Source organism: Vulpes vulpes, chromosome 12 (assembly GCF_048418805.1).
Source record: "Vulpes vulpes isolate BD-2025 chromosome 12, VulVul3, whole genome shotgun sequence".
In the NCBI taxonomy this organism is placed as follows: domain Eukaryota; kingdom Metazoa; phylum Chordata; class Mammalia; order Carnivora; family Canidae; genus Vulpes; species Vulpes vulpes.
Genome location: NC_132791.1, coordinates 68186877 through 68475234, shown reverse-complemented (window position 1 = coordinate 68475234; position 288358 = coordinate 68186877). Strand labels below are relative to the sequence as shown.

General features: G+C 39.3%; 3 protein-coding genes, 1 long non-coding RNA gene and 1 pseudogene across 13 annotated transcripts; 3 read left to right on the top strand and 2 right to left on the bottom strand.

Moving 5' to 3' along the window:
- Positions 1 to 64251: 64251 nt before the first annotated feature.
- Positions 64252 to 72405, top strand: LOC112932437 (uncharacterized). The gene is made up of 3 exons (XR_003237471.2): positions 64252 to 64357; positions 66947 to 67057; positions 72218 to 72405. It is a non-coding gene; the product is annotated as an uncharacterized lncRNA (long non-coding RNA).
- LOC112932414 (cytochrome c oxidase subunit NDUFA4 pseudogene) lies at positions 65717 to 65962 on the top strand (annotated as a pseudogene).
- Positions 72406 to 137055: 64650 nt separating the features above from the next.
- On the bottom strand, positions 137056 to 149078 carry CDO1 (cysteine dioxygenase type 1). Its single transcript, XM_026015374.2, has 5 exons — positions 148465 to 149078; positions 145455 to 145532; positions 143784 to 143938; positions 138782 to 138951; positions 137056 to 137834 (listed from the first exon to the last, which is right to left on the bottom strand). The coding sequence occupies exons 1-5, from the start codon at positions 148632 to 148634 to the stop codon at positions 137805 to 137807; spliced, it is 603 nt and encodes a 200-aa protein (XP_025871159.1). The 5' UTR covers positions 148635 to 149078; the 3' UTR covers positions 137056 to 137804.
- A 6051-nt stretch (positions 149079 to 155129) lies between these two features.
- ATG12 (autophagy related 12) lies at positions 155130 to 167028 on the bottom strand. 2 transcript variants are annotated; one of them, XM_026015372.2, is made up of 4 exons: positions 166524 to 167028; positions 162504 to 162640; positions 156897 to 156959; positions 155130 to 156290 (listed from the first exon to the last, which is right to left on the bottom strand). In XM_026015372.2, exons 1-4 carry the CDS (start codon positions 166684 to 166686, stop codon positions 156231 to 156233), a joined length of 423 nt encoding a protein of 140 aa, XP_025871157.1. In that variant the 5' UTR covers positions 166687 to 167028; the 3' UTR covers positions 155130 to 156230. The 2 variants fall into 2 exon arrangements, with proteins under 2 accessions (XP_025871157.1, XP_025871158.1); XM_026015373.2 differs by lacking the exons at positions 155130 to 156290; positions 162504 to 162640 and having other exon boundaries at positions 156898 to 156959; positions 166524 to 166837.
- A 20-nt stretch (positions 167029 to 167048) lies between these two features.
- AP3S1 (adaptor related protein complex 3 subunit sigma 1) lies at positions 167049 to 234770 on the top strand. 9 transcript variants are annotated; one of them, XR_011995604.1, is made up of 8 exons: positions 167049 to 167247; positions 191815 to 191906; positions 195083 to 195194; positions 212806 to 212877; positions 224946 to 225053; positions 228156 to 228196; positions 232702 to 232749; positions 234052 to 234770. XR_011995604.1 is itself a non-coding variant. In XM_072728772.1 (7 exons), the coding sequence occupies exons 1-7, from the start codon at positions 167179 to 167181 to the stop codon at positions 234178 to 234180; spliced, it is 630 nt and encodes a 209-aa protein (XP_072584873.1). In that variant the 5' UTR covers positions 167049 to 167178; the 3' UTR covers positions 234181 to 234770. The 9 variants fall into 9 exon arrangements, 7 of the variants coding, with proteins under 7 accessions (XP_072584873.1, XP_072584877.1, XP_072584875.1 ...); XR_011995605.1 differs by lacking the exon at positions 212806 to 212877; XM_072728772.1 differs by lacking the exon at positions 228156 to 228196.
- Positions 234771 to 288358: the final 53588 nt, after the last annotated feature.

Genomic DNA, 288358 nt, shown 5'->3' with positions numbered 1-288358 from the left:
TGATAACGTGCTCAGAAGTTCATCTGATAATTGCTCCTGTTCACTTTACTTTAGAATAAATATGATACCTGTAAAGTTAGAAAGAACTCTGATAATTAATGACTCATACTTCTGTTACTTTTAGCTTTATGCTGATGACAGCTTTTTTTTATTTTTAAAAAACTTATTAATAAAAGGACAAATACCCTTATTTATTATAAATTCTTGATAGTTCACAGAACAGAAACTAAAAATGTCTAATAAATGTAAGAAAAACTATTTTAACCTTAATCAGTCACTAAAATTTATTTGATTTGTGTAATGTAGAATCTGATCCCCACCAAGACAGAACACAGAAGGATTGTGTAATGTAGGTCAAATAATCACCTTCAGAAAATAAATATCCTGAGACAACTTGCGCACAGAACTTTCTGCAGGAAAAGAAAAAATTCTGCTTTTTGGCCATGACCAGACAGCAATCAATGGCTATCTGTCCAATATATAAATTTCTCGGACGCCTGGGTGGCTCAGCTGTTAAGCATCTGCATTTGGCTCAGGGTATGGTCCTGGTCCTGGGATCGAGTCCCATGTCGGGTTCTCTGCAGGGAGCCTGCTTCTCCCTCTGCCTGTGTCTCTGCCTCTCTCTCTGTGTCTCTCATGAATAAATAAATAAAGTCTTTTAAGAATAAATAAATAAATTAATTAATTAATTTCTTACCCTACAGGTGACTGAGCAAGAAAAAGAAAAATAGCTACCAGTAATTTCACAAATGTTATATATACTATTGAGTTTGTGTTTCATATTTTATGTATTTACTTAAAATGGAGAATAGGGTGAAGTTTTATTTTGAAGTTATATTATCTGTGATAAAAATTAACTCGGTCCTCATTCCTTGATCACAGGTCACACGGAATGCTGTTAATCTTCAGAGTGGATAAATTTACTGAACTTTCCTAATGCTTAAACCATAATAAGTTTTTTAATGGCTTTTATTTTTTTAAGAGTTTATTTTTTTTTTAAGTAATCTCTACAGCCAACATGGGGCTCAAACTCATGAACTAGAGGTCAAGAGTTGCATGCTCCACCCACTAAGCCAGCCAGGCACCCCTTAAGTGGCTCCTAAAATAGAGTAGGATGGGGGTGCCTGACTGGCTCAGTGGGTTAAACATCTTCCTGCGGCTCAGGTCATGATCTCAGGGTCCTGGGATGAAGCCCCCCTTGGGCTCCCTGCTAACCAGGTGTCTGCTGCTCCCCCTGCTGGTGGTCTCTCTCTCTGTCTCTCAAATACATCAATTTAAGAAAAAATAGAGTACCGTGCAGTTTCTAAATTAGGCTGTACCATGCATATGTATATATTTGGTTTGAAAAATTCACTTCAGAAGTAGGACAAGGGGGAATTCAACAACCACAGCAAGCAGTGTATCAAAGGTGAAGATAGAGACAAGACTAGGGTCCAGATAGTAACCTCATGTGAACTTTCTTACTCCCCAGGAATATAAGATAATGTGTTATTTTTATACGGCTCTGGTTGGGATAACCACTGCTGTCTATCTGTGGTTCTATGTAATACTGCGTTTTCCCAGACCCTACCCATAATGTCACTTTATACTTCTTTATAAAAAAGAAACCATGTTTCCAAGGGCTAACTATAAAGATAAACATTAGAGAGGTAGACTAGCCCTGGGGACAGAAACCAGAAAGAGGAAACTCTGAGGAATTTTGGTCACAATGTGAGGTCCTGCCACAAAACAACACAGAACTGCAAGCAGCACAGAGAACTGTAAATCTTTGCAGAAGGCAGAGTGGAGGATTCAGTTTGGGTATGGAAGGTATGGAGGCAAACCAAGGAATCTGCAAGAGGAGCAACCCTGAGGACACGTGCCAGATCTGGCTCCTGGGCCAAACACAGGTGTGGCCTCCTCTTACCCTTAGTTGTAGCCTTAAAGGTCCGCGCTCCTGAGTACGGAGGATTCTCCTGGGCTCTCCTGTTATCACCCATGGCACAGTCTCCTGACTATAATGGCACGGAAAAGTTTTAGATTTAAGGAGGGAGATGATTTATTTTTTATTTTTAAGAGAGAGCGAGAGAGCGAGCAGGTGGCGGGTGGGGAGCAGCAGAGGGAGAAGGAGAGACAGAACCCTAAGCAGGTTCCACGCCCAGTGCAGAGCCCCACTGGGGGCCGATCTTACAGCCCAGAGACGGTGACTGAGCCGAAATCAACAGGTGGAAGCTTAACCCACTGAGGCATCCAGGCATCCCAAGGATGGATATGGTTTTAAGAAACAACCAAATATCTCTGGAATGTGAATGAATTAGCTAGGTATTGCCTTTTCTTTCTTTCTTTCTTTCTTTCTTTCTTTCTTTCTTTCTTTCTTTCTTTCTTTCTTTCTTTATTTTTATTTTTTTATTTTTTTGAGGAAGAAGGAGAAAGGGAAAGGAGATTCTAAAATAATGGAGCTTATTTTCTTGCACACTTTGGCAAATTTATTTTAAAGTAATTACATTTTAAAGCATAGAGAATCCAGTGAATGGTATTGTGATAGCATTGCGTGCTGGCAGGTGGTAGCTCCACTTGTGGTGAGCATAAAAAATCATTACATTGTACAACTCATATATGTGTATGTTCCTATGTGTAATGCATGTTTACTCATTTATGTTTATACAGCAAAACCAAGTTGTTCTTAAAACAGGAAATGTAAATTAATTTCTATTTGGACTACAGGTTTTCATGTCTTGATTCATATAGAACATGTTCACTGTGTCCATGTCAACTCTGGAAATGGAGAAAAATCATAGAGAAACAGAATATGAGGATGAAGTATAAATCTTGGTGTAAACACCATAATCAATGGGAGCTTTAATTGCATCAAGGTATTAAAGATGTAAACAGGAACTGGCACAAAATAGGTCTCAATACACAATATGTGAATGAATCAGTGGGTGGAGGCTGCAATTTATAGCACTTCCTGTGTACAAAACACAATTGCTTTACATGCATGATCTTGTTTCTTTCTTAGGGCAGTCCTAATACAAGGGAATTACTGTGGTTTACTATGAATTAAAAAGGAGGTTTAGAGAGGCTAAGTTAAGTCAACTGAGGTCACACAGTTAATTAGAGGTAAAGCCCCTTTTTGAAACCATGTCTAACATCAGATTGTCCTTTAAGGCTTCTTAAAATGTTTTCTTAGGGGCGCCTGGGTGGCTCAGTCAGTTAAGCACCTGCCTTCAGCTCAGGTCATGATTCCAGGGTCCTGGGATCAAGCCTGGGATCCAGCCTGGGGTCCAGCCCTGTCCCAGTTGGGTCCCCTGCTCAGCGGGGAGCGTGCTTCTCTCTCTCCCTCTGCCCCACTCCCTGCTCCTTCTCTCTCTCTCAAACAAATCTTAAAAAAAACAACAGTGTTTTCTTAAAAAGCAAACGAAGGTGAAATGCATATGTTCTGCTTCCATTGAAACCATTACACTAGCAGTGTGTTCCTTGGTGGTAGTACATGGGCATGCGCGTACACACACCTGGCTTCTGCTGACTTCTGCTCACCCACCACTTCCAGCTAGGAATGAATCCCTTCTGTCTTCCCTTTTGCTGTTTGTCTTCCTTTGTTTCCCTTCCATCAGATTCTGTCCCAGCCCCGCTATTCCCACCCCTTCCCCTAGAGCCCTATCCTTACCTCTCAAAGCCCCTAGTGATGGTGGTGAGGGTAAGAGAACCTCCCTGCTGCCTCTCCCAGCCAGCCATGCATCCATTTATCCGTAGCTGAGGATCCTTGCTTCCTTCTTCCTGCTTCCTTCCAAGCAGCCTTCTTGCCACCTTCCCTAAGCCCCTTGCCAGCCCATAAGCAGAAATACCCAGAGTAGTATTCTCTTCTGAATTATAGAATTACCATCTTCCTTTGAGTCCTTCCAGACAGACCTTCACCATCCGTTTTCTTTTCTTTTCTTTTTTTAAGATTTTATTATTTATTTGAGAAAGAGAGAGAGAGAGAGACCAGGAGCAGGGAGACTGGCAGAGGGAGTGACAGAGGGAGAGGGAGAAGCAGGCTCCCCTGCTGAGCAGGAAGCCCAATTTGGTGGTGGTGGGGGGCTCAATCCCAGGACCCTGAGATCATGACCTGAGACGATGGCAGGTGCTTAACCAACTGAGCCACCCAGGAGCCACCTGTTTTCTTTCCTTAATGAGGTTAGGAGGGAACACAAAGAAAAGGATGCAGGAGGAAACCTTTGCTACATTTAGGCAGTTTCTAGAATGTGTTGTACTCTCAGAAATAAACCTTTTAAAGAGAGTATTCAGCAAGTCGGGCTGTTCACCTGGTATTGCCCACTCTGGCACCTGAGCTGTGGACCATATTGGTCAGATAAGGCCCATGATTATGTCCATATTCCATAGTGTTCTAGGGTGAGGAGGTGAGAAGTGTGGGGAAGTTAACTCCAGATTTTGTTAAAATACCAATAGGATTTGTGACAAACTACTGAACCTACACTGTAGAATAAGAATGAATTTAACCATAATTATTTGTATAAAAAACACACACTATACAACATTCCTGATATTAATTTCCAATTCATCAATAAAGCAATAAAGAATTGCTTTAAAATTGCCTTGAGCTACGAGTGACTAAGAGAATAACCTCTGTTTTGCTCTAGTCTAAATGTCCCTTCTGTAATACATTGTACAAAGTCTGCTTATCTTTTTTTTTTTTTTTTATGATACTCAGGCTGTTCCCATTTCTTACTGGAAAGTCATGTTTCTCTGTGTCAGGGCTCTGGTTCCTAATCAGTAAATTACTTCTATCTGCAATTGCTTAAGTTTCAGATTTTAAACAACAGAGTCATTACCGTAGAATTGCCAGTGTTTGTTTTCAATATGCTCCTGAAGATGCCTGGCGCTAAGTATTTTTTGCTCTAGGAAGAGTGCCAGGCAACTAACAGCAGCCTACTGAGATGTCCTTAGGGGAAGAAAAAGAGGCAATTTAGCAGAAAGAAGCAGGATTAGTTTATGATCCCCAAGTGCAGGAAATACACTAGGGTTCTTTAGCAGGGACTGGAACTGGGAAATGGAAAGTTACCAACTGGGGTTATTCCATCCACATTTCCAGGAGCACTCGTTTCTGCTTCTTTTTGGGCACATCCTTCCTTTTCTCTTTTTTCAGGATGGCTTTTTCTGTTGTGCATCCCTTCCAATTCATTCATTCATTCAGGGAAGATGAAGGCTTTATATGCCAAATCCATATTTGCAGGAAAGCAAAGAAACTGGCCAGTGGAAATCAGGCTTCCACCCCAAGTTCAGTGAATGTAAGGAGCGGGGGACATGGGGGCCAGATTTCTGAGAAGGAAGTGAGGGAAGTTCCTTTGAGGAGGAGTCTTGGGATGGAGAGAGCTTCTCTTTTTGGGGCAAATGGCTTCTCTCTGATGGTGTTGTGGGGGCAAGGGTTTCCTGCCACCTTCCTTCTGCTGCTCTGTCCTTTGAGCTTCTGTACCTTTTGGCAGGACAAAGAATTTTCTGACTAAAGTCCAATCTACAAATCAATCGGCCATTGGGCTTAATAATGGACTCCAGGACATGTTCTGGGTGTTACCATTAAACATGCCCCCTAGCAACAGCAGCTCAAGGGCATAGACATTTAACCGTGGTGTCTTCTTGCTTCAGAGACAGAAGCGTAGAACCAAAGAAGGGAGACTCAAACCTCTTCCTAAAGAGTCAAGAATGAAAGAAACAGCAATTAGGAGATATTGTGGGTCTCATCCCTCCCTCTAGGTAGTACCTTTCCATCAGGGTTTAAATTGTATCCAAGGGAAGCTCTCTCTCCCAGAGTGCAGGCCAGAAAATGGTCAATTCAGAGAGTTAAAACATTAGTTACGAGAGAAATTACAGGGACACCTGGGTAGCTCAGCGGTTGAGCATCTGCCTTCTGCCCAGGGTGTGATCCCGGAGTTCCGGGACTGGGCTCTCTGCATGGAGCCTGCTTCTCCCTCTGCCTGTGTCTCTGCCTTTCTCTCTCTGTGCCTCTCATGAATGAATAAATAAAATATTAAAAACAAAACAAAACAAAAACAAGGGAAATTTAAAAAAACAGTTCACATATACCATTTCTTCACATTTTCTTTTAACTTCAATAACATCACTGCATCTTTGCAAATCTTTTGATGTAGGTCCAAAGCCTTTTTGTAAAAAGAGAGAGAGAGAGAACCATTGCTTTGTGTTCTGTTTCATATTTCTTACCTTACCCACATCCATTTTTATGATCTCCAGATCTGAAGTGGAATGAACACTTAAAGACTTGAACAAAACAGATTGAGTGCAAATCACTGGATTTTCCTACTTTCCTCCCTCTTTCAAAAACAATTCTTTAGTGACTGGTCTTCCTTGAATCTTTCTGAAAGATTTAGTTTAGTTTTCATAGAAATAACAATTCACTTTTTGGCCTCCAATGTCATTGGTAAATACAACAGATAATTAAAATATGTAAATAGAATGACAAGAACTCAACATAAACAAATGTGGAAATCAACCAAGCAGTCCCCTAGTGATGCTAAAATCCAGCTGAAGAGTGTGAAGCTGTGCACAGAGCAGCATTTTTGCAAACTTTTGTGTGCATCACAATCACCTGCAGGGCTTGTTAAAACACAGGCTGCAGAGTTTCAGCTGGTCTAGATGACGGCCTGAGCACTTGAATTTCTAACAAGCTATCAGAGATGCTGATGTGTCTGGTCTGAGGGACCAACCTTTGAGAACTGCTGTTCTGGGAAGTGATTTGGTAGTTGGCATGGGCAACAGTGTGGATATTTTCAAAGCGACCAGAGAGTGCCAGAGAGTCCAGTAAACTGATTAAATGAAGTGTGACTATGAGAGCTGTTCCTCTACTTCTCTTTCAAAATGCTTATTCAGGCGTTCTGTGTTTCTTGTAAAGGCTCAGTCACCCGGGTGCTGGTCCTGTCTCTGCAAGTAAACGACCACATAATCTGGGATGGTCACTTCACTTTGACGATCACTTTACTTATCTGTAGAAAATGGGTCTGATAATTTTTCCCCCAGAGATAAAGGGCTTATTACTCATTGCACAGCAAGCAGCACGAACATCAACATGTTTGTGTTATTCTCCTTTGCCACCAAGTCCCATAGGCATGACATGATATGAGCCAGATGGATGCTATGCACACAGTGGGTTTGTGTTGCAGCTGAGAAGTGCTAAGCTTGGAGGATCCACTGCTTTTATAGCAGGCACTAAACAAGTTTGCTCTTGATCTGAAGGAAGAAGTTAACTATTTTCTTAAGTTTACTAGCTATACAAGATAATCTTGAGAAATGGCCCCAGTGAAAGAGCAGTTGAGGGCTTACAGTCTTGGCAAGAGGCATACCAGAGGCCCAAGAAGAACTGTCTGTCCCAATACTCTATACTTGAAAGAAAGTGTATAATTGTGACATCCAAGCATATTTATATTTTACAACTTGATACTCATTGCCAAAATGCTCTTTAGAAACCTTGTACCAAGTTACATTCCCACCAAGATTGTATGAGAGGACCCATTTCTCTATGTTCTTACAAACACTGGGTCTCACCAACTTTTTCACTCTTCTCTAGTTTCAGAGGTGTAAGGCAAATTCTTGTTTCATTTGCATCTCTTTGATCAACAGTGAAGTTGAATGTCTTATCATACTTACTGGCTGGCCACTTCTCTCTTCTCTGTGATCTACATGTACTTGTTTTCTCAAGATATGTTGGTTCTTCTTCTTATGCCCAGGAAGAATGCTTCCAGTTCCTTTCTTTGCAGAAATCAACAAGGTGTTTGTTTGTTTGTTTTAAGTAAGCCCCACGCCCAGCATGGAGCCCAACATTGGGCTTGGACTCACAACCCTGAGATCAAGACCTGAGCTGAGATCAAGAGCTGGACATTTAACCCACTGAGCCACTCAGGTGCCCCAGAAATTGACAATCTGATCCTAAAGTTCATATGGAACTGCAGAGGACCTTTAATAGCCAAAACAATCTTGAAAAAAAAAAAAAAAAAAACCCGAACTCACACTTCTCAGTTTCAAAATTTACTGCAGAGCTACAGTAATCAGGACAACATGTAATACTGGTATAAGGATAGACATATGAATCAATAAATAGAACTGAGAAATAAAGCCTCACATTTATGGCCAATTGATTTTCAACAAGCATGACAAGACAATTCAATGGGGGAAAGAATTGACTTTCCACCAATGGTGCATGAAAAAAGGGACATCCCCATACAAACAATGTACTCAGATCCCTTGCTCACACATAAAAATAAATCAATTCAAAATGGTTCAAAGCCCAGGACGCCTGGGTGGCTCAGCAGTTGAGCATCTGCCTTTGGCTTAGGGTGTGATCGTGGGTCTAGGGTCTGAGTCCAGCATCAGGTTCCCCGCAGGAAGCCTGTTTCTCCCTCTGCCTATGTCTCTGTCTCTCTCTTTGTGTCTCTTGTGAATTAATAAGTAAAATCTTAAAAAAAAAAAAAACGGTTCAAAGACCTAAATGAAAGAGCTAAAAGTATAAACCATTATGCACAAGTATAATCTTTATGACTTTTGAACAGGCAATGGTTTTTTATATATGATACCAACCAAAAGCACAAACAACTAAAGAACATATAAATAAATTGGACTTCAAAATTAGAAATTTTTGTACTTCAAAGAACAAAAATTTGTTCTAGAAACAAACTATCACTATCAAGAAAGTGAAAAAAACTCACAGAATGTGAGAAAACATTTATAAATCATATGTGTAACACTAGACTTGTGTCTAGAACATATAAAGAACAGTTATAAATTAATAATAAATCAAACTAGAAACTGTAAAGTAAAAGATATTCCATTTCTTATTCTATCAGACATAGCTTGAGAAAGACAAAAATAGAAAAATTTCTAAGAAGTGTGATCATATGTGCTTGCAAGTTGGCAAAACACTAAATACAATATAATTTTATTTTTTTTGACAATAAAATTTTAAAACTACTCATTGAAGTATGACACAAATAATTTAGAAAATACATTTATTTCATAAAATGTATTTTTCTGTCATTTCAGCAAAATCGTTTAATTCTGTTAAATTAATATATTCACATAATTTATGTTCTATTGAAAGCAATGATTCTGGAGTTAATTATGAAAATATATTTGAAGTGTACAAAACTTGAATTGAATAAATTTTAATAAAAAAGTGACTTAAAATAAATGTAAAAACCAAAGATTTACATTTTAAACTATTTTTGTTTTATTTTTAAGATTTTATTTTCTTTACTTGACAGAGAGAGAGAGTGTGTGTAGCAGGGGGAGCAGCAGAGGGAGAGGGACAAGCAGGTTCCCTGTTGATCAGAGAACTCAACATAGGGGTCTAGCTCATGACCCCGGGATCATGACCTGAGCTGAAGGCAGACTCTTAACTGACTGAGCCACCCAGATGCCCCTAAATTATTTTTGTTTTAAAATTTACTTTTTTCCTAAAATATTCAAAATGATCTGTTAAAATATGAAGGAGAATAGAATGTATGGTTTAATATGAAAAATTTAGATCAAAATTACTTAATAGAACCACATTTTTCATTTAATATTTTGAAAGCTTAATTAAATTTTATCAATTATTGTTATAAAAATAGGACTATTTGGAGTTTTATTATGCAATACCCATAGAGTTGCCAAGATACATCACTCACTAAACATGTTACAGATTAAACCTAAAAATATACAATGTAAGAGAATATAAGTTGTTTAATATGACAAAGCAATCTCAGTTGCTCTAAGCAACTGTTCTGAATGTCTTGACTCAGTATTTCTGGAATCAGGCATTGAAAGATAAATGAGAGAGGAGTAAAATGGATGTTGTTTGACATTACTAGGGATGGATACTTCCTTATGAAAGAATCGACTGTATTTATGCTACCAAGAGGAAAGTGTGAAAAGTTAATCTGTCTTCTATTTGTAACTTAAGTATTACAAAAAGTCTACTGCTGAAGGACTTCATTCTAAAGCAGTGCATTTCTTTAATGTCAACAACAGTACAACCCACACACCTTCCAGTGTCTAGAACAGTCACTTTTTGTTTCAAAGATAAAGGGTAAGAGAAGTAGAGAAGAATCTCCCTAGAAATAGAATCATCCCAATTATCCATTGATTAATGTTATTTTGTGTGAGTGTGTTTGTGATTTGTGAACATTTCTAGTGCATGGAGCTAGGGCAGGAGACCCTTTTGTCCATGCCTAAGGGTGGTCCTATAAAGCACGCCATGTGGTAGGGGAGAAATAATGAGCACTCTCAGAAGTGTGAGCAGTATGGAATTCCGTCTTCTAGAAATACTTTTTCTTTGTCTTCTGTATGCCACTCTTTTTTATTTTCTCCTCAGCAGAGCGCAGCAAAATAGAGCGCACCTAACAACAAAAAGAGAGCAGTTATCTTCATATCCTCTGGACCTCTTAAAAGCACACTAGAAAAAATTCATGGTGCTATAAGGCGAGAAGAATAAATAAAAGACATGGACTTTGGAAAGGAAGTAATAAAATTGCCATTCTGTGCACATGACATGAAAGCGTATGTAGGAAATCCAAACTATCTCCATCCCACAAAAGAAACAAAACAAAACAAACAAAAAAACCCACCTATTTAAATTATTCATAGGTGAAATTAGATCACTAGATGCAAGGTCAATATGCAAAAATCAATTGTATTTCTATATAATAGCAATAAATATCAGAACACCTTCATTTTTAAATAGCATTTTTGATAGCTAAAAAATCAAACATCCAGAAATTAAGTCTGGGTAAAAAATATCAATGAGAAAATTAGAGCAGACCTGAATAGGTGGAGAGATATGCCACTTTGATGGATTGAAAGACTCACTATTGATTAAATGTCAATTCTCTCCAAATTGATCTATAGGTTCCATACTATCCCAAACAAAATCACAGCAGGTATTTTGTTTGTGGAAGCTGATTTAAGCATTCATATGATAAGGCAAAGACTCTAGAATGACCAAATCAATTTTGCAGCAGAGAAACTTTTGAGGATTTAGATTACCAGATATTTCACCATAAAGGGAAAGGATTATCTTCTCAATATTCTTTTCAATGAGTGGCGTTGAGTCAGTTGAATATCCATAAGAAGAAATGGATTTAAAAAGAAGACAAAGACGAAGAAGAAGAAGAAGAAGAAGAAGAAGAAGAAGAAGAAGAAGAAGAAAAGAAGAAGAAGAAGAAGAAGAAGAAGAAGAAGAAGAAGAAGAAGAAGAAGAAGAAAAGAAGAAGAAGAAGAAGAAGAAGAAGAAGAAGAAAAAGAAGAAGAAGAAAAAGAAGAAGAAGAAGAAGAAGAAGAAGAAGAAGAAGAAGAAGAAGAAGAAGAAGAAGAAAATGGATTCCATCCAGAAGAAAATTATCTTGTTTCCTATATAATAACTATACACAAAATTTAATATGAAACAGGTGATAAATGTAAATGGTAAAACAATGAAGCTTTTTATAAAAAAATTTTTTTTATTTACTTCTTCATGAAAGACACACAGAGAGTCAGAGACATAGGCAGAGGGAGAGGCAGGCTCCATGCAAGGAGCCCTATGTGAGACTCGATCCCAGGACTCCAGCATCACGCCCTGGGCTGAAGGCAGATGCTCAACTGCTGAGCCACCCAGGGATCCCAACAATAAAGCTTTTAATAGAAAATATAAGAGAATATCTTTATGACCTTGGGTGGGCAAGGATTTCTTTTTTTTTTAATTTTTTTTATTGTAGTTCAAATTGCCAACATAGAGCATAACACCCAGTGCTCATCCCGCCAAGTGCCCCCCTCAGTGCCCATCACCCAGTCACCCCAACCCCCTGCCCACCTCCCTTTCTACTACCCCTTGTTCATTTCCCAGAGTTAGGAGTCTCTCATGTTTTGTCACCCTCACTGATATTTTCACTTTTTCTCTCCTTTCCCTTTATTCCCTTTCACTAATTCTTATATTCCCCAAATGCATGAGACCATATAAGGTTTGTCCTTCTCCGATTGATTTATTTCACTCAGCATAATACCCTCCAGGTCCATCCATGTCGAAGCAAATGGTGGGTATTTGTCATTTCTAATGGCTGAGGAATATTCCATTGTATACATAGACCACATCTTCTTTATCCATTCATCTTTCGATGGACACCGAGGCTCCTTCCACAGTTTGGCTATTGTGGACATTGCTGCTATAAATGTTGAGGTGCAGATAGTCCAGTGTTTCACTGCATCTGCATATTTGGGGTAAATCCCCAGCAGTGCAATTGCTGGGTCGTAGGGCAGATTTATTTTTAACTCTTTGAGGAACCTCCACACAGTTTTCCAGAGTGGCTGCACCAGTTCACATTCCCACCAACAGTGGAAGAGGGTTCCCCTTTCTCCACATCCTCTCCAACATCTGTTGTTTCCTCTCTTGTTGATTTTCCCCATTCTCACTGGTGTGAGGTGGCATCTCATTGTGGTTTTGATTTGTATTTCCCTGATGCCAAGTGATGCAGAGCATGTTCTCATGTGCATGTTGGCCTTGTCTATGTCTTCCTCTGTGAGATTTCTGTTCATGTCTTTTGCCCATTTCATGATTGGATTGTTTGTTTCTATGGTGTTGAGTTTCTTAAGTTCTTTATAGATCTTGGAAACTAGCCCTTTATCTGATACGTCATTTGCAAATATCTTCTCCCATTCTGTAGGTTGTCTTTGAGTTTTGCTGACTGTTTCTTTTGCTGTGCAGAAGCTTTTTATCCTGATGAAGTCCCAATACTTCATTTTTGCTTTTGTTTCTCTCGCCTTCATGGATGTATCTTGCAAGAAGTTGCTGTGGCCGAGTTCAAAAAGGGTGTTGCCTGTGTTCTCCTCTAGGATTTTGATGGACTCTTGTCTCACATTTAGATCTTTCATCCATTTTATCTTTGTGTCTGGTGTAAGAGAATGGTCTAGTTTCATTCTGCTGCATGTGGCTGTCCAATTTTCCCAGCACCATTTATTAAAGAGACTGTCTTTTTTCCAGTGGATAGTTTTTCCTGCTTTGTCAAATATTCATTGACCATAGAGTTGAGGGTCCACTTCTGGATTCTCTGTTCTGTTCCATTGATTTCTGTGTCTGTTTTTGTGCCAGTACCACATTGTCTTGATGACCACAGCTTTGTAGTACAACCTGAAATCTGGCAATGTGATGCCCCCAGCTATGGTTTTCTTTTTTAATATCCCCCTGGCTATTCGGGGTCTTTTCTGATTCCACACAAATCTTAAGATGATTTGTTCCAACTCTCTGTAGAAAGTCCATGGTATTTTGATAGGGACTGCATTAAATGTGTAAATTTCCCTGGGTAAACATTGACATTTTCACAATATTAATTCTTCCAATCCATGAGCATGGAATATTTTTCCATCTCTTTGTGTCTTCCTCAATTTCTTTCAGAAGTGTTCTGTAGTTTTTAGGGTAGAGATCCTTTACGTCTTTGGTTAGGTTTATCCCTAGATATCTTATGCTTTTGGGTGCAATTGTAAATGGGATTGACTCCTTTTTTTTTATGATAGTCACAGAGAGAGAGAGAGAGAGAGAGAGAGAGAGAGAGAAGGAGAGAGAGAGGCAGAGACATAGGCAGAGGGAGAAGCAGGCTCCATGCACCAGGACCCCGACATGGGATTCGATCCGGGTCTCCAGGATCGCGCCCTGGGGCGAAGGCAGGCGCTAAACCTCTGCGCCACCCAGGGATCCCGGATTGAGTCCTTAATTTCTCTTTCTTCAGTCTCATTGTTAGTGTAGAGAAATGCCACAGATCTGGGCATTGATTTTGTATCCTGCCACACTGCCGAATTGCTGTATGAGTTCTAGCAATCTTGGGGTGGAGTCCTTTGGATTTTCTATGTACAGTATCATGTCATTGGCGAAGAGGGAGAGTTTGACTTCTTCTTTGCCAATTTGAATGCCTTTTATTTCTTTTTGTTGCCTGATTGCTGAGGCTAGGACTTCTAATACTATGTTGAATAGCAGTGGTGAGAGTGGACATCCCTGTTGTGTTCCTGGTCTTCCAGTGGGAGCCACTGGAAAGGCTCCCAGTTTTTCCCCATTGAGAATGATATTTGCTGTGGGCTTTTTGTAGATGGCTTTTAAGATGCTGAGGAATGTTCTCTCTATCCCTACACTCTGAAGAGTTTTGATCAGGGATGGATGCTGTATTTTATCAAATGCTTTCTCTGCATCTATTGAGAGGATCATATGGTTCTTGTTTTTTCTCTTGTTCATATGACCTATCACATTGATTGCTTTACGAGTGTTGAACCAGCCTTACATCCTGGGGATAAATCCCACTTGGTCATGGTGAACAATCTTCTTAATGTACTGTTGGATCCTATTGGCTAGTATCTTGTTGAGAATTTTTGCATCCATGTTCATCAGGGATATTGGTCTGTAATTCTCCTTTTTAGTGGGGTCTTTGTCTGGTTTTGGAATTAAGGTGATGCTGGCCTCATAGAACAAGTTTGGAAGTATTCCATCTCTTTCTATCTTTCCCAACAGCTTAGTAGAATAGGTGTGGTTTCTTCTTCTTTTTTTAAGATTTATTTATTCATTTATGATAGACAGAGAGAGAGACAGAGAGGCAGAGACACAGGAGGAGGGAGAAGCAGGCTCCATGCAGGGATCCTGATGTGGGACTCGATCCCAGGACTCCAGGATCATGCCCTGGGCCAAACCACTGAGCCACCCAGGAATCCCCGGTATGGTTTCTTCTTTAAACGTTTGATAGAATTCCCCTGGGAAGCCATCTGGTCCTGGACTTTGGTGTCTTGGGAGCTTATTGATGACTGCTTCAATTTCCTCCCTGGTTATCGACCTGTTCAGGTTTTCTATTTCTTCCTGTTCCAGTTTTGGTAGTTTGTGGTTTTCCAGAAATGCGTCCATTTCTTCTAGATTGCCTAATTTATTGGTGTATAGCTGCTCATAATAAGTTTTTAAAATTGTTCGTATTTCTTTGGTATTGGTAGTGATCTCTCCTTTCTCATGATTTTATTAATTTGAGTCTTTTCTCTCTTGTTTTTAATAAGGCTGACTAATGGTTTATCTATCTTATTAATTCTTTCAAAGAACCAACTCCTGGTTTTGTTGATCTGTTCCATAGTTCTTCTGGTCTCTATTTCATTGAGTACTGCTCAAATCTTTATTAACAACTGTCTTCTTCTTCTGGCGGAAGGTTTTGTTTGCTGTTCCTTCTCCAGCTCCTTTAGATGCAAGGTTAGCTTTTGTATTTGAGTTCTTTCCAGTTTTTGGATGGATGCTTGTATTGTGATGTATTTCCCCCTCAGGACTGCTTTTGCTGTATCCCAAAGATTTTGAACAGTTGTATCTTCATTCTCATTAGTTTCCATGCATCTTTTTAATTCTTCTCTAATTTCCTGGTTGACCCTTTCATCTTTTAGCAGGATGGTCTTTAGCCTCCAAATGTTTGAAATCCTTCCACAATTTTCTTGTGGTTTAGTTCTAGTTTCACAGCATTATGGTCTGAAAATATGCAGGGGACAATCCCAATCTTTTGGTATCAGTGAGACCTGATTTGTGACCCAATATGTGGTCTATTCTGGAGAAAGTTCCATGTGCACTTGAGAAGAATGTGTATTCTGTTGCATTTGGATGTAAAGTTCTGTAAATATCTATGAAATCCATCTGGTCCAGTGTATCATTTAAAGCTCTTGTTTCTTTGGAGATGTTGTGCTTAGAATATCTATCGATTGTAGAAAGCATCGTGTTCAAGTCTCCAAGTATAAGTGTATTATTATCTAAGTATGTCTTAACTTTGGTTATTAATTGATTGATATACTTGGCAGCTCCCCCATTCAGGGCATAAATATTCATGATTGTTAGGTCCTCTTGTTGGGTAGATCGTTTAAGTATGATATAGTGTCCCTCTTCATCTCTTACTACAGTCTTGGGGATAAACTTTAATTTATCTGATATGCGGATTGCTACCCCTGCTTTCTTTTGAGGACCATTTGAATGGTAAATGGTTCTCCAACCTTTTGTTTTCAGGTTGTAGGTGTCCTTAGGTCTAAAATGAGTCTCTTGTAGACAGCAAATAAATGGGTTTGGCTTTTTTATCCAGTCTAAAACCCTGCACCTTTTGATGGGATCATTAAGCCCATTCATGTTCAGAGTTACTATTGAAAGATATGAATTTAGTGCCATCATGATACCTATTCAGTCCCTGTTTTTGTGGATTATTTCCTTGGACCTCCTCTTTCTTTTACAGAGTCCCCCTTAATATTTCTTGCAGCGCTGGTTTGGTGGTCACATACTCTTTCACTTTCTGCCTATCTTGGAAGCTCTTTATCTCTCCTTCTATTCTGAATGAGAGCCTTGCTGGATAAAGTATTCTTGGCTGCAGGTTCTTCTCATTTATGACCCTGAATGTATCCTGCCAGCCCTTTCTGGCCTGCCAGGTCTCTGTGGAGAGGTCTTCTGTTAACCTAATACTTCTCCCCATAAAGGTTAGGGATCTCTTGTCTCTTGCTGCTTTAAGGATCTTCTCTTTATCTTTGGAATTTGCAAGTTTCACTATTAAATGTCGAGGTGTTGAACGGTTTTTATAAATTTTAGGGGAGGATCTCTCTATCTCCTGGATCTGAATGCCTGTTTCCCTTCACAAGTTAGAGAAGTTCTCAGCTATGATTTGTTCAAATACACTTTCTGGACCTCTGTCCCTTTCGATGCCCTCTGGAACCCCAATTAAATGTAGATTTTTCCTTCTGAGACTGTCATTTATTTCCTTTAACCTTTCCTCATGATCTTTTAATTGTTCTTCTCTTCTTTCCTCAGCTTCCTTCCCTGCCATCAACTTTTCTTCTGTGTCACTGACTTGTTCTTCTACCTCGTTAACCCTCATCGTTAGGACCTCCAGTTTGGATTGCATTTCATTTAACTGATTTTTATTTTTGGCCTGATTAGATCTAAATTCTGCAGTCATGGAGTCTCTTGAATCCTTTATGCTTTTTTTTAGAGCCACCACTAGCTTTATAATTGTGCTTCTGAATTGGCTTTCTGACATTGAATTGTAATCCAAATTTTGTAACTCTGTGGGAGAGAGGACTGTTTCTGATTCTTTCTTTTGTGGTGAGTTCTCCTTCATTTTGCTCAGTGCAGAGTGACTAAAAACAAGTTGTACTGGAAAAAGGATAAAAAGAGATAAAAGACGGGGGGTGGCAAACAAAAAAAATAAGGAGGGGTAGCCTCTGATTCTATATACTGTAAGTCCCTCGACTTCCCCTGGAACTTCCCAGTGCTGCTTGGTCAAGAACTTGCTCTTCCCTGGTTCTTCCAGCTGGTCTTCTGGGGGAGGGGCCTGCTGTGCTGATTCTTAGGTGTGTGCACCTGGCGGAGCTGTCCAGCCCCCTGCCAGGTGCACGGCTCAGTGGGAGCTGTTTATTCTGTGAGGCCCCGCCCCTCCCAGGCACAGGGTGACACCAGGAGGAACAGTGGCGGTGGCCAGGTCTCCAGCCCTAGAGTCAGCTCACGCAGTAACCACCGCAGCTCCGAGTCCGCAGGGGCCTGGATGCTCAGATCTGCTCAGCTTGGGGGCCGCCCGGCGGCAGGAGCGTCCTCGCTGTCCTGTGTCCTCCCGGCCTCCGCCTGTCCGGCGTGGGGAGGAAGCTCCGGATCCTGGGCTGTGTCCCCCGGCGCCCTGGGCTCCACCGGGGCCTGTGCGGCTGGAATCGCGCTCCCGGGCCGTGCAGCCCCCTCCGGGTGGAGCCGCCGCCCGAGCCACTGCGGAGATGCTCCCGTCCCTGCCGAGGGCGAGCGCTCCAGCCCTTTAGGGAGCTCGGCGTGTGGCCCGCTCTCCCCGGGGTGCAGGTGTCTGTTAGTGTCCCAGGGAGCCTGAGGGCATCCCCGCCCTCCTGGGGTCCTGCTCCATCTCCCTGCCAGCACCCTTCTGGCCGGGAAGGTTGGTGCAGCTCCTGTTTCTCCAAGTCGGTGCTTTCCTGTCCTGGGGACACTCGCCCTGGCCTTAGCCCGGCTCCTTGCGGGGCCCCTCCCCCTTGGATGCTTTTTCAGTTTTTCCATCTTCCTACCTTGATAGAAGCGCGAACTCTTCGCACTGTAGCATTCCAGCTGTTCTCTCTTTAAATCTCAGGCCGAATTCATAGGTTTTCAGGATGATTTGAAAGTTATCTAGGTAAGTTGGTGGGGACAGGTAACTTGGTGACCCAAATCCTCCGCAATCTTACCCCGCCTCCAAGGATTTCTTAAACAGGGCAGAATAAGCATAACCATTGAAAGATAAAAATTTAGATTTCATTGAATTACTCACTTTAATTCATCAAAAGAGATCATTTGGAGAGTGAAAAGGCAAACCTCAGATGGGGAGAAGAAATCCACAATGCACATATCTGTAAAGGACTCATCTTGAATATGTAAAATCTCTTACACTTTGATCATAAGAGGACAATCCGGTTTAAAGACAGGCAAAAGGTTTGAATAAAGTCATAAAAGAAGATATGCAAATAGCCAGCAAGCATATGATAAAGGTATTCAACATCATAATCAGTAGAGAAATGCAGACTAGAAGGACTTTGAGGTACTATATACACAGCCAGAATATCTAAAATTAAAAAAAAGAGGGGTTCCTGGTGGCTCAGTCAGTTAAGCATCCAACTCTTGATTTCAGCTCAACTCATGATCTCAGAGTTGTGAGATCGAGCCTTCCATCAGTGTTGAGCATGGAGCCTGCTTAAGATTCTCTCTCTTCCTCCCTCTGCCTCTCTCTCTCTCTTATCTATCTATCTCAGAGAGAGAGAGAGAGCGAGAGAGAGAGAGAGAGAGAAAGGAAGGAAGAAAGAAAAGAAGAAGAAAGAAAAAGGAAAAATTAACAATACCAAATACTGATAGGATGTGGGATGATAAGAACTCACAGATTATCAGTGAGAGTATAAATTGGTAAAAACCACAAAGGAAAAATGTTTAGAAGTATCTAATAAGGTTAAATATATGCCTACCTAAAGACATAGCAACTCTCCTAGTAGTATATACAAGAGAAATGAGGACATATGTCCACCAAAAGACATCTATAAAAGCATCCATGTTTTTAAAGATTTTATTTAGTTATTTGAGAGAGAATTAGAGAGAGAGAGAGAGAGAAAGAAAGAATGCATGAGCCAGAGGTGAGGCAGAAGGAGAGGGAGAAGCAGACTCCCTGCTGAGCAGGGAGCCCCACAGGGGTTCCATCCCAGAACCCTGAGATCATGACGTGAGCCGAAGGCAGATGCTTAACCTTGGCTCCCGCTAAACCGCTGAGCCACTCGGGCTGCCCAGGAATTGTTCTGTCTTGATCTAGGCAGTGGCTCTACAAGTGTATACATTGTACATTGTAACATTCGTGGGGTTGTTCACTTAAAGAGTTGCGCACTTTATATATAGTGTACTTCTACAATAAATTTTTTTCAAATCATGGGATAAAGAAGAAATCATAATGAAAATTATAAAATATTTGGAACTGAAAGCATTGCAGATCAAAATTTGTGGGCTACAGCTAATGCAGAACTTAGAGGGCTATTTATAGCCTTGACTGTACATATTAGAAAACAAGAAAGATGGGAAATTAATGAGCTATCCAACTTTTAAAAATGCCAGGAAAATAACCATAGAGAAATGCTAAAGAAAATTGGCAGAAATATGGTAAAAGCAGAATTAATATAATGGAAAAAAATCGTAGCTCAGGCGAGAAATGCATGTAAAGAAAGCAATCAACAGAAGCCACGGCCATGAGGCAGTAGAAGCCATTAGAGAGAAGACAATGAATAGCAGTAATGAGTTAGTTACAGAGAGAAGAAACAGAAGCATCAAAATGGACCAACCCTATGAGAGGGAGTGCAGCAGAATCTACTCTGTGACTCTGTGATGTGGCAATTTCTGGAGTAGCTGTTTTGTTCTAGAGCTGTAGTCAGACTACGAGAGCTACAGCTGTATTAGGAACTGTGCTTTCAATTCTCCATGAAGACCCTTGACACTGTGGCCTGATCTCCCTTAGTTTCACAGGAATTCTTGAAATAGGTTCTTATCATTAGAGGTAACTTGACCTTGTCTCTTAATTCTTGCAACCCGACCAACATCTTTTTTCTCTTGTTTTGCTAACAGCATGCCACATAGCCTCCTGGGAATCACTCCCTACACATTCTGATTACAAATGGTTTTGTTTCCTGAGGTGCTGACCCAATCCTGCAGTTCTGCGTCGGGCCCACGATCCAGGCATGGTGGACCATGGACAGGCACCCGCCCAGGCAGGCCAATGGGGGGTCATTCTCATGACTTGGTAGGAAACCATGGGGAAGATGGTGATCTCTTTCCTTGAGGTTATTAGCCCGGTTGAATTAAGCCTGTAGTTACTGATGACCATCTTTCCAACACAGTGGGAAGAATGCCTTGCCTGAGACTAAAGCCAACATAGAGGACAGTAGAGCAGAGATGAAGAATGAGAGAAACGTGTGAGAACAACTGCAAACAGTATCGTCTGAGATCCTGGATTTAGCTGGACCTAAAGGCAATCACTTTTTTGCTTAAACTACTTTGTTCTACATTTCTGCATTTGCAATCTGATGTCCTAATAGCAAGAGTTGACCAAAACAAAAAAACCTATCCCAACTACTTAAAAAAAAAAAATCTATCATTGCTCCTTCAGCAACACCCAGAATCTCTCTGTAGTTTCTCCCTTCCTGTTACACTTAGTTTATTCTTTTCAAATGAGTGCTTATGAGATGGTTTCCACACAATATGTAATATGGATAAAATATTTGCTGATTGCCAAGGTTTTCATTAAATTTCAGATGATTCAGCTGGTAGTTTAAATTTAAATTTGGAAGATGAATATAGTCATTTGGCAGAGTTCAGGTACCTTCAGCAGTCAGGATACAAACATGCCTGCCCTGAAGAATTGTTCTTCTCTTTCTGTGGAGCTTCCTGGACACAGGCTGCTAACATGAGACTTAAAATTAGCGGCACGATCGAAATACTCAGAAAGATCGGGGTTCTTAGAAACTGTGGAGCTCTCATCAGTTTTCAAATAGTTGGAATTCAAACCTTCTGTTATCCTCAATTTCCCCCACGGAGTCCATGAGTAAAGGAAATAAGATCTCAGCAGTATTAACGGAGCCAGCAGGATAAGTGCTGAGCTAATCTCCATTCCACCCTGTGATCTGCTCTGAGCTGGGCCCTTGGCTAAGGCTCCGTATGTGCCCTCTTTTGGGAAACTGCTCTCCTCCAGAGAAAAGCCCGCATTCCTACACCGTAAACGCTGAAAGGATTCTTTGGTGCTTTCAAAGGGCCAGGCATGACATGAAGGAAGCTTGCGGTTTTCACTGTGGTGGTTTTCAACTGCAGCTTTAATAGAGTGAATTTTGGCAGATATTTCTTCTGAGTTAACACTAATCAGTAGTTAATGGGACAAAGCTGTAGACACTGCAGATGACTGGATTATTCTTGCCTCTAAATTAGAGTCTTAACTGGTGAAATGTACAGCTTCCCAAAGGAGGCTATTCAAACAACAACTACCTCCTCCTCCAGCAAGCAAGTTCTCTCACCATGGCTGTGATGGTTTTCGGGTATAGATTTCTCCTTTCCCCCTGAATTTATTAGCAAGATGCATTCCCATTTTAAGAGCTGCTGAAAACAAAGCACTTTTCAGCAAACAAGCAATAGGAATATTTTTCCTGGCTTGCTGCCTTGCTCATTTTGTTTCTAAAGGCTGATAGTGTTACATCATTGTAAGGCGATACACCAAATCTGATTTACAAATATTTAATTATTGAATAAATACAGATAAAACTGCATCTAAAGTTCTCCAAGGAACTGAAAACCAAGACACATGTCTGCCTCCTACCAGGACTTAATACTTGCAAGTAACTTTTGTTAAACAAACATTTTTTTTCTTTTACTATGCTCATCATTTTATCTCTGGTGTTTAGCTTAAATACATCTTGGATAAGTGAATAAATGAACAGATAAATTCTAGTTCCCTGTGGAAATCTCTCTTCTTTTTTTTAAGATTTTATTTATTTATTCATCACACACACAGAGAGAGAGAGAAAGAGAGAGAGAGAGAGAGAGAGAGAGAGAGAGGCAGAGAGAGAAGCAGGCTCCATGCAGGGACCCCAATGCGGAACTCGATCCTGGGACTCCAGGATCACATCCTGGGCCAAAGGCAGGCACTCAACCACTGGGCCACCCAGGGATCCCCTTCTTTTTTTTAAGATTTTATTTTTGTGTATGTCTACACCAAACGTGGGGCTTGAACTCACAACTCTGAGACCAAAAGTCACATGCTCCACCAATGGAGCTAGCCAGGCAACACTTTCTTTCTTTTTTTTTTTTTTAACCAAACTTTGGCATTGAAAACAATTTTTTTCATTATTTGATCAGTTTTAGCAACTTTGGTGTCAAATAGTTTGCAATTAAGCCCCTGTTGCTTGAGGTCATGTAGAAGCCTTTGGTTTATCATGTCTCTGGATGTCTTTCTTTTAAGGAATTGTTCCTTCTCCCTTAGATTTTGTCCCAGAAACCCAAAAAGTAGGGACTAAGAAGGAAAATACAATATTTATCTTCTTTCTTAGAATTGGCTGGTAATCACACAGGCCTAACAGATTTTCCTTATTCATTGGTCAGTGTAACTCTGAAGGATGGGTAATGTTTCTTTCAAAGACCCTGATCTGCAAAATCAGGTCAGACACAGTGTCAAATCAGAAGCAGATTCCATTTCCCCAGAGGGACAATGTGTTCTGAAGAAACAGAGCAAAAGTTTTCAGAGCTTTTACATTGCTCTACACATCATGTCCAACGATGCTCTCCTCTATAATTTATCTCAGTAATTTCACTGTGAATTTTTAATATAGAAAGAAAACTTCTTTCAAGCACCTGTAAGTTATTTGTTCAACCATCTGTCTGTCCCTTTAGCATAGGATTATGCCTATGATGGTGTGTGTCAGTGTGTGCAGTTTTCAGTGAAGGCATTTATTTCCTTGTTTTTTTTTTTAATTGAAATTGAATTTGCCAATAGATAGTATAACACCCAGTGCTCATTACACCCCATACCCTCCTTAATGCCTATCACCCACTCACCTCATCTTCCCCACCTAACTCCCCTTCCACAACACTTGTTTCCCAGAGTTAGCAGTCTCTCATGGATTTTCCCCACTGCTTTCCAGAGTGGCCGTGCCAGCTTGCATTCCCATCAACAGTGCAAAAAGGTTTCCTTTTCTTCACATCTTCGCCAACATTTGTTGTTTCCTGTCTTGTTAATTTTAGCCGTTCTCACTGGTGTAAAGTGGTATCTTATTGTGGTTTGGATTTTATTTCCCTGGTGCCAAGGGATGTGGAGCATTTTTTCATGGGCTTGTTGCCCATGTGTAGGTCTTTGGAGAAATGTCTGTTCATGTCTTCTGCCCATTTCTTGACTGGATTGTTTTCAGTGAAGGCATTTGTTTCCTTCCTTGGTTTTAGAGGAGCATTCCTTGCTTCAACAGTTTCAGTAACTTACAACATCGCACTACTGGGTTTTCCAACAACTCAACCTTTGCTAGCAGGGACTCAACCCAGTGTCTTTTTTAACCTATATTTTTTTAAAATCCCAAATCTGGACACACCAATCTATTGAGCTTTGGATTATGTTTTGAAGCATGACCTTTTGAAGTGGTCAACTTTTTTCTCTGCCGTGCTACTCATTCTATTGTTTTCTTTCACCTATCCTCACTTGAGGATCATCTCTGATTCCTACACAAAAGAAGTTATTTTTGTATTTATTCCATGTAATTATGACTTCACTTTAAGAGTTAAAATTTAGTATTTTGTGAAATACTGGAATGTTTTTCTTCTCCACCACAACTTTGTTACTGCTGGTTTCCGGCCTCCTGGCCATGAGGTCTGGGCAGTTGCCTCAGTCTTCCTTTTCATCCCTAGCTGGCCACATCCCGAAACATCTAAATGCCCATCACCAATCAAACATCCTAGCTTCTAAGCCTCTGACCTCTCAATGCCAGGGATTCTCATCTATAGTCAAAAATCTATTCCCATGGGCCACATTCTGGGGCTATGTCATAACTTAGAGCTGATCTTCAACTAACACTCTACACATTAGGAATTAGCGTTTGTCAGCACTCTCTTATTCTTCCAGTTCACTCTTTTGCTCTCAGTATGTCTAATCCATGTCTGGTCCTTTGAGCCGCTTAATTTTCTTCCAATTTACCACATCCCCTTAGGTGACAACTTTGGTACATCACTGTATTTACTGACTTATCTTCATGTCCTTCTGTTTTACTGGATTCACAAAACCACAGCCCAAGAGCCATGCCATATTTTTTATCTGCTCCTACTCATAGGTGGGTGCATATGGTGGACAAGACTGTATAACAGTATAACCTGGGAACACTAGTAACTAATGATCTTCAATCACAATGCTGAGCTACCACTTGTGACAGTCAGCAGTCGACTTTGTACCTGACTTCATTGAGAAAATGCAAGACATTGAACAAGCATACCCTTGACTGACAACCCTTGCCACCTACAAACCTACAAATGCACCTTATCTGTATGGTCTCATCTCTTTTCATGCTATCTCAGTAAAAAAGGTGTTCTTTCTCCTAAAAAAATGGTTACTTCTCCACTGTAGTTTTTATCATATTGCATTACCCTCTCTTTCTCTTAACTCGCCTGCTTCTAGCTCATTCTTCTTTAGCAAATAGTTGCTAAACACTTGGCTCTTGCTTTACCTATGTTCCCATCACCTCTCCTGGGGAAAAAAATCACTGCTTTGCTTGAGAAATGCTTCCTGCCCCCTATCTAACTAGATAGCTCAGCAACCCCCACGTTCTCACACAACCCTCTATTCCAGTTATAGCTGATTCTCAAGGAAATGTTCCTAGCTCAGCACTGGGAATAAGTTCACAGTAAGATCCCGAAGACCTGGGTGTGCACTCACAGGTGTCATGTCTTCGGAAAAGTAGTAACACTCTTCATGGGGTGAATTCATTTGTTGTTCTAAACAGGGGAGAGAAGAAAACCAAAAGCAGAGTGCATCGGAGAATCAGGATAAGCAAACAAGACTAAATGAGGAGGGATCCCTGGGTGGCGCAGCGGTTTGGCGCCTGCCTTTGGCCCAGGGCACGATCCTGGAGACACAGGATCGAATCCCACGTCAGGCTCCCGGTGCGTGGAGCCTGCTTCTCCCTCTGCCTGTGTCTCTGCCTCTCTCTCTCTCTGTGTGTGACTATCATAAATAAATAAAAATTTAAAAAAATGTTTTAAAAAAGACTAAATGAGGAGAGTTGGTGAAGCCCAAATTTGGGGAAGAGGGTAGGCAGAGGGAAGAGAAGCGAGTGGAGTGGGAGGGAGGTAAAGGCTCTTTTAAGCATGAAAGCAGAAACCCATTCCTTTGTCTGAAGGTGTTTGTGTTGCTGTCCTTTCACCACCAACCATCCCATCTTCCCACATATCTTCCCAAAACACTTTTCAAGCAGATTTTGTTGTTGATGTTGGGATTTAAAGAGAGGCCTGACTCTCATACCTGTGTTGCTGTGATGCAGCACAGAGACCTCTCACATGGAAGAGAGGATCTGAAGAAAGAGATCTTGAGATTGTAAAATGTGCCCACCTACTCCCATTCCTGCAACTTACAGAAATTATGGAAGAGCTTTGGACTTCCATGGCACTGGGGTTCTAGTCAACCTCACCATCTACTTTTTCTAGAAGACAGGAAGATGGTTTTTCTGCGACATTGGGTTATACATTATATGCCCAAGTCCATAAATGGCAATCAACATGCAGTTACAAAACAATGATTCTGAAAATAAGGTTTGCCAAATACTAATGGGATTTGGGATTTCTCTTTGTGCAAGCCCTTTAAAAAATTATTATGGGTGAATCATGCACAATTACATAGACTTATTTTACTTTAAGTGAAGACAAAAATTAGCCAGTTAGCAGAGTTTACTGAAGACTAATACAAGACATCTAGCTGCCACTGAGCGCTCTAAGATTCCCATTGCCCTCGATACACAGAAGGAACAGAATTTCCATAATTCTCAGACTGCCCTGTATTATCTGCACAATCCATGCTGACATGAGCAGGTCATGGTTTCAATTACTGCTGTTCCTAAAATAATTAATATAAATTAATGGTGTTTGACTTTTGTGGATCATTTTGTTTTTATGTAATTGTAATTTTTTAATTGCTGAAATGTTACCATTTTTATTTCAGTGTGGGCCCTCTCTAAGCCTCGGTTATCACCAAGTTCTTTTTTCCAGTGGGAGATGGGAACAGCTTGGGTAGGTAGGCTGCAATGCCTTTTGTCCTGACTATGTTGGCAAAAGTCCAAGAAATTTTAAAACTTCTGAGCTTAGAAACTTTCATTAATGTTTTTGCAAGAAGTTTTTCTTTTTTTTTTAAATTTTTTAAAAAATTTATTTATGATAGTCACACACACACACAGAGAGAGAGAGAGGCAGAGACACAGGCAGAGGGAGAAGCAGGCTCCATGCACCGGGAGCCCGACGTGGGATTCGATCCCGGGTCTCCAGGATCGCGCCCTGGGCCAAAGGCAGGCGCTAAACTGCTGTGCCACCCAGGGATCCCGAAGTTTTTCATTCTATGTTTTAAAGAAACAGATGCTAACATATAGGAAAGTTGTGCTCACTTTCCCTTTGGAAAGATGGGTTCTGATGCATCCTTCATTTGAGTTTCTCTAGGGTCAGTAGTGATGTATCCATTTTTATTCCCAAATTTAGTAAATTGAATCTCCTCTATTCTTTTCTTGATCAGTCTAGCTAAAAATTTATCATTTTTAAAAAACTTTTCAAAGAACCAACTTCTGACTTTATTGACTTTATTGTTCTTTTTATTCTCTATTTTGTTAATTTCTACTTTAATCTTGATCATTTCCTTCCTTCTGCTTGCTTTAGGTTTAGGTTGCTCTTGAGTCTCTTGAAGTGGAAGGTAAGGCTATTGATGAGATCTTATCTATTTTTTGATATAGGCATTGTTCTACATGGATTAATGTTTCTGTAATTTGTCCTTCATACCTGACCACCTGGACTTGCACAAATGTAAGCAGGCTAAGAAACATTAATGTGAGACTCGTGCTATGGGAATAACCTGGTTGTTAGAAATATATTATCTGGCCTCCAGTTCAGAACTGGCCCTTCTGTTCTAGATGCCAAAAGCTACAAGTCTTGTCTCACATTCCCTCCTGCTCCAGTGTGGGCTGGCACTCCTGGAATGGAATCTGGGAGGGGAGGCAGACACACATAGCCCAGACTCCTCAAAAATATAAAAACATGATAATGTAGAAATGTAGTTTGATCCAAATTGCACATAGGCAAATACATGTTTAACTTCCTATAATTTACTATGCAAATATGGCCTTTATGGGGATGGGCAGTTGGAAATCTTACCTGAGGGGAGGATGCTCCATCCAGGCCTCTCAATTGGGACTCCAGTCTGGCTATTTTATATATAAGTATAAAAAGATTACCCTATGTTGTTCCCTTTTTTCTATCATGGTTATATATATATATATATATATATATATATATATATATATAGTACCCATATAAGCTAGAAACCCAATAATACATTGTCATAATCATTACTTTAAATAATTTTATGTCTCTTTAAAATGTTGAAAGTTTCTATTTACAGAGTTTGCTATATCATCTTTCTTATTTATCATATGTAGTTCTGTTCATTTGTTCTCATGAATTTCAGTTACCATCTGGCATTGCTATCTTACTCCAATACAGCTTTATTCCCACCTAGGTCTTTTGAGCTGTTATTTTCAAATATATTGTATTTCCATAAGTTAAAATCTCAAGAATACATACATTCCCCAACCAAAATGGTATGTTTGTTACAACTGATAAAATACATCAACACATCATTATTACTTGAAGTACATGGTTTACATTAGAGTTAACTCTTGGTATTGTACACTCTATAGGTTTGCATAAATATATAACAACATGAATCCATGCTTGTGGTATCAAAACCACAGAGTATTTTTCACTGCCCTAGAAATTATTTGTGCCCCACTTACTCATCCTCTCCTGCCCCCTGCCTCATCCCTGGCAACCATTGATCTTTTTGCTGTCTCCATAGTTTGGCCTTTTCCAAACTGTCATATAGTTGGAATTAGTACATAGCCTTTGCAGATCACCTTCTTTCATTTAGTAATATGCAATTAAGGTTCTTCCATATCTTTTCACATGAACTTTTCAAACTCATTTCTTTCTAGTGTTGAGTAATATTCCATTGTCCGGATATACCAACATTTATTTATCTATTAACCTACTGAACGATATCTCTGGTGGTTTCCAAATTTTGACAATTATTAAAAAAGCTGCTATAAACATCTATATGCAGGTGTCTGTGTGGACATGTTTTTAGCTCCTTTGGGTAAGTGTCAAGGAGCACGGTTGCAGGATCATATGGTATGTGTCATTTTCTAAGAAACTTCCAACTGTTTTCCAAGGTGGCTTTACCATTCTTTACCATTCTCTCCCACCAGTAAGGTGGGAGAGCTCCTATTGCTCCACATCCTCACCAGCATTTGGTATTGTTTGTGTTCTGGATTTTGGCCACTCTAGTAGGTATGTAGTGGTTTCTCCTTGTTGTTTTAATTTGCAATTCCCTGATGACATGGTGTGGAGCATCTTCTCATATGCTTATTTGGCACCTGTGTATATATCTTCCTTACTGAGGTGTCATTGGGTCTTTGACCCATTTTTAAATTGGATTGTTTTCTTGCTGTTGAGTTTTAAGAGTTCTTTGTATATTTTAGATAATAGTCTTTTATTGGTTGTGTTTTTGCAATTATTTTCTCCCAATCTATTTTCTCATTGGCATTGTCTTTTACAGAACATAAGTTTTTAATTTTAATTAAGTTCAATTTTTTTATTATTTCTTTCAAGGATGGTTCTTTTCTGTAACGTATCTAAAAAGTTATTACCATACCTGAGGTCATCTGAATTTTATATTGGATCTATTATCCATATATTCTTCTATATTATTTAATAGAATATATTATATTCTATTTGATCTATTATCCATATTTTATATATTTATCTATTATTTATATTTTCTTCTAGGAGTTTTGTAGTTTTGTACTTTAACATTTAGGTCTCCTACCCATTTGAGTTAATGTTTGTGGAGGGTATTTGGTCTGTGTCTAAATTCTTTTGTTTTTTCTGGGGTGCCTAGGTGGTACAGTTGGTTAAGCCTCTGATTGTTGGTTTTGGCTCATGATCTCATTGTTGTGAGATTGAGTCCTGTGATGGGGTCCATGCTCAGCACCAAGTCTGCTTGAGATTCCCTCTCCCTCTACCCCTCCTACTCATGCTCATGCCTTCTCTCTAAAATAAATAGATAAATATTTTAAAAAATAAAATAATTTTGTTTTGCATATGGATGTCCAGTCTTTCCAGCACCATTGGTCAAAAGGACTCTCTTTGCTCAATTGCATTAACATCCCCAGAAGAAGATATAGAATATAAAGTTAATTTGGATGGTACGCACAGAAATCTTAGTTCTACTTGAACTTTACAAATGATTTAAGGGAAAATCTTTTTGTCTTGAAGTATCTTGATTGAGCTCCCAAGGGAATTATTTCTCCATAAGTAAAGAGTGTATGTGTCAGAGTCAGAGCTTACTGTACTGTTTTCCAGTTGTGCAGCCTTGGGCATGTTGATTAATTTTATTGAATCTCAGTTTTCTCATCTTTATTTTTTTTTTATTTTATTTTTTTTTTTTAGTTTTCTCATCTTTAAATGAGGTTAGTATTTTCCTTATAGGATTGCTGTGAAGATTAAATAAGATGCTTTTTGTAAAGTGTTTTTCACATCAGTGAATAGTCAGCAAATGAAAGCTATTGCTTTATTTATATTAGAAGAATGCTCCTTCAGGAAAGAAATATCACAAAGGAAGTTAAATATTGTTTTAGTCCCCTGGAAACTTTGAAAATTAAGAATTCCAGAGGAATCTAACACTACATTTGAGCCTAAATCTATGGGAACCACAAAGTTTCTGGAGAACTCTGGCTGGGGAATCATATTCTTTTGGAATACATGAGATATTGTGTGGAAATTAAGGGTGGCTTAGGTGCACAAAATATTTTGGTGGTACTCTCTGTACAAAATGAAAAGTGAAGAGGAATATGATGAAAAGCAAGAGGCTCGTGTTTTTGAAGTTTACTTCTGGTGTACATATCATTCTTCAATATTTTGCCTCCAACTTCCCTACTTCAGCCCTCCTGTCTGGGACTGCTTTGTCACTCTGGCACTGCTACACTACAGTCTCCTATAAAGAAGAGGCAACTGTAACTGGAGTGGAAAACTTCCACTTTTGGGGTGCTGGGGTACTCATTCAGTTAAGTTTCTATTGATTTTTGGCTCAGGTCATGATCTCGGGGTCTTGAGATTGAGCTCTGCAGTGGGCTCCACAAAGAACATACAGCCTGCTTAAGATTCTCTCTCTCCATCTCCCCACCCTACTTATGTGTGCTATCTCTCTCTAAAAAAGAAAAGAAAAAGAAATCCTCCACTTTCTCCTTTTAATTAGGTGAAGGATATGGATCAACCCTGAAATTTATCCATACATTGAGGGGTTGGAATCTATTTAGGAGTCACTGTTTTTAAGGAAATTAATGCATCTCAATTAATTAATCAATCGAGAAGTTAATGGGGCAAGATTGTTCTGGGTACTGGAGATAAACTGGTGAACAAGATGAATAAAGAGTTCATGAGGTTTTTATGAGTTCATGTTATAAAATCATTAAAGCTGTTAGAAATAGGTTTTTTTGAAATTTCTTATTATTGTGAAAAATGTTAAACATCCAAAAGCAGGGAGAGACTGAAATATTCCTATTATTTGGTTCAACAATTATTAACACATGGCTAAACTTGTTTAATTTGTAGTGTCTGCACTTAAAGGCCTGTGGAACGGTGCAGTAAAGACACTTTGATTTTGCTTTATATGACTTATTTCTCTGGTTTGGGATTTTAAAAATCAGAAAACAGCTCTTAATTCTTCCATCTTTGGCATTACAAAAATAGCTTTTCATTTTTCTCAGTAGGCCAGCCTCTCATGAGAAGCCCAGGTGTATCCAAGGCTTAGTCATCTAATTCTGCATGGAGAGCCACTAGAAAATTGAATTGGCCTTGTTCTGTGCTGCCTTGCACCTACTAAATGATAAACTAGGGGAATGAAATTAAACTTGATAACTCAACAACTTGGTATGATCCTGGCCTTCAGGCATAATTCTTGCCATACAGTTAATTCTAGACATGGGAACTTAGCCTTAAAAACTCATCATAAATAAATACATAGTCATGCCCTCCACCAACCACATTGAGCATGACCGTGGTACAAATATGAAGGATTTCACTCCCTATGGGCCTTGACTCTGCTTTCTTCTCTAGAAATTCAGCATTTTACCATTTCACTAGTTTTCAGTCCCTCCCCTGAACACAAGCCTCTCATCTTAATGGATGCAGTGGCTTAGGTCTGGAAATGTCATACTTCATTTAGGACAGACAACCTTTTACCACCATGTCTCTCTGTGCCTCTGAGGAGAAGGATATCTCATCTTTATAACTCCCAGGCTCACACTTCTTTTAAGGGTTAAACTACGTATTAGATGAAACAGGTTGGAGAGGAAAAAGTTATGCAAAAAATGGCACTTTGATGTCAGCTTTTTAAAGGGAGGACAAAAAGGTAAGTGAAAAACCTAATGGAAAAGGTAAGTGAAAAACACAAGAACACTAGAATGATTTGTCCAAGGATGGTAAGATTTGGCATATTATTCTAAGTACTTCTTTACTAAGTCATATGATTTTCCACATTTTCTAAAATTAACATACATTATTTCAGCAGTGAGAAAAAAATAAGGTAAAATAGAGAATCTCTCCAACTTATAGTATTAAAATTTGTAAATAAGATTAAAATGGCATTAAACCATTTTCTAAGACTTATTGGCCAGAGACCTGTTCAAAAATCTAGCATAATAGACATTTCACTGTGAAATCATATGGTTCTAAAACACTGGACATAGACATTTTGTGAATATGACTCTACATGTGTTTTTTTCTTCTTCTGATTTTAGAGGTAATACATGCCCACTTCAGATAATTTGGAAAATAGGGAATACACTAGAATAAACATGACCCTTAGTGGATATATTGTGGCAACCACAGCTATGTGCCTCTCCAACTGTGTAAGAAGCGTCCACACCCTCAGAATTCTTGGCCCCCATCCACCTGAGGCTACGCCCCCAGGTCCCTCCCAGCCAATGGCTGAGCTAATCGAAGGGTGGAGCAGGGGGCGGGGGGAGTGGGAGGGGCTAGTGACTGGTGCAAGACTCCCCTAACTGACAAGAATATTCATTAACGGTTTTGCCCCAGGGCTTTGTTAACTCTTCTGCCTTTTATCATAATACAGTCTAAGTGATCTGGGCTTTCTGGAGATCTCACAGAACATCACACTGATTCATGACATCGATGACATGCTGAATGGACAGGTTAAGCAAGAGGCAACTAATAGTCTGGAGGCCTTGGTAAGACAACTGTGCTCCATTGGGCAGGAGACAAGCCCCAGGAGACTCAGCAGCCTACTACCTAAGGAAATTTTTGAGAGGTCCTGTACTCCGGTGTTTACCAAGACATCCTGTCCAAGGTAAAAGACAAATTTCTGAATCTTGCATTCCCTACTTCAAAGATGGAAACATAACGTTTGGTGAGCCATTTTGGGTTCTGAAGGCAACACGTTACACATCTAGGAATACTTCTCTGGGTCATATACTGAGTGATATGGAAAGCCTGTCAATCACGACTGGTGTCCGGACCAAGAGTGAGCTCAGCAGGAAATCTAAGCTGCAGTGCCAGCAGCTTTTCTGCTTGGGCCATATGATTCAGGAGGTCCTATGGTGTTGATGATGTCAGAAATGGAAAAAGTTGCACTGTGGCAAGCCAGTGCAACTGGCTTACCCCCCAGTAAGGGAATCACAGCACAAGCCGTTGGAGTTCTGGAGCAAGGTCATGCCATCTGCAGTGGAGAATTATTTGCCCTGTTAGAGCTGGAATGCTTGACCACAGGACACCGAGTGACTATGCATCCACAATTGCCCATTATGAATTGGTTTTTATGAGATCCACCAAGCCATAAAATAAAATAGGCTCAGCAGAAGTCCACAGTAAGATGGAAATGGAATGTCTGGTATTGAGGCTAAGCAAGACCAAAAGGTGTAAGTAAGCTGCATGAACAGGTAGCCTTGATACCCTTGTACTCACCCTGGTTACACTAGTGACCCTCCATCTTGCACATATGACCATCTGTGTGAGAATCTAATACAACCAGAGGAAGAACCAAGACTTTGAGATGAGCTGTCATGGTCTGTGAATGCAAGCTGAAAATGGGAAGCAGCTTCAGTACAGCCACATTCAAGGTTGACCTTGAAAGACACTGGAGACAGGAGCTTTCCCAACGTGCAAAGCTGGGAGCAGTGCATCCTGTCATTGACTGTGGAAGAAAAAGTAACTCAAAGTGAAGTATATGGATCCCTAGGTAGGTGCCAATGGACTCTCTTCTAGTCACCTGGAAGGAAAAAACAAAACAAAACAAAACTGGAGGATAAGAGTGAAGGAGGTCTGTTTGGAGTGAATATTGTGAAGATTTGTAGATCATATACTAATGTCCATCAGAAACCACCCATGGAGGAGATACTCAACAACCAACCAGGCACAAGGACTTGGCCAATTGATATTAACCAACCTTCATCATTGATCCTCCCAGAATTGGCACATTGAAGAGGCCTAGACAAGGGTAGAGACAGAAGCTGTGCATGACCTCAACAGCATGCATGCCCATTACCAAGGCTGATGTAGCTGCTGCCACTTCTGAAGTTCCAATCTGCCAGCAAAAGAGACCAAACTGAGTTCCCTAAACGGCACTATTCTTTGAAGAGGCCAACCTATCATTGTATGGCAAACTATGTGGGGCTCCTTCCATCCTGGAAGAGCCAGTGGTTCATCTTCAGAGGGAAAGATAATTATTTGGGGTATGGGTTTGTTTTTCTTGTTCACAGAGCCTCAGCCAACACTACTATCTAGGGACTTGCAGAATGCCTGATTCACAGGAATAAAATCTTACACATCATGACAGCCAACCAGGGGACCCATTCCACAGCAAAGGAGGTGTGGTGGGCCCATGATCATGGGATCTGCTCATTATATCGTATACAGCACCACCCAAAAGAAGTGACAAGGGTAGAGACCTGGTGCCTTCCAAAGGGGCAAATGAAGTGCCATCTTGCTGTCAATACACTGCAAAATGGGGTGCCTTCCTTTGGGATGCACTAAATCAGAAAACTTTATATAGTGATGTGTCTTCTATAGGAAACATAGAAGCATCTGAGACCCAAAGGGTGGAAGCAAAAGAGGCCTCACTTATTACCACTCAGTGACCACTGAGGGATGAGGTGCTTCTTGGGCAACTCTGGGATCACAGAGGTTAGAGATCCTGGTATCCAATGGGGCATGCTCTTATCAGGGGACACAGCAAAGGTTCCATTGAACTAAATGTTACGACTATTTCCAGGGAACTTTGGATTCCCTATAACCATGTTCCAGCATGTAAGAAGAGTCACCAATGTGACAGGGATAATTGACCCTGACCAGCAGAAGCATGAGGTAGGACTGCCCATCTCATGCTCATAAAGAAGAGCAGGATGGAATAATGTGCAACCCAGGTAACCAATTCAGGTACGTCTTGACAGATCTTGCTCAGTGGAAATAATGAACAGACATGTGTGGCAACCCCAACCTGACTTGGGTACCCCCAACCTGACAAGGGCTCAGACCCAGTAGGAATGAGAGTTTGGGTCACAGCACCAAGTATGTCATCAAGACTTTCCCTCAGGAAGAGAGATCCACAGTTCCACATATACAGGGAGCAAAGGATATGAGCAGCACAAAGGGGTGGATTGGGACATTCATCCTCAGAGCCTCCTCAAAAACCTGCCGCAACTGTCCAAGCTGGGTCAATGCTCTCCCCAGGCTGCACTGGCCAGTGACTGGGTATGGTTGTACTAGAGACGGTCCATTTCTGCCTGATGCAGGACTCATCTAATGGGCAACCTTCTGTCTAGAGTTGACTTTCTCAACACTGTGCCAAGATCTGAGATTCTTCCACTCCATCTTTCTTCCATGTCTCCTTAAACAGGTGTTGGGCCTGCCTCTCGCAGCCTGGAGTCTCTCCCTGCATACTGTACCTCCCTCTCCCTTTTATCCATCACAGGCACTTCCCCCCCAACAAATCTCTTGAAATTCTAATTCCATCTGGCATTTGCTTCCCAGAGGACTTGAATTGATACGTGGGTGTATATGAATAAACACAATCAATACTGTGAAGTATTTGCTTTGAATCATAAAGTATTATTTATTTGGGGCCACACTATCTCCTGAATTAATTCCTATATATGAGACACGCCCAATTCTACAAGCTGTTCAGGTTAGGGTGCATAAACACCACTGGTACCATCGGCCTAGCAATCAGTCTCATATTTGCCTTAGCACTTTTGCCAGCACCATGTAGATTTTTTTTTATACTTCTAACATTTGGGTCTCTATGATCACATTTGAGTTATTGGGCCAGAGTCTACATCCAAAGATGATCTTTCATTAAGTAATGCAGAACTGGGAATAGCAAGCCACTGTAGTCATGCGTGTGTGATATTTTACACTCTTTCCTGATTCATGATGCGAAGAAGACAGGATTCTACTTTCACCTTTTAAAGTTTTTCAAGTTGTTAAACTGGGATGTAAGACTAGTTACATTGCAGTCTAGTTACTACATTACTAGTTACAGTGCAGTCCAGGAGTAGAGGTGGAATCTGAATAGCAAGAATGGGCAAGAATTAAAGATTCAGGGGAGGGATACAAGTAAAGAATTGAGGATGAGGATATCTATTATGCACATTATTTGGTAATTTAAATTTAAACCAAATGTTTAAGATTGACCTTTTTTTTTTTTTTTTAGTTCCAAAGCTGCTTACACAGAGTTGAGATGACACAGAGTTTATGTGAGACATACTTGACCACATCATCAATGGGCCAAGGGTTTCCATGAATATGTAAGGTTTGTATTAATAATACACTGGTAGGATTACTGATAGGTTTTACTTTTGTTCATCATTTTGTTATTTTCCCCCCATTACTGCAATAAGGCCATGTTAATTATAATCTTGGCCCTCTCTTAATTCTTTGTAATCTCCAGGTTCTTTTCTCAGTGGGAGTAGATATAGGTGACCAACGGGGCTCCCTTATCAGAACAGGGTTGATTAAGGTAAGAAAAGTCTGAGAATCGCCATCCAAGAGATTTGCTGTTATGCCTCTCTAAGTATTTTTATCACTGTCTTTTAGGCAGAGTGGTACCGAAGAGGATTAGGTTGTGCTCACTGGTATTTTGGGAAGCTCCATTAGGATGCCAGCTTTCCCTCAAAGCCCTGCCCTCTTTGTGATTGGAGTCCTGTGTGATAGCCCTTGGTCACGTGGTGCTGGAGGGACCTGTGAATCATTGTTCTACAAAGCTCCCTTTTATATCCAGCTTCTAATATGAGAATGCCCTTCTGCAGTGACCCTTGTTAGAATCATCAGGAAACTGGAAATTCTCATCAGTCTTATTTTGCTGCTAGGGCTGAAACTTCTAATTGCCCAAACATTGGATTTTGACATCTGATGATCTGACATGTCCCCATCCACTCTTCAGCTCAATCTTCTTCATGCAGACACCTGGATCTCGGGAATAAGCCCCCACCCTGAACACTGTTCCTGCATAGAAGTCATAGACCATCATTTCTTCCATCTTTGCCTACAGGCTTTTGGCTCAAAGACCTCTGGTGTCCACTTATCAAGGGTCTGGTCTTAGCCTTGCTCTTTCTTTGAATTTTTCATGCTCACAGTCATTTCCCTAGGGCACAGCTCCTACCAAGTTGTCTAGATTACAATGAGAATGGGTAGCTGCCATAAGTGTTGAGAACCCTAGTTCTATAAACTTCACTTCCCTCCTCCAATCTCTGAGGACAGAGGCACTGTCTTCCTCTCTCAGGCATTCGAGACACTGCTTCTAGGTGCAAACACAACCCAGTTAGATTATATGATTACTAAGAAGTGAAAACACAACTTGAAAAACAAATTGTATTTACAATGTAATCTATGCTAGGTAAAGAAAAGGAACAGACAGAGAAAATTCCAGAAGGAAACATATCAAAATATGAACAAATGTTCCGCTTGGGTGATAGGACTGTAGGTAATATTTTTACCACCTCTTAACAGCGTTATGTACTTTCCAATTTTCTACCACAGCCACATATCCTTGATAATCAAGAAATAAAAAGAGCATAAAATGCTAGGGAACAACACAAAATGTAGTGATGCAAATCACTGTGAATCAGGCAAAGTTGTAGTGGCAGAAGGATGTGCACAGTTCCTAGAATTTGTTTGCAGCCAGATGTGGTCATGTCACTCCATTGTGGTTAATGGAATATAAAAAGAGGTGTGTACCTTCCCCGGTGGTCATCATTCAAGGGGTATGGCATGCTACTTCTCCCTAGCTCCTGATAGCTGTCAGGTGGGAGTAAGAAACAGTGAGGCTCAGAGCTAGGGGTGGGAGTCCAGGGTGGGTGAATATCAGAGAAGAGGGTGGAGCTCAGGGATGGGAGCAAGAACAAGGTACAACTCATGAATGAGGTGAGCCCCAGAGAACAGGTGGTGCTCAGGGTAGAGAGGCTGAGACAGAAGCTGGAAGTGGTGAAGAGAGGTGTGGAAACATCTTTTCATACACTCTTTTACACACTCGCTGAGATCTGTTTTACACACAGCTTAGTCATTAGAAAACAAGCAAAGAACAGAAAAGAAACTCTGTGCTTCAGGCCCACATTTTTTTTTTTTTGTATATTTTTAAATTGGAGTTCAATTTGCCTACATATAGCATAACACCCAGTCCTCATCCTGTCAAGTGCCCCCCTCAGTGCCCATCACCCAGTCACCCCCACCCCCTGCCCACCTCCCCTTCCACTACCCTTTGTTCGTTTCCCAGAGTTAGGAGTCTCTCATGTTTTGTCACCTTCTCTGATATTTCCCACTCATTTTCTCTCCCCTTTTTTTCCCTTTCACTATTTTTTATATTCCTCAAATGAATGAGACCATATAATGTTTGTCCTTTTCTGACTGACTTACTTGGCTCAGCATAATACCCTCCAGTTCCATCCATGTTGAAGCAAATGGTGGGTATTTGTCATTTCTAATGGCTGAGTAATATTCCATTATATACATAAACCACATCTTCTTTATCCATTCATCTTTTGGTGGACACCAAGGCTCCTTCCACAGTTTGGCTATTGTGGACATTGCTGCTATAAACATTGGGGGGCAGGTGTCCTGCTGTTTCAGTGGATCCGTATCTTTGGGGTAAATCCCCAGCAGTGCAATTGCTGGGTCGTAGGGCAGGTCTATTTTTAACTCTTTGAGGAACCTCCACACAGTTTTCCAGAGTGGCTGCACCAGTTCACATTCCCACCAACAGTGCAGGGGGGTTCCCTTTTCTCCACATCCTCTCCAACATCTGTTGTTTCCTCTCTTGTTAATTTTCCCCATTCTCACTGGTGTGAGGTGGTATCTCATTGTGGTTTTGATTTGTATTTCCCTGATGGCCAGTGATGCAGAGCATTTTCTCATGTGCTTGTTGGTCATTGTCTATGTCTTCCTCTGTGAAATTTCTGTTCATGTCTTTTTCAGGCCCACATTTTGATAAAGCTTTCCTGGTAGTGATATCAAAATGTCATGTTCCATTCCAATTTCAATGCATTAAAACAAAATTCTTATCAGAGGACCATTGGTTGTTCAAGAGCACATCTCAGGTATCCTTTCTAGTAAGATGAGAGTGCAGCCTGGCCTGGCACAACACCAAATCCCCAGTAGGAGGTCAGTATTGGAAAAAAGGACAGTTGAACTCTCATAAGTTGAACCATTGTAAGTTGAAGACCATCTATGTAGGTGTTGAGTCCTTAGAGTCTTTTTATGTTCTTAAAATAAGTGCATGAACTAAATATTATTACCACTATTTTATAGATGAAGAATGTGAAATATAGAGAATAAGTAGCCTCAGTATGAGGTAGTACTGGTAGACATGAAAATCAAAGCCAAATCCGGCTATCTCCAGAGCCTGGACCATTAACCTCTACAGCTATGGGACCTCTTACCTGGAACTCTTTGAGACAGCATGCCACTATGACAATCCTTATTCTTTACAAATTGTCTCATTGTTCACAATGTGCTTTCAAATCCATTGTTTTAATTGTATCATTCTTTATATGTGGGCTAGCAGGTCAGATATAATCATGTCCCTACTTTCCAGATGAGTTAACAAAAGACCAGAGAGGTCATCTGACTTTCCCAGAATTATTAACAAGAACTGCAAAGTTAAGGAAGTCCGCAAGACCACTTCCATGGCAATTGAAAGTTCAGGGGTCTTGGGTTTGATAATTCCTCAAAAGGACTCATAAAATTCACTGGACGCTGTTATATTTGTGGTTATGGTTTGTTCCAACCAAAGGATACAGACTAGAACTAGCTAAGACAAGAGGCGGATGGCACAGAGTCCAGGAGAGGTCCACAGGTGGAGTTTCCGGTTGTCCTCTCCCAGGGAGTTGTGAATAGTGCTGATTTGTTCAGGCAACAAAGGTGCACAGCGTATTGCCAACAAAGGCAGAGCCTTGATGTCCAGAGTTTTTATTGGGACTTGGTCACATAGATACTGCTGAGTGCGAGTGGCTGACCTTTTAAGTTTTATCTTGAGATCTGAATGCCTTTGATCTAAAGAGGAAAAAAGTAGAAATCTGCTACAGCCTCAACTGACATAACTGGTTTCATCACTTATAGTCAAGACCAGAAGAGAGAGAAAAGATGAAGTTGGGAATGGAGTCGGTGAAGGCCCCAGGCAGCAGCTCCTGGAATCTGACAGCAGGCACTCAGCCCAGCCAGTAAGTAGCAAGTGGCAGGGGGCTACTTGCTTTGTCTTTTCAATCTTTTGTTTCTCTTGTCAGTGCCTTCTGAGAGAGGTCTCTCTGCAGGAGTGACTGCAGTTGCAAATAAAGAAAATAGATGAGAGAAAGGAATTTATTTTCTTCCATTCGATAAATGAGGACAAAATGGAATGATCGCGGCCATAGATGAACTTCATCTGTTTCAATCGTTGCACTTGGGATTCTGTAAACACAATGAATCCAGGGTCAAGCAGCTTGTGGCTTTTTGGAATCTGTTGAATGGATCCTTATCAGCAGCCTAGGAACAGAATCAGAATGGTGACAAGTGTGAATAACCGGATGTAGTTGGATTGAGGGAGAAGTGAACTTTGCTGTTCTCTGGGACAATCAGGAAAATGTCTGGAATTCATAAATAACAGTGGGGGTGGAGCACACACAGGCACAAAGCTGTTTTCCCTCTGCTTGGTTTTAGCAGAGTCTGCAGAATTTGAGTTATTTGAAAAAATTCTTATGGTACTTATGATATAGTCAGATAGAGTTTTCATAGCTCTGATTGCTTTCCAGATGCTAATGACTGCTTGATGCGATGTGCACACAGGCAATTTTAAATGGGTTTTCCTTTCACATGGTCTCTGGGGGTGTTTAGAAGTGAGTACAGTGTCCAGAAGTATGCTGCCAGGAGGCACTAAATCTCCAGCCTCTTTTCTGCTCTGGAGGCACTGAGATTAATCCCCAGGCCCATTTACATCCCTGACGCCAGCCAGACCCTGAGAGAGGTTCCAGTCTTTAGTGGCATGACCACGGGTTCTCAGCTGGAGGCTGAAGAAGACACAAGAAGCCTTTGTCGTCCCAAGGACCTCTGCCTCTTTTACCCTTTGCATTCCTCAAGGGCTCTGCCCACAATTTGTTCAGTCTCTTAACAGCCTCAGAAACAGCCAGCAGAGAAAACTGGCAGAGCTTCAGCCACGTGTGGAGAAACTCAGCCAAGTACACAGCCTGGAGAGTACTAAGCATGTCTGTGTACATTCTAGAGCTCACCCACCTGGCCCCTGAGAACCCCTCTCCCTGAGGTTCCACACTCAGTGTCAGCTTTCATCACGGCAGAGAGGAGGTTGAACCCTGAAAACACAGCCTTCTGATCCCAGGTGTATGTATTGTCTGGGATAATGAGAAGTGGGGACATGGGCTGGTGTTTTAAATGCCATCACCGTGACAACCACTGTGACCTGGAGGCGTGGTTCTCAATCCTGGGAGCACCATCACCATCACCAAACAAAAAACTGCCAAGATCTCACTCCCAAGACTCAGATTTAATTAGTCTGGGGTGGCGTGCTGGCACTGTTAGGTTACTGAACCACATTAAATTGCCACAGGTGATTCTTATCTACAACCAGGGCTGACAGCTTCTGATTTAGACCTAGACCACAATCAGATTTTATGATTGTAGAAGGTAATGCATTGAAGTGACATCAGTCTCTGTTTTCCCATCTGTGCTTGGGGAAAGAACGAGATAGACCTATTTGGAAGACCGTATCTGCTGGGGAGCTGTAAGGGGCTTGTACCCACCCTCTGTCCGCAGCTCTACAGGTGAGAGTTGACCGATATATTTAAATGCTTCAACATTTTTTTAATGGAAAGTTTTATTATTCAAAAAAATATATTTTTAAAGATCTTTATTTATAAGAGACACATACTGAGAGGCAGAGACATAGGCAGAGGGAGAAGCAGCCTCCCTCCTGGGAGCCTGATGCAGGACTCAATCTCAAGACCCTGGGATCATGACCTGAGCTGAAGGCTGATGTTCAACCACTGAGCCACCTGGATTCTCTTTTCTTTTCTTCTTCTTCTTTTTTTTAATGTTTTTATTTGAAAGTTTTACTGAGATCATTATGGGTGCCTGCCCATGTAGTTGTAAGAAATGATATAGAGCGATTCCATGAATCCTTTACCTAGTTTTCCTCCAAGATAACATCTGGCAACACTCTAGTGTATAAACTACCATCGGGATGTTGGCATTGATACAATCTGCCACACTTACTCAGAATTTACCAGTTTTGCTTATATGGCGTGTGTGTTTAGCTCTATGCAATTTTATCACATGTAAATTCATGTGTCCATGACCACAGTCAATGTGTAAAACACTTCCACCCCTGCAAGGATCCCCATGTGGCCCCCTTTCACAACCACATACACTTGTCCCAGCCCTCCCCATCTCTAACCTCTGGCAACTAGCTAGCTGGTTCTCCATTTCTAAAAGTTTACATTTCAAGATCTTCCATAAATGGAATCATGCATCTTGGGATTGACTCTTCTCACTCAGTGTAATTCCCTGGAAAGTCATCCAAGTTGTCACGTGTGTCAATAGTATTCCATGGTATGTGTGCACTGCAGTACATTGAATTATTCACCCATTGAGGAATCTCTGGACGGTTTCCAGATCTTAGCTCTTATGAATGCAGCTGCTGTGAACATTCTTTTTTTTTTATTTTTTGTGAACATTGGTTTTCATTTATTTGGAATAAATACTCAAAAGTGCAATTGCTGGATCATGAGGTTTAATTTTATAAGACATTGCTGAATTATTTTCCAGTGTAGCTGTGCCATATTATATTCCCACCAGCAAAGGAGTTCAATTTTTCCACATCCTTGTCAGAATTGGTGTTTTCACTATTCTTTATTTTAGCCACTCTGAGAGTTGTAGTTGTCTAAGGACATTGAATTGTAGTTTTAATTTTTATTTTTCCTATATCTAATGACACTGGACACCTTTTCATGTGCTACTTGTCATGTGAATGGCAGTGAAATGTCTGTCACATCTTTTGTGCATTTTCTAATTGGAATGGTTATTGCTTGTACTGTTGAGTTCTGAGAGTTCTTTGTGCATTCTAGATACTAGTCCTTTGTCAAGTTCAAGTGACATTTAGCATGCTACTCATGAAATACATGATTACTTTTTCACTGTGAAAGTAATACAACAGAATAATATCTAGCAAAAAATAGGAAAGTTCTCCTCATACCTCTCTATCTGATCTCGTTCATGCTTCCCAGGGTAACCATTTTTCACAACTTTAATTCAGATTCTTTTTTAAGCTCTACATGCACAAAATGAGCTTGACCGCTATATACTTTTCTGCAACTTGCTTTTCTGACTTAAATTCTTGCCGTGACTGAATATACAGAATTACATTATTGTTTCTCCAATCATTCAGCTTTTCCACTCTCTTGTAATCCAGAAGAAATAACAACACCACTCCATACCTCCTGAGATCTGAAAGTTTAGAACACTGATTCCACCAGCGTTTGCAATCTTAGGTTGGAACAGAAATTGGAGAGCATTCGAAAGAGGACTGCAGAGACAGGTAATGGGAAGAAAGAGCCTTGCATCACCTGTGTTGGGACAAGGGACTCAATTTCCATTAACGGGGCTGTCATGGCTAACTGCGGAATTCCTTGTCTATCAGAACAACTGCCTCTTCCCCAGTAAAACCACAAAATTAGACACAAAGCTTTCTCAGTGCTTTGTCAGCTTTAACATGTAGTCAGTCAGTTCTCCATGGGAGGAAGCAGAGTCTAGGGTCTAGTGCAGAAAATATTGATGCCTATGCTTCTTTTTTTCTACACAGCCACAAGAGAAACCAACTCTAGGATGGCCAAAAAAGGAACCATTTTCTCTTACTGCCTGGGATACATGTATCTCTAAGTGGAAAGAAGAAACCTAGGAAGAAAAATTTTTGTTCTCTGAGCTGCTCTGCTATTTTAGGAAATAGAGAAACATAATAGTCTTTATGTTTACTATTTATCTTTCCAAAAGGGGTAAAAAGGTTTTAATCAAAATCATTACCCTCTTAGAGAAGTGGAATAAAGAATATGTGTGTTGGGAGGGAAATCCTTACTTTGTAAAAGCTGCCATCCTCAGCAGCCTAGATTAAATACACACACATCGTTTATGATATATTTATTGACTCAACAAATATTACTAAGTGTTTCTGATGTGTCAGGAAGCCCACCTGGCAGTTAGATACAATGGTGACCAAACACAGAAGGTCCTAAAATCTTTAGCTTCAGTAAATGGTCCAAACACTGGATGTTCTTGCTCTTGGGGTTTAATGACTTCTGAAAACTTCCACCAAGGGAGAAAATCTGCAGGACAAGGTGGACTCATAAGAAAAAAGCAAGGTGTCCACAAAAGAAGGTGCTAGCAAACAGGTCAGATATTTCAAAGCTGTTTTAATGGGCTTACAGGGTGTTTAGTTACAGAAGAGCATGGAGGTGAGAGGGAAAGGCCAGCATAGCAGAGGCAAAAATGCCAAGCACCCTGGAACTAAGAGCTGGACTCTCTGGCACTCATCTCAGTATTGTCCCTTTTTCATCTAACATTTTGTCATTTGGTGAGCTGACCATTGCAGCATCCAGGACAGGCTGATCTGACCTTGACTGATAATATCTGGTTTCAGTGAGGTAATGTGGACGATGGCAAACGTCTGTCACTTACATAAATCATTTTAAAGATGATTTGAGGCAAGAGTTGCTGATGTCCTAGGAAAAATGTAAAAAGGCTCTCACTCTCATTTTTCATGTTGTTTGGTTTTTAAGCTCAAAAATACTAGACACAGTGCTTAAATAGTCTTATATGATGAAAATACATTGTGTTGAGATGGCTTGGTATTTCCTCCTTCCATGTGAAGCATGCCACATTCATCTCTCGGGGAAAGTTATTGGGCAAACATCACATCTATTTTTAACTAAAGGCAAACTGCTATGGAACTCAAACCAGATGCTTGGCTGCATACCGTCTGTGTGGGTTGCAATCGCTTAATGTACAACTACTTGTAATACTCAAGTCCTCAGTACTTAACTTGTCCTGTCTGCCTGCCTCTGACTATCAGCCTGATTTTGCCTCTGTTGGATTTTCTTAGATAATTCCCAACCCAAACCCGTAAGAAGCAATCATGGGGGAAGAGAGGAAAAAATAAAACCAGATGAAATCAGAGAGGGAGACAAACCATAAGAGATTCATAATCATAGGAAACAAACTGAAGGTTGCTGGAGGGGAGGAGGGTGAGGGGATGGGGTGACTGAGTGACGGGCATTAAGGAGGTCACGTGATGTGATGAGCACTGGGTGTTATCTAACACTGATGAATCATTGACCTCTACCTCTGAAACCAATAATACATGATACGTTAATTATTGAATTTAAATAAAAATTTAAAAATAAAAACAAAAAAAAGAAGTCAAGAGTTATTCAGTAACCAGCTATTCTGAGAAACTGATAGAGAAAAAGTTGCTCAGGGCAGTGATAGGATTTTTGTGTGAAGCAGAAGAGCATTTATTTGTTGAAAGGATTTGGGGATCGGGTGGGTGGACAGGGTGGGTGGACACAGCATATCTTGAAGAAGGGGGAGACAAGAGCTTTAAAACATCTGCTTGTTAACTGTTTGAGACACCAGCTCATTTGGAAAATTCTAGATACGGAAAAAGTACTCATATTCATGCCACCACAATTTCCAGAATATGGAATAATTTCATGCTTTTAATCTAGGGTGTACCAGTTGTGATTCCTCCGTTGGCTCAGAATAAAAGGTGGGAATGATCATGTATGGTGATTCTGAAGAACTCATTGCAGAAACACGGGGCGCCTGGATGGCTCAGGTGGTTAAGTGATTGCCTTCAACTCAGGTCATGATCTCGAGGTCCTGGGATCAAGCCCTATGTCAGGCTCCCTGCTGAGCAGGGAGTCTGCTTCTTCCTTTTCCCTCTATGCTTTTGCACAGACTCTCTCTGTCAAATAAATAAATAAAATCTTAAAATTCATCACAAAAACAGAGGAGACTTTTTGTTGCTATTGTTTCCTAGAGAGTAATTCAACAGCATTTATTAAGTATGCAGTTTGTACTTCCCACAACCTCTTCCTCATTTTCATTTGTTGAAAGCGTATCTGTTCTTTAAGACCTAGCTCAAATGCCACCCTCTTTTCTGATTCATTTCTTCCTTTCCCATGGCCCATAGACGACTTTGTGTTGTGTAGGTAATTTTTTTTTTTAATTTTGCCTGTTGCAAAGTAAGTTCTGTAAGACATCATCTGTCTCATTCACAACTATAGTCTTAGGGCATTGATTAGGTGCTCAGAAAATAATTGTTTCCCCACTTGCTGGTCTTAGGTTAGTGAGTATTCTCACCATGGATTTCTGAATCATGAAAGCCCTGCTTAGCCAACCCAGAAAAATTTCCAAACTGCAGTGGATATACCCCAGGTGGACTCAGGATGGTCTCCTGGGGTATAGGAATGTGATGGTTAACTTTATGTGTCCACATGGCTCGGCTATGGTGCCCAGGCGTTAGGTCAAATGCCCGTCTAGATGTTGCTGGAAGGGCATTTTTTTAATAATTTATTTTTTATTGGTGGTCAATTTGTCAACATGCAGAATAACACCCAGTGCTCATCCCGTCAAGTGCCCCCCTCAGTGCCCGTCACCCATTCACCACCCCCCCTCCTCCCCTTCCACCACCCCTAGTTCGTTTCCCAGAGTTAGGAGTCTTCATGTTCTGTCTCCCTTTCTGATATTTCCTACCCATTTCTTCTCCTTTCCCTGGAAGGGCATTTTTGAATGTGATTAACATTTACATCAGTAGACTGTGAATAAAGCAGATTACCCTCCTTTCCATGATGAAAGTGGGCCTTATCCAATCAGTTGAAGGCCTTAAGAAAAAAAAAAGAACTAAGAAAGAATTCTGCTTCCACACTGCCTCTCAACTCAAGACTGCAACATCAACTCTTCCCTGGGTCTCCAGCCTGCTAGCCTCCTGCCCTGCAAAATTCAGATCTGTCAGCCCCCTCAACTCTGTGGGCCAGAAGCTAGGGCAGGATTCCAAATATTAAATCTGGCTACATGTTGATGTGTTATTAAAATGAGGAAGTTTTTATTTTTTTATTTTTATTTTTTTTTTTAAACACGGGGGCATATCTTCTTTTTTTTAAAATTTTTTAATTTTTATTTATTTATGATAGTCACAGAGAGAGAGAGAGAGAGAGAGGCAGAGACACAGGCCGAGGAAGAAGCAGGCTCCATGCACCGGGAGCCTGATGTGGGATTCGATCCGGGCTCTCCAGGATTGCGCCCTGGCCAAAGGCAGGCGCCAAACCGCTGCGCCACCGAGGGATCCCGAAGTTTTTATTTTTTAACTAGAAATCTAACAGTGTAGGAACTCCTCAATAGTTATATGCAAATTGTACTTCAGAAGAGGCTCTTGGAGAAAGTAGAAAAGAAATTTTTCTAGGTCGCATAGTATTTATGATTTTATTCAAGCATAAATTAGGTCAGAGAACATACTCTTTTTGAGTGTGTTCATATTTCCTGCTGAGACTCTTTCTTAAGAAACTGAGCTCCATGCATTAACTGTCAGTTTTGCCCCAAATGTATTATGCTAACATTTTAAGGAATAAGTTCTTACTCTAGAAAAATGAGCACTTATGAGAATGTGGTGTGGTGAAAAGGCTTGAGCTTTGAAGTTAGAATCAATCTGAATAGAAATTCCAGCTACCTTTTACCTGCCATGTAATCTTGGGCATGATGTCTAACCTCTGTGAATATAGGTGCCTTCATGATGATAGAACTCTCAGTCTCATTATTTTGACTAAGATAATATATGTAAAATGGCCTCCTCATTTCAACTACACCTGATCCTAACCTAGCTTTCCATGCTTCTTTATGTTTTTCTCCACTACATTGATTACTGACTTACTCGATTGTCTATTTCTTTGACTACATTGAATGTAAAATGGTGCAGGTGCAGCCACTTTGGAAACAACTTGGCACTTCCACAAATAGTTAAACATAGAGTTATGTTATGACACAGAAATTCTACTCCTGGGGATATGCCCAAGAGAAGTAAAAAGCTGTGTCCACACAAAAACTTGTATATGAGGGACGTATGGGTGGCTCAGTGGTTGAGCCTTTGGCTCAGGTTGTGATCCTGGGGTCCTGGGACTGAGTCTTGCATCAGGGTCACTGTAGGGAGCCTGCTTTTCTGAACTCTGCCTATGTCTCTGCCTCTTTTTCTGTGTCTCTCATGAATAAATTAAATAAATAAATAAATAAATAAATAAATAAATAATAAAATCTTTAAAAAAAAGTGTACATGAATGTTCACTGCAACATTATTTATAATAGTAAAAAAGAGTGGAAGCAACCCAAATGTCTATCAGTTGATACGTGACTAAACAAAATATTGCATATCCACCCAAGGCATCTCTCTCTCCCTCTGCCCCTCCCCTTGCTTGAGCTCTGTCTCTGGCTCTAAATGAATTATTCAGGAAAATAAATGAACAATATACTGATACATCCTACAACATGAATTAACCTTGAAAGCATTATGTAATCTTTTCATTACATAACGAGTAACGTAAAATCGAAGTAGGGTAAAATTGAAGACACTGACAAGACCAAACACTGGTGAGAATGTGGAGAAATAGGAACTGTCATTTGTTTGCTGGTAGGAGTGCAAAATGAAATAAGAATATTTTCGTTTATTTACTGTCTTTGGAAGGCAAGTCGTTTCTTACAAAACTAAATGTACTCTTTTCCTATGATACAGCAATCATGTTCCTTGGTATTTACCCCAAGGAGTCAAAAACATGCCCATACAGATACTTGCACATGGTTGTATACAGCAGCTTTGTTCAGAATTGCCACCCCCCCACTCCCTCCCGCTCTCTCACTCTCTCTCAAATAAATACATAAAAAGATTGTATCATCAGTCAATAGTGCAAATCATTTTGACTTAATATTTCACTTACTGAAAACTTTTAAATATCTGTCTAAATGTTAATACCAATAGCAATTGTATTACTCTACATTGTTCCAACTTAAATATTATTTCCAAGATCCTTAGGCTTGGACTAATATTAAATTAACTGATGGATAAAGTTCAGTTATCTGAAATCTTTGGACACTTCTGAAGAGATTAAAATTTATAAAGCCAGAAATTACAAAAGCTATACAAATAATTAATACATATTTGGTCTTGGTAAAGGTGTGATTAAGATGACAAACCAAAGATACAAAAAGAGAGATTCGAAGGGCTACATGCACTCCAGTGTTTATAGCAGCACTATCAACAATAGCCCAAATATCCATTGACTGATGAATGGTTAAAGAAGATGTGGTGTAGATACACAACAGAATATATACTCAGCCATAAAGAAAGAAATCTTGCCATTTGCAATGATATGGATGGAGCTAGGGACTGTAATGCTCAGTGAGATAAGTCAGTAAGAGAGACAAATACCATATGATTTCATTCATATGCAGAATTTAAGAAACAAAATAGATGAACATATGGAAAGGAGGACAAGAAGAAAGGAGAGAAGGAAACAAGCCATAAAAGACTCTTTTATTTTTCTTTTAAAAATATTTTATTTATTCATGAGAGACACAGAGAGAGAGGCAGAGACATAGGCAGAGGAGAAGCAGGCTCCCCCTGAGCAGGGAGCCTGTTGCGGAACTCAATCCCAGGACTTGAGCCAAAGGCATACGCTCAACCACTGAGCCACTCAGGTGCCACCATAAGAGACTCTTGATGACAGAAAACAAATTGAGAGTTAATGGTGGGAGGTGGGGGTAATGGGGTAGATGGGGGGATGGGTATTAAGGAAGGCACTTGTGATGAGCACTACGTGTTCTATGTAAGTGATGAATCGCTGACTTCTACTCCAGAGACCAATATTGCACTATATGATAACTAAAATTTAAATTTAAAAAATGACAAACATGGTGTCATACATTCACAGTCTTATATAAATCAGTGGCACAGTTAATATATCTGAACAGCAAAATTAAGGTTTAAAACCTTCATCTTGTTTATATGTATTTGTGTATGTTTAAATGTGGAGCATTATACTAGAAATGTGAGAACTGAGAACTTTATGAATAATAAAGAGAAAAAAATAATTGAGGGGGAAATGGTCCTGGAATATTAAGTCTTTCCTTAAAAAAAAAAAAACTATATGTCTTATTTTGTGGCTTTTATGGAGGACGGATCTTTCTTATAGTGAGAGAACTTCCAGAGAGGCTCCTAAATGTTTATGGTTTTGTGCTGACTTCTTGATTCACTTTTTTTTTTCTTGATTCACTTTTTGACTACAAACTCTTATTTCTAAAAAAAAAAAAAGTTAAAAGTTTGTCAATTTTTACTTACTGATGTGATTTAATTATTCTTTTTGATGATTTGTATGACTAAAACTTTAATAATTTTTTCGTCTGTGGACAGCTATAACTTACATGCTAATGCTACATAATGTTTTTTTGATAATTATTTTTGATGTTGATTTTCCCAAATCTTGGCTCTAAATATTACATAAAGAAAATGTTAAGATATTATTTTGTCTAAGGGTTTTTGTTTTGTTTTGTTTTTTGTCTTTTGGGGCAGAGACAACTCCACTGTGCTAACTCATGGCATTCCGAGTTCTCATATTCTGACCTTGGAACAGATCTATATTATTATTTAAGGAATACAATGTTTTATTTAAAAAAATAGGTCTTGGTCTGGGCTCATCACTTTGGGTCTTGAATAAAGATGTTATTTTGTCTATTTGGGGGGTTTCCCAGGAGGCTTCTAGGACATGCCAAAAATTTGTTCTAGGAATTAATAAAATGAATACTACTACAAATGATTAAGAATATGTGTTATATGTGACTATGTGGATGGTGCAGAGCTATATTTGTAATTAGCTCTATATGATAGTGAGAGCCATCCTCTTGTCAATCTCATATTATGGGAGAAAAAAACTCTCAAATCAAAGACACTTGACCTCTGTAGGCTAATTTACATGCAGGTAAAATATTATGAATGTAATATTTCCATAGAGAAAACTGAGTAGATCACAGGAAACAAACAGGGTTGCTGGAGGGGAGGCGGGTGGAGAGATGGGGTAACTGCATGATGGACATTAAGGAGGGCATGTGATGTAATGAGCACTGGGTGTTATATACAACTGATGAATCACCCAATTCCACCTCTGAAATGAATAATACACTCTGGGTTAACTGGGAAAAAAAAAGAGAGAAAGCTGACTAAAGCCATTTAAAAATCAAATCTATTAACTTGATCCCATAGGACCACCATGTTGTATAATAAGGAACCAATGTGATTGAGCCCAGACCAAGACCCTTTTTAAAAAAATTTTGAGCAACCCTGGTGGTGCAGCGGTTTAGCGCCGCCTGCAGCCTGGGGTGTGATCCTGGAGACCTGGGATGAGTCCCATGTCCAGCTCCCTGCATGGAGCCTGCTTCTCCCTGTCTGTGTCTCTGCCTCTCTCTCTCTCTCTCTCTCTCTCTGTGTGTGTGTGTGTGTCTATGAATAAATAAATATAATCTTTTAAAAAATTGTTTTAATTTTGGGCATCTGCGTAGCTTAGTGGTTGAGCATCTGCCTTCAGCTCAGATTGTGATCCCGAGGTCCTGGAATCCAGTCCCGCATTGGGCTCCTTGCAGGGAGCCTACTTCTGTCTCTGCCTCTCTCTCTATGTCTCATGAATAAATAAATAAAATCTGTTTTTTAAAAAACAAATAAAAATTAAAAATTGTAATTTTATTTTTTAATGATTTTATTTATTTGAGAGAGAGGGAGAGCAAGCACAAGTTGGGGGAGGGGCAGGGGAGAGGGACAAGCAGACTCTGTGCTGAGCACAGAGATGGATGTGGGGCTCCATCCCAGGCCGCTGGGAATATGACCTCAGCTGAAGGCAGATGCTTAAAAGATTGAACTACTCAGGCATCCCAAGAACCCACCCACCCCCTTTTTTTAAATAAAGCTTTTTGTTCTTTAAATGAATTATACGTATATATATTTTTTCAAGGCCAGAATGAGAACTCAGAATGCCATGAGTTAGCACAGTGGAGCTCTCTTTGCCTTAGTTGTTCAGCTTAATATCTGATCAGACAACTTCTCCGGTGATGGGTAAGGCTGTTCCATTCACCCACTAGGAACGGACCTTATTTTATGTATCACACCTGTCTTCAAATATCAAATGCTCCAGAGAAACCAAACTTTCCAAAGTCAGCAAGACAGAATTGTAAAAAAATTCATTTGTTTTAAAATCATAACCATCTATGACCACAATGTAGTTTTGTCTTCTTTGGAGACCACATCTATTCTGCTTCCGTACCAGCAACACCAAAATGAGATTTCCTCTGTTCTCAGTGGATGAAGCTTTTGCAAGTTCATATCCATGTGTATTCAAAGACTTCGTATAAATAAGATTTAGAAACCTTTTCTTTCAAGAGTGTTGTGCAGTTAGTTAATTCCACTAACTGCATGAAAGAAAGGGAGCAACAGGAATTTGAATAACTTATCCAGAAACAGTTTCAAAGACTAACAAAGGATTTCTATCTCTCAGTTCCTCTCAGTACCCAGTGCAACAAGACTTCATTTCTAGCCTTGTTTCTGCTGTTATTTGCATTAAAAATACGTTCAAACAGTTAAGTTTAGAAGACAATTAGTATGTCCATTTACTATGTGCCTCCCATCTATTCATTTCCACATCTTGATTTTGAAACAAAATCAGAAAAATGTTTTCTTTGCATTATCATCCCCTAGCAGTTCAGTTCTGTTGCCTTGAACGTCAATTACAGAAGTATGTGCTCTCTATTGAGAACATACTTTATGCTTCCCAAGGTGTACAAATGCTAAATTAGATATTCTACATCCTATCATAAAAAAATCACTAAATCAAATTGTTACATGACTAAAAGCAAGGTGCCCAACAATATTTATATTGTTACATAAGTGTACATGTTGGTATGTATTTTTTTAAAAAAATAGGAAAAACTCTGGAAGGTTAGAGAAGAGTTCTCAGTGGTCACCTCAAAGGAGGGTACTAAAATTTGAAACTAAAGGTAAAAGAAAATTTCTTTTTAAATTCCATAGCAAAACTAGTTGGGGGATAACTAGTTAATACTCTTCAAAAGAGTCAAGTCGTGAGTGATAACAAAAGACCAAAGTACTATTCCAAATTGAAGGAGATGGAGGAGACATGGCCACTCAATGTAACATACTAGCCTAGGCTGGATCTTGAAACAGAAAAGTGAATTAGTGTAACAAAGGTAAAATCCAAATACGGTCTATAATTTAATTAATTGCTCTAATATTCATTTCTTAGTTTTGATTAAGTGTACCATGATTATGTAAGATGTTTGCAGCCAGATGAAGGATATAGTATGGGAATTCTCTGCAACTCTTATGGAAATATAGACTTATTTCAGGGAGCGCCTGACTGGCTAAGGTGGAAGAGCGTGCAACTCTGATCTTGGGATTGTGAGTTCCACACTGGGTATAGTGATGACTTAAACAAACAAACAAACAAACAAAACTTATTTCAAATTAAAGACTTTCATAAAAAAGAGAAAAGGAAAAGCTTGTAAAACAAAACAAAATAGGGGATCCCTGGGTGGTGCAGCAGTTTGGCGCCTGCCTTTGGCCCAGGGCGCGATCCTGGAGACCCGGAATCGAGTCCCACGTCGGGCTCCCGGTGCATGGAGCCTGCTTCTCCCTCTGCCTGTGTCTCTGCCTCTCTCTCTCACTGTGTTCCTATCATAAATAAATAAATAAAAATTAAAACAAAAAACAAAATAGAACAACAACAACAAAAAACCCAAACCCTTCCTGGATCCCACCTCATACTTAATGAATCTGATCAAGCATAGAAATCTGCATGTTGAATATACTTCCAGGTATATTAATCTAATCTGCTGCATGTCAGAGTTTAAGAATCTGTATTCCAGGGGAATCCCTGGGTGGCTCAGCGGTTTGGCGCCTGCCTTTGGCCCAGGGTGCCATCCTGGAGTCCCGGGATTGAGTCCCGTGTTGGGCTCCTGTGTCCCTGCCCCCCTCTATCATAAATAAATAAATCTTAAAAAAAAAAAGAACCCCCATTCCATGTACTTTGAAAATTGTTTTAAACATCAAGAACCATGTTTGAAAAAGAAAGTAACAAGAATGTACTTATGCACTACTTGTTTAAGTAAAAAGAGTAGCAGGATAGCCTAAGTCAGTGGCTCTCAATTTTGGTTGGATGTAAAAAATCACCTGAAGAGGTTTCACAAAACTGCAATGAGGGCACATCCCAAATCAATTGTGCCAGAATCTCTGTGATGGGAGCTAGGCATGAGTGGTTTTAGAAGTTCCCCAGGTGATTCTAACAGGTAGTCAAGGATAACTATCTTTGGCTTAAACATTTAAGCCCAAATAGTCAAAGGATAAAGACAAGGAGAAAAAACAGGGCAGCCCTGGTGGCCCGGCGGTTTAGTGCCGCCTCCCGCCCGGGCCTGATCCTGGAGACCCAGGATCAAGTCCCGCATTGGGTTCCCTGCATGGAGCCTGCTTTGCCCTCTGCTTCTCTCCCTCTCTCCCTGCATGCCTCTCGTGAGTAAATAAAATCTTAAAAAAAAAGGAAGAAAATATAGCCCATATAGTTGGCAGAGCTTACCTTTAAGAGATGGGAGATATTTTACCGCTTATTGCACTTGAAAATTTTCCTCAATTCTGTTTCTTGTGCATTGCTTTTTATTCAGAAAAAAATGTTTTAAAAAAGAATGAGTCCTTGTTCATCACAAAAAGAAAATTCTGGGCAGCCCGGGTGGCTCAGCAATTTAGCGCTGCCTTCAGCCCAGGGCCTGATCCTGGAGTCCTGGGATCAAGTCCCATGTCAGACTTCCTGCATGGAACCTGCCTCTTCCTCTGCCTGTGTCTCTGCTGTTCTCTCTCTCTCTGTCTCTGTGTGTGTATGTGTCTCTCATGAATAAATAAATATAATTTAAAAAAAAAAAGAAAATTCTTTCATTTCCCGTAGAGCTCTCCATTCTGTTTTAGGCTAAGGACAAAGCACTACCAGCCTTCTAAATGTTGGTTGGTGGAGGTATCTGCTTGGTTCTTCCTGAAGAACAAAATTGCTCAACCCACATATGTACATATTTACATAGTTGTAGCACAAGTGAATTAACTTGATCCAACACTATACCCAGGCAGCTGACTGGACCAAGAGTTGCATCTCTTGGTTTGGTTGTAGGTTTAAGAAAACCTCCCTGGGATTTTTTGCATGTGAGAGAAAATGTAGAAATATAGAAAATATAGCTAATCTCTCTTGGATGGCCTGAACCATCAAATACTAAACTTGCTGAAACTAATTGAGTACTTTCTTTTTTCCCCAGTTATTGCTAAGTATCATAATACATCCATGTTCCCACTGGCATATGAAGATCAGAGAATTATAAAGTATGTATCACATAAATTAATTGTCAACAGAGATTCCCCTCTGGGCACAAGAGTGGAACTTGTGGGCAGAGAGAATGAATTTCTTTTTTTCACATTTAGTATATATATATTTCAATGTTGTTTAGAAAAGTTTTAAAGACATTGGATCAGTTTGTTGCCTGAATAATTAAAACTTCATGAGGGTCAGTGACTTTGACCCTTATACTTTGTGGAATTCTCTTGGAAGCTTTGAAATGCTCCCCACAAGAAGACAGTGGCCTCCATTTGTTACAGGCTGGCTGATTCATGAAATCCTCTTCTTGAATTCATTAAAATTTAGAGTTGTTGGAAAGAAGCTTAGAGGGAAAGGAGACATGAAAGTCGGGTGCTTTACACCTGGCTGGCTCAGCTGGAAGAGCATGTGACCTTGATCTTGGGGTTGTGAGTTCGAGCCCCACATTGAATGTAGAGATTACTAAATTAATTAATTAAGTAACTTAAAAAAATCAGTGGTGTTTCAGGCAGATTTTCTCAACCTATGGCCCAAGGATGGCTATGGATTCATGGAGGCCATAGACCTGAAAGGGGAAAAGTACCTCTTTATTTTAGAACTTTAGAGCAAAATAAAATAATTTAGCAAATAAAAGCAATAATTGTCTTTTACTCTCATTTAAAGAAAAGATATTTATAAATATGAAAAAGTTCACATGCCAAACAAGTCTTTATCATCTTGAAGAGACTTGGCACGAAGGAAACAATTTTACCACAGTCATCTGGAGATACACCATCTTCCTAAAGCTCTAGAAAGCTCTTTTGTTTAGAAAGAGGACTTAAGCAAAAAACCAATTTTGACAACAAGGATGATATTTTTCTTTTTAATCAAGCAAGCAGTATTTGACAGAGTTTTGATTTATAACAGTTATAATTTACAGCACTTATAAGCCAATCAGAGTGAAGTGATGGATACAAGTACTCAATTTAGGAGCTCAAGATTATTGCCTGGAATCACCATGTTGACATTTATGGCAATTTCATAGCTTACACCAAAGATCTGTAGAAGACAATGCCAGAGGACTCAGCAGTAAGTCATTAGCAGTGGTGTGTCAGTTCATCCTGTTGTATACTTTGGCTTTAAAAAGTTCATGGAAGGATGGCAGGGAGGGGAACAAAGGACAGCAGCATCTGGTGAGGGGATGGTAGAGGATGGGGATGGAAGAGGCAGCAGTATCATGTGATGCCCTCGGTGTCCACAGAGCACATTGTGTATTTGCTTACCCCTCAGTGGGACACATGCTCTGTTTTTATGCCAAATTGCCCAATCAGAGATTTCAACATTTTGTTTTGTTTTGTTTTCACCTTATCAGTGAGGATGCTAGTTATGATGGCAAGGGCACCATGCCCCTTTGTCTGGACCTACGGGTTAGGGAAACACCACTCATTGTCCCTTCCTCTCCCTTCCTTCTCAGTGGTCTGAATTTTTGGCAAGTTGCAGGGCATCCCAGGTTACTACAGGAGGACAGGGAAATCCTGTCTGGGAACAAAAACAGAGGGGAACAGGGTGGAGGATAGTCAGGGTGCAAGTATTCAAAAGTATGGTGCCAATTGGCAGATATGCTACATGTTTTTGAGGTTTGTTTGCTTCTGACCCTCCTGGCACCAGCCGCCATATTTCTCCATAAATAAGGAGTAATCCACCGAAGATCAGAGTGTGCTCAGTGGACAGGCAGCATCATTTGGGCAATTATTAGAAATTCAGATTCTCAGGCCCCAGCCCAAATCAACTAAATGGGACTATCTGGCATTAGGGCTCAGGAATCTGTGTTTTAATAAGCCTTCCAGATGATTTTTAGGTACACCAGGGCTTTGGAAAGCCCTGGCCTAAGCAATCCTCTGTAGGAATCTCTTCTGAGTAGGGAAGATGTCACTGTGCTACTGGGTAGCAGCCTTGTGATGTGGATGTTTATCAAGGGGCCAGAACCCTGCAACTAAGGGCACCAAGGCCATGATCTCACTGGACATAGACCAAGGGGGAAAAATCCATTAGTTTTTCTTGAACTTGCCTATACTACATTCATGCCAATGAGTTTGCAAAACATAACACACCCTCACTGTGACTAATTGTTTTGAAATTGTAGGAAAGAGGAGAGGTTGAATAGTTCAGGGAATTAAGGCAGAACAAGTTGTTTAGGAAGTCTGAAACCTTTTTCTGGTTCTTCCACTGACTTTCTAAATATGGTGAGAGTCGGGACTGGGTATTACTCATGCTTTTATTACCAGCAACTGGCTCAATGCCTTGTTTGCTATAGCTGCTCAATGAGGGCTTGAAAATGTATAAATATGCAAATAAATGAATTAATGGAATTAAATGAAGCTTCTGTCTTTAATTTTGTGTGTCAGTTTTATATTGCTACCAAAACAAATTAGTGACTTAAACAACAAAATTTATTATCTTACATTTTTCCATGTCAGAAGTCCAGCATAGGTACCACTGGGCCTGAAATCAAGGTGTCAACAAGATCTCATTTCTTTCTGGAGGCTCTAGGGCACAGTTCATTTCCTTGATCATACAGGTTGTTGGCAGAATGTAGTTCCTTTTGGTTGTAGGACTCACATCCCCACTTATTCACTGGCTGTCAGCTGAGGCCTCACCTAGGTTGTAGAGGCAGGCTGTACTCCTTGGCTCATGGCCTCCTTCTTCCATCTTCAAGCCAGCAATAGAAAGTTGAGCGCCTCTCAGGCAATGAATCTCTCCTCTTTCTTACTCTGTGCATCTCTCTGACTGACTCTTCTGCCTTCCTCTTCTGCTTTTAAAGACTTGTATGGATAGATGGGTGTTACTCAGATAAACCAGAATAATTTCCCCGTATCGAGGCTCATCATCTTCATTATCTGCAAAGTCCCTTCTCCAATGTAAGGTAATACACTTACAAATTCCAGAAATTAGGACATGTATAACTTTTGTGGGCCATTATTCTGCCTATCACACTTTACTGGAAAAAAATATATTAAAAGCATCTGAATCCCAGGGGTTTGATGAGGAACAGGTATGATGTTCTTGCAGAATGCATTAGCACAAGATGTAAACACTTAGAATTGGCCTTTTTGTGAGATGATTTGTTTAGAGAAATATGTAGTTCTCCACCGTCATATCACCATTTTAAAAACACTCTCTCCTACACTCCTTCCCTCTTCCATATAATGTCTGATGGCACCTGAGTTCCTAACCCCTCCTCCTCTTTCCTTTTCCTGCATCCCAATCAAAACACAACAGGAATAGTTAATAATTACTGATTGCTTTACTTCTATGCCATTTTCACACAAATCATCTCATTGAATTATAGGATATCAATTAAGTAGTTGTATTGTCATTTTAGAGTAAGAAGAGACTTAGAAAGTTTACCCTATTCAAGATAGTAAATCTTGGAGGGGCTTAGATTCTATCACAAGTCCCTCTTTTTAATCATTACAAACCCTACCTCATTGTGACACCCCAATTTTCATGTTTCTCTCACTCCAAGAAATAAACAGCAAAGCAAATTCAAATAGCAAAGCTATGTGTTCACTAGCTGGTCTATGAAGAAGTATGTATTAGTCAGGGTTCTCCAGAGAAACAGAACCAATGGGAGTTAGATAGATATAGATACACAAGAGAAAATTTGTTATGGAGATTAGCTCATGCACTATGGAGATGTACAATATACATGATGTGCCATCTGCAAACTGGAGAACCAGAATTGCCAGTGGTGTCATTCAGTATACAAACCCAAAGGCCTGAGATTCAAGGGGCTGATGACATAAATCCCAGACAGAGTCTGAAGGCCAGCACTCTGGGGGAACCAAGAACACTAATGCCTGGGGGCAGAAGAAGATGAACATCTCAGCTCAAGCAAAATGAGCAAATTTACCCTTCCTCCACCATTTTGTTCTATTCAGGACCTCAACAGTTTGGATGAGGCCTGCCCACATTGGTGAGGGCTCTCTTTGCTCAGTCTACCAATTCAAATGCTAATCTCTTCCAGAAACACCCTCAGAGATGCACCCAGGTATAATGTTTCACCATCTGGGCAGGCTTCAGCACAGTCCAGCTGGCACATTAAACTGTGGTGACAGACACTTTCATAACAAAACCTCAAGCTGTAAAGAATCCCAATGGTGAAAATTCAGGCATCTTGTGACTGACCAGGAGAGGAAGTCAAAATATCTGGTTTTACTCCATACACAAACATTTATAAAGCGTGGCAGAGTCACAGTTTAGGAGAAAAGCATTGGAGAATTCTTTTTCATCCTTTCTGTGCCAGAAAAACAAAGCACTAGTTGTATGGAGTAGTTAGGGACAGATCTAGAAAAGGTCTCAAGAAACTGGTTATTGCTACAGATACAATAGTTGAACAAAGTCTCTGACTTCTAGATTGAAATTCTATCCCTATCAGCATTGTATCTAAACTGGTCAAAATGTACCCTCAGTGGGGGAGCCCACAAATGGGAATGGGAACTATTGTGTAATGAGTTGTTTTATCCCTCTTTTGAATATTTAACCATTCCTGTCTAGTTCTCTTAATTCAGTGACTCATTATTTGTAAATATAGACTATTTTGCTATGTGTAGACACCATGCTAGGAACAGAGGTAAAAAGAGAGAATACAAAGTTCAACCACAGATTGAGACACACTCTCCAGCAACCAATTACAACATGACACGATCTCATCAGGATATAGTCACATTTTTATTCTTATCCTGGATAATACCTTGACCAAGAAAGCCCAAGGAAACACAGATTAATGTCTGAAAATTTGTTTGGAGGCCACGTCTTGAGCCACCCCCCAACCCCCCACCCCACCCAGAGATTCATTTTTGAACCCCAATGGTCCCATGCAGGGCAGGGCATCTCACTTCCCCTTTGCTTCATCATGTTCCTGTTCCATTCACAAAAAGGAACTATGTTCCCAGAGAACAGGGACAGACTGTAGTCCCAGTACTGGGCTCCTGCCCACTCCTGAAGGCTGTTTACCCCTAGATTCCCCACTAGCTTTCCTAAAGCAAAAGCAAGCAACTCTAACATTTCTGGTACTTATTCTTTTATTGAAGTTATAAATAAGTACTTATTGTACCCTGTGTTCCCCATGTATATAATTTGCTGTGAGTAATAATCCCACAGCTCTGGTATTTTCGATGTAATTTTCTTTTTTCTTTTTCTTTTTTTTTTTTTGCATTAGCAGCACTGATTCTGTGAAAATGATAATATAGATGAAATTTTCTTCATCTGTCTCCTCTCTTTCAGCACTGACAGACTTGTAAGATTCCAAGAGGACATAGGACGCTATCAGATGCATTTTTTTTTTGTTTTTTTTTTTTATCATTTTTTTTTATCAGATGCATTTTTAAAATAATTCCCACCTGTAGGCTCCACCCCTCCTACAAAGTGATTTTTCCAGGATGTGTTATGTGGTTTTGGAAATCGTATTGCTAATTTCAGGCCTTCACTTTGTAAAACTTCCTGTCCTGTTCATCTCTCTTTCCAGAACTGAGCTCACTACCAGACAGTTAAGGAACCAGTTATAGGTGCAGGGTCCTGTCTTCTTCACATCTCTATTCACCTGGCTATAATAATAAATAGCACTACAAACTACATCCATAATAATAGCATCATCATCATCATGTATGTGTATATAATATTTACAAGGTGCCAGGAAATTATTATATAAATTAACTCTTTTCCTTTCATATTATGACACTTATTTTACAGATGAGGACATGAAATCTGTTGAGCTTAATGAATGAAGGAATGGAAAGTTACTAAATGTAATTAAATGGACTGCCTTGAGACAAATCCTCCAACGGTGAGAATATGGAGTCTGGAAAGATACTTGGGAGTGAGAGGGTGGGAATGGGAGAGGACCTGTCTTAAATCACTTTGGTGACATAGTGCTCTCAACTCATAGAGTTTTTCAGGAATCTTTCCATTATGGTGTTGCTGCAAACAACTCTGCTCCAACATTTTTCTGATTTTAAGGAGTTCAAGGAGTAGGGGGAGGTTGTAAACACATTTACCCAGCTGAAGGAAGTTATGTGGAAGGGTTACAACTCTGCAATCCAAGGATCCTAAGGGCTGTATGCGAGATGAATAGAGGATGCCCTCTAGGAGGCTGTGGGACCATGCTGGGCCAGGTAGCTCCTCTTGTCCTCGGGGTCTCTCTATGAGTTTGCTACTTAGCAAGTTACCACAAACTTAGCAGCTTAAAACAACACATGTATTACCTCATGGTTTCTGTGAATCTGGAGCCTAGGAATGGCTTCTCAGGATCTCACAAGGCTAGAGTCAGAGTGTGAGCAGCCTGCATTCTCATCTGGAGGCCTGACAGGGGAAGACAGCACCTCCTAGCTCACTCAGCTGCTGTCAGAATTCAGTGCCTTATAGCTGCAGGCCGGAGGCCCACGGCTGCTTGCTGGTTGTTGGCTGGTAGTGGCCCTCAGTTCCTTGCCACGTGGGCTTTGCCCTTACCTCTTCAAAGTCAGTGAGGGGGTTTCTAGAGTCAGTATACCAGCAAGATGAAATCTTGTATATTCTACTATAATCCCCAAAGAGACATTCCATTACCTTTGCCATGTTCTACTGCTAGAGTTCATAGATCTGACCCACACTCAAGCTGAGGACATGAGTTCCAGAGGACGGGATTGTTGAGGACCACCTGACAACCTATGTGCCACAGGAGCCTCTGGAAGAGAGCTCCATGGGGTTAGGCAGAGCTCGCCCAGCATGTGAGCAGGTGAGATCATAGGCCCTGTCCAACTTGCTCTTAGAGGCATCTTGTGTCTAAAGCAGTGCCCACTCCTTGGCTAACGTCTGTGAATGACCAAGTGAATGCATTCTGGTATCACTCCTGATGTAAAGAAAGGGAATAAACATGATAGGCGGGCATGAGGCCAGAAAATATGCTTGCCTTTAATGTGATGGGAAAAGCCTGGTTCTAAACTACTATTCACTCCCAGTTAACTCATCTGTTTTCTATAGCAGGAGGTCATGGCGAAGAATTATTTAGGAAATTGAGCCAGGAGATAAGGGAGGAGGAAAAAGATCTTGTGTGAAGACATCTTTTTTAGCAGACAAAACCCAGTCTACTCTCTGAGGGATCCGATGCCTGGGTACCTGGGTTGTTGTAGTCAACAGTGCTCTTCAGAAGCTTTGGAGGTGCTATAAAAATGTTAACAAGAGTGCTATGCCTTTCTTTCTCAAGTACTTTTAAATCATAAACCCTCAGGAATGATTTTCTTTGAATCTCAATCTCCAGGTAGCAATACCAGGCATAAAGAGGAAAGAAATAGAAAGAGATTAAAATGAGAAGGAAAGAGTTTTTTTTTTTTTTTTTCATTAAGGTGGCTCCAAGATGCAGCCAAAGATTAATGCCACATACTGCTTAGAGCCACTGAGTATTTGTTCCTTCCCGAGCATTTCCTGATGGGGCCAATCACACTGGACTAAATTTGAGCCAGATGGTGAGGCCATTGGAGTGGAAGCATGTAGGATGGAAAGACAAATGTGTAGGACACTTTCAAGATATTATCTTTGCCATTAATTTAAAACATGCAAAAACCAGACAGAATTTGGTTGATAAATGGCCCCCTGCTGGACAAATTTCGATGTTCAAAGTACTGGTTGTTGGTGTGTCCATGTGCAAGTGTGTGTGTGCACGGGGGGAGATACAGGCAGTAGGAAGGGCATGCCCAGCATCATTTTCTATAAATTACATAATGAGGAAGGAGAAGGATGAGGAGCTCTTTAAGAAGGAAGAGAAAACACCGGACTGCTCCTGCACAGAGCCCAAAGTGTGTGAGGCAAAATACAGAGATCTGAGCTCAGCAGATTTCCTAAACTCCAATGGCACAGAAACTTCCTAATGGGATAAAGGAGCTATTCACAGGCGAGCCTCCACAGAAATCTATGGATCAGAACACATTGTATAACTAAGAGATAGCCCTTGCAGTCAGGCCAGGAAAAGGTCTCATAAGGAGGGAGGAAGGGATTGAGTCCCAAGAAGAAACAGTGGCCACAGAAAATAGAAAACAGGGAAGCAGTGAGTAACCACTGTCACCTTCCCACTCATGACATGGAGCTGCTATTTGCACCAGGGGGTTTCTGACATACAATCCTTGTCCTCTGTGTTACTGGCAAATCAAGCTAAACTATTAGGGGCTCCTGGGATTGAGTGACCCAGTCAATAGCTGGAGGTCTGAGGGCATTTTTTTTTAAAGATTTTATTTATTCATTTGGGAGAGGGGCAGAGGGAGAAGGAGAAGCAGGCTCCCTGCTAAGCAGGGAGCCTGACACTGGGCTCGATCCCAAGACTCCAGGATCATGACCTGGGCTGAAGGCAGAGGCTTAACTGACTGAGCCACCAGGTGCCCCTGAAGGCATTTTTAAAAACCTTGTTCCTTTTCCTCCTCTCCCTGACTCGTGGTGGATGATGAGATATGCTATTTATTTCTAACATGTTCCCATTATGCCTGGATGAAGTGCTTGGATGGAAGGCCTCAAAACATGTTCTTTGTGTAAAACACACAACATCTTCTTCTCCCAACTAACCAAGTAGGGAGCGGAGAAAAACTTCGAACCTCCTCAAGTGCTGGCTTATCAAGCCAATGTTCGTGATGATACATGATCTTCAAAGAAGTGGTATTTGAACTTTGTTGAAATGCACGGGGCTATGAAAACTTTTCTCAAGAAACAGAATGTACAATGGCCAACATTTTACAAACTAATTGGGGACAGTCAGAATTCCTGGAGCTGGCTGCAAGGTCCATAGTCACCACGAGAGTTTCTCCCTTAGCTCCCCGTGGGAAAGCCTTTGAGATCCTGGCTCTGCTGCATTCTTTGGGTACACCGTGAGGAGAAAGACTACATAATGAGCTTAATGGACTTAAATATTAACTGGCACTTTAAGCAGAGTGTCATGCATGCCAGGGATGCTCAGGAAGGCCCAAAAGTGAGGGAGAAGACGCTGTCAGAGCTTGAAGTGAGAGCTTTTGGTGGACACAGTGATGACAAGAAGGAGGTGGAGGAAAAAGTGGAAAGAGGAAAGAACACAAAGATGGTAAGTAGGTGTCACCCTTGGGGTGTAGGCACAGGACAGAGCTATGACAATGTGGAAGTGCTATTTTTGTGCTTAAGAAACACAAGTGAGAAAAAAAAAAAAAAAGAAAGAAACACAAGTGAGGAAAAAGTCAAAGGAGGGAAAATGAGCCGATCTGGGACTTGAGCAGGCTATGAAACAGATTTCCATTTTGGCATTTGAGATAATCCAGTTTACCCATCTCTGGCCAAGATTATATAAAACATCACTAAAATCTGTCCTCTGAGCTGACAAAACAACCAAGTCTTTTCTGGGCAACCCTCCTCCCCCTTTAATATTTGACCATAATCTCTCTTTTGGACAAAGACAGCAGACCTCAGGTCAGAGACTTTTGCAGGCAAAAATATACAGGCTGAACTTAATAATATTGTTTAGTCCCCATTACATTTATATTTTACACTTAAATTCTATCATCAGAGAGGTAACAAGTGTCTGTTTATCTTTTAAAATTAAGCTGTATAAAAAAATGAGTTGGGATCCCTGGGTGGCACAATGGTTTGGCGCCTGCCTTTGGCCCAGGGTGCGATCCTGGAGACCCGGGATCAAATCCCACGTCGGGCTCCCGGTGCATGGAGCCTGCTTCTCCCTCTGCCTGTGTCTCTGCCAATCTCTCTCTCTCTCTCTCTCTCTCTCTCTGTCTCTGTGTGACTATCATAAATAAATTTTAAAAAATTTAAAAAATAAAAAAAATGAGTTAAAGAAAACATTAGGGAATAATGATGGGTGATATTTGAATATGCAAAAAATATGCAGGCAAGTTGCAAGTGACTGAAATTTGGAAAATTTTATTTTATTTCATTTAATCCTTCCAATAAACCTGTAAGGTAGGTTTCATTGAACACATGTTTTGTTTTGTTTTTCCATTAAATTTTTGTATTACTCCAGTCACTTAACATACAGTGTTCTATTAGTTTCAGGTATATGATATAGTGATTCAACACTTCCCTACATCACCCTGTGCTCATCACAAGTGCACTCCTAATCCCCATCACCTGTGTCACCCATCTCCCCATCTTCCCCTCTAGTGACCATGTTTGTTATCCACAGTTAAGAATCTGTTTCTTGGTTGGTCTTTCTCTCTCTCTCTCTCTCTCTCTCTCTCATTTTTTTTCCTTTGCTACTTTGTTTGTTTTTGCTAGCTTGTTTTGTTTCTTAAATTCCACATATGAAATCATACTACTTATCTTTCTCTGACTGACTTATCTTGCTTAGCATAATATACTCTAGCTCCATTGGTTCCAGGCTTTGAAGAGTTGGTTTTTTAATTCTGGACAGGAGGCCTCTGCCATGACTATGTTACGCCAGATCATTGGTCAGACTATGTTACGCCAGATCATTGGTCAGACCAAGGAGCATCCAAGCTTGATCCCCTTCTTCTTATTTATTGGGGCAGGAGGTACTGGAGCAGCAATGTATGTCTTGCACTTGGCATTGTTCAATCCAGATATCAGTTGGGATAAGAATGACCCAGAATTCTGGAACAAACTGGGTCCTAATGATCAATACAAATTCTATTTGGTGAATGTAGATCACAGCAAACTTAAGAAAGGAGGTCCAGACTTCTAAATGAAATGTTTCACTATAAAGTTGCTTAGAATGAAGGTCTTCCAGAAGCTATCTGCACAATTTTCCACTTATTCAGGAACTATTTCCCCTCTAAACGCATGAAATCATATTGGTGTATTGTGTTGGGGTTTACATTGAATGATAAATATCTGAAACTTGGGGGGGAAACACTCTAGCTCCATCCAAGTGGTTAAAAATGGCAAAATTTCATTATTTTTGATGGTTGAATAATATTCCATTATACATATCATTTTATATATACACCACATCTTCTTTATCCATTCATCAATCGATGGACACTTGGGCTGCTTCCATGTCTTGGCTATATTTTGTAAATAATGCTGCTATAAGCATTGGGTACATGCATCTCTTTGAATTAATGTTCTTGTATTCTTTGGGTAAATATCTAGTATTTACCCACACCTAGTATTTAATCACACCACAGTGTGATTCCTGGACCATAAGGTAGTTCTATTTTTAACTTTTTAAAAAAAGATTTTATTTTTAAGTACTGTCTATATCCAACATGGGGCTTGAACTTACAACCCTGAGATCAAAAGTCACATGTTCCACTGACTGAGCCAGCCAAATGCCTTCTATTATTAACTTTTTAAGGAACCTCCATACTGGTTTCCAGAGTGGCTGACAGCAGTTTGCATTCCCACCAAGAGTATATGAGGGTTCCTTTTTCATCCACAGCCTCACCAACACCTGTTGTTTCAGCCATTCCGACAGGTGTGCGGTGATATCTCATTGTGGTTCCGATTTGCATTTTCCTGATGGTAAATGATTATGAGCATCTTTTCATGTGTCTATTGGCCATCTGGATGTCTTCTTTGGAGAAATGTCTGTTCATGTCTTTTACCCATTTTTTCATTGGGTTATTTGTTTTTTGGGTGTTGAGTTGTATAAGTTCTTTATATATTTTGGATACTAACCCTTTATCGCATAAGTCATTTGCAAATGTCTTCTTCTGTTCCATAGGTTGCCTTCAAGTTTTGTTGATGAACATATGTTAATGAAGAAGAAACTGAGGCTTCAGATTTGTTCAAAATCACCCATCTTGTTATCTGCAGAACCAGAATTCACATGTTGGTATGTTTGGCTGCAAAGTTTTTGCTCTTAACTGCAAAACAATACCACTTATTCATCAGGCCCATAGCAGCTTTTTGAGTAGAAAAAGGTAAATGCTTGGAGGAAAACACTTCACATATGGGAATGTGATTAAGGAGGCTAACACAGCTTGGTAGGTGAAAAATCATTTTTTTAGTCAATCCATATACTTGTAGTGAATGTCTGCTATTTGCCAGCCAATAAACTTTGTGCTACATTACAATTTTTCTGGGAGTAACCAGAGACATTAGTTCCCAGACTAGACAAACAAAAATCAAACAAAGCAAAACAGAACACAAAAACAGGGAGATTTCTTTTTCCATGGAGATCACCAAGTGCCTTGAGAATGAAATAAATATCAAGGATTCACCAAGACCTGTCTGCAGCAAAGTGTGCTGACCTTTTCCTCTGGATCAGAATGGAAATATTAACCATCTTCTCTACAGAGGAACACTGCACCATAACTATTTTTAAGGCATGGAACTTTAAAGAGAAATGTAGGAGGTTCACTCATATCCAATCTCTGAGTTTCTGAGTGTGAGATTCTTAGTGTTGGCAACGGTTTCCCAGTAATTTTGCCAGAAAAGTCATTGCAGTCTTTTGAAGACTTTACCTAGGAGGACTGCCAAGACAGAAAATTCAAACTGCAACAGGGACCAGAATCCTGCTCACTCCTGCTTCCCCCACCCCACCCCCACCACATATTGTCATCTATTATAAAAAGAGGTGGTCTAAGAACTTAAACCTGCTGGTTCACAACTGGCCACAGGAGGATGAACAATTCCTAAACTCCCAAAGTACCAGAACAGCAGCAAGAAAAAGGAAATCAAATGCTTCTCTGCAAATTCTGGCTTTTTAGGGGGCCCTCAATTAGGAGCCATGTCCACAAGGCATCCACAGAAGTCCTGCCTTAGCAACCCAACCATGGAAAACCCCCCTCCCCACCCTTCACCGATCCTGGGAATCTTAAAGACCTTCTCCCTCATCAGCTGGATAAAAGAAATAGAGTTTGCTGCTGAACAGAAGCCCTCTGTGTGTGGCCATTTTGGGAGTTTCCTTTTACTTCTTTTATGTGAAGGGTTCCCAACTTTTTGGGAGAGCACCTGAAAAATTTTGGTTAAATATTGCCTGAGCATCGGTCTCTATCCTGCAGTATCTTAGTACTAACTGCCACTCTTCAGGGGCAGAATCTCCTTTGCCTAAGCAAACATGATTATTTGGGTTTCTATCACACCATGCGGTCCACTCAATTGATAGATCCAGATAGTTTAGCCATAAGAAGCACTTTTTAGTATCTTCCAAAAAATGTTGGTAACCACCACATGATCACATCTAGTCCCTTGATAATTGGTTGAGATAATACAGAATGACAAAAAATATAAAATAAGGCATCCTTCTAAATTCAGCCCCAAAGTAACCACATACGTTTTTAAAAATAAAGTATATATGTCTGAGGTGGATCATTTATTCAGTGTGATGAACAAATAAATTCTCAGAAAAATGTCTCCCCAAGGAATCTCCAGTCTACAGACTGAAAACCATTTTATTATGTTACGAGCTCCTTGCTATGATTTGTTCAGCTTCATATAACCTGATGGCTTACCCAGTGCTAGCCCATAGCAGGTGCTTAGATAGGAAACAGGTATTTGGGCGGAGTTTTATTTTAGCTAGCACTGGTAAGTGCTCAGTGACATGCATGTGCCAGGCACTGTTCTAAGCACTGTATATGTATTAACTCATGTCACTATCAAATGACCCTGGGGGGTAGATGTTATTACCACCCATATTTTACAGATGACAAAATGGAGGCTCAGAGATCTTCAGTAATTTATTCAAAGTGCAAAGAATTTAAAAAACCAGGATACAAAGTAAGATTTTATTATTTTCCATGCCTTTATATATAACTTCATGGAGTCCATGGCTATGGGGATTCAATGGAGCCTCGGGCCCTGCTGACCAATCATGGGAAGAGAATGCTCTTTGGGCACCCCTGTTCCATAAGAGGAGCAATGAATGTCCTTTAGGAAGAAGTCTCTAGGCTACAAAGAAACAGTTTCACAAACTTGTATCACAGCATGATCTGGCCTGATGTATTTCATACAATAAGCTCTCACCTGGTGCAAGGGATTCCTAAGGGATTATAGGAATGAAAGATTGAATAGATTAATATCCATATCTGGAGGAAGACTTTAAATGACATCAATTACCTTTCGGGCCAGGAGGTTTGTGCCTACACTGTAAGCCCTTCCATGACAGAAAGGTTATGTCAGGGCTTTAGTTCTAGTGGTTGGAGAATGAGAAACCATATGTAAAATAGACAAAAACACAAGGCAGAGAGGCAGGGAGGCAGGGACTGGCTCCATACGATCAGCCTGAGTACCATGTCCCTTCAGCTCCGTGCACATGGAGTGCAGGTACTAGGGGAGCTGCAAAAAGAAACGTGGCTGTGTCCTGCCGTCCAGGAGCTCATGATGGATTGGAACAGTTGAAACATGCACATCAGTGAGCACAATACGAGCCAAAATGTGATCTGTGCTTTAAAAAACCCAACCAAACCACCACCACCACAACAAAAAAAAAAAACAAACACAGACAAAGATTTGAACTAAGTGTTCTAGGAGCACAGACCAGGGCCCAATGACTTCCAGCTCAGGGAAGCAGGAAATGCCGACTTCTGAACTAGCTGAATTTTGGTTAATAGAGATTAGAGGGGAAGAACTTTCTACATAAGGGAAACTCTCTCGAGATGTGGCAGGGGAGGGCAGCAGGAGGAGGACTGGCAGTTCATTCTGGCTGATTAAACAGTAGTTGCACACCAGCCAACTCCTGGCTAATCTTTATTTGGCAAGTACATGACTGCATTTAAAAACAAAGAAGTGTTACTGGAATGCTCTGAGCAAAGGCATGGGCTTTGTATCAGTCGTTAGGGTCCTCCACTATCTGGCTTTTCCACCTAGTCACATATTCATGTTACCTGCTGTCTCTGCAGCTTTAGGATGGGGAACTCTGCACTGAAACAGGGGACTGTCAGGAGACTTGGGGGTAGGCAGGCATTTTTAACCTGGAGTGAAGGCAGAGGAGGAGTGGGTAAGGGACGGTGTGTGTGGAGGAAGGTTGAATTTGATAGGGAAAAAAAATGTGCCTTTATTTTCATTGGCTTCTAACTGAAACTTAGTATCTCCTTCCATTGTGAATGTGGGCAAAGAACCATAAGACTATTAGCAGCATGCGTTACTTCCTCACCAATAAAACTCACAGAGTATTTCCTTTCACATGACATTTGCAGACATCATAAACTATCATTTTGCTCGTCAGTACTTTGAAACTATGGTAGTTATGAGATATATGACATGAGTTAAGAAAGAACATAAATGGTTATATCACCAACTGTATAGGTATTTTGCTATAATTTCCATATAATCGGTTTCCTTTGTACTCCAATGTGTTTTGTCTTAGGTATTTAAAAACATTACTCTCAAAAGGAGTCCATGGTTTTTACCAGACCACCAAAAGGGTCCATAACATAAAGTAGGTTAATAACCATTGCTGAAGGTAGCTTGGGGCCATAGAGAAGAGAGATTTAAATACCTACTTCAGCAGTGTGAATTTAGTCTTATAGATAAATGGGAGCCACTGAAGAGGTTTGTTTTTAGTGTCAATTATTACTTTATTGAGAAGTAATCAAAAGCTGATTATAGCATCATTATTTTTAATCAGTTGTATTGAGATATAACTAAGTGCATCCCTTTTAAGTGTAAAGTCAGTGAATTTTGAAGTGTGTATGTGTGATACACACATGTAGCTACTACTACAATCAAGACTCAATTTGAGTAGTAGAAAATAAAGTTCCAGAATTATACATCCTGTTTTCCCATCCTCGAGAGATCCTTAGTTGGGCTCACAAGTGCACCAGCACTTCACTGAGGGCCCCAGTACCTGAGTTCTGATGAGACAGAACAGTCCTCAAAGAAGTTCAGGTAGACAGAGGGCTGGCATATTGAAAATCAGGGACTTGGACACAGACATGACACATACACGAGTAGTCAAATACCAGTCTTCAGATAGCTACTTAGGCAATAATTTATGTAACCACTATCAAGATCACAACTTTTTACTGGTTAAGGGCCAAAATCTGATCATCTGTTCTTATCTACGGATGGCATGCATGGCTGCTAACCAGACTGGCACATGGAGTGATGATATTTGTTCTATCAGCCACAACTTAAGCTCTATCTTGCTGAAACTTCTAAAAACTACAGACACGCAAACAAAAATTTTTAAGTTTTACCCTCTGGGACTCTGAGAAATCATCCCAATTTGGTTTGTCAGGTCCTACAAATATTTACCAAGATGGCATAAGAGAAAGTCATGAAACTGTTTGCATAAGGACTTGTCACTTTAGCTGCAATAGTGTGGGTCTCCACCACCCTAAAATAATTCAGCCTTTTCTCCTGTAAATACAGAGGCTAGGAGGAAAAAATCACTCACTTTAGAACAGCCCTTCCAAACTTCTTAAAGAATTTTGAAGTTATTATTGACACCCTCCAGACATATCTTTATAGTGTGAAATAAAACCGAAAAAAGGTCATTTTCTAGGAGCATACATGCAGAGGTCTACTATACAAGTCTTCAGTCATGTGTTTCCTTGTATTCATGGAAGACAAGCAGATTACACTCAATAAATACATTTTTTTCTCATATAAGATTTCTGTGAGAGTATTCATCATTGCATAATAATGATGATGATGGCGATAAGTAATGTAATGATACAAGTGATTGTCTTCTCAATGTAGATGGTGCATCTTCTATTTCAATAATAATAGCTCACATTTATTGAATACTGGTGTGGTCCAGCAATGTGCAAGACACTATTTATTTATTTATTTATTTATTTTTAAAGATTTATTTATTCATGAGAGACACACACACGGAGAGGCAGACACAGGCAGAGGGAGAAGCAGGCTCCCTGCAGGGAGCCCGATGTGGGACTGGATCCCAGATTCTGGGATCAGGCCCTGAGCCAAAGGCAGATGCTCAATCGCTGAGCCACCCAGGAGTACCACGACACTGTATTTTATATGTATGTTCTCATTTAATCCACTCAATGATCAAAAGCAGTATTAATTTCCATATCTTTTACAGGCGAGACCACTGAGTTGCACAGAGCCTTAAGTGGAAGATCCTCCTTCCAAATTGTACTCCCTCCACTTCCTTACTTGATTCAACAATGAATCACTAGTTCTCTCACCTACTAGAGTTTACTAGAGTTTCTTAATTGTGCTTCAAAATCTCCTTTTACAGCATCTGGATTAAAAGGTCTGAACTAAGAATGATGGGTTCTATTTTGCCAGGGAGAGGCCCCTGCTCTGTAACTGGTAAAGGGTAAATCCTCAAGGAGAGTTAAGATCCCACCACCAAGCTCCCCAGTATTACATGGCTCCATTCTTCCATCCAAGACCTTTTCTGTGAGCTCCTTCACTTCTTACTATAGACTGCTTGTGTCCCCCCACAACTCCTGTGTTGAAATCCTAATCCACAGTATGATTTGGAGATGGGGCCTTTGTGAGGGTGGAACCCTATGTTGGCATTAGTGAATTTTTAAGACCAGACAAAAGAAAACTTCCTTCCTCTCTGCTGTCTCTGCTATGTGAGGATACAAATAGGAGACAGTCATCTATAAACCAGAAAGAATGTCCTCGCCAGACACTAGATCTGCCAGTGCCTTGATCTTGGACTTCTCAGCCTCTGCAAGTGTAAGAAATAAATATTTGTTTTTTCAACCACTCTTTCGATGGTTATAGCAGCCTGAGCTAAGAAACTTCTTTAACTCTCAGGTACTATATACCATACAAATGCACCTAAGGCTATATTTAATAATTTTTCCCCACTCTTATGAACTATTCTCATTAGTTTCTCTTCCTAAGAGCAAGTTTTCTAGATAATTTAACAAGAATTGCAGAGACTGGTCATAGGATTACTGCAGGGTCTGCTTTAGCTCTGGTTAATTAGGACACTTAACAAGTACATTCATGAGATGTGATAAAAAAAAAAAAAACCTCAAGCTTTGTCTCCTAGTGCCTTTAAAATGTGTTTTGTTTTCCCCTTTCCCTTAGCAAAACCCAACATGTTCTATGCTTTTTCTGCTCTTAGGAAATAGGCCGTCCTAGGTCACTTTATGTCACAAAAACAGTTTTCATTTGATAATGAGAATGCTGAGTCCCATGTAATATGCAGAACTTTCTCTGCGGTTCAGTGGGTCTTTTGATTCTCCTGGCAAGGGCAGGCTTCAAACATTTATTTCTCTCTCCACCTGCTAAACCAGACCCCTCGGGTTGGAGGGGAGAAGAGAAAGGAGTACAGAAAGTTCTTTCATGACTCGTGTCATTCTGAGGAGCTTTGCACTATCTGGCATGGCAGACGTCTAAAGCTGATTTTACCCTGAGGACTATGGTGGGTGCTTTAAAAGTGCCCATGATGGGTCCCTCCCACCACACTCTGCTGGACAAACCAGTTGTCCGGTGGTTCTTTGAGAGGTTTGCATTTTGATCAGCCTCATTACCCCCTTTGCTACCCGAGAGCTAGCCTATCTCAGAGCCTTAGTCAAAATCTCCTATTTAATAACCTATAACATTAATCCTTTCATAGTGTGACTCACTGTCACTTGAGTGGGTCCACAGAATGACATCCCTTTCAGCCAGCAAAACTACATTGTAAAAAGTGTTGATGGACCCCTGTTGGAGTATCTGAAAATTTTCTTATGATTATTATTTTCCATTCAAAGTTTTGCTTTGACTTCAATTTGAAATGGGTTATTTGAAATTGGTCATATCATCTCTGCCACAGGCATTGCTTCTTTTTTCAATTTGTACCACATTTTGGTGCTTTTCCATAAATAGGCACTCTCACCTCTTGTCATCCTGGGCCTAGACTTGAAATCAATTTTGTCCCTCCTCACTGATGCAAATTTTCACATAAGCTCATCAGATTTTACATTTTTTTACTGCATAAAAATACAGAAGAGAGCATAAACTCCAATTCCCAATCCCCAGAAAAAAATGCATTCGAATTGAAGATTATGCACTATTCTTAGCCAGTATCACCTATGCATATTCCGGGCAATACGTTTTTCAATAAGAGTAGCATGTGAGTGCATAAACTCTCCAATCCATTTTCCTGTCTCTCACCCTGCCCTTGGAATCATGTCAGACACCACTGTGGCAAGTGAATCCCCAGGGCAGTGACTAAGGTGCGGAGGGTGTGGCATCTGGGAGACAAAGTAGGAGGGACTCCCTCTGATGGTCCTGCAAGCTCCATGCCTCCATGCCCCCAGGAGGCCTCACCTTACTCTAACGAGTCCTGTCTCTGTGTATCAGACCTGTATCTATTCAATAACATTCCTGAGTACCTCCTGCAGGCCAAACACTGTTCTTGATCCTGGACATCCAGAGGTGGAGCAATTGGATCAAAGTTTCCACTCTCAATACTGGATAACAAGTAGTGCTAAAGAGAAGATAAAGCAGAGAAAAGGAACAAGGACGTACAGAGTGAGGCAGGGAGAGTCATTTAAAATAAGGTAGTCAGGGAGCACCTGGGTGGCTTGCTCAGCTGAGCCTCTGACTCATGATTATGGCTCAGGTCATGATCTCACAGGTTGTGGGATCAAGACCCACGTGGGGCTCCGTGTTCATCGGGGAGTCTGCTTGAGATTTTGTCCTCTTTGTCCCTCCCCCTACTCTCTTTCTCTCTCTCTCTCTCTTTTAAATAAATAAATAAATAAGTAAATAAATAAATAAATAAATAAATAAATAAATAAATAAATATTTTTTTAAAAAATAGGGGAGTCAGGGAAATCCTTACTGACAAGGTGACATTTGAGCAAAGCCTTGCTCTTGAACATCTGATGAAGTGTTGAAAATATTTTGAGTTTGTTGCCTACAGTGTATGATGAATAGATTTCCTGTAAGTATCTGGCCTTTCTTTGTCAAATCCAAAGATCTTGCAACATGGAGTCACATTCCTGGATGACAAGAATTACATGGAACAAAGAGGCGCTGGCCACTTTAAGCCAAGCCAGGACCTTTATATTGGGCAAGAGCTCTGCGGTTCTCTGCATCTCCATGTGCTTGCCTTGTTCAACTGTATCACCTATCTGTCCCCTGAAAACATTTAAGATTGCAAACTTTGGCTAGAACCCTTAAGAGAGACCTCAAATGCTGCTACCCTCCCTCTAAGCAGTAACTCAGATGCTTGGTGGATGTTGCAATGAGACATCAGCTCACCAGACCACAGTGAAGTCATTCCTCTAGCTAAGCAAGGAAGGCCTTGATGCTAGACCCCAGAGATGAGTGCTGTTTACCTAGCTGCTTGAAGCTGAGGGACACAGATACCAGCGGGCTGTCCTCTTGCACAATGCCTGATATTCCCAGAACTGTGTTAAAACCCTACAGTCCTAATCCAGACATGTTCTAACTTCCCTCTGGTCCCTCCCCCTTTTTGGGGGGAGAGAAGAAAAAAAAACAAATTTTGGGGTGTGCAAGGCATCATTTTCTGCATCAGCAGAATTTCAAGACAACAAGCAATCACAGGTCTTAGGGACCCCACCTATCTGTCGGCTTATGTCAAGGACAGTAACTTTCCACATGGATGAGATGCCCATATCATTCACTGAAACCACCCCCTGAGGGAGAAATCTGTGGTGGCAGCACCACGCAGAAGTGAGGCGATGACAGGGCATCATTCACTCACTACAGGCCAAGAAAAGCAAAGGCACATTGCCATAGAAATGATCTCTCCTGATTTCTACAGTTTAGATGTATTTTGGCTTCTGCAACTCTCTGTCTAAATTATAAAAAAAAAAAAAAAAAGATTTTAAACTAAAGCCAATTAGGTGAGAACAAGTTAAGATTTCTCAACTTTAGGGCGCCTGGGTGGCACAGACAATTAAGCCACTGACTCTTGGTTTTTGGCTCAGATCAGGCCTCACACATGGTCTCAGAGCTCAGTAACAAGTCTGCTTGAGATTCTCTCTCTCTCTCTCTCTCTCTCTCTCTCTCCCTCTGCCCCTCCCCAACTCATGCTTGCTCTCTCACTCTCTCTCTCTCTCAAATAAATAAATCTTAAAAAAGAGATTTCTCAACTTCAACTTATGTAAAGATCTCAACTATGAAATTGCACAAAAACCAGTTTTGCTGTAAAATGAACAGAACTGGGAATGCTGTGACTTTGAAGCAGATTACAGCATGAGTGCTTGACAAACAGTGTAGGAATCTGGATATATTTCCATCCACTGACTATTTGCACTGCATTTAAAAACCTCAAACCCTCCTTAGTGTAGGGAATACATTATGTGTCTGCATTATTTCATAATAAGTTGAAAGGAAAGAAAAAGAAAGATTAGAGCATATTTTCAATCTTTAAATGAGGTATTGGAAAACTGAACTTCACTGTTAGTAGAAATGAAAACTATGAATTAAAACATTAGAACTATTTTTAAGACTAGTTCATAAATAAGTAGTGGCTCATTCCTATAACTTGAATACTAAGCTCACATGACTTGAAGGGAAATTTATTTTAGGGTGACTCCTAGAAAATTTGTGAAACGGAAGAAATTTCTTCGGTGTGCAATATCTCCTTATTTTCTTTCATCTTTGGTAGGTTCTCCTCCCTACTGGCTCAGAATCATGCTCTCCCACACTTCCGCCTCCCTGTATCAAAATATGGGCCAACAGGAAGACACAAGAAACTTATCTTTTTTTTAAAGAAGTTCTGGTTCTAAAGATTGCTTCTGATTTTAAGAGCATGAGAGAAAGAAGGTCAAGGGAAGATAGATTTTGTCTCCTTTGCAAATTCTTATGACCTGTTCCTCCTATTGAGCAAATGTTTCTAAGAATGCCAATCATTTTTACAATGAAAGGTTTTTGTGATTTTCTTTTGGAAATCAAAGATCAAGTAGCAGCATCCGGCTTGCAGACTGTTCTGTTAACTCCTACCTTCTTGTTACACGCATTGTATCAGTATAGGAGCTTTACAAATGTGCTCTTGCGACATCCTGAACAAATGTATGCTTTAATTATATAGTAGACTTGGGCTTGCAAAAGTAAGATTTTTATTTTTAAGTAATCTCTACACCCATCGTGGGGCTTGAACTTACAACCCTGAAATCAAGAGTCACATGCTCTACCGACTGAGCTAGACTGGCACTCCAATCAGAGTTCTTTTTTAACCTGTATGCCTTTTTATTCTTGTTTTGTTTAATCTGAACATAGGTTTGCAAAAACATGCTTAGGATCCCCCACTCAGAGCTTGAATACTAAAATCATATTAATTGCAGGAAAACTTAATTTTAGTGTGAACTTCTGCTTTAAGGAAGTCACATGTGAGAGAGGTTAATTTATTTTAAAATATCACTTAAGATGCAACAAAGCCATTTAATAAGAAAAAGAATCTTAAGGATTGAGGAAATAATTCGGGGAAAGAGTCTCTCTGGTGCCCTTAAAATCATGACAACGACAATGGGGAATTCTGCTTTTGCTGAGGTTTACCCTGCTCACCTGTTTTCCTTCCATGAATTGTGACTAAGAGGCAACAATGTCTTAGGATGGTCCAAAGATAGATGACCCAAGCCGGCCCCTCTGCTCACGGCTGTGCATTATGTGAGAAAACAACCATCTTCTCTCCACTTTCTGTGACCACACTGTCTCCTCCTCCTCCCTCCCATCTTCCTTCCTTCGTCAGAGGGAGAAGCTTCTCTCCTCCCACTCCTGGGCCCATCCATTTCCTTCCTCCAGCTCTCTTTTGAATATCTTCTCCAACTCTTATCCCTTCCTTTCCAACCAAAAATCTGTGCCCATCTTCCCTATTCTGAAAAACTCTTCCTTATGATATGCTGTCACTTCAAGATACTACTGTCAACGTCCTGTCCCATCAATCACCTTGAACAAATAATCTGCAGCTTCTTAAATATGATCATGCATGTGAATCACCTGGGGAATGGTGTTAGAACACAGATTCTGATTCAGTAAGGGCAGAGAATCTGTGTTTCTACTGAGCACCCAGGGGTCACTGAGCTAGAGGACTCCTCTAGAGGACTCCCAGGTATCTTTACTCTGCATTGTCTACTCCTTCACTACCAGCTGATATACATTTCTTCTACCTCACTAAAATGGTTCTTAAACATCACCGTTAATATTCTTTTCCCCAAATCTAATCTTCGTCTTCAACTTCTTTAATCTGTTCGCAAAGTCATTCATCACCATTGGTGGCCTACCATACTCTCTTGACATTTTCTTCTCTTGGGTTCGCTGACACCACATTTTTCTGGCTCTTTCTTCACAGACAACTCCAGTAGACAACTCCAGTTTCCTTGATTGTACCTCTTCCTCCTCTTACCACCTGAAAGAACCACTTACATGATGACCTCAAAATTCAGTATTGATTCTTTGGCTTATCTTTATCTCTGTTCTTTTCCTCAGGAACTATTCAATTTCATGGCTTCCGTATACATTATTCAAATGTTTATTTCCAAAGGGAACTTGTCTCCAATGCACATTACAACCACTATCTAGCAGTTAGTTATTTCCACCTGGACAAGCTGCTCATGCCTGGAATATAAGTTTGAAACTAAACCTGAGGGATCCCTGGGTGGCGCAGCGGTTTGGCGCCTGCCTTTGGCCCAGGGCACGATCCTGGAGACCTGGGATCGAATCCCACGTCGGGCTCCTGGTGCATGGAGTCTGCTTCTCCCTCTGCCTGTGTCTCTGCCTCTCTCTCTCTCTCTGTGTGACTATCATAAATAAATAAAAATTAAAAAAAGAAACTAAACCTGAGACCTAATTTCTACGCCTAACTTGTATTTCTATGAACAGTGTCATGATGGCTCCAGTAGGAGTGAGTCATCCTTGGTTTCTTCTGTTTCTTCCCATCCCATCACTAAACTCTGAGAAGGACAGGAAAGGGAGCTTGCAGGATCTGGCAGCAAGTGAGTTGGTAGACTGTGAGATTTGCTTACCAAATATCCAATTACAATCTAGTGACACTTTTTGCCCTGATGCTATTTTAGATGTATCTCAGCTAACCCACTAGCCAAATGTCTGCCTGTTCTTCACCTCCCCCTTCTCTTCTTCCTCTTTTAATTTTCATATGCATCTATACCCCCCATTTCATTTATTTATTTATTTATTTATTTATTTATTTATTTATTTATTTGTTTATTTGAGAGCCAAAGGGAGAGCATGAGCTGGGGGAGAGGCACTTTTAAAGATTTTATTTATTTATTTAAGAGGGAGAGAGTAAGCACAAATGGGAAGAGGGGTAGAGAGAGAAGGAGCGGCAGATTCCCCACAAAGTAGGGACCCTGACGCAGGGCTTGATCCCAGGACCCTGGGATCATGACCTGAGCCAAAATCAGACACTTAACCAAGTGAGCCACCCAGGAGCCCCTACCTATCCTCTCCTCTCCAATCCATCTCTCATGTATCTATCTATCTTATATTATATCCCATTACCACACTCTATTCTTATCACCCACCTTAATCTTAAAAGAGTCCCAAGAGAACAAAGACAATTCCTATACTATTCATTATTTTATCTTGTATCTTACCCCAGGAAGGGACAAATATATACAAGACAAGGACTCTGCCCTCAAGTTGTCTGCAATTTATTAAGAGAGAAAAATGCACAAATCACTATAATATAAAGTAGGGTGTAATTGTAATTTCGTGCTTTTTAAAAGGATTTGATCTGGACAAGTAATTATAGTGTGTGATGGAATAAAACAAGTTAGTAAACAGTGTTCAGACTGTTTCTAGACTGTTCAGACTGTTCTCCTTATCCCTGGACCCTTGTGGTTGACATCACTGAGAACAAGAGTCCTGAAATCCAAGCAAAGAAAAATCTCCAAACATCCTTTGCAGAGGCCCAAGTGAATGGAGATTCCAGTAGAGTACCTAAAATCAGATCCATGGTGCTTAGAAGCAAATCTTAAGTGCTATTTGGCAAGAGCAGAAACAGTGTCAGCCAACTTATTGTCTTTTACAAGTTGGTTCAAAGGAAGAAATTTCTCTATGGTTTAGAAGGATGGAAAGTGAGTTTTTTTAAGCCTTGAGACAACAAACAGGGTAGGTCTTATAATTTATCATTTTCAAAGGGTTTATCACAAAACAAAGAAAAACTGGGCATGATCTTCTGGCTGCTACGTGAACAGAGTATATGGGTAATGTTCTCAAAATTTTGCAGGGCTGCTAGGGTATACTAAAAATAGCAAGCAAGTATTTTGAAGGAGTTAGTGTGGAATGCAGCTCCTGGAATGCAAAACTTTAAAATAGGATAAGGGTAGCATTAGCCATAGACAGGTGGCTTCTATATGTGTCTCTTACACTTCTCTGTTGCCACCAATCTGGCACCAAAATAAGATTGTCATCAATTAGCCATTTGAAATCAGAGGTAATGATGGTGCTATGGCAACTGACTACCTATTTGCAAGATATATAAAATAAAGTTAAATCGTTGGCTTAAACTTCTAAGAAAAAGATATATCAGGTATGTTCAAACATTTAAGTAAAATATCAACCTATAAAAGTACTAGAAAAAAACATGAAATAGGTGAATAATTTTTACTCATAGGGGAAATAAAGTTCTTTATATAGCATAACACCAAAGACAGAACCACGAAGCATAAAATTATATGTAAGCATAGTCAAAAAGGAAAAAGGAAGTACTTTTATACTGCCAAAAATAAGTGCAATAAAGCAATATCAAAATTTTTAAAAAACTGAAAAAACTTATTTAAAATATATGTGATGAAGAATTTACATTTTAACAGTCACCCAATTCAAAAAGGAGGAAATAAATCCTGGCTATAATCAACTGAAGTATAACAGTTTTTTTGAAGAGCTAAAATTCAGGGCACCTGGCTCGCTCAGTTGGCAGAGAATGCAACTCTTGATCTCAGGGTAGTGGTTAAGCTTCATGTTGGGTTTAGAATTTACTTAAAAAATAAAAATTTAGAAAATAGGTTCTCTGCTCAGAGGAGAGTCTGCTTCTCCCTCTACTCCTCCCCCTGCTTGTACTCTCTCTCTCATATAAATAAAATCTTTTAAAAATAGATAGAAAAAATAAAAAATTCCTTAACAGACTGCTAAAACTATTTAACAATAACTTTATCCATGGACAGTAAGTATATATCTAAGAAAATGAGCCCACATACAGAAGAATAGTTGCTACCATTTTTGTGAAGGGGCTTTGGTAATTTGTAACACAAAGCCTTCAAAATGGACATACTCTATGACCCAGCAATCCTGCCTGTAGGAATTTATCCTAGAAAATTATTAGACAATTATTCATCAATATATGTGCAAAACATTTATTGTGAAAAACTGAGGGAATCTAAATGTTCCATCACAGAAGAGTCACATATATTGTGATCCAATCATATAGAATATCATACCACTATGAAAAAGTCACCATCTGGATATGTTTTTATTGCCATAGAAAGTTATTTAAGATCCACTAAGTGAAAAAAATCCCATTATACAACTTGTGCAATAACTTCTTTTTTAAAAAAGCACCATCACCCGACACAATAGGTTGTATGATAATTCTAAAATCATGTAAAATTTTGTAAAATATGTAATACATACATATCTATATAATTATACATAATATATACATACATATACATAATACATATGCATATGTATCAATACATACATATGCAGGGAAAGAGAGAGAGAGAGAGAGGGCCAAATAGTAGCTATGCTGCCCACTGGAGTTGAATGGGCTTTGGATGTGGTGACTGGTTTGATTAAAACCAACACCAAGGCCTTTGAGAGCTTGACTTCTTCCCAGAAGTTTACTTCATCTTTCCACCTGCCCTTGCAATTCTGTACCCAAGTGCACTGGTCTTGTTTCACCTCATAGAACTCCAATGTGAAACTTAATCTTTCACAAGAACTCCAGTCTGCATAAGCCTTTGTGAGTTTTTGCCGACTTTATTCAAGGCTTCAAGGGCATCATGGTGATCTCTTAGATTCCCTCAGCCTTTAACCTGACTGATTCCCTGGAAGCCTTGGTGTGAGCCCACATCCAGTCTTGTGAGGAAGGTAACAGAATAAGATGTCTTCATCATGAGATATGTGGATGCTGATGTATGTATACACATACATAATGTATATTTGCACATATATACATGTATATATAAATTTATATAATATATAGTATATTCCATACTATATGTGTTATAGTATAGATATAATATATCTTGGCTCCCTAAATACTAAAAGATCTAGGAAGATATTCTTCAGAAGTTAATAGTGGCTACCTCTACATAGTGGAAGCTCCAATGACTTTTACATTAGTCTTCACACTTTCCTAAATTTTCTGAACTTTACAAGTTTGTATGACTATTATAACAAGAAAAAAAACAAAGGTTTTTTTTTTTATTTTAAAGGATAGAGGCATAATACTGATAACAAAGCAATATTTCTCTGGGCCTATTCACACCTGTTCTGCAGAATCTCAGCTCCTTCAAATTCATCCCATGCTGAGGAGTCTGCAGGGGGTCTCCCACATGTGCCCTAAAAGTACCATCTTGGCTACCATGTGGGTCTCCCACATGGCAAATGCCACCTCTCCTGTGGTGATGTGCCCTGCCAGGATGCCAAAGGGGAGCTCTCCTCACTTGGTCCTCAGAGAGCTTGCACTACTGCTGGTGAGTGCCTGCCAGCATCTCAGCCAAAGGACTGAAGGTTTCATGAGGTTACCATCCCCTATCTTTACCCCAGCTGACCTATCATTATTGACTTTCCCTTTGCATGGAGAACACTGTTAACTTCCAGAGCTGGCAATGGCCCCTTTTACCCTTTCTCTACCTCTGATAAGAAATAAAAAATAAACAGGGATTAATGTCCAAACCAGTCCTGCAGTGTTCCCTCCTCCTCATGTCAAAGAGAACAAAATATCCATGTTTTCCAGTCTTCCTGGAAATCTCACTAAAAGTTCCTTCAGGAGGCCACCTGTAGGAGCTAAGAGATTGGGGTGAGGGGGGGCATCCATACAGATATGAAAGAAGCTGCCTGGCTCTCAGTTGGCTTTTCTGGTGGAGTGGTAGGGGATCAAACTGAAGTACCCCAGGTAAGCACTCCAAACAGACTTATGGCAACTGTCCTGACAGGTCCAGTCCATTGGAGGAGATATGCCAGGGTATCCTCTTGTCTCTAGAACCCAAGCTTTCCATGGAAGGGACAACCTCTTACAGCTGACCCCTCTTGAGGGTCCCTGGCCTGAGGAGCAATACCAAGGCCATAAGTTATGGCCTCCTATCATGGTCTCCCCATGACTTAACTTCAAAATGGTGAAGGCAGATATCTAGGCTCAAGTCTCAGGTCAGTGTAACTTAAGAACCACTGGGATACATGTGTTACCAAAAAGAAAAGCATAGAACACCAGTAGTGACCACAAAGTGGTCAGGCACAGGCTGGATTTGGCTGGCAGCTATGTTTTGTTTGAACCCCTCATTATTGGCCTGATTCGGTTTGAAATTTTTTTTTACATTAGTTACCTATATTTAAAAATCAAGAGAATTAAAGAGAAATGAGAATATAGCTCCCTGCAAAGACTTGGACATGAATATTCACAGCAGCTTTATTTGTCATTGCCAAAACCAGAAACAACTCGGATGCCCATCAACAGGTGAATGGATACACAAATTGTGGCATATTCATCCCAGAAAGCACTACTTGACAATTTTTTAAAAAATGAATTATATATACATTATGATTGAATCTCAAGGTCATTATGCTACGTGAAAGAGGCCAGAAAACAAAAGCACATATTGCATGATTCCATTTGTATAATATTCTAGAAAATGCAAATCAGTATGTATTGACAGAGAGCAGATCAGTGGCTCAAGGATGGAGGGGTGGGAGGAAAGGACTGCAAAGCTATATAGGAAAACTTTTGAGACAATCAGAATATTCTGTTTCTTAATTGTGGTGATGGTTGTACACATGCAGCAAAACTCATCAAGGAGCACCTGGCTGGCTTAGTCTGGAACATGCAAATCTTGATCTTGAGGGTATAAGTTCAAGTCCCATGTTGGGTGTAGAGAGTACTTAAAAATATAAAATCTTCCAAAAAAAAAATCCCTCATCAAATTGAACACTCATCCCATATCAAATGTACTTTATTATACATAAAATATACCTCAATAAAATAGAAATATTAAAAACTGGGAACATTTATATGCGATTTAAGATATCTAGATTTTCCTGAAAATTAAAATGTCTGAGGCAGCCCTGGTGGCACAGCAGTTTGGCGTCGCCTGCAGCCTGGGGTATGATCCTGGAGACCTGGGATCGAGTCCCACATCAGGCTCCCTGCATGGAGCCTGCTTCTCCCTCTGCCTGTGTCTCTGCCTCTTTCTCTCTGTGTCTATGAATAAATAAAAAAAGAAAGAAAAAAACCCAGAAAATTAAAATGTCTGGTATCATTTGATCTCTATTTTCATGTGCCCCAAATCACAGGAAATGGGTCATACCTGCCCTTTAGAAGGGGCACACCCTTTCTGTTCTGCTACAGACTTCCACACTTACTACTCTTTATCTAACACGTGTTTCTTATCATCCACTTAACACTTGTCTATTGAGAACCTAATAGGGGACAGTCCTCATTCTAGGAATTGGAGATAAAGTGGTGACAAAACAAGCAAAAATGCATAACCATCATGAAATTTATGTGGTTTCCATTTTAGTGGGGTTGGAGAGAGATATTAAATAACATAATAAGTAAAATATATAGTTTATTGGATGAGATATGTACTAAGTAAAAAGATTAAGTCCAGGAAGAAATCCAGAGCAATCCAGGGGTAAAGTATTAACTATGGAGCCAGGGAAGTCCTCACTCAGAGGAGACTTTTGGGAAGAAACCTGACAAGGTGAGGGAGTGAGCCATATATATATCCCGGGGAAGAGCAATTTTCACCACAGGCAACACCCCAGGAGGAGATTCCAAGCAGGAGAAACTGCCAGGTCTTTTTATCTTCAACGAAAAGCAATTATGGTTTGGAGCAGAGTACATAAAATAAGAAATCAGATACCAGGGAAGAGATAGTATAAGGTCTTATAGACTATTGACATGAATCTGTCATTTCCTGGGTGAGATGGGAAGTCTTTGACAATTATAATCAGAGTTTTGTCAATTATAATCAGGCTGGAGTTTCTGATTTTATTACGGTAGAGCTAAGAAGAAAGGGAAATATCTTTTTTTAACTGTGTCATCACCATGGCTCCCATAGCCATCTGAGTCTGAAATTCCTGGCATAGTTTATCTTATTATAATAATACAATACAAAATACCTGACTTCCACCACCCTGATAGGCAAAGTTCGTCATATTGACTAACTTCCAGGAATATGCCACCTTTGGTGGCCTCCTTTCTCTAGCCTTTGGGGCTTCGCTCACATTACCGGTTCTCTCACATCTTATCGTACATTCTTCCCTCCCTTTCTTTGTCATCCCCTAAGCTCTTCCTTGATCCCCTTCCCAAAGCCACCACTCTGGAGACTCCTTCCAGGCACATAATCTGTGTTCTTAATCTGGAGTTGCCTTACTCTAGAATGCACATCGCTGTAGCAAGAGTTATGATCTCTTGAGAAGGAATTTACAACATTCCGAAATTTACTCAGCAAAACACACTTTACAGGTAAACTCAATGGAACCCATATTTGAAATGTGCTTTGAGATTAGAGAAAGTGGTTTTGTAGCCAGGGTCCAGGGGTGCAAGAGCACCTGGCTCCAGGGGTCCCAAAAAGACCAGGTTTGGCTACTGGCCAGTGACAAAATCCAATGGCAGAGATATAAAGTGGGTGATGAAATAAGAAATGGATTTATTTCAGTTGAAGCCAAAATCAGGAAGACAGAGGAGTAGCATCCCAAAGACCATCTCCCAAGTGCTGAAAATACTTCCAGGTTGATTTAAGGAAAATGTGGGACAAAGGTGGGTGGATATAGGCAAGTAGGCAGGGAAAGTCAAGTTGATCAGTCTTGGGGTCAGTCACAGGGGTCTTGCAGACTCAGGGTGGTCCTTATTTCCTAAGGGGCTAGTTTTCCTTCCCATCAGCAAGATGCTTCGCCCTCAGGGTCTTCCACCTGAGCCAATAGACAAGCTGGAAAAAAGAACCCAACTAGAAAGTTTGATATCAAAATGGAGGCAACTAAAGTCCTTTTCAGTTTCACTTCTAAATCCAAAGCAAACTTTTCAGAAATTATTTCACCAATTAGGAAAAAAGTATTTGCTCACAAGGTAAGAATTTGTCTATGATGCGGGGGGGGGGGGGGGGGGGGGGGGGGAAGAAATATGGCTGAAAATAATCCGGAAGAATGCAATTTGAAAAGGCAAATTAGGGGAATCCCTGGGTGGCTCAGTGGTTTGGCGCCTGCCTTTGGCTCAGGGCGCAATCCTGGAGTCCGGGGATCAAGTCCCACGTCGGGCTCCCGTCATGGAGCCTGCTTCTCTCTCCTCCTGTGTCTCTGCCTCTCTCTCTCTCTCTCTCTCACTCTCTCTCTCTCTATGTCTATCATAAATAAATAAATAGATAAATCTTTAAAAAAAAGAAAAGGGGGATCCCTGGGTGGCGCAGCGGTTTAGCGCCTGCCTTTGGCCCAGGGCACGATCCTGGAGACCCGGGATCGAATCCCACATCGGGCTCCCGGTGCGTGGAGCCTGTTTCTCCCTCTGCCTGTGTCTCTGCCTCTCTCTCTCTCTCTCTGTGTGTGTGACTATCATAAATAAAAAAAAAATTAAAAAATTAAAAAAATATATTAAAAAAAAAGTAAAAAAAAATAAAAAAAAGAAAAGGCAAATTAGACCAAGGTAAGTCAGACAATATAAATTTTCTCCTAAATTAATATCCCTACTTATAATGACACCTCAACCGTATATGAATATTTGGTGGAACCAGCTGACATAGGGATCCACATGTACTGGAACTTTGTGGAGCTCAGAGTTATTTCAAAATTTTGGACCTTGTGGGTGTGGGAAATGAGTTAAAAGATTATGGCTAGAAGACAGAGTGGACATACTTCCTATTCCTTTCTCTAGATACAGCTAGATTTCTGTGATGAAGGATAGCTGGCAGGCAGGCAGGCAGCGACAAGCCTCCCCACCCCACCCCAACCTCACCCTAAGAAGAAATCACCCTTAAAAGGATTTTACACCCCTTGGAAGAAGCCCTCCCTTCACCCTCTCCCATGTAATAGGTGGGCCATGAAGCATTAATCAGATTAAAATAGCACCAGCAAGCCCATAAAAACCCCTAAACTTAGAAACTCAAGTGGCAACCCTCTTGGGTCACCTCCTTCTTTAGGAGCTTTGTACTATCACTCAATAAACTTTAGTATCACTCAATAAACTTTACTTTGCTGCCCACCACTCTTTGTCTGGTCTACCTCTTCATTCTTCAGTGGTGTGACCAAGAACTGCAGGCACCCAAGGAAAAGAAATCCTATAACACCTGTACATTGTATATAAAACAAACATAAGGGATCCCTGGGTGGCGCAGTGGTTTGGCACTTGCCTTTGGCCCAGGGCGCGATCCTGGAGACCCGGGATCGAATCCCACGTCAGGCTCCTGGTGCATGGAGCCTGCTTCTCCCTCAGCCTATGTCTCTGCCTCTCTCTCTGTCTCTCTGTGACTATCATAAATAAATAAAAATTAAAAAAATTAAAAAAAAACAAACATAAGAATACTTGGAAAGAAGGACACTTGGGTGGCTCAGTCAGTTAAGCATTTGCCTTCGGCTTGGATCATGATCCTGGAGTCCTGGGATCAAGCCCTGCACTGGGCTCCCTGCTCAGTGGGAAATTTGCTTTTCTCTCTGCCTCTTCCCACCCCGCCCCCCATGTTCCCTCTCTTGCTCTCTTGCATTCTCTCTCTTTCTCTCTCTCAAATAAATAATGTCTTAAAAAAGGAATACTTGGAAAGATTGAGAGAAGACGGATCAGTGACAGACCGAGAAACCTTAGAAACAACATGGAAGTCAATTATCTGGATTTTCTTTGCCTTACATATTCTGGATTCAGTGCCTGGAACCCAGAAACACCAACAGGCACAGACAGAAAGAAAAAAAGTAAAAGCCCAGAGAAATCCTCTTTTCTCTAGCCAAAGGACCAAGAAACAGCCAAGCCAGCAAGATGGAAAATTTTTTTTACAATAATCACCCAACTCCAGCCAAACACCATGGAGAAAACTGGAAACCCACCCTACTCCTGTCAGCAAAGACCTAGTGGGGAGCCTAACACTTCCACTCTCACCCAGCTATAATGAGGTGCCTCTCCCTCTCCTGAGGATATCAAAAAAGGCTGAATTGAGAACTTAGATCTCTAACCCCACCCAGCACTTCCCCCCTTCCCCTGCTGGTGTGATGTCAGAGAAGGCCTGCCAGAGCAGAAGATTTAAATAAGATCCAGACTCTCATAATAACCAAAATGTCCAAAACACCCAATAAGAAAATGACTCTTCATACCAAAATAAGGAAAACCTTAACTCGAATTAGAAAAAGCAATAAACAGAGACCAAGACTACATGACATCAATATTGTTTGAATTATATGACAAGGATTTTAAAATAGCTATCATAAAATTGCATCAATCAGATTTACAACTCTATTTGAAATAAATGGAAAAAAGAAAAAGTCTCAGGGGAAAAAAAGGATATAAAGAAGAACCAAATGGATATTTTGTTATTTTATTTTAAGATGTTTTCATTAATTTATTTGACACAGAGAGAGAGCACAAGCAGGGAGAGCAACAGAGAGAGGGAGAGAGAGAAGCAGGCTCTTTGCTGAGCAGGAAGCCCAGTGCAGGGCTCGATCCCAGGACTCTGAGATCATGGCCTGAGATGAAGGCAGACACTTAACTGACTGAACCACCCAGGCATCCCCTTAAAATAGATATTTTAAGTGCAAATATATAGCTAAAATAAAAAACTCAATGCATGGGCTCAACAGCACAATTAGGAGGAAAAAGGAAAGAATTAGTAAAGTTGAAGATAAAACAATAGAATTACCCAATGTTATCTACAGAAAGAAAATAAAGGGAAAATGAAAGAGAAGAATGAAACATAGAGCCTCAGGGACCATGTAACCACAACAAAATTGCTAACTTTTGCATCACTGGAGTCCTAGAAGGAGAGGAAAGAGAGGATGGGAACAAAAAAAGCACATGAAGAAATAATGGCTGAAAATTTCCGGAAATTTGGCAAGACAGATAAGCATCTACATATAGCATTAGGAACTACATGAATTCCAAATAGGATAAACCTAAGAAAACCCGAACCAGACATCATAATCAAACTTCTAAAATCTGAAGACATAGGGAAATCTTGAAATCAACCAGAAAGAAACACCTCACCAATAAACATGATTTAACTGATATGAAATTTTGCATCAGAACATGGAGGCCTGAAGAGAGTGGCTAATATTTCCCAAGTGCTAAAAGAACTGTCAACTCAGAATCCTACACTCAGAAAAATATCCTTCAGAAATGACGGGGAAATCAAGACATTCTCAGATGAAGGAAAACAAAGAGGGTTTGTTACCAGCCAAATTACCCTTAATGAATATCTACAGGAGGTTTTTTGTTTTTTCTAAAGATTTTATTAATTTATTTGAGAGACAGTGAGAGAGATCACAGAGGGAGAGGAAGAAACAGACTCACTACTGAATGGCGAGTCCAATGTGGGGCTCCATCCCAGGACCTCGAGTCCATGACCTTGGCTGAAGGCAAGTGCTTAACCAACTGCTCAACCAACTTATTTGAGAGATTTTATTAATTTATTTGAGAGAGTGAGAGAGATCACAGAGGGAGATCCCAGGTGCCCCATACGGGAGGTTCTTGACACAGAAAGGAAAAGAAGAGAAGAATCTTGGAATATCAAGAAGGAAGAAAGAACAATAGAGTACAAATATGGGTAAATACAATCGACTTTCCTTCTCTTGAGGTCCTTAATTATGTTTGACCGCTGAAGGAAAAATTATGACATTGGGTGAAAATGGTTTTCACTGTTTACAGAGGAAATATACGGCAATTATATTACAAATGGAAAAAAACTAGAACTATTCCTCACCAGAATTAGTAAAATGTTGACACCAGTAGACTACTATTTATGCATCTATAATGTCAACCAGGAAAAAAAGTCTATAATAGGAATATACACTAAAAAATGCTAGATAAATCAAAATGAAATTCCAAAAAAATGTTCAAATAACCTGCAGAAAGGCAGAAAAAAGAAAACAGGGAAATGAAAAAAAAACACGGGAAAAAACAATACACAAAAACACAATGGCTTAAGCCTAGCATACCAATACATTTTTGTAAATGTTTATGTTTAGACTGGGTACTATCCCATATTCCTCAGAATCCTATCATTTTGTGCTCTAAATTTTCATTTGTTCAAATGAAGGCTGACATTCTCTGATACACTAAGAATGGTTGAAGTCACATTTTTTCCCCATAATTTTCCATTCCTTTGCCTTATTACATGCTTGAAAATGTTTTTCAAAGCCACAGGCCTTAGAAACTAGAGCAATGGTGGATGGAACTGGAGGGTATTATGCTGAGTGAAATAAGTCAATCGGAGAAGGACAAACAGTGTATGTTCTCATTCATTTGGGGAATATAAATAATAGTGAAAGGGAATATAAAGGAAGGGAAAAGAAATGTTGGGAAATATCAGGAAGGGAGACAGAACATAAAGACTCCTAACTCTGGGAAACGAACTAGGGGTGGTGGAAGGGGAGGAGGGCGGGGGGTGGGGGGGAATGGGTGACGGGCACTGAGGCAGACAATTGACGGGATGAGCACTGGGTGTTTTTCTGTATGTTGGTAAATTGAACACCAATAAAAATTAATTAAAAAAAAAAGAAACTAGAGCAATGATTAGTCGGGTAGGGTTTACAATTAACTATAATATAATGTTCAGCACTTCCTCAAATCAAGGCTTTCCAAATATTTCAGAATTAAATCAAGGCTGTTTTTGTTTTTCTACCCCATCTTTGCCCTTCAACTAAGTGTGAGGAAGATGTTATAATGTTACCAGGAAGAGGTACATTGTGGTTGGAAAGCATTGAAAGAATCTGACCTAAATCCATCTGCAGTACAAAATTTTTCTTTCCTTTTCTTCTGTCATCCCTGAGGTTTGTGAGCTAATTCCTGAAGACTTGTTTCACATAAAGGGGAATTATGTCTATCTTGAGGATTAAACAAGTTTGGTAAATGTGAATGCATCTAACAAAGCAAAGTAAACAGTGGGTATTAATATTAGTTTGCCTTCTGGGGCACCTGGGTGATGCAGTCAGTTAAGCATCCGACTCTTGGTTTTGGCTCAGGTCATGCTGTCAGGGTCTTGAAATTAAACCTCATATTGTGCTCCATGCTCAGCAGAGTCAGCTTGAGAGGCTTTCCCTCTCCATTTGCCCCTCTCCCCTGCTCTCTCCTACTCTCTCTCAAATAAGTAAACAAATCTGTTTTTTTTTTAAATTATTTTGCCTTCTCCCATCTCAGTTTTCTATTGAGCAGACAAATCAAGAAATATTTAGAATGAAACATGGCTATATATTTTTTAACATTTTTTTTGTAAGCCTGAGTATAATCCTATCTCATAGATCACTTGAAAAAGAAACTAGTATATACTGTTTAGTCAGGCTGATGCTGTCACTCATCTGTAAGGTGACCATTTAATCTATGATCCTGTCTGGAACAATTTTGAGAATGAAGGAGGACACTATTGATATACTTCTCCAGGACATCAGGATGTCATGGAAATATCAGGATGTATAGGCACACATCAGAAATTGAGCTGTTACCCAAGAGCTAAATCACGACGGCATCAGAGTAGCTGAAACCAAGAGCCCCAAATGAAGACTCCCCAGATTCACTCAAGGTCATGCATTTACAGGAAAACTATCATTTTTCAGCAGAACCCATTTATTCTTTGGAATGTGATTTATTTTGAATAATTAAAAGATCATTTTAAATACAACATATTTACCATGAAAAATAGTCATGCATAATACTGGGATCTGAGGAAAGTCCAAGACGCCCTTCTTCTCCTTGAGTTTTGAAATAAGATTATAACAACCACCACCAGATGTGAGATTTTTTTTTTTCAGATGTGAGATCTTAGCATCACCTTTGTCATTGATAAAACTGATCCTGGAGAAAGGGGCTTGTATCTGTGGAGAAGCAAGCTTCCTGATGTTAGAACCAGGGTTAGCCCCTCTCCCCACAGCCCTGGATAGGGCTGTCCTCTGTACATGGAAGGTGCATGTTCTCTCTTGGCACATCGCTCTCAGCAGGAAGGGAAAATGCATAGTCTACACTATCTATGCCCATTTTCTCCTTCCAAGTTCATGGGTCTGATAAGTGAGAGTGGAGAGTTACCTAATAGAATATCCTTCACAGAGAAGGAAACATCAGGAATGTTTCTCAAATGTATTCTCTGCTTTTGTGTTCTATTACCATTAACGCTGGGGTAACCACCCCTTTGGGGGGAAAATATCTGCATTCTACCTGTAAAGTCCTCTGAGTGGTAAATAAGTGCTTCAATACCAAAGGGGATGCCCTTTGAATAGCATGCTGGAACCACCTACGGGCAGTTTTGATTTAGCCTCCAGAAGGCTCATCAATGCATTAGAACAATACAATAGGTAGGGCATATTGATGGCTCAGTGGTTGAGCATCTGCCTTTGGCTCAGGTAGTGATCCCAGGGTCCTGGGATCAAGTCCCACATCTGGCTCCTCGCAGGAAGCCTGCTTCTCCCTCTGCCTATGTCTCTGCCTCTGTGTGTGTGTGTGTCTGTCATGAATAAATAAATAAAATCTTAAAAGAAAGGAATAATACATTAGATAGATTAAGGCAGAGGCCACTTTCCATCATATTATACCAGTTAACTCCCTATTTTGTTCCCCACCACAATTTCTGAGCAGCCTCGTTGTCCAACATAGTTTGTTAGCAGTCCCCAATGACAGCAAATGACCACATTAGCATAGTCCAACAGAAAGTGGTAAAAATAATAATATGTATATAAACTCCCTTCCATTAACAGTTCTCAAGGAGCAAGTGAGGTCTACAAACCAAGCTGTGCTTGCAAGGGAAATAGAAAGCCACTGCTTCAAAGGAATTAAAAGTCCAGAATCAATTTTCTTTGCCTTTCAGTGTTAAAGTTCAAAGACATTAATGTACACAGTGCATCCCTCTCAATTTCTTATTTTTTTCAGTTTTGATAGAGTGATTTTCCATCTTGGGTAAAGTTAGGATGCTTCCAGTGGCTAAGTTTTGGCTGTTTCCTACCATAAATAGGAATGTAGTTTGTAAGAAGTGGTACCACTTAGTGCTAAATCTTTCACAAACCACCCTTGAAAAAGGTCCAGAGTAAATTATTAGCAGGATGTATAAGATTACCACAGCATTGGCCCCACATCTACCAAATTTAGAAAATGACTCAATTCTCCAGTCCTTAGGGCTGCCATTAGCCCAGAGCCAAATTATATTCTTCAAACTCAGTAACTCAGTGCTTAGCTTAAACCAAAGAGGGTTGGCAAGGATCACTGTAGAAATTCAGGGGACTTGAAAGAAAAAGGAGTATAGCTCCTCGGGTTGAGCTCCAACAGTGTGCCAAATTTTGTCCACCTATCCGAAAGCTGTGCTCTGTGACCTTCACATCGATTGGGAAATATCTCTTGGCAAGAGATCATTTTTGCAACTGCAAATTTTCTAGATTGGGAGAAAAATCTGCTTATCCAAAATGTCTTCTGTCAGAGAAGAACACTTGAGATATTGCTGCTTTGAGTAAAGTCTAGAAATTTGACCGTGTGGCACTGCCAGTTTTATTTAAGCTACCTTTCTTCCCCATCCCATCTATTAAAAACCTAACTTGTCATTTCTCCTGTGAACTCCATGTTTCTAGTGTTAAGAGATATTTTGAAAAGAAGCAAAATCCTGACTGACATACAGATATAAGATGAACAGGTCTTAAAGATTTTATTTAACTCCCAGATTAAATGGAAGAGCCAGGCAATGGATTCAAATGAGAAGAAGTCAAGGAAGTACAAATTTTTATGGAGTAGGGAATGCTGAAAGGAACGTACAAATGGATACAAAACTGGCTTTTGCACAGGATAGGGGGTAAGGGTGATTATTTCCATTACTGTAGATAAGAACTGTTGCGTAGTTTTCATAGTTTGAAGCATACATTTTCCTTCACTAGAATGTCAATATTGAATTGAAGGTTGGCCCCATCCCAGTTCCATGGCATTCACATTCCTATCTGAGCAGAGCTTTTCTGCTCATATACATAAGAGGCTGTTTGTACTACCTCTTGCTGCTGGTTCACCATTCCTAAGACCTTGCCTTCTAATTCTGATCTGAGTCACAGTAATATCACATGGCAGCAAGGAGTGGTCCTTAAATCTGTGCACAAGGGCTGTGAATCTGAGGTTGGCTTCCTCACAGACGCCTCCTTGGTCCTGGAGGCAGAATGGAGTTGAGGCAGCTCAGCTAGCACTCCCTGCAAGGTTCTGGCACACTCAGGACCCTCTGCAGCACAAAAGCATGCATTTGTGTGACTTAGCTGCATTACACTTTGGCAAGAGAATGCTACTTTAAAAGCATGGCCAAAGAATCTTTTTTCCTAAAATTGGATGACTGCCTTGCCAAGTCCAGCTATTAATCCCTCTGAGACCTACTGAAATTTCGAGAAGCCCAGGAAGCCAGAACATGTATGCTTCTGTAATCTCAACACCAGCTGCAGCCTGCGCAGTGGAGCCTCCATCTGGGGACAGTGCCCTCGCTGAGCACAACAGGGCAGGTGTCTTGCTGCTCACCAGGCCCCATACATTTGTCTGCTGAGGCCAACTGTAGGCCCCATGCATTTGTTGAGCTCCCTTCTGTAAAAGACAATCACTGGTCTGTGAGTAGAGCCTCAAGTTCAGCAGTAACCTGCAAGTTCACACAACACACAAGGGAAGGAGATGCTGACCTGGATGCAGCAGTTAAAAGTTGATTGCTCAGTTGTTTCAGATGCACAGCATCAAACCACCATGGTCCAAAACTTGTGTGATCTGGCTTCACCTAAAGCTTCCATCGAAGGCTGCCACTTGGCTACCCAAATTAGTTCTGCTTCTTATCTATTATTCCAGGTCTGCTGCCAACACTATCTGCATTCAACTCGCCCTCTCCAAACTGCAGTCCCATGAGGACCAGGCAAGAAAGAAGTCTCTGCAGCCCAGCTGGTGCCATACTCTGTAGTGGGGGAGGCACTCTGCTCCTGGGAGGCTAGATGATCAGGGCTAAATGCTTCAAATCCTTCATGAGAAATACAAGGATTGGAAAGAACTATTTGCCCAACACCAAGTGATAACATCAGCTAATGATGCATTTCTGTTTTGTGTATCGCTAAAATTAAAAAAAAAAAAAGCAGTCAAGTAAGCCATGCATGTTATCAAGTGGAAGATATGTCCTAATTAGACAGAAGTTATAAATTAGAAAGAGAAAAAATAGTGAGTCTTAGAATCAATGAAAGCTAAAGTAATAATAGCTGTAAGATTTGAGGGTGCCAGGCACTGTTTACACTCTTATATTATCTTGTTTAATCCTCATAAGAGCCTCAGGGAGGCAGACACTATTGGTGCTGTTATCCCCATTTAACAGAAGGAAATGAAGTAGAGTGGGATTAGTAACTTGCCCAAGGCCACCTGGGCATTAGATAGTGGAGCCAACTGTCTGAGTCTAAATCCCCTGCTCTTGAGGATGCCTGGGTGGCTCAGTTGGTCAAGCATCTGCCTTTGGCTCAGGTATGATCTCAGGGTTCTGGGATCAAGCCCCACATCATGCTTCCTGTTCTGAGGGGTGTCTGCTTCTCCCTCTCCTCTCCGTTCGTGCTCTCTCTCTCGCTATCTCCCTTTCTCTCTCTCTTAAATAAATAGAATCTAAAAAGAGAAAAAATAATAAATCTCTGCTCTGAGTCATTACAGCTCATTTGGAAAACACTGAAAATATAAAGAAGCAGGAAAAAGAAATCACTAGTCATCCTACCACTTAAAAACAATCACAGATTTGATGCTATTTCTTCCAGTAATAATGGCAATAAATTTTCTATGAAATTTTTAATCATCAGTATTTTTGAAGCAATGGTTTTTATAGGAAACAAATGGAACTATTAATAGATATAACTCTAAAATTTCTGTCCAACATTTTATTTGTGTATTTTCTTAAAGATTTTATTTATTTATTTGAGAGCAAGAGAGAGCAAGCAGGGTGAGGGCCAGAGTAAGAAGCAGGCTCCCCACAGAGCAGGGAGCCTGATGTAAGGCTCCATCCCAGGACTCCAGGATCATGACCTGAACCAAAGGCAGACGCTTAACCAACTGAGCCACCAGGTGCCCCTCTGTCCAACATTTTAGAATAGTCCTACAATGAGTCTTTTGAACCACCAAGTTTTGGTTGGGAATCCCAGCCATTTTTTTCTTTGCTTTGCCCCTTACTGAGTGAATCCATGCCTTCATCCTCATAGTTTGCCCCATTTCCATATGCTTCAGAAGGCCATCCATTCATGTCTTTCTGACGTCAGTACCAGTACGGAGTGTCTCTCTTTAGACCATGGACTCTGTAACATGATTCTGCAGAATTCTTGAAGGAAAGGATCCCAGACCCATCGTGACACATGTGCCATGCAACCTCTTGTCATCACAAAATCAGATTTCTGGGCAGCCAGTAGTCTCTGAGGACAAAGCTCTCCTAAGGCCTTGGACCTCTTGTAACACTGGTAACTGACAGAATGGGTATCTCCATGTGACAGAGTCCACCCCAGAGGGTGACTGACACTTGAAAATGGAAGTGTGGCTTGAAACCTCATGCAAAAGAAAGATTAAGACCTTGCCTGTCGCTATGACATCAGGCTCCCTCATACCTAGCAAACCCAGACAATGGAATGCAGACTACCTATATTTTACAGGAATAAATTGAAAGCATTGTGCTGGGGTTTTTTCCCCTTAAGTCCACATACAAGGAAATAGGTGTGGTGCCTTGCTCTGTCAGGGAAAATTGGAGATTTTTGTATGGAAATAACCTTGCAGTTTGTATAAGTTTCCTGAAACTAGGAGGTGGTAAGAGGGACTTAATTGTATTCTTAAAGGCTTGGAAGTTTAAATGTTCAGTTTCTGCTTTAAAGATGGATTAAAAAATCATCTTACTGGTTATAAAGAGATAATCCATTTGTAGTGATAATTCACATCTGAAAAACTATTTTTGTAGAAGACTTTTGTCCCTTTTTTCATCTTCTCTTACTTTTTTTCTTTTTTCGTTTTGTTTCTTAGATTCCATACACAAGTCAAATCATATGGTAATTGTCTTTCTCTGACTGGCTTATTTCTCTTAGTATTATACTCTCTACTTCTATCTGTGTTATTGCAAATGGCAAGATTTCATTTTTTATGGCTGAATAATATTCTCTTGTGTATATGTACTACCTCTTCTTTATTCATTCATCAGTTAATAGACATTTGGCCTGCTGCCATAATTTGGCAATTGTAAACAATGCTGCAATAAATATAGTGGTGCATATATCTTTTCTAATTAGTGTTTTTGTATTCTTTGGTTAAACACTCAATAATGTGATTATTGGATAGTAGGGTAGTTCTATTTTTAGCTTTTTGAGGAGCCTCCATACTGTTTTCCACAGTAGCTGTGTCTGTTTGCACCAACAGTGCATGAGGGTTCCTTTCTATCTATATCCTTGCCAACACTTGTTTCTTAAGTTTTTGATTTTAGCTATTCTGACAGGTGTGAGGTGCTATCTCAATGTAGTTTTGATTTGCATTCCCATGATTATGAATGAGGTTGAGCATTTTCTTGTATCTGTAGGCCATCTGTAATTCTTCTTTGGAGAAATGTCTGTTTGTGTCTTCTGCACATTTTTAGTTGAATTATCTGTAGGCCTTGGGGTGCTGAGTTAAGTTCTTTTTCTAAAAAAAGGTTTTGTTTATTTATTTGGGAGAGAGAGAGAGTATGCACAAGGCAGGAGAAAGGCAGAGGGAGAAGCAGACTCCCCACTGAGCAGAGACCCCCCCCTCCCCCCAATGTGGGACTCCATCTCAGGACTCTGGGATCATGACCTGAGCTGAAGGCAGATCCTTAACCAACTGAGTCACCCAGGCGCCCCATATAAGTTCTTTATATATCTTGGATACTCATGACTTTTATTTCTTAAAGTAGTGTTTCTCCCACTGAAATAAATGGGGCATATTCTTGGGATCTTATGAGCAATTTTTTCCTCTTGAAAAGGTTAATATAATTCTTCAATTTGAGAAACATCAGTCTTATATATTAAAAACATTTTTTAAAATTATAATATCTAATGATAATTTGGGATGAGTCTCTCTTTATCTCAGTGTCTCCACTAAATCAGTGGGATCTCACCCTCTTAAATGAGATATAAAATCAGGTGAAGTTAATAGGCTATTGCTCTTTCAGTGGAAAGATGTGGAATTAATAGAGGATATTGTTTCAGGCTTAAGTGTAGTTCTTGAGTAGCAATGCACAGCAGTACAGAGAAGGGAACTATATGTTCTTACCCAGAAGGCTTGTGAGGAAAGGGAGACAAGGAACACACCCTCAGAGCCAGCGGGTCAGCTCCTCTGCGGGGATAGAACATCCCAAGCTTGATCAGCACAGGAGGCCTTGCCAGCACACGGGATTCTGTTTTGGCCTGCTGAGCAGAGGAAACTCCTAAAGTGAGGACTGTTGCAAGGAGCAGGTGAATGTATCTGTGAAAGTACTGAGCACAGTGCCTGGCATAAGAGACTCCCTAAGTGTTCATTTTGAATCACTCAATTCAAATTTTGGAGATTTATACAGAACACTTGCCTTGACAGGACTGTTGTTTTGACTTATGTTCTGGATAAGCTTTTTTTTTAAAAAAAAAAAAGATTTATTTATTCATGAAAGATACAGAGAGAGAGGCAGAGATAGGCAGAGGGAGAAGCAGGTTCCCTGCAGGGAGCCTGATGTGGGACCCAATCCCAGAACCCCAGGATCATGACCTGAGCCAAAGGCAGATGCTCACCTGCTAAGCCACCCAGGTATCCCTGGGTAAGCTGTTATATTACACTGAACCTATCGTGAGTATAGTCAAACAAATGTGTTCGCATTAACAAGCCTATAGTGGGTATCGACCCCATGCCAGACACATGTGCTAGGTGATTTTCCAGATGAAACCCCAGTCCTTCCCAAATCCTCCAATGTTTTAGGGTAAGCTTGGCCAATAATACTTAAATGAATAATTGCAATCCCATTTCATGCTACTCTGGAAACCCAAAGCCCTAAGTCTCTAGTAGGAAACTCTCATTATCCTAGTATTTTCTGTCCAGTTCACTTTACACTGCAATGAATCAGATCCAGCCTCTTTTACATCATTTCTCAAAATATACAAAAATAGGGCTGTTGTGCCCATAAATTGAATTCAGCTGCTTCTCTAGAACACTGTCTCTGCATTAAGATATTTATGCCAAACTCCAAGAGCATTTTTCCATTTTTAACTCTACCTTTAATTCCTGTCTCCAGGGAAGCCACCCTGCTTCGAAAAAGAGAAGCCCTTGCTCAGGCCAAACTCTGTACAGGTAGATTCAGAATGCCAGATGCACAGATTTATCCTGATGCTTATCAATGCCTAAGTAGAAGTTAAGGATTATCAGAAAAGAGGAAACTGCCTTAAATTTGAAATTTCACAAAGTTTTTCTATTTTAAGGTCTTATCTCAGTTGTTTCATTTTGGAAAATAAAGTATTATTTGGTAAGTGTTCCATCAATACTAATATTGATGCCTAGAGAGGTCACCTGATGCACTCGCTTAAAAATAGAGGAAGAAAATAAATTAACATAGATTTAGTCATTATTCCTGGCTATGACCACAGGACTAAATTAAACATTCTCATAAACAAGTCTTTTAAAATTACCTTTCAAAGAAGTATAGTAAGTAGTTAAATTTTGACAATCAGAGAAGTATCCCTACTGAAGGAATGCAAAACAATACTGGCCTTCTATTACATGAATATGTGTTTGTGGTCCTGAGATCAAGCCCTGTATTGGGTTCTGCACTCAGGATGGAGTCTGCTTGAGATCCTCTCTCTCCCTCTCCCTTTGCCCCTACCCATCCCCTGCTTACTCTCTCTCTAAAATAAATATATTTCTCTTTTTAAAAAAAAATGCATTGAGATTCAAGGCAGTCTGGGACAGAGCTTGAGATTCTGCATTTATAACAAGCTCTCAGAGCATGCCCGTTACTATCGATCCATGGATATTAGTAGCAAGAATGTAAAGGATGCATATGGAGAATGTCAACAAAATGGTTTATTGATTTGTTAAATAACATTTCTAAGTCAGTGAATTATTTTACATAGTATCAATTTAAAATATGTACAGCAGATTTAATAAGTGAAATTGTTTAAGTGAACATTTAAAATTATCATCTACTTCAGTAAAAGTTTATATACTCAAGATGGCCCCTTGAAACTTTAAAAAAGTAATCCCAATTAGAAATTAGAAAAACAGCCTTTTATTGGAAGTTGCTTTCTAACTGGGGCATACTGAGTAATTTTCGAGTCAAATACTCTCCTGGATTCCATACCTTACTCCTGGGGCAACTGTTTGAGTCATGCTCAGGAAGACAAGCTATTTTTTAGTAAAAGTAGCAAGGGAGAAAAAAAAAGAGAACTGTTTTTCAAGAAAGTCAGACAAATCTGCATTCTGATCCCAATTGTATAAATGATCTATTTCTACATAATAAATTATTTTAAAATTTAGTAGCTTAACACGACCATAATCATTTATTATCTCATGTATTTCTATGGTCAGGAATTTAGGTGTGGCTTGGCTGGGCAGTTCTGGTTTGGGGTCTCTCATGAAGTTGCTGTTGGATGTCCAATGGGGCTGATGTCATCTGAAGGCTTGACCAAGGGCTGCAAATCCATTTCTAAGGTGACTAATTTGGTTGATGCTGGCTTTTCATGGGAGATTCAGTTCCTCTTCACAGAAATGCTTGAGTGTCTTCACAGAATAGCAGCTGGTTTCATCAAGTGAGTAGAAGATCAAGGTTGAAGCTACAGTTGTTAACTAGAATGCAATGGGAAGTTACTCAAATAAGAAGGTTGAGAGCTATCAGCAGAAAGGAGGAAGCAAGGGACTAAAGCAGGGAAGGAATCTATTTTGTTTTGCAGAACCAACAGTTCCAGTCAATGAGACACCCAGCTAGGTATTTCACCTGATAACCTTTCATGTGAACCAATGTGAGCTGGACTAGAGCAAAGGATCTGTGTAGAAGCCCCCCTGAGTTGTCCTGTAGTTACTTTTAGCTCATTATAATACTAAGATCTCCGCCTTAGTATTATAGGCAGAGTTTTCCTGATGTGTGTGCTAGCATGTTGACATGCTAAGCATGCACAATTGAACCAAAGAGCCTATGCAAGCTCCCTGCCCCCACCGCTAATACATTGAATATGTCTTCCTGTACTAACTTCATGGGGACACTGTTTTGAGAGCTATCTCCCTGTCTCCTTATTTGTCATAACAAATAATACAAAATTCTTTGCTTTCAACACTTCTCAGATTGCATTCAATATGACGGTGCAAACTCCTTAAGCTCAGCCTCTGAAGTCATACACCATCACTTGTACCATGTTCTATTTATTTTAATCAAATCAGCTCTGATTTTAATATGGGAGTAAAGAAGGGTGGGAATGGCTGGAGGTAAAGATCACTGAGAGCCTTCATAGACATTAGCCGGCTGTCATAGTTCAGCTGTCAAAGTGTCAAACTCACTCTGAGAAGGTCCCATAGACCCTCTCTGCATTAATGTCCTTATCTATAAAATGGAAATTCGTAATAGTCTCTAACTCACGAGTTATTTGAAGATGAGATAATGTACGTCAAGTGCTTTTCACTAGTAAGAACCCAGTACACATTAGCCATAATCATAATAATAGTGTTATCAACACTGTTAGATGATGGCTGTGATACTGTGATTTCTGAAAAATAGAAATTTGGTCTTCCTCTCCTACACACAGCTTCTAAACTGCTTGTAGTTTCCTAGGTAATCAGAGAAAAGGGAGTACCTTTTGTTCTTTTGTACTAGTTACTGAAACAGCTCCAGAACATAAAGGTAAAAGGAGTGTCTTGTTTTTCACGAGGATCCCCTATCAACCACGTCTCAGTTTACGTTACTGACTTACGTCAATTTTGGAAAGCCTTTAGATAACAAGAATGGGGGCTGATTGCCAGGGAAATCAACCTTGTGAATAGAGAGTTTGAACTTTCAGCCTGCCCTCCAACCACTAGGGAGGGGGAGGGGCTGGAGGTTGAGTTAGTCACCAATGGCTAATGATTTAATCAATCATACTTAAATAGGGAAGCCACCATAAAAATCCTCAGAAGTATGAAACTTGGAGTTCAGAGCGCTTCTGGGTTGGTGAAGACGTGGAAGTGCTAGGAGGGTGGTGAATGAAAAGGACATGGAAACTCTGCCTCCTTCCCAGATATCTTGCCCTATGCATGTATCTCTTATACTCAGCGGTTCCTTTCATAGTAAACCAGCAACCTAATAAATGAAACTGTTTTCCTCAGTTCCGTGAGCCATTCTAGCAAATTATCAAACCTGAGGAGGAGGTTGTGGGAACCTCTAATTTATAGCCAGTCAATCCAAAGCACAGGTGACAACCAAGCTTTGCAGTTGGAGTCTGGAGTGAAGGGACAGTCTTGTGGGGCTGATCCCTTTATTTGTGGGATCTGACAGTAATTCCATGTAGTGTCAGAATGGGGTTAAATTTATAGGATAACAACATCTGTTGGAGAACTGGTCAGTGTGAGAAAAAACTATACAGTCAGTGACTAGAAGTGAAATATTGAGTGTGTGGAGAAGGGAAACAATAGTTTCTTCCTTTTATGGCTAACAACCTTCCCACACAAAAACTATATCTATCAATCCAGTTCACAGACAAGCCCAAGCCCCGTGTTGGTAGTCATGTAGAAGTGTGGCACAAAGCCACTCATTTCTTAATAGATTCATAGAATGTTAGAGCTTCCCATCTCTTCTACACACCTCCCCCTGCCCTACGGATCACAAACTTGGCTGTCTTTATTAAACAACTTACATTTAGATGTTATTCCACATTTTATACCTTTGTACCTGCTCTTCCCTCTGCCTGGAACACTAGATTTCTGTCTCTCTAAAACTTCAAATAATATCAACTCACTCTTCTTTTCTCAAAAGTATATTGATTTGAGCGCACCTATATGGCTCAGCGGTTTAGTGCCTACCTTCAGCTCAGGTGGTGATCCCGGGGTCCTAGGATTGAGTCCTGCATTAGGCGCCCTGCATAGAGCCTGCTTCTCCGTCTGCCTATGTCCCTGCCTCTCTGCGTCTCTCATGAATAAATAAATAAATAATTTTTTAAAGTATATCGATCTCTTTTCCTATGCATTCTCCTTCTTTCTCTTTCTTTCCCCTGTACCATCTTTTTTATCTTTTCTCTTTCATTCATTCAACAAATAGTTACTGGATGTCTCCCATGTGCCAGGAAGAAGACTGGTCAACAAGATAGAGTCCCTGTCTTCCTAAAACTAATAGTTTATTGAGGAGGAAGATAATAAGTATCCTCCCCCCCCCCAAATAAATACAGAAACATATAATATATCATGTGATGATAAGGGCTATGAAGAAATACTTAGTGAAGAGATAAACAGTTGTGGACATGGGGAGCTGATTTAAGTAAGAGTAACTTAAATAATTTAAATACATTTATCTTCCTTGTAGCTTGTGAAAACCTCAGTGTCAGACATTAAATTATTTACCTCCATAATCTCCAGTACTTAATGTGTCTGGACTCAAGGAGATATGGAAATATTTGTTGAATAAAAAAAGAAAAAAGAAATAACTATATGCATGCATGCATGAATGAATGAATGTTAGATTCCAATATAAATCTCAGATGAGAAATTTACAGCCCAGAGGTTTGATTTTTCCCAGGAAGAAACAGAAAGCAGGAAATAGAAATCTTATCTCCAAGAATGCTCGCTTCAAGACAATGCTGTTTTTACTGTGTCATATTATGCATGCCTAAAACATCTTTGTTTTGATAATGCCCCATCTGTTTCTTTTTCAGTGTTGACTAGACTCGGCTACTTGAATGGAATTCTGAGAGCTTGTTTTTCCAGTTTTTCACTTAATCTTCATGGAAACCATCACTGTTTACTTGTGAATAGACAAAGGGCTTCACCAAAGTCTCAACAGTATATTTTTCCACCTGGTCAAGCTTGGTTGGTTATAAATCACAGGGATCCGGAATGCACAGCAGATCAGGAACCATCACAATCCCCTAAGATTTTTTATCAAGGAAAAATAAATCTGGGACAATAGTTCTTAAACTTTTTGGCTCAAGAAAACTGTCTTAAAAATTATTGAACACATGAGGTGCCTCAGTGGCTCAGTCAGTTAAGCATCCAACTCTTGATTTCAGGGCAGGTCAGGACCTCAGAGTCATGAGATGAAGCCCTGGGTGGGACTCTGTGCTGAGTATGGAGCCTGCTTCTCCCTCCCTCCCTCCTCCTGTGTCTCTGCCTCTCTCTCTCTCTCTCTCTCTCTCTGTCTATCATAAATAAATAAATCTTTTTTTTTTTTAAAGGTAGAGTTCAGCGACTCATGAGTCCTATATAACACCCAATGCTCATTTCATCTTGTGCCCTCCTTAATGTCCTTCACCCAGTTACCCCATCCCCCCACCCCCTCCCCTCGATCAGTATTTCTTTAGGATAGATTCCTATAAGTACAGTCGGTGATTCAAAAAGTATGCACATATAATGTGTTAATATATTCAGACAAATTGAAAAAGAAGGGGCCTTGAGTGGCTCAGTCAGTTAAGCATCTGCCTTCACCTCCAGTCATGATTCTGGGGTTCTGGGATGGAGTCCCTGCATTAGGATCCCTGCTCAGCAGGGAGTCTGCTTCTCCCTCTCCCTTTGCAGCACCACTCCCCACGCTTGTGCTTCTCTCTCTCTCTTTCTCTCTCTCTCTCTGTCAAATAAATAAATAAAATCTTTAGAAATAACAACAAACCAAATCCATTTGAAAGGATGAGAGAATACTTTTTACTCCATGCATTGCCAAAATGGCTTTCTTGAGTCTTAGTCAAGTGATATTTTTCTCACCTCAAGATCATAAAATGCATTCTCTAGGATCTGTTACTGTTGCAAATAACATTAATGTATCTTCTAATATGGAGTCATCCTTGCATTCCTAAGATAAACTCTATTTGCTAATACACTGATGCATGTTATTTGCTAATACTTCATTCGTGCTTTTTACAGCTGGATACCCAGCTGAAGTTGGGTATAGTTTTGTTTGTTTGTTATTTATTGTTGGTGATGCTATTCCAGCTTTAAAGAATGAAACAGGGAACTTTTCATCTTTGTATATGTCTGGATCACTTTCTCTGACCCGAATTATCTGTTCCTTGAAGATCTGGGATAATCTGTCCACAGAATAATGTAGCATGGTGACACTTTCATGGATAAATGTTTGGCTCTAGAAATGTTTCTTCTATTTCTCCCATTCAGATGTTCTATTTTTCTACCATTTCTACTATTTTCTTTAAAGAAACACTGGATTTAAAATTACAATGTCATAAAATTCTATATAATATCCTCAAAACAGAAAAATATCCTTCATATGTAAAGTCTCATACTTTATTTCTATGTTTTCTCCTTATCAGATTTTTCAAAATTGGATTCTTCTTCAATTTTTTTTCTTTGTTTTGCTTTTATTTGCTTACGTATTTACTTACTTATTAAAAAGCACAACAAAACAAAGCTTTAGCTATTTTCTCCTAAAATTTCGTTTTCTTTATTGTTTATAAATTAAGGTTTATAAATGGTAAAGCACATAATGGTAAACTCCTATACCTATACTGAACTAAATTCAAAGTATTAAGATGTCTATAAAAACTGCATTTTCCTGGGGTACCTGAATGGCTCAGTCGGTTAAGTGTCAGACTCTTGATTTTGGCTCAGGTCATGATCTCAGGGTCCTGAGATCGAGTCCTGTGTGGAACTCTGGGCTGAGCATGGAATCTGCTTGGAATTCTCTCTCTCTCTCTCTCTCCCTCTGCCCCTCCCACTTATGCTCTCTCTCTTTCTAAAATAAAAAAATGAGTGGGAAAAATTTGAGAGGGTGACAAAACATGAGAGACTCCTAACTCTGGGAAATGAACAAGGGGTAGTGGAAGGGGAGGTGGGCGGGGGGATGGGGTGATTGGGTGACAGACACTGAGGGGGGCACTTGACGGGATAAGCACTGGGTATTATACTATACGTTGGCAAATTGAACTCCAATAAAATAAAATAAGTTTTAAAAATCTTTTTTAAAAAGTATTTTCCTGATGGTTTTACCTAATCAGATATTTGGAAGTTTTAATATACTTGAATATAATTGAGTCATTGGTAAGAAGGGTGACAGTGTAGAAGAGCAGAGGACACAACAGTAGAGGGAAGGTCTATTAGGCTATAATAATGGAATGTAATGCTCCCATCATGAAGGTGGGCAAGAGAATCAATCAGTAGGGAGTCTGCTTCTCCCTCTTCCTTGGCCACTCCCTTTGTTCTCTCTCTCCCTCTTTCTCTTAAATAAATAAATCTTGAAAATAAAAAAATAAAATCCTCTTGAAAAAAAAGAATATGCTAGAACTCATCAAACAGAAGCACAGAATGAGATCATCAACACAAAGGGGCAAAATTTAGGAAATAACCGTTTTATCTGTGAACACTCAAGGTTTAGGATCTGTTCTTGCACAACACATACCCCTTGTCTCATCTCATCTGACCTGTGCATTTTCCCTGTTCAAATAAAGCCTTCATTCCCCACATGTACTTCGACTTCAATGTCTCTCAATAGGCCATAGAGGCACAATTTGACAGAATCTGCTCATACCTCTCCAAAATGCTTCGTTTTATCTGTCACTCCTTCATAAGTCTGGTCATTTGACTTGTCTATTTATCTGAGAAGGATAATAGGTTGTGTTACACTAAGGTCTGTGAATAAATACGTAAAATGTGTTAATACTTGCTAGTATCTACTAAAGGCTTATTTAATTATTTTTATCAATTCTTTACTTAAATCTTTCTTCAAAGACTTTTTTAGAGCCTTCCTCCCTCTGGCACCTCCTCCCTACCTTCCCTCCCACCTTCCCTCCCCTGAGGCAGACATCAGAACTTCCATACTATGCTAGGTTATAAGCAAATTCTTCATCTAGATCTTCTTATCAACATTTAATCTTCAATTTTGTCCATTCTTCTATAGAACTTATTTACTGAGTTTTTATGTTTTCTATGATTATCTCTAAGAATTGTTCATATTCATAATCGCACATCTTGTTATATATGAGAATATATATCTATGTTCCTCTTTTATTATACAAAGATATTCATTAGAACTACCTTGGAATCTTTTCTTCAAGTGTTGATTTTTTTGTTGGGGTTGATGCTTTCTTTCCCAGTATTACTCAAATGATGATTCTTGGTTATGTGGCTTATCTTTGTATCTATGTTACGGTTCTGTGTATACACGTCTGTGGATTTGGCTTCTGTTCCCTACATCTTGCCTTCAGGGTTTGTAGGGGTGCGGCAGGAAATGTGGCTGGAAGAGGTGTCCCAACAGGTGTCTTCTGTGTGAAAGTCCTTTCTCTCTCTCATGAGTCAGCAGCTGTGGGGGGTACTGCTCTGATGTTTCAGACTGAGAGCCCATCATGGAGGTCAAGAGCTGCTGCCACTGCTTTGTGTGAGTGGGAGAAAGGAGATGGGCCTATCTGCCCAGCTGTTCTGCACAGGATTCCCTAATTAATAACTAGGATCTCCCGGACACCTGGGTGGCTCAGTGGTTGAGCATCTCCCTTTGGCTCAGGTCATGATCCCAGGGTCCTGAGATTGAGTTCCGCATCAGGCTCCCCACAGGGAGCCTACTTCTCCCTCTACCTATGTCTCTGCCTCCCTCTGTGTGTCTCTCATGAATAAATAAAATCTTAAAAGAAAAAAAAAAAAGGATCCTCTCTGCTCTATAGGACTGGCTGAATGGGCTTGCAGGTTCCTGGAACTATAGTTAGGTCTTACAATAGATTTCAATTAGACCACAACAACTATTATTCCAGAATATTTATATATAGCATAAAATGAAGCAAGCATATTTATATCAGTATTTTTATGATTTGATCTTTGAGAGATTTATTGAAGTCCATTTAAAAATGCTTTTGCTTGGAGTGCCTGGGTGGCTCAATTGGTTAAGTGTCTGCTTTGGCTCAGGTCATGATCTCAGGAACCTGGGATCCAGCCTAAAGTCAGGCTTCCTTTTTCTCCCTCTCCCTCTGCCCCACGCCCAGCTTGCGTTCTCTATCTCTAGCTCTCTCTCAAATAAATAAATAAATTCTTTTAAAAAGATTTTAAATAGAATTTTAAGAAAATTCTACAGAAATATGAAATTCTCAACTTACTGTTTTAAAAAGGCAACACTACCCGTTAATCACACTCCTGGTGGTATTTATTGATCTAATAGAGAGGGTAGAGTCATAGTTTTTAATAAAGCAAAGAGTTAAGCAGAAGCAAAGGGGTTAAATGCAAAGTCAGACCTTATTTTAAGAATCTTTCAGTGGGAAACTATTTCCATCATCAATAAAAAGAAACCTAATACCTCCTCTTTTACAAAATAGATCTTAATTATCTCTGTATAGTTTGGGGAGATTAAATGAGATAGAGAAAAAAGGCATATTTTCAATATAATTTATGTTTTTAAAGAAACTCAGGCCATTTGACGTTTTTAATTCTTTTTTTAAATTTTTGAAAGCAAGTCTTCTTACTGTTATGTAAAATGTTTATTGTTTGTTACAGCTAGAATATTATATTTAGGTGTGGTTGCCGCTTATCCTGTACATACAAAACATGGCCTGTACTTAATTATGTTGTCTTGTGTCCTATATTGACTTTGTCATGACACTTTAAGCGCCCTATATTCAGCTTTTAAAAAAAAATTACAAAATTCAGGGATGCCTGTGTGGCTCAGTAGTTGAGCGTCTGCCTTTGGCTCAAGTCGTGATCTCAGGGTCCTGGAATTGAGTCCCGCTTGTGTCTTTTCCCTTTGCTTGTGTCTTTTACCTCTCTCTGTGTGTCTCTCGTGAATAAATAAAATCTTATAAAAAAAAAGAAATTACAAAATTCAGCAGTTAGAGCTATTTTTCTGCCACAGTAATTGGTGCTTACACCACTTACATGGCAATACCAGCTGAAAACCATCCACAACATCTGAACAATTTCTTATGGTCTCTCCTGAGCTTTGGCTCCAGGGAGACCAACAGCGGGATCTCAGAATTAAAAGTAGTTATTTTTCGTACTCAAGAAAAAACTATTCTCCGACCAAATTCCCAACCTGTGAACAAAAAAGCACTGTTAACTCAAGTTAACTTTGTATCAGTGCACATGCCCTGAAAACCAGCCAAACAGCTGGAGCCTCACTCCTGTGGCCCTGCTCCTGGCAAGCAGCTATTTAACAGCCTTATTACTCCAAGTGTCTAAAAGTGAGCAAATCAGTAACAGCCCCCAGCTTCTGAAAGCCATTCAGTGATAACTCATCCTGAACCGTGTCCCTGAAGTCAACAGCCTGTGACAGCTCATGCTTCTAGACAACAGCCATTCAAAAAGGACCTCACTCCAGTAGCCATGCTCGTAAATGTCATGGTTAGCTGGCCAACAACAGCCTTCCTCCAGGGACCACACTAATGCAGCTGAAGATCCTTCCATCTCTATATACTCCCACTTCTGAAAGCCCACCAATCCCTGAATGTCAAGCTTCTCAAAACCCTATGTAAGACCAACTCTGGCTTTCTCAGGGAAACAGGTTTTACAAGCACAGCTGACCTTTGAACAATCCAGGGTTTAGACCCTGTAGTTAAAAATTTGTATATGACTTTGACTCCCTAAAAACTTAACATCTAATAGCCTACTGTTGGCCAGAAGCCTTACTGTTAACATAAACAGTTGATTAGCACATATTTTTATGTTATGTATACTTCAATCTTACAATAAAATAAGTTAGAGAAAAAATATTAAGAAAACTATAAAGGGGACGCCTGGCTGGCTCAGTTGGAAGAGTGACTCTTGATCTCAGGGCTGTGAGTTCAAACCCATGTTGGGTGTAGAGATTACTTAAAAATAAAATCTTTGAAAGAAAGAAAGAAAGAAAGAAAGAAAGAAAGAAAGAAAGAAAAGAAAGAAAGAAAACCACAAGGAAGAGATAATACATTTACGGTACTATACCGTATTTATCTTTAAAAAGCTGCCTGTAAATGGACACATGCAGCTCCAACCCATGTTGTTCAAAGGTCCACTGTATAGATCTTCCTTGTAGGCAAACAGAAAGTTTACCCTTCCTGCATCAGAGTTCAATGGGTTCCATTTATTGTTAGCTGGCAAGCTTGCAACCCTTCAGCTCCTGTTTACAGGTCATTATGAGTTTAGATTTGTGAGTGACCTGATGGCAATGACATGGCCATAAGATTACCAAATTCAATCTTTAAATTTTGCAGTGATTGGTAATAGCAAATTGGTGATGTCTTATTTATGTATATTTGAAACCCCAAATGCCAAAACACAAAGTTTTATGATGAATTTCTGAACAGTAGACACTTATTAAATGAGAAACTAAAAGTCCTTTGAAGTTTTTGTATGATATCCAACTGTTTATTCAATATAAAAACTGTCCAATATAAAGCAGCATATACTAGCAGCTGAGCTTAAAACATGTATGATTACCTCAATTAGTACCAAAGAAAATGATAAAATGACATTTTTTTGATTTAATGAAATTCAGATGAAGATAAAATAATCACAGCAGAGCCTGTAAAATGGCCTTCTACCATCTGTATCATTAGATATCCAGCTTGAATGAGTCTCTAAATGTACTGCTATCGGAAGTATTTTCTGATTTCAAAACTGCAAGCTAATATTCAATTGCCAGGACAAAATCTACAGCAATAATCAAAAGTGTAATAACTGCATTCATTACTACCGGTAATCAAAGATCAAAACGCCTCCTCTTTTTGCGGCACAGCCACAGATGCAAATAACCACAATCAGAAAACATTTTCCTTTTGTTTGTGCAATATTTTCCTTGTGAAAGAGGCTTGCTTCGAAGGCCTTTGTGAGTAGAATCCCTTCTAGATGATAGTTCATAAACATGAGCAGATTTTAACATGGACTCTCTTATAAGCCTGGAGTTAGTAAGATACGTTGTATTGCTTTTGACACACACCAGACAGTTGTGTGGGCAAAGGTGCAGAAAAAGTTGATTCAGAGCATAGGCAGGTTCCATAGAAAGCACTGGCTGTCCTGCCCACATTGTGCATAATGCTATTCAAATAGCACGTGATGTTCTTTCTGTTGACAACTATCACGATATTGTTATGAAACCGTTCTCTTACCTCAGCAGTTACCCCAATGCTGTGAGGCAGCATTACACTCTTTGTACTGGGCCACTGAAGAGACTATGACTATGCTGGCATTATTTACTTCTCTCAACACGGCTCTCAAAACAGAATTATTTAAATCTCTCTCTCTCAAAAAAAAAAAAAAAAAAAAAAAAAGGCTCTCTAACAAACCTATTTGAAGGGATTCTCAGTCTATCACTTAAAGTATACAATCACACTTTAATTATGAAGAAAAGGCCCCCCAAATTCTGGTTTGGGTTTTTATACAGTAGTCCCGCCTCATCCACGGGGTTAGACACATTGCAGGAACTTCAGTCGGAAACCTCAAATAGTACCGAATCCTTGGTTTTTCCACCTGGACGATAAAATTTAATTTGTAAATCAGGCACAGTTAGAGATTAACAGTGACTACCAGGGCCCCCGGGTGGCTCAGCGGTTGAGCGTCTGCCTTTGGCTCAGGGCGTGATCCCGGGGCCCAGGGATCGAGTCCCGCATCGGGCTGCTTCTCCCTCTGCCTGTGTCTCTGCCTCTCTCTGTGGGTCTCTTATAAACAAATTAAATCTTTAAAACAACAACAGTAGCTACTAATAGAACTATTATAGCAATATACTACAATAACATTTACGTAAACGTGGCCTCTTTCTCCCAAACTATCTTACTGTACTCAACCTTCTCGCGAGGATGGGAGACGAGGAAACGGCGGTAAGATATGATGACGTGAGGGAAATGACGCAGACGACGCGGGAAATGACGTCACCGACGCGGGGTCAGGCTACTGCTGACCTTCTGACCGCCTTGTCAGGAGGGCCATCCGCTTCCGGTGGGGCTGACTGCCTGGAAGGAAGGAAAGCCGAGCCCCGGAAGGCGGGACTGGCGTCCTCAGTGGAAGCTGCCGACTTCCTGTCCGGAGCCTTCAGTCACTTTAGTGAGGATCATGCCAAGTGAAAGAAGAGCTACCGTGTTTTCACTGTGCTCCGCCGCTTGTTTGAGCGCATTAAGGAAAGAATCGATGATAAATTTATCCTTTTCATTCCCAAGGCTGTTCCTGAAAAAGGCGGCAGTACTTTTGAAGAGGAAAAGAAATTCCAGCTGGAAGTAGATAATCATTATGGCACCTGTTATAACTTGGTTTTGAAGTCAGTATTATCCTTTGAAGAATTTGATTCCTTTACTGGATATTACAAAATATCCTTCTAGCCCGGGAATAAGTGAATCCCGTGTATCATCAAAAAAGTAGGACATAAAAATGGACAATTCTCTTTTATATCAATGGACAATGTTTTTAAAGGTCATTGATCAAAAGATGAAACATAATCTGAAGGAATATAAAACAGGCTCTGGGGGCATCTGGCTGGCTCAGTCGGTAGAGTATGCAGCTCTTGGTCTCCGGTGGTAAGTTCAAGCCCCATGATGGATGTGGAGCCTACTTAAAAACATACGATATAAATACACATACATATACGTATACATATAAATATGAATATACACATAAATATGAATAAAAGCAAACTATGCCATGAAAGATGATATGTGTTTCAACAAAAGAAATTTTGAGGACAGTGGTCAGAATTTTAGTTTTATGCTGGTATATATTTAGCATGCTGGCTTACAGTGCTAATACCGACCATGTCTTCTCATTGATGGATGTGAATGAACAAAAGAATAAAATAAGCTGAATGTGACCACCGCTGTACATGATATGTTACCATGTAAATGGAATATAGACTGTAAACACAGGAATTTTATAAGAAAATTTGGCAAAGCAAAGAACTATTAAGGACAGCCGAGTCACCAGGGATATAAAATTAAGGAAGGTGGTATATAATGTTGATGGTTGTAACTTGTTTCAGGTAAATAAGAAATAATTTTATAGTGAGGTGTCTCCCATGCAATATTTTTCATTTATTTTTAAATGTATGCATACATTTAGGCAATTAGACATAAATCAAATTTAAATGGGCATCCTGAGTTCTTATTTGCTAGATTTGAAACCCCATAGTTAGATCAGATTTAAATTTTCATGGAGTTTTATTTTTATGTATGATATTTATAGTTTATAACAAATTGTACCACTTTGTATATGAATGTGTACATTGTAATTTTGCCCATTTTGGAAGACTTGAGAACACTGCTTATCTTTTTATTGATTACACAGGCTTGGTGTTATTCTAATCTTTTTCTTGCATAATATCATTAGCAATATTATTTTTTTTCATAATAGGATATTTAAATAAGAGCTTTATTGAGAGATAGTTGACATATCATATATTCTACCCCTTTAGTGTATAGTTCTATGCTTTTTACAGTTGTTACAGATATGTACAACCACAACCACAGTCCATTTTAGAACATTTTTGGCACTTCAAAAGAAACTTTAACCCTTTAGCTATTGTTTTCGTCCCCTATCCTCCCTCACCACTGTCCCCAACCCCCAACTACAACCAGCCCTGGGCATCACTAATCTGTTTCCTGTCTCTATGAGATTTGCCGATTCTGCACATTTCATATAAGTGGAATCAAATAACGCGATCTTTTGGACTGGGTTCCTTCATTTAGCATTATATTTTTAAGGTCATCCATGCTGTAGCAAGTATTCGTACCTTATTCCTTTGTATGGTCAAATAATATTCCATCCTATGGATATATCACATTTTGTTTTTCTATTCATCAGTTGATGGATACTTGGGTTGTTTCCACGGAGGCTGTTACTCAGGACTGGGATTGCTGGATCAAATGGAAACTCTAAATTGTATCATTTGAGGAACTGCCAGTGGCTACATCGTTTCACATTCCCACCAGTAGTGTATGAGGGTTCTGATTTCTCCACCTCCTTACCAGCTCTTATCATTAGATGATTTTTTTATTCTAGCCATTCTAGTGAGGGTGAAATGGTATCTCATTGTGGTTTTGATTTGCATGTTTCTGATGATTAATGATGTCCAGCATCATTTCAGGTTTATTGGTGATTTCTCCTTTGGAGAAATGTCCATTCAAATCACTTACTCGTTTAAAAATTCCATTCTTTGTCTGTTTATTATGAAGTTCTAACAGCTCTTTATGTGGTCCAGCTGCAAGTCTCTCTACAGATATATTATTTCCAAATATTTTCTTCCGTTCTTTCCTGGCAATGTCCCTAGAAGCATCGAAGTCTTTAATTCTGATTAAATCCAATGCTTGCATTTTTTCATTTATTGATTGTGCTTTTGGCATCATATCTAAGAATGCATTGCCAAATCTAAGGTACTACAGATTTACCCCTCAGTTTTCTTCTAAGAATTTTATAGTTTCAGCTCTGATGTTTAGGTCTTTGACCCATTTTGAGTTAATTTCTATATATTGTATGAAGTACCCATTAAATTTCATTCCTTTGCTCATGGCTATCCAGCTGTCCAGTGCTGTTTGTTGACAATTCTTTTCTCATTAAATAGTCTTGGCACCCTTGTTAAAAACCAGACCAGCTTCTGAGAAGTATGGGGGAAGAAGCATATGATAAGAATTGGATTTTAGAGAGAGAGATTGCCTTGAAAAGATCCGTAGCTCTCCACTCAAGAAGGCAGACTGGCCCATGTGCCTCCAAGTAGGCCAGGAAGTACTGCTAGATACCCTGGGGCAGTTGAACAGAGCACATCCTTCTCTCTCTCTCTCTCTCTCTCTCTCTCTCTCTCTCTCAAGAACACCAGCCTTTACTGGTAAGAAGAAAGGGAGCAGGAAGCTCGTCTCTGGTCCTTGACCAAGGAAGGAGTCACAGCTTGTCCTCTTGTTCATCACAGTTCTACCCCTGCATCTACTTATCATTTGTGGCTTTCCCTATGCCTAATGAACCTCCATAGCATGACTAACCCTCAGGGGAAGAGAGAGCCAAGAGTAAACAAAGAAATTCTCTTAATCTTGATGAGCCCTGCGAAATGTACAGAATTGTTGAATCACTATTATACTTTGTATACACTAACATAACACTGTATGTTCATTATACTTGAATTTAAAAAAGAAAGAAAGAAAACAGGGCACCTGGGTGTCTCAGTTGGTTGAGTCAACTCTTGATTTTGGCTCATGTCATTATCCCAGGGTGCTGGGATTGAGCCCCACCTGGGGATCCCCAGGGAGTCTGCTTCTTCCTGTCTGCAGCTCCTCCTGCTTGGCTTGTGCTCTACCATTCTTTCTCTGTGTCAAATCAATCAATCAATCAATCAATCTATCTATCTTAAAGATTTTAGGCAACCCACCAGCCAAAACAAAACAAAACCCCCCAAAACAAAACCCAATAAAGAGCCATGGGAACACCTAGAATTGGGTTAACTTTGACTGCATTCATTTACTGGAAGAGACAGAAGAGAACTTTAATAAGAAACACACAAATAATAGATACGCACTCCCTCAAGCACTCTCTGGGCCAAACAAGCACTATTTTGAGGCTTAATTATTCAGTCAAAACATAAAAAGGGATGAAAGATGAAATTGAGAATCTCATTACTGGGGCAATGGTCAAGCAGAAGAAATTTCTCAAAACAAAGAACAAAAGTTTTGGTTTAAGTAAACTGAAGTTATCACCTTGAAAAGGTTTGGCGAGTTCCAGGCAGGGTTAGAAAAATTAATATGTGTCTATTCCTAAATATCTCCTGGTTAGTTTTCTGAGTTGCAAGGATAAAGAGAAATTTCACATGCTTCTGGAGAGAAGACAAAGTATTTGATTGGCCCTAGACTAGGATTCGATGGCAGCAAGGGAAGGTAGGAGGCTAGAATCATATCTACTACACGTTGAAAGAAAGGAAGGTCATCTCAAAAGCCTGCTCTCAGCCAAGATGCCCTTGGCCTCCCAGTGCGAGAAGAAACCTCCTGATGAATGTGTGATGATTTACATCTGTCCTAGCTGAGGAAAATACTAAGAGCATTTCAAGCTAAGGAAAGCTCAAGAGAAGATGGAAGAGTGATGAACAACACACTCTGAAGCACAAGCTGTTATGTCTATTTTGTTTAAAAGATTTTATTTATTTATTTAGGGAGGAGGGGCAGACGGAGAGGGAGAGAGAGAGAATCTCAAGCAGGCATGGAGCCCAATCTCATGACCCTGAAATCCTGACCTGAGCCAAAATTAAGTGTTGGAGGCTTAACTGTCTGAGCCCACCCAGGCATCCCAAAGCAGGCATTGTTAAATCTAAATACGTAGTGGCGGAGAGCCTGGGAATGCACAAGTCAAGTGTCAAAGAGTCTCAGGATTAAAGAGCTGAGGCCAGATATAACAAGATCAAATGTAATAGTTCAGAAGTAAAGTGACCAAAAAATCAAAACAGGAAGCAAATTCGGAGAGAGCAGGTCACAGGGAAGGATGAGCATTCTAAAGCTGGCCTTCAGAGTGCAAGGAAGAAAAAACACAAGGATTAGCAGAAGGGCAGCACAACTGTGTATCTCATTTTCATTGAACTGCAGAAAAATATTTATTTTGTTATGAGCAGGAGAAATTAGAAAATAATCTATGGTGCCATGGAAAAGTAGGAATTTCTAAAATGAAGAACCCCTCACCAGAAGAATTTGGAAAGAGTCTCAGTTTTATGCCCAAGGGCTCGGTTTGCTGGCCATCAATAGCTGAACAGCTCAGCCGGCTGCCTGGATTCCTGCTCGAAGTGTGTGAGAAAAACTTGCTGGGGCAGCACAATGTAGAGCCAGGCAAATGGTCCAGATCATAAATCTGCCACTTTGCAGCTTTCTGGGAGGCTTTGATGTCCTTATCTGTAAAATGAGATTGAAAAACACACCCTCACCCTCCCAGAGCTGTTGTGCACAGGGCGAAATCACACTGTGAATACACAGTGCCTGGCATCCGTCGCTGTACTGCAGCAGCGAGGTTGACTTTTCATACTGGTCTTATTATTTTTTGGGGTTATCCCAGCCTGCAGATGCTCTGGAGTCCAAGAGTCCAGGGGCTTTGGTTCCAGCCATGCAAGCCCTCATTTTAGCTCATTCCTGTAGGATTTTGCTCAGCAACCTCTCATGCTGAGACCCAAGGCTTCCGTGGGCTTTCACCTCCTGTCTTGGAGGTAGACTGGACTGACCTTCTGAATCTCTGTTTACTTGAATCTCTGAAATATCTATAGATGAATTTAGTCATCAGTTTCTTTACATTTTGTGGAGGGAGGGTAAAGGGAGTAAAAAAGATTATTCTATGGCTATTCTGGAAAAACTCTGTGAAAATTACTCATAAAATAAAAGAGTTCAGGGGCACCTGGGTGGCTCAGTGGTTGAGCATCTGCCTCCAGCTCAGGGCATGATCTTGGGGCTGTGAGATGGAGTCCAACATCAGGCTTCCCATGGTGACTGATGAATAAATAAATACAATATTTTTAAAAATTAAAAAAAATAAACGAGTTCTATTTCCAGCCATTTTGGACTTTGAAGTTTAAAAAGATGAAGTTAAGTGTGACTTTCCAAGACTAACAGTGGAACCTATAAATTAAAGGCAATTTTTTTCTTCCAGTTCAGACCACTACACATTCCTGCCTGTGGTCTGGTATAGGTCAAGAAAGAGCACACCAGCATTAAGAGTAGTTCGATTGCATTGATCTTAAAATATTATAGGTGGAAAAAACCTTGAAGTTATTGCAAATTATGGCTGAATAAAATATGCAGACAAATTTGTATCTTGGAGGAAGAAAAGACATAATGACATAAGTAGAACTAGATTTTCATGCAGCGTTAAAAGCAACTTTAATGACTCACATGGAGATTTTTTTAAAGACTCATTATTTATTTTAGAGAGAGAGAGTGGGAGGAGGGACAGAGGAAGAAATACTCCCCACTGTGTGTGGAGCCCCATGCCGGGCTTGATCTCGTGACTCTGAGATCCTCACCTGAGCTGAAACCAAGAGTTGGATGTTTAGCCTACCAAGCCACCTAGGTGCCCCCATATTGTACACTTTAAATAAATTACAATTGTATTCATCAATTATACCTCATAAAAATTGAAAAAAAGTTATTAATAGAACAGGAAAAACAAATTAAGTGAATCTGCACTCTCTTATCTGGGCCAATCACACAGAATAGACTGTCCCTATAAAGTATTTTTCATTCCTTCAGTGGGTACATGGATTTTCTTTACCCCACTTCAATCACATTTCCCTTCAGGCTCTATTTTACTGATAGCAGCAGTGCAATTCAGTTTGATAAGAGAATTAATAGAAGGCAGGTCAGTTCATACATTCTATTTCTCTAAGAAACTCCTCAGAATAAAACTTAATTTTAGCTTCCCAAGATATGTTTCTTCCTGACTTGTCTGTGTTAAATACATCCGACACAGAGTAGAGGGTTCAATCCCTCTGATTACTTGCTTCGGGCAGCCAGCCCACAACCAAGTTCTGAGGATTCAACCTCAGCAACAGTTCTTCTGTCCCTTGCTTCCTGTCTGTTTCCATGGCCAACTCCTGATCCAGATCTCCCTGTCAAGATTCTTGCAGGGTCCTCTAAAATGGCCTTCCTGCCTTTGCTTCTCTCCTTCCCCAAACCCACTCACACCAAGAACCAGGTCAAATTTCCTAATACCCAGCTCTGATCACATAACTATTCATTTTGGATCACTTTCCATTGCTTTGAGAATTAAGCCTAAAGTGTCAGTCTTTGCCTTCTGTTTTTTCCCTTGGCCTTCTACTCCCACCCCACCCTGTGGTCAAATTGGATTGTAAATAGTAAAGTAATTTTCCTAAATAAAAAGTAAATGTATGTAACTCAAAAGGTTGTGAACCTTGGCTATTGGGAAAACTTTCTTCTCCCCAATATACTATCCTCCATTTCTACCTGTAAAAATCCTACCCATCCTTTGGACAGAAGACCTCCCCATTCTCAATTTCCACAGTGCTTGGTTTATATCTTTCATGACATCATTCTTATTAGTTTTATATTTTTTGTGTGTATGTATGTGTGTGAGTTACATACTCCTATTCAGGATAGGAGCTGTGTTCTATCTGGATTTCCTGCAACTCTTCACACAATGTCTGGCGCCTAACAGGAGCCGATAGACGTCTGTTGAATAAATGAATAAATGAATAAATGAATAAATGAATAAATGAATTCATTTGTTGAATTGGGTTTTGCCAAAGCAGACTTTCTTTCTGCAGTTTATTGAATCACACTTTTAGTTTCCTAATAGGGTTTCCTGAAATTTAGGCAACGTTTGTTGCATTATAAAGTAAGTTTTAATTATATATAGGCAGAGTTTTTAAAATATATATATGGGTGGTAGCTATATATATTTTTTCTATTGGTGGCAATCCAAACAGCCAACGTGTGGACTGCCTATGATGATATGTGTCCTACTGGCCAGGAAGTGATTAGAATGGTGTGGGCACCCCATTAGTCCAGGCTCAGGTCAGTGCTTGTGGCTGCCAGGCTGTGTTCTGTAGAGAAGGTGTTTGATGTGGAGGACAGCACTTCCCAGCAGATGCTGCTGCTGACAAACTGGGGCAGGCGCCATTTGTGTCTTTCCAACATGTACAGAGATAGCAAGTCTTTCTTTGTACGCACTGTCATTATTTATACACATGGATGAGAAAGATGCCTACTGATCCTTCAATCAATGGGAGTCACTCATCCCTTCAGTCCTTCATTCCCTCTGGTCAAAGAAAGAATTTTGTCTGCTCTTGCACTTTGCAGGAGCCTCACCTCTCCGGTTAGCAGATACCATGGCTAAACGTGGTCACTGCTGCCCAACCTGGGAGGAGGTCTCCCTTGTTTGCTGCCCTTGATACTAGGGTGACAGCATGCTGTCCTTGAACAGAGAGAAAGAAGTCAGAGGGATTATCTTGTTTTGAGATGATATGATGCCGTTTAGAGTGGAATTGTACCTTTAAATGCCCTGGCAGTCCACTGCACAAAATCTGTTGCCTTTGTCCATACCACAACTTGAAGTAGTTCATCAGGGACATCACTATGATAGGCAGTGGGGGGGGGCAGGAGGAGACATGGAGGAGAAGAAGTAACTCAAGTAACTCTGGTGGAGACTGAGCAGAATCAGATGGACCAGTTTCCTCTGATAAGTAGGCTTAAGTGACTCTTGAGTTGATTCCCTGGTGAGCACTGATCATCACAATGCCCACGTCACCCACTCATTAAACTCACTCAGTTTAATAAAATCAGGTATGGCATGGGACCAAAAAGAAAAAGAAATCCCACAAAGAAGGATTAGTGCCATGGATTCCATCTAGGGTTTCTGGAATCTTCTGGAATCATAGGCACCAGAGATCAAAGGGACTCTTTAAGGACCTCTTTAAGTTCTGTGGATTAAAAACAAGAGAAAAGATCAGCAGTGAGTTTTCTCCCTAGATCAAACAAAACTGTTATTAGAATTCCTAGATATAAAGTAGAAATTCACAGCCAAGCTGGTTTGGTTGCTGGAGCAGTTGGGTGTTACAGGGGGAAGGAGGATGTGCTTAATCCCAGACTATCAGCCTATTCTTTGACCCTCATAATTTTTGCCCTTCATTAAATTAAGTCTGGGAAGGGGTACCTGAGTGGCTTAGTTGGGTGAGCATCTGACTCTTGACTTCAGCTCAGGTCATGATCTCAGGATTGTGGGATTGAGCCCCTCAATGGACTCTGCTCAGCGTTGAGTCTGCTTAGGATCCTCTTTCCCTCTCCCTCTGCCCCTTCCCTACTCACACACTGAAAATAAACAAACAAACAAACATAAATAAATTCGTTAAAAAATTAATTAAGTCTGGGGGCAAATCCAGGGATCCTAGGGTTCTATGAAGCTCAGTATGAAAAAAGTTCTTTTCACCAAAAGATACAGAAACCAAGACCCAAAGAACTTGGAAGCCTAATATCCCAGGAGCAGCTGGTAGCAGAGCGAAGTCAGAGCCCAGCTCCTGGCTGTATTCTCTTCTACCCAGCAGAGCAGAATACATTGCTCTGTATTCTTTGAAGTTCAGAAAAGTTCCTAAGAAATAGTGAGAAACAATAGTCTAACCCTCAGCCGAGTATGTCCTTCTTGGCAAAGAAAAGTCGGTGGTACAAGAGGGCATTTCACACCACTGTTTTGTACTTCTAGGGCCTGGCTGGCTTCCAGAGCTCCCCCTCTTTGTGCAGTGAGTCAGGAAACCAAGTGACAAGGACATTCCAGTGTGGGCTGACAGGATGAAAGGAGGTTATCTTCTCTCTCAAATTGATATTTCAATCACATATGGAAATAGTCCCAGAGGCCATAATTAGCAACCAAGAACACTCTAACCCCTGTCCTGCTGTGGTTTGGTGACTGCACTCTAGGCGGGCACCCCCCTGTCTGCATCTTTCCCCGAAGGCTCTGGGAGTGAGAAAAAGAAAAAAGGGAGAGAAAAAAAATGAGGCAGCAGTTATTGTCACCAAGGATGACGAGAGCACATATAAGGCAGCAAATTCTTTTCTCAAAGGCTCGTAGCACAGCTTTTGGCACAAACACACGGAGGTTCAGAATCCAGCATAATCTGAAGACATTCTGAATCATCCCACAATTGCTGGCATTACAGGAGGAATCAGGAGTCTCTATTTTTTTTTTTCAAAACTGAGATTTTTTTTTAAAGGTTTTATGTATTTATTCAATAGAGAGAGAGAGAGAGAGAGAGAGAGGGAGCGTGCATTTACAAGCGGGGGAGCTGGAGTAGAAGCAGTAGAGGGAGAAGGAGGCTTCTTTTTTTTTTTTTTAATTTGCCCAAATGTATAGATTTATTTTTTTTTAATTTTTTTATTGGAGTTCAATTTGCCAACATGTAGCATAACACCCAGTGCTTATCCCGCCAAGTGCCCCCCTCAGTGCCCATCACCCAGTCACCCCAACCCCCACCCACCTCCCTTTCCACTACCCCTTGTTCGTTTCCCAGAGTTAGGTGTCTCTCATGTTTTGTCATCCTCACTGATATTTTCACTCATTTTCTCTCCTTTCCCATTATTCCCTTTCACTAATTTTTATATTCCCCAAATGAATGAGACCATATAATGTTTGTCCTTCTCCGATTGACTTATTTCACTCAGCATAATACCCTCCAGTTCCATCCACGTCGAAGCCAATGGTGGGTATTTGTCGTTTCTAATGGCTGAGTAATATTCCATCGTATACATAGACCACACCAGAAGCAGGCTTCTTGCTGAATAGGGAACCTTACTTGGGGCTCGATCCCAGAACCCTGAGATCATGACCTGAGTTGAAGGCAGATGTTTGACCGACTCAGCCACCCAGGCACCCCTGTTTTTTTTTATTTTTTGTTATTCTACTGGGCCAGTGCTCACAGATGAGTGACCATGTCTAATTGAGGACTGATATATTAGCAAACCTGCTTGACCATAGTTTTCAAGCCGTATTTACCAATCAACGTACCAGTAACAAAATTGATATTCTCCAACTTTGTATGTCTGACTCCTAAGGATATCACTGGACTGTTCCAAATTCAGGGCCTCTGAAGCCCCACCCCCATCCCCAGTATGTGCAGCCATGAAAGGAATCTCAGAAATAGGGAAGTGCAAATTCTCTTTTTTTTTTTCTTTTAAGATTTTATTTATTTATTGGAGAGAGAGCACGAGTGGGGAGGAGAGGAAGAAGCAGATTCCTCGCTGAGCAGAGAGCCTGACAGGGGTGTGTGTGTGTGTGTTGGGGGGGTGGATCACAGGACCCTGGGATCATGACTATGACCTGAGCTGAAGGCAGATGCTTAACTGACTGAGCCACCCAGGTGCATGGGGGGAGTCTAAATTCAATGAAAAAAAAAATAGATTCAGTCACTATCTGTATATCCAACCTACCAGCATATTTCAATTACTATGGCTTGGTAACAAATTACCCCAAAAATGTAAAGGTGTAAAGTGACTGTTATGTTCACAATTATGACAGTCATGAACTCCAACAGGGCACAGAGAGGATGCTTTTTTTCTTTGCTCTATGATACCTAGAATCATCTGGAAGCTCAATCACTGATATAGCTTGCTGTTTATGCTGACTGTTTGGGGGAGGTGCTCAATTCCTGTGCACATGGGCCTTCTCCATGTGGTCTCTCTGCATGGGCTGGTTTTAGCTTCCTAGATGCATGGTGGATGGTTTCTAAGAGTGAGCATTTTGAGAGAAAGAGCACAAGCAAGCAGGTAGAAAGTGATAGTCTAGCCTTAGACAGCATGTGGTATCACTTCTGTCACATTCTATTCATTCAGGCAATCACAGGCCCTGCCCAGGTTTGGGGAGAGGAAATAAGAATAGGTTCTGGAAGAGCATGTAGGCCCAAAAATATTGGTCTAGCCATTTTGGAAAATACAATCTAGCACACAGAGTAGCAGAATATAAGAGAAACTGTCTTCCTCTTAATACGTTTAGTGTCTGACTCTTGGTTTCAGTTCAGGTTGAGATCTCAGTCATGAGATCGAGCTCCTCATTAGGCTGTGCCCTGAGCTAAAAAATATATGCCGTTGCTTGTCGTATTGTGGATCTATATAGCCATTCCTGTGTCAGTCTACTCTGAACTGGTGTGTGTGCGCGCGCGCGTGTGTGTGTGTGTGTGTGCATTTTTAAAGATTTTATTTATTCATGAGAGACACACAGAGAGAGGCAGAGACAGGCAGAGGGAGAAGCAGGCTCCCTACGGGAGGATGCAGGACTTGATGTAGGACTCAATCCAAGGACCCCCAGATCATGACCTGAGCCAAAGGCAGACACTCAACCATTGAGCCACCCAGACATCCCTACTACTCTGAACTGTTAATCAACTCTGAAAAAGGTCTATAGTATGGACATGATGGGGCAAGCCACCAATGTGGGTGACTGGGATAATTAAAGAATGCGGCATTCAAAACACCACTGCAGTATGGCAGAGAATATGATGGCATTTGGCCCATGGAGACAGGATGGAGTATAGAAAAAGAATTCAGGGACGTCTGTGAAATTGCCCCAGTGCTGAAGTGAAATTACTGTAGGATCTGGATTTGCATATTGAAAAACTTTGCGTTATTTATAATATCTTTTTTTAAAGATTTTATTTATTTATTTATTTGAGAGAGAGAGAGAGCACAAGCAGGAGGAACAGCAGAGAGAGAGGGAGAAGCAGACTCCCCACTGAGTAGGGGCCCCAATGTGAGATTTGATCCCATGACCCTGGGATTATGACCTGAGCTGAAGGCAGCTACTTAATGGACTGAGCCACCCAGGCAGGCCTCTTTTTTTATCATGTATTTTTGCCAATAGGCAAATATTTCGCCAATATTGCCAATATGAAAAATTAAAAACATATAGCCTAAAGTAATTCAAACTTTTAAATTTTTTTTATTTATGATAGTCACACAGAGAGAGAGAGAGAGAGAGAGAGGCAGAGACACAGGCAGAGGGAGAAGCAGGCTCCATGCACCGGGAGCCCGATGTGGGACTCGATCCTGGATCCCCAGGATCGCGCCCTGGGCCAAAGGCAGGTGCCAAACCACTGCACCACCCAGGGATCCCAATTCAAACTTTTTATAATTAGAGTTCAGTATTTGTTTCAAATCCCCTTTGAAGTCAAATTTAAAATTAATTTGAGTATGAGTTGACTTCTTTTAGTGCTGAGATAATACCATACTCAAGAGATTTAAGAAGAGTAGTTTTATCCTTGCTCAGGCCCAAGTACAGAAGAGGGAGAGCCGCATTCCTTGGGACCAGGCTTGAAGATGGCAGCAGGAAATTGGGATGGAAGAGTCTTGCAAGAAGGTGGGACCCAAGGACATGGGATGACGGCTCCCTGGCCAGGTGGCCTCACCAAGAGATACTGCTCAGGCAATAAGCCCACAGAAGCTCTCAAAGGCCTGCGACTATAACCTTAGATCATCACATTTCTATTAATATTCCCAGGAAGGAGATTCCAGACCCCACTAGCATGATCTCAGACCCTAGTTTTTGCAAAGCAACCCCCAGGCATGTTGAAGAAGGTGTGGGATGCAGAGTGCCTGGGTGGTACAGTCAGTTAAGCATCTGACTCGGTTTTGGCTCATGCTGTGATCCCAGGATCCTGGGATTGAACCCTTCATTGGCCTCCATGCTCAACTCAGAGTCTGCTTGAGATTCTCTCTCTCTCTCGACTTATCCCACTCATGCTCTCTCTCTCAAGTAAATAAATAAATCTAAAATAAAAAAAGAATGTGTAGGATGCTATCTCATGCAGGTGCGACACACCTTCTTCATTCTTTCTTGCTGTCTTGCCTAATGTTATTGGCCATGATTCTTGGGAATGACTCGTCCTTGGGCTTATCACTACATCCCCAACTCTGGCCTCAGATCAGAGAGAAATCAAGGTATGAGTCTGACTCATACCTTCCCTTGGTCCCTTACAGTCCCTCAAAGACTAAGTTGAAATGAAGACGATGTCTCTGAGGGTTTGGGTACAATGAAATGAACTTGGGTTAGGACAGAGCCTCATAGTCCTGCTAGCTGTGGCTTCTCTGAGAACTCACATCCGCTCTGGGATTCCTCACAGGGCTACCTCCTGCCTTTACCCGGAGGGTACAGCCCTGCCTCTCCTCCCCAAAATCTCAGAACTGCATTACATTTTGCAATGTCTGCTGGAAAAGGAAGGGATTTTTCTGTCCCCTTCCTGTTGTTCACCTCCTCCTTCCCTCAGCCAGAATCTGCCTCCTCCCAGAATGACCGAGAGGAAAGCCTGCTTGTCTGCCACCCCCTGCCTCCTGATATGATTGGCCCTTTGGCTGCAGCAGGACACTCAACAGAAAATAGCTCAATAGCAATACCTTACTGAAGTTGGGCTTTACTCTTTCTTTCTGTCTTTCGTTCGAAAGATTTTATTTATTCATGAGAGACACACACAGAGAGAGAGAGAGAAGCAGAGGAAGAAGCAGGGTCCCTGCAGGGAGCCCAATGGGGGACTCGATCTCAGGACCCCAGGATCATGCCCTGAGCCAAAGGCAGACACTTAACCACTGAGCCACGCAGGTGTCCCAGGGCCCACAACTTTAAATCATACTTTTACTTTAAATGTTTTTGTTATTAAAGTTTCTAGAAATAGCAGGGCATCCCATAACATTTATTCATCTCCTCCTACCTGAGAAATCTTTGAAAGCTTCCATGTGTCACACATATTTATATCGGAAGTACCTAAACCAGCATTTTATTTGTGGGTGATGATGATCAGAACCTCTGATAAGTGCCTGTTGCCTGCCAAGGACCAAGAATGACTATTTTATGAGCTGCCATATTGCAAAATGCACATTTGCAGAAGGAAAGCCAAACAAAGTGCGTCTCTCAGCTCCACAGCTTGCAGGGCCTCACTTGATCCCTGAATGACATCATCTTCTATTCTTATACTATTTACCTGCACTTTTTTGCTCCAGACTTGAACTGTTTCTGGATTAGAAACCCAGGTGTTCTTAGCAGATTCTCCCTGGGGTCCAGTGCAGTGCAAGTCAACACATAATGATCCTAGCTTAGAGAAAACTCCCTTTTGATTCAGCATTTGGTTCAACAGCCAACATAGAAAGCTGTATTATTTTATTTTTCTGTAAATCAAATTAATTCCAACTCTTGGCCAATATCCTACCAGGGTTTTAGCTTTTATTGGAGGGAGTTCCTTCCCCTCTGAGGATTACAGAAGAATTTGAGAACTTGAATGCTGACAATAGAAGTATCTCTAGTTCATCCTGGTTATCACTGATAAGCTTGTTGCTTAAATCTGTAAAATCCTTGGAAAGATCCTGCTTTGTGCCAAAGCTGGAGACACTAGTTCCTAGAGTCTGGCCTTTTTAGGTGCACCATAGACCTACTCTTTTTTTGAAATACTTATAGGGAATGAAGTGCAGATCCTACTCAAAGAAACCATGTCCTTTCCATGCAGCTACTGTCCACAAAGAACTTGTAAGAGCCTGCTTCCCACCCTACTCAACCCCCCAAACACCCACCATCATCTCTTCAATCAGTTTAGCCTTTAGGGGTAGAAAAAGGCCAGGAGGAGAGGTTGTTCAGAAGCCACTTCTTTAGTCTTTGAGGCAAGAGTTTTCAAAGGCAACTACTCTCTTGGAATGAGGGAAAATAGAATTAAAAAAAAACAAAACCAAAACTCAGCACCTGGTATTCTCTCTGATTTCTCTAAAGTAGCATAAGCAAGACACAAATTAATACTCACAAAACAAAACAAAACAAAACAAAACAAAACAAAACAAAACAAAACTGTCTTGCTGCAACTCAGTACAAGAATAAGCTGGGCCCCGCTGAATAAGGCTCCACCTTAAGGGCTGTCCAGCCCTCAGGCGGCCCTTATCTGAGAGTAGATCAAACATGAATTCCTGTAGCAGAGAATAACCTGCAATAGCTGCCAGAAAGTGAGAGTGAAATTCTATGGAATCCCAGAGATGGAGAGAGAGTCCTTCCCACAGAGGGAGCTTCTGAAAGACATGATACTTGATACTCCGAGGGGAGTATCATACTTGATACTCCGAGGGGAGTATCACCTTGGAGAGGAGTTGCTATTTCTCCCAGATGGCAGGGTCCTGGGACAGGGCGCATTTCAGGCAAGAGACAGGAGAACAAAGCTAGTGAGGCAGGGAAGTATGATGTGGCCAAAGCTCCGGGATGCCTAAGATCTAAATGGAAGACCTGGTTCTGTTGCGGGTGGGTGAGGGCCAAGTGTGGCCACAACAGGAGCTGGAATGTGTTTCTTACAGACTTACTATAGTCCTAGTTTGGGAATGAACATTGAACACTCCCAGTGAACATTCCGAAGAGCGATTTGACCAACTCACAACTACAATGTAAAGACTCCTAACTTCTCCACCCTATTTTATGTAAACTGGGGAGTAGAAGGGATAGGTTGTTGCTAGGACAGCAGGATCTGCCAACTCCTGATAAGCTCTGAACAGAGATGCCTGACTCCAAACTCTTAGTGACTTTTGTCTGTCCGCTTTTGAATATGAGAGTACTTGATACCTTCTGTTTTGTTCTCAGCCTTAAGACCTGGGTAGATTCTGGGACAATGAAAAAAAGCCCACTTGCCCCCAATTACACAAGGCTGCAATCCTGGTGGAAGAGTTTTGATATGGGCTTGATGGAGGATATTTAGTTATCAGAGACTTTCTTGGACAACACCTATGAGTCTATCTGTAAAGTCCGCTGTCTTTGGAACGATGGAGTGTTTTATAAGTTTCACCAGTAAAAGAAGAGAACGAAAAACAACTAGTATTACATTCTTTAAAATGGTGTTATCAGGGCAGCTTGGGTGGCTCAGTGGTTTAGCGCTGCCTTCAGCCCAGGATGTGGTCCTGGAGACCCAGGATCAAGTCTCACGTCAGGCTCTCTGCATGGAATGGAGCCTGCTTCTCCCTCTGCCTGTGTCTGTGCCTCTCTCTCTGTGTGTGTATGTGTGTGTCTCATAAATTAATAAATCTTGGGATCCCTGGGTGGCGCAGCAGTTTGGCGCCTGCCTTTGGCCCAGGGCGCGATCCTGGAGACCCGGGATCAAATCCCACATCGGGCACCCGGTGCATGGAGCCTGCTTCTCCCTCTGCCTATGTCTCTGCCTCTCTCTCTCTCTCTCTCTCTGTGACTATCATAAATAAATAAAAAATAAATAAATTAATTAATAAATCTTAAAAAAAAATAAAATGGTGTTATCAGGGGTAAAAGGTAATGGTGATTTAGTTGCTGTGATCTTTTGTTCATTTCTTCACTCATATATTCAACATCTAGCTATCGAGCTTCTATGTTGTGGAAACCCATTGATTTTCTGCCTACCATGTAGTCTCCTCTTTCTTCTTTCTTCTTATAACAGAATTGTCATTTTCCTTGATGATCCCAAGCCCCACACCAATCCATCTGATTTAGTGGAACTGACTCCAGCCTTGACTTCAGAGGCAGACACATGACTCAGGCCAGGCAGAGATCCTACCCTGGCAAATGGGTCAGGGATGGGCATGTGATGCAACCAAAGCCTGTGGAGCTGGAGCCCTTGACTTCTATGGACAGACTGTGGAGAAATAACCCTTTATCTTACCAAAATTCAAATTGGAGCTGTAAGCCTGGAGATATTAATGCCACAAGGGTAGTCTTTAGAGTTAAAAAATATGGAGAGCAAGAAAGTCCTAAAAATCAGTTTGGATCCCTTGACCCACCCTTGCCTGGGAAGCCCCTGGATTTCACAGTTACATGAGCTTGTTTTCTTCAAGTCAGCTTGGCTTACATTTTGGCAATTGTATTTGAACGAGTCTTAGGGGGTACTTGGGTGGCTCAGTGGTTGAGCATCTGCCTTCAGCTCAGGTCCTGATCCCGGGGCCCTGGGATCAAGTCCCACGTCAGGCTCCCCACAGGGAGCCTGCTTCTCCTTCTGCCTGGGTCTCTGCCTCTTACTCTGTGTTTCTCATGAATGAATAAACTCTTCTTCTTCTTCTTTTTTTTTTTTTTAAATAAATGAGTCTTAATGGAAACAACCTGGAATCCTGGTCTGGTGCCATAGGGTCTAACTATGAACATAGCTCTAAAGATTATAATCCTAAATAAGAATAATGCACAGCCCAGTCTCAACCTTTGCTATGACATAGTAACTAATTGGATCCACTTGGGAAAAAGAAGACCCTTCACTGGCCCATTGAGACTGAGTTCCTCCTGTATATATATTTTTTGAAACTATGATGTCACAACCAGTTAGCAGATTTCATGTCAAAGTACTAAAGTATTGTGCATCACAAGTGCAAAGCCATAGGGTCACTGCTGCGTGGGGCAGCTCGTTGATTTTCTGTCCTTGCTCAATCGTTTTCCTCTTTTGCCAACAATCCATCGTGTCCTGAGCAGGACAGATAGCCAAAACACCAACCAGTCTGTTTTGTTTTTTCCATTATGTAGCTGGGTGTCCTGGGGCAACATATTTCATCTGTGTTGTACCTAAATGTCCTCATTTCTGAAATGGGAGAGGGGAAGAAATAATATTCCTACCTTACCTTAAAGGATTTCTCTAAAGTGAGAAAAATAGATCTATGTCTGCAAAAGCAACCTAAAAATTTAAAAGCACAGTAAACATGAAAGGGTGAAAACACATACTTGCATAGTCCAGGCAAACCTTGTCTTTATTTTGAATTGGCTGAATAGCCTTAGATACGGGCAAATGTTTAACAGGGTCTCTGGGGGAAGAGAACCACCCTAATTTACAGCCTCGACAGATTCCCACGATGTAAACACTCCCACTGTGATCACTTTTCATCTACCGATCAGCTTGCAAAATCACTGAGTCTCAGTTCCTGTGTGTGAACCTGTACCGGTGCAACATTGCTCAGGCATCCTGTGCACCTGCTGCAGTGTCATTTATAATAAAGTTTGTTTGGCTAAATGTTCCCTGAAGTACATTTCATCTTCATGATGGCACAATCTCATTATTTTATCTTTATCTGTGAGATGAGTCCTGCGTAAACGTATAATACTACGGCTCTTGCTGAAAGGTACATCGCGGTGATCTGTAGTTGTAATGACACTTTTTGTCTTATCTGAGCGTGCTTAGGAGGGCTCTTGACATTGAAGGCTAATCAATCCTTAATTGCATTAATTTCTAGTTCTATAGTATTTCGACCCCTCTGGTGCAAGGAATTTTTCTGTTTGCACTTTTAGGTAAGCGTTATACATATCACTATAGTGTATGGATATGTAAATATAAATATTTAAAACAGACAGTCACTTCCTGAGCTGGTGGAAGGATGTCCCTCAGACCACCGATCTAGGTTTACATCAGTGTTCAGAAGCATGCTCACTGGGTCTGAGTCTCTCACAGTTCCTTTATGTCTTTTTGTAAATTACTTTAAAAACAAAATGCCCCGCATTAAGCAACTGTGAGGCATGTTTGCAAAGCTACCACATCTTCTCCTGTCTTCCCAGCTCTCCTGCTGAGCATGGACAGAATTCTAAACTGACCGTGACTAAGTCATTAGTTTTCTCATGAGCAGGTGGGCTTCCGCAGGCTTTCTTGCTTGTGATAAGGAATCTCTGTGAGTGTCAAGCTTCTGAAAGTGCTGGAGGCTTCACCTGAGTGCATTTGACCACCGAGCAGGGCAGAAACACTAAAAGGAAAAGTGGTGACACGAGGTGATAGGTTCTGCCCCGGGAGGGGTGCTCTTCAGCTATGGCGGTTTGCCCTGACCTTGTGCTGTTGCCTCATTTCCGGGGGCTGAGGTATCTTGTTTGTTTTATAAAAATGGAATGGGTCAGCTGATACTTGTGAAATGACATTATGCACATGGTTATTCATTGGGATTGTATGTAATTGTAAGAGTCTGGAAACCATATCAAAGTCCACCAACAGAGGACTGATGAACTAAACTATATGTTCGTACAATGGAATACCATGACCCCCCTCTGTACGAAAGAAAGAAGGAAGTGTTTGTGTTCTGATATGGAAAGCTCTCCTCGTAGGTGCATAGCATGGACTGCAAAACGCTACCCTCCGTATAAATAATAAAAATAAATAAATAAGCAAACACAGAGAGTGGTAATATAGATTACATCTAGAGAGGGGAAAAAGAGAGCCTGGGGATAGGAGTGGGAAGGATGCTCTTCATCATATGCTTTTTATCTTGTGTTTTCTATGACAGTACGTGTCACTGATTCCAACACACACACACACACACACACACACACACATTTCCCACACACACACACATACTTTTTTTTTTTTTTTTTTTTAAAGATACTGGAGCTTTCAGAGAAAGACAAATCCCTATGATTTCACTCATATGTGGAATTTAAGAAACAAAACAGATTAACATAGGGAAGGAAAGGAAAAATAAAATTAGATAAAGCAGGGAGGGAGACAAATCATAAGAGATCCTTAACTCTAGGAAACAAACTGAGGGTTGCTAGAGAGGAGGTGGGTGGGGGGATGGGGTAATTGGGTGATGGACATTAAGGGGGGCATGTGATGTAATGATCACTGGGTGTTGCATACAACTGATGAATCACTAAATTTTACCTCTGAAAGTAATACTCCACTATATGCGAACTAACTTGAATTTTATTTAAACTCTTGAAATCTTGAGTGGAATAAAAAAAAGATATTGCAGTTTTCCTTGGGGAACACCCATGAGTATCTATAAAGTCCTCTGTCTTTGAAATGATGATTTTGTAAAAACTGAAGAATAGGGGCACCTGGCTATCCTCAGTAGAGTATGCATCTCTTGACCTCGGCGTTGTGAGTTTGAGCCCCATGTTGGATCTAGAGATTATCTAAAAATAAAATCTTTTGGCGCCTTGGTGGCTCAGTCAGTTAAGCATCTGCCTTCAGCTTCTGTCATGATCTCAGGGTCTTGGGATCGAGTCCCATATTGGGCTCCCTGCTCAGTGGGGAGTCTGCTTCTCCCTCTCCCCTTGCTCTTGCTCTCTCTCTTTCACAAATAAATAAATAAATTTTTTTAAAAAATTCAAGTATTAATAAGAATAATAAAATTTAAAAATCCAAGTATAATTAACATATAGTTCAGTATAGCTCAAGCATAAGCATAGTTTCAGGTGTACAACAATTCTATCCCTTACTCAGTGCTCATCATGATAAGTGTAACCTTTTGTTTAAACTCACTCCTTTATTGTCCTCTCCCCAACAACAACCTCTCCATTGTCTGCCATGATAAGTATTCTCTTGTTTGTTTCAAGTTTCCATTTAAATTCTTGTTAGTTCACATATAGCGTACCACTGGTTTCAGGAGAATTTAGTGATTCATCATTTACATACAACTACCCAGTGCTCATCACAAGTGCCCTCCTTAATGCCCATCCTTCATCTAGCCCATCCTCCCACCCACCTCCCCACTTCTACCTTGAGTTTGTTCTCTACAGTTAAGGGTCTCTTTTAGTTTTCCTCCCTCTATTTTTCTGTTTTCCCCCCTTCTCCTATATTCATCCGTTCTGTTTCATGATAAGTATACTCTTAATACCCTTCTCCTGTTTCATGATGGAGCATTTTATAAGTTTTACCAGTAAAAACATTTGAAATTGTGGAAAAATATACAATTCGGTGACACCAGATACACCATTCACAATGCTGTATACCTGTCACCACTATCTACACCCAAATCATTTTCAAGACCCTCAATTCTGTACCCATGAAACACTAATTCCTCCTCCTCCCCACCCCCAACCCCCTGGGAATTTCCAGTCTACTTTGTGTCCCTATGAACTGGCCTAGTCTAGGTACCTTACATAACAGTGGAATCATATAATACTTATTTTTTCTGTGTCTGGCTTCTTTCATTATCCCATATCCATTTTCAACCTCTTAAAATTTTTATTTAGTTATGATTGTCCCACGTACACTTTTTAAAGGAAACATCTACCAATTATATACATAAAGTTGTGAAAGTCTGAAGGTGTTCTTCATGTCAGTAGACATACAAGAGAACAGACCTTGTGAAATACATGGACGTGCCTGGGACAAGGTAGCACTAGTTTCTGGTGTTTCCTGGAAATCCGTTTGTAACTTTTAAAAGGTTAACTAGTAGCCGAGCTTGCTAATGCCCTCCAATCTCAAAAAATGAACTGATATGGCCAGTACTACCCATGAGTTTTGGCTCACATAAGACAGGGTTCTTTAACTAGGGTTCCCAGGGACCTTTGGAGGGTCCTGGAGTCTTTTCTGAAACTGTATGCAAATGTGTAGTGTGCTGGCATTTCTGGAGAGAATTTGAGCATTTAGAGATTTTCAAAATGCTCTGTGAGTCAGGAAAAAAAAAAAAAAGGCTAAGCTCACATTGCTAAGTGGGATCATTAATGCTGTCCCCTCCCAGGAAACACATCTAAAAACTCCTCCTTCATCAACTGGTTTGCTAAGTACGTGATCACTGAACCCACACCAAAAGGTAAGCCATTGACATGAGCCTGATGAATGAAGTCTCTGGCTTAAAAATACTAGCCTCAGAATTTCCATACTTAATATATAATAGTATGACACAGGTGATTTGGTGACACAAGGAAAAGACCGTAGCATCAGGATATCTGAATACAAAATTGTTATGAGGAGACTGAGAGCTTTTTTCATTCACTTCATCAGTGGGTACTGAGTACCTGCTTTGTTCAGGTCTAAGTGCTCAGGATAAGGCTGTGGATGAAATAATGCTTCCACCCTATGGGGCTCCCATCTTACTGGTAAGATTTAGAGAATTAAGGAGTGAAAAAAGGAAAGTACTTTTCAAATACTCTTATATGCTTCAGTGAAATCTGAGAGTAGCTGGGTGTTTGCTTTTCTATAGGGTGGTTGGGGAATTCCTTTCTGGGGAGGAAACATTTGAGCTGACTTCTGAAGGCCATGGGAAGGGTGGGGAGGAGGGCACGCCAGGCAGAGGGGACAGGCAGTGCAGCACCTCAGGCTGCAGGTGAGATGGGAGGTCCTGAACACAGGTGAGATGGCAGGTCCTGAACACTGAGATGGTTCGCGGGGCCAATAGCCAGCCCTTTCCTGGACTCCTTACACAGGGGCTCCTTCCTCCTCCTCCTTTTCTACACTCAAGTCCTTACCCTCATCATATCCCATTCATCTTCCAGCAACCAGTACAATTCCTGTCCTCAATGTTCCTTCTTTCTACAAAATCCATCTGGGTCCTTGATGGCTTCACTGCCTTGCCATCTGTGCAAACACCTCATTGAGCCAAGAGAACTTTGAGCTCCTGGAGAAGCATGTCTGCTCCTTCTTGAACAGTCGTGGTTGATAGACAACATGGCCAATCTCAGAGAATAGGGTGGGCAGGATGGCCAGGATAGCCACAGGCACCAGAGTGGTCTTTAAATGAACCTCAGATTTATAAGTATCCTCAAATTTAGATTTGGCCATTGCTTGCCACAAACAGGGTATTACTCAATTTGTGTATTAAGAGTACTATCTATTAACCACTTATACCATATATATAAAACATAAACTGTCTCTTTTTTCTTTTAATATAGTAGAAAACACAAAAAAATGGACATGGCCCAGGTTGCTGTTACCCTGAAAGGCTTAAGTATAAAGTGACCAAGTTCCAAAGGAAGTTGCTTGGGGTCAAACCCTAGGTCTGTAATATCTTGGGCAGATAAATTTGACAAGTTTCTAAACCATGCTTAACAGTTCTAAATAGGGGAAGAGTGGTGTCCCAGACCTAGCTTACATAATGAGATCTGGGGCTTTCAAATTGAGATTGGGGCAAAATTTGGGACTTTCCGTTGAAACTGATGAAGACTTTGGGGACCCTGGGATGGGGTGATTCTCCTTTGCGCATGGGATGGACATGGCTCTCTGGCAGCAAGAGGGTAGATGGGGGTAGAATGACCCCCAGAATCTATGGGTATATCATCTCACACCAAGAGACTTAAAAGATTTAAGAGTACAGTGTAGGGATGCAGATAATTTCTATTTGCTTGAGTCCTTCCAAGGAGCAAACAGAAGCCAAGGATGGGTCAGAGTGCAGACATTCAGGACTTAGGCTGCCATTGCTGGCTTGAAGATGGACAAGGGGATTCTGAGCCAGAAATGCTGGCAGTCTACAGAAGCTAGGGAAAAACACCAAATAAAACAGATCCAACACAGAACTCCACAGAAAGGAAACGCCAGCATCTTGATTTTAATGCCATGAAACAGACTTCCGACCCATGGAGCTATAGGAAAATAAGTGTGTTGCTTTAAGCCCTTATGTCTGTGGTAACATGTGTTAAAGCAGCAGCAGAAAACCAACACAGGACTTAATTCATGAGGAACTTTTCCAGAAGTTTGTGCATCAAAACAACTTGTAACAATGCCTACTATATAGTAAGCACTCAAATAGTTAACATCCTTTTCAAAGATGAGAGGAAACAAAGATGTAAAGATAGAAATAATTCTACCAGATGGTGTGAACAACAAAACAATGACCTACATAGAACCATCTTCAAAGGACTTGACTTTCTCATTAAGTTTCTTGAGAGAATAAATTCCAAGATTATGCAGGGTATTCCTAAAATGATTGCCTGAAGTAGGAACAGCAAACTCTAATACTATGTGGTCTTTGAGGGAACACCAACAAGACAGACAAGGGAGTTGGACATTAGCCAGGACTGGAAAAGTGGCCCCAACCAAGGGGCATATCTGATCCCAGCTAAGTGACATCAATAGAAATGCAAGACAGGGACTTCAGACTTTCAAGAAGCTGGAAATCTACACCTTGTTCTAGGACATCTCCTGTTTTTAAATGCTGGAAGCCGATTCCCATCAAAACACAGACAGCCCCACCTGTAATTTTCAGGCAAAACTGCTTACATTGGTCAACCACACCAGAGCCAGAGGCCCTTCACTTGGTACCTCTGGCCACTTAGTGAACATACGTGAAACACAAAACAGTAAGCTGCTTTGAATGCCTTTTTTTGGCTCTCTCACCACCTTACCTCATAAAAGCATCTTTCACAGTGCTTTTGCTGCTCCATCTAAATCTAAGGAAGTATGAGTTACATGAAATTCTCAAGTTAAACAGCAAGACAACTTTGAATTGTATTCAAATCCAGTTTTATTAAAATCATTTGGCAATTTTAATGGCAGTACAAAGTCTTCTACCATGACCACTGGACATATTAGATAGGAGGAGTTTCTGGTTTTGGTTTGGCATGGGTTTAGGGGTGCAGGTACTGCTTCTAATTCTTCCACCCTCCCTTTCATTACCAAGTGGCAAAAGTGCCTTAAGTTTCTCTGCCTACAGTATCCTGCTACTTATAGGACAGGAATTTGTCAAGTAAGACTGAAAAAATAAATTCCATAGATTCACAAAATTCTCTGCAGATATCAAGAACACACAAAGGATACTAGTGACACCCACATTTAGTCCTCCAAGTAACAAGGCAAGCATCTGACATCTGGGGTTTCTTGTTTTGGTTTATTGCTAATTACAATTCAGAGACCAAAGGGTTTCCAAAAGCTCTAAAAATCTTCACTGATATTCCCCCATATGGTTCCATTGAATTTAGAGGAGAAAACCAGGAGAGTGCTTGAATTGGCCTTGAAAATTCTGAGCCCATTTTTCCTTTACTGGGATTTTTCTTCTGCAATAGCTTGGGGCACTATTGCTTGCTCAATGCTTTACAATTAGCATCTGCCTTGCAAGAGATCTAAATATTGGCTTCATAACTATTACAGGACAGCAGATGGTAGAGGCTGTTCCTGTCCAGGGCAAAACTTTTTTTTTTTAATTTTTTTTTTTTTTTAGCAGACCTTAAGCTAAAACCTTAAAGGATCTGATGCTCCTTAGTTGTTCTCCAGTGATCCTGAAGCTGTCTGTAAGAAAGAAAGAAAGTTGTGTAAGCATCTTTACACGAGAACTTTCAGCTGGTTCCTAAGGCGTCCTGCTTTTCTAGAAGTGTATGAAAATTTGGCTTTGGCAGAGGAGCCCAGTGTTTTTGTTCCCGTGATAAGACTATCTCTTGGGGATCAGAATGCAGAGAACGAGGCAGGGCAATCACCTGAGAAAATTCTGCCCCTGCTTCCCTCTGAGGCAGTACTTTCTTAAGATTTGTGAGGATAGTTTCAGTATTAGTGGTCACCCATTGTCTATTCCTGGATATTCTCGTTATTAATTCGAGACTGTTCCCCTGAACGGCCAGTTTATTTCACTAGAGGGAGAAGACTGGCCCTACCATATCAGTGTTGTCTGCCTAATTATTTTCAGGAGGAAACTCTTATTCCTCTAGTGGGGGAACATGTTATCAGAGTCTATTCACATTGATTTGTGGTCTAAACAGTATCACTACTCCCAGAAAAAGCAACTTGGCAATCAAAACAGGCGAGTGTATTTATATCCTCAGAAAAGGGCCTTGACTTTGCACAGGTTAACTATGCAAGTGGTTTGTGTTGTTCCAGTCACTCAGGCCTAAGAACATTAAGTCATGGCAGCAGCAGTTACATAAAATAATATAGTTTTAATTCTTATTAAATGAAGAAACATTTTCTTTTGGATGAGCATAACATTTTAAAGTTTCTCAAATAATTCTTAGCGTCTAATTTACGTTTTTAAAAAAAGGTCAATTGAAATTATCATTGCCAAAGTTAAAGAATTAGGATATAAGGGTCCCTCTCTCATGTTAAGGTTTTTCTCTCATTCTTCATTTCAAGAATACTTACAATGAGACATTCGAACAATATCTGGAACAAAAAAAGCAATGCATATAGTGTCATGTTGCCAACGCACAAAGCACTTAATCTTAGGAGAGGGGAATCATACTTACAAATGGAGTCCTGATTCCAAATTTGCTATGGAATGTCATGGTGACTTTGTTTTTATGTCCTGTTCTTTGATCAAAGGCATGGCATGTATCAAAAGGTGGGCTGTACAAGTGAAGGCTCACGGCAGGTTCTGTATGGCTAATGTTCTCTACTCGATGTAAGCCAATGGAATCTAGACAATACCCAAGAAGGAAAAGTGGAGAAAGGGGCTTAGATGATGGGTATAGGTAAAAATTTTGTCAACCACCTGAGATCATCAATCAATCGGATAGAGACAGAAATTACTTTGGAGTGACTTTCCAGTGAAAGACAGTAAGCAATATGTACTCGACTCTTTCCCCAAACCCTACAATTGTAGCAAAATCATTTTAAAAAGGCATCAACCCAGGCACCTGGGTAGCTCAGTGGTTGAGCGTCTGCCTTTGGCTCAGGTCATGATCCTGGTGTCCTGGGATCAAGTCCTGCATCAGGCTCCTTGCAGGGAGCCTGCTTCTCCCTCTGCCTATCTCTCTCCCCCTCTCTGTGTCTTTCATGAATAAGTGAATAAAATCTTAAAAAGAAAAAAAAAAAAGCATCAACCCACAAAGACAAAAAAAAAAAAAAAAAAGGAAAAGAGAAAATATCAATAAAAGTTTGAGAGCTTGTAAGTAGATGAATAGTTTTGCCAAGGATAGAAAGCTAAATCCTTAGCTACCCAGGGGAAAGCCAAAAATTAACCTTTTATCTTGACATGATACATATGTGTACACACACACACAGATCTGAACAGCTCAGGGATTGGCAGTAAAACTACTTCTGGAAGTGAGGGTGAAGATGGGGCTAAAAATCCAAGAACTGGTTGAAAGCCAGGCTCAAATTCCTTTTACCATTTCTTTCCCTCATCCCCCAGAGTACATATCTGAGATCTATATTCTAGAAAGAGTACAATACACGAGCTCAGGACTGGCAGATACCAGGCGAAAAACTGGTGACATGAGTCAACATTTACTTACTGAATGGTAGGATCCCTGCTTTCTTTTCCACCTAGCTGCCAGCATACTACCAGACAGGATTTTCTTTCCCCTCGGACAGGAGATGGGAAACAGCTTCTCAGGGAATCTGATGAGCTCCAAGACAAAGCTCTTAAAGATAGCACCATTGGCTGTTCCTCAAGGAAAAATGTCTGCCAGATTATCCCAGAGTGAAATCCAGTTGACACACACCATCCATATGTTCAGAGCCACCAGTTAACTTTTTTTTGTCTCTAGTTTTCAAATATTAGCCTACAGCCAAGTTCACTAGACACTGGGGCAAGGGCTCTAGTATTAAAGATGTGGGTTGGGGCAACACCCCAAAATGCAGACACTTGAAACAGACACTTCTCAGGAGGAGACTAAAAAAAACAAACAAAAACCCCCGAATAGAAAGGTTGAAAGAAAAACTGAGGAAGCTGGAAAAGACTCTAAGAACAAAGGGACAAAAACAGAAAATAGGAAAGGAAAAAAAAATTAGACAACTAGTCCAGGTGGTTTCATATCTGAGCACTAAGAGATTCAGAAACAGAACCAAACCAAACCAAACAAAACAAAATCCCAAAGAAATACCTTGAGAATATTTTCTTGAATAGGAGGATACAGATTTCCAGAATAAAGAACCCACAGACTACCCAGCACCATGAATGAGAGTCATGAATCTAGGTACAGGACTGTAATGCAGAGGACAGGAAAAGATAACTAAAAGGGAACATTCCAAAGTTTCAAGAAAGAAAAAATAATTTCATAGAAAGATTTGAGAATCAGAATGGTACCAGGCTTTCAGAAAGAGGATTGGAAAAGAAAAGTCAAGGGGTTACCTTCATAGCTCTGAGAGCAGATCTGAGGTCCTAATTCCACATCCAGCTAATTTATCAATCATGGTGCCAGGATTTTTAGATATATGAGGTCTCAAAAACTTACTATTCATGAACCCTGTCTCACAAAGCCAGTGAAGATATTTTCCACCAAAAAAGAGTAGGAACCAGGAAGGAAGCAGACAAAAGATGAGGAAATAAGATCAGCAATGGGAGGGAGCAAAGGGAAAGCCTGCATGATATGAGGGGACCCCAGGATAGCAGGTGAGCCCTGACTGAGAGCCTGACCAATTCATGATGAAGCAAGTCTAAGGGCCCTGGGGGAGGGAGAGAAGGAAAGACAAAATGCTCAAGACTACGTTAAGAAATTTATAGTTAGGAGAGAATCTGAGGAATAATCAAGAAAGGAATTCAGTGAAATTAGTGCAGTTAATGTAGGCACCAAATTAGGATTTATGCTTTATGATCTGGCTCCATGAGCTTGCATGAGAGAATAGTGAAGCCTAGAAGCAGAAGACAGGTTCTATCTCAGCTATAGTTAGACCACCTTCCAACAAGTCACAACTTCTGGGATCCTTAGCAGTTTTCCTCATTTCCAAAAATGGGACATAATTCTCAGTTATGCAGACTCTGATTCCATAGCTTACTTACTGCTCATCATAGACTGGACTTAAGCACAATTTTGAGCCTAAGTTCCACCTTCTTAAGAACTGACTGCCTTTAAACAAATGATTTGTTTCTCCAATTGCAAGCACATACACTACCCAATGCATGCTGCACAATCCTGCCAGCACAGACCCCACAAAACCTAGTCACCATCCTTTAGAGAAGCCCCTGAAACTCTTGTCTGAAATCTGCTCTTAATAATCCCAGCATCCATCCATCTGTCCATCCATGCAGCCATTTGTCCATTTGTCTTTGCCTCCATTTCTTTTATGCCCATGGTGTACCATCTTTCACAATAACCTTGGACCTTTCTTGGTGATGCTCATGGATGCCAGTTTGGTCCAGGCATGTCTACCATTTGCCTTTATGTTAGGTAATTTGGTCTCCTTGTCCCAATTATCTTTTTTCTTCCACTCTATGTTGCACACTGCTATGGGATCCATCAAGATACTCCCAATAAAATTCTACTGACCAAAGCAAGCTCTTACCTTCAGCTGGTTTTGGAGTCCCAGGCCCTGATCTCACTTCACTATTCTACTAACTCGTGTCCAAGCCCATTCTCCCTTCTCTCCAGCCAGACAACTACTGAACATTTTTCATTCTTTGCAAGGATTGTGCCTTCCCTTCCCTCATGCTCTTCCCTGCACTCGAAATGTCCCTCCTACTGATTCCTATCCATCTGCACTCTTCTTGCATCCGTAAAAATCTACAGTTGAGCTTTTGAGGCTTTTGATCTTACAGGCAATTAGTCTACAGAAATATTTAGCTTATCCTATCCGACATTTTGCTGATTGGCAAAATCCACATCCCCCCCCCCGCCCCCCCCCCCCCCCCCGACCCCAATCAGAATTTCTCACTTCAACGGAAAAAAGAAATTTGAGCACTGTGGCTGGAACTGAGTGGCCATTGCTGCCCCTTAGACAGTGTGGCTTGCACACAGCAGTCCCTGCAGCCTTATTCCTGGCCTGAATTTCTCAATTGCCTTACCTGCTTGGCTCCTGTAGGTTCTGCATGGACGACTCTTGAGAAAAGCTTACCTATTCTTTAAGACCCAATTTAGTTTCATAAAGATTCTGGGACTCTAACAGAAAGCAATTATTCTGGAAGGCTTGTTGGCCTTACTGAGAGTGATACAGGCAACAAGACTGTTCTTAGAAATTTGGTGTGTCTAACATATATACAGCAACCTTCAAATAAATGCTTTCTGGCACATAAGAAACAAATACTTTTTTGTTTTGTCAATGGAGGAAGAAACCTTGCCATACTATCTGACCTTTGTAAATGCCTTGCATTCTTTTCTTTTATTTTGTTTTATTTTATTTAGTTTAGAGAAAGAGAGTGAGAGAGAACACAAGCAGGGAGAGGGCAGAGAGAGGGAGTAGCAGACTCTCTGCTGAGCAGGGAGCCCCATGTAGGGCTCCATCTCAGGACCCTGGGATCATGACCTAAGTGGAAGACAGACACTTAACTGAATAAGCCACTCAGGTACCCCAGTGCCTTGCATTCTTAAACTCATAAACAAATTTAGGACAAGTATCAAAACTAATAAGGGACTTTAAGATCTAAGAAGAAAGCTGCAGGACCAGGAAAAAAAAAACAACTCTGTAATATTTTATATTACATCAGAGGGATGGCATCCCAATTAAGGGTATGGGCTTTGGAACCAAATGGCTTGATTTCAAATCCTGACTGGCAATTAAAAGCTGAGTGACCTCAGATGTGTTATTCTTCTGGTGTGTTGGCAATCTCTTCTATAAATGGGAATCAAAAATGATCTATAATCTTTAACAGGCTTTTTGGAAAGTTATTCTCCCTTTTAGAAATGCAGATGTTAATCACAGCCTCTTTTGAAAAGCATCTGGCTCTCCCATATTACATTTAGTAAAAAGAATGAATTCTTGGTAGGGGATCTATAAGTCACTGCTAAACAATGGGCCCTCTAAAGATTCTCTTGAGAATATTCTTTTAGGTATGCTGTGTGCATTTTATAAAAACAGGGACCAGCTACAATTCTTAACCACTTCCAGAACATTTCCTTACATTTTTTAACACAAAGACTAGTATTTCCAACCTGACTTCACTCCCTTATTAAAAGGATCCACTTTTGGGGTGCCTGGCTGGCTCAGTCAGTAGAGTATGCAACTCGACCTCAGGGTTATAGGTTTGAGCCCCAGGTTGGCTGTAGAGATCCACTCAAAAATAAAAGCTTTATAGAAATAAAAATAAAATAATCTACTTTTGTAAATTCATATTCAATGCTAACTGTCCTGAGACTTGGCAGGAAATGACTTTTCAGTGCGTGCCAACCTATGTGCATGCATTTTGAGTGATTCTAATTCAGACGCAAAGGTTTAAAAAAACAAAACCCATTGCTTTAGATCATTTTCCAAGTACTGAAATCATGAGTCCATGAACCAAATTCTGCTGGACATATAAATATGCAAGCAGTATTTCAAATGGGAGTTCAAGGCTTTTCCCACTTGCCCTAAGAAAATGGTATTCCATGTTACCGTTGATGTAGGCACACTGGTTTTCTCTCAAGGTTCTTTCAGACTTCTTGATCATCTCATTGGATTTTTTGTCAGGCCAGGCAAATAATGTCTCCTTTAGATTTCCCTGCAGCATCTTCAGAAAGCAGTGGGAATCCGTGTGATCATGGATACTGCTATATATACACAAAAGACAATTCAGCTCAGTGCATAGCCCAGTACTCAGAGCTCAGTAACACTCTGCCCAGACCTCACTACCACTGCGTACTGTCCAGAGGACTCGTAAATGTCATCAGTTTGTAATTAACATTGTTCAGGGCAACATATAAAATACCAGGTCTTCCATATCAATGCATATACATGGTGCAATTTTGGTGCATAACTGGAGTACAGAACAGTTCATTTTTAAAAACTGGGTTGTAAAAAAAAAATCATGTTGTAACGCTACTTTGGTAACAAACACAAAACCAGCAACCTTCTGGTCTTTTACAAGACACAGCTTTGAATAGCTCAATTAAGCTGGGCTATAACTGGATTATAAAACATCAGAGAAATTTTAGAAAGGATAAAGATAATAATCTCTAATAATTGCATCACACATGTAAGATCACACTTAACATATAGTGGGGTTTTTTTCCCCTGCGGGTCTTTTCTCTCTTTTCTTTCCTTTGGGGGACAAAAGGTAGGTGTATGTGTGTTAGCATCCAAGAGTTGTACTGTAATCTTGTTAACATTTTGTAGATTTAGAGTACTCCACCTGTGATTAACTCCCAAGAATAGTGGGAGAAAAATAGTACACTGGATTTGCAGAAAACATTTATGGAATCTTAGAGTAAATAGTATAAAAGGTGTGAACCTGTATATGTTATTAGCATTTATCTTCTACGTTGAATGCATAAAACCTTAAGAACTCATCTTCTAAATCCACAGAGCCTAGTTTTACTCTTGACATTATCTGTTCTCAAATAATATTGAAAATGAACAAAAACACCACCATTCCATATGAGTAAATAAAGTCCTCTATAGACCTAACTACCTCCAAATCTCATAAATTCAGGTTTCCTTTCTCCCATCAAAAATGGGTCTGCAAGTACTGCTTTTACCACTCTCAAAAGCCTGAGAAGGATCACAGATAACAATACTCACAAGTTTGTGAACTTAGGATAAATTAAGGAACCAAGTTTCAAAGAACTGGTATTAGTTTAAGTTGCCTTATCCTCTACATAAAAAAATTGAAGAGAAAATTTAAAAAGTAAAAGTCAGTTAACAATAAACTTGAAATAGCAAGAAATTTTCTGAATTTGTGAATTGCTTTTCTGGTTCCAAATGAGCACACTTTGGTCTTTGGTCCTGCAATTGTTTACAGACTTCAAAGCACCACAAAGGTCAAATTTTAGCAAAATTCCACATACATTTAGCTCCACAGAACACAGAAAAAGATTAAGTTAAACTGGCTACTTACCTCCTTTGATTTATTACTCATTTGTGGGGCTGGGTTTGATGTACATGGTATATGCCTAAACTCTCAAACTAATTCCCATGAGAACTTTTGTTGGAACATTTTGAACAAATAACTGTAACATGAAATTTGTTAATGCTCCCAAGACCTGTAGCCATTCTGGCACTGAACTTTCCTTATGCTGGAATAGATCATCTAATAAGTATCTGCAAATGAATAATTGTATTTATTACCTGCCATGTCCTTCACCCCAACATAGAATCATTAGATTAAATTTTCCATTTCCTTCATCCACAAGATTTCGAGTATACCTGAAAGGAAGGTATTCAGAGATTTGAATCTGGTTGACGAAATATGCATTAGGAAAAAGAAGTATGTCACAAAGCATGGTTCATTTACAAATGTTAACATTTCTCTCTCTAAACAACTTTCAATGTGGTTTTCTAATTAGAAAAATCCAACACAAATGGTAACAATTTTTCACAGTTCATTATGGACACTTTTGGATTTTGTATCACGTTTATAGCTGCTGCATTTTAATTAGTGGCACAAAAAGGGGAACAGGAAAAAAAGGAAATTCCTTGATTCTCTACATGACAGCCTTAAACTGATAAAAAGAATACGTTTCTTACAGAGGTATTTGCAAAGTTCACTACTGCTCTAGGCAAGAATGTTACTGTTGTTTTTTCCCTCCTCCCTGTGGCTAAAGCTAAATCAAAACTTAAGAAACAAGGTTTCATTAAATAGCCATTTCTAGAACTCTCAGTTTTTGCTATAGCCTAGACACAAACTACATTTGAAAGCACACATATTGAAAATTCCTCCACAAACAGGGTGGGAGTTAAGTAAAAACAAAGGAAATGTCTTAAGGAAAGTAAATAATACTCTAAACCTTTTCCAGGAGTAATTGGCCAAAATAAAATAAAATAAAATAAAATCCCAAATCAAAATAACCACAGAAAATACAAACCTACTTTTAAAGTTTCTATTAGTCAAAGAGGTACTATCCATACCACCTAATTAACAAAGCTTGATAACTATGACATCTGTTTAGGTTTTTTAGGACTAGGAATCTTTATCCCATATTTGGAGGAGTGTTTGATCACATGGTCATCTGGTCATTTACGTTCTGAGTACCCCTTCCTCCCCTTGCCTCCCCAGGCAGGAGGCCAGGTGCTGGCAGAGCAGGAGCCCTGAGAGTTGATTAATAAGTGCTTTTTAGATGTCAGTCATCATTACTTTGTAGCTCTTTCTGACCTTTCTGAGGGGATGTGCACAGAGCCTTTAATTCCCCCATAAACTCCACTCTGGTATGAGGATACTCTTCTTCCCTCTACCAGTCTTAGAGCCTTAGGGTCACTCTTCTTGCCTTTCTGTCCGTCCCCGCCGTCCCCGCCCCCCCCCCCCCCCCCCCACCGAATTTACTATCTGGCTCACACTGGAACATACTCTGCCTTGGTTTGGTTTTTCTGCACTGGCTTTCCCAAGGTCAGAGATCAGAATCCTCTGCAGCGCGACAACACCAATTGCATGTAAAAAATTCTATCAGGATGATTTCTGCTCTCCTATGCTCTCCCTCCACATTCCCCCCAACACCCAGGACTGCATCATTATCTGCATTAGCTGCATGTCCGGACACCTGTATAAATAGATCAACAGAAATCCTTCCATGTCAAGTGACTTGGAACTTGTCACTCAAGATGTATTCAAAGCCCCTGGAAATGCCGCTGTTCTTACAGCCCACCATGGTTGATGAAGTCCACCTGAACAATGATCTATCTGGGCCAAGAGCAAACTGTTCTACACCATGTGTCTGCTGGAAGTTTAGTGGTTGTTTATAGTGAGGGCTTAGAATGACGATGCTCATTTGAATCCTGGAGCGGCTACCTGATAGAAGTTTGACCTGGTGCAGGTAATCCAACCTTTTCATTGCCTAACATTCCTCATCTGGCGGTGGTCGGTGGGTAAGGAACTGTACCTATCTCACAGAACTGTCAATGAGTTGCTACACCAGTAAAGTGACTGGATGGGTACCGGGCCCCAAATAAGCCCTCACTTGAAGCTAGTGGCAACATTAACAAGTGGGCTCTGGTAGCTTTATTGGCAGCCCCAGAAGGACAGGAACCAAAGGAATTTCCTGGAGCCCACTTGCCAGTGGGAGATGGGATCTTAAGCAGGCTTCACTTGTTAATCTCAAATCTTGAAACACAAATGAAACTGCCCTTGTCGACAAATACACCGCCTATGTTTAAGTGAGGTGACTAACCCCAACTGCTCCCAAGGAAAACAATCTCTGCTTATTCTTATCTTTCGAGTATTAGCTAGCTGCCCTTCGTAGGAAACAGCCTCACCCTTGGGGGGGGGGGGGGTTGGGGATCAAGTTTTACTTCTGTTGCTAGAGGATGGGTAGAGAGATTCGTTTTTTACTTATATCACCAAGCCAGAGCCTCAAAGGACCATCTCACTCCAGCACATGTGGGAAGCAGCGGTCTTCAATTTACATTCCAGAGCCTCAGAACCGAGGACAGGAGAAAGCATTGCTTGGGGGCTGAAGGGGAACCCGGTCTTTAACTCAAACCTTGACAGCGAGTTGGAATAAACTCGCGCAGTCCAGGAAGTTCAATGGGTTTGGGAGGCTCAGTTTAAGCTGAAAACAAAAATCAAAAAGCAAAAAACGCCAGCAGCTGACAACCCTACGATGCTATTTTATATTGGCAAAAATGCCTGCTGGCAGGTGCCCGCCGCAGGGGACCGATGGATGGAGAGCTAGGGGGCTTGTGTCCTCCACCGCCACCCCCTTTTTCCCGGAGGGCTGATGGACTCTCCCCGGGCAGCACGCTCGTCAGTCCGGGCGCCCAGTGCCCCGGGGGCGGCGGGCCGGGGGAGGGAGCCTGAGCGCGCGGGGCCGCCGGGGTCACCCCGCACTGCCGCGCCCCCGGAGACCGACCGTGCCGGGGAGAGGAGCCTTCGTTGGTCCCGAGGCCACGAGGAGGAGCGGGGGTCTGGAAGCGTTCGGGTGCACGGGGAGAAGAGCACGAAACGCTTTGCAGCCGAGCGCTGGCCTCGGCACCCGGAGCCTCCCGCAGCCTCCGGCCAGGCCAGGATGACCCACCTTGGGGCCGCGGGGCCGGGCTGCGGGCAGACTCCTCCTCCCCACGCCGCTGCTCCTGCGGTCCCGAGCCCGCGCCATCGGCAGGGCTTCGGGGACCCGCGCCCCGGCGGCCGCGGCGAGGGCGCGCTCACCTGTACTGGTCGAACTGGGCGTACGCGGCCCACTCGGCGGGGTCGCTCTCGTAGGCTTCCATGACGGCCTGCACCTCCTCTACGTTCACCTCCTCGCCGGCGAAGAGCTGGTGCAGGATGCGGATCAGCTCCGCCAGCGTCCGCGGCTTCAGCACCTCGGTCTGCTCCATCCCCGCGGAGCTGGCGGCGCGCGCGGCTCTGCGCGGGGCTGCGGGGCTGCGGGGCTGCGGGGCTGCGGGGCTGCGGGGCTGCGGGGCTGCGGGGCGGGAGCTGAGCGCAGAGGAGCCGGGCGGCGAGGGGTCCCGGCTGCCCGCGGACAGGCGCGCGCACCGGAGCACGCACTGGAGCACACACCGGAGCACACACCGCAGCCCCCGAGCGCTCGAGTGCCGCAGGCCCGAAGCGCCCCCGGCCGTCCCCCAGCGGCGAGGCGGCGCGCGCGCGGACGGGCACCGACTTGGCTGGGCTCGGCGGCCCCGGCCCCTTTTAAGCTCTCGGAGGCAGCGGGACTGTACCAACGGCCCTCGGAGGGCGGGGAGAGGCGGGGAGCCACCCGGGAACGGCGGCGGAGGCGGCGGCAGCGCGCGGACAAGGTCCAGGCTCGCCGCCCCGGGTCCCCCCGCCCCGCGGCGCGCCCGGGGACGCCTGCGGCCGCGCCCCCGCCTGCCGGGGGGCTCCGCGCCGGGTCCCCCCCACCTCGCCGCGGCGGGTGGTGTCTGCCCGAGCCAGCCCCTCTCCCCGCGCCCCTCCCGCCCCCGCCGCGGTCAGCCACGCGAGGCAGCCGGCCGGAGGGGTCCGGGGCGGCGGGAGGAGAGGCTTCCTTCCAAAGAGAGCAGAGGAGTGCTCAAGAGCTTGCAGAGGTTGGGGATGGAGCCTATACCCGGCTGGAGAGCTACTGTTTCATCGTTTGAAACTACTCACAGCGGCTCCAGCCTGGCTGGGGGCGGGGGGGTTGGGGGAGTGGAAGTCTTTCTTGAAAAGATTTTTTTTTAATATAAAAAATTTCAAAACGAAATGTACTGTACTGAAAATGCATTTTCACAAAGGACACTCGGGTCTCGAGCAGGACTAGTGAGACGAGGGAAGGCCAGGTACCCGCTCTTTGAATTTAAAACCAAACATTTCCTCTAAAATAGTATATTCGGTGCAAAGACCTGATGTAGCATTAATGTCCCCTAAAGCAATACTTTAAAGCGTTTTAATTAGACTATCAAAATCAAATCGAGGCGTGTACTTGAAGGAGCCTATTGGTTAGGGAAATGCATTTCTATGCCGAGCAGGGCACTCAGTACCAACGCTTCGTGAACAACACAAATTGTGAATGAAAATAAGTGTGCGGGACAGAAGAAATGCAAGTATGGATTCACTCTTCTTGTAAATGAACCCAGGGAATAATTCGAATTCAGGGTTATTAAAGGCCTGAATTTTTGAAAGACGGGTCTTTCCCTGCTCCCCTCAGCCCATTTTGCTTCAGTGTGTGTCTGTATATTTAACCAAGCCCACCCAAGCGCCCCAATGTGTCTATATGTTTAAATCCTAAATTCATATTTTAAGCATCCGTTTAAACATCACACTGTATTCTAACAACGTTGTTAGAGAATAAAAATGACAGGTCAATCAATCACCATTGTCCAGAAGGAGGTAGAAAGCAAGCACTCCAGAAGCCAACCTTTTGTGACATATGTTGTTGCAAGGCGGTTAATTGTACTAGTCTGGGACAGAGTACTTTGTACACTTGTTTACTTGAAATTTTTGTTGTTGTTGTTCTTGTGTTTTCTAATTGAGTCTCTTAATTATTTCATTTCAGCTCTCCTAATCTAGACTTTCACTGGCTCTTCTTGACTCTCAAAGACTTGAGGAGTCTTACCTAGTATATCCATATTCACACAGTTCTATTAATTGCCTCTCTTTTCTAAATCTTCCCAGAAACAATTTCATTGGTCATTACTATGTGGATGCCTCCCACATCTCCCTAATTTTACACACTGAGAGCAATCTCTAACATCCTTTGGCACCCAAATTGGAACATATTTGAAACTCCCTTCAAGCATTCAACTCCTGGAGGTTCTATTTCTGCAGTGAGGCTATGGAGTCTCGAAAACCACATCCACCACTGCCGACTCCTTTCATCGCTTCATTCTCAAACCCTTCTACCAAATGCCAACTAATGGCATCAACTAATGATATCATTTCCTAGTCAGATAACTTTCAATAACTCTTATTTCCAACACACAATGTTTGTCAGTCTGGCATTCAAAGTTCTCCATCTTTGGGTTCTAAATTAGTTTTTTCATGTTTCACCCTTTGCCATTCTTGGTTTTTATTTTTGTTTTACAAATGTTATGTTCCAGCGAAATGTAATTATGATCCTTACTTGACCTTACCCAATTCACTCTTTTGCTTAAGCTTTTTATTTTGACTAGATTCTAGAAGGCCATTTCCATACATCCAAATCTTACTTTAAGGTCTTAGCTCAAATGTTTTTCTCTCAAATGAGCTGTATCTCCCCCTGAACTGGGGTGGCAATCAGAATCCTTCTTAGGGCATTTACTATGTCAGAACAAGTATTGCAGTTGCTTGTGTGAATCATCTTGACACAGAGAACCTTTAGGACAGGCTCTGCTTACGTTTTATATCGCCCAGTGCCCAAAACACAGTGCCTTGTGTATGCATGAATGGCAAAGTTGGGAAAAACAGAGGTAATTGGCTAGAGTAATCCAATTGCTAGGTTTTCTTTAGGGATCCTGGGATAGTGAGTTCAAATCCAGAAGACTTCTCTCAATTGTTTTTGGTTTTTGTGCAAAGAACACCTGAATTCTTCCCAGAACAGTTGCACTACTGAAGAGGAGGAGGAAGAGGAAGGGGGGAGTAAGAGGAAGGGGGGAGGAAGAGGAAGAAGAAGAAGAAATTAGAAGAGGAAAAAGATTGACAATTCAGAGTCTATTAACATAAGTAGAATACCTATGTTAGACCCAGAGGTAGTAGCTCCACTCTATTCTGTACTGCCCAGGGCAATGACTATCACATTTTCAGACACTGACATAGGGTAGATATCCACAGGAGGGAACAAGAATTACTGAAGGTCTAGAAAAATGGTCTATCCATCCATTGAACACATTTTAAGAAGCATGTGCTATATGCCAAGCACTCTTCACAAAACTAAGTCTCTGTCCTTACAGGGCTTATGCTCTAATGAGGTGTGGGGTGCAGGAAGGAAGGTAGACACGCCAACAAATATTACAGTATACGGGGAGAAGTGGACACGTAATGTACACAAATATATAATGGAGACAGCAGGAGCTGGATCAAGGGGTGATGAGGAATTGTCATGTTAGAGGAGTTCAGGGGAACACTTCCCTGATAAAATGTTATTTCAGCAGGGACTGAAGGACCTTAGCATGACTTGTAGCTGTCTGGGATAAGTTTCCGGGTAGAGGAAACACTTAAGTGCAAAAACCCTTGGAGGAAACAATTAAGTATTTGGTGAATATGGATGTGGGCGGCAGGGTGTGGAGGTAGGGACTACAAATCACATAGGACTTCACAGAACAATGGAAATCATTCAGGGATTTTGGCCAGAGAGCAAGCACATCAAGGGAATCCAAATAGTTGGCTACTAACAACAATCTGAGGGAGAGATAATGGTGGCTTTGGCCAGAAGAGGGGAAGGAGGGGAGAAATGATTGCTTTCCTAACATGTTTTGAAAGTAAAGCCGTCAGGATTTGCAGATTTGGAGATGGGTTGTTAGAGAGGAATCAAGAATGAGTCACAACAACTGCAATAACAGATCTGCCACTGACTAAGGGAAGATTTAGGGGGTCTGGGGATTGGAATGAGGAAAAGATAAGCTTTAAAGATCGAGATAACTAGAACTGGAACAAACAGTAAATAGTTGGAAGTAGCAAGGAGAAAAGGAAGACCAGACCACTGGAAGACAGTTGTATAAGGACTAGACCATTCAAAATGGATACGGCCTTTTTCATGGAGATCACTACAAGTCATCAATATATACAGTCTGAATCCCCTACGAGGACACAGACTGTGGATTTACAAGAACTCTTCTAACTTGCGAATCCGCCCACACTCAAACATACATTTTTTTTTTTTTCACTAACATTATGTAAGAAAACAGAGGTAACTCTAGTATCTGGTACCAAAACTTTTTGCTTTCCATTATTTCTAAAAGTCAAGTTAAAAAATTCAAAACTTCAATTTAAATCCCAAAATCTGCCTAATTAGAACAAAGGTGCTGAGAATAGCAATTTTGTCTCATTCCAAAGCTGAGAGCATAACAGGCACTTAGTATGTGAATGAAAAAATGGAAGGTACAAATAAAAGTTGCTTCAAGGCTTTTGATAGGTTTTGTCTAACTGTTCCCTGAAGATTAGTGTCCATTCACGTTCCATGCATCACGAATATGACAGGACTTAATTCCCCACAACTCTGCCCATACTGACAGGTAAAGTGCTTTCCATGACTGCTATTTTGATAGATGACAATTAGCATCTCCTAGTTTTTATTTGTATAATGGGGTTCTGCACTTGTTGCACTTTGTTAGCCATCTGTATTTTAAAATTTTTCAAATTTTAATTTCATATAGTTGTTATGTTAGTTTCAGGTGTACCATATAGTGATTCAACAATCCCATATATTGCCCAGTGCTCATCACAAATGCCTTCCTTAATCCCCATCACCTATTTCACCCCCGCACCCACATTTTATGAACTGTACTTTAACATTTAAGCCATACATATGTTGCAAATATTTTCCTTTATCTTCTGCAATACAAAAATTTGAAATATTTCCTTTAATGTTGCTTTGCTAATAACTTAAATGTTTTGTAAACCACATTTAAAAAGTTCATTCATTCAATATATAATGAATTACTGATGATATATGTATAAAAAATGTACTAAATATTATGTGTTGGTACCAAATAAAAAACCAAAAAGCATCCTATTTTCAGGCACATTACAATCATGAAAGCTTGTTACATGCATGTTTATAATATAGTATACAGTAGGACTGTAATAGTGGAAGCTTGCTGTGAGTGTTCTTATGAAAGAGTATCCCGAATGATTTGGACAGGCTTTAAGGAAAGTTAAAATCGGAATTAGGCAAAGAGGTAGGATTTGAAAGGGGGTGGGGAGTTCTAAGTACACTTCCAGAAATAGACTGCATGAGGTGTCCGAAACAAAGCACAAGGCATTTTCAGGGAACAGTGAATAGTCCAGCATGGGTTGGATAATGTTGTAGGGAATAAGACTACACCTGCTGAACTGTTTTGAATACTTTCCTTTCCATTATGTGGTCTATAGCTGACTCCCCCAGTGCCAGAAACGAAGCTGAAGCTGCAGGAAAGGTGATTTTCATTTTCAATCCCCTTGCACACTTCAGACCCGCCCACTTTGGGTTACACACAGATGAATCACGTTGACTAATACCATATAATCCAAGGCATAGTCCTCACTTTGAGTTCTCTAATCTGAGTAGAATAGGTAGTTATGGCTCCTTGAGGGTTAAAACTAGGAAATCACAGATTCCACGAAGTATCAAATCTAATTTGGATCACACATAAACATTCTCAGCTTACCTTACATCTAAGTATGAAGAACTCATTATGAAATCCTTGGCACTGTAACATCAAAAGTGGAAGCACAGTATTCTATTATTGTGTATGTTCCATGGGCTGTGGGTCATCGTTGTCCAGTAGGATAAAGCATGACATCGTGGACATCAATTTTCTCATAAACATAGAAAACTTAGAAATATAACTGCACCCCCCAGGTTCAATTAAAATTAAGACAATTTAAACCAGATAGCTGCAAAAATATTTGTGAAGTGTATTTTTGTTTCTAGCCACTCAGTAACTTGTGAGATCCAGGCTTAAAAGTTAATGCTGCAAAGTTAGCAAAGAATGATTAAATCCTTTGGGTAAGGATTTAAAAGATAAAAGCATAAATAAAGTTTGAAAAAAGAGTAAAGCCCTATATATTTTTCAAGGTTATTAGAGATGAAAACAAGTCAGGTATGCATATTTGGCTAACCTTAGATTTAATATATTTAGATCAAAAAAGAACTAAGTTGATATCACAAATTCAAACTCAAGCAGTTTTGGTTGCTGAGGTAGTAAATATTCTATCACCTGAAACTTCAGTGCCAAATTTAATATAAACACATTTTTGCTACATGTTAAATATATATAAATACACATATAAATCTATTCACACCCTTCAATAAACTGTAAGTGGACAAAGCTGGAGAACAGATCTTTTCCATATCCAACTTATTTGACTCAAAAATAATCCACTTCCTAGCTCTGAACATATATATAAATTTCTTACCTAGTCTTACAAGATAAATTTGCAGAATTCAACTTGTATTATTCCAGGGCTAATTACCTGCTATATTAGTTTATTACACAGGGACATCAGTGTTAGGGGACTTAACAATTTATTTTTGGGCAGAAAAATGAGAACTGAACAGTGATTTCATCACTGTAAACTGAATTGTTCCTTAGCATACCCTAATGCTAATATAGGGCAGATCATTAACCATAAAGTACATTGTGGGATTTAAGGGACAAAAGTGTAGTTCAAAGTCTTTTGACAAAATCATACCATTCCTATTACCTTTGAAAATAAACACTCTCAGAATTCCTGTATACATCTTAGATGTAGATGTCCTGTTTGGACATTCCATTTATTGGAATGCTGTTGAAATGCTGCATCACCATTATAATACACAATGATATAATACAGAATCTCACTTGTAGCAATTACCAAACTAACAGCCATCAGGGGAAAATGGGACTTTTAGCCATAGCATGAAACACACATAGAATCTAAGGAAATCCAATTATTTGAGGGTTTTCAAGTTAGAAAACAAATTATAAAAAACTCAAAAGATGTTGCCAGGTTTACTAGTTGAGTGCTTTTGACACTGTAAAAATAAGACACAAAACACCATAGTTACAATCATTAGGACTCACAGTCTTTTAAATGATTATAGGACTGAAAAGAATTGTATGACAATTATCAAGAATTTCTAAAAATCTTTGTTTCCCAATAAAATAACTCTAAATCACGCATATTCTCTAAAGCAGCTTTCCAGTGCATCAACAGGCGTGCTCTCTTGGCTAGATGTTTGCTAGAAATTAGCAAGAACCACTTTTTTCCTCCATGATCATCTGGCAAAAACCAAACTGCTTAACTCCTTCTGCCGGCTAGGCTGCCCCCTACTGGACTGTGTTAAGATACAAAGCCAGCAGGTCAAAGGCCTGTTTCCTAACATTGTAGAGCTAAATGTACATGAAAAAAGGCATATCCTATTCTTCAAACAAACTGAACTGCCTTGAATTTGCACAAAAAGAATCCTTTAGTAAACTGACTTTTACAGTGGAAAAAGATCAGCAGAGTGTTCTTTCTACAAGTAAACAATTTCAGTCACTAAGAATTGGTAACAAAGAAGCTTTCTACAGTCTTAGTCTCCTTTTTCAATACCTTGGTGGCCAATCTGGGGCAATTGTTGTAGTAACGGGTATTCTGTAAAGCCAATCTTTTATGATGATTTGTGTATTAATACAAATCACATTTTTGTGAGTCCATCTACTCTATGAATTTCTTTATGCATAAATACGATTCATAGTGGATACATGCTGAGTAGATCACATACACAAGTCTCTTGTCACAAGGATGAAAACTTTTCCCAGAGCTGTTTCCTTTGTGAAGATTCATTTGGGTAGCAAGAGCTTTTTCTCTGCACTTCATCCCCATGCCTGAGATTTGCAGTAATGTAGGACCAGTTTACCATCACTGCCAAAACACTACAAAAAGATAAAAGGCAGTAAGTTAAACTCAATTTAATTTTTGTTATTCTTAGATGAAACTAAGAAAAAAAAAGTTATATATATATCGTAATATCCTCATACATGTAAGTATCTATAAGACTATTTCTTTCAAAAGATCTAAGTTACTCTTGGACACGTATCAGTAATCATAATAAAACCTAGCATTTTATGCATGGATGGGCTTGCATATTATCTTGTGCCTTTCCTACAACTTTTAACTATAAGGTATGTATCGTTTTCTAGTAGTGGTGCTAGTGATTACATTCAAATGATTATGACCATTAAACTATTCTAATGTTGAATAAAGTCATTCTTATGTAGCCTTCCTTTTCAATGTCTTGGGAGGCAGATCTGGATTACTGTACTTCAAAGTCATCTTCTGTTTGTATTATTCATTTCTTAATTTTTCCATCAGTATAATTTGAGATCCGTCTATGTTCTAAGTGTTAGATGTAACAAAGTAATCTCTTCTTTCATGACAGCTAAGAATGGTATATCATTTCTAAAAATGCTGTGAGTTTAAGATCACATTATACACAGATGTGCATACTCCATTAAGAAAACAAAGCACTAATGTGTTACCTCATAGAGGGTTCCAACTTCCTGGTCTGGGGAGGGGGCAAAGGACTGATTCACATAAATAAACTGCAAGAAAGAAGAAAAAAAATGATTCATTTTTAATGGTATCCTGATTACTTTGCACTTTCCTGGATTTAGTCAGCTATTTCAAGTTGTTTTCAGAATTGAAAAAAAGCTTCCCTGGACTCCTAATTCTAACAAGTTACTCAACTAATGAAATCTCAATTAAGATCAATCATGTCTTTCCTCTAGAAGACTAAAAGTAACAATTTCTGGTCCTAGAACAGGGGTTCCCAAATTTTTATAAATAAGAAATCTTTAAATATTGTCTAACAAATAACATTCGAAAATTTACTCAAACATTCGAAGGTAATTACTGGGGGCACCTGGGTGGCTCAGTCGGTTAAGTGCCTTCTGCTCAGGTCATCCCAGGGATTGGAGCCTTGTGTAGGGTTCCCTGCTCAAGAGGCAGTCTGCTTCTCCCTCTCCCTTGGCCTCTCCCCCTGCACATGCACTCTCTAATAAATAAAAAAAATCTTAAAAAAAAATACTAGAAATATTAATTTTCCCATGTACTCATATTTAAAGATAGAATTTCTCCTAATGAAATTCTACATATAGCCTCAAATCAAGAAATCTAATATTTGAACTTGTTTGTGCATTTTCTGGGTAGGAGTGGGGAGTAAATGACACATATGGTTGAATTTTTTTTTTTAATCTTTATTACTTTTGACAACTCTCGAAGGTACTGAACTTCAGGTAGAGTACCTCTATTATTAAGTCACTTTCAGCAAAGTGAGGTTAAAAAAAGTAACAAAGTAGCTTGTTCTTTAAAAGGATTCACTGTTCAATGTTTCAGTTTATTCTATTTTTAAAACATTCCTGACAATACTGAAACAAAAGGCCACAGTATCAAAGTGGCTTTTGATAATTTTCTTTTCATAAAATAAAGAAACTTTATTTACAGGGAACATATGCAATTTTCCTTTGTTATCAAATTCTAAGACTAAAATTTCCTGGGCTTAAATTAACATAGTACTAAAAGAAAACCAATATTGGAATAGTTGGTTGTGAGATACTACATGGGTCATCAGTGACAACAAGCTGGTGCTTCCATTTCTTGAAGCAATACGGTGTGGTAATTAAAAATAGAAGCTCTACTGAGATAGATCTAGATTTGAATCTTGGCTCCAAATACAAATAACCTCTCAATTTCAGCAAATAGTCACTGTTTATTATGTGCTAGAAACTGCACAAAGTGTGGAACTATAAAGATTATTATGATCTCTTCTCTCAAATGAGCTTTTCATCTAATGGAAAGGCAGACACACACAAATAGATAATACAGATGGGAAAAGTGCATGTGACAAGGTGTACAGTACACACAGATGAGGCATTAGTTCAGCCTAGCAAAAAGGCCAAGGAAGTTTCCTGGAGGAGACCTGAGAAATAAGATTTAACTAGGTGAAGAGAATAGTAAGGGCTTTGGGGGCAAATGGGGTGAAAGCAAGGAGTGTCAGAGTTGAGGGCGCAGTAGATATAGTAGAGAACTACAGGATCTCAACATGGTTTCTGTAACAGGAGTTAGCAATTGAGAATGACTAATAAAAAAAGGCAATATAGCTAATTTAAAATTCCATGAGAGCAAAAGGTTCCTATGCAATCTTGCTAAATCCTGCAACATGGGAAGATAAAATTATTCTAAAAAGTTATTTTATTTATTTTTAAAGATTTTATTTATGTATTTTGATTGCAAGTGGAGGGGAGAGGGGGGGAAGGGAGAGTGTGTGTGAGCTAGCATGCACCAGCAGGGGCAGGCGCAGAGGGAGAAGCAGAAACTGTGCTGAGTGGGGAGGCTGATGAGGGGGCTAGATCCCAGGACCCCGGGATCATGACCTGAGCTAAAGGCAGATGCCTAATGACTGAGCCACCCAGGGCACCCTGATTTTGTTTTTAAATCATTAGTCTTTACTTTCATTGTTATGAAGCTCTTTCTCTAGTAGCTTCCTCTGGAAGGGCTCATGGGAACAATTCCAAATTCCTGGACATTGCTAATAGTTTATGCCTATTAAAAGTCAGTTTTTGGGAGCGCCTGAACATCAGCGCTCCAGTGTAGAGTTTCCTTGAACTCTCTCCCTCTGCTCCTCTCTAGGTAACATGCACTAGCAAATAAGCAAATAAATAAATAAAATCTTTAAAAGGTTTGTGGCATATAAAATTCTCATCTCACACTTTCCTCATCATTTTGCTTTTTTCCTTATAATTTATAGGTTTCCCTATAAGTTTGACGATAATTTAATTTTCTTTCAAAGTCATGTCCTTTTTTCCCCCTCTATGTCCAAGAATTTTTCTATTTCAAACCTAGTTAATCTAACCAGAATATTTATTGATGCTTGCAGAATTTATTGATATTCTTAGGTACTTTTTCAGTATATAGTTTTAAATCTTATTAAGAAATTTCCCTTGATTTATGCCTCTAAATATTTGTTTTGATTCTTTGCATTTTCAGGGACTCCTTTTTTGTTTTTTGTTTTTTAAGATTTTATTTATTTATTCATGAGAGACACAGAAAGAGAGAGAGAGGCAGAGACAAAGGCAGAGGTAGAAGCAGGCTCCATGCAGGGAGCCCGACGGACCGATCCTGGGTCTCCAGGATCACGCCCTGGGTCGAAGGCAGCGCTAAACGGCTGAGTCACAGGGGCTGCACAGGGACTCCTTTAATGCATATGTTCACTTTTCTTTGCTCATAATTATTTGCCACCTTTTCTGACATCTTTTTTACCTTTCTTTCTGATTAAAAAAACTTGGCTTTTATGGGGTGCCTGCGTGACTCAGTCAAATAAGAATCTGGCTCTTGATTTCATCTCAGGGTTGTGAGGTTGGGGCCCGAGTCTGGCTCTGCACTGGGCGTGGAGCCTGCTTAAGATTCTCCTTCTCCCTCTGTGTCCTCTTGAAAAAAAAAATTGGTCTTTTTGCCTTCTATTTTTCCTAAAGCTTTACTGGTTATTTGCTCTTAGGTTATTTTCTACTTGAATCTCCATTTCCAAAATAACTTTTATTTATAATTTTTTTTCCTGAGTTCTGTCACTTCAATGGAGTTTTACTAATGCTGATTAATGTTATTCTTTCACAACTTACATCATTTTCTTAATGTCTTTTAGCTCATTTTAAAATACTAAATTACAGTTACCTTTATCAGAAGCGCATCTTTCTGGCATTCTTTCATTGTCTTTAGGAATGTTACTTTTCTTTCTTATGACATTGTATGGAATTTGACCTTGATACTTCTCTGTTGCTTATTCAAAAAAAAAAAAAAAAAAGGATTTCTTTATATTATTTGATCTCTCAAATAATATAAAGAAAGCACAGGTGGGAGGGGCTGAGGGAGAAAAAAAAGAATCTCAAACAGACTGCACCAAGTTAAGAGCCTGACCTGGGGATTGATCTCATGACCCTGAGGCAAAACTAAGAGTCAGATATTTGACCAATGGGGGGAGGGAGGGGGTACTGAGGTGCCCCTCTGTTGCTAATTTTTATATGTAATTAGTTTTCTTTGACTTAGCTTTCTACCTTGTTCCCCTTCACTTTGATCTGGTCTTTCTCTTTCCTTCTCTCATGTTTCTAACCCTGCTCAATTTTGTTTCACTTCCAGAAGTTCCTTCTCAGTGTGGGGTCTTGTCCTGCAAGGAAGCCCTAGAGAGCTCTCTGGGGCTAGACTGCCCCAGCAATTCAGTCCTCCTTAGGGGAGACACATTGTAATCATTTCTCAATTTCAGCTATCAAACTAACTTGCTCTACTTCCCAGTGAATACCTGGTGGCTATTCAGGTTCTCCTTCTCTCAGTGTTGTCAGCTACCAATCCTGTTGCTTCTTTTAGCCCATTTGGTGATACCATGCATTCCAGGGTTCATGAGGACGCTCCCTCATCTAGGTTTGTTATAAATACTGATCAACTGTTTTTTGGTTTTGCTGTCTAGTCAGCTATGTTTTTTTTTTTGGGAATGTGAAGATCCAATCATGCCTCTGACACCAATGCTATCTTCACAGAATCCCTAGCATTATATTTTCCTTAACACCCACTTTGCTTAAAATACTGTGGAGTACAGCTAGATGAAAGTCAGATGTGGATTCTAGTTCAGTCTAGGAAAAGTGGTAAAACGATCTACTCTCGTTTCTTACTGCTTAAACAAGAAGAATTAGATTCATTTCTAAGGTTAAGTTGAACCATATGAAATTCCTATTCTTATATGTGATGATGGTTGACTGACGGCAATTTTACATGGTTCAACCTAATACATACTGCTATCAATCAAGTCCTTTCAGATTACTGAATATAGGCAACACAAAGAGTCAAGACTTTAACATTAACATAGAACATAGCATTGTTTCATCTTCTATTCATATATTTCTAATAGTAATGCCATATTGGTTTTCTACTTCACCATCTCTTGAGGCTGCACCCTTAGCAGAGACACCTCTGCTCATTTCTCTCAAATCTATGCCCTCAGTCCTCTAACTTTGCCATTTAGATTTGGATGCTAGGCAAGTCCTCTGCTCCTGAGGTTTTAGCTATCATATGCATGTGGATGACATTATAATCTTCTACCCACCACTGGCATTTATTTAACTAGATTCTATATGGCACTCTTATAAAACATGCTTTTCTCACCCTGATTACAAAGGCAATTTCCTCTGGAAATTGGCTCTATGCTATTCCTGCCTCAAATACATTCTAGTGATTCACCTACCTTCCACTTACTTTTGTATCTATAACCCTTTCATGAGAGCCACTGATAGTCAAATTCTTAAATCAGTACCTTCCTCAATGACAGAAAAATAAAATCCAACAGATTCCACTTTAATAAATTTGATCATTTTATGCCTTCTTACTTCTAAGTTCACAAGCAACTTTATCCCTCCCCAGTACTAACACATATAAACTCTTAGTCTGTATTTTAAAAATACGAAGTGGTTCTTCATTTCCCTATCCACTCAAATACTATCTGTGTTAATAATGACCAAGACTGTGATCTGCAGAAAAAGATGCCTGATACATTACCATACCACATGACAAAAAAATACCAAATACATGTAAGCATTTAAATTTCTATAGTCAAATACCAAGTTAAAAACCAGTGGCATTTAAAATATTAATCCTTACAACTGCACCACAAACTGCTTACCATATACAGTGTATTATGAAATAAGTACATTTCTTAATTCTTCCATGAATATGGCAATATATATTGCTTACCTCAGGAAGACGGGGAAGGAACAATGATAGCAAAACAAAATTTTAAAAACCCAGAACTTTTCTGTACTAATGTTCTAGGAGAGATCTTTCTGCATGAACATTCAGTGACTGAAGGAAAAAAACCAAAACAGTAGGTAAAATACAGTTTGCTATAAAAGCAAATCTAAAAATCATTTCATTTTGGAGTTCCCCAGAGAATTTAATAAAGTACAGAAATTCCATCAAAAAGGGAAATAAAAAGACATTACTAAAGGGATGTATGTGGCTCCATACTCATTTCTATGTACAATTATTCATAGTTGCCCAGAAAACTACTGTGAATTTATGTAGGGAAATGATCACTGTTGCTTTCATACCAACTGTTCAGAGGCCACAAGCTTAAGGAATTTTTTGATGAAGTCAATGAGTCCTTGAATGGTTCGGGTTCGCTCTACAGCCCACTTCTTTGTTTTCATTATAGGGGTGTCTCCCACAGCCTTCAAGAGGACATCAACTGTCAAAGAAAAAAAACACTGGCTATTACACTGAATCATCCAAAGAAAACATGATATTAAAGACTTCAGAAAACTTAAACTTTAATTGATATACAGTTTATGTATGTATGATAGTGGAGGCATGTCCAAGATGTAGAAATTTTAAGTAATACTCTTTCACATCATGCTTTTGTGAATTTTTTCCCTTGATTCTACAGTCCCACAAAAGTCTCCCCATGAAACTGACCTTTAAAATGCATTTGGAGGGATCCCTGGGTGGCGCAGCGGTTTGGCGCCTGCCTTTGGCCCAGGGCGCGATCCTGGAGACCTGGGATCGAATCCCACGTCAGGCTCCCGGTGCATGGAGCCTGCTTCTCCCTCTGCCTGTGTCTCTGCCTCTCTCTCTCTCTCTATGTGACTATAATAAATAAATAAAAATTTAAAAAAAAAATGCATTTGGACATTACAGGCAATTCCAAAAAGAAGAAATGAAGATAGAAGAAGAAAAGATAGAAGAAAATAAGAAAAAAAAAAAAAAAAAAGATAATGTCATGGCCTTTTCATTGAGTAAACTAATAAAATTACAATAATAATAGTGTAGACAATATTACTGTTGGGAAAGTAAAATTGTATACTTTTTCTGGTGAGCATTATAGCAACATATACTGAAATACTTCAAGATATACTTTGACTCACTTCTAGAAATCTAGTCTAAGAAAATATGAGATGTGAAAAGAGTCACTTAGAAGGATTTCATCTTTGTTGAAGAATTTATTTTTACAAGGGGAAAAAAACCCATATTGGTAAATCTAAATATCCAGCAAGAATATTTAGAAGAGATTGCTTAAAGGATATTACATTCAGTGATAGAATTTATACAATATAGTAAAGCATAAACATTCTACACTCCCTGGGTTCCAAATCCTGACTCTGTGACTTGCTAGGTATATATATATCTGGATAAGCTTTAATCTCTCTGTGCCAGTTTCTCCATGTGTAAAATAAGGATAATATCTACCTCACAAGGTTGTTGTGAAAATTAAATTAGTTAATACACATAAAATACTTAGAACAGTAACAGCTCATAACTCATACTTACTGAACCTTAAGTTATTAAGCTGCCACTAGAGAAACATATTATTAAAGCATACTTAACAGTATGACTAAGTTATAAAAATGTACTAAAAACAAAACAGCATGTATATAATAGGATACCAATTTCATTAAAACCACCACAAACATATATTCACATAAATGTGGAATATGCGCCAAAATGCTAGTTCTCAGTAGTGACGTTACAGATGATCATTTGATTTTATTTGTGCTTTCTGTAACTATGAAGTTTTCTACAATAAACTTAATAAAGGAAAATAATAAAAATATTAAGAGGAAAATACGACTAGGGACCAAAAGATTTGAGATAGAGAAATCAAGTTTCAATAATCCAAAATACAAGTATACAAATGCAAAGACTGAATCTTTTCCTTTAAGTTACTTTGCCAAAAAAAAAAAAAAAAAAAAGGCAGACATCTACAAATTAACATTGAAAGCAAAATAGTGTACTGCTGCCCCCTAAAGTTAGCTCTATGCTATTACATCCTTCTTGTCTCATTCTTTGATATTAAAAATTGAGATTCCCATCAGGTCACTGCAATCAATTTATTTAAGTTTGCCCCTGGAATGAAGGCACCTAGAACACAGGACACAAATTATCTTCCTGTTAAAATTTATATTCCTTTCTCCATTTAATAATTATAGCTTCAGTTATTTGAATACGAATGCACTGGGAGATAACAGAAAATTATCTTCGGGTACCTCTGCTAATCCCCTTGGACCTGTCAATAACTTAGTTGTAACTGGGTATTTCAGTAAAGTGAAGCAGAAAATATTGTGAATTATATGTACTACTGAAGGCAGAAGAGCAGGAAGGCAAGAAGCTAGAGCTATTGTAGTTACAACTGTAACTTTTTCTTTTTCTTTTTTTTTTTAAATCCTAAACGGTGATCTGCTTCCAGTTCTCAACCACAGCTATATTTTAGAATCAACATTTACAAGAATACAGGTATCCATATCAATTACATTAGTCTTCTGGAAGTAGGGCATTCGTAGGGTCAAAAGCTCTCCCAGGTGATCATAATTAGTTCCTAGGGCGCAACAACCTTGGTCAGCTTAAGGAATCTTTATTCTTTTGTAGCTTAAATTAAAGGTGGGGCATATGAAGTATTGGCACTGCCTCCATCAGAAGAGATCCTCAAAAAAGGAACTACTTCAGGGTAGAAATTTAATGGCTAGAAACAAAGTTTTTCATCACAGAGGCAAAGTCAAATATTCTCAAGGACCAGAAAATGAAAATACTATTTTTCAGTGGTGGTTTAAAGAAAAAGAAAACTATGCAGACCAAGGAAAACATGGCTTATAACCTGTGGTCATATCTGGGTTATGAGCCATTCATTTTTTTGCCTGTTTTACTCCGCTATCTTCAGGGTCAAGTAGTAAGCTTTTGACTAAGGCTGTCAAAACCAAACAAAAACAGAAACAAAACAAAACAAAACGAAAAACCCACCCCCAAAACAAAACAAACACAACGACAAAAAATCTTTGGAAAGTCTGTTTCTGTTTGTAGTAAAATGAGAGAAAAAAAATGAACAAGAATCTGGAAAAATCATGGAATTCTTCAGTAAGACTCTAGTGCTTTTCTACAGAAACAATACAGGTTTCTACTACTCTATCAAGTGGAAATAAGTTTCCCCCCAAATATAGAGGTGGTCTGACTTAAAAGGGAGAAAATGCCAGGAAACAGTTCTCCAAAAGCTGCAAAAACTCAAATTCTATTGAAAGGCTGTGAGATCATGGAGGAGAAAACATGCTATACCTATACTTTAAAACTCTGGATTGAGAGTCTGAGGCCCAGGGTCAACCAATCCGAATTGCAATCGCTGGCTTGAGGCTTTTCTCAGGGGCAAGTACACAGAGTGCTCCAGGACAAGTGATTTCCTTCGGATTTTCCGTATTTTACGACGGCTAACCCATTCTCAAGCAAGGAAAGGTTGAGGACTCATTCAAGCAATGAAAACGACTCGATTAAAGATTCCAAAATGGCTGGGGGGGGGGGGGGGGGCAGTGACAGGGAGAGGAGGAAGGAGGATGCCTATGGTTTTCTCTCAACATTCTTCGTCCTTGATAAAATTTCGGTTTTTTGATACAAGGAGTGAATTCACACGCAGTTAATAGAAAAAAAACAGCGAGCCAGTCGGAAAGCGTGGATTCTAAACCAGAGTTGCTACTGAGTATCCCTATCACCTTAAGTCATCAGTCAAATAATTATGTCCCAACGTTAAGTACCTGGAACTACCGAAGCCCCACTCAGCTCTCACTTTCTTCTTTTTTAAAAAGATTTTATTTGACAGAGAGAGAGAGAGAGAGCGCGCGCGCACAAGCAGGGGACGCGCAGGGGAAGTGGGAGAAGCAGGCTCCCTACCGGGCAGGGAGCCCAACCTGGGGCTCGATCCCAGGACCCCGGGATCACGCCCTGAGCCCAGGGCAGACGCTTACCCAACTGCGCCACCCAGGTGCCCCTCAGCTCCCACGCTCCCCGAGCCCGCAGTCCCACCAGCTCGAAAGGGGAGAGGAACGCGGTGTAGTAAGTACTGCCCCGCCCAGGGCCCGCCCAGGCCCGCGCCGCGCCGCGCCGCGCAGGGAGGTCCGGAGACGGCGGTCCCGAGAGTCACCCAACGCAAAGGTCTCGAAGCCGAAAATTACACTTCCTCTCTCCTGACTGGCCAAAAGCCAAGGCTGGGACCAGCCCTCCTCTGAATTTTGCTCCTTTATTGGCCGCCAGGGACCTAGTCAGACGCGATCTAAAACCTCCCGCCTTCGCCTAGAAATTGGCTCACAAAAAATTACTTTTTTTCTTGGTGTCGCCAGCAGGTTCCTCTGTTCCCGGGGAGACGGCGGCGGAAGAAGGGGGCTCCGGAGTGGCTGTTTCTGGGGAGACCTCCGTAGGTCCTTCGCCCTCAGCGGCAGTCGAGGGAGGGAGCTGCAGCCCGGACTCCGACTCCTCAGCCATCTTGCTCGGCGGAGAGCGAGGGCGGAAGTGGCGGCTCGGCGCGTGCAGGGGGCGGGCTTTGCGCCAGGGGCGTCGCTAGGGAGGCGCCGGAGGGCGGCGCGGGGGTGGGGGAGCGGAAAACCCAACGGGGAAAGCTGGAGCTGTCGGTTGGGCCTCTGTGCGGAGCATGTCGCAGAGCCCTGCCTGTGAACACCGCAAGTGCGGTCTTGCCAGAGTAAGAGCCCTCCGGAAGGAGTCTGCGAGCCCAGCGCGCCGCCAAGTGCGCAGGCGCCTACGGACGGGCGGGCTCGGGGCCGGAGAGGTTTCCGCTTCCCTCGCGCCGGCCCCGCCCCGCCCCGCCCCGCCCAGGCCCCGCCCCGCGACGCGGGAGCGCGCGCGCGCGCGTGCGGGAGGGGGCGGGTGGGAAGGATCGCCGGCGAGATCCCGAGGCGAGGCTCGCGCGCCCGCCCCCGCCCCGGCCCCCAGCGCCCACCCGGTCCGCCCGGCTCAGCCATGATCAAGGCGATCCTCATCTTCAACAACCACGGGAAGCCGCGGCTCTCCAAGTTCTACCAGCCCTACGTGAGTATCCCGCCGCCTAGCCGCCGCCGCCGCCGCCGCCGCCGATCCGCGTGGGGGAGTCGTCGGCAGGCGGGCAGCGCCCTCAGGGCGACCCCCGGAGGCGCGCCGCGGCCCTTCGCGCTCCCGGGCTGTCAGCCTCCCGCTCCGGTCCTCCGACGTGGCTCTGCCCGGGCGGCCCCTCCGCCTGTCTGTGGGCTGGGCGGCTTCCCGGCTGGCGCGGGCGAGGCTCCGGGGGACTTCCCGGGGCGGGGGCCCCGGCGGCCGGGCGGCCGCAGCCCACCTGCCCTCGCGAGCCCCCCGGGCGCCCCGGCCCTCCGCCGCCCGCGGCTCGCGGCCCCTCCTCCCCGACTCGCAGCCGCTCGGGGCCGACTGCTGTCTTGCCGCCGTGGACAGATGGGCTTCTGTTTTTCCCGGTAATCCGCTCGTCGCGCAGGAACTTGGGCTTCCTGCGTTCCGCTGAGCTCGCTCGCTCCGCACGCTCTCTCCTGGGTACTGCGGTTGGGCCCTCGCCGCCCGGTGTGACTTTCAGGTGTCTCCTGTAGAGAAAAAAAAGATAAGTGAGGACCTCACCTTTTTCTCGGGCTTTTCCCCTGGTGGCTGCAAAGGGAGTCCTGCAATAACTGGCGACGTTTGGCCCGTGACAGCTGTGACTCTCTCCACCTGAAAGTTAACGATGGCAGCTGCTGGTTTGGCAGTTCTCTACCTAAGGGAATTGGGTCTCGTGTGTAGCTTTTCTTTTACTTAGAAAGACACTCCGTGGAGTGTAAGTAGTGCTGAAAAAATGCAGGTGTTAAGGGGAGGGGGGGGTAAAGATGAGTAGTTTTTAAAAAAGGTTTTATTTATTTATTCATGAGAGAGGCAGAGGGAGAAGAGGCTCCCTGCAGGAAGCCTGATGCAGGACTCCATCCCAGGACCCCAGGATCAAGGCCTGAGCCAAAGGCAGATGCTCAACCACTGAGCCACCCAGGTGCCCTTCTCTCTCATTTATGAGGATCATAGAAGAGGGTTGAAGAAAGTGAGAAAATGAATTGATGATATTGACACATTGCTTTTACTTTGCGTGATTTTTTTTTTTAAGATTTTATTTATTTATTCATGAGAGGCACAGAGAGAGAGAGAGAGAGGCAGAGACATAGGCAGAGAGAGGAGCAGGCTCCCTGGGGGAGCCTGATGCGGAACTCAGTCCCAGGACCCAGGAATAACCACCAGAGCCAAAGGTGGAGGCTCAACCACTGAACCACTCAGATACCCTAAGATACGTAATTTGTTAATGACTGAGCGAGGGTTACAGACATAGGTGCCTATCTGAGGGCAAAATTCACCACTAGGTAAAACGTGGAGCTGTCAGTATAAGGATTCATGTAGAGATAGAACTCTTGGCTGGAATTGGGGCATTTTGCTTACAGTCAGAAATGAACATTCAATTAAATACTGAAATTGTGCCAACGCTAGCACTTCTGTGTGGATAAAGCCCAGATGGAAGTGATGCCTGCCCTTAAAAAATTAAATGTGAAAATGTCACTTCACTTAAAACGATAATGCAGTCTGTGGAGGTGTTAGTTGAAGTATGAAACCTTGAGCTTATTCTTCATTTCCTTAAGTAGCTTTGCTTCTGCTGGTGATAAAGAATATTTTCGTCTGTTTCTGTTTGGCTTTAGTATAGTATAAATCAAATACTAATGCTCTTGTTTACGAATTTGGTATCATTTTTTAACCCAGAATAAAATCATATTTGATCCTTCTGAGTGGGAAAAAAAAATGCCCTTCACTTTACAATCTTACCCATTTGCCTAAAGTACTGTAGTGATCATTATTGAAGGAATCTTTTTCTTAATCGTTGCCTGGTCATCCATTTGTGGTAAAGAAAAGGTATTTTGTGACACTGAAACAGAAATCAAAGATGTGTTTTTTTATATCTACATTTTTTAAGAATATTTTATTTTATTAGAGACTGAGATAGTGACAGAGATAGCGAGAGAGAGCACAAACTGGGAGGAGATGGAGAAGTAGGATCCCCACTAACCAGGGAGCCAGATCCCAGGACCCTGGAATCATGACCTGAGCCAAAGGCAGACATTTGAGCCACCCAGGTGCCCCTCATATATTCACTTAATAATCAGTATTCAAAACAGTAAGTTTCCTGGCTAGTTCATAATATCAGTGTAACCACTCATGCAGTGTGGAATTTAAGCATTGACAGAAAAATGTATTTTTTTCTTAAGATTTTATTTGAGAAAGAGCAGAGAGCACAAGAGGAAGGGTGGGAAGAGGGAGAAGCAGACTCCCTGCTGAGCAGGGAACCGGTTGTGGGGCTGTGTCCCAGGACCCTGGGGTCATGACCTGACTCAAAAGCAGCTACTTAATAGACTAAGCCACCGAGGCGCCCCAGGAATAGAAGTACCTTTTACCCTTACTCAGAGGTAGCAGTGACGGTTACTGTGGGAAAAGGCAGTTCTGGCAGCAGCGGCAATTGCATCAATGACAGTGTTATTAGGGGCAAGGACCTAAGAGGTGTAAAAAAAAAAAATAACCTAGTGTTCACTGAGTATACAGGAGTGAGGATGCCAGAAACTTTCTCTGCATTCGTCTTTTTATCAAGTTGGGTTTCGCCAACCATATATTTTCATTATTCAAGAGTAATGTAACATATTTACTTCTGCTAGGTCATACATAACCTATTTGAAGGCAGAATTCTTTTCCATTCCTTTATTCCATCAGCCAGTTAGTTTGTCAGCATATATTCATTTCATGCCTGTCATGTCCAGTGGAAATGAACAAACGTAACTTCTCTTCTGGAGGGAGATGGACAAAGCTAATAAGTAGAATATATAACATGTCAGAGACTAGTAAGTGCTGTGGAAAAAAATAAAGCAGTGTAGGGTGATAAGGGAGTGTGAGGATGACAATTTAAAATAGAACGGTCATGTAAATTCTCACTGAGAAGGTGACATTTGAGCAAAGACTTGAAGTAGGTAAGAAAGCCAACCTTGAGGGTAGATCATTCCAGGCAGAGGGAGCAGCAGATGTAAAGGCTCTGAGGATGGAATGCCCCATTTGAAGAACACCAAGAAAACTGGCATGGCCAAAGCAGACTATGTAAGGAAAGAGTACTTGGAAATGAGGTCTGTTTGTATAGGGCTTCAGAGTTATTCTGTTCTCATTGCCTGGAATGTCCTTCCCTTCCATTGCCAAATGTCCAGATTTGACCTCTTGTTCCACATTTAACTCAAACATCACTTAAACATTTCCTAAAGCTTTTTGTCTTTGCTGGATGACTCCTCTTGGTTCTTAGGATTTTATTTTTATCTTTATTATGGTACAGTGTTTGGTTTCACAGCCTAAAATTCCTTGGGGCATCCTATAGATTCCTTGAGAGAAGGTATTGGATTTTAGATATATTTATGTCACCCCTAGCAGTCAACATTAAATTTTGAATATAGAAAGCTCTCGAAAATCCTTGCTTAATGTAGTCATTAGATTCTCCTTGCTTAATAGGCAGTTTGGATTAGAAGTGACTTCCTAAGTCTCCTTCCACCTTTCCACCAAATCTTATCCTTCATTAACTGGAGGTTTTAAGAATTCATGCCTTCAGGATAAAAGCAATGGTGGAATAGCTATTACTTCAGCTGTTTCTGTTTTAAGTTGAAGCTCCTAAGAAGTATATATTCAACAAGATTGGCAGTTTTGATTGAAACTTATTAAGAGCACCTAGTGGTATGGTCCTGATAAGGTCCTGAGATTTGAGTCCAGCAATAATGGTTTAGCACTGAGCAGTTTTTAGATTTTTTACATTTGATTGTGCCTCCCAGCTGCTGTGAGATTTGATATATATGAAGTCACACGTTTATTTTGCTAAACTGAAATTTTTGGTTCATTCTGCTAGAGTCAGATATTGAGAATTCAAGGATGGACTCGGAATGTCATTGTCATCACCTCTTGTGTTTTTGCCCTCTCTTTCCTTGAGCTATGACTGCAGAAGTTCAGTTGTTTTCCCTGGTTTAATTGTTTCTTTAGTTGATGGTTAGCCCCAGCAACTTGGCCACAATAAACTTTAGTCTTTTAATATTTGCCTGGCAATACTTCTCTATTACTATAAATGACTAATGAGACGTATAGTTCATAAGCCAGATATGTTTTTTACATAGCCATCAAACAATTTGAGTTTTGATTCCTGTGTTATTAATAAACCATGACATACCACTTTAAATAAAGTGAACATGTTTTTCTTTTATATGAATTAGTTGTAGTTGTTTCCATAGATACAAAAGATTGTATATGTGTAACATGCACTGTTCATACATGAGTTACCAAACTGTTATATATGTGGGTTGCCTCAATTTTCTTATAAGCTAAATCTGATTATTCTTGTCAACTAAATGCACACCCTAGAAGGAACTTAAGATTGTTCTTTCCTTTTTTGAATTTGTTGACATAAAAAGCAAAAAATATAAGTATGTATACTTTTTTTCCTTTAAAAATTTTTAAGAACAATGTATCCATGTTTACTAACATCTTATCTTAGTGACTCTTGGCAGATGGGATAGTTCAGCTTCTTTATATGATCAGAAATTAATTGTCAACAGTTCTAAGGATTAAGGTGTTAACACATTGCAACATACACCATTTGAGCTGTTTTGTTAAGAGAATTCCAAACGATTTCATTTCTTTCCATATTAATTAGGATGCTTTTGACTACATAAATAGGGTTTTGTGTAGCCTGACTTAAATCTGCTTGAAAAGAACCTTATTAGGACACATAGTAGGAAGTGCAGAATAGTAATTCCAAAATTATTTGATTCAGCAAATTAATGATCTCATCACAAATCCATTTTCTTTCTCTTTCTCTGCCTTCTTCACAAAGTTGATATCTAGAGGCTGGTTTCCTCATGAAATTGGTGATAACCAATTCGGTCTATAAGTAGCTTGTGATCTGTTCCTGCAATCCTGGAGTATGTCTTCCCCTTCAGTATAGTTAGTTCTACACAAGATAAGTAACTGCTAATACTAATCAGAATCCACCTTTGGAGCTGAGGGTGGAAACATGAATGAATTTACTGTTCTGTTGGAAAGGTGTAATAGAGGGAATGTATGTTGAGTAGGCAAACAAGTGTCACTATCCCCTCTTGAGTAGTGCATATTATTTCTTTTGAATAGATAGTATTTTTTCTTCCATAGTTTTACGTTGCTTCTAAGGTTGTCAATATCAGGAAACACATATTGTTAATATGTGATTCTGTGCATGTACCACAAAATATCTTAGCTCAAGATAAATTCCTTATGTTAAAGGATCATTGAAAAATTTAAATTCTAATATAGTCATGATTTTTGTAGGAAGTGTCCTTAAAGTCTTGCTTTTTAAAAAATTGATATTAAACCTGTTGAAAATTCTAAACCAGGAAATAAAATGTTCAGAGTTACAGTGATTTTCAGTTTTTGTGGAAAGCTTATAAAATGACAATATTAGAAGTCATTCCTATGCCTTTCAAAGAAACAGAAGGCTTTGTATAGAGTGGCTGTATTGTGTTTCTTTAGTAAAGTTGTTGACTGTTAAATTATTTATTTCAATTTTTAAATACATTTCCTTTTTTTGTGATTCTGTGGAAAACATTTAAGTATTGAGTTCACTAAGGTCATCTTTATTTCACCATACATAGTTAACTATTAACCTTTATTGTATTTCTTCCTATAATGTTCCAGTGCAGAATATACATTTTTAAGACATTAATAACATAAAATGAATACATTGATAATGTTGGTAGATTTATAGAACATTTATGGCTTTAAGATGACCAAATATGTTAATGTCTGGCTATTGTTAAAATGTTTAAAAATAAATTAATGTAAATAGCATTTCCGTAATTTGCATTCATTTTTTTCCTCTGTGTATGTCTTTCTTTTTACAAAATTGAAGTTATATATATACCTGAGTGTATGGAGGCCCTTCTGTTTTCTCATCTTGAAGGGAAATTCTTTCTTTATCACTTGGAGTTGTCTTTGTACTTGTGAGTTGTGGATTTCTTCACTGTTGCTGCTAAGCCACGATTTTGAGTTGTAGTCCACCTAGGGGAGCCAGTCTTCTTCCAGCCTCTTGTCACATAAAACTCTCATATTGGGATAAATTACACTTGTTCTTTCCTTGCCCATTCTGCCTTATCAGTCTTCCCCTTACCAAATCCTTTGAACTGAAGTGGGGATAAACAAATTTTTCTACAGGAAGATCAGGCAAATCTCAGAAGGATATTAGAGAGTAGAAGAAGTAAAGACCATCATCCTAGTTAAGTTCTTAAGACTTCAAGGGGAGGCACTTCTAGACAAGGCTTTGACAGGAAGTGGTCTTCTTGGATACTCCTTGACCTGTCCATTGTACTCTCCTCTCTCTTGCCAAGCTCATATTTCTTCCACAAATATTTGCTGTTCGTGTGGCCCTTTTCTAAGCACAGGTAATGGTGTAATGACTAAGATATCATCCTTGCACTAAGAGTTTCATATGCTAGTGATAGGAAATAGACAATAAACAAATTGTGTAAAATTGTGATCGTCGAAAGAAAAATGAAACAGTGAAAGTAGTTAGAGTGATGGGGGAGAGACTATTAGATAAGATCATCAAGGAAAACCTGTTTCAGGACATAACATTTGAGAAGAGAATGAGATGAGGTCAGGGAGTGTATGAGAACAGCTGAGGAAAGAATATTTCAGGCAGAAAATGATGCGAGATCCCTCAAATGGGACCACAGTTGGTGTTGAGGAATAGCAAGAAGTCCTGCTGAATGATCACAGGGAAGAGGGGGCAAGAGATGAGGCTGGAGAGAACACGGCCATATCATGCCTGCCTGCCCAATCATACAGCCCCTTTTTCACCTCTCTCAGGCTGATGACATCATCCCCAACATGCTCTTGATGAGAAGAGGTATTTTTTGCCTTGAATCCTACTTGTAGTTTGCACAATTGAGCAATGCCTCTGACCTCTACAGGATAGGCAGTGATGCTTTCTTCTGCTTATTTTCTTCTCTACCCCAGCTAATCCTTAAGCTCCAGAGAGGTGGGAATGCTAGCTCAACAAATAAAGGTAAAAGTGACTGCCCCAGTTCTGTGCAGCCTCTATACTAATGAGACCTGTGATCAAGCTGTTTCCATTTCCTAAGTCACTTGTGAACTCATGAAGAAAAGCATTTATTTTTCTCAGACATCTCACAACCTTAATTATAGATGAGCACAGTTGATGTGAAGCCCAGTAGACCACCTCTATTATTGCGCTGAAAAGCATTTACATCTTTCCTGCCTTGTTTGAAGGCTGGTATAGTTCAAGAATCTCTGGCTGTCAGTCATTGTTCTGTGTTAACAGGAGGAAAGGGCTCTTTTTCAATGTGCCAGACCCACTGAATTGTTTTGATTTGTGTGCTATCTACCTAATTAAATGGGGAAGATTGCCAGCTCATCCCACAACAAATATATTCTGCTGCTTCCTGTCATTATCTTAGTGTGATGTTTCCAAGTTTTTTAAGATGGAAAAATATACATAATATTTAGCATTTTCAGCATACAGTTCTGTGGCATTATGTATATTCACATTGTTGTGCAACCAACACCACTATCCCTATCTGGAGAACTCCTTTGTCTTTACAAATTGAAACTTTTACACATTAAACACTGACTCCTCATTCTCCCCTTCTCCCAGCCACTAGCAACCACCATTCTATTTTTTTGACTCAGTTTGACTACTCTATGACCATCATAAAAAAGGAATCATACCCTATTTGTCCTTTTGTGACTGGCTTACTTCACTTAGTATGATGTCTTCAAGGTTCACCGATGTAGCATGTGTCAGAATTTCTTTTTTAAGAGTGGATAATCCATTATATGTATGTGTACACTACATGTTATTTATTTGGATTGCTTTAACTTTTTGACTGTTGTGAATAATCCTGCTATGAAAAATGGATCGTTAGATATATTTGGGAACATGAGTGTACAAATATCTGTTTGAGTCCCTGCTTTACTTCTTTTTCCACCCAGAAGTGGAATTGCTGGATCATATGATAATTCTGTATTCAATTTGTTTTAGAATTTGCTGTAAAATGGTAGCTGCACCATTTTACGTTCCCTCCAGCAATGCACAAGGGTTCTAATTTTTCTGCATCCTGCTGATACTTGTTGTTTTCAGTTTTTTTTCATCCTGGCTTTCCAAATGGCTGTGAAGTACTATCTCATTGTGATTTGTTTTACATTTGTGTAATGACATTGATGTTGAGAATCTTTTTTTTTTTAAGATTTATTTATTTATTCTTAAGAGACAGAGAGAGAGAGAGGCAGACTCCCTGCCCAGAGCCTGATGTGGGACTTGATCCCGGATCCTGGGATCATGCCCCAAGCCGAAGGCAAACACTCAACCGCTGAGCCACTCAGGTATCCTGATGTTGAGAATCTTTTCATGTGCTTACTGACTATATATCTTCGAGAGAATGTATATTAAGTCCTTTGTCCATTTTTCAACCCTTTGTTGTTATTGTTGTTGCTGATGATGAGTTCTAGGAGTCCTTTATATATTCTAGATAGCTGTCCCTTATCAGATACATGATTTACAAACATTTTCTCCCAACCCATGGGCTACCTTTTCACCTAAGCAATGGCATCTTTTTTCAAAGGATAACAACATCCTTTGATGCACAATAGTTTTTAATTTTGGTAAGGTCCAGTTTATCTTTTGTTGGGGAGGGGGTGTCTCCTGTTCTTTTGGTGTCATATCCAGAAAGTAATTTGTAATGACTGCATAATAGTTCATTGTTTAATGTATCATAATTTATCTAGCTAGCCTACTACTGTGGACTTTTATTTTGGATAAGGTTTCTTTTTGATAAAGATTAAATAATAAGAAAATACTGGCAGATAATATAGGCTAATAACAAAATTGATAATTACAGTTACTTTTATTATTACTACTACTTGTTACTTTGTACTGTTGGTTGGAAGATTATGTAACTGAGGAACTGTAGAATATTCCAGAGATTGTTGTCAGATATTTTTTATGTTTCTGCAGAATAAACTATCTCTTTGTAGGCTTTGTTTTGAAATGAACTTCTTACTTACTACAGAATACAAAGTCCTCCAAAATTCTTCCAGAGAACAGTTTCATAAGGAGACGTTTTTAGGAGAAAGTTCTAAAACTTGCCCCAGCTATTTTTTTTTTTTTTAAGAATGACCTAATCTTTAAAAGATTTAATTCACATGCTATAAAATTTACCCATTGAAAGTGTACTGGGTGTTATTCTGTATGTTGGCAAATTGAACACCAATAAAAAATAAATTTATCATAAATAAATAAATAAATAAATAAATACAATAATATAGATAAATTAAAAAAAAAGTGTACAGTTCAGGATGCCTGGGTGGCTCAGTAGTTGAGCAGACATCTGCCTTTCGCTCAAGGTGTGATCCTGGGGTCCTGGGATTGAGTCCCACATCAAGCTCCCTGTAGGGAGCCTGCTTCTCCCTCTGCCTATGTTTCTGTCTCTGTGTCTCTTACGAATAAATAAACTCTTTTTTTTTAAAAAAAAAGAGTGTACAGTTCAATACAATATATTGTATTCACATTTGTGCATATGACTCACTGTTAATCTAAATTTAGGACAATTTCTTTTCTTTTCTTTTCTTTCTTTTTTTTTTTTAAGATTTATTTATTAGAGGGAGTGAGGGAGGGGGCACAAGCCTGAGCAGGGGGAAAGGCAGAAGGAGAGGGAGAAGCAGACTCCCCCTGAGCAGGGAGTTCTTACATTTAGGTCTATGATCCATTTTGAGTTAGTTTTATATATGACCTAAGATAAGGATCTAACTTCATCCTTTTGCATGTGGCTATCTAATTTTTCCAGCACTGTTTGTGGAAAAGACAGCTGTTCTTTTTTTTTTTTTTTTTTTTTTTTATTTATGATAGTCATACAGAGAGAGAGAGAGAGAGGCAGAGACACAGGCAGAGGGAGAAGCAGGCTCCGTGCACCGGGAGCCTGACGTGGGATTCGATCCCAGGTCTCCAGGATCGCGCCCTGGGCCAAAGGCAGGCGCCAAACCGCTGCGCCACCCAGGGATCCCAAGACAGCTGTTCTTTACTCATTGCATTGTCTTGGTCTCTTACTCCAACCCCCGTGCCCCCAATTTTACCTTGAGTTCTCAGACCTTTCAGCTGCCACCATGGTTCAGACTCTCTCTTTAAATATTTTAAACTCAGTCTGTCACTTCTCAGCTGTATGTTATTTAAATAAAAATATTGGGCTTCTGCCACTGAAACTGGGCAATATCTTAGTATAGTGGATGCTAGTTTTAGAGTGTTAATAATAGCTACCATTTATTGAGCACTTGCTTTGTTGTGCTAAGCAGCTTTAATACATTTTTATACATTGTGAGGGAAGATACTAGAGGGGTTTTCTCTAAAGAAATTTAATGAAGGATCTGGGCCAAGTACTAAAACTCTACCCTTAAATTTGGGATATAAGGGTAGATCCATTCTCTTTGCTTTTTCTTTATGCACTCAGGCTAAAATGAGGCCTACTTAGGTAACACCAAGTCTCTAGTCAGACTTCCTGGTTGGGAATCTGGGAAAAAAAACAGAGTCACTGAACTTTTTTTGCTGGGACCTTTTCTTTTTCATGATTTCTAAATGTTGGGGTGCTCTGAGGCTTAGTTTTCATACCTCTCTTACTTTTAATGAAAGTGAACTAATTATTTCTTATATATATATGCACCTTGCTCTCCTGATCCCATGGTTTTGTTAGGGATTTTTTGTTATTCATTTTGGTTTTTTCTGCTTTGAATGCTATGCAACTTCACATTCTCTATTCTCTGAATTTCTAAATTCTGCTTATTCTATAAGTCACTTTCTGGATATCTCTCTTTGAAGATGATCTTGCTATTGAAAATCAGTGTTCCCCTTTATCTCTTATAGTATATTATTTGTATCATTCTTATGTCAGGAATTATTCTCTTTTATTATAAAGACATCTGTTTCTCTTTGGAAATATTAAAAAGCAAGATACAGAGCACTAAATAAACTAAATAAAAGTTTTAAATGATTATATTCATTTTATTTCCTGTTTTAAGCTCTCTGAGAAAAAAGTCTGTTTCTCTTTCATCTTGGTAATACTTGATATTCTAGTGTCTAGCAGAGTCACTGAATGCTTTGTAAGAAAAAAAATTCTCTGGGGATGCCTGGGTGGCTCAGTGGTTGGTCGGCTGCCTTGGGCTCCGGTTGTGATTCCGGGATCTGGGATCGAGTCCCACATCTGGCTCCTGTAAGGAGCCTGCTTCTCCCTCTGCCTGTGTCTCTGCCTCTCTCTCTATCTCTTTGTCTCTCATGAATAAATGAATCTTTAAAAAAAAAATTCTCTGAGTGTATGTGGAAGGGAAGGAAGGAGGAAGAAAATGACATATTTACTATTTGATTAGAGGGACATTTTGGTTTTAAAGTTTATGACATATACATAAGAACAGGAAAGGAACATAGGTAAAGAAAGTTTTGTTAGTGGGTTACTGAATATTCAAAAATTAATTTTCATTAATGCATTAAGTATTTAAAATAATAAAAATTGTTGCCTTTATGTAACTATAGTTGTCTTTAGATTGAAATATTATCTGTTGACTTCTATGATGGAGCTACAGTGTTAGGAAGTCTGATCAGCCTGAAGCAAGCTCCAGGCTTCTTTATGAAAGCTAATGAGTTAAATTGATTGTTAGAAAAAGGGAAATTGTCTTATGTCAGCAGAGACTTGATTTGTTTAATCTTAGACTTTGGATGTTTGATTACAATTTTAAGGCATTCTTTTCAATATTGATTTTCTTAGATGAGTATTGCTGGCATTTTAACAAAGATGATTATGAATGGTAGTTTTGAGTTTATACGAGAAATTATTTTCACTGATAGAATAATAAAATATAGTTAATGTTTAGCTTTCATAATCCATAACTTGTTTATAAACAATAACGTCATACAAAAAGATAACTTTCCTTAGGAGAAAACTCCTATTAGATCTTTACACCTATCATTAGAACTCTAGAGCTTATTTTACAGACAGTCCCAGAGACAGATATTTTAAATAAGTCCTTGTTAATCCGTGCTTATTATCTGCCATGTATTATTTTTTAATAGTTTTATGTATTTTAACTCAGTCCTCCCAACAACTGTATGAGGTAGGTATTGTTATTTATGCTATAAATGTTATGTTATTCACCCTGTTATTCAGGTTAAGCAACTTGTTCAAAGTCGCACAGTTTTAATAAAGAATGTATGCAGGAATAGACCGATATAGTCAGTTGCGGGTTTCATACTCTCTTCCTTTCCTTCTTTATTTTTCCTTTGTTTAACAAAGTTATACAAGCACATAGATTAAAAGAATCTAATAGTTCTTCTGTAAGACTTATTATGAAAAATAACATTCTTTCATTTCCCTCTTCCCACAGGTAAGTACTTTTTAGCTGATTACTCAATATTTACATGTCTCTGAATAATGAGCTTATTTTGCTGCCTGATTTTTTTCAGTTGCAGGCATAATCTATTGATTTATGCTATTGAAAATGCTTATTTAGCTCTCCACCCTATCCCACCCAACATCTATATCCTTCTCAGTCTTCTCATTGTTATTTCATAATACTGGTTAGAGCAGTATCTGGTGTTTTCGCTAATTTACTATGTAAATGCTTTTCTCACCTGAACCATGTTGTAAATTTTGCTTCGTTTTTTCTCTCCTGACAGTTTATTTTTCTTGGGAAAAAAAATCGCCTTTTTCTTTGACCTAGTTTTTTATTTACTTCTCACTAATTCAGGTCTTTGTCAGTTGTCTCAATCATATGCTGCTTCCATCAGTTTCATGTTCCTGAAGACATCTCTTCTGAAATCTTTTGAGTAGGCCCAATTTAGACCTGTTGGATGGTTTATGTCTCTGTTACCTTTGGAATATCTTTAGCCTGTTTTTATGTTGGATCTCCTATTGCGTTTTTGCATGGTTTATTACCTTACTGTGGTAGAACACATCTTCCGGTGATTTCCTGAGCAAAGCCATGTAAGGAGATAGGTTTTTTGAGAGCTTGCTTGTCTGCAGTGTCTTATTATAACTTCACACTGCCTGTCTATAGAATTCTGGGTTGGAAATAACTTTTCCTCAGAATACTGAAGGCAGGGATGCCTGGGTGGCTCAGTGGTTTGGCACCTGCCTTCGGCCCAGTGTGTGATCCTGGAGACCTGGGATCGAGACCTACGTCAGGCTCCCTGCATGGAGCCTGCTTCTCTCTCTCTGCCTGTGTCTCTGCCTCTCTCTCTGTATCGCTCATGAATAAATAAATAAAATCTTAAAAAAAAAAAAAGAATATTGAAGGCATTGCTCCGTTATCTTTTAGTTTCCAGTATTGCTATCAAAAAGCTTGAAGCAATTTTGAATATGTTTTCTTTGTGTATGATCTACTTTTACTGTCAAGAAAATATGTAGACTTGTTTTTTTTTGCAATTTCTAAAGTGTCTCAGATCCTAGCTCTGAGGCTGTTTTTATCAGTTGTGCTGAGTACTTGATGAGCTCTTTTATTCTGGAAATTTTTTTTCTCTCTGCTTGAAAAATCATTCTGTTTTCTAGTTTCTTTTTGAATCTCTTTTTATGCAGCATGTCCTCTGGACTGTTCTGTTTTTCTTATTCTTTTTCTTCTGTTTTCTGTCATTTTGCCCTTTGGCTCTATTGTGTGGTTGATTTTTTTCTCAACTTTATTTTCCAGTCTTTCCCCTGAATTAAAAAAAAAAATCTTAAATTTTTAATTTTCAAGAGCTCCTTTGAAAATTTCTGCATGTTGTTATTTTATAGTATGCTGTTCTTGTTTCATGGTTGTAATTTCTTTATTATTTCTCTGATATTAATGATAAATATTCTACAGTTCTCTGCCATGCTTGGTTTTCTCTGAGTTACTTTCACTCCATATTTTGTCTTTAGTTTTTATGTGAGAGCTGTCTTCAGATGTCCAGTAATCCTTGACTGACTGCTCCTGTCTAAGGGTTGTATTCTAAAAGCTAATTAGAGGCTCTGAATCGATGATCACCGGTTGCCTATATGAGCTGTACTTGATTGCTAGGCAGTTTAGCTGGTGTAAAAATGACAATTGCTGTTAACAATCCCCTAAATTTTAGTGGCTTACCACAATAAAAGTTTATTTTTCACATAGATTCCAATTTGGTGATGCTGATCAGCTAGAAACTTCTTCGTGGACATTTGTTGTTCCTGAGGAAAGGATCAAAGGAATTTCTGCATCTAGTTAACATGGGAAATTGTGCAGAAATTGTTATGGGTGAAGCTTGGATGGTATATTTTTCACAACCGTTTCACCTGGGAGGAAAAAATCTATAATTTGTAGCATTTACTACATGGTGATAGTACACTCCTAGTGGCCAGTTTTCAGGCTTTCAACATGGTTTCACAGAATGTTGAGTTGTGAAGAGATAAGCACATTTGTCTTTCAGTTGTAGCCTTTGAGGTATTCCACTGGCCAGAACAGGTTTGTGTGGGTCTATGTTAGTTAATTCAAGGAAGAATGAAAAATATTGTTGAATTGTGTGTCTGGGAAGTAAAGGAACTACTTTCTGGTGAACAGATAACAGATTCTGCCATTGTTGGAACTTTGTATGTCATTATCTTTAGACTAGATAGAGATCCTGGAGAAGTTTGGCTCCTGCCTAGAAGGTGAAGAAGGCCTGGCTTAGGTATTCTGGGAACCGATTGAAAAAAGGGCTAGCGTCAGGCATGTGTACATTTTCCTAAACTCCCTGTTTTTGGTACAGTGTCTGTATTTGCTTTTTATTGGTGCTCTGACAAAAGACCACAAACTTAGTGGCTTAAAATAGTACAAGCTTGTTATCATACAGTTCTGTGAGTTACAAGTCTGATATGGGATTTACTGGGCTAAAATCAAGTATCATCTCAAAACTATAGCCCTTTCTGAAGGCTCTTATGAGAGAATTCATTTCTTCGCCTTTTCCAGCTCCCAGAGGCCGCCCACATTCTTTGGCTCTTGGCCGTCTTCCTCCATCATCATAACCAACTGCATGGCATCTCTTTGACTCTTCTCACATCTTCCTCTGACCGCAGCCCAGGAAAGGCCCAAGCCTCATGATGAGATTAGGTCCAATGGAATAATCTGGAATAATCTTCCCAACTCAGGGTCATTACTTGAATCACACCTGTAAAGTCCTCTTTGGCATGTAAGAGGGTATATTCGTAGGATGCTGTCATCTTTGGTGAGCCATTATTTTACCCACCATGGTACCCCATGCTCTCCAAAGACCCTCTGTTTTATCTACTGCATGAAATATGTTTACAGACTTTTCTTGGGGATGGTAGAGGGAATTTAGTGGTCCTTCTACCTCTGAAACAGTCCTCCTTCTTTTACACTCTTTGCATCTTCTCTTCCACAAGTACCTAAAAGCAGTAATTCTTGAGCCTTTGGCTATTTTGTGATACAAATTGGGTTAGTTCTTGGGTTTCCCTGTCACCAATTTGGGATTAAGTTTTCTGAGATTACTTAATACTTGACCACTCATTCAGGCACTTACTAAATTTTGTTGCCCTGTCTTTCTTATTTTCCTTATCCTCGTGTTCCCTTAAAAAAAAAAAAAAAAAAAAAAGGAAAAAATCTTAATATTGTCTTAGCTGGGGTTTGAGAAGGCCACAAAAAAATAGATGTTTTTATGCATTTAATCTACTGTCTTAATTAGGACAGAGCTCATAGCTTTAACTACCACACCATAGCCCCTTAACTTTATTGTCCCCTTTTTTTCGAGTGTGTCATGTAACCCAGATGTTTGATAATATATATGGATATGGATCTCATCTTCTACGTTCAATATTCATTTATTCAGGGTACTTATATTGATGACTCTATGCCAGCCACTCTGTTCAGCATTTCAGATTTAAAGAAGATTTGGAGAGGGTTGGAGTCTGATAGAATTCAGATATTTACAAAGGAAATTTGAGCACACTGTCAAAAGTGTATGTTATGAATAGAAACAGTACCAAGGAAGCACAGAGGATCAAGGAACTCATTTTTCCTAGGAAAGTAAGAAAAGACTTGACAGAAGCCATCATCTTTGATCTGAGTCTTAAAAGAGTATTGCTAGAGAATAGGGTGAGAAAGTAGGAAAATAAGAAGGGAGTGCATGGTAAGAAGTTCAGTGTGGTTGAAGCACATTGTGTAGGGGAAAAGAAATAGATGATGAAAGCTCAGAGGTAGATCAGGATTCAATTTTGGAAAGTTTTGTTTATGGCCTGGTAGGGAGTTTGGATGTTAGGTCGGATGGAAACTAGAGTGCTTTAAGAAAGGAAGTAACAGGAGCAGTGTGAACAAGAAGAGGCAGGAACGACCCCTGGACTGGCCAAAGCCCGCGTGCCACTGCATCCCCGCGTCCAGCGCTTACGTCCCGCCGCTGTTGCCACAATGCCCAAGAGAAAGGCTGAAGGGGATGCTAAAGGAGATAAAGCCAAGGTGAAGGATGAGCCACAGAGAAGATCTGCAAGGTTATCTGCTAAACCTGCTCCTTCAAAGCCAGAGCCCAAGCCTAAAATGGCCCCTGCAAAGAAGGGAGAGAAGGTACCCAAAGGGAAAAAGGGGAAAGCTGATGCTGTCAAGGATGGAAATATGCAGAAAATGGAGATGCCAAAACAGACCAGGCACAGAAAGCTGAAGGTGCTGGACACGCCAAGTGAAGTGTGTACATTTTTGATAACTGTGTACTTCTGGTGACTGTACAGTTTGAAATACTATTTTTTATCAAGTTTTATAAAAATGCAGAATTTTGTTTTACTTTTTTTTTTAAGCTATGTTGTTAGCACACGAACACTTCATTGTTGTTTTGGGGGAAGGGCATATATCACTAATAGAATATCTCTGAAGCTAGATTGATAACAAGAGGGAAAAACACCTTCTCCTTCTAGTTTTGAGAAACTTCCTCTTGGCTCCCAGGAGGAGGGATTCCTTGATGTTGACACACATGAGCCACCTTGGTGGTGTGGAAAAACTAAAATTCATTTTTTTATGTCCTCTTCTCCCTCTCTGCCTTCAACATAGACTTGACTCCCTTAAACCCAGAGACCTGTTGGAACTTGACCCCATGAAATGGTTCCCAGTATGTCAGGCAATCTGGACTTTACAGTGTTACCACTGAGATGGTGTCCCTCAAAAGAGTTCCTTTTTTTAGCTTGTGGATATTCAGATTGATAATTCTGCCATTTTCATTTCATTTCCTGAAAGTCAGGGTCAGCTTGTGAAAAGTTGTTAAACAACATGCTAAATGTGAACTGTCAACCCTCACTCTAAACTTTTCCCTGTTCAGAGCATCACATGAACACTTCATTGGGTTTTATAGTGGCTTTCTGATTTTGGTAGTCCATTGAAGAAGGGAGTTTGAAAGTTGTTGTATACTGTTAACGATCATCTGCCCATGTCCTGCCTGAATACCATGATTGTTTATGAAAAGTGTCTTTAATAAAGATGGATACAGTTTAGCTTGGAAAAAAAAAAGAAAGGAAGTAACAAATACTATTATTTAGGAAGTAATTCTAGTGACATGGGTGGGATGATTTGGAGTGGAAAAACAGATGGCAGAGTATTTAGGTGGTTCTTAAATTATTCTGGGTTAGAATAGGAATCGGAGTTGAGATATTATCTTTGAATCCAAGTTTACTGTTGTTTCTTCAGTTGAATTAATAGGACTTAGTGACCCAATGGACATGGGAAGTGAAAGAAAAGGAATCATCAAGATTTTTGGCTTAAGAGATGGGGTAAATGGTAATGCCATTAACTGAGATTAGAAATATAGTAATGAAAATGGGTTTTGTTAAGAGGTACATACTAATAGTTAGAATAAATACATCACAGAGATGGAAAGTACAGCCTATGGAACATGGTCAGTATCATTGTAATGATATTGAATGATGACAGATGGTGACTACACTTAATGTGCTGAGTGTTAAACAATGTATAGAATTGTCAAATCACTTTTTGTATACCTAAAACTAATATAAGATTGTTCAATTATACTTGAATTTAAAAAGGAGAGAAAACAAGTTTTAGAAGAAATGTGATGTTTTTAGTCTTTCACATGTAAGTTTTATTATCACCTTATGGAATATAACTGGAGATGTCTGTAAGCTGGAAATATCTGTCACCAACTCAGAAAAGAAGATAGGCTTCCTTTAAGCACTAGGGATATAGGAGAATGAAAGATTAGGGAGATAACACGGTTGAAGCCACAAGAGGAAGTAAGGTAATCCAAGGGACTCCTTTTAGCTCTAGATGAAAACTAGAAGGAGATGGAGATGATCAAGCAAACCTAAGAAAGGAAGAGGGCAGCTTTTTTCTTCCTTCCTCTCTGCTTTGCTCATTTGAATATTTTTATGAAATATTGAATAAATGCAAATAAATGTATATATTGAATATCTGCAAGGTGTAGGAACTAATACTTGAATTGCTGTGTGTTCACTACCTCCTTTAAAAAAAAATTACCAGTCTTTCTGAATGTCTCATATTCTATTCTGTTCTCTTTGTACTTAAGAGATAAGCACCATCTTGAATTTTTAAAAATCATTTTCATTTTTGTTTTACCACATTTTTGTCCTCAAAAAAACAGTTTACTGTTTAGTTTTACGTATACTTAAACTTTTAAAAAGTAGAATCATAGTATTTATATTCTGTGACTTGATTAAAAAAAATTCAACATTTCTAAGCTCATTTCTAGTATTTATATAGTTACAGTCCTTTTTATTGCTTTGTAATATTCCATGCAGGAATGAAACACAGTTTATTATACATTTTACATTGATGGACATTTTATATTGTGACTTTTTTGCTGTTACAAACAGTGCTGCTATAAGCAGTCTTGCAAACATCTTTTTGAATTTCTTTAGGGTGTAACTAGGAGTTGAATACCTTTGTCCTTGGGTATGTTTACGTTCAGCTTTTACTAGGTAATGCTGGTGTGTTTCCAGAAGTGGTTGTACCAATTTACAGTTCTTTTAGTATGGGTGCTTTGTTGCTTCATATTCTTGCCAATACTTGATATTGTTAGACATATATCTTCGCTGGTAGCATGAGTACTTAATGTTGTCATTGTAATTTTTAACTAGTAGGGTTTTTTTTTTTTTTTTCCTTTTTTCTTTTTCTTTTTCTCCTGTGTGAAGTTGAACCTCTTCCATAGTTTACCATTATAATTTCCTTTTCTTGATGATTTCCTAAGTTCTGTTTTGCCAGTCGTTTTTATATTGAGATGTTTTTCTTACTGACGTCTAAGTGTTTTTTATATACACAGTATTATTCCTTTGTCAGTTTTTATGTATTGCAGCTATATTCTTTGCGTTCATAGCTTTCACTTCTTTTTCTGGTGTCTTTTGAGCATTAGAAATGCTTGCTTTTGATATGATCAAATTTGCCAGTCTTTTTCTTTATGGTTAGCCTTATTTTGTGTTTTATTTAAAAGTCTAGCACTATTACAAGGTCATAAAGATACTTCCCTATTATATTTTTAAAGCTTTATAGTATAAGCATTGACATTCATTTTTAACCAACCTGGGAGTGATTTTTTAGTATAACATAAGAGATCTAAAACAGAAAGAAAACAACAGTTTTTATTCTGGCACCATTCATGGAAATGTCCTTCCTTTCCCTTCTGTTCTACAAAGCCTACTGTATGTTTTAAACTAAATTACCTTATATTTGTGTGGGTGTGTTTATGGTTCAGTTCCATTAGTCAGTTTCCCTATTTGTGCACCAGTATCACTTTTTGTATACCAGTATCATGTTATCTTAATTACTGTGACTTTATAATAATTTTTACCTGCTCAGCAGACCCTCTTACATTCTACTCGGGAGTGTCTTGTCATTCTTGTCTTCTGATTTAATATATATGTGTTGGAGACAGATTCAGGTTTTCAAGTTTATATGTATTGGAATTTTTGAAAAGATTTTTAAAATTTATTTATTTATGAGAGAGAGAGAACTAGCAGGGGAGTTGACAGAGGGAGAGGGAGAAGCAGGCTCCCCACTGAGCAGGGAGCCTGATGCAGGGCTTAATTCCAGGACCCTGGGATCATGACCTGAGCTGAAGGCAGACTCTAACCCACTGAACCACCCAGGTGCCCCTACATTGAGATTTTGATTAGAATTACTTTGATACTTTGGAGCACTTTAAGGAGATTGGTATCTTCATAATATTGAATTATTCAATCTAGTCACTATACATTTTTCCATTTACTTAGCTCTTTAAGTTTTTTTGATAAAGTTTTATATTTTCTTCACAGAAGTCTTGCATGTTTTTGTTTCACTTATTCCTAGCACAGCTTGTTTTTTGAGAGTATTGTATGTGGTATCTTTTTAAAATTATGTCTTCCACCTGACAGTTGGAGAAGTTTAGAACTGCAATGGAGTTTTTGTGCTGGCTCTATCTTGTTATATTAATTTTAACACTTTTGTGTAAATTGTGTTAGATTTTCTACATGGAAAATCTTGTGGTCTGTGAATGACAGTTTTATTTCTTTGAAATTCTTTTATCTTTTATTTCTTTTTCTTGTTTTTCTTGTATTGATGACAGCTGATATGGCATTGAATAGGAAAACCATTACAGTTAACCTATCTTGTTTCTGATCTTAAAAAGAAGAAACTGTTTACATATTTTGTTTGTGAATATGTTTGCAAAAGATGTCTTTTGGGTAGTCTTAATTAGAGGAAGTTCTCTTGAATTTACCAAGAGTATTTTTTTTCTTTTTATTCAAGAATTGTTTAATTTTATCAGATGCTTTTTTCTGCATCTTTTGAATGATCTATTTTTTTCTCCTTAAATCTATTAATGTAGAAAATTAAAATTACATCAGTCTGTTTTCTAATATTGAATCAACCTGACAGTACTAGGATAAACCCATTTGGGACAGGATATATTAATTTTTTTATTTTATTTTTGTATCTATGCTTTTTGGTGAGATTGGCCTGCAGTGTTCATTTCTCATATATTCCTTGTCTGATTTTGTGTCAATATTGGCCTCATAAAATAAATTGAAAATGTTAATTCTTTATATGTGCTTTGGAAGAGTTGTGTAAGATTGGTGTGGTCTCTTTCTTGAATCATTGGTCACACTTAGTGTTAAAGCCATTAGGGCTTGATTTATTTTTGGTGGAGAGATTTAAAATTACTGTTTATTCTCTTTATGGTAATAGGATTATTAAAGTTTTCCTCTTTCTCCTTAGGACCATTTTATTAAAAATTTTTTTAAGGAATTTTGCTACTTCATCTTAGATTTTTTTTAGCTTACTGGCTTATTATGTTTGTCATACTAACTTATTACCTATTAAATTTCTGCAGCATTTGTGACTAAGTCTCCTTTTGGATTGTTCATTGGTTGTGTATAGAAATACAGCAGATTTTTGAATGTTAATTTTGTATTTTGAACTTTGGTAGATTTGTTTATTAGCTTTAACAGTTTTTTAATGGATTCTTTAGACTTTTTTGGATATATGATCAATCTGTCACAGATGTCGTCTGTGAATATAGGTGGTTTTACTTCTTTCCAATTTAAATGCCTGTTTGGGATTTTTAAAAAATATCGCTTTATTATTTTTTTATTTAAATTCAATTAGCCAACATATAGAACTTACTTAGTTTCAGATATAGAATTCAGTAATTCATCAATTGCATGTAACATCCAGTGCTCATCACATCACCCCATCTCCCCACCCATCTCCCTTCCAGCAACTCTCAGTTTCTTTCCCATAGTTAAGAGTCTCTTATGGTTTGTTTCACTCTCTGATATCTTCCCATTCTGTTTTTCCTTCCCTTCCCCTATGATTTTATGCACTGTTTTTTATATTCCTCATATGAGTGAAACCATATGATAATTGTCTTTCTCTGATTGATTTATTTCACTCAGCATAATACCCTCCAGTTCCCTCCATATGGATGTAAATGGTAAGATTTCATCCTTTCTGATGGGAGAGTAGTATTCCATTGCATATATGTACACCACATCATTTCCATTCAACCATTGATGGACATTTCAGCTTTTTACATAATTTGGCTATCGTGGACATAGCTGCTATAAACATTGGGGTACAGGTGCCCCTTTGAATTACTACATTTATATCTTTGGGGTAAACACCTAGTAGTGCAATTGCTGGGCCATAAGGTAGCTCTATTTTTAGCTTCTTGAGGAACCTCCATACTGTTTTCTAAAGTGGCTGTACCACCTCTTTACCAGTTAGAATAGTTAAAATTAACAAGTCAGCAAACAACAAATGTTGGTGAGGATGTGAAGAAAGGGGAGCCCTCTTACACTGTAGGTGGGAATGCAAGCTGGTAAAAAACATCCTTTTAATTATTGATTTTTTTTTTTTTACCTAATTGCAATGTGCTTAGAGAATATGGTCTTTATGAAACCAGTACTTTGAAAATTGCTAATCATTCCCTGGATTTTTTATGTTTTATTTTCATTACATACATATATATATATATATATATATATGTATATATATATATATATCATTAATATATTACTTAGTTTTGCATGTTTTTGAAATTTATGTTAGTGGAATGATTACATGTCATTTTGTTACTTGCTTTTCTCCCTCTGCTATAGACTGAGTTGTGTCTCCCCCTCCCCTGCCAAATTCATATGTTGAAGCCTAACCCACAATTTGATGGTATTTGTTTTGTATTGGGGCTTTGGAAGATACTTAGGTGTAGATGAAGTTACTGAGGGTGGGGCCCTCATGATACTAGTGCCCTTCTAAGAAGAGACACCAGAGAGCTTGTTCTTGTTCTCTCTTCCTACCATGTGAGGACACTATGAGAAGAAACTGTCCTTAAGCCAGGAAGAGAGCACTCACCAGAGACCAACTATGCTGGCACTTAATTTTTAATTTTTAACTTTTTTTTTTTTTAATGCTGACACTTGGGATCTTGAATCTCTAGCTTCCAGAATCATGACAACATAAATTTCTGGTAGTTAAGCCATCTAGTCTATGGTATTTTGTTAGGATAGCCCGAGCTAAGATACCATCTCTTTTTCACATTAAGTTTTTGAGACTCCTTCATATTGATGGGTGTAATTTACTTCTTTAATTTTTACTTATGATATTCCATTGTATGAATATACCATAATTTATCCATTTTATGATTGGTGGACTTTTGAGCAATTTCAGGTTTTTTTGTTGTTACAGTGCCTTGATGAATATTCTTCTACATGTCTCTGGTACACAGGTTAACAGTTTATTATGTGTATGTAATTGCCAATGTTCTGTTATTTTTAATCTTCAAAAACCGTGGTTTCATGTCACTTAGTATAGTATATAGGAGTGGGAATGCTGGATTATAAAACCATTTACCGAAATGATTATATCATTTATCCTCATACTTGGTGGGATGAGTTTCTTTGGCTCCACATCTTTATCTGTGTTTGATATTGTCAGATTTTTACACTTTGCTAATGTGATGCATGTGCAGTTATTTCATTGTTACTTTAATTTGTATTTCACTTAATTACCAATGAGGTTTAACATCTTTTCATTTTTTTTTAGGGGAGGAGGGGCAGAGGGAGAGGGAGAGAGAGAATCTTAAGCAGGTTCCAGGCTCAGCACAGAAGCGGGGCTCCATTTCATGACCCTGAGATCATGACCTGAGCTGAAACTGAGAGTCAGACGCTTAACCAATTGAGCCACCTAGGTGTCTGCAGGTCTTTTCCATTTGTTTGTGAATAATCATATTTCCTTTCCTATGAAATTCCAATTTGTGATTTTACCCAGTTTTCTATTGCAGTGTTTGAGCAGATGTTTTTTATTGGGATGTGAATTGCTTGGTGAATTTAATACTTTTTTTTAAAAAAGATTTTATTTATTCATGAGAGACACAGAGAGAGAGAGGTAGAGACATAGGAAGAGGGAGGAGATGCAGGCTCCCTACAGAGAGCCCAGTGCGGAACTCGATCCCAGGACTCCGGGATCATGCCCTGAGCCAAAGGCAGACACTCAACCTCTAAGCCACCGAGGCGTCCCAATTTAATACTTATTGAGCCTATTTTTGGTCTTAGGCTATGTTTATACAACTAATATGGATACACTCTTCTTAGTTTGCATTTAAACTTAATTGGAAGCTCTAAACTTCCTGTATTTTCCATCCAGTAAAATATGGATTAGCTACATGAATTATTTATAACTTTACTTCTCTGTTTCAGCTTACTCATTTATAAAACAATGGCCTTTGACTAGTTAATATCTAGTGTCCCTTTTACTAGTGTCTTTTATTCATCTGTCTAATATTTTTCTTTTTGTTTTTGGAAACTTAGAAATGTTAGTTGTAGCAAGCTATAAAATGTTGGTTTAGTTTTGGCTTTGCTTTTTGTTTTTTCATCAAAAAATGATGGGTTTTATTTCTGTGAGATGTGATATGTTAGCTCTTCACGGACCTCTCTCTTAGATTAATTTCCCTGACAGATATTACTGCCTTGTACTTTTAAAATTCTTAAAATACTGTTAAACCTAGAAATTTAATTCTAACATATATAAATTATTCTTTCTCAGAGTGAAGATACACAGCAGCAAATCATCAGGGAGACATTCCATTTGGTATCTAAGAGAGATGAAAATGTTTGTAATTTCCTAGAAGGAGGATTGTAAGTAAAGCATTTCATGGACATTTCAAATCTTTGACTATATGATTAAAATATATACTGTTTAATTGGTTATGGTAAAAAATTCCTAATTTTGATGAATTTGAATTAGATTAATTATCATCTGTGTGAGCTATAAATCTAACTTAAAGAAATTTTTAATATATACAGTCCTTTTTTAAAAAAAATGTTCAGAAGCATTTTATACAGAGTTCATATGGCAAAAATGCAAACATTACAGAGATGTGTAAAATTAATTATAAACTCAGTCTCCCTCTCCTGACTTTTTACTTTCTTGTGTATCCTTCTAGAAAATTAATTTTTCATTGACTAACATATAAAAGTATAACCTTAAAAAATTACCTACAGGATCACACTAGGAATGCTGGTTTACATGTTGGTCATTTTCATGTAGTATCTTTTTTTTTTTTCTTAAAGATTTTATTTATTTATTCATGAGATACACAGAGAGAGAGAGAGACAGACAGACAGACATAGGCAGAGGGAAAACAGGAGCCTGACACGGGACTCCATCCCTGGACTGGGATCACGCCCTGAGCCGAAGGCAGATCCTCAACTGCTGAGCCACCCAGGTGTCCCTTTCATGTAATATTTTAAAGTTTTGCATATAAACACATTTAAAATAACCTCTTCTTTTTCATGACTAGAGGTTATTGCTTGGGGTAAATGGACCCTGTTCATAAAAATTTAGATTACATTCTCTATGATTATAAATAAGAATGAAATTTGCTTTCTGATACATATCTGTGTGCATGTATATATATACAAATGTATATAGGCAATCTGTATATAGGTAGAATTCAGCTAATAAAATTTTCTATTTTTAAAATAAATAAATAAAAACTAGTTATAATTAGCTTGCCAATTATATTATTTATATTTAAACTATTATAAAGCAATACTTTTAAATTAGAGAGTTCTATGAAAACAGTTTGCTCTCAAGTAGTTTTATAAGTGTTCCTACTCATGTTTATATAATCAATTTCTTAATAACATATTTCCTCATTGACGAGTCAAAAACTAAACTTTAGCTAAGCTCCATTATGAAAAATGACAGATTAGTCAGAGAGACCTACACCTTTCTGTATTTTAATACATATGATAAATATTATGAAAAATAGTTTGGAAAATAGAAAATTCATTCTTACTTGACCATAAATTACTGTTTATCATGTTGAAAGTTTACTTGCATTTCTTATAAGGTTATGTCATGCTGCAATTAAATTTGCAAATACATACTTAGAATTTATAAATTTTGCTATTAACTCCAGACTGCCCAATTTAATAGTTGAAACAGATATACCTGCTTTGTGTTTTTATTTTAATTATACTTTATTTCTATCACACTTGTGCAAGAATTGAGCTGCCTTTTCCATTATCACTTTTCTTTATCTTAATATTTTAATCTCTCTTAGGGAACTTGTCATCCAGCACAGTGGTATGTGGTAGTCATGCAAGAACCTGGCTCTTCCAACCAGGGTATTGTGGGAACTAGAAATTAGGGCTTAAATTTGTGATGATTACTTTCCAAGCTTAAAAAGAGTAGAGTAGAAAGCAAACATTGCATCAGAGATGAGGTTACACATCTGATTCAGTCCTAGTTTTGTGACTAACAAACTGGTATTCTTGGTCAGATCATTTAACTTCTTATACCTCAATTTTTCCCTCTGTAATATGAAATATTTAAAGTAAGAGGATTTCTAAAATAGTTTAAAGATAAAATTACATTTTTAAAGGCAAAGTATGTACTTATGTTATATATTAAAACTCTTTCTTTTAATGGCATTGATAGTCTTTTTGAAACTTATAGTTTTCAATAGTTTGGTCTTCTCTTACAATAGAGCCAAACAAAAGTTTGAGATGATCACTAAATTGCTGATTCAGGATGAAGTGAATCCTGCTGTTAGTGCTCTTTTTTGTGGCTTTCCAGGAACAATTGTATTCATAGTCTGCAAAAATCACTGGTATTCTTTAAATTGCACATACGTATTTTTAATTGAATATCTTTTCTAGAAATATGTCTAGCAAAGTAGTAACTTTTAATTCTCATCAAAGATCCTGCCCACTTTTGCTATAGGAAGACATGACAGAAAGCTGTTTCTCTGAACCTGTGAATTCAGTGTTACTTTTATACTGAGTTAAAAAATAGATGCTATTTTCCTGTGTCTTGTTAGAGTCTTCACTTAGCTTTGATTACATTTGGCCTTGATTTTTCTATATTATGTGTTAAGGATGTTTTAAGAAGGTGAACTAATTACTGTAAATATAACTATGAAATAGCTAAACTAGAAAAATACGAGATGTTTGGAATGAGTCCGAAATTATTTTTAAAATGCTGAAATTCCAGTCGGTGTAAATAAAAATATTCGATGAAAAAGTTGAGTATTTATTATCTCAGTCTTTTATATTTATATTGCAAAATAAACTATTTTTGGAGGAGATTTTTGTGGTAAATTTTTCTAAAACTTAAGAAATGTCATTTTTTTTTCCCTCCCCTGTTGGTAATCAGTCTTAAATTGTATCACTTACTATGACCCATGGAGTTAAATCCAATAAACACTTAAAATGCCCTGTGACCTGATTCCTGCCTACTTTTGTTTGTTTAGTAATCTTTTCTTGTCCATGCACCCTCTCTCTCTTCCTTGAACATATATATTCTGTTCTTGATGACCTGGCCTTTTTATTAGTTGTCACCTTTTTATGAAATACTCTTCTGTAAATGTTTTCATGGCTAACTCCTTATCATTAGCTTTCAGCCTGAATGTCACTCTTAAGGATTCATCTTAGATAGTAGATTCATCATTAGGCATCATCCTATTTTGAATCTCTATGTAGTGCCTTCTACTCTGATCATTTTTTCTTATTTGTTTACTGTTCCTTACCCACTATCAGTACCTGGCAAATGATAGGTACTCAGTAGATAGTTTAATTAATGAATGAACTAAAATTAAGGACCAGCTCCTTTTACTTGTTATTTCTGAAGAAAACAACCATGTTAATTTGCTAAATCTCTGAGTTCACTTGAATGCTACACCTTTAAATTCTATGCCCAAACATCTTATTAAAAAGGTTTTACACAAATTGTCAGTTTGCTTGAGCTAACGAAAATTTGTTTCATTTTATTCCTATAACATTCCAATTTTTGTTTTGTCATTTAGGTTAATTGGAGGATCTGACAACAAACTGATTTATAGACATTATGCAACATTATATTTTGTCTTCTGTGTGGATTCTTCAGAAAGTGAACTTGGCATTTTAGATCTAATTCAAGTAAGTTAACACTATCTAAATAACACTTTTGGCATTTATATATTTTAGAACTTGTATGTTAAATAAGTTTTCTAAAATGATGTTCTGTTTGGTAAGAAATAGTAGGTAGTGGATGAGTAAAACAGGGATAAGGGATACTGAAACACGTTGGCAAATTTAATCTGATTAAGACTAATCACAGCTAAATTCATCATGTATTTTTTTCCTGTTCTAATGAGTCATGCAAGTCCAGGAGTCGTGGATCTTTTACCGAGTACATCCAGATCTGATTCCCAAACCCATCCCTCCCTGCCTCCCAAAAATCTTTCATAATGCTCCTGGAACTCAAGGTCAGTCATAACCAAATTCCTCTTTATCTTCAGCCTCTTTGTTAATATTGCCTGCACTTTTTTGCTTTAAATTGAATCTTGCTTCCCTACTGACACTTTCTGTAACCATCTCAAGTAGTAGCAGTCCTCCTGCCTTCTTCATATTGCTGACCCTTGAGGGTATTTTCTTTGCTTTTCAATGCTTTTTCCAGATCATTCTCTTTTAAAATGCCTCCAAACTTTATTTCTGTACCACCTTCTATCCACCTGTTTCAGTCTCACATCCCCACCTCCTATTCATTGAGGATTTTATCAAAAACCTTCAAAGGTCTGAGGTTTACCCTACTTGCAAACTAACAATTTAACTACAGAGTGTCATGGATGCTGAGAAGACTCAAGACTTCTGGGCTGGAATCAAAGGACTTATTCTGAACAGTGCAAGCAATAGACACAATAACAGCATTTGCTTACTAACTGGTTCCCCAAGTCCCAATTTCCAAAGTCAACAAAGGGTGACTTTAAGAGGATCAGGTGATACCTGTACACATAGTGGATTGAGTTATAGGAGAGGACCTGGAATCTTTTATATTGGACACTAATCATGTCTGTCCATGTCCTGGAGGAAGAGCATATCTTCCATGGGTTTAGATAAACCTACCCTTTGCTTTGGAGAGATACTCTGTTTTCCAGGAGTGTTTGCTTATATGAGCTTGCTTGCAAAGATAGTCTGCAGTGATGGCAGTCTGTACCTCTGCTCTCGTTATATGCAGAAATGGCAGACTCATGGGGAATTGTCTCCTAACAGATTTTAGTCGTAGTTCATTGGCATTCACTCCAGTATTACTTATAATTCTTCGTGGGGATCTCTGGGTGGCGAAGTGGTTTAGCGCCTGCCTTTGGCCCAGGGCGCGATCCTGGAGACCCGGGATCGAATCCCACGTCGGGCTCCCGGTGCATGGAGCCTGTTTCTCCCTCTGCCTGTGTCTCTGCCTCTCTCTCTCTCTGTGACTATCATTTAAAAAAAAAAAATTCTTGGTGATTTCAATATTCAAAATTCATGGGGATAATTCTTCCAGTATCCCGGTATCTTCAGGACTGGAGTTCTTCTTCATTGAATCTATGCCCTCTACCCCCACCTCGATGCTCATTTCTAGACCTTGTTTTTGTCCAAACTGCCACCACTCTATAATCTCAACTGCACAGTTTCCCCTCTGTCTACCATGTCTTATCTTCTCATATCACAATTTCTTTTTTTTAAAAAGATTTTATTTATTTATTCATGAGAGACACACAGAGATAGAGAGGCAGAGACACAGGCAGAGGGAGAAGCAGGCTCTATGCAGGGAGCCCGACATGGGACTCGATCCCGGGACTCCAGGATCATGCCCTGGGCTGAAGGCAGCACTAAACTACGGAACCACCCAGGGATCCCCCTCATATCATACAATTTCTATTACTCCACTAATTCCTTGAGTCTGTTGGGACCTTCAGTCTTTCGAATCTAGCATTTTTCACTCTCTCTCGTCCTCTTAATGTCCTCTACTTTTTTTACCCAGCCTAAATTCCATCAATCATGATAGTCATACATTGTATAATTGTATACAGTCAGCTCCTTCTTTGTACCCATACTTCTAAATGTACTTAGAGAAAAAAATGTAACCATACTACAGGTCTCACCTCATATTTATGATGTCTAATCTGGATGAGTCCTTAATGCTACCCAGTAATCCTATTCCCCTGGTCCATCACCCTCCCAGACTCCAAAACAACTGATATGTTCTCCATTCTCAAACCTTTGACACTTCTAGTGTCTTGCTTCCTCCTTCACTGAGAGAATTGAAGCCATCAGAAGAGAACTTCACCCACTTATGTACTCTCTTATGGCTATAGCATTTCTCCCTTATTCTTCTGTATCCTTTTCCCCTTCGCTTCCTGCTCATTCCTACTAGCTGTCATATGTTCTGCCATCTTAAGAGAAGTTCTGTCTTGACTTCCCTCTCAAGCCATTGCCTCATTTCTTTCCCTCCTTTTATGTCAAAATACCTTTAAAAAGTTTTCTGTACACACTCTCAAATTTTTCTTGTCCCATTTGCTGTTAAATAAATTCCATTCAGGTTTTCAGCTCTGTTGCTGAATCCAGAGGTTCTCATCAGTCCTGCTTTATTTGATTAAGATCCTTTATTTACATTTACACTTTGAAATACTTTTCCCCTGGGCTTCTAGGACAGCGTACTGGTTTTCGTGGACCTCTTCAGTTGCTTCATTTCAGTTTCTTAGTCTTTCTTCCTCTTCTTCAGCCCAGACTATAGGAGATACAGGATCTGGCCACATGCTGCTCTCTGCACTGCTCTGACCACGCTGGTCCAAGCCACCATCAGCTCTCATCTGGACTATTAGAACAGTTTCCTGACTGTTCTCTGTGCTTCTATATCTTTTCCCTTTCATCTTTTCTTAGTAGAACATCCAGTGATACTGTTGAAATAGATACTATCTCACATTCTGAATTCTTCAGGGGCTTTGCTTCTCACTCAGAGTAAAAGCCAAATTCCTTACAAATGACCCATGAGGCCCCACAAGCTCTCACTCCCCCTCCTACTACCTTACCACTTATCTTGCTTCATCTACTTCTTGCCCTTTTGCTCCAGACCAGTGGCCTGCTTGCTGTTTCTGAAATACAGCAGGCATGCTTCTACCTCAGAGCCTTTGTATTTGCTGATTTTTGTGCCTAGATTTTTCTTCTATTTGGTATTCCCATTATTTCCTAGCTCCATCATTCTTTCAGGTCTTGACCCAGATGTCAGTTTTCAATTGGTTTTCTTTGGTCCTTTCTAAAAATTTTCCCTCTCTTTGACTGACTTCCTTTCTTTTTCTTTTTTTGTAATTTTAAAAAGATTTTATTTATTTATTTGAGAAGGAGAGGGACAGAGGAAGAGGGAGAAGCAGACTCCCCACTGACCTGGGAGGCGGACTTCCTGTTTTAACCCAGGAGTCTGGGATCATGACTTGAACTGAAGGCAGACGCCTACCTGGCTGAGCCACCCAGGTGTCCCTCTTTGACATTTTCTAACTCTTTTCTTGCTTTTTAAAATTTCTTTTCCTGAGTATCACCATCTAACACATTATATATTTGACTTAGTTTATCTTATTTGTTGTCATTTACCCTTATAAGAGTATAAGCTCAGTGAGGGCCAGGTTTGTTTTTTTTATTTTGTTCACTGGTTTATCCCTAGGGCATAGAATAGCACCAGGCACATGGTAGATCCCCAACATACAGTTATTGAATGAATATATTTAGTGTCTAATATTTAGCATTCTGTAAAATAACTGACACCAAAACCCAAAGGCCGATTAGAAGCAGGAGAGCTAGACAGAAAAATAAAATATAGTTGGATACATGCTAGTAATATTTTGTTTTTTGTTTTTATTTGAGTACTGGTTATATTGGTGAAAATCATGAAGCTCTGTATACACTTGAGATTTGTATGCTTTCTGTTGTTGATATTTCCATAAAAATTGACAATTAAGCTCTGACACAATAGACAAATATAAGTGCTACAAAATATAACTGCTGTTGGGTTAAGATTATCATGAGGGAACCCTCTGAACTTGTTTTCTTTCCCTTCCTTGACCCTAGGCAGAGCAAAAAACATAGGTGTATGGTGTAGCACATTGTAGCAGATTGGAGAGAGCTGCACATAAAAAGGAAGTTTTTGTACCAAACAAATTCCGTGGTTTTGAATTTAGCACGAAGGGGGAATGCTTTGAGATCTAATTAGTATAATAGAATAAATGAGGAATTAAGACAGAAAACTTAGATAGTAATTCTGAGTACCGAAGCATAGAAACAGTAAAATTGGCTAGATTAAGGCTTTTGGCATCAAATATTGTTAATAATGAAAAGAAAAAAGTGATAAATGGAGCTCTTAATATGCCAGATTACTCTTGATCCATAATTCTTAAACTAGATTTTGAGGAAGAGGTAGGTATCTGAGTTACATGAAACCACTAAGTAATCATAGCAGACATTCTTGCTATGTTTTTCATTATTTAATTGGTGACGAGAAAATGATACCTGTAAGATAAATATATATGTATATTTATATATCTGGCATGTATATGTGTGTATGAATGTGTGTGCATGTATATATATATATCAGAATATATATATATATATATATAGGTGTATATATATATCAGAAACACTGCTAAATTTTATTGTGTTTTGTTTTCCCAGAGGCTTTTCTAATAAAGAAAAAGAAGCAGACTTTTACTTAAGTATGGATTAGTAACATTTAAGGGTTGATCAGAACCCTATATTGCATCCTTTTACATTTGTTCATTAACACATTTCATGGTTTATCTCATATAGGTAGTAGTTAATTCATTACACCATTATTTCATAGAAGCTTTGTATTTTTTAGAAAATGATTTTTAAATATGAAACTGCTTTCTGTTTCTCTCTCAATTATCCATAGCTGAAGGGAGTAGTGGGCATACACATTACATTCCAAAAGACTTTATTTTTCTTAGCTAGCTACTAATGTTACAAGAGGAAAAGAAGAAAAGTAATCTGTTTAAAATTCAGTCTATGTTGAAGAGAAAGATTACAGTTAAGAAAGACTAAAACAAATGTGAATTTTTCTAGAGGTGAATTGGCAGTATTTTATGCTTGAATCCTGGGATTTAAGCCATCGTCATTGATTATTTTTTGATGCTGTGGCTGATCTTAATGGTTATCATTGCTTAGTTGTTAGATCTCAGAAGAGAATTATGTGGGGGATTGTCAAAGAACAAATATCTTACATTATATCTGAGGTAAATTCTATCATGTGTTTGTGGAATGTGGAAATTAGGTATTGTGTCTTGTAAAATATTTTAGCCACTGCTGTTCAAATGTTGATGATTAGTCTTGATATTGGGTAAGACACAGAAAAGAGGATTTCAGGAGAATTGTGTCATCTTCCATTACTAATGTAGGCTAGAACTATTTTTATAAGAAGATCCCATTGAGTTATCACATGTTGATCTATCATGTCATAAAAAAAAGTTCTGTAATTTACCTTACAGGGACTAATTCTACCACTACCACAAACATATTGGAAGTTCTGTAGTTGCTGTCTTTCCCCTGCGATCACCATAGATGATTAAATACTTCAGAGGGAGTACTGAGCATGCCTGAGTCAGTCACTCAAAAGATAGTGGTTGAGTGAACAAAGATGGAAGGGACTAGCTCATTGTTTCTGCTTTGGTTTCATGAAACAGCTAATAGAGCTTATTTAGAATTGATTTTCTTGCTTTGTCCATCTTCTAGCTTTTAGGAAGGCAAATAGAAAGTAAAAAACTGAAATGGAAAATTATAAAGCAACAGAGTTTAGATGAAAACCTCTTGGTCTTGCATATTCTTGAAAGAATGAATCTAGAAAACTTAAACATCAATATGTAATTAATAAACATGTTAAGTTTTACCTTTTTTGAATGTTGGAATGATACCATTCAAATGATCATTGGAAGCATGTATTTTTATGCAAAGGTTTTGTGTTTCTAAGGTATGCGTATGTTGTCCCAGATTGACTTTATATCTTATGTGAAATCTGAGAGAAGGCATCATTAGTAAATTCCATGTGGGATTTGTACCACACTGTCGCCCAAGTGAGTAATCAGCTTGTGTTTTCTTTTGTTTCTTTTTAAAATTCTTTGTAAGTAAGTTTGAAAAGAAGTGATCCTTTTTTGTTTCTGAGATGTACAATGTTGGTGTGATATCGACTGCCATGTAAGCACATTTCAGAATTGATAGATGGCTTTCTTAGTCTTCCTGTTTGCAGCATGTCTTCATTGGAAGTGTTAAAATATTTACAGAGTGAGAATGAGAAGTTCATTAAATATTAACATTGGTTTTTTGAGTTATTTATAAGCAATCATATTGTCCTCAATTAATTTATTATGCTAAGCTGATAATAAAGAGAGGCATAGAGATTCACTGGATAATTCCAAATTCTGTTACAGTTTTCTATAGCACATGTAGCAGTCTTGTTCAGTTGAAGTCAGGAAAAACTGGAAAGCTAATAGCTGAACTTTTCTTGAGGTTTAAAAAGATGTTTGACCATGGTATTGCCATGTGTATATAAACTAGAGCTCCACATATAGCATTTGTTATTACTATAATCCTGAACGATAAACTGGCTGTTAGGAAATTATTTTACTTATTGGCTGCGAATGCTAATTTAGTATAATATTAAGCATGTCATTTAATCTTTATAGACCTTAAATTTTTTCACCTGTAGAAAGTATTCCTTTTTCACTATGATGCTTATAAACCTCATGGAGTTGTTAGATCAGTGAATCAAAGTAAGCTAGTCATGGTTAAAACCATTCAGTCTCTGCTTTGTATTGGCTGTGTAACTTTGGGCAAGTTTTTTTTTACATCTTTGTCACTCATTTTCCTCATCTGCAAAATGGAAATGATAGTAATAATACCAGCTCATAGAGTGGGTGCAAGCTTTAAAAAAGATAGTGTACATGAAACTCAGGGCTGAATGACTGACATGTAGCTGTCAGTGGTTTTTAGCTGACATTTTCTTTAAAGCAGTTTTTATAAGGAAGGTATATAAAGTATATTTCATTAGTATGCAAACTAAATTGGATAGAGAAGCCTTTTAGCTTCTTCATTTTTATGAGAATTTATTACTTTTCTTATCCTCTGTGTTGTGTAATGGCTTAGGATGAATTTTATATGCTAATAGAGTTATCTGCTAGGAAATTGACCTAACTGGAGGAACTTGTAAGCCAAGAATTCTTAAGAGAGATCCCATGATCTTTCCTTAACTGCATAGGAAATTATGCTAGGTGGGTGCTACTGGATGTGGAATGGTGTACCAGTGGGTCTTCACTGCCTTCCACCCTGCATCATTGTTCTCTTTTGTTATAAGAGTAGGTTTGAAAGCCTTGTTAGTACACTGCTTAAAAATTGGGCTATATTGGTTATTTTTAATAATTATCTGGGAAGACCAGTGGACTGGCACTTGGGGACCATGGGAAGCTCCAGCTCCACCATGGAGGGTGGGTTGGGGGAAATAGACCCCCTGGTCACATGGGAGGGTGAGTTCTGATGCAGTTCCTCTTGCTGGCAAAAGAGGGAGCCCTGACCCACTTGGCTCATTTTCCAGGTGCTTCTGAGTGAATGCTCAGGATTACTTTAGGAAAATTCTATCTGTGACACCATACTGTTACCAGAATATTAAAAATTTATGTTTCCAATAAGATTCACTTCTTATATATATGTGTATATGTGGGAAACCAAAGAATATTTCTACAATTTGAATCAGACACTGTTAGACTGATTCAGCACTCTTGAAATTCTTTTCCTGTCTTACTTTCTTTGAGAAGTCTATTTTCCAATAACTGCAAATATAATATTCACTTTGCAGGTATTAATATTGCTACTTCATGATAAATCCTTGTATCATATTTGATGATACTGTTCTAATCTACACATTTGTTCACATCTCACCTGCCCTTTTGGGAGGCATCACAGAGTCAAATTGGTGTTTGGAGTCAGATGGTGTAGGTTTGAATACTGGCTGTGTCATCTAATAGTTACTTGGAGCAAATTACTTACCCATATCCTTCCCAGTTCTCTTCTCTGTAGGTGCTGATATATATACCTACCTTGTCAACATTGTCGTAAGAATTAAGGCTAATGTATGTAGTTACCATAGGGCCTAGAATATAGTAGACATATTATTATTTAATTTATAGTGGTGAAATGAAGGAGGTGTTTTGAAAGTCAGGTACTTAAAGTCAGAATTTTAGAGCTGGAAGTAACTTAGAATTTATTTTTTTTCCTCCTTTAAGATTTTATTTATTTATTTTTAGAGGGAAAGAGTTTTCACACATGCACACTTGCCAAAGCAGGGGATGGGCAGAGGGAGAGAGAGAATCTTAAGTAGACTCTATGCTGAGTGTGGAGCCCATGATGGGGCCTGATCCCACAACCCTGAGATCATGACCTGAGCCAAAACCAAGAGTTGGGTGCTTGACCACCTGAGCCATCGAGGTGCCGCTATTTTTTCTCCTTTTAAAGCAGGTTTGAGAGAGAGAAAAACTCAAGTTGGTGTTATTGTTTGATGTAAGATGAATTCCTTATTTCCTAGTACAGAATGATAGGTTTTCAGGGAGGAATTGGTCCTAGAGGAGGAGAGGAGCTTGGTGTTTAAGATTTTATTTTTCTTTAATTTTTTTTAAAACTTATGTTGAGATTATTTCAGACTTTAAAAAGAGCGGCAGTACAAAGAATTCTTGCATTTTATACCTTCACCCACATACCCTAAATTTGACTTCTGTAACCACAGTACAATGATTAAAATCAGGAAGTCAGCATTGATATAATACTATTATCTAATCTGCAGACCTTATTCAAAATTTTCCAGTTCTCCCATGGATGTCATTTTTCTTGTTGAAGATATAATTCGGGTTACATATTGCATTTAGTTTTCAGGCCTCCTGAGTCTCCTCTAATTAGTCTGTAATTAGTTCTTCATTTTTGTCTTTCATGCATTCCATGTCTTTCAAACTGATCCTTCGAAGGATACTAGCCAGTTATTCTGTAGAATGATCCTCAGTTTGAGTATACCACAGTAGCTCTTTTCCATCCTTCACATGCATCATAGCAGGAGGGACATGATGGCATTTTGTCTTATTATTTGTGATACTCATTTGGATCCCCTGGTTAAGACAGTGCCTGCCAGGTTTGTATACTCTAAACGTACATTATCTCTTTGTACTTAAAAGTATCTCAGGGGTATAATTTTGAGGCCATGTAAATATCCTTTTTCTAGTCATATTTTTGGTCATAAATTTTAGCATCTCTCTATGATTCTTGCCCAAAGGAATTGGTTTTGTATTTGCCAAATGGTAATTTTCCATTATGCCTTTTGTATTGATTAGTTGAAATTATGTAAGGAATATTTTTCTAGGTTTTGCATTTATTTTGTGTTAAGGCAGTACTCAAAATATTAATTGTACCATATACATAGAAGAATATTTTTCAAGGCCAAATATGATTTTTAAAATTAGATTTTGCTTGGAAGCTGAAATATAATTTTTAACAATTTGTGTCAATACAAGTTTTTAAAAATCTCACAAGTAGCTTTTGTGCACAAATAATTCAGAAGTTACTCTCGTTTTCAAAATTAGTATTTGATTTAGTAGCCTTATGCATTCAAAACCCTGGTTCTTCCTTAGACTTCTAAATCCAACATACAGATGATACTAAGTCCATTTAAAGGAGAGACCTCAATGTAATTAAGTATCCTATAGTGCAAGTAGTCTCTGCCCTAGTCAGTACTGTGTTCATGTGGGTGTTGGAAGTATGGAAAGTTAAAATTTTTGTTTATATTATTCGATATTTCCCAAATTTTCTAAATAACCATTTTAAAAATAAAGTACTATTTTCTGTTGGAGGCATTATGCCTAGTGAATAAGAATTTGGATTCTGCAATGAGACTTTCTCCTATCTCACTGTGTTAGCAGTTAGTTGGCTTTTTGCTTTTGATTACCCTTTTGCAGGTGTTGATAATAAAAGTACCTGCCTTATGAGATTATCATGAAGGATTAAATAAAATAATATATTTAAAGCACTCAGAGAAATGGTAGTGTCATAGTAATGTATATTCAATAGGTTCTAGCATTATTGTCACTAACCTTTTCTAAAAAAAACAGAAATAAATTACATAAAAAGAATCATTGATGTGTGAACTCTTTCAGAATCATTTGACATGAGTACAGAAGACAGATTGTTCTCACATCCAACTCTTAGTTTCTTCATGCTGAAATTGAAGGTTTAATATGTGTAAAGTGCCTGGTACACAGTAAATGCACAATAAATGTCTCTGTTTTTATTAAGATTGTCATCATTGACATGTTAGTGCCAGGACAGATTTTGTTGGAAATTTGGTCCAGAACCCAATCATATGCTGAGTTGAGTGCTGTTTACCCACCTTAAGCACCATACCTTAAAGATTGTGAGTACTACATTCAACAGTACATATTGGAGAGCATACCTATGCTACATTCATGACTGCTCCTCAAAGGCAGTTGATCTGATTTTAAGTTTAGTCTGCCTTCCCTAGCTCTTCTGGTACATCTTTAGTGGTATTTTTTGATTCTTGGCTTGAGTTAAATCAGTATCTCTCTAGAGCATCTTACTGCTGACTAAAAACATTTTTTTTTAGATCTCCTGGTATATTATTAGTGTTTTTAAATTTATGCTTTCTATTTTTGGGAAGACTTTTTCTTTCTTAAAACATGTCAGTTTAAGGCTTACGTATTTCATTTAACATTATAGATTTCCTCCTAAAATTTAGTAGAAATCCCCAAACTCAGGGAAAAAATGATATTTTTACATAGAAACTCTTAAGGGGGTGGGGGGGTGAGTCTGCCATATAAGTGATACTGCTTCAGGATATCTTGTGGCATCTGTTTTACTTGGTTCATATTTTTATTTCTCCATAGGTATATATTATAATACTAGTCAACATATATTTTTTTGGCAGAAACATTGTTCTAAGCCCTTTATATTTAGTCATTTAATGACTAAAACTACTCTATGGCATAGGTACCATTATTATTAAGCCCAAATGAAGAAACTGAGGCTTAGAATGAAACAATTTGCCCTAGATTTCATAGAGGCTAAGCTGAAATTTGAATAGAGACATGCTTACAAAAGCCTATGCTCTTAAGTACCCAGCACTGTTAAATACCAAGCAGCCTCATTATAGATTACTATTATCGTTATGACCCAGATGCACAGATCTGTAATTAAAGATAAAGGAAACACAAGAAAGTTTTGTTGTTAGAAGGGTGCTGGGAAGGGAGACTGTCTATATGTGGATGTGGCTTTTTTGTTTATATGTGGTTGTGGCTTTTTTTTTTTTTTTCAGAACATCTCTCTTTATTTCTTTTTGGAAAACTAGATAATCATTGAAATGAAGGAAATCTCAAAATTTTCTTAAGTAGATTTTTTCCCATTAACCTTTGCATTTCTGGAGGCCAGAGATTAGTGAGTTACTACTTAGTAGATAACTGTTATATTGAAATTGACTTTAAACTTTAGATCTTTCTTTTAAATTTTTATTTATCTTAGAGTGTGTGCATGCTTGTGAGTAGGGCGGGGGGTAGGCAGAGAGAGTGTGACAGGGAGAATCTTAAGCTGACTCTTCGCTGAGCTCAGAGCCCAATGTGGGATTGGATCTCAGGGCATGATCTTTGAGATCATGCCCTGAGTGAAATCAGGAGTTGAACACCTAACCAACTGAGCCACCCAGGTGCCCCTGAACTTTATATCATTTTTAAACTGAAACATAAGAGAATGCTATTTACCATGTCACTTTTAGTACTTTGCTATTTTTATCTTTCTGTTTGTGAAATATGATGTAATAGCAACTTTATTATTTGTTTTCACTAGAACCCCAAAGGCCCATTAATTTGTTTTTCTTAATTTCTTTACTTCAGTTTATAGATAATTAGTTTTGCCTTGGCCATGTCCATATACCACATCAGTGTGTGTATCTACCCACAAAGCTCTAGATTTCTAATTAAGAATTTTTGCTAAATCAAAAGAAAACTAATGGAAACTATTTTTTTTAAGATTTTCTATTTTTTGAGGAATCTCTACACCAATTGTGAGGCTTGAACTCACAACTCCAAGATCAAGAGTTGCATCTATGTGACTGAACCAGCCAGACACCCAGTGGAATTGTTTTTTGAAGAGAGTTTTTTATTTTTTTAGACCAAGCTTAGCATTTGAATGTCTTTTTTTTTTTAAAGATTTTATTTATTCATTCATGAGAGACACAGAGAGAGAGAGAGAGAGAGAGAGAGAGAGAGGCAGAGACACAGGCAGGGGAAGAAGCAGGCTCCCTGCAGGGAGCCTGATGTGGGACTTGATCCTGGGACTCCAGGATCACGCCCCAGGCGGAAGGTGGTGCTAAACCTCTGAGCCACCAGAGCTGCCCAAATGTCTTAATCTTAAGAATTATTTTCCTAAATTAGAACATGTATGGTGTTTATGATATTTTGCTGCAGGATACTTTTTTTAAAGTATTTACTTTTTTCAAAGGTGGCTTTGTTCTAGTTTAAATACAGGCAACATTTTAATTCCTATATATATGTATATGTGTGTGTGTGTGTGTGTATGTGTGTGTGTGTGTATGTGTGTGTATATATATATATATATATATATATATATATATATATATATATATTTGGGTTGAGTTATTTATTTGAGATAGAGAGTGTGCACATGCATATTAGTTGGGTGAGGGGTAGAGTTGGGGGAGTATCTTTCAAGCCAACTCTCTGCTGAGCGCAGAGTCCTGCAGGGCTTGATTCCAAGACCCATGAGATCATGACCTGATCTGAAACCAAGAGTCAGACGCTTAACTGACTGAGCCACCCAGGTGCCCCCCTTTCTGTACTAATGAGCACATCATGAAGGCTTGGCAGCTTCAACAGGTAGTTACTTTGCTTTTATATCAGTGTTTATTAGCAGAATTAGAATTTTCTATTTCTATTTTGTAATCCTTGGATGTTTTAAATAGCCAGATGAACAATACTGATTCCATTTTATTAGATGTGTTTTTGGCACTTTATCTAATTTTTTTTTTATTTGAGAGAGAAAGAGAGAGCATGTGAGCACAAACAGGGAGGCGCAGAGAAACTAGCAGACTCCCTGCTGAGCAGGGAGCCCAACACAGGGCTTGATCTCAGAACTCTGAGATCATGATCTGAGCTAAAGGCAGGTGCTTAACCGACTGAACCACCCAGGCACCCATAAATTATTTACCTAAATCTTCTAGATAATCTAGAAAGATAGGTGGTTTTATCACTATTTTATAGTTCTGAGATTTGGAGTAGTGATGCTCAAACTCACATAGGTAGTAGCAGAGTAGGAATTTGAAGCTAGATCTTTTTGGTTTCCTCATCACAGACCATACTTTCTCTTTAGCAGCCCATATTTTTTTTGCCACTCTGTGGTTCACTGGTGGTGCACTTAAAGCTACCAAGAAAATTCTTTATTGCTTTGTTCAGCATTGTCTGCACATTGATTCAGTGGGTTCCACTGATCTTTTTATAAATATACATAAGTGACGGGAAACTATTTAGATAGCATTTTCACCAAGATACTCATCTTCTGATGGTTAAAAAAGAATGTGTAGCTATAACATATGGATAATCAAACCAGTGGATTTGAAAAAAGTAAGCATGGAAAAATAAAGGCATACTAGAAACTTTATTCTGATGAGAAAATCTCATAATAATTTAATTTCTTTTTATTTTAAGTGGACTCCATGCCCACGTGGGATTTGAACTCATGACCCTGAAATTAAGAGTTGCATGCTCTACCAACTGAGCCAGCCAAGCGCCCCTAATAATGATTTTAATTTGAAGACCAACTTACCCATACACAAAAATAAGTTCCACTAGTCAGTCCAAACATGAAAAATAAAACAGTAAAGCTTTTGTTTACTTTTGGAAAAATATCTTCCTAGCATTGCTGTAGGCAACGATTTCTTAAATTGGACATTAAAAAAAAGATTAATCCTAAAGAAAAATGATATTAATTGGAAAATACTGAAAATTAAAACTTCCAAGAACATTATTAGGAGAATAAAAAGGCAAGCACAGAATGGGAGAAGATATTTGTAATATGTATAGATGACAGGACTGTGTCTAGAATATGTGAAGAATTTCTAGACATGGGAAAGAAAAGACCAGTACAAAAATGAGCCGAAGTCTTGAGCAGACATCCTGAAGAAAGCTATCTCAATGGCTGATAAATTTGAAACAAGGCTGAGTCTTAGCCATCAGGGAAAATTAAATTGATATTATAATGACATACCACCACACATGCATAAGAATGATTTAAATGAGAAGATTGACAGCATAAAGTGTTAAAAAGGATATATAATTATGGGAATGCCCATATACTGCTGTTTGTGGAATATAAAGTTTTATAATTGCTTTGAAAATCTATATGGTAGGGGCGCCTGGTGGCTTGGTCAGTTGGGCATTTGACTCTTGGTTTTGGCTTGGGTCGTGATCTCATTGTCATGGGATGGAGCCCTGTGCCTGGCTCCCTGATCAGCTGGGAGTTTGCTCTAGGATTCTGTCCATCTGCTCCTCCCCCAATTTGCTTTCTCTCTAAGGTAAATAAATAGATCTTTAAAAAGAGAGAAAAAATCCATTTTGTGCTATTCGTATTCAAGCTACGTGCTACTCTGTGACCCTACACTTCTCTGTGCATACATTCATTAGGTATGTGTGCATACACATTCAGTAATAGACATGTATGCAAATATTCTTAGCAGTGCTAATTGTAATGGCAGGGTAATGGAAACCACCCAAACTTGTGTCATCAGGAACATGGATAAATACACTGTGATATATTCATGCAATAGCATTGCTGTAAATGAGAATAAATCAGCTTTTTTATTGTATAATAAATGACACAAAATATCACAAAAATAATGAATAAAAGATGAGACTCACAAAAGGTTACATATTGTATGATCTCATTTAACATAGTTGAGAAATGGGCAGAACATACTTGTAGTGTTAGAAAGCAAGGTAGTGGTTACTTTTGATGGTGATAGTGGCAAATGAGGTATGAGGGGCTTCTCATGCACTGGTAATATTCCAACACTTGATTTGTGTGTTGGTTACACAGATGTCTTTACTTTATGAAATTCATGACATTATACATTGTGTGATTAGTGTACTGCTTTGTAGGTATGTATGTACTTAAGTAAACATTTTCTGAAGGGGGGCAGAACTTAAGTGGCTTTACTTTTCGTAACTTATTTATAAGTTGGAAATCACACCATGTCCAACTTAAACATGCAGTTTCAAAAGCATTTTCTTCTTTTTCAATGGAAAAGTTTTTATCTTCTTCTCACATTCTTTCTTTCCCTACGAAGTTAATGTTTGTTAAGCATGTTCAATTCTGTATTCCAACATCATTGTCCCATTCAGTATAAATACTGAATACAAGAATCTGTTATAACAAGAAAGAAAATGAATCTGAATTAGTTTCCAGCAGAATGAATGGAGTCATTCCAGGGTCCATGTCACCAAGGCCTTGAGAAGAAATAGATAAAGTTGGGAGTTTGAGTGGGTATTACTTACTTTCTACCAACCTCAAAATTGAAATAAACTAGAAACTCACTTGAGGCTGACCTGTGTATCTCCACAGTCGGTTATCTGAATAACTTGCCTTCCCATGAATGAAGTTCCTGAGTAAAACTATATATTCTTGGTTATTTATAGACCTCTTATTTCAACTGACTTTGGTCTAAGCCAGGAGCCAATGGACTACAGCAGGTCAAATCCAGCCTGCTACACCTTTTTGTTAAGTTTTATTGGAACAGAGCCATGCTCATTGTTTATCTATAGCTGCTTTTTGCTGCACTGTATGGCCCACAGAGCTAAAATACTTATTCTCTGCCCTTTGCAGAGAAAGGTTGCCAGCCCATGGTCTAAGACAATATTGATTATAGTCATACAGTTCCTGGCCTACATTGCTTCACTTTGTCTTCCCCATCTACACTGGTGGAAGGAACCTTGGACTGGGGATCTGTGTAAATTAGCCTGTGGTAGGAGCAGTTTAGCAAGAAGCCTGCTCTTCCCATTTTATTCTTGGTCCTATAGGATTATAACCATACATCTTAGTTTGCTAGGAACAGTCCTGCTTTGCATCTTTTGTTCCAGGCTGTTATGAAATTATGATAACATTGCATACTATTATAATAATCATAAAATTTTAGCTGCTCCCTTTTACTTTTCATGCCCCCAGTTTGTATGATAAATTGTGTGGTCATTCTGTCTGTGAATTACCTTTGTGAAGGGTAGTGGGAATAGCAAAAATAGTGACAACCTATGCAAGGTGGAAATTTTTTTACTTTTTTTTAAAAGATATTATTTACTTTTCATGAGAGACCCACAGAGGCAGAGACATAGGCAGAGGGAGAAGCAGGCTCCTCGCAGGGAGCCTGGTGTGGGACTCGATTCCAGGACCCTGGGATCACGCCCTGAGCCGAAGGCAGACGCTCAACCACTGAGCCACCTAGGCATCTCTTCCAAGGTGGAATTTAAGAGATTAAGTTTTGAAACCTTGTGTCAGGGGTCTTCAGGATGACCTCACTGATTCATTAGGTTTCATAGGGCTCAAAAGTTGCTGTGCTTATGGTTAAGGTTTATTACAGTGATGAGAAACAGTAAGATCATCAAAAGCACATGAGGAAATGTCTAGAGAAAACCAGGTGCAAGCTTCAATGTGTTCCTTCCCACTGGAGTCATGCAAGTTATGTTTAACTCCCCCAGAAATGACATGTGGTGAGATGTGCAGTTTTTTTACAATCAGGGACACTCACCCTAGTCTGCATGCCCAGGATTTTTGCTGGCGCTCAGTCACACAGGCATGTAGCACCATTGTGACTGACCTTTCTTGCTTGCTTAAGCTCTAGAACCTCAGAGAAAAAGAGATGTTCATTATAAATCGCATTGTTAGCATAAACTATTTGCCCAGACTGGTGTATATAGTGCAAGCCCAAGGACTCGGGCATACCAAAACACTTTTACCAGACAGAACTTTGCAAAGGCACGGAGCTCAGTTCCCAGGAGCTCAATTCTCAGGAGCTAGTCCTGGGCTAGTCTGTAAATAGGCCCTTTGGGGGGGAATGTGTAAGTTTTGAGCATCCCAGGCCTACTGAGTTAACCCTTTCCCACACAAGGTCCTGCAAGCTATTGAAGCCAGAGTCGGAACCAGGTACATCTGATTCCAAAGTCGTTGCTTTTTCCATAAATCATTTTGAGTCATCTTTCATACTGAATTGCTAATTGAAAATTCTGGCTGCATTAGATGTGGTAGATACTTGGACTGTGCCCATCTACGTAGATAAGTATTTCCACTAAGCTTTCCTTTTTCCTCACATGAATATAAGGAGACTGATTTGAATATTTTTCAGTGCTTTTTAAAGTATCGGTGCTAAGAATTTCTTGTTCTTAGCTATTTTCAGCAAAGTTTATTTTGTTTTGTATATGAATGTATTGAAATGTAGTTACATGAAGAGTAGTCTATAATTACTCCTGTTGCACTTATTACAAAGTTTAAAACAGAAATTCTGATAATAGAGTTTAGAAAGCATTATTTCACAATTAAGGATTGTCTCCTTTATAGATGAAAGGTTTGAATGAATTTATACAATTCTCAAGAGCTTTTAACCTTTTTTTCTTTTCTTTTTCTTCAGGTATTTGTGGAAACATTAGACAAGTGTTTTGAAAATGTTTGTGAACTGGATTTAATTTTCCATGTAGACAAGGTACTCTGTGTTGTCAAATCTCCTAAACGTTTTATCTGAGGAAATATGTTAATTTATATTTGCCAAAGTAAAACTGGATTTAGTGAATAATACTACTTTATTCTTTTATGTATTTATTAATTTAGTATAACTCATAAATTTTTACTGTGAGCCAGGCACTGCATTTGGTGAAGATTCAGACCCTGCTCAGAGGATCCACATCTAGAGGAGGAAACAGTGGCATTAACAAGTACAAGCGTTGTGTTCAGTGTTAGTGGGAACACAGCCAGCCCACCTACTCTGCCTAAGAGGGTGTGAATGGAGGAAATTACATTGAAGTTGGATTTTTTTAAGGATTAGTAGATATTTCACTGACAGAAGTGGAGATCTTGGCTCTAAAGGCAGAGATAAAAATACAGGCTTTGGAGGGGGATTGGTTTTGATTGGGCGGCCTAATTTTAAAGTGCCTTTAGTAGCATGAATTTTTTTTTAAGACTTTATTTATTTATTTATTTATTTTAGAAAGGGAGACAGAGAGCACATACATGCGAGTGAGTGAGCATGTGCACACAAGCTTAGGGAGAGAGAGGGACAAGCAGACTCTGCACCGAGCGAAGAACCCGAGGCGGCGCTCAATCCCACGACCCTGAGATCATGACCTGAGTTGAAATCAAGAGTCATACACTCAACCAACTGAGTTACCCAGGTGCCCAATGCCATGGATTTTAGACATTGTACCATTTTAATAATCAGGTGCCCAGTGCCATGGCTTTTAGACATTGTAGCATTGAACCATTTTAATATTTTAAATAAAGTGTTTATTGACATTTATTGTTGCTTTGTTGAACATTGGTGGGTTTTGTGTTTGTTTGTTTGTTTGTTTGTTTGTTGCCACACCATTTTTTTCTACATTATGAAGATTGGATTGGTATGGTAGGTAGAGGATAAAGGCAGGGAAATTAATAAGGAGTCTATTGCAATAGTCCAGAAAGACGTGAACTAAGGCAGTAGGGATGAAAAAAAGTGCGTTGACAGGAGATGGTGGTCTGCTGAAAGCTGGAGGTGAGGGGAGGGAAGGATGACTGAACTTTCTAGCCAGTATTACTGGGTACTAGTGAAAAGGAATTTTTGGAAGAAAAGAATCCACTTTTACCATATACAGATTTTTTTTCCTGTATTAAGTTTAATAGATTGTTTTGAATGATTAAGGCATAAAATAGTCTGAAATAATATGCTGGAAATTTTAGCATAAAATGTGATTTTTAAAAATCAGCTTTATTGAGGTGTAATTTGCACACATTAAAATTCAGCAGTTTTAAGCATATGGTTAAGTCTTCGTAGATGTATAGAGTTATATAACTGCTACTACAGTCAAGCTGCATAAGGAAAGAATGTATTCTATTATTTGTGAACCATCAAAAGACATACTTTTATTATTAGCCAGTCCTCTAGATTATATTTTTCATTTACTAAGTGATTTGATTTTATGTATTAACTCATTTTGGACAGAGAACTTAAGCTTGATATTTTTAAGAACCTATTTTTAGTTTTCTACTGATTTTCTCTAATTACTGTATCTTATGCTTTTTCACACAAACACTTCTGTTATTTTTAGGCATTAGGGTTTGCAGTATTCAAAATTATGTTTTGGTACATGATTAAAATGCTTTAAAAAGGTCTTTTTTATAAAAAGACCTTTCAACTATTCAAAGATCATTAGCTTATGTCATCTAGCAGTTTCTTCAGAAAATTGAGGAATCTCTTGTAAACGTTATACTTAAAGTTCTCATATTTTTACTAGAGAATAAAAGATTTCTTTAATAGAGAAATTAAGTTTCACTCATCTACAGCTTCCACACATGACACACAGTGTTTTTAAAATTTCTATTTTATATTGATATACATTCATTTTAGAAAAATCAGAAAATACACAGAAGTGGAAAATAGATGGAAGTCATCTCAGTTTCAGAGATTTCCTAGTGTTAGCGGAAAAGCTGAGGCATATTATAAAAATTTTTTAATTTATTTGAACAAAAATTGATTCAGGTTGGGCAGTGCCAAGCCAGAAGCAGTTAGGAGTACTCCACCAACGGGAGCTAGGGGAGAGGCTTTAATAGAAAAGAGGCAGAAGCAAAACAAGGAGATTATCTGATTGATTATAACTTCCACAATTGTATTATTTGGAAAAGCTTAATTGGCTGTGATTGATTTTCTTTAAGTTTTGATTTCTTAGCCTCTAGTCCTTTACAGGCTTAGGTTTTGATTTGCTTACTTAGGCTGCTAAGGTATTAGAACCACTTCAGTCTAATTGTTTAATTAACATTAGTATTAACATTTTAGAACATGTGTATTTCTAGATTTTTTTTGTACAAATAAGTACAGAAACAAATATGCTTTTAAGAGCAGAAATGGGATCAGATAGTCTGTAGTTTTTATAGCCTGTTCCTTTCACACAATAGAGTATCACTATTTTATTTTATTTTTTTTTTAAATTTTTTTTTTAAATTTTTATTTATTTATGATAGTCACAGAGAGAGAGAGAGAGGCAGAGACATAGGCAGAGGGAGAAGCAGGCTCCATGCACCGGGAGCCTGACGTGGGATTCGATCCCGGGTCTCCAGGATCGCGCCCTGGGCCAAAGGCAAGCGCCAAACCACTGCGCCACCCAGGGATCCCGAGTATCACTATTTTAAAACCTGCCAAAATTAACTGTATGTCTTCTTTCTGGGATAAGTATTTGTTTTAATTTTTTTCAATGAAGTGAGACAAAAAGCTTCAGGAGAGCAAGAATCAGAGACAGGTTAAATAGACATTTCCAATCCCTACATTTTCTGTCCAAAACAATGCTAGTCTTATTTTAAGCCCTTCTGGGAGAGAGTAGGATTATTTTCAACCCTTTAGCAGCCCTGGACCTTCCAGCAGTTGGGAATCTCTTAACTGGCTCAGCTCATTTTTCCTTAGGGTGAGGTACAGAATTTTGCCCACAACCCTTAGCCTGCTTTTGGACTAGATTAGTTCAAAAGTCACCCTGAAGCGGTGGGACAGCCTCTTTATGCAAAATTGGTTTGGATGTGGAGACTGAAGGTGCCACACACACCAAGAAAGTCTGATCTGAAAAGTTTTTCACTCATATAAAAAGGTTTCATAAGTAATAGTAAAGTCCTACTTACTTAAGAGAGCAAGGAAATAGATTATAACCATTAATGAGATTATAAACAGAATCTGTGATTTAAAAGAAGGTAGAAATAAAATATGATCAACTTCATGATAAAAGTGAAAGTACGAGTTTAAAATTGGTCTATTATTATTCAGTACACTAAATGTGAATTGAATGAAACTATTTATTAAAAGAGATGATGGGCTTAAAAGATACAGTTTATATAGGAAGGACAGGATAAATTCTAAATTATTTCCCCTTATTGTCAGTTTTCCTAAAAGTTCAGTTCCCTAATACCCACCAAAAAATGACTATTGTTGTGTTGTTTTGTTTTAGTTTTTCGTGACATAGGAATTTTAATATGCTTGATTTGTTTTAACCAACTGAAGATAGTACTCTTCTGGGTGCTCACATTGCCCTTTCTTTGACCAGGGGGAGCCCCTTCAGGTTGTCTTCTGAGGCCTTTTGCCATTCCTTCCCCTTCATAGGTTTTGATAGCAGTTTTGTATTCTGTCACAACTAGTTGCTGCAGACCCATGTTGTAAATATCCTCCTCTAACCATGCTATCAGCCATTCCTCCTAGGAGCCCTGATTCTTTTTATAGTGGGAAATGGTATATGGAAGCCACAGTGTGGAGGTGCTCTTAATTATGAGGCTGGTTATTGTTTCTAGGCTTTTTCTATGGACAGAGCATCTTACATATTCTCTATTCTGAGTCAGCTGTTTCTTAAAGGAACCCTGATTCCTTTTCACAGACAACGATATTTAGAAACAACAATCTTGGTACCATGTTTGTTCAAGGGTAATATTACTCCTGGTTCTCTGAACCAAGCTGGCAAATAGATATAGTTATGTGTATGTGTGCACATGCACCCCCTAATCTATTTCTATATCTGTATATATTTCAAAAATCATTGAGTTCATCATAATACCTCAGAGCATAGTGCAACACTACAGATTTTATTCTATCATTTTCCTTTTCCATATTTGCAATTTGCTACTCTGACAGTGAAAGATTATTCTGATTATTCTTTCTTATTATTCTCATTATTCATGATGCATTTATTTATTTGCTCATTTCTTCCTTTCTTTAACCAGACTGCTGGCTGAGCCATTGGAAAGCTAAACCCCAGACATGCCAGTCTCCACTCTACCCTGCCAGCACCAGCCAAAAATTGGCCCCCAGACACACCAGCCCCTATCCCATTGACTGAACAGGTTGTTAGAAAGACAATCCTCATAAAAATTTGGAGTGAATCAAGTATTACAAAAAACAGCCTAGGTGATTTGAAAACAACCTCAAAAAAAAAAAAAAAAAAACAAAAAAACAAAAAAACACAACCTCAATAGAATTTCTAGAAGAGGCAAAAAGAAAAAAAGTCAAAATTAAAAATTTCAGTGAATGAATATGTACTTTAATGTCGATTACATGTATCTGAGTAAAAGGAAAGATAGAACACTATTCATAATGCAGCTTAAAAAGATAAGAAAGAGTGAAAACATGGAAGATGGTTTATACGTCAGGGAGAAGAGAGCAAGAAAGATCTAATGAACATTTATTAGTCTCAGAAGAACAGGAGAGAAGGAACAAGGCATGCTCTTAATATCTGGATATCTAATGGCTGGGAATTTACCAGAAATTAAAGAAAGATACCAATCCACATATAAAAGAATCACAAGCAGAATAAATAAAAATAGATCTACATTTAGATTAATGGTAGTACAATTGAAGAGAAAGAGCTTTTAAAATCATCCAGATATAAAAGAAACATTTCCCAATTTAACCACTGCTCTTAGCAATAATGAAGGTAATGATTTCTCAATAGCAGCCACGGAAGTTAGAAGACCTAGCGTTGAGAGAAAATAACTACCCAACTGGAATTCTCAAGTCAACAAAAAAATCTTACAATAAGATGGCAAAATAGACATTATCAGAGAAAAATAATGAGAGAATTTGCTACCAGTGAGGCTTTACTAAAGGAAATTCTAAAAGAAGATAGATTACACAGAGGGAAATGTGAGATATAAGAAGGAATGAGTTAATAAGGAAGAACAACAAAGAAAGATGTAAATTTGTGAGTAAAGATAAAAGAACATTGTTAAAGTACTTGTGGGACTAATATGAAAAGAATTTGTAGCACTAAAGTACAAGTCACCAGTAACACATAAACCACGAAGGGGAAAAAGGGAATTAGAATATTCTAAGATCTTTTACTGAGCAACTCTGATTTCTATAATAAGCAGTTTTTAAAAAGGATTTCTTGATACTCACCCGGGAATATATAATAGAGAGTAGAACAGCTTTCTAGTTTTTAAGTCAGACTTGAATATTTTGAATTTTCAGATTTTGAGACATTCATATTCAGTGTTAGTATATAAAATGCATTGTGTACCAAAATAGATTAAGCTATTGGAATTACTACATCCCTGTTGCTTTTCATTGGTTAGCAATTAACAAATGTCTTCATTATTATTAATATCTTATATATTTTCCCTTTCTATTTTTGTCTTGAAAATTGTATCAAAATGTTGATAGACTAACAAAATATAATCCTAATTCCTTTCAGAATTATTTTCAAAATTGTCATAGTTTAAGATTTTCTTTCATGATATATATATTATATTGCTGTATAGATAGGTCATTATAATGATAGGTCATTTTGACAGCATATGAAGAAAAAAATCAGTAGTTTTGGGGGAATAGTACTCTTTAGCAGAAGAACCTGTTCAACTGGCTCAGTCTCAAGGTAATAGTAACCAAATGATGGTAAAACTGGTTATTTTCTTAGCAAACACTTTCTTAAGGCTAATAACATTATCAACACTAGTTTTGATTTATAAAACACTTAAATACATCAGCTGTCTTGTTGGAGAATGATTATAGAAAAATTTAAAAATATTTTTAGACTTAATGAAATTGTGGTAAATATCTTTTGAAAGGATATATTACTGAAGCTAAACTTTTTATTTTTCTTTAATGTTGGCAGTGACACCAATAAACCCCCAAAACATTCATTTTTTTACTTAAATATTTCTATCATTGCTTTTATTTTACTTAACAACATGTGTAGGGCTAAAAATGGTGAGAAAATACTATAATTCACTGACTCTAAAATTGCAGATTTCTCTCACATTGTAACACTTTGAAATTGGGATTAATGTTACATTCTATGGCTTATCATAATTTAATTGACTGTTTTTCCTTTTCAGTAGTATGTAAAATGATAGTTTTTTAAATAATCAGTTGTAGCTTAGATTTGAAGAAATGTCAAAATACAAAGAGATTTACCACAGATAGAATTATAAATACAGGTATTAATAGATTACATTAGGTCCGTTGTTTAAAATTTTTATTAACAAATATCTATTAATGTTTTATTATCAAATTAGTAACAACATGACCCACAGAAGTACATAAATTAAAATGTTCTAACATACTTTAAAATAGTTGATTATTGGGGGACCTGAATGACTCAGTCAGTTAAGCATCTAATTCTTGATTTTGGCTCAAGTCATGATATCAGGGTCATGAGATGGAGCCCCCCCATAGGCTCTGTTTGAGTTTCTCCATCTCCCTCTATCTGTTTCCCCACTCTTATTGCTCATTCACTCATTCTCTCAAATAAATAAATTGAAAAAAAAAACTAGCAAGAACCTACATTAATAAAAAAAAATAGTTGATCATTTCATTGTAAGAGACAATTCTGTCTTAATAATTTAAAAAATGATGTCTTGGGCTGCCTGAGTGGCACAGTTGGTTGAGCATCTTACTCTTGATTTCGGCTGAGGTGGTAATCTCAAGGTGAAAGATCAAACCCTGCATGGGGCTCCACACTCAGTGTCGAATCTGCTTGGGATTCTCTCTCCTGCTTCCTCTGCTCTTCCCACTGATGCTCAGCTTGGCGAGTGTTCTCTCTCTCAAAAAAATAAATCAATCTTTTTTAAGAAATCAAGTAATATGGTATTACAATTTTTAAAGTAGACTGATAACTTTGCTTTGCACCTCCTGCACTTATATTTAAAATTCCTGCTTAGATTCGTTTTGCTGCAAGCAGAGATGAAGGAGGTGTTCCTTGCAAAACACATTTTACAAAATATTTATTGAGTGCTAAACACCCTGTAGGGTTATATGAAGAATAGTCCCTTATCCCATTCCTCAAGTAGTTTGTAGTTATTTTAGAAGGATATGTGATACCTGTTTGTGTCTGTGTGTCTCTGACAGATGTACAACCATTAAAGAACATTATACCATTATCCATAGTAAAATATTTTATTTTAAAATTACAATAATACCACTTATCTTTCTTTAGAAACAGAAAAGTCAAACAATACTGAAGGCTATATGATTAAACACTAAGTTCTTACCTTGTCCTCCTCCTTATACCCACTCAGCCCCATCCCACACTGTTTAGCTGAAGTAATTGTTTGGGTAGGTAGGCTTCCAGACTTTTTTCCTGTATATTTTTCAAAGATATGCAGAGTTTTTTTGGTTTAGTGAGTGATTTTGTTTTTCGAGTTCACACAGTGATTTGAGGTCACACAGTGTTCTGTGCCTGGCTTTAACTTCATCTGTCTTTAAATGAATCCTATCAGTACATACATATCAGCTTTATTCTCAGGTGAAGAATTCAACAGAATGATATGTCATATTTTATTTGACCATCCCTATAGTCAGATATTAATATAGTCCAAGTAAAAAATACTTGGTGCAGAGGACTTCATTTCCAACAAGTTATAGCAAAGTAACTTTTACATTCTACAAACAAGTGACTAACTGTAGAAAGGAGTCTGTGAACTCTTTGACATCCTTTCCTTTCCTTATCCTTTTTTATGTTTACTTCAGTCTAATAGAAGGCTTGTTACTGTTAAAAAGTGAAATATGTTTGATTTAGTCTTCATTTTACCCTCCCACTAATTACGTCCGCTCTACTCAAACCAGAATGCTGCTGACATAGTATTTGATAAATATGTGTAATGAGCACTGGGTGATGTGTGGAAGTGTTGAATCACTCTATTGTACACCTGAAACTAATATTACACTGTAATTTAACTAGAATTTAAACAAAAACTTTAAAAACATTTAATAAACATGGTTCACTAATGGGGTAGTGAAAATTGCTTTAAAAAACCACATGGCTTGTTCTTTAACTTTTGAATTTCACGATAATTGAGATAAATAATTTTGAAGAAAAAATTGTATATAGTCATTAGATACCTACAATTGTGCAATATTTTTATAAATAGTAATAAAATAAAATAAAGACCATTTAATCTTAAATAAGTTAGAGTAGTACTAAGCAAAAGTCTCCAAGTTTGCATTGACACATACTATTTACTACCTAAATACATGAAAGTGCAGCCAGCCACTCTGGAAAATTCTCTTTGGATTTCATTCAGTTAGCAGAAACAGGTATGGATGTAGGTCTTTTTTTTTTTTTTAAGATTTTATTTATTTATTCATGAGAGACACACAGAGAGAGGCAGAGACACAGGCAGAGGGAGAAGCAGGCTCCGTGCAGGGAGCCTGACGTGGGACTCGATCCCGGGATTCCAGGATCACGTCCTGGGCCGAAGGCAGGTGCTCAACCGCTGAGCCAGGGATCCTGGATGTAGGTCTTTTTTTAAAGTGAAGGGCATAGTGGGAACTTTCAGAAAGTGGTGGAAACCTGTTTAATATACAATTAACTGTGATTATCCCTGGATAGAGAGACCTAGTAACAAGTAGAGAGTGGTGGAGACTTCTTGTTCATGTGTAAGTTTCTATATAGCTTGAACTTTTAACTATTTGCTTATAGCATGATTTTTAAAAGTAAAAATGAAATTAGCAGTTATGGTGTATGTCCATAAGAAGCTATGTGGTTGGGTAGAGGGGCATATATAGGTAAAAACAAACAAAAAAGCAAAAATACATTACTAATGTGGTATTTGCTATTTTTAAAAACACTTAAAACCTATAAAAATTCAAGAAAAGGGGATAAAAACTCATTGAACACTTAGGTAAACATCAAGGGTTTAGTAGATGAGTTTTATTTCAAGCATAGTTATCACCCTTTTATTTCCACTAAAATCTGTTTTAGGTAAGGGACCCTGGGTGGCTCATTTGGTTAAGTGTTCCACTCCTGATTTCAGCCCAGGTCACCATCTCAGGTCTTGAGATCAGCCCCAGGTTGAGCTACTTGCTAGGTGTGGAGCTTGCTTAGGATTCTCTCTCCCTCTCCCTCTCCTCACTGCCCCTCACATACTCTCTTTCTCTCTTAAAAAAAAAAAAAATCTGTTTTAGGTAAAATTTATAAAACAAAATACTAGAATATGTCAGCTATATGTGTTAGGGCAAATCTGAAAGCAACGCTTTTATCATCTTTCTCTTATGAAGTCTGCCAAAAATTCCTCCCAATTCTTGGAACATGAAGTTTTCTGTAACTGGACAGCTTCTAAATGATCCCTCCATACCTTATTTGAACGTCATGACCTTGATAATTTTGGACTCATCTCCCAATTAATGACTCATCCCATACTGTTAATCTCCTAGAACTTCTATGTAATATATCTCCTCATCTAGAATATATTCTTTAGGCATTTATTATATTTCTAATAAATGAGATTATGCTTAAGGATTTAGCTCGCAGGTCTCATTTGTATTTTTTATCTTCTCTGGATTTCCAAATTTGCTTTCATAGGAGTTATATTTATTTTGAGGACAAATTTACATCCTAGTCCTTCTTGTATTGACACATATGTTCTTAGAATTTCTTGGGTATGACCCCCATTTGTGGGCTATTCATTTTAATACCTCTAAACTTGGTAAACATTTCTAAAATACTGAAATCTATGGCTTCCGCTGATCTGATTGTGTTTCTGAGATATTTTTGAAAAGGCAATAGTAAATGCATAAACCTGAGCAAAGTGGGGTTGGTGGAGTTGCTATACTTTTATCAGCATGTATTACAAATTGTGCTTTCTCATGAGATTTTGTTTTAAAAAGGAGAGAGAGGTTCCACTGCTAAAACAGAAGTTTTAATGAATTCTTCCATGGCCTATGGCCTTCCTTTTTGAACATTTTTCCTCCATATATTATATGTTAACTATTGTAGGGTAGTTATAGTTTATCATCCAGTAACCTTCTTGATCTTTAATTGAATCTTCATAGATTATGACTAAAAATTAATTTGCCGTATCAATTTCATGTATTATTGTTAACAGAAGAAAACAAGGAATTGGACTTGGATCACTCAGACTTAGGTTTTAATTGTTCATTTGCTACATAATAGTTATTGGGTCTTGAGCAAACTGGGCTGGCTTATTCTCTGAACTGTAACAAAGGTTGATGTGAGAATTGAACTAAATACCATGAGTGTAGCACCAAAACATAGTTTTAATAAATGGTATTTAGTTGCAAAAGAGTTAGCAGTTAGAAATGATGGTATTTAGGATTCGTTTTTATTTTTATTTTTTTAGCACTAGTTTTTAAAACAATTGTGGCTTCTGGTTTTGTTTACAAGAAAAGTAATTTCTGTGATCCTTTCTTCAAGAGTTGTACATGAGGTGTCCATCTTTCCAAAATGAAAAATTAGTAAATAATGATAGGATTTAAAAATCATGAATATATTTGCATGCAGTCTTATAAAGGAATGAAAATAAAATAATATAATTATGTATTTAACCAAAACGAGTTTTTGTTTAAAATAAAACTACTTGGGGTTCCTGCGTGGCTCAGTCGGTTAAGCACCTGACCCTTGATTTGGCTCAGGTCATGATCTCAGGGTCGTGGGATGGAGCTCTATGTCTGGCTCCATCCTTAGCAGGGAATCGTCTTGGGATTCTCTCTCAGTCTCTCTTTCTCTCTCTCTCTCTCTCTCTCTCTCTCTCTCTCTCTCTCCCCCTTTCTCCCCCTCCCTTAATGCTCAAATTGCTTGCTCTCTAAAATAAATAAAATCTTAAAATAAAAAAATTACTTTATAATATCTTTTAGGTACTATAGTACATACTTTGCATGAATTATTTAATTTCTTATGATGACTGTATGAGGTGTACTTTGCATAAATTATTTAATTATGATGACTGTATGAGGTGTCTATATTATTTTTATCTCTATTTTACAGATAAGGTAACAATTGTATGTGTACTAAAGGACATACAACTAATATGTGGTAGAGTCAGTATTCATACCTAATTTCAGAGTCTCCATTCTTATTACCACATTATTTTAAAAAGTTATAGCAAAGTATGCTCTTCTGTGAAACCCTAATTTAGCTTTGAGTTGATAATTTTTGATTCAGTAAATACCTATGAAAAAACAGCTGGATTATATTTTTTCTCCCCAGTGGAAGATGCTATTTTTAGTATTATAAGATATATTTGATGATATTTTTAAAACAAAATCTAAGTATTGCCTGTATGAAAGTATTTGGGATAAAAACATTATTAAAGTACCTACAATAAAAAAGAAATTTTACTTTTTTTCAATCAGGAGCTTGTTATAGTGCCACATAACTTCATTAAATGCCTTGAGCATAAAATAACTTTATGATTATTGGCTAAGAATATGGCATAAAAAGCCATTGTAGATAATTTTTTTAGCATTAACCTAGTAATAGGTTAGGTAGTGTTTATTGATCATTTACTTTGTTCTGAGCACTTCCATGGAGTGGAATCCTCTCAACAATCATTGAATCCTTTCAACAATCTAGGAAGAAGGCACTATTAATATCTGTTTTACAGCCTATTAAACTAAGACTTAAAGAGGTTTTGTAACTGTCTCAGGCTGATTAGTAGTAGCAGACATCTATTATTAGTAGCCCTCTAAATTATTTTTATTTTACACTTCATACTTATGAAATAGTCATAGCAGTGTTTGAAACAAAAGCTGCTGGAGTCATGAAACGTTTTTGTAGTGAATTTTTTTTTATGGACGTGTATTATTTTTCCCTTTAGGTTCACAATATTCTTGCAGAAATGGTGATGGGAGGAATGGTATTGGAGACCAACATGAATGAGATTGTTACACAAATTGATGCACAAAATAAACTGGAGAAATCTGAGGTAAGAATGGAAAGTGCTTTAGTTAATGGAGGTAGTAAGCATGATCATAAATTATGCATGATGTGTAGCTTTCACTGTTTGTCCTTCAGTATCACCCTTTAAGTACAGCTGATAGGCTTATTCAGTTTTTTAAAAATGGAATGTACATATCTTAGTATGTTAAATGTTCTGTGACTACTATCTACCTGATAGTTTTGTGTATTCTTTTTTTGGTTATGGTTGTAACTGCCTTGGGTAATAAACACAATTCTAGATTCTTAACAGCTTAAAAAAGAAATGGCCTGTTTGAAGAATGAAATCATTATTTGCTTTACAAAACCTTAGTAATCATCAAGGAAATCTTAGACTTGATATTTTAGAGATGAGTTTAGTGTCGCAGAACTATTTCTGGAAAAGGATAAGAGAGGAAATTACTTCTCATGAGGAAGTAATGTTACAAGTTACAATTGGTGCTTTGCAAGCCTCAGTGAACACTGAAAAAAAGAAATTAATTGCCTTAATCTTTGAATTCTGGATCCTTCCTGGAGGTCACCGACAAGTTGGCTGTTTTATACAGTGATACATACATTCATGGCTTTTTCTGCATTCTAAGGAGAAAGATTTAGTTAGTTACACATGTCTAGCTTTGTGCTACTCGATTAGGTGCTTGAGGATCAACCAGCACTATAGCATTGTATAAAATCCTACTTTAGAATTTTCATGAGTCTTTCCTCAAATATTAGGCTGAGTATCAATAACAGGTACTTTAGTTGAGCCATTGAAGCTCACATTGTTTTGGTTGTTTCTTATTACTATAATGGAAGTTTAGAAAGATGAATAGTTTTGATATGTCATTCAACATTATACTTGTTACTTCTGGTATTTATAGTCATAACTCAGAAAAATAACTTTTATTTATAATTATAAATACGAGTTCAGGTGTTTGGTTAATTTAAAGTAAATTATACTGCAAAAGCAGCAAGATACTAAAAATATGCTAGCATTAATTTATAGCAGACAAGTAAAGAATTTTTATCTTGTTGGCACTTCAAAGGATCGGTTTAATATAATGCTATGTTCATTGGAATTGAATGAAATATAGGATGATGGATATCAAAAATCTGAGGGTTGGAAACAGTTGAAGCTTTGTATAAAAACATTTGCCAGTGCTCCATTTTAAAGTTAAATAGTCCTGCATTTCTCTTTATCTCACTTTACCATCCCTATGAGTTGCCTAGAGAAGAGGCTTGTAATGGTGAAGAGCTTATAATTATGACTCTTTTAAATACCAACATAGTTTTTATGGGTTCTACAGCCAATTTTTAAAATACTGGTTTTTGAAAAGGGAAAACAAACTAGATTACAAAAAGTTTTGTTTTAGGACATGGAAAAGAGCTCAGAATATTATTTAGTACAGTTGGCTTGCCTTTTATTATTTAGTATAGTAAAAGATTTACTCTGACCTCTAAGCTATAAAGTCTTAAGTGATAACTCAAAGTTCATGTAATCTGTTAAAACTTGCTTTACAAAAACCTATAGATATAGATCCTAAATGCCAAGAGGCAAACAGTGACACAATCCATTAATAATCTGTCAAAAAGGAGTGGATATGTGGTAATTTATGACTTCTGTATAATCATCTGTAAAAAATATATTGACCTTTTTTTCTGGAATGTTCATATTCCAGGTTTCTAACTTCTTTTTATTGATGTATCCTTTTTTTTTTCTTTTTCTCCTTGGTTTGCTATTTACAATACTGACAGAAGTCATTAAGGACCTATAATAATTGCAAAATGGATATTTGCTTTCTGATTGTCCAGTAAAACTTTGTTCATGAGGCAGTTTTTCCTTATCTGTAAGGAGCAGTAAAATACAAAGTTTACATTTTCAATGGAAGTAGTTCAAAGAATACTGTAACTTAACTCTTCACAGAAACAATTCTGCTTAAAATGATTTAAAATACTGGTGGAAAAGCTACTAGTATTTTTCATCCACTGATCATAATTTAATTTGTACAGTCAGGTATTATCTGCTACAAATTAGTTTTTCTCCTTTACTAGAAAATATGTCTAAAGTTTGGGAATAAACCACAATATTATGTTTTTTAATGAAGTGTTTCTCTATATGTGATGTCTGCTAATATTTTAATTACAAAGTAGGATTTTGAATCAAAATGAGGCCATTTAGTCCTGATCATATTTTAATAGATAATGCCAAAAAAATGTTGACTTTGTGTAATTCTTCAGTAACTTTCATATTATGTTTGGAAGAGTACCACCTTTATTTCAGACACATTAAAATGTTAGACTTTTCATATGGGTTCCATTTCCATGTTACTTAACCTGGATATATATACCAAATATATAATTGCAGAATAATCCAAAATTATTTGGTCATCTACTATAAGCTTTAATTAATCTCTTACTTAAATTTTAGTTAAAATTTAGTATGCAAGCAAAAACTTGTCAAAAAATAATTAAAATTCAGAATATCATGATTGATGAAAAAACATGGCTATCATACTTTTAAGATTAAGTGGTATTCAGAATAGCATATATCTTTTTAAAATCAGCCTGGATATAATTAAGATACAGTTTTTAAGATATAACATGGATTTAGCTAGATGCCTTTACTCTGTCAGAAATCAAAGATTTTATTATTTTGGCTTAAAGGTAGTGTATTTCTGGTGATAGTCGAAAGTGAACCGGTTTAATTCCCAGTACCTAGACAGGTAGAAGCAAAGACCTCCCAGATCTTTAAAGAGAGGAGAAACAAAGATATGCTCTGAATGTATTTTCGTCTATCCTGATTTGACAAGAAAAATGGTTTACTGTGACACTGGGGTCTGGGAAAAGGAGGGTTTAAGCTGGGAGGTTGGTGGGATTTGGGGGAAGTATAAGAGGCACTTAGGAATCTTCTTAGGAATAAAGGACTCCCTGGGGGTGGAGGTAGAGGGGTGGAGTTGGGGAGACTTATTAGCTTTTATGTATTTCATGTTATATTTAAGATGAATATAAATGAGATAAATGAGTCTGAATAATAGTCACTACGTTTTTAAAGTCAGTCTTCTTTTTTTCTGAACATCCTGATCTTTCTAGCTCTTTCCATTCTTCTCTCTTACAGACCTTTATCTTTCAATCTCCCAGACAGGACAGGTAGACAAGGTATTGCTGACTTTGAGAAAACTGTACTTTAACAAAGGGAAAGCAAAATGATGTCAAAGGCAATTAATTATTTAGGCCAGACTCAAAAATTCTTTGTGTTAATGAACCCATGTAGTCCCTGTAGCCTATTTTCCATTCTAGTTTCTCCTTGTAGTTTCTTCATCTTTTATTGGACTTACTGTATTTTACTAGTGTTTCATTGATGTCATGTTTGTTCTGTTTTGTCTGCCTGCATTGTAAAAAGAAAGTTTAAATTTTTTGTTCTTTTTTTAAACATCGTCATTTAACTGACAAATTACATTTGTAGAAATGACAGTTTACTTTGTATATAAAAATGTAGAGTTTATTTCCAACATCATATGGTAGAATTAATCTTAATTTAACTCTCACAGATAGTTTTTTTTTTTTTTCCATCTTTCTAAATTAGGAGTCTAACATCAAATTGCCTGCTGGATTCTGGAGGCTATGAATTTTAAAACCAAATGCTGAACATTTAGAGTTTTGTATACAAAGTGAGAAGCAATGAAAGCTTAGATAGAATAGTGACGGTTTAAATAGTATTTTCCCCCACATAATGGTTTTCAGTTCCAAAGTCTTAACAGAATTGCTTTTATGGTTTTGACTAATTTACATGGGCATGTTAAAAGTGGCCAACAAAAAGCGTAAGATAACAAATCTTCTAAAATTGAATTAAATGTTCTAGAAATTGTAATTAAATATTTTGACCAAAATAAAATGGATTTTCAGGGTAGCAACCTTCTGACATCCAAACTTTATACTAAGACTCAATAAAATATTGTAAACCTTGGATATTTTTACAAAACATATTGCCACATATTGAAAATGTTTTTAATAGTTTCCTAGCTTTATAAAACTAAATTTTCTCTGGCATTTCCTATGCATTTTTCATACCCAAAGTTAACTGTGTAAATTATTTTTTAAAATTTTGAATCTAAATGGTGAGCACTTTTTTTTTCTACAAAGCTGTGTAAAAATGAAAACTGAAAATGCTTATAGGACTCCATTTCAAAATTTCAAAATGAAAATACTTTATTGAGTCCCAAAGAGGAAAAAAAAAAAAATATATATATATATATATAAATTCAACAAGTTGGATTGCCCACTTTACTAATTAGAAAAAGGCCACTGAGAATTTGGCATTGCTCTTTAGCCACTAATTATTACTTTCTGTATGTTTTTGAGAAGCAGCAACACACAGGCAGCTTTTTAATTTCTTATCCTAAGATTGTAGGCTCTGTCACGAAACTGAGAGTACCATTTTTGGTCCTTAGATCTATATCACTTCATCCCTAGAATAGAAAATACATAATGGTCTCATTTATTCCACTGATCCAGGTCACTGCCAATTTCTGTGTTCTAGTCTTTAATTTATGTCAAATTGTCATTTTCTAGCAAAGAGCCACTTGGGTCTGTTAACTTCCATCACTGGAACTAGTAATTAGCTTTCTTCTCTTTTTAAATCAAATACTTATTGTCAAAGGACAGAGAATAAGAAAAGTGGCCCTAACATACAATGATGCTGGAAAGTCAGCTTGTGAGTTGGTTCTGCTTCTTACCTTGACAATGAAGTTTACTCTGTTCTTCTACAAAATTATAATGAGGACCCTTGAATTCACTTATAATGGTTGGCAAATAAAATCCATGAACTGGACATTAGTCTGCTGTATTTATTTCACACAGGCAAAGCTGTAGTAGAAATTAAAACTAAATTGAAGATTATATTAAATGGATTATATAATTTAGAAGGTTTTAAGATTTTTAAATATTCTAATTTTGATAACATTTTTTATAAAATGTTATAGTTCTTACTCACTAGAGGGTTATCATTAGCATTTCTAACCTGTTTGTTTATAATTGGAATATTAAAGCACTGCTTTTAAAAGCAAAGAGCAAACCTATTACAAATTCCCAGATTAAGAGTTAGTCTACCTTACATTCAGAAATTAAAATACTGACTTTTTCCTTTTTGCTCAAAACATACATTCAAAAGCTGCCATTATTTTGTTAATGATTTTGAGTCTGAAACCATTTAATACTGTGTTTATTAATGTTGATGTTCTTTCACTTTGCTGTTAGGGCAAAATTATGAATGTGCATATAGCAACTTCAAGGAGGAAGGGTGGGTAAAAGGTTTTAATATGTATGGATTATTCCCACTACCATCTTACTCTGTATGTAAAGTGTGAAAAAAAAATATTTTAAGATGGTAGGATAGTATTTTATGTATTAGATGAAATAAATATCTAGATTCTTTCCTTTTCCCTTCGAGAAAGTTAATTGCTTATTGCATGAGGAAAAGGGAGCCTTCCGATTCTTTGAAATATATTTTAGTAATGCTGCGTTTTCACTTTTGCTTGCACATATTTTGTTTATTTTTGGGTCTGGCAATTTAAAAACAAAATCAAAAACAAATCATATCCATCCATTACTATCTTTGTGATTCAAGTGCTTGAAATTTCCAAGAGTATGTCTGTATAAGTCTTCTATCTGTTTGGCCTCATTTTGGTATACTTGCAGACTTCATTTTGTTTTCTTTCTCTTAATTCTGTTAATTTATTTAAACTCATGGGAGAGAAAACATGACCATTTTTTTATATACTGTACTTCATTCTTTCATCCAGTTCATACTCTTAACTGCTTTGGATTCATATATTTTTTTTTGTTAGTGGAGTTGCTGCAGTTTACCTGCCATGGTGGTGCTCGAGTATAACAACATAGATGGAAACAAGTTATTTCTCCAGTAGGGTTTCATTCTTTTTATTTCTGCTTGGTATCAACTGTGTAATCTTAAATCTTTAGGAGTTATGTGTACTGTCAGAAATATCTTAATTTTACATTTTAAATTGTACATACTACTAACAAGTCAGGTAAGCTTCCTTTCTGTAAATTTTAGCGTTCAAAAAATTAATTAGTAAAAGTTGTTGCTTTGAATATAATATCTTACTGAAAAAAAATCTTAACAAAATGAAAATTATTTTATACCTCTCTGTTGGTAAACTGATCTCCTAATGGTAAATTACCTCTTTCACATTTTATTCTTTAATAAAAATGTTTCAGACTTCACTTTAATGGAAGTCTGAAAATAAAATTATAGTAGTTCTGGTTTTGGCTACCTGAGAAGTCTTATTTCTAAGCCCTAAGTTTTTATATATAGATATTGATAGCTCATTTAAGCATCTACTTACTGACCCACAATCTTTTTAATATTTTTTATATATTCTGCAAAATCTGATTTCTTAAAATGTTAGTTTAATTAAAACTTAATGAAGTACGCATTACAGGTTTTTTTTATTTCCTACCATTTAAATTCATGACATACTATACAAAAGTATTGAACATGCTTGAGAAATAATTTGATTCTCTTAATTCATTTGCGTGTTCTGAATAGTTACCATCCTTTGCATGTCTATGGCTTGCTGCTTATGTTTAGAGGAATTGTAGTTTGTTGTACTTAGAAACTTCCTTTGGTTTTACATAATAAGAACTTGGCACATTATGCTAATTAAATCAATTGCTATATTGACTTTATGTATTCTCATTAGCAGCCAACAGTCGACACCATCTTTGGTCACAAAGAAACAACTTAATCTAAAGAAATTTAATAACAGGATGCATTTTTATTCTCATTTTCTTTGCTTAAGTTCAGTTTAGCTGTTCAAGAAGGCTTCTTGACAATGATGTTTAACTTAATACTAAGAAAATTATTTTTACTATTTTTAAAAGTAAAAGTCATAGTATCCAGTAAAATATACATACATATCTACCCTCTCTCTCTCTTTCTGTCTCAATAATAAAAATCCTCTAGTAATTTGTGTCCTTTAAAATATTTGTATTCATATATTTTATCGATACTTCTTTATAGTCTACTAATCATTTGTATCCTATATAGACACATCCAAGTAAAAATAGTGATAAATTGTTTTTTTAATTAGAAGAACTACAAAATCCTTCTACCTGGAGAACTGATACTAGCTCCAGGATGTCTGTAATTTTGTGTAATAATTTTTGTTCCTTGGCAGACAACATATTTTTGGGTAAAAAGAAGAGAGCCTACAAGATGGTGAACTACTTTGAATTGGATCCTTCTTTGATCCTAAATCATTTTAAATTTTGGTAGCTAGACATTAAACTTGAAATAATCAGGTTAAAGACCCTTTTGTATATGATACATGCCACCCTAAACAATATTTATTCATATCTCCAGTATCTTTTGGGGGGGTATAAAAATAACTGCATTGTTTCAGGTAGGTATAAATGTAGAGGTCAATCAAAAACAACTTTCCTCCATTAAATTATAAAAATTGAATACTCCAGCCCTATTCATTCTTTAATTGGATATGGAGTGTTTCATTTATATTATTGTCTGTGTGGACCATATTTATTATTAATACTATTTTACTGATTTTTCTATTATTTTCCAATTCTGACTTGATAATCCGTGGCTTTTATTTCATTGCTTAACAATGTTTGTATCCTTTATTCAGCAAATAGTTTACACTGGCCTATTTTGTATCAGTCAAGATTTTTCTCAGGTAACAGCTTTATTATTATTATTATTTTAATTAACAAAAGAAGTAGGATTACATAAAAAAAAGCCCTAAAATTTCAAAAAGGGACATTAAAACTAGTATTTCGAATTACACAGACATTGTCTCATATAAGCAAAGTGGAAGATTTGTTTTTGTTATCTAATTGTCTCTGCTTTTGTCAAGATGATGTATGCCACTGAACTCAGATGTGTTTGTTGGCTTTATTATATCACCTGAATAAAAATTGATGAAATATTAATCTAACTTAAACCTTAAAAGTATGAAGACTGTTGTAGCTATTTGAAAAAGGTGACATATATGCATTTTTCTTTTATTTTTAAGCATATGTTTTTCAAAATTATTTCACAAATGATAAATTTCCCTATTAAGATGAAAGTGAAATATTGTGACACTAATGCTACTGGAAGTTTTAAAATTCATTTAATTATATAAATACTACCTTTTGCATTTAATACTATTCTTTGTCCAAATTTGTATATTGTAAACTGAACATATGTTGTTGGATATACTTTATATGACACAGTACTTTTAATCATTATATTTTTTTAAAAATCTTTTTTCTAATGCATGGAAGAGTTGGAAAGATCCTCTTGTTACAGTTTCATTTTTAGAAAGAACTCTTCTCTGGATTGAGGCTTACTTTAAAAGCCTGATTTTTTTTTCAGTGTTTCAGAACTTTCCTAGAAAAGTTTAGAAGACCCTCCATAATTAAAATAATTAAAAAAAATTTGTTTTGAAATGTTTCAAGGGGTTGGCCCTAAGAAAAGGAACTAAATGAGTTTGATCTATTACTTTCATTTTTTATTTCACAGCACATTTTGATAATAAAACGCTATTTTAAAAGCAAAAAAAAAAAAAAAAAAACCAAAAAGCCAAAAACAAAACCCCAAATCTATCATGACTATTGCAAAAGATGTTTAAAAAGGAAAGAAACTAATGTAAAATATGCTTCATGCTTATATCATAAGTCAGGATATAGGTGAAGACCTAGTTTTGTCATTTGAATATTATATATGATATCTAAGTAGTACAGGTTAATTTGTATCTAAATCTTTATGTTCTTATCACTGCATGTATTCACTGTATTTTTTTAATGTGTCAACTGTTTTTCTCTTTATAGATTAGAATTTCAAAGTAGCCATCCCACACCAATTCAAACTACCATCTGGTCTCTGAGCTTGTTATATGAGAATCTTTTATCATTGTTCTCCATTTTTAGTGTTTCTTGATGAGCTACACCTGAGTTGTACATTTTCTTTTTCTTTTATTTGCTTCTGTATACAGGCTGGCTTAGCAGGAGCTCCAGCCCGTGCTGTATCAGCTGTAAAGAATATGAATCTTCCTGAGATCCCAAGAAATATTAACATTGGTGACATCAGTATAAAAGTGCCAAACCTGCCCTCTTTTAAATAAAAAATTTAAAAGGCCACTCCCAGGTAAAATCCAGGGGGAAAAGTCATCTAAGTTTACCATGCACTTGTTTACCAAAAATAGAGGAGGAGAGTCTTAACTTTTGCTCTTGGATTTAAGTCAAGGTACTGTATAAAAGTTGTGTAAAATCAGTATGAAAGTTCAATGTTGCTTTTCTTGCTCAGTGATTTTGAAGAAATTGAGTAGTTCCAGTATGATATTTCTCTTTCTTTTCTAAACTGCATTCCTGTGCCCACCTGAAGGCATGCCTCTATGTATTGGCTACTACAGTATTTCAAACAGTATTTGAGACATTTCTTTAAATTATGTACAATCCACAATGTTGGTGTTTTGTATGGATCACAAGTGCAGCATTCCATAATTCTTTCTGTTATTTGTCATGGTTGTTATTTAAAGAACCAAATATGTATTGCATGAAAACATTATGACCTTTCCTCTTAGTTTAAATAAACTCCAAGGTAACTGGACTTCTAAAGTACCTTTCTGTTTGCCTGATATCTACTTTAGCAATAAGTTTTTTACGACCTTCTGACTCAACAAAGTAAATAAAAGTATATTTTATCACTGTTAAACAGTTGTTGATGTTGATTTATTTAATTAATACTTAATATTTTACTTTGACTATTCAAAAATTCACTAAATTGTTCTAAAACTCAGTTACTTCACACGTCAAGATGAATGTATCAGGTAGTGTAGTTATGTACAGATCTGAGGTGGGAGATGACAAATCTTTTTCTAAAATCCATATTGAGAAATTACAAAAGCTATTTTTATAAAGATAGGTGTAAGTTTTTCACCTGGTCCCTTCTTGCTCAAATGATGAAAACTAATTTTGGCAGATACCTAGTTGCTTTTGAACACAAAATCCTGTTGGGCTTCACTTGAGTGTTCCATCCCAAAGTCAAAGCTAAATTGTTTTCTTAAGTTTTAATATTCTCATATTCTGATTTTTCATTATTGGCCCACATTTTCATATTTGGTCTTATATTCTGAACTGTGGATGAGGTTCCTCTTCCAGTTAGACCAAGGTTGGTGTTTTTGTTTTTTTGCTTTGTTTTGTTTTGTTTTGTTTTTTTAACCGTTCTAGTCCTCCCCAAATGTTCTTTTTGACACATTTCCTTAGATGTGTGGCATGTATGAATTTTACCTCATGGGCTCTGGAATGTAAGAAAAATCACTAATATTTATCTAACTCTGAGCTTCCTTCAATTGAGGCCATAGAAATTCAGTCTGTGGGATCCCTGGGTGGCGCAGCAGTTTAGCGCCTGCCTTTGGCCCAGGGCGCGATCCTGGAGACCCGGGATCGAATCCCACGTCGGGCTCCCAGTGCATGGAGCCTGCTTCTCCCTCTGCCTATGTCTCTGCCTCTCTCTCTCTCTCTCTCTCTCTCTCTCTGTGACTATCATAAATAAATAAAAGTTAAAAAAATTAAAGAAATTCAGTCTGTGATTATTAGGATTTCCATCAGTTCAGAGATGTGTAAAAGTTCTACAAAGCAGAACATTTAGAGCAGTCCTTGGTCTTCAGTCATTTGACAAATGTTCTTTAAATGCCTACTGTGCCAGCTCTCATGGAGCTATAAACAGTATCACACAGAGTGCCTGGCAGTATTTTTCCCTTTTTCTTTTCCCTTTGTTTTGGGGCTGGGGTGGTGGGGTGCGTGGGTATTGAAAGAAGATTAAGTTGGAGTTTGGTTAGGATGTGCTAAAATTAGGGAAGCTTCTGGGCCAGTTAATAGTTTCACCTCAAGAAATAATCAAAAGGGTCTCATCTCCCATTATATTTGAGTAAGAAAAAGAAAACATTGTGCAAATGACAAAAAGAGGCAAGTCATGAAAACTATATCTCAGTAGCCAAGGAATAGGTAGAGATGCTTAATTTCACTAGTAGCCAGAGAATGCAAGTTAAAAGAACAATTAAATTTTATTTTCACTAATCATAATGAGCAAAAATTTAGAACAGGTGACATGCTGAAGAGGATGTGAGGAATAAGAAATGTCATATATTGCTGGTGGGAATGTAATGTACTGTTAACATTTTTCTAAAAAGAATATGCCAAGCTTTGTGAAAAAAAATTTTTTAAGATTTATTTATTTTAGAGAGAGCATGCGAGCAGGAGGAGAGGCAGAGGGGGAGAAAGAGAATAAGAATCTCAAGAAGATTCCACACTGAGCAAGGACGCTGATGTGGGGCTTGATCTCACAACCCATGAGATCATGACCTGAACCAAAACCAAGAGTCACATGCTCAACAGACTGAGCCATCCAGGTGCTCCAACTTTGTGAAAAATTTTTAAAATTAAAAATAGACATTTCATACATACCCATGACCCACTCTCAGGACTCTATGTATGTAGTATCCTTGGTAAAGGTACCAAGGTTCTCCAGAGAAATAGAGTCAGTAGCATGACTGTGTATTCATAGATCTATCTTCCTCAATAAACCGGTTGTAAGTTGAGAATATCCTACGTAAAAAATACATATAATAAACCTGACCTACTGAACATCACAGCTTAGCCTACCCCACTTTAAACCTGCTTACATTAGCATATTTACATTAGTTTACAGATGGGTAAAACCAGCTTACACAAAGCTAATTTTATAATAAACTGTTGATTATCTCATGTAGTTTATTATTCACACTGTACCAAGTGTGAAAGACAGAATGCTTATTTGGGTAGAATGGTCCTAAGTGTATTGTTGGTTTTACCTTCATGAATAAGTAGCTGGCTGAGTGGAAGCTGTGGCTCGCTACTGCCACCCAGTATCACAAGAGAGTATTGTACTGCAAATCACTAGCCTAGGGAAAGGTAAACATTCAAAATGTTTAGTTTCTACTGAATGCATATTGCTTTTGCACTATCATAAAGTCAAAAAGTTACAAGTTATGTCATTGTAAGTTGGAGACTTAGTGTATAATAAGATTAACATCATTTAAACCAATAGGCTGAGTAAAGCAAATTGTTCTTCCTAATGTGGGTGGGCCTCATCTAATCAGTTGAAGGCCTGAATAGACTAAAAGGGCTGATTCTCCTCTAAATTAGAGATTTCCGTTTACCCAACTGTCCTCAATTTGGAATATCAACTTTTTCCTGTCTTCAGAAAAAGTGACACATTAGCTTATCCTGGGTCTCAAGACTGCCAGCCTTCAAATTGGAATTATACCATTGGCTTTCCTGGTTCTCAGGCCTTCCTTCAGACTTGGACTGGAACTTCACCTTTGGCTCTTTTAAATCTCAGATTGCTGTCTCACTCTGATCTTGGGACTTGTCAGCCTTCATAACCATGTGGGCCAATTGCTTTTAATAAATCCCTTTAAGTAAAATCATGGTGTTGGTGATATATTTAAAATAATGTAAGAGATTTATTTAAAAACTCAGTTCAATCCTGACAGCAGGAAAAAGCCAGTGTCCCAGTTTGAAGACAGGCAGGATATTCTCTCTTACTTTGATGAGGCTCAGCCTTTTTATTTGACATTTGTAAGATGTCTTTGACTGATTGGGTGAAGCCCATCCAAATTGGGGAGAACATTTGCTTCACTCAGCATTCTGATTTAAATGTTAATTTCATCCAAAAACCCTCACAAACACACCTACAATGCTTAAGGATATGTCTGGACACCCCTGTGGCCCAGTCAAGGTGACACATAAAATTAACCAGTACAATAGGCTACCAATTATCTAAGAAAAAGAATGAGTGTGTGAGTATATAGTGTGTGCACATATTGTTTATATTTTTAAGTGGAAGGATATACCATATATATATATTTAAATATATCTATAGGGAGAGGGAGGAAACAGCACAAATTTGGGGATAGAAGCTAGACTTTTCAGAATGTTCTAGGGTGCACCCTTTAGGGCCAAAACACACATTCTCTCAGCTGCTAGCAGAGTTGGCGGCTGAGCCCATTCAGCAGAGTTGCTGTTAGAATATCCATCAGCCTGAGAGTTAATTCACCTCAGTCCTGACTCTTCTCTGAAGACCTCCTACATCCAAGTTATGAAAGCCCAGCCCTAGCCTGAGGCTGGACAATTCTGAAAGGCCATCTCAGCTCCAGTGATACCCTTGAGCTCAGCAGAGGCCTTTGTTGTTACTGTATTGCTCTTTTAACTCTTCTTGTCTCATCCTACTTCCTATGGACACTCTCAGGTTTTGATCCCGATGGATACCACAGTGAATACCCTGCAGGTAAGTCTCCATCTCAGTCTGTTTTTCAGGGAAGTCCACCTAAGGCAGCAATAGCCAAGAATGGTCTCAGGAAGCAGATTTTTTTTTTAAATTAAGTAACTTACTTATTGTATTTTTTTTAATTGAAGCTCGATTTGCCAACATATAGTGTAACACCCAGTGCTCATCCTGTCAAGTGCCCTCCTCAGTCACCCAGTCACTCCATCCCCCCGCCCACCTCTCCTCCCACTACCCCTTGTTTGTTTTTGGAGCTGATCACTCACTGGCAGGCTGGCAATGGAGGATCCTATTACCAGTGGCACATGGAGCATGGATCACCACCAGCAATGTAACTGTTGAAACTTTCAGTGGTGCTTAACCAGAATGGGATACAGGGAATGCTCTGATAGGGACAGTGTCTCAGGCTTTTGAGAAGTTCTAGAGAAGAGTAATTAAAAAGACTGTGGAATTGGATGTTGGTTGTTGGGGGCAATGAATGCTTTAGAGAAATGCTGAGGGTGATTAATCACTAGTTAAAGGTTGTGTATGAAAGCCAGAGGGCCTCCTTGACAGCGTATAGAAAGACTCATGCGGCTGGAGGATGGAAAATGCTGAGGATCAGGGCCAAGACTTTAAGATTGGCAGAGCTCAAGAGAAGATTGGATTCCAGCACCATCATGTCTGCTAAGCCAGGGTCAGGGACACGGTTGGAAAGAAGTAAGACCTGAAACTTGGAATGAGGATATCTCGGTTAGTGCACCTGAATATCTTAGCTATGGACCTGCAGAAGTAACCCATTTCTTCCTGTTAAACTACCACTCACTGCCTTCCTCTCCCTTACTTGAAGAGGTTGCGTTAACTTCTACCTCTAAGGATCACATGTACCCTCCTCAGGATACATGTGATTCACCTGCTCTGACACTAAGCTGATAATTAGGGTGAAGTGTTGTGCCCAAGATCGCGAATCCGAGAAACCACCGAGGAGCCGACACCGATGCAAACACACGAGGGTTTATTTACAAGCTCCAGCCTGGGTCCAAGTGTACCCGAGGCAGCGGAGCAGGAACTTGGACCCCGAGACTAAGAGGCGTAGCAGCTTTATAGGGACCAGTGGCCAATGGGATACGCAGAAGTTGCACAGTCATGCTGGTCCACTGGCATGTGGCCGATTGAATTACATTATACCCTAAAGTATCCATTTGAACTGGCCTATCACTGAGCCGGATTTCCGGTTAGGGTGTGCCCTGGGTTTGACTAGGGTGGGGCAGTGCCCTAAGCAATAAGCAGGTCAGCACAAGGCGGGTGCAGCACAAAATGGAGTCAGTCCTGCTCTGCTTGTCCAGGAGTAGGGGATTTTGTTAAATTTCCTGGGTCCCACATGAAGAAGACACAACACAAGGCTCAAGTGCTGGGCCTGCCAAAGTTGCTGTGGAACCTTGCTCAAATAAACTCAGAGGAGCTGATAGAGAGTGCAGATGAGCCTGGATCCTGAGGATTCTGGGTCAAGGGAGAAGGAACATAATGTTGCATGAGAGTTTATTCACATGTAAGCACTTTCCGGATTTAGCCCTGGCAGACACCTTGGGAGATTGTGTCGATACAGGGCTAGGGTAGTTCTTGGACACTTGGATAAAGCCTCAGCCACTTAGCTTAGTCTAGCTAAGTACCACAGAACTTCCAAGGCAGACGAAGGGAAGAAGGGATCAAGAAGCTCAGGGAAGTATGTCTGTTAGACTGAATATACTGTGTAATGTAAAACAGTACGGAGAGGTTCCTCCATTTACCAAAACAACAAGGAATGCTCTGTTTAAAGGAATACTATCATTTAGAAGCTCAGTACAAGCTGTCTTCTGAAGACCAGGGCTGATGGTAGGAAATGCTGTCCTACAGAGTTGTGTGCCCTGATAACAAAGAGGATGATGAGATCCTGCAATAATAGATTCTAGGCTGTGGCACTTAACTGTCAGGAGCAACATGGGTAAATTATCTTAATGAACTGCAGGATCAAGGGGGCAGCCAAAGGTCTTAATTAGTGGACAGCACATTTATCTCTATAGAAATGGTTAATGGAACATGGCTTTGGTAGGTACAAGATAGATGGTCAGCCCATAAGGGCATTGGCCAATCTACATAGTCAAAAGAAATACAAAAGGGATGATCAGGAGGCCGAGAGCAGCCACCACAAGAAAAAGTCATGAACTCTTGTCCAGATTCTGGTCCTGAGTCACTTCTCAGATCCAGAGCCCACTCACTCACAGAAATACCAAGTCCCCAGGAGGGAAGGACCTTGTTTACCATGGCATGTGCTGTGGTATGCTTCCCCAGTGGGACTTAGTTGGTAACCATATGCCAGGAAATGGAAAATAGCCAATATTCTGAGTATAATTGGGCACAGTTTCCAAGGTGACAATAATAACTAGGGATCAAATATGCACCTCTGCCCCCATTATAGTGGGGTCATAATGGGGTTAGGTAATAAATTAAGTCCTGGCCCGAGTCTAACTCCTAGTCTACCAGTTTTAAAAATCTACCTAGCATCCCTGAATATATTTAACTGGCAGGGATGCAATGTTTGGGAAAAAAATGCTCATAGTGGTTCCTTAGTCTGTGGAGTAAGAGCTGTTGTAGAAAGGAAGACAAAATGTAAGCTTTGAAATTACCTCCACTTTCAGCCAAGATAGTAGTAATATTACATACATCTTGGGTAGAAGAGAAAGATTAAGTGCCACACGTAAAGACCTACATCATGCAAGAATGGTGGTCTCCATTGCATACCCACTGAATAGTCTGTTCCATACAGATGGATCTTGGTGGTTGACTAGGGGCCACTGCAGACTTGACCAAGTTGTACCTTCAGTTGTAGCTGCTGTGCCAGATTTGGTATCTCTGTTAGGGGAGGTTAACAAGGCCTCATGTAGATGGAATGTGGCTACTGATCTGGTAAATGCCTTCTTTTACACCCCTACTAGGTGGGGCAGAAAGTTGATGTTACGGAATACATAACAGTGTACCATAAATGTTAACTCACCTGCCTCAATAATAATACAGTCACAAAGGGTCTGGGTCTCATCTGACATAATATCACATTGCTTCACATATCGATAACATTGTGTTACTTGAGCAGAATGAACAAGGAGTTGTAAATACATTGAAAGCCTTGAAGACACATTCTCTCAATGGTGATAGATAAGCCCTATGAAGAATCAGGAACCTACCAGATCAGTAACATTTTTAGGGATCCAGTGATCTAAGGTACTCTAAAGTAAATAAATATTTTACAACTCTCCGACTCTGAGGCAAGCACAGTGGTTGGTAGGCCTCTTCAGACTCTAGAGGCAGCATATTCCATACTGGGAACACTATTTCAGTCCATTTGCACAGATATCTTCTAGCTTTGAGGGAGGCCCAGCACAGAAGAGGGATCTGCCATAGGTCCAGGTTGCAATGCAAGGGATCTTTCCTCTTGGATCATATTTCCTGGTAGACCCAAAGATACAGGAACTGTCAGCAATGGAAAAAGATGCCATGTGGTGTCCGAGACATGACCCAGTTGGAGAATTACAACATAAACTTCCTATGAGTCTGCAACCATACCTTGCTCCCTGCAGTGCAAAATTATACATCATTTGAAACACAGTTCCTTGGGTGCTCCTGGGCCCTGGTTGAGACAAGCATCTGATCTGGGAAATGATCATACATCCAGAATGGAGCTAGGATCTGCCAGACCCACAGAAACATAAGGCCAGATGGACCCAGCAACAATGTATAGGAAGATGCAAGTGGTACATGGGAAAGAATGGGGCCAGAGGGCACAGATAAGCCGCATAAGTGCTGGCCCCAGTTTCATTTTCCACTATTGACCTTCTCCTTCAGCTCCAAGGAAAAATAATGGTGAAAAGAGATCCTTCTCATGCGCAGAGCTTTGGGCTGTATACATGGGCATCCAGTGTGAAAAGTAGCCCAAGGACTCATAGGCATTGCTGGTGGTTTGGCTGATTAGCCAAAGGCCTGGAAAGAGAAAGGTTGGAAGATGAAGGATGAGGAGGTTTGGGGAAAGGGCGTGTGAAATAGATCCATAGGAATAAGCATGAAAACAAAGACTGTTGAGTCGTGTGTTACCCATCAGAGATCATCTGTCACAGAAGAGACGCTGTACTACCAAATAGAATGACTTAGCAAAGTGTCAGTGTGCCCCTGCTTCTGGCCACTGCAGGGTTGGTACAATGGGAGCTTGAACAGAGTAGCAGAGTGGTAGAAGTTACACTGGGTCCAGCAGTGTGGGCTCCTTCTCACCAAGGCTGATTTCGCTACCATTTGTATCAAATGTTCTATCTGCCAGTAACTGACCAATACTGAGCTCCTAATAACAGCCCCTTCCTTTGTGGAAACCAGGCAGCCACTTGGTGGCAAGTAACTTGAGACCCCTTCCATCTTGGAAAAGGGAGTGAATTTTAAAAAAAAGAAAGAAAGAAAGAAAAAGAAAAAAGAAAAGGGAGTGAATTAATCCTGACTAGAATTGATAACATTGTGTTACTTGAGCTGGATGAACAAGGAGTTGTAAACACACTGAAAGCCTTGAAGACACATTCTCCTATGGTGAATGGGTAGGTGTTTACCTTTCCTGGCTGCATGGCCTTAGCCAACATCACTATCCAAGAACTTACAAAGGGTTTGATTGGTCAACTACATAGGATCCTTCATACCATCATAAAGGACCAAAGAATCCGCTTGACAGAAAGGAGGCACAGCAGTAAACACAGAACAATGAGATGGACTGATCCTGTCATTTGCTGCCAAACCCAGAAGCTGCTGGACTGATAGAGTGATGGAATAGCCTTTTAATTTTTATTTTTTAAAATATTTTATTTATTAATGAGATAGAGAGAGAGAGAGGCAGAGGCAGAGGGAGAATGGGGAGCCTGATGTGGGACTCAATCCCAAGACCCCAGGATTACACCCTGAGCCAAAGCCACCCAGGGCGCCCTGGAATAACCTTTTTAAAAGGTACACCTGAGGCAACAGGTTGAAGAGGATACCCTGCAAAGATTGGTTAACATTCTCCAGGATATAATATGTACTCTAAATCAACAATCATTAAATGGTGCTCCGTTCTTAATAGGTAGACTACATGGGTCCCGGTACCAAGAGGTAAAAGTAAGCATAGCACTCGCAGTGACCCATCAGGGGAGTTTGTGCTTCCTCTTCTCACAACTCTAGGATCTATGGACCTGGATGTCTTGGTTTCCAAAAAGATAACCCTTCCTCTAGGGGACAACAGAATCTTTTAAACCTTAATCTACAACTGCCTCCCATTCATTCCAGGCTCCTCATATCAAAAGCCCAATTGGCAAAGAAAAGAGTCCCTGTCCACTACTCCTCCAGAGACCAAAAAAATCTTTCAGAGCACCAAAAGTAGTAGCTATTATGACTGATCTGGTGAAATACAGCTATTTTGGAGATAATCAGATTTCATTAGGACACTGCTGCTGTCTTTCCAGCTGCTGACAGCATGCTCACTCAATGTAACTCCAAAGCCAGATGTTAAAATATACTGCAGGGGAGGAGTGTGGGGAGAGAGGAGAAGATATCAAATTGAAGAGAGAAATTGATTCTTGCAGGTGAAGAAGAGTACTTAGTAGGCTATCACCCATGCAATATCACAGAATTTGAGTATTATTTTTGTGTCAGAATTACCTTTAATAGATTGCTCCCTAAAAATTGTTGGGAAGAGATTTCAGCATCATGGAGGTATAAGATGTTTTTCTTTGTTCTCCCCCCCCCCCCCCCCCGCCAACACTGTTTTTAAACAACTAATTAGAAACTTGTGCATGAACAAAAGTGCCTCACTGGGTGCTACTGGACCCAGCACCCTACACCAAGGAACCTGAGAGGTCTCTTACCTACCTGTGCTTTCAAAAATAGACAAACACCTGGTAAAGGCTGTGGCAAAGGCTTACTGCTTGCCCCAGTAAGGGGGGAAAAAAAAACACCTAGAACATGCTGGCCTATTCTGACACACATGGGCAAGAAAGAATTTATAGAAATCCACCCTGCTTGTGGGGAGGAAGGATGACTTTGCACACAGTGGAGAGGGAGAAAGTGCCACCCAAGCCCTCCCTACCCAGGATGACACTGCATAGGGCTAAGCTGTCCAGTGTTGGCAGCCTCTCCTATGGAGGAAATGGAAAGCTGTGAATGAGTTCCTACTACCCCAGTTTTATAGGCCATGGCTCAAGAAACTCATTTCCCTCCAGCAGCACCCAGAGGCAGAACATCCACAACTAGACTGGACAAGGAAGGAAGAGAAGAGGAAGGAAACATAAGAGTATCAAAGAGCATTGAAGAAATGTGTTCCTACTGATGCTTCAGGATTTCACCAGGAAGTAGGCCCACAGGCCTTTTGGAGCATCTTGCTTAACTTCCCCACCCCACCCATGCCCCTGAGTGCTAAACTCACACCTCTCACCAGTCTGTGGCTGGGTCTTTGTGAGTGCTTCCAAGTGTAGAAGTGAGAGCAGGTCCAGTAATCGGAGGGCTCTCAGAAAAAAAGGATCTGTGGGCAAGGGAGACACTGCAAACTGGAACTATAACTCACCTTCTGGAAATCAAAAGAGAGGTTTGTAGCAGCTGGGCTGGTGAGTCATAAGAAAAGATACGAAAGCTAACAACTCTGACACAAGAGGGAGCAAGGAGAGTGGAGCCAGGTCTACCCATTCAAAAGCTGAGAAAACCCCACCTGAAACTAATAATACACTATATGTTAACTAACTTAAATGAAACCTAAAAAAAAAAAAAAAAAAAAGCCGAGGAAATCCCAGTTACAGCAATGCCAATGATCACTACACCCTCTGAATCAATAAAGATTTAAGGAGATGTGTGCTTCAAATATGAAACTAGTAATGCAAAAATATAAGGAACATGAAAAATCAAGAAAATATGTCAGCCCAAAAAGATATAAATGATTTCCCAAAAAAATCAATGGATAGCTACTGAATGCTGTGATTTGACTGGTTAAGAAAGAATTCAGGATACTTATTTTGAAGAAATTCAGTGAACTAAAGGAAAACTCAGTTCAATGATAATAGGGAAAAGAACAGCTAAACTACCGAACTAAAATGAACTCTACCAAAGAGATAAGACATTACAGAAAAGAAGCAAACAAACTCTGAAGCCTGAGAATTCAATGAGTGAGATGAATATAGTAGAGAGCATCTGTATCAGAGTCATGCAAATGGAATATAGAATTAGTGACTCAGAGGACAGCAATTTAGAAAGAATTCAGAAGTGAACAAAGAAAAAATAAGAAAAGAACAAAGCCTCAGTGATCTATAGGACTCAGTCAAAAGGACAAATATTAGAATAATTGGGATGCCAGGAGAAGAGAGGGGAAAAAAGGAGACAAAGAATTTATTTAAAGAAATAATAGCTGAAAGCTTTCTAAACCTGGGAAAAGACTCAGGCAACCAAGTTCATGAACCTAATAGATCACCAATTTACATAACAATTACTAATTAAACATCCATCCATGAACAAAAGGAGGCATAAGCAGAGGGAAAAATAAACAATGGATACACAAAAGCACCAGAAAGCAATAGATAAGATGGCAATAGTACATCCTTACAAATCAATAATTACTCTAAATAGGTTGTATTTATACAATCAAAAGGCACAGAATGCATGGGTGTATAAAAAAACAAGACCCAACTCTATGATGCCTACAGAAGATTCACTTCAGCTTTAAGGACACACAAAGGCTCAAAGTGAAGTATATGTACTTTTTCTAAAGAAGACATACATGTAAATAGAAACCAAAAGAAAGTGGGATAACTATACTTATGTCAGACAAAACAGACTTTAAAACAAACATGGAAATAAGAAATGAAGAAGGTCATTATATAATGATAAAAGTGTCAATACACCAAGATCTAACAATCATAAATATGTACATACTCAACATTGGTGCACCTAAGTATATAGGTACAAATACTACTAGATCTGAAGGGAGAAATAGACAACAATATAATAAGGGTAGGGGACTTTAATACCCCACTTTCCTCAATAGATAGATCATTCAGATGGAAAATCAACAAGGAAACATTGGAGTTGATTCATACTTTAGATCAAATGAACCTAACAGTCCTATGTAGAACATTCTATCCAGTACTGGCAGAAGAATACATATTCTTCTCAAGGGCATGTGGAAAATTTATCATAGGTCATATGATAAGGCAAAAGACAAGTCTAAGCAAATTTAAGAAGATTGAAATCATACTAGCTATCTTTTCCAGCCACAATGATATGAAACTAGAGACCACATATGACAAACTCATAGCTAACAGACTCAATGGAAAAAAAGTGAAAGCTGTTCCCCTAAGATCAAGATCTAGACAAAGATGCCCACCTCCACCATTCTTGTTCAACATAATACTGGAAGTCCTAGCCAGGGTAATTAGGCAAGAATAAATAAATAAATAAATAAATAAATAAATAAATAAATAAATAAATAAATAAATAAAATCCAATTGAAAAGGAAGAAGTAAAATTGACATTATTTGCAGATAATATAATTTTACATAGAGAACATCTCAAAGACTCAACCAAAATACTACTGGCACTCATCAACAAATTTAGTAAGGTTGAAGGATGTAAAATCAACATATAGAAATCAGTTGCATTTCTAGATGCTGACAACTGAAATGTGGAAAAACAACAATGAAAAATATCTCATTCACAGTTTGGAACGGGGATATCCCCTCAAAACCGACAAAATACCTAAGAATAAATTTAACCAAGAAAGTAAAAGATCTATGTAATGAAAACCATAGGACTTTGTTGAAAGAAATCAAAGAAGATTCAAGCAAATGGAAAGACATTTTGTGTTCATGGATTGGAAGAATTACTATAGTTAAAATGTCCAAACTACTCCAAGTCCCACTTCCCATACCACCCTATTGTTTATTGTCACCTTTGCCAGAGTATTGTGCACTTTCATTTACTTTTATGTAAGTAAGTAGCATCTTTTCATTTCAGCTTGAGGAACATCTTTAAGCATTTCTTGCAAGGCAGGTCTAGTGATAGTGAACTCTCTCAGTTTTTGTCTGGGAAAACCTTTATTTCTCCTTCATATCTGAAGGATAACTTTGCCATAAAAGTATTTTTGGCTGGCAATTTTTATTTTTCAGCACATTTAGAATATCATTTTATTATCTCCTGGCTTGTAGCATTTCTGCTGAGAAATTTGCTGACAGTCTAATGGGGGGTTTCTTTGTAGGATGCTTTCTTTTTACCTCTGACTGCGTCTATGAATCTTTATAACTGATTTTTGACCATTTCATTATAATGTGTCTTGGAGAAGGTCTTTTTCATTGAGAAAGGTGTTCTATTAGGTTCTTGGACATGTTTTCCAATTCCTTCCCCAGGGTTGGGAAGTTCTCAGCTATTATTTCTCTAAATGTGCCTTCTGTTCCCTTTTCTCTCTCTTCTCTGTCTGGTAGACCAGTTATTGAGTTATTGTTATATATGTATTTCTTGTCATACCCAATAGCTATCATAGGGTGTCTTCACCTTCTTAAGTTCTTAGTTCTCTCTTCTCTTTTAACGGAATTATTTCTAAATTTTTGCCCTCCAGATTACTAATTCTTTCTTTAATCTGATCTGCCCTATTTCTTAAACTCTAACGCATTCTTCACTGGATTCATTAAATTCTTCAGCTCCAGAATTTCTGTCTGGTACTTTTTAAATTTTCAATTTGGTGAAGAACTCACTGGTTTTATTCCTGAGTTTATTTCATTGCCTTTGTGACTTTTCTAGTAACTAATTGGATCTCTTCCTAACAGCTATTTTGATTTCTGCATCAGTTAGAGCACAATATTCTGATCTTTGGGTTTGGCTGCTGGAGAATTATCATTTTCTTTTTGTGATACCATACTGCCATGACTTTTCATAGTGTTTGATGAAATATGCCTCTGCGGTTGCAGCTAAAGTTTAACACACTTAGTCCACTTTGACGTTACAGTTCAGCAGACTAGTGGTTAGAAAATTTTATCTTCCACAAGGTGGCAGTATATCTCAAGTTTTCGATATCTCTATCTAAACTGGTTCTGGGGTTGCTCAGAGGAGGGCAGATTTTGAAAAGCTGGTATAGATGGGTGGCTTAGTGATTGAGTGTCTGGCTTCAGCTCAGGTCATGATCCTGACATCCTAGGATCAAGTCCCACATCAGGCTCCCTGAAGGGAGCCTGCTTCTCCCTCTGCCTGTGTCTCTGCTTCTCTCTTTCTGTCTCCCATGAATAAATAAATTAAATCTTAAAAATAAAAATAAAAAGCTGGTATAGAGAAAGGTGATTGGGGGGAAGGGTGTGGACTCAGCATCTGGGTCTTTGTGGGTGCCCGCTGCCTGAAAGAGGGCTCCTCCGGTAGGGATACTCTCGGAGTTTTATGGGCTGACCTTCTGCTGAAATCTTGAAGCAGACCTTAGTTATTCTCGTCTGCCTCTTTCCCTTCTCTCTCCTGTCCTTCTACCCAGTAATGGAGATCCATCCTCAGGAAGCCACACTGCTGGGAAGAAACAGGTTCCTCCACCTGTGACCTGCCCAGCCAGGTGGTCAGTCACTCCCAACTGTTCTGCTTTCTACCCGCTCTGTGTGGGAGGTCACTGTTATTGCTGCTGGCAAAAACTGAGGGCACTACAGTGTCACCCTAAGGAATGGGACTGACTCCTCAAGGTCCTCCTTCTCCTCTGTCTCCAAACTCATCTCCATCCTGCCCTAACTGGATGCCTGCTTTTCCACCAGGCTGGCTAGATTTCCACAATTTTCTATGTTCCTTAGGTGTCTGCCCTGTTTGGAGCAAAAACTCTCTGTTTTTGCTTCCTGCCCCACTCCCCCTTTATTGTGTCAAGTGAGGATGGGGTAGACTCATGGACTCCCTTAAATCTATAGTGCCTTTCAGGTTTCAGTGCTCCTACTTTCTGAATCACAGTTGGTAGAAATCTCCTGTGTGCTCTGGTGTAATGTACAGAGGCACTTCTGTTGCATTATGAATGACCAATTAGTTGCAAATAAAGGAGGAAAGGAAAAAGGAATAACTCATGCTTCCATGGTGCTGACACCTTCCCCCCCCCAAAGCTATCTGTAGATTCAACACAATCCCTGGCAATATTCCAGTGGCATTTTTCACAGAAAGAGAAAAAAAAAATCCTAAAATTTGTATAGAACCACAAAAGGCTCCAAATAACCAAAGCAATCATGAGAAAGAAAACAAAGCCAGAAGCATCACATTTTCAGGTTTCAAACTATACTATAAACTATAGTAATTAAAACAGTACAGTACTGACATAAAAATAGACACATGGACCAATGGAACAGAATAGAGAGCTCAGAACTAAACCCCTGCATATATAGTCAACTAATATTTGACTAGGAGCAAAGAACACCTAATGGGGATAGGATTATCTTTTCAACAAATGGTGCTTGAAAAACTGGATAAACACATGCAGAAAAATGAAATTGGACCGTAGCTTATACCATCCACAAAAATCAACTTGAAGTGATTCTGGAAAACAGTATGGAGGTTCCCTAAAAATGTAAAAATAGAACTACCCTATGATCCAGCAATTGCACTACTAGTTATACAAAAATAATAATCCAGAGGGATTAGATCCTTGAAGTTTATTGGCAATTATTTTTTGGGTTGCTTTTGATACCAAAAGCACAAACAACAAAAGTAAAAATCAACAAATAGAACTACATGAAACTTAAAGTCTTCTCCATAATAAAAGAAACAATAAACAAAATGAAAAAGGCAACCTACAGGGTGAGAAATATTTGCAAACCAGAGAAAATATTTGCAAACCATATGTCAGACAAGGGGTTAATATCCAAACTATATAAGGAACTCACAACTGAATAGCAAAAAAATAAAAATAAAGATTTAAAAATTAGCATTGGAACTAAATAGACATTTTTCTAAAGAAGATATCCAAATGGCCAACATGAAAAGACACTCAACATCACTAATTGTGAGGGAAATGCAAATCAAAGCCACAATGAGATATCACCTTACAATTGTTAAAATAGCTATCATCAAGAAGACAGGAGATAACAAGTGTTGCTGAGGATATAGAGAAAAAGGAACCGTGTGCACTCTTGGGAATATACATTTGTCCTACCAATACAGAAAACAATATGGAGGTTCCTCAAAAAAATTAAAAACAAATCTGTTATATAATCTAGCAATTCCACTTCCTGGTATATACCTAAAGTAAATGAAAACAGAATATTCAAGAATCATATGCACTCCCATGTTTATTGCTGTATTATGCACAACAGCCAAAAGATGGAAACAACCTAAGTGCCCATAGAAGACATATATATATATGTATACACATATATGTATATGTGTGTGTGTATATATATATATATATATATATGTGAAATATTGTTCAGCCATGGGAAAAAGGAAATCCTACCATTTGTGACAATATGGATGGTCCTTGAGGACATATACTAAGTGTAATAAGTCAGACAGAGAAAGAATAATTCTCTATGATATCACTTACATATGTAATTTAAAAGAGCTGAACTCTTAAAAAGAGAGTAGAGTGGTAGTTAAAAGGAGCTAAAGGGTGAGGGAACAGGAGAGATGTTTAAAGGTAGAGACTTGAAACTAGTAGAAAAATAAAAATAAGTCCTGTACAAAATTACTACCCAGAAGTCAGTGGAGTTTCTATACACTAATAATGAAGTAGCAGAAAGAAAAATTTAAATAATTCCATTTACAGTTGCACCAAAAATAATAAAATTCCTAGGAATACACCAAGGGAGTGAAAGATCTATACCCTAAAAACTATAAAACATTGATGAAGGAAATTGAAGACAACACAAAGAAATGGAAATATAGTCTATGCTCATGGATTGGAAGAATTTATATCATTAAGATGTCCGTACTACTTAAAGCTATCTACAAATTCAGTGATATCCCTATCAAAGTACCAACAGCATCTTTCACAGACCCAGAACAAATAGCACTAAAATTTGTATGGAATCACACAAACCCCAAATAGCCAAAGCAATCTTGAGAAAGAAATACAAAATTGGAGGTATCACAAATTGAGATTTTAAGATATACCACAAAGCCATAGTAACCAAAACAGTAATGGTATTACCACAAAAATAGACCCATAGATCAATGCAACTGAACAGAGCCCAAAAATAAACCCATGCTTGACGGTCAATTAATCTATGAAAAAGGTGTCAAGAGTATACAATGGGCAAAAAACAGTCTCTTCAATAGATGGTGCTGGGAAAACCTGGACAGCTACCTACAAAAGAATGAAACTGGACCACTTTCTAACACCATGCACAAAAATAAAATGGATTGAAGACCTAAATGTGAGACCTGAAACCCTAAAAATCCTAGAAGAGAGCACAGGTAGTAATTTCTTCATCATTGGCAGTAGCAACATTTCCTCAGGCAAGAAAGCAAAAACAAAAATTAACCATTGGTACTACATCAGAATTAAAAGTGCTTTTGCACAGTGAAGGAAATCATCAACAAAACCAAAAAGTAACCTATCGAATGGGAAAAGATGTTTGCAAATGATCTGTCCAATATGGGGTTAATACCTAAAATATATAGAGAAGTTATACGACTCAACACCAAGAAAACCAAATAATTCAATTAAAAATGTGCAGTGGATACAAGTAGACATTTTTCTAAAGAGACATACAGATGGCCAACATGCACATGAAAAGATGCTCAACATCACTTATCATGGAAATGCAAATCCAAACTGTAGTGAGATATCACCTCACACTTGTCAGAATGGCTAAAATAAAAAAGAAAAGAAATAACAAGTGCTGGTGAGATGTGGAGAAAAAGGAACCCTGGTGTGCTGTTGGATTGTAAATTGGTGTGGCCACTGTGGAAAGCAATATAGCGTTCCTAAAAAAATTAAAAATCGTAATACCATATGATCTAATAATTCCACTAGTGTATTTAGCCAAAGGAATGAAACACTAATTTGTAAAGATATATGCACCCCTATTTATTATAGCATTATTTATAGTAACTGAGATATGAAAACAACCCAACTGTCCATCATTAGATGAGTGGATGAAGATGAGGTATGTGTGTATATATGTGTATATCTACATAAAAGATCATACATACTTGTATATCTATATATGTATGTATACACACAGATACTGAAATATTACACAGCTGTAAAAATGGATGAGATTCTTGTCATATGTGACTACATGGATGGACAGGGTATTATGCTAAATAAAAATTCAGACTGAGAAAGAAGGCTACCATATGACTTGACTTGTGGAATCCAAAATGCAGAACAAATGAATAAACCCAAAGCAGACTCACACCCATAAATATAGAGATCAAGCTGACAGTTGCCAGAGGGGAAGGGTGTGGGGGAATGGACAAAAGGGGTGAAGGGGAGTGGGAGATCCAGGCTTCTAGTTATGGAATGAATAAGGCATGAAAATAAAGGCACACCATAGGGAATATAGTCAATGATCTTGTAATGGCATTGCATGATGACAGGTGGTGGCTACACTTGGGGTGAGCGCAGCTTAATGTATAGAGATGTTGAACCACTGTCATGTACCCAAACTAATATAACATTGTGTCAACTTTACTTAAATTTGAAAATGAAATAAATAAATAAAAAGAAGGACTCTTGGGTGGTGAAGGAAAAACATAGAAAAAAAAGTCCTAGAGATATAATGTACAGTGTAATGATTATAGATAACAAGATTGTATTATAAAAATTAAACTTTCTAAGGGACAAGATTTTAGTTACTCCCACCACAAGAAGCAAATGATACGCAATGTGACAGAGGTGCTAACAACCACGGCAATCATACTGCATTATGTAAATGTGTGAAGTCAACAAGTACACTTTAAATTTGCACAATAGTGTATGTCAAATATATTTTAATTAAACAAAATAGGGCTGGGCAAAGGAAAAAGAAACTCACAGACCTCTTCTATTTTCAATTGTCCATTATTGCAACTAGCCATTGCCTTCCCTTTGAGTTTATTGTAAAATAAACTTCTGGCAGTGCTCAAAAGAATTCCATGAACTGCATGTTCCACTGTGTGGCCTCTAGAGTCAAATGATCTGATTTCTAATTCTAGCATGGCCCCTTGTTAATCTAAATAATCCCTCTAAACCTCAGTTTTCTTGTGTGTAAGTGGGAGTGGCAGTAGTACTTACTTCATTGAATTACTGTGATGACTACATGAACTATTCCATGAGAGGTGCCTAACACCGTGCGAAACACAAGGTCGACATTTAATGAAATCATTGCACCTTTTTTTTTTTTTTTTTTTTAATTTATGTGGCTTTGCTCCAGAGGGAACTTCATACAAATACAGAAGAAGCCTGATTGGTTTTAGTAAAGAATGTTTTTCACTTGCAAAGATTTGCTCTGCTTGGAACATTGCCCTTCTGGAATCCTCTCTCTCAAAAAAAAAAAAAAAAAAGAATCCTCTCTCTCAGACAACCTTCCTTCACTATTCAAGCTCCTGAATTTTGGTTTTGCTAAGACCTCTTCTCACCATTACCCCAACCAACCCCCCATCTTGGACTGGGGGAGGGGCTACACATTGCAACACAGAAATGAAGATCAGAGTACTTTTCACTGTAAAGCTATCTTAGTTTCAGAAGGCAGGAATTCTAATTATTATGTTTAAAACCTCCTTTGTAATGTATCTTCCACTTCCTGGGGTTTATTTATAGGTGCTTTCATGTTCCTGTGAAACTGGAAGAGACAATAATACCCAAACCACAAAACCATTCATTCTGGAATTAACAATACATGTAACTTTTCTTTTCCAAAGATTCCCCCCCACACACACTGCCCACCACCACTAAATATGAAGCCTAAAGTAGATTATTTTCACACTCCATCCCTGAACCCTGAGCACCATGACTCCATCCTCCATATGTATCACTGCCCACCCATACCTTAGTCAGCTGGCCCTGTGAATGTGGCCTGGGCCTCTCTCAGAATGTTGTCCCATGTTGGCTTTAATTAGATGTTATTTCCTAAATATATGGTATACGTTTTATCCCAGTTATTTGTAGAAACAGTAGAAGCTGATTACCAACTATTCCTTCTACCCTTAAGCAGGTTTTTGGTCCCTGCAAGGGAACATATAGAATCAGGGTCACTGGTAAAATTACTTTGAATATGAAGAAAGCTCCTGAACAGCTTTATAATGTGGGGGTCAACATTTTTTCAGTTTTCAAAGGGACTAGAGCTCTCTGTGTCCTATTCAAGTTATTCCCAAATGTACTTCAGCTCTGACTGGAGTAAAATCTCCTAGCCTAAAGCAGGAGATTCTAAAGAGGGTACTTTGTAGGTTTGGAGGTTTGAAACAGTCTGCAGATGTGGTTTGTTAGTTCACTGTAAGCAGTAGCCCAAAATGAGCCACTCTGTGCAGGGAAGATCTCTTGCATGCATCACCAGCCACAGCTCTCAGATCCGTTAGTAGACTTTTTGAAATGCAGCTGTCACTTATCACAAGCAGCTGTGGTCTGAATGTCTGTATCCTCCCCAATTTCATACGTTGAAATCTAACCCTAACGGTGATGTCATTACGATGAGTGAGAAGGTGATGAGTGACAAGGTCAGGAGGGTAGAGCTCCCATGAATGGGACGAATGGGATGAGTGCTTTTATATAAGAGACCCAGAGAGCTTGCTAGCCTCTTCCTCTGTGGGAGGGCATGAGGAGTATACAGAGAAGAGGGCGTCTACTTGCCTGGGCTGGCCAACATCCTGATCTTGGACTTCCAGCCTCCAGAACTATGAGAAATAAATTTCAAGCCATCCAGTCTGTGCTATTTGTTAGAGAAGCCTGAATGAACTCTAACATAAACCTAATTCACAAGAGCCTGTGAATGTTTTATGCTAGATAGGAAAAGCATAAATCGGAACCATTGTTGTCAAGGAGGACAAGCCTGGGGCAGCCAGAGGGCCTGATACAGTCAATCTAGACACAGCTGACTAAGAAAAGATACAGCCAGAGCTTGGTTTGTTCACCTTGGCACTATCGACATTTGGGTCTGGATAATTCACTGTTATAAGGACTGTCCTTTGCATCGTAGAATATATCTCTGACCTCTACACATTTGGTGCCAGTAGTAGCCTATGTCCCGGTTGTAACAGCAAAAATGTTTCCACATATTGCTTCACGTTGCAGCCCCTAGGCTGCAAAATCACCCTCAGTTGAGAACCACTGAAGTAGAGAATTCAGAATTTCGGAGAAACACTTTGCACTGTCTGTTCATTAGGCCCCTGAAGGCAGTCCCCCAGCTATGAGCAACTAAGAAGCATTTGTCATATGCTGTCAAGATCTGACATCTCGGGGAGCAGTCCATTGTGCATCTGACTCTCAGTTGTGGCTCGGGTCATGAGATTGAGACCCACTTTGGGTTGGGCACTCAGCATGGAGTCTGTTTAAGTTTCCTTCTGCACCTCTCCCCGCCCCTGCCCCTCATGCTCTCTTGCTTTGTCTCTCATTCAAATAAATGAATCTTTAAAGGGTTTGACATTTAAATTCCATCTCAGTTGGATCCCCATCTATCCACATTTGGGCCTAGACTCTTCCCTGAGCTCTGGTGTTTTTCAAAATACTCATCAGGCGGTTGTATGAAATCAATTTAGTGGGTCCTAACCATCATTTTTTTCTAAAGAAAGAATGGAATGGAATAAAACATTACAAAAAATATCACAGTATACTTTGTAAAATAAATTATTTGCAAATCTTTCTATTATGTATTCCTGTGCATACAACCATGTATGCTTGTTCCTATTGGATGATGATATAAAATGTTTTTCTTACCAAGAGTTGGCAATTGAAAGAGTGTGAGAATCCCTATTCTATTTTAACATAGCCTATGAACATTTACTTCACTCCAAATGTGCAATGTATTCATTTTTCATTGCTGCTGTAATAAATTACCCCAAACATAGTGACTTAAAGCACACCATTTTATTCTCTTACAGCTCTGGAGGCAAGAAATCCAAAATCAGTTTGACTACCCTGAAGTTAAAATGTTGCCAGGGCAGGACCTTGGTCCTATAACTAGCTGCAAGGAACTGAATTCTGCCAACAACCCATAAGCTTACAAGTGGATCATAAGCCTCAGAGGAGATAGCAGATGAGATGTTGATTGCGGTCATGTGAGAAAGAAGACTTGGTCAAGATGTGCCTGGACTCCAGACCCTTGGAAACTATGAGTTCATAAATCGATGCTGTCTTGAGACCCTAAGATTGTGGTGACTTATTATCACAGCCATGGGAAACTAATAATAGGCATTCAAGGGAATCATGAATGCAAAAATCTAAACTATGCTGGTGTAGTACCCGGATAGTCATAGCAGAAGTGATTTGGTGCAATAACATGGAGGAATCTCAAATGTCCTTTTACTAAGTGACATAAGCCAGACCTGAAAGGCTGCATGCTATGGGATTCCATTTACACGACATTTTGGAGAAGACAAAACCATAGGGATGAAGAATAGGTCAGTGGTTAACAAAGGTTGGGGGAAAACATTAAAAAATAAAAATATTAAAAACAAAACAAAACAAAGGTTAGGGGAGGGTGTTGACTACAAAGGGCAAAAGGACAGAATCTGGGAGGCAAGTGACCTGTTCTGTATGATGACTGTGGTAGTAGATACACACCTCTATACATTTGTCAAAGGCTGGAACTGTGCATCACAGATAGTGACTTCTACTCTGTACAAATTTAAACATCAAGTATAATATGAAGTGACTTTGTAAGAATTATAGACTCTTTTACTTAGACTTCCTTGCCCTAAGGTTTTCTCCTAGCTGGGTAGTAGGAGAGACTGAACTCAAGAACTCCTAGCCCCAGGATTGCAGCCACCACTGTTAGACTTACCTGGGAGTTGTAGAGAAGGTGGTTTCCTAGGCTTACCCCCTAAACACATCCATCCCTCTCATGGAGTCAGGGCCCAGTGAAAATAATGAACTCCAATATATGGCTTGGTGAATTTACTGAATTTCAAAAATAAGCAAAATTGTTAAGAAAGGTGAATTATATAGAGACGGGAAAATCAGGTTGGCTTTATATTTCTCCACAGTTGAAATATCTATGAAATGTGTGGCAATGGATTAGAATTGGAGATATTAATATGAACATTTAGCTTAATGTAGATGGATGTATACAATACTATTTATAGATGCGTATGTATACACTGGTTGGCATACCCACCTACTTCTTTACTTTACTAACTGAAAGGGTCCAGAGGAAGTAAAAGGAAAGAAGTGTCACACCTTCGTGGCAGTGAGCACACTCAGCACCCATATCTTGGATTCTAAACACCATTCTTCAGTTAGGGGAGATAGGCCTTTGGAGAAATGGCTGGTTCTAGGGCTGAGGCCAGGAATATACAAGATGATTCCAGAGCATCTTGTGGTGCCAGGAAGTAAGGAAATGCTCAGAAAACAAGATGGTGGATATATGTCAAGGGACTCAAGAGCCAACTGAAAGAACTCACACTGTTTCAGGCAGACGTGAAACAACTTGAGCAAGAAAATAAACAACAGAGTATTTGATTATAACCCAAAGTATAAAATAAATATCTCTGAGTCCACTCCAACACAAATGAGTGCGTAAATAAATAAATAAGAATAGAGAATTCTCCTGTACAAAATAAATTCACGTGATTTCCATAGGTCCTATACTCTTAAATCAATATTTTACTTTTCTGTGAACCTAAAACTATTCTAAAATTTAAAAATATTTAAAAGCACATTTTAAAAATCCAAAAGCAAGTATAGTATGATTTTGTTTCCATCTACCATTTGTCCTTCCTGCAATTCTTGTCTCAGTATACACATGTTTAGAGATGCCTATACTGCTGTCCACCACATACAGACTACAGAATCTGATGAGTGGAATTGGTGGTGACTTTCTGAGCTGCTTGAATTATTAATAATCATGTTATTTTAATATATCAAAGCATGGAGGTCAGTATATTTTTTAAATGAGTGCAGTTGTGATAGAGACCAACATACTGTTTCATTTCATAAGGATTTACAGGATATTTGGCCAGAGAGAGGACTTGTAAATTATCATAATCCATCTGTATATTTAAATACAGCTAGTCACATAATTAAAAACAAAAACAAGGGCGCCTGGGTGGCTCAGTCAGTAAGCTTCTGTCTGCCTTTGGCTCAGGTCCTGGGATGGAGCCCTGTCGGGCTCTCTGCTCAGTGGAGAGTCTACATCTCCCTCTCCTTCTGCTCCTCCCCCTTCTCTCTCTCTCTCAAATAAATAAATAAAATCTTAAAAAACACAGAAACAAAAAGGCACATTCTTAATTTTTTTCTGGACTTATTTTGTTTATTTATTTGTTTGTTTGTTTATTTATTTTTTTGTGAGAACTCTTTTCCTGCACCCAAGATCTTGACTGATTGTGTGATTTTGCCTTTAAGATATATAACATCTTTTACAAACCACTACAGGGAGGAGGAATACTCAGTGGTTCCCACCATGATCCAGTAGCAGAGCTTGCTTCTTTGTCGCCAAGAAAGCAGACCAAAATGCAAGCCATGAATCTAGTCCAGAGTAGAGCGCTGCCTCTGTGGGAGGTGGTTGTGGCTTACTACAAATATTTCAAGCGAATGTAACTGCAGTATGGGCTTACTTATGAATACATGAAAAGGTGACAGAAATTAAGAAGAACCACTCTACTCTTTTCCTCCCTGCCTCTCAAAGCAGAAAAGGTGGCCAGATCTCTCAGTTTCTAAAATTTTATGTTAACTGGAAGTAGATTCTAAAACTTTAACATTTTTGCTCTGGAAGGAATATCCGAAATCACCGAGTCCTACCCCATCATGTTGTAGATGAGGAGCCAGAGGTTCTGTGTACTTCGTTTTAAGGAAACCACTCAAACCCAGTTCTGCTTATAAAACAACTAAATCGGTGGAAATTAATTTTGCAAAATGAGCCAGTGCAGTATTCCTTGAAATGTGCTCCCCATATGGTTTTACAGTGTGATCCAACTTATAAAAATGGAAGTTGCAGACACGACCTTTAGGAATTCATCTAAATTTAGCAAGTAACACATTCCTAGAATGTCTGATGTGTGTGTGAGGCACCACTGTGCATGGTCAAAACGGACCCCAGCACCACTGTGAAATGATGCATGACCTTGAAGAAAAACTTCATTTATCCTGGAAATAGATGCTCCTTGGGGAAAACAGTCAAAACAGGTTGTAAGGATTTTCAGAAATCATCAGGGTCCAGCCCCAAGCAGCAAAAACCAGGAGCACTGCCAGTTTCTGGTGCCTGCAGGTTCTCCTCCCTTGTTGCTTTTCTGGGTGCCAGGCCAAGAGCCCACAGTATGATGAAAGCAAGTCAAGTGTCCACTCTGAGGGATGGGCACCTGTCCGTGTGCTCCCAGTTCACGCACGTTCGTGTTCAGAGGAGGGAACATTGAGCCTGCCCTCCGCCCTGTTGTGAATGGAGCTAACAAGTGCACTGCATTCCCGGCAGACCCTGTGCCCCATCTGTTCCCTGGTACATTCGGCTGCTTCTGGGAAGACACTTGCTGCCTATGGTTCGGCCTCGCCCATTCCCTCCCCATTCTGTCAGCCAGATCGGCTTTCCTCACCACACAGAGAACTCCCCACCAGCGTTTGCTAGAAACGGTCAGGGCACAGCCAACATTCATGAGTCTGGCCAACATCCGTGCGCCCTCAGCAAAAGAGAAACCCCAACAGGCTTGAAGGGAAGTTAACGAAACACAAACTAATCACCCTGACATTCCACAACCAGGAAGGGCTCACAGAAAATGAAATTAAAATGTAAACTGAATTAAAATGTCCAGAATGAGACTTGAAAGAAAAAAAAAAAAACTGTGAGAAGAACATTGACATCACAAGTGGAAAGCATAGGGATTTGTTTCAGTTCTTTTAGAAAGAGCCCACAGTCTGAGAGCTGCTCACATCTGAATATTCCGAGCAACTTGCAAACTAGAGCAGGAGAAGGAGGAACAAAAGATGTTGAACTGTCAGCCTGAGCATTTCTTGGCTGTCCATCTCACAAAAGAGCCTCTGGGCTGATAGGAATCTTCAGTCCAAGGTTGGTCACCTGAGCTGGTTCTTAAAAATAACAACTTGTATAGACCATATTGCACTTATGTTTCCATTGCTTTATATGAACTTCTCTTTCAGGTGACATAATCCTGTCTTTGCAAGTAGATTGTAAGTTCCAGATATCAGAGGCTGTGTCTTGGGCTTCTGCTCCCTTTCTCAGGGCCTAAAGCCCACCTGAGCAGCTGGTAGTCAGATACAGAATGGGGCTGGTTATCCACAATGCTAAAATCTCTTACCCTAAGAAAAAACCTTCTCCAACTCCCTATTAAAGCAGGTGCACTCCTTTACTCTCCAGAAAAGATGTTTCTCTCTCCCTGTTTTACACATCCCAGGAAGTGAGAGACTGTGAGCACCCCATGATCTTCCAGTCAGGCCTGACAATCCCCTCGTGTGCAATGGGGTGGTCAAACTGATTGGGAACATACTGAAATGGTTTCATACCAATTGGCCAATAGGCACTGTCCCAAGCCACCAAATATTCTCCCTCTGCCATCCACATTCCATCCCTAGGACTTCCAGACCTCCCCACCATCCAGACTAGTTTGCCAGGACTGTGATAACAAAGTGTCACATGCTGCGTGTCTTATACAACAGAAATGTCTTGTCTTAAGATTCTGAGGCTAGAAGTCTGAGATCCAGGTGTTCCCTCTGAAGTTGCTCTTAGGGAAGGATCTATTCCAGGTCTCTTCCCTAGCTCCTGGTAGTTTGCTGACAATCTTTGGTGTTGGTTAGTTTGTCGGCAGATCAGAGATCATCACCCTGATCTCTGCCTTCATGTTTGCATGGTGTTCTTCCTGTGTGAGTGGGTCCAAATTCCCCCTTTTAAAAGCACAACAGTCATTTGGATTGGGGGTCCACCCTACTGCAGTATGATCTGTCATAAGTACATCCACAGTGATCCTATTCCAAATAAGGAGTTAGGATTTCAACAAATGAATTGGAGGGAGGAGCATACAATTCTAAGCATAAGATTGTCTACCAAACTTGGCCAACCAGGAGGTCTCCAGGATTCCCTCCAGCCCTTCATCCATTCCAATCTGTACATTCATGTGACGTAGCACTTGGTAAATATTTTGAATGTTACCTATTCCCATGAAGTTCATCCAGTGCTAATGCGTTGACTGATTCTCAAGAGGTATAAATGTAGAACCTTTTTGTTCCACCTTTGGATAATAGGAATGCTACAGATTTGTATGTTAGTGGTTCTGAGCCAGCTGGCTGCTTAGAACTCCTCCCTTATATTTTGCAGGCTGATGAAGCAGGGGATTCACCAAATGAATCTACCTAGTCCCCGTCTCCAGTGTCTAGAGAAAACCAGACCCTTGGGGGATATTGACAGCCTGCTGAAGGAGATTCTTAGAGGCCAGAGACCTTTGACACCCAGCCATGGGGGTCTCTGAATTCGTGAGTCACTGGGATGAGCCAAGGTGGAATGAAGGTGTCTTTAATGGTAGCAGGAAGACCAGCAAGGGACTGAAGACCTATCTTGAAGAACAGAGGAGTCCTTGGCAACTCTCTAAATCTTGAGCAAACTGAGGATCTCAACCAAAGAGCCATATATATAGGGTTCTCATTTCCTCCTATGCAAATTCAGGATAAGCCCTGGTCTAAAATTCTTCCACACATTTCCTCCTTCTGTTGATGGAGGGCTTTCCCATTGTGGCCACATTTACAACCAGCTGTTACAAAGTGTGGCACACATCATTTTTCATCTTTCTTCTCTCCTGCCACAGCAGACTGCAACTTCAGCATTCACTGGGATTGGCTCTCTGCTGCATGGTGGACAAAATACCAGTTGTGTGGGTGGGGGAGGGGGCAGGGCAGAAGAGAGGGGTACCCTTGGTCCTTTTCAGTCCCAGCCTACAGCAATCCTTCAGGCCATCAGTTTTCAGTTGTCTCCTTTCCAAGTTCAACAACAGCAGTTTCTTTCCTTTTACTTCTCTTTTTTAAAAAATCTGTTTTGAATAAAGAGTGCTATGCTGTACAATAAACAAATATGAAAATCTCTGATATAGGCAAGCACCTTTGTTCTCACAGCTGAGAACTCCACAGTCTGAGAGGTTGGGACCTTACTGGGGTGCCCACAGATGTCTCTCCTTGGCGAGGACAGCCTGGATTCAAGTGGCCTCTTGCTCAGCCCAGAGCTCTTGTTCCTGCACATCAGACGTTTGATTCAAACGAAGCTGGTCATCGTCCTGTTTTGTTTCTCCTGCCCATAGGGAGGAAAAAAATGTCCTTTCAAAATAAGGTCCTTGTTCACAGAATCCTGAAAGGAGCTATGGCCACAGAAGGAGAGAGCACATGGAGCCCCAAGTCAGGAGACAATCTGAGTGCAAACATCTGGACAACTATCTTGGGCTTGGCCTTGGTGCAATGGCAGCCTGAGGTTTTGACAAGCTCTCTTGATCTCTTACTACTTCCTCTTTGCCTCTGTGGCAAAGCTGCTGTTTCTGTCATGTTGGAGGATTGGAGGGGAAAGCAGAAGGAGACAAGGACATAGCAGAGCTTATGGCTTCCGTAGCTTCAGGCTGTCCTCATGAGTGCTGCCCTCTTTCTCTTGGGTCCCAGCTCCTCTCTGGAGGATGGGCTTCCTCTTCACCTTCTGGCTGGAGGTAGCCACAGGTTCTAACCAACCCCAGTTGTCCTGGTGCATCAGGGCTCATGGTATCTGGGGTTGGGATCGGGGTGTTCTGTAGTATAACAACGTTGGACACCCAATGGGTGATCCTGCTCTCCTTTCTAACAAGACCATGAAAAGGTGAAATAAAATGGAGTCAGTCACTTATGTCAGGGGGCTTTAAAATGAAGCCAGGAGACCACTAAGGACGTAGGCCTTCCACATGCCCTCACTAGGTGGAACCTTGAACTTTTGAACTGGGCCAAACCACAAATACTCCAAGGACTCCATAAGCCCACCTGCAGGTGGCTACAGTGACAGACTTGTGTGTAGGGAGAGCCCTAGCAACCAATTCTGTTTAGCCACAATTAGTTTTCTTCTGCTAACACCAATCAAAATTCTTTGTAAACAACTTATACAAACATTCTTTTTCCTTTTGTCTTTAAAAACCCTTGACTTTTGCTCCCTAGTGGGACTCTATTTGGGTTGCTGCCCAAATCCAGGTGCCCTGATTTGCAATTCTTTGATCTTAAAAAAAAAAAAAAAAAGCTTTTGTTTAGTTTTTGTCTCCTGACAATTTTAGGTTGCCAGAACCCTAGCCCAATTGCAAAGTTAGCTACTCCAGCGCTCTCTTCAGATGGAATGGCTTTCAGTGCCTTAAAGTTAAAGGGGGGAGAAAAGACACATTTCATCTCTAGCAGGTGATTCAGCTACATTATCATATATGTAGGTGCCCATCAACTGCTGAACTATGAGTGAGGCTTGAAAATAAGCCCTGTTGCCAAGACACTCCATTGAGTGCATCACACAGGTCTGGTAATAATCTATTTGGAGTTGTGAACCGTACTGCTTGGTACAATAGTTTTCAGTTTTCATTTGGCCCAGCTCCACCAGAGCCCCAAGGAATTCCTCACGAAGGCACATCTGAAAGTGCTCTTGTAGATGTGTTGGAGGTCGGATGTCTGAATGAACTACAGGAGCAATATATATCGGACACGAGATACCAGATGAAGGGTGGGGACGTAGGAACGCTTCTTGATCTCTATCTTCCTGAGTTCCTCATATTCTAAGAAGAAACACAAGCATGCTTAATAGTTCCAGCATTCTGAGTTGGGAAGATAATGATGTAAGTTTCTTCCCGGAATTTTTAATCGTTTGGTCATAACGAAAGGCAAAGGCTTAGGGTAGATTTGCATGCATTAAACCTCCAATTACAAGAGAGAGTTGGGAAGGGGAAAGATCAGAATCTAGATATTCCCCTAATGGGTGGGGGGTTTCCTTCTATACAGCAACAGTCGCAAGATCTTGGACTAGCCATAGCATTTGGACATGACTGGCTGTTTTGCTGCATGGGAAAATTTGGTCCTGACATATATTGTCCTAACCTAAGAAACAAATCATCTTGGCCTGGGTTCCTCAAAGAGCAGAGCCTGAGGCAGAAGCTTCTGTACTACAGCTTTATTAGAGAGTTCAATCGAAGGTGTGGAGGAAAGAGCTAAGAAGGGGAGGTAGGAGAGCCAATATGTCTTCTGAGAGAAGGGCGGAAGAATTTATATTTGGGTTGTTAAATAAGACCTTGCCCACCTCTCCCCATTCTGGCTTGTATAAGTGTGGGCATGGAGTGGTCTCATGCCTCATCAACTTTGAGGACAGACTAAGGGGTTTACATTGCAAGAGGTCTGTCAGGCTGTTGGAGGCTCCATGGAGTTGGACGTTGTGGTGGAGACTGGATGGGAACAAGGGAACCCTGATGCCAATGTCTTCCCAGGCTCAAAGACCAAGCGTGGGATTTGACACACTCCAGGTAGCTCCAGCTTCCTGACCCCTTGTCCCAGTCACATCTTTTCATCTTCTCATCTCCTTTCCCTCCTTCCTGATTTGGGCTAACCCATCCGCATGGTAGACACTGATATACATCATGGAGAGATCCCTCTTCAAGGGATGATTTGCTGATCGGCAGTGGGAAGTGTAATAAGCAGACAGCAATCACCTTGCCACCATCAGCTGACAATATCCCATGCCCAGCATGTGTCAAGTATGTGTAATGAATTGGAAAAGTTAGGCCATTCAAGAAAGTACAGCTTCTCTTCTACCCTTGGCCCCCACTAGCCTCAAGGGACCTAGTCTTGAATCTATTCCAGGAGCTGTGGTGTCAGCAGCAGCAGTAAATTTCTGATTCATGTTAACACCACACAAAGATAAGTGGGGCCAGAGGACCCTGGACAGAAAGCACTGACATTTCTGCTACTAAGTGCACAAAGCAGTGTTTTGGGAGCATTGCCATACATGTGACCTCATGATTTATCCAAAGGCTGAGACATTTAGATACATTAATGTTCAGTATTTGGTGGTTGTAGACTACCTGAGCTCTTGCTCTCTAGGTTACTTAACACTGCCACTGGCTTCCATATTTATTGGTCCATAGGGGAGGTAGAGAACCCTATATCCATTTTTCTGCCCCCTTTCTGCTCTTCCAGGGTGGCCCCATTCAGCATTACAATAACTTTCTGCTTGCTCATGTTGTAAATGATGGGGTGGCATCATAGGGGACATGCCCTGTGCAGCATCACAGCCTCCGTTATTCCATGAATGAGACTCACACATGTAATACATGCTTATGCGCTCCTACACCCATGCACTCCAGCACACCCTCCCTAGGAGGTTCACCCTTCTTTCCATCAAGTTGTACCTGGAACCTCTTTGCAAGTCCTCTCTCCCAGTGAAAATAATATATACTTATTAGAGAGAAATGGAAAAACTAATTGAGAACTGCACATCTGCTGGGACCATCTTCTCTCAATTTCCATGTTACTTGATGCAGACATAGTGTAACTGATGCATAGATATTGATAGGAAGCTCCCTGTTTGCTCCATGTTATAGGTCAGGCCTGATGTGGTATAAATACTTTCATACTAGAAATTCCTTCTATGTCCCACTCTAACTGTTGATTCATCCTGTGGAGTTGGAAATGTTGGGAGATTGCTGATGTAACTCAGTGAATTCACACAAAAAAAACTGTGTTAAAGAGACCCAAAGGAAGTCCAAGTACAGGTACAAGTCAGGTCGGTATTTATGGCAGAAACATTTGGGGCTCACCAACTATCCATGACTTCCCACATTTCCCAGTGTCCCTTACAGTCAAGTCCCGGCATGTGACTAGTTCTGGCCAACAGCGCATGGACGGAAGTCATGTATGGCACTTGTGGGTCTCCCTTGTAATCTCTTTCTCCTGCTCTACAGCTTCCAAGTGGTGAAGCAACAAAATGGATAAATACCACTCAAGCCACAATAGGCACCTTTTCTCTCCCTGTATTCCTTGAGCCTCCCTGGGTTTTCTCTTCTTTCTGCCCTCCTGACCCCATTCTTCAGATTACTTCTTTCCCTGGTAATGAGGCTAGAAGCACTTGACAGAGGTATATATGTCAGTAATATGGAACTCAGTAATATGGAATATATTCCAACTACCATGAAATTTGTCTATGGGATGATAATTTTCTGTTCCCCAGTATTGCCTATGTCTCTATGAAGTCCATGATGTCACAGAGGAAACTCATTGTGCATTTTCTATTATTTTTTCTACAACTAGGAATCCTGTAATTTAAATTTTTCTCTCAGAGAATGCACATGTATTTTGATTTTGTATAGTACTCAGTCTTTGTTCTCCATTATCTATAATTAACAATAAAAAATTTTACATTTCAACAATTTTATGAACATACCTTTTTACTTTTTTTTCAAGCTGTCAAAATTTATTTTCATTTTGTGGTATTTATTACAACTGAGAAAATTCTCAGTCCCTTATAAATAAAGATAAAAATGAACATATAGTAAGGCACTGTGTTATATAGGTCTCATCAAGAAAGTTATTGTTTGATCTACTGAATCTGAAAAATTAGCTTTCTGTACTCTTCTACTTGCATCCCAGTCTGAGATTTTGGCATAACCCAGCAGAAGGAGAGACCTTTACATATGCCTTTGAACAAATTGGAACCTCTGGGCCCAGCCACAGATTTTAAGTTTTATATAAAATATGAATCTAAGTCTTTGCTCTGTTTTCAGCCATGAATTCCCTCATGGCTCCTGGTGTGTTCCTCTGGCAGCTGCTGCCATTATTGACTTCACAATAAGAACATCAGGATTCCAAGGACACTGTGTCTCCTGACTCTGTCAAGGGACCCTGCCCTGGCCTGCTATCCTGATGGCATCCATATCGGTCATTGTCCTCTCCTCTCATCCCACCTCCCACCCCCTTTTCCAGATGTTCATGTATTAATACTTGCCAGATCCTTGCTATTATCGCTCTTTGGGGCCCTTTCAGAATAAGGAGTGGGCAATTTTACAATTTAAACCGTAGGAGTTTGAATTTGCAAGTTGTGAACTTAAACCTTTTGGTGATTACTCTTGTCCAAATCAGCTTCCTGCCCTCATGAAAAAAACAAAACAAAACAAAACAGAACAAACAAAACAACAACAACAACAAAAAACTGTTTCCAAAGACCTTTGGACATGTAGTAGCTATTGCAAAAGAACATACTGTTGGTGATTTAAGTGTAAAAGAACCAGAGACCTATGGATTACATTTCCTTTTAAATAAGCATGGTCTTCAAAATCAAGGGAGTGAATGAATGATTTGGCAAGCCCCAGTTTAGAGGTGATCAATATTCAAGTGTTTGAAAGGTAAGACAGAGCACCAGGCTGGCTTTCAGAATTCCCCATCCTTGAGTGGCAGGGAGCCACTATCCTTGGTTCTGTTGGAGCCATTCCCCAGCTGTGAGGCTTGTTGCGCAGCATAATTGTTGGCTTTGGTTGGGAAACCACCACTGTCCAAAAGCATTATTGAGTGAGTGACAGTTGATCATTCAAATGCATTTAACACTCATAAATAAGTGGTTCATAAATGTAAGACATAACACTAAGGGGGATATTATACCCTTGAAGCCATTGTAATGTATTAGCTACCAATCCAGTCTTTGTAAACAGAGTGGTCTGGTTTCAAATCCTTGCTAAGTGATCTTCGGCAATGCCCTTTGCTTTTGTGGCCTATGTTCTCATCAGCATGAGCATTAAATAAGACAACGTACATAAAATGCCAGGTTCAGACCCTGAAACATCCACTACTATGCAGATTTACTCAACTCTTCAACAGAGAGAAGAATGAGTTTTTGTCATTGTAGCAGGAAGAAGGATTCAAGCCTTTCTTGTGTCAGACCCACTCTGACCCGGGTATGTGTTTCCAAGTTTTACAAGTTTTAATGTGTAGAGATTGGCCAGTGATCTAATTAAACAATCATCTATGGACTATCTTTGTATTTCAAATGTTTGGTAGATTAGTGAAAATCTACATTGAAATTTGAAGTTCCTAGAAAAATTACTGAGCAGCCCTTAGGTGCAGGATGGCAAACTAACTGAGATGGAGGAACACAGACTTCAGGATGGGCCAGCCAAGACCTGTAATTGATATAGCAGAATTCAAGAAAGTACTGTAATAACAACTACATTATATTATGTATAACCTGCCAATGAAAATCTTACTTCTACTTCTAAACCTGTGTGAGGTTGGCTGTCTTTTTGGAATCTGGTCCCACTCTGTCATTCTAAAAGAAGCCTGGGTCCCCAGGAAGAAGGACCATACATAGCTGGCCCAAGAGCATTCTCATATCCTTTTTTTCATGGTTACATTAATAACCTACATCCTTCCTTCCCAGCCGCTGCAGACTTGACATGTGTCACAGGCAACGCACTATTTCCTTATTTCCATCCAGCCAGGTTCCTTTTCCTGCCTGCCTTCTCTTTGTTGTGATGCTACCCTCTCCTGCTCACCCAAGTAGATTGCCTTGGAACTACCTTGAACTCAGTCTTCTGAATTCATCTCCCATCTCCCATTATACTAAATCGCCACATCCTGTTGACTTAAAAAAAAAAAAACACGTTTTTGGGGCACCTGGATGGCTCAGTTGGTTAAGCATTAAGCAAGGGTCCTAGGATCAAGCCCCACATCGGGGCTTGCTCAGCAGGGAGTCTGCTTCTCTTTCTGCCCCTCCCTCCTGCTCATGCTCTCTCTCTCTCTCTCTCTCTCTCTCTTTCATGCTCTCTCTCTGAAATAGATTTTAAAAAATCTTTAAAAAAACCACAATATTTTTATTGAGATATAATATACATTTTATACTTTGTCCATTCCAGGTGTACGGTTCAATGGTTTCTAAGTCATGGACATGTGCAGTCATCCCCAGAGTCAATTTTAAAACATTTTCATCACCCCCTAAACAAACTTTCTCCCCTTTAGCTGTCACCCCTGTGCTCTCCCATTGTCCACCAATCTCAAGCAAACTACTTTGCATTGTGGCTCTATAGATTTGCCTATTCTGGAATTCTGCATGAATAAAACCATACAATGTGTGTTTTGGGGGACTGGCTTCTTCATTCGGCCTGATGTTTTCCAGATTCATCCATGTTGTAGCATGTATCAATACTTTACTCCTTTTTTTTATGGCCAAATATTTCATTGTATGGATATGTCACATTTTGTTTCTCCATTCGTGGACCTTTGTGTGTTGATGACCTTTGGCTTGTTTCCACTTTTTGGCTATTATGGATAATGCTCTTACCTTTGTGTCTAAGTTCTTGTATGAACATATATTTTCATTTTTATTAGGTATATGCCTAGGAGTAGAGCTTTTGGGTCATATGGTAACTCTAAGTTTAATCGTTTGAGGAACTGTCAGACAGTTTTCCAAAGTGGCTGTACCATTTTCCATTCCTACCAGCAATATATAGGGTTGCAACTTCTCTACATCCTCTCCAATACTTGTTATTGTCTGCCATTTTGATTCTAGCTATCCTACTGACTTTTGAAAAATTATTTTTCTCTAAAAGAAAAAGACAGCATCTCCCTCACCTAGAACTTTTTGTCCTTTCCCAACGTTGCCACCCTATTTTAGCCCTTCATCACCTTATACAGACTCCTGGAGTCTAAACTGGTTTTTATTTCTCCCTTTTCCAAATCACACTGCTCAGCCCTGCCAAACTCTATAAGGGGTGCAAAACTATGAAATGTGAAATGTTCGTTTGTCTCTGTTTAATCTTTCTCAGATCCCTTCAGTGACTTCTCAGTTTCTATCACACCAACTCTGAACTCCTCTCTTGGCTATCCAGGCAGCCCTGGAAGATTGAGCCCTGCCCATTCTCCTCACCACAATACTCCTTATCCCTGACTAAAGATTCAGGCAGCTCTGACCCTGTCATCAGAAGTGCTGCTGCTGTAGCAGTGGCTCCTCAGCTTCAGGCTTTCCACTCTGAATGCCCCCTTTTTCTCTTCTTCTTGACCAACAAACACTACAGCTTCCAAGAAGACTTCTCTAACTGTGTACCCATTCCCTTCCCTGTCCAGGAGATGAGTGTGGCCAATCATGTGTCCAAGATGTTGGCCAATCTTCTACTATCTCTCTAGAATGTAAATCTGAGCCAAGTTATACTGGGATTGAAAACCAGTGACAATGGTCTCCTCAAAAGGCTTTTTTTTTTTTTCATTCATTCCTATTACACGAAACCTTGATTTGGTCTTGGTCTCCTGTTTCTTTCATGACCTGATTCTTTAAATTCTTGTCTTGAATCTGTAAGCTATCTCCTTAAACTACCAGTACATTCCTGTTTATTTCTTTACTTGCTTCTATTAGTGAAAGTCGACCTTTACTGATCAACTTTGATCGTCCTAAGGCATACATCAAGCACAGTGATACTAGTGTGAATGATTCTTTAGCACTTGCCATGAACCCGGTGCTCCAAAGCTCTTCATCTAGAATATTTCAGTTCATCTTTATGGTCACCCTCTAAAGCAAGTAGCATTTTATCTCCCTTTTATGGATGAGGTAACTGTATCTTTGAGGAGACAAGAAACCTGTCCAGGGTGACACAGCTGATTAATGGAGGCAAAAGGTTGATGTTCAATTCCTAATTACCGTGCCTTTAGCTAATATTCAGGTAGGCCTCCTTGGCATCTGTCTGGCAGCCAGTTAGGACTGTTCTCCTCTGAGTGTCTTGTTCTTTGGTATTGAGGATAGTTCACATTTATCTGATGACACTTCCATCCTGCATTTGAACTCCTTGTGTACATGCCTAGACTTCCTTAGCCCAGAATCTAGTTTATATAAGAGGTAATCAGTAAACATTTCTGTATGGAGAAGTAAATGTATATTTGGATCTAAAGAAGACCAAATGAAATTTCCAGTTCTAATTGAAGAAATAAACCATGCTAGCCAAGCAAGTAGAGGGACCTCTCCATGGCAAGATAGTGGCAGCTATCCTTTTCTCATGAACACATTTATAACTCCTTCTTTACAAAGCTTGTCATGTTATTACAAACTACTGATTTCCTTTCCAGTGCTTTGCACACAAACCTTTAATAGTGGATTGTGGTTTTAGTCACAAAAGTTATTTTAATTAAATTCAGTAGTTAGCAAATACTTGTGACAAAAATTCTCCCAAGTTCTATCACTGGACAGTGAAACAAACTGCTCTTTATCAGGGTCTTTCTGCTGATATATTTTCTCCTTCATGTTTTTTTTAGCATTTTTTTTTCCTTTTCATCTTACTTCTCCAAGACTTTCATTATGGCACAGCTGAACCAGTTGCCTTTCTCCTTCTAATCTTGACATTATAACTTGGAGGAGAAACAATTTCCCAAGTTTTCCCTTACTACTGGTAAGGATGAGGATGGAGGAAGGGGAACAGCACTGATGGGGTGGGCAGATGCCAGACTGGCTGGTTGGTCCCGGTTGGATTAGACAGGGTAGCACAGGCCAGCACAAATGACGTCAGTAATAACATTGTCATGTTCCCACAAACCAGATGAGTTGCCTAATTGAGGCAATTTTATTTATACTTTCATAGAAAGACGCAAAATTGAACTTTTCCTTTTAAATATCCCCAACTGCTACAGTTTACTCTGCAGGCGTCAGTGGTTTAAGATTTCTGTCCCCATTATAAAGGACATGGAACACATTTGTGTTTCCTGTCCACTTTGGAAATATATAATGTGGTAAGCTGCCTCTGTCAGATTAACTATGTGAACTCTTTAACTCTTTAAGTATGCAGAACTCTGCAGATAGGAGATCAGTTACAGAAAATTGATAAGGAGAATGAAAGGATTGAAGAGAGAAGGGAGTTTCCTTCATTTCAAAAAGTGAATATATTCTATATTTATATTTCATTTAAATCTTCTTTCCTAACATTAATAAATAAGCAGAATTGTGCTCTTTTTTAAAAAAATTTATTTATGGGGCACATGGGTGGCTCAGTTGATTAAGTGTCCCTGCCTTCAGCTCAGGTCATAACCTCAGGGTCCTGGGATAGAGCCCCATATCAGGCTCCCTGCTCAGCGGGGAGCCTGCTTCTCCCTCTCCCTCTGCCTGCCACTTCCTCTGCTCATGCTCTCTCTCTCTTTCTGTCAAATAAATAAATAAAATCTTTTTTAAAAAATTATTTACTTATTTATTTGAGGGAGACAGGGAGAGAGAGAGCAAGGTGAGGGGCAGAGGGAAAGGGAGAGAGAGAGAGAGAGAGAGAGAGAATCTCAAGCAGAGTCCATGCTAAGCACAGAGCCCTACTCTGGGCTTGATTCCACTATCCTGAGATCGCAACCTGGGCCAAAAGCAAGATTCAGAGGCTTAACTGACTGAAACACCTAGGCGTCCCACAAGCCAAATGGTTCTTTTTTTTTTTTTTTTTTTTTTTTGCCAAATGGTTCTTAAGAGAGCCCTGCTCTCTGAAGTATCATGGACTTCAGGGCACACAGACCTGGATTTTAATCCTGTCTCTGGCACTTCTTTGCTCTGTGCTCCCTGAGCAGATTGCTGAAGCTCACTGAGCCTTGGCTTCCATATTTATATCAGGGAGATAAAAACAAAGGCCCACTGGGCCATAAGGAGTGAGATGCATGCATAAAAAGTATGTACTTCATGAGTAACTCATAGTAGTTGCTCAACATATGAAAGCAGTATAAGTGCTCTCCTACCACCAACATACTGACCTGATTGCCAGCCTTTTCTTCATGATCTGTGAAGTGAACCTGATGGAGTTACTTGTCCCATTCAAAGAGATGGTGAAGGAAGTTGAAAGAATCAGTAGAAAGGCTTCTATGACAAAGACGATCTTTTTGTAAAAAACAATATAGTTCTCTGATATAAAGTGTGCATGGTGCTGCAAAAGGACCTGAGTGTCTCTTTTGTTAAGAATCGCAGTAGCTGCAATGTTCAAACAGAACTGCAGACCGAGTATGTCCAGACAAGAGGAGGCTTGGAGGCACTTTGTGACCTCAGTTCGGTTTTAAACAATTTTAAAGCTTGCTAACTCAAGCTCATCTAAAACTCAGGAAAAGCCAGTTTGGGTCCCAGAAAGAAAGAATGTTTGAAGCAATGGCGAGTTTATATTATCCTGAAAATAAAAGTTTTCAGCATAGAATGAACCTTACTCTCTGAACCAAAGAGCTTTAATAACCTGTAATAGAAATCAACAATCAGCCTTATAATGAGTTATAAAGCCACCGAGTAATAGCTGGAAAACAGGTTACTTATAACCAAAAAGCACAAGCAGTCACAGACCATTGATTCTTATCTTGAAAGATAGATTTTATTTGGATTTGAACATTTAAGTTATATGCAATAATTGCATGTTCCCCAGCATACTGGTTTTTGGAAATGACTCCTGGCCTTAATAATGTTTTGGAAGCTGATTCTAGTGCTAGTGGGTGTAACTTCCATGAAAATAGAGTTGGGACAGAGAGTAAAAAGCAGAACTGTTTAAGGTTGTTCATCGCATTTAGAACTTTTGTCTTTAAACACTAACTTTTAATTTATCACGTATTGCCAAAGAAGCCACCACTCTACCTAAACCAGTTTCTTATGCAAGAACCAAAACAATTTTCTTTTCCTTCAAATCTAACCTTTTCTGTGAGGAAATTGGTCATATTTGCAGCCTCCTAAAGCAGCATGGACAACATACAACCCAATCTTTGTCGACTTTAACTTGAATGATAATGATAGTCAGGGTCACGATTTTGAATTTCTGGAAACATTAGGAAAAGCAGAGGATCAGGAAAGCTAGTTATAACTAACTAGCTATGCAAGCTTGGACAGATCACTTCCTCTGGATCTCATTTTTTTCATATTTCAAATTAGGGGTTGATAGGTAAGGTTCTTCAAGAACTTTGCTTCTTTTTTTAAAAGATTTTACTCATTTATTCATGACAGACACACAGAGAGAGGCAGAGACATAGGCAGAGGGAGAAGCAGGCTCCATGCAGGAAGCCTGATGTGGGACTTGATCCCAGGACTCCCGGATTACACCCTGAGCCGAAGGCAGATGCTCAACCGCTGAGCCATCCAGCTATCCCTGAAATTCTCAAGTTCTGAGATCAGTTATGGGCTTATGCTCTGAAGCCATATGTTGTAGCTAAACCATGTCCTCATCTTAACCCCTGGAGCAGCATTTAACACAATCACCTGAAAATACCGCCTTCATTTGGGTCCCAGGACTCCGGTTTTCCACTTACTTCACTGGCTTCCCCTCTACTATGTCCTTCAGTGAATCCTCCTCATTTTCCCAAAGACTAAAACTTGGAATGCACCATCTCCCGTCCATGCATATGGCTTTCCCTGATTACTTCACCCAGTTCTATGACTAAAGCCATAAAAATACCCCAACTATTGACAACTCCCACGTTTATATGTAGAGTCCTAGTGTCTCCCCTGAATTCCAAAAAAATCTACTCAGTGTCTCCATTTGAATATCTAATAGGTGTGATCTACACAGAACTCCTGATTTCCCCCCACATGCCTAGTCCTTGGCAAGAATTCTGATTGTCACTAAATGGCACCTCTATGTATCTTGTCAAGTCAAAGCTTTGGAGTCAGTCTTGGCTCTTCTCTTTCACTCATGTGCCACATGTCCTCTCTTAGCAGATTGTCTTACCTCCGCTTTCAAAACATATCCCAAATCCTCAGCACCTGGGTGGCTCAGTGGTTGAATGACTGCCTGCCTTCAGCTCAGGTCATGATCCTGGGGTCCTGGGATCGAGTCCTGTATCGGGCTCCTCACAGGGAGTCTGCTTCTCCCTTTGCCTCTCTCTCTCTGTGTGTGTCTCATGAATAAATAAATAAAATATTTTTAAAAATGTATTCCAAATCCAACCACTTATCAAAACCTTCACCAATACCACCCTAGTTGAGACACCATTGTGTGTTGCCTTGATACGATCTCCTAACTGGAACAATCCTTTTGAAATACAATGTGACTATCTCCTTCCCCACTCATCAACTTTCCAATGACTTCCTGGCAGAAAGAGAAAAGACTGTCAAATTCTTACCTTACCTTGGATGCCCAGACCCTGGCAGCCCAGACCCTCTCTTCCAAACCCACCTCTCATTGGCCTCCTGCCACACTCACCTCCTTGCTGTTTCTTAAATTCAGTAAGTACACTCTTGCCCGAGGGTCCTTGCTTTTCTTTCTGCCAGTAATGCTTTTCCCCTAGATATGTACATGATGATTTGCTCCCTCACTTGTTTCAATTGTCATTTCTCCAGAGAGCTCCTCTGTAGTCATTCTGTCTAAAATTGCAGCTACCTACCCTACTTCCACCATTTTCTTCTTTTACTGGCTTCATATCTATTTAATACATTTATTTCTACTCAATATTATGGACTTGTTTGCTTGCTGCTTGTCTCCCTTGACTGGAATGTCATCTTCCTAGGGGCCGAGACTTGGGCTGTTTTGTTCACTGCTGCATGCCCAGCAGCTATATGAATAGCGGGTGTTTAGTAGAGACGATCTAGCAAAGGTATCTGAAAAGACGGGTCAGAGAGGAAGACACCAGAGAGAGCTGGGTCCCAGAGGACCAGCAGAAGAGAGTGGTCAATTGTCATGAACGCTGAACCCTACAGGGAGGTCAAATAGGGCAAGAACCTCAAGTTCACCCCTACGCACAGAATAGCGCTGTTCTAGGAGATGACATGGCTGCAGTTTCAGTTGGGGCAATTTGTTTTTTTTTTTTTTTTTTTTTTTTTTTTAATTTTTTTTATTTACTTATGATAGTCACACAGAGAGAGAGAGAGAGAGAGGCAGAGACACAGGCAGAGGGAGGAGCAGGCTCCATGCACCGGGAGCCCGACGTGGGATTCGATCCCGGGTCTCCAGGATCGCGCCCTGGGCCAAAGGCAGGCGCTAAACCGCTGCGCCACCCAGGGATCCCCAGTTGGGGCAATTTGAAGAGTAAGTGACAGGTGAGAAAATAGAGCAAAAGCATATAGTTTTCTTTTTTTTTTAAGATTGTATTTATCTATTTATTTTTTAAAGATTTTATTTATTTACTCACGAGAGACACAGAGACAGAGAGAAAGGCAGAGACAGAGGCAGAGGGAGAAGCAGGCTCCATGCAAGGAGCCCAATGTGGGACTCGAACCTGGGAATCTGGGATCACACCTTGAGCCAAAGGTATATGCTCAAACTGCTGAGCCACCCAAGTGTCCCAAGATTTGATTGATTGATTGATTGATTGATTGATTGATTTAAGAGAGCAAGAGAGAGTGTGTATGAGTGGTGGAAGAGCAGAGGGAGAGGATCAAGCCAACTCTACCCTGAATGCAGCGCCTACAGCAGGGATTGATGCCAGGCCCTTGAGATTATGACCTGACCAAGAGTCAGACATTTTAGCTGACTGAGCCTCCCAGGCACCCCAAAAGCCCCTAACTTTGTAAAGAAGTTCTACACTAAAGTGGAGGAGATAGAATCATAAATGGTGGGGCAACAGTAAGCCAAAGGAATACCTTTTTTTTTTTTTAAGTACAGGCTTAAGCATGTTTAAATGGGAAGAGAAATAATCAGCAGAAGAGAGGAAAAAGAGTGGGAGCAAGTATAAGAAAGACAAGAATAGCACAAGATTTCCAAGAAAATACGATAGAATAACAATCAGTGCATAAGTGGATGAACTGACTCTAAATCAGAAGCGAATGTTATTTCTTGTGTCCTATGGGAAGGGGGAAAAGAAGGGTGGAGGCACAGATAAGTTTGGCTGGTATGGAAAGTTGAAGTGGTTCCCAGCTGGTGACTTTTATTTTCTCTGTAGAGTAGGAGGTAAGAGGGAGGAGAAGGCTTATGGGTGAGGACAGTGGAGAATGTATGAAGACATAGTCGTGCTAGATGGCAAAAAAGCTAAACAGAGAAAATGGTAGGATTGAGGATCTGGCAGAGGCTGGTTACCATGACTGTGGAGTGTCACCAGCCTGTTCAGTCATGTACCTTCTCCTGATGTCCTGGGGAAGGTAGGAAACAGCCAGTAGTCGCATTTGGGATTATTTGTGGACTTGCCAAGTGATACAAGGAATACACATGGGAGCTCAGGGGGGTATGGAGCATGGTGGGCAGTTGAATAAATATCCCCAAATACTATGGCTGCTTTGTATTTGCTTTTTCACACTTATCTCTATTTTACTTTCACAACACAATGGAACAAGATAAAATTCGTAACAGATCTTCATGGCTCACATACCCAGCACCTATCCCCCTCCCTCCAGAGATAGCCCTCGATTTTTATTTGATGATTCTCTCTGACCTATAGTTAGCCCATACGATCTGGGTGGGGGCCCCAGGATGGGAGCACAGGCCCTGTTACTTACCCTGGCCTATCAGAGGCCTGCATCTCCCTGGCTCCTGTCACTGGTTCTGTTGTTGGTCCCCATCCCCAGCTGCTCTGGTCAGAGAGGATATCAGGCTATTTAAGGAGGCTTTCCTGGGGAAAGGTAAGGCTGAAACTGCCGTCACCATCTTGCAACCACATGGAAAAGCCAACTAAGAACTGATGAAAGAGCAAACGCTGCTGACGATGGAGAGAGAGAGAAATCCATTCCTAATGATGCAGAGCCCTGGACCTGGCAATCCTGAAGTGACACTGTGAGCTTTGCAGTCCTGTGAGCCAGGAAATTTCCCTTTTTACTTAAGCTAGTTTGGATTGAGTTTTCAAAAGGCTTTTTACCTGATGCAAAATAATTATTTTTAAAAAGGAACCCCCTTCTCCCTCAAATGTTTTTGCTTGTCCATGTGAGCAGGAGACATCACTAGAGACGGTCGTGTCGCTTTGTTGGGCTCTGAATGCAAATTAAAGGAAGGTTATGCAGCTAATAAAATGGCTGATAACAATTGCTTTAGAGTGATGGTAAGTTAAAGAAAAAGCAGGATTTAAACTGTATATAAAATGTAGTCACAATGCCATTTATATAAAAGATGACATAAGTACAATAGTTTTACCGTGATTGTTTTGGGTTACTAAGCTATAGTTGATTTTACCACTCCCACTTCTTTTTAGCTTTTTTTCTGTATTTTTCTTAATGAGCATGCGTCACTTATATGCATTTATTTACTTTTGAAATTATTTTTATCAAAATAATGTGTATCATATATTTTTTAAACAAACCAAACAATACTAAAAAGTTTATAATAAAAATCAACATTCTCCTACCACATCCCTTTCCACCTCCCACCACACTGCCACCCTCCGAAATCTGCTTTAACTGTTACTTCTGGCTATACTTCCATTTTTCTAAATACTGTGCATTGACAGCTGTTTTCTGATTGTCAGTTTTAGAAAGTACGTTTTGACCTATTATATCAAATTGGTAGTTAAGCCCTCCTTCACAGTGTCCCCTTGTAATCTCTTTTCAACCCCTTCATATGGTTGTGGCAGAGTTTAAGTTCAATCAGTGATGATTTACGTGCACATTATTCACTGTTAACCTAACAGTGTAATCACAGATCTATTTCTGTTCTTAGATAATTTTCCCCTCTTCCTGGAATTAATAATTGCCTTGGGTTTTTTTTTTTCTTCATTTGCTTCTATTCATTTATTTCTGTGTGTGTAGCTACTATATGTTTAATTTGCAGGAGCTTCACCTTGGTTTTTTCTTGTTTCTATTTTCAGTCTTATTTTGTGGTCACAGTATCTCACAGTTTAACTGCAGAAGTAAAAAAATATCTGCTTCTTGTTTTTTCTGTGTCCTCATAGTTTTCCCTATGCTATTCAATCTGTTTTGTTTTGTTTTGTTTTTCATTCATGTTGGAGATTTTCCTCAAATTACCACTGATCCTTAGCTACTCACTCATGTGTGAGCACTAGGCTCTACATTGCCAATGAAGTTCTGGAGAGACTGTTCATGAGGCCCTTCATTGAGGGATCACAGGACATGGGCTGCTTTCTCTCCAGTGTCTCTTGCCTGAAGTCTTTTCTGTGGAGCTATTTTGTTTGTCAAGAGAAAATGCATCACTTGTCTGGGATATATGGCACTCTGTTAGAATTCTGAAAGCAAGACAGTGTGAGGGGCAGTCCTTCCCTTCAGTGTGTAGAATGTCACTAAGCCATTCATTAGTTCATTTAGCAAACACTTGTGGCCTGCCTATTATGTGACAGACACTTTATTAGGCACTTGGGAATTAGTAAGGAAACAAAGCAGAAAAGGATCCTTGCCCTCATGGAACTTGCAGTCCATAAAGACAGCACATAACAACAGATATAAGAAATAATTAAAAAAAAAAACAATAAAAAACCTATGTACCATCTTGGGAGATGGTAAGTGCTTTTAGAAAAAGAAAAATTATAGAGCAGGTTAAGGGGGATTAGGAATATTATATAGTTGCAGTTTTAAAAAGGTGGTCAGGGTAGAAATTGGTTTTTAAACAAAAAAAAGTCTTGGTGGAAATGATTATCTGGTCTATTTTTATCTATAATACTTCTGACACAAAACGTGTCCTCACACCAATCAGGTCTCCAATCCTCAGGACACCAACTGGGTGTTCTCCAATTCTGTTCAATTCTGACACTGACTGCCCAGAGTTAGCACAGACCCCACAGATTAAGGACTCAGCTCCAGGCTCAGTGAGACGGCCCTGTTTCAGGAAACACTAAGAGTCCTGGGCCTTCTGTACCTCTGACAGCCAGCTATCAATCAGAGTTTCCCATAATCCCCTCCTCAGGTTTGATTATTTGCTAGAATGGCTCGCAAAACTCAGGGAAAACAGTTTATTTGCTATTACCAGCTTATTATAAAGGATACGAATGAACAACCAGGTACCTGCGGAAGGGGTCTGAGCAGAGGAGCTTCTGTCTTTGTGGAGTTGGGTTACACCACCCTCTTAGCATGTGGATATTCACCAACCAGGAAGCTCTCCCAACCCCATCATTTAGGGGTTATTATGGAGGTTCCATTAGGTAGGCATAATTGGTTAAACCATTGGCCATTAGTGATTAACTCAATCTCTAGTCCCTCTCCCCTCCCCAGAGGTTGAGGGATGATACTGAAAGTCCAACCCTCTAATCAGATGGTTGGTTCCTCTGGCAACCAGCTTCCATGTCGAAGCTATGGGAAGGGAGGGCCCAGCCACTAGTCATTCATTAACGTATATATATATAAAAAAAAACGTATGAAAGATACTCTTATCATTGCAGAGGGTTCAAGGGTTTTAGGAGCTATATGCCAGGAACCAGGGACAAAGACCAGATATATATTTATCATAGGATATCGGAGGCAAGGATGGAATAGGTTAGTTGAAAGGAACAGGCAGTGCAAAGGCCCTGAGGTAGAAGCAGGTCTGTCACATTAGAGGAATGGCAAGGTTAGTACAGCAGCAAGAGAGTGATTGAGGAAGACACAGGAAAAGAAAAGGTTACAGGGCTGAGAGGAGGACTTTGTGGATGATGGGAAGCTTGTACTGAGTACAGAAGGGCATTGTTACAAAGTGTGAGCCAGAGTGATAGGACCCAACTTTGAATTTCAAAGAATCACTCTGGCACTTGAGGGAGTAGATTGTAGGGAGCAGCATCAAAGAGAGGAGACGAATTAGGAGGCTATTCCAGTAGAGAGAGATGGTGATTTGCACCAGGGTGGCAGAGATGGTAACTTGGACCAGGGTGGCAGCAATAAAGGTGGTGAAAAGTAATTGAATTCTGGATGTATTTTCAAAGTAGAGTTAGCAGGATTTCCTAATAAAATTGATGTCGGGTGGATGAAAGAGAGGTGTCAAAGTTTGTGAGCTGTGCAGGGAGGAAGAAAGTGCCATGTGCCAAGATGAGAGGTAAATCTGGAGTTCAGCTGTGTGTGTTGTCTTCCTCTTTTCCTTCCTGTGGCTTGCCCTTGCCCTCTGCTGGGTGCAGTTCAGTTCTTCCAAAGAACAAACATCAGTTCGGCACCTGTATGTGTAGAGATGGAATGGGAGCAGTAACAAGTGAGCAAAAATATGTGTGCAGAGCTGAACTGTTCCGTATGTGTTCAATCAAGCACCCCCTGTTTTGATTCCCACATGTTGCTTCCTTCCATGAAAATAGATACCTCCAAGTCCTCAGCCTTCCTGCAGTTCTGTGGAAGTGGATTCCCTTGTTTCTCATTGCTATTCACCTCTGCAGACATCTGGGCTTTAACTGCCTCAGGTTTTTGGAGTGTTCCAAAATTTTTTGAAATTTCTTAGTCATCTTTGAGTGTGTGTGTGTGAGGCCACGGGGCGGGGGGGGCGGGGGGGGGGGGGAGACGTGCATGTGCGCTCCTGCATGCACTTGCACGTGTGTTTAGAGAACAAGTGGGTATAATGCTTGTGATCAGTCTGTGATGTTGAACTGGAAATGTGCATTAGGGGGAAAAAACCCACCCTTTTAAAAAAGTTTACATGATTTCATATCATCTCATTTTCTCCCTAATCTCACCTTGGTATTGTAATGATCTCCATTAGTAATGTGGTGATACATTACTTGCAAGAGATCTCACAACCCATTGAGACTTCACGGTTCAAAACTCTGGCTTTCGGCCATGGTAACGGACTGGAGAAACTCTCACTTCCAGGACCTCTGGCATTCTTGGGCAAGGTCTCTCAGGGAGAGGCCAAGCTCTGGTTTGGAGTTTGAAAATAAAGCATGGCAAAGTTAAGGAAGGGGTACTCATATTAAGTTCTGAGACTGCATTATCCAGAACAGATAACGTAAAACAACATTTCCAGTATATTCCATTCCGGCAAAAGGAAACCAAGCCATACTCCTGTGGTTTGGGTTATAAATAATGAATTATGAAAAACTGAAAATGTCTTCCTGTTTTTGGTTCCCACAACCCTTATTCTTCATGGATTAAATTATTATAAGAGACCATCTGTACAGGTGCTCCTGGGTTTTCTGTTTATCTAATTAGAATCCAGTACTTGACATCTTGGATCAGTTGTACAAACATCCCGCTCTGTTCCATCCACAAAACATTTATTCTGAGCACCTTTGAAGATGGCCTGTTCCACCTCAGTCCGCCAAAGGGAATAACATCCCTAGTTCTGCCAGAACTATTTAATCTTCCAAAGGGCACAGTCATAACTTCATCTGATAGTGAACTTCATTTTTTCAGGAAAAAGTTAAAAAGTGTACTTTAATATTTTTTTCGGTGGAAGAGAAGGTTAGCATATGACCTTATAGCCAAGTAAAAGCAATGAGTTGGTCCATATGTGTGAGTGAGCAATGGTCTTATGGGTTGTTTAAATTCCATTTGCATTTCATAATCATTTGATAGTGACACTTGCTTATTGAGAATATGTTTATACATTTGGTTTCAATACCAACAAGAAGAAAATTTGCCCTCTCTTCCATATTATGGTTTTTTTCTCAAACATCTAGTGGTCCTTGGCCAGCTTGCTGCCTGATGGTTTTCACTGTCAGGTGACATGGGGGCTGAGCTGTCCTTTTTGAGGATGGGGTCTCCCAAAATCCATCTCTGGAGATCTGTTTTCTGTGTCATTCAGTTTGTCTAGAGAAAAACCCTTCAGAGACACCTGGGTGGCTCAGTGGTTGCGCGTCTGCCTTTGGCTCAGGTTGTGATCCTGGAGTCCCGGGATTGAGTCTCACATCAGGGTCCCCGCATGGAGCCTGCTTCTCCCTCTACCTGTGTCTCTGCCTCTCTCTGTGTGTCTCTCATGAATAAATAAAAATAAAAATCTAAAAAAGAAAAAGAAAAACCCTCAGTCTCCTTCCTGCCAGACATAAATGTGCCCAACTGATGGAGTAGCCTGAAAGGAAAAAAAAAAAACAACTCAGTTCACTGCCTACTCTTTTCAGTAAATTTGCAGCCTAAGATTGAGATGGGGAGAAGAGGGTGATGGGTAAGGCAAAGCAGGAAAGCAGGATGGAGGAGATGTCAGTTCCTCTTTGTGAGTTCCCTTAGAAGGACTTGTCAACCAATTTCACCAGGCTGAATCTTCAGCTTTTCTCCTACTACCTAATTCTTCCAGAGAGAAGCAATTCATTTAGCATCCACACTCTTTAAATAGCTAGAGTTCATATAAGGGAAATATATAACTAATAATATTTGTTATTGGCCAGACATCATTTTAACGCTTTTATACCCTGGAGGAAAGGCCATGTGAACACCTTTTTTTTTTTTTTTTTTTTTTAACATCTTGATCTTGGCCTTCCAGACCCCAGACTTGTGAGAAATAAATTTCTGTTGTTTAAGCCACCGGATTGGTGGTATTTTGTTGTAGCAGCTTGAGATGATTTAGACCCAAGCCTGATGTCAACTGAGCTAGAAAACCATAGTCTGAGGATCAAAACTCCATCCATTCTAATTTCAACTCGTGCTCTCTTTACTGTGCAAGATGGCCTCTGTGATGTATAAATGAAACATTAGAGCTTCAATAAGTAAATGTACAAAGGATTTCAAAAGAGCTCAGTTCTAAAAGAATCCAATGAGTATAAGAAAAAAACAAACAACTTCAGCTTAGTAATGTTGAGCATGAAACATTAAAATAGTAGTGGCAGAGCAGGGCAGGGAGAAAAATAAATAAATAAATAAATAAATAAATAAATAATAAATAAATAAAGTAGCAGTGGAAAAAAAAAGATGGACTTCTCTCCTTTTCCATTAAAGATTTTTTTTAAAAAAGGAATGGTGAGGGGGATCCCTGGGTGGCACAGCGGTTTGGCGCCTGCCTTTGGCCCAGGGCGCGATCCGGGAGACCCGGGATCGAATCCCACATCGGGCTCCTAGTGCATGGAGCCTGCTTCTCCCTCCGCCTGTGTCTCTGCCTCTCTCTCTCTCTCTCTCTGTGACTATCATAAATAAATAAAAATTAAAAAAAAAAAAAAGAAACTAACCTCTTTTAAAAAAAAAAAAAAAAAAAAGGAATGGTGAGGGATCCCTGGGTGGCGCAGCGGTTTGGCGCCTGCCTTTGGCCCAGGGCGCGATCCTGGAGACCCGGGATTGAATCCCATGTCGGGCTCCCGGTGCATGGAGCCTGCTTCTCCTCCCTCTGCCTGTGTCTCTGCCTCTCTGTCTCTCTCTGTGACTATCATAAAAAAAAAAAAAGGAATGGTGATAATGCTTTAAAAGATGCAATTTGGTGGCCCTGTAAATAAGCCCAAGCAGGCTAATATTAGGTGTTTCCCAAGGCTCTTTTATGGGTTATTGTCTGCAGAGGTCTGCTCTGATTGGCTTATATCCATACTAGGTGTTAAATATTTTGAATTCCAACCCCAGCTGGAAAATGATTTAGTGATATTTACTTAGAAACATACAAATGATCACATTGTAGTCCTCTGTAATTCTACTATCATTCCCCAGGAAGTAAAATAATTTGGGAACTAGAGTTTTATCCCATGTAACACTCCTTAAGCTTTAATTGTAATAGCAAACATTTAGAAATAATGTAAATGTGCAATAGTAACATAATGGTTAAGTGAGCAAACAAATCTGTTATACTGATATTAAACATAAAATAATCCTTGTGAAAATAGATAGCAAAACATGAGGAAATGCTCAGGATATGATTTGAATGAAATAAAGAGGGGCCCTATGTCCTGTATATACTATGATTATGTTCATAGTTAGGTTGTTTTTTTTTAATGGATGGATAGGAACATAGTTGGAAGGAAATGTCACAAAATGTTTATAGTGATTTATATTTGTATGATAGACATTTTTTCCAGTTTTGTTTTCTAATTTTAATAACATAGAAAAAAGTTATAAAAGAAAAATAGGCTATCTTTAAATCAGTTCTTCCCATACCTCTTTACAGAATCCAAAATGACAAGCAAACAGCATTTCCAGCAAACTCTGCATGCGTAATTATTTTTTAAAGGATTTTATTTATCTATTTGAGGGAGGCGGAGAGGAGAGAGAGTGCATGCACAAGTGGGGAGAGGAATGGAGGGGGAGAGAGAGAGGGACAAGCTGACTGTGCTGAGCATAGAGCCTGACCTGAGGCCAGTTCTGGAATCCTGAGATCATGACCTGAGCTGAAACCAAGAGTCAGACACTCAACCGATTGAGCCCCCAGCTGGCACTCTGCATGCTTAATTATTGAAGGAAATAGTTCATTTTATTCTTCTTGAAATATATCGTGAAGATACAGAAATAGTTCTATTACTCTCTATACATATGGGAGGAAGAACCCATTAGTGGTTTCTTCAAAATCTTAGTGTCTCAAAGCACAGTGAGTGGGATACAGCACCCCCTTGTGAGGCACAGAACAGGACATTGATTTTCTACCAGTTAGTTGGTTTGTGATTATCACATCAGCAAATAATTCCGTTGGTGGATTATTTCCTCACTTTGGAATACATGATGTGAGGATATGTGTCTAATGACACTGAGTTGTGTGTAGGCAGGACATGGCCCCATAGCACCAGTTACAGGAATCCTGATTCTGAAGAGCAGTGACTCAGTTTGACAGGACTATGGCCCTCAACATCTGCTCCAGTGAGAAATGGCTTTCTGTTTCTGGCTCTTCCATCTTGGGCTGGAAGGACCCAGGGAAAAGTAGTAAAGTAGGAATTCCAGAAGAGACTAGACTCCTGGCTTGAAATAGCCAGGTTTTGTTAATTTTGTTTTAGGTTTTGTTTTTCCATTCTGCTTTATTTTCTTCTCATATCAAGGACTTACCTGTTGTTTGTTTCGATATCTTAAGAACTTATTCCACAATATTAGAGGGATGGATATTCTATCAAAGCATCTGCCTGTGGATTCAGTTTGTGATTTAGCTTTCTCCCTCCAGAGAGAGAAGTGCCAGAACATTAACCTAGTCATGCGGGTAGCCCCTCTGGAAGGATAGGGTGACATTTGGGCATCAAGCAGGGTGGACTCCTATACATTTGAGGTATAGCTCCTTGGAGTCCCTGGCTGTGCTGGACCCAGTGCTCCTGGAGTCTGTGCGGTGCATTTGGAGGTGCCTTGTATGGGAACTAAAAAGCTGACCTCTAAACATTGTCACTTGGGGTCCCCAGCGTGGAGCCTAGTTGAGCTCCTCTACTCTCAAAGAACCAGAGTGACCCATGCAAGGATTTGGGTAAATTAGACGTCGCTGGAGAATGGAGAACAATACATGAGGACCAATTTTTAGCAGCAACCCCATAGGACAACAAAAAACAACGCCACTGGTAGAGTTAATTAGATTCTGTTCTCTCTCCACTTTATTTTTTTTTAAATTTTAATTTATTTATTCATGAGAACACAGAGATAGGCAGAGACTCAGGCAGAGGGAGAAGCAGGCTCCACGCAGGGAGCCCGACTGGGACTCAATCCCAGGTCTCCAGGATCACGACCTGGGCCAAAGGCTGTGCTAAACCGCTTCGCCACCGTGGCTGCCCTCTCTCTCCACTTTAAAGTGTTTTCCTCACCTACCTTCCAGCATCGTGAGCTTTCAGAAGAAAATGATTGGAGATATGGCCATTTGAAAGAGTTTTAAAAATAAAGTGCCCTTCGATTGGATAAATTCCAGAAGAGTTCCTGCATTCTTCGGCAGTGGGAGCCCATGTGAGAGCTCCAGGTAGAAGAGTGCTTGAGAGATTTCTTGCTGTTCAAACAACTGGAGGAAACCATGTCTATCTCGCCCCTGGAGGATTTGTGGTGGTTTATACAGGTCACTCACTCCCCTCCACCTACTCATGTCCCTCTGTGATCTCTGTCTTGCTTCTGCCTTGTTTGCCTTAATTTTTCTATGCGTATTCTTGATTGCTTATTCTTTACTGTTAAAATGTTTTTAAAATGTTCTCCTTGTGTTCTATTTTTTTTTTTTTAAGATTTGTTTATTTATTCATGAGAGACACAGAGAGAGAGAGAGGCAGAGCCACTGGCAGAGGGAGAAGCAGGCTCCATGCAAGGAGCCCGACGCGGGACTCGATCCTGGCACCCGGGATCACGCCCTGAGCCGAAGGCAAACACTCAATTGCTGAGCCACCCAGGCGTCCCTATTCTTGTATTCTTAAATCTATTTTTACTTCCATCTTGTTAATGATTATTTTAAACGTTTATTTTGTGATTTTTATTCTTTACTTTGTAAACTCTTTTTACTTGTAAAACTTTCTGTTGTCAGGAACTTTATCATTTGTATATATATTCTAAATTTCCATTATTCCTAATTTAAACTGACAGGATTCTTTTCTTTGATTATAACTCTATCTTATGTCCTTTTTCTTTTAAACTTATTTTTATTCTGAATTTTTGATCAATTCTTAAACGTTTTCCTCCTGTTAACTTTTAGATTTTTTTCTCTTGTTCTTTGTCCTTCATATGTTGTTTGACTTCATGAGTCGCTTTTCTGGAATGCGGATGGAAGCTTGACCACACAGAAACTGCATGGAGATCAGAGCCAACCCTGCAACCACCCTTCTGAGTTCCATTTACCCTTTTATCTCCTCTAAGGAGAGTTCTTCTGTAAACCTTACTCCTGATAACTCCAGCTGTAGGGGGCTATAACATGTTTGTAAATGAGGGGGATTAACCCACTAGGAGTTGTGGAGGTAGTTATTAGAACATGATGTCTCTAGGAACAAAATATACCAGCAGCCAGTAAAGTTGCCTCTTAACATTTATTACAATGAAATAAAAAAAAATTAAAAAAAAAAAAACAAGAAACAAAAAGCAAGAATGGAAGAGCAGGAGGCTGAGGTTGGTCATCCCATTAAAAAGTCATGATCCAGGGATCCCTGGGTGGCGCAGCGGTTTGGCGCCTGCCTTTGGCCCAGGGCACGATCCTGGAGACCGTGATCGAATCCCACGTCGGGCTCCCGGTGCATGGAGCCTGCTTCTCCCTCTGCCTGTGTCTCTGCCTCTCTCTGTGTGTGTGACTATCATAAATTTAAAAAAAAAAAAGAATCTTTTTAAAAAAAAAAAAGTCATGATCCAGGACACCTGAGTGGCTCAGTGATTGAGCGTCTGTCT

Bases quoted from the DNA above. Each gene is read 5' to 3' on its own strand.
- CDO1 (XM_026015374.2), bottom strand. From the start codon at position 148,634: ATGGAGCAGACCGAGGTGCTGAAGCCGCGGACGCTGGCGGAGCTGATC. The intron at 145,533-148,464 runs GTGAGCGCGCCC...CCTTCCTTTCAG, and splicing joins GCCCAGTTCGACCAGTACAG to GTATACTCGAAATCTTGTGG. The intron at 137,835-138,781 runs GTAAGTATGATT...TCTTTCTTACAG, and splicing joins TTGGAATCAGGACTCCATTT to ACAGCTTCAGGATCACTGGA.
- ATG12 (XM_026015372.2), bottom strand. From the start codon at position 166,686: ATGGCTGAGGAGTCGGAGTCCGGGCTGCAGCTCCCTCCCTCGACTGCC. The intron at 162,641-166,523 runs GTAATTTTTTGT...TTTCTTTGACAG, and splicing joins TGGCGACACCAAGAAAAAAA to TTGATGTCCTCTTGAAGGCT. The intron at 156,960-162,503 runs GTATGAAAGCAA...TCTTTCTTGCAG, and splicing joins TTGTGGCCTCTGAACAGTTG to TTTATTTATGTGAATCAGTC.
- AP3S1 (XM_072728772.1), top strand. From the start codon at position 167,179: ATGATCAAGGCGATCCTCATCTTCAACAACCACGGGAAGCCGCGGCTC. The intron at 212,878-224,945 runs GTACTCTGTGTT...TTTTCCCTTTAG, and splicing joins TAATTTTCCATGTAGACAAG to GTTCACAATATTCTTGCAGA. The intron at 232,750-234,051 runs GTAACAGCTTTA...TTCTGTATACAG, and splicing joins TCAGTCAAGATTTTTCTCAG to GCTGGCTTAGCAGGAGCTCC.